This window comes from Cygnus olor, chromosome 2 (assembly GCF_009769625.2).
Source record: "Cygnus olor isolate bCygOlo1 chromosome 2, bCygOlo1.pri.v2, whole genome shotgun sequence".
In the NCBI taxonomy this organism is placed as follows: Eukaryota; Metazoa; Chordata; class Aves; order Anseriformes; family Anatidae; genus Cygnus; species Cygnus olor.
In genome coordinates, this window is record NC_049170.1 from 115,519,045 (window position 1) to 115,772,583 (window position 253,539).

The following is a 253,539-nucleotide window of genomic DNA, read 5'->3' on the forward strand; positions in this document are numbered from 1 at the left end:
TAATTGTTCCCATTGATGGTGTTTTAAAATACAGAGAGGGCTAATTTGCTTGTAATTATTATGTATATGACTTATTTTTCAATGAAGAAGCAGAAAACTATCCTTTAAAAATTCTATTAATCTTACATTTTTATATGCCTTTGATTTTCACTGAGAATGTCATTACTGTCATGGCACCCAACCTCTAGCTATGTACATTCCTCAGAAGGGAAGTATACGACTTCCCTGTGAGCCAATAAAATCAGTGGGATGGTTATTTGGGTAATACTGCTAGCACTTCCCACAGGACAGTATGTAAGTTGATACGGTAAGCCTACCCAGGAGCACGGAGTAAGATTCAGAAGTCTATCTTGTAACATGGGAGTCCCTCATACCAGTGTAGCACACTGTTGGAAGCCACTGAGTCAACTAATTAAAGACAATTTTATAGCCAGACTATTTATTGTCCTTATCCTCTCCCCATGGAATAGCCTAAAGGGAGCAATGGCTCTCTAGGTGTTAAAAACAAACAAACAAAAAAAACAAAACAACAACAACAACAAAAACTCTTGTCATAAATCTTCAAATGTAACTCTTACGTTTACATGGATATGCTGTAACAAAGCACTTCAGTAACATTAATATTGATTAACAGTATTTTTGAAAGTAAGAGATGGAAACTAATATAAAGGTATTAATGCAGCAAGACTGAAAACAATGACTAGAAGAAAACATGACCTAAATAGATGAATAGTAAATGACAAAAGACACATAGTGGATTTTATCTAATACTATGACGGTAAACTGCCCTTTGGATCTAACTTTGTTTTTCTCTATTTCTTAATTCAACTTCCAACAGCATATTATCATATTTCTGTAACAATCCCTTCTGAAATATGCCATTTTGTAGATTATTTCATTAGTAATACTATCAATACCTGATGAAACAACATATCATGACTGGCTGTTAGAACTGGTCATGGATTTTCTGATATATTATTTCTCAGATGGAAGGTGCTTTTCTATAAAAAATAAAGTGCTCATAGGAACATGTGCATGCTGATTTGTTTTAAAATGAAAAGCATTAAAGTTAGGGTCAAAACATTCTGATCAAACATTTGCAGACTAAATTAAAAAAAAAAAAAAAGAATAACTAATTAAAAACTTAACATCTGTAAAATTTGAGGTATTAAAAAAAAAAAGTATATTCCCTTATCATTAAGCTTTCTGCATTGTGGCAAAGGAGAAAACATTGTCATTACTATCAATACCTGATGAAACAACATATCATGACTGGCTGTTAGAACTGGTCATGGATTTTCTGATATATTATTTCTCAGATGGAAGGTGCTTTTCTATAAAAAATAAAGTGCTCATAGGAACATGTGCATGCTGATTTGTTTTAAAATGAAAAGCATTAAAGTTAGGGTCAAAACATTCTGATCAAACATTTGCAGACTAAATTAAAAAAAAAAAAAAAAGAATAACTAATTAAAAACTTAACATCTATAAAATTTGAGGTATTAAAAAAAAAAAGTATATTCCCTTATCATTAAGCTTTCTGCATTGTGGCAAAGGAGAAAACATTGTCATTCCAGTAAAAGAATTTCAAAGTGCCCTTTTATATATCTGAGAAATTCACTTTCAGTTTAAGATGAAACATTTCTAAAGCTGGTCCAATGTTAAGGTACAGTGATAAAGAAATATCTATTTACCATCATCTTCTTATTTCTAGTATCATCCATCAGTTAAGTAAATTCATAGAAAATCTAGAAATGTTATTGGGTGGTAGGGGTATTTTTGCAGAAAACTAATGTTAATTAATAGAAACAGGAAGTTCTGATACTACTACTATTTCAAAGCCAAAAGAAATTCAAAGTATCAGGATCTCTGTTAATGCTTTGGATAACAAAATTTAATGCATTTATCAAAAGTATAAGTCTGCATAGGTAGATGTCTGAATTTCAAGATTTGTACACCTGCATTTCATCATGTATACAATAGCAAATACTAATAAGGACAAATTTTCACATTTCAAATGAGTTTTGGTCATTCAAAATGTCTTGCTCAATCTTCAAAAACCACGGTAATCATTTTTACAGTTACTTTAATTGCAAGTACAATAATCACATTAGCAGCAGAAAATAAGAACAAGCAGGCTTGTTTTCAGGTTAAGAAAACAAGGCACAACATAATCATTCTGAACGTGATCCAATACTCATTATGAATTGTTATGTCAAAGAATTCTTATCTGTGCGTTTAATACCGCACATATCAGCACTGAACCAAATGGCAATATGATAGTTTGGGGACCGTACTCTCTCTGTAGAACATAAGGTAATGAGATGCTATGAGAGTAGTTACAAATAGCACAGTGATAAAATATGCCTGTAAGGTATAACTTCATCATTATACATGTAAATTTCACCACATTTAGTAGCATGCACATCAGTTAAACAAAAGTCACACCTTGTGTTTAGCTGTGACATTTGTTACATTCATGTGTCATAGTCCTATCACTTGGCAGCACTCTCTCCTGTGATAAGACAAAGTCTAGGAGGTCTGCAAAAGCAGTGACTCAGCTCTCCAGCCAAACCACACAATGTGGGTTGCTACAAGAACCAGGCACACAGATTCTTCAGCTTCTCATCCTATTTAGTCCTGGTCATGAAAAGACTGCTTCCATCCCTCAGTGCACCACAGGAGTCTCCTCACAAAATTTTTCTTTGTCAGGATCTGTGCTAGGGCCACTAGTTTCTTATGCATCTTCTCCCTTAGCAGGACCATTCTTCAACTCTATTTTCCTTCACAGTGATGACAAGGGTCTCTAGCTTTCTCATCAAATTTCTCACCTAGTTTCTGGCCGGTTTGTCTCTTCGTAAGAGATTGTTTTTATGGATTTAACAGTACCATCTAGTCTCCAGAAGAAAGAAGCCTCTTGCTCAAAGAAAGATGTCACTGTCTATCCCCTTTTCGTCAAGCCATCCAAACCCTTTTCTTGGCAAGAAGTTTTTCTTTCCTCTTGTTCTCCCTCACCGGCTTTTATTCACCTTCACAAAATCTAAGTAAGCACAAAAAGGACATTAAATTGGACCTTTGCATAGATCTCAGACTGGGTTTTTCAGTCTTACTAGTCTTTCCATTCCTTACTGTATCATTCTCATTTGTATAAGGTGTGAGGGCTTATACTCGTCCATCTTATAAGCAAGATAATTGATTATTATCTTGCTTATTAGATTAAGTAAGCTTATTAGATTAATTGATTATTATCTTGATTATCTTATTATAAGCAAGATGATTGATAATTCCAAGCTTGAAACTGTATGATCAGCTGTGTACCTCTAACATTTTGGATTGACACTTACATCTGCATCTCTCCCTAAGTAGAAGGAACTACTAATAATCAACTTTCAATTTGCAGAGTCAAAAGTTTGTTTTCTGTATTAAATCTTTTCCTGAATCAGCCAAAATATCTAACAGCAATTCTCCCAGATTAAATGATACAGTTTATGTTGAGTTGCTTGGGGTTTTGTTTTCACCTTGTCTTTGAAAACATACGATGTTACCATATATATTCATAGCCTATTTAGAAAACATCTCCTTTCAGTTTTTGCACTTCATGATACTTGGAGCAAAGTATTATAATTTTTGTCCTATCAGGACAGGCGATTCTCATTCAGTACTATATCTGACTAGTGTTCCTAGATGCCCTACGTCAGAAATTCTTGAACCTGCCTTTATCTATATACTGTATTCCAGAAGTCGGGGTATTGCTTTTTTGGTGTTGTTTGTTTGTTTGTATTCCCCTTGTGGGGGCTAATCCTGCGAGAACTGTTTTTTCAGCCTCCCATGCCTCACCTTAGAAATAGGCATAGCCTTGTCTAACTGCATCACCCACAAGCAGGGGACTGAATGGCCTCACCTAGATTCAGACCCAGAGACACAAAGCCTGTGAAAAACGAACTAGGACGTATGCTCCTTTACTACTTCGGTAAACCAGCTTACATCTCCAGACTAAGAAAGCCGTATAATCATTGTACCACATTATCTGAAGTTGGAACTTATATAGAAATAGTTTTAACCAAAAATCAGAATTGAATTGCTTTTTCATTCAACCCATTAAGTAAGAAAATATATCTTTAAAATAGGCTAGGTAGTAGGCTTTTTCTAGCAGCTTAGAAGATTTGACTTTTTACCTACATCAAAAACTTCTGAAAGCTGTCCAAGTGACCATCTCAAGATAGCCACAGTAGCCATCCTTCTAAAGAAATGGTCCAAATTTTACAAATCATAGCTAGCCTCCCTGAAGAGCCTGCCTGAATTTACTGGGATTCAAATTGAATTGCCTATAAATGCTAGTTCCAATGTCTTATCAAACTTGCCACCCACTGGTACTAGGCCTTCTGCCCATTTCCATTGGGTAGTAAACACTGAAGTCCCTGCTGAAATTTTTTGATTGTCCATAAGGTACTGAAGGAATATTTGGCTTTGCTGGTGTTATTGCTTCCAGTTTAGTTTCATGACTAGCAACAAAGTGAGAGTAAATGAACTAAATGTGAGGAGGGAGAGAGAGAAAGAGATTTCTAATGTAATATAAACATATAGGAATTATACTTTTTAAATTTCTTAATACTTCTAAACATTTTTAAATGGATTAGTGGGGTTGGGTTTTATAGAAGTTGTGAATAAATGCTTTTATCTGCATTTCATATAAAAATAATGAAGAATGACATTAAAATGATGCGGTAATAACAAAGTAAATAGTCAAAGGGTAACAGTGTGTGCCTCCATTTCGGCTGCAGGCCTAAATGGAGAGATGTTATCACAGAGACCAGCAATGTATTCCAGTAAAAACTAAAAACAGGCTTTCAAGCATGCAGCAAAATATTACTTACATTTAACCACCAAAAACTTGGCATAATCTCATTACCCCAACATTACTTTAATAAAGAAATACTGTTAAGAGCTCTCCATAACTCAGTGTCAAGGGAAAGTGGGAGCAGAGAGGAGACAGGATGAAACAGAAAACATTAGGAAAAACAAATCTTGGTGTTCTGGAGAAGGAGATAAGAAATCTACCTCTCCAAGCAATCCTTACAGAGATTTTTGAAGTTAAGGTGAAGATGAGCAAGTCAACATACCGGCAGGTAATTTTGACCTTAGAATTAATTTAACACAAGACAGGAGACAGTTATGGTATTCTGACAGGACTGATATACCAGTGAAAAGTAATAAAATAGCAATCTCTATTAAAAAAAAAAAAATACAAGTTCTCATTGTTGCTATTTCCCTTTCTTTCATACCCTGAGCAGTATAGATTTTGAGAAATAAAGCGAAATACATTTGCAACAGAACTATATGTGATGCAGTGCTGAGACAAAATAAAAATCAGTCTAAAAGTTTTCACTACTAGTATGAAAGAAGAACTTAGATTTGATATCACTGTAGAACACTTTGCATCATCTAGCACCATTGACAATAACTCAAAGAGTCAAGAATGTAGATGCTTACATAATTTTCTAAAATATATTCTCACTTCCCCACAGGTTTTGTAATTTCAGCATTGCACAGTAGCCCTGTTAATACACTAGAGATAGGAAGTAAAAGTGAATAGTAAAGAGAATGTAATTGAGTAGCTTAATTTACCTAATCTGCTCTAAATTAACTGAGAAAAGTACAAACTGGGCATGAAAGTAAAGAATACAAGATGAAAAGTGAATATTTAAATTATTTTTAAAACAGATACAATTGCAAAAATATTAACCTTGGAATATCTTCACAGAAGACAAAGCTTTTAATTTCTATTTTCATGTAAAAATGAAGAAAACTACATGCAAAAATCTAGGCATTTTTCCATGTTCTTGGGAAAACAGTAAATATGAAACCAATGCAGAAAACAATGTGAAGAATTGTATTGCATCTGATTTCTCAGATGGTTATTACTCCTCTGTATTTAATATTTCTGTTTCAAATGGCTCTTATTCCTTGTCAATATCTACATAGGGTGTGGCTCCCATCTTCCTAGTACCAACTGCAGCATCTAAGATCTAGATAAGAGACCTATTATGTAGTAGCTCCTGAAAGTTCAGAAACAGCTTTATCCAAAAGACCAAAGTTGGGCTGCTACACTATCAAGACAATTGCATGCACTGAGCAATATTCTTGCAAGGAAGTGATTAAAAAGGAATGGGAACTTATTGATGCTGATCTTAATCAAAGTTATCTGAGATTTTATTTGTTATTGAGCACTTGGTGAAAAGGAGAAGATTTTCAAGTCAGCAGAAGCAATGACTTTTTTTTATCCTTGTCCTTCACAGAGGTAACTACAAATCAAAGGGGAAAAAAAATAGGGGAGAGAAAGCATACAATAATCCTAAACATTAATGAAAAATTAAATGTGCCAAAGCACATAATTCTCCTAAAATAATTTATTTATTCACAGAAATATAAAAGTCTACTATGGAAAAATAGCAATTCATTTCACTGGAAATATTTTCAAACTTTTGATAAAAATAGTATCTTCTTACATATTAAAAGAGCCAGAACTAACCAAATAGTTGCTTCATTTCTCACATAAAGAAAGCCAGCTCTGATAATACTCACTGCAGAATCCTTCAGATCTTTCTTTCTAGTCTGTAGCAACTCTCCATATGTTTTTTCTTCACGCTTTAACCTTTTTTCATATTCTGCTAGCTCATCTTGTAGATGATTAAATAATATCTGCACATTTTGCTGCTTAAACTTCACATCACTTAAATTTTTCCTTTGAAAGAAAAAAATAAATTCCATGAAGTAATAAAGATTATGCTACACTTTTTTAGTCTTTATAGGCCTAATGTTTAATTTTATAATAGATAAAATAGGTGGTCTTCTCACAAATAATGTTACCCTGTAAAACAAACAAACAAAAAACAGAGATGTAAGATGGAGCTTATCATGATTGCAAATACCACTTAAGGACACTCTACATATCAGTGGGTCTCCTTATCCAATGAGTCTATTGCGATACGTAACTCCCTCAATTTTCAAGAACAGCTTGCATTTCTAAAAGTAACATTCTGGAGAATAGACTGGTTCACTCCCATATCTTCTGGAATAACGAGATTCTGAGATCCAGAATGAGCTCATGACCAGTGACATATTGGGCAACCAGTATTTTTATTACTTGTTGAGACTGGAAAGGGGAGCTTCATATCATCTGTATATTTCTTTTATGTTTCTGTCCTTACCTAGTATTGTTTCTTTAATCTGTAGGAATGAAATAGGTAAAATTAAGCATTTTTTACAGGTTTCCAGTAATTACTAAAATTCTGTTCTCCCAGGATGTGTTCTTCTGTTACTTTTAGACAAGAGAGTATTTAAAATATATATATATATTTAATTGTTTTTCTGCAACATAACCTAAACCTTTTCAGCAATGTAACTCTTGGCTGCATAAAGATTGTATCACAATGCGCACACAAAAGAGAAATCTCAATAGACAAATTTCAGCCAAATTTTTCCAATATTCAGGCTTTGTTGTGTTACTTTAGAATTATTTTAACACTAAAATAATATATTTTCTAATTTTAAAACAAATCTAACAGTCTGAAAAAAAGAGAAAGATCTATCACATAAAACTTATGCTTACTTCTCAGGAGCTATTTATGCTGTCAAGCTAGGAACAGCTGGGACAAATAATATGTTATCCTTACCACTTACGTGATGCTTGAAACAACAGAAGTATTTAGGGGTTTTGGATTTAGTTCTAAATTCTGGAGGTCACAAGATCCTCCTCACAGTCTCTTCTGAGACTTTCTGCAGCAAAACAACCCTCTTTGCAGAAAATTAGAGCATCTAAGGCCTCCTCTAAATCAGTGTCTACAAAAACCTCTCTGAAGAGGAGCTGAATAAGTGATCCAGTAGAAATTACCTAGAGTTCCTTTTCACTGAAATACCCTTCCAGCCTTCCTAAACTCCAGCACATCCCCTAAACTTGCTTCCCACCCTTATTTCCTTCCCACTGGGATTAAGCACACAGTATGTGAACTGATGCATATAAATGGTAGGGGTTCCAGTATAAGTAAGTGTGCTTCTAACACAAATCTTAAGTTCACAGGATTTGTCCATCATCCTTAAAATATAAGTAGCAACATACTTCACTGAGATTAAAAAAAAAAAAAAAAAAGAAGGTGTGAATGTATTTCATATTCATTCTTAACTTCAGACATGAAGACATATCTTTATCTTTTCCAAGAGTGCATAAACAATTTTTTCCAAAGCCATTGGTATAAAGCACATTCTAGGTGGGATACCTGCAACACAATTTTCCTTGTTTAGCAGGTTAGGCTAAATTTTGCAATAGCCTTTTCAGTTTTGTACTCAATTTCATTGTGGGAAAAAAAAAAAAAAAAGTATTTATTTCAACTTATTGTTATTCTATAAACATTGTGCCAGTGTTTCTATTTCACTCCAGTAGCTATTATTTAGTCTTTCTATTGCATTATTGGTAACCAATAGTAAATGAAGTGTTATGCTTCAAAGAAAGATGCTAGGAAGGTTAACTGTAAAAAGATAACAATGAAGACTGACAGAAAAAGTAGGGACTTCTATATCTCAAGTTTATCCAACAGATCACATTCGAATCAGCCTAATGACATGCCAAAAAAATGGAAAAGTAGAAACAATTACTCCTTTATTCTCAGTTTTTCTACCAAGTAAGGCAGGATTCAGCATTCTTACGAAAAGAAAAAAGTTCAAATAGATAGGTATACATACTTTTGAACTACATGTGTAACACAAAATATAACTGTAAATGGCTAGAGACTTTCTTAAGACAGATTGATGAAATACAATGCGATATGTTAGATTATTGGAAACATTAATAGAATAACGTAGATTAGCCTGAAAGGAAATTTTCTTCTGAATATTTTTACCATTATTCTTCACTAATGAGAAATAATAAACAAGGAAATAAACAATCAACAACGCTAAACTCTTCTTCTCCTTTGCCCCTCAAGCCCAGAGAGGCTAAATGTTCTGACAATAGGAAGGCATAAAAATCATAGAATCATAGAATTTGGGGGTTGGGTTGGAAGGAACCTCAATGATCACCCAGTTCCAACCCCTTGCCATGGGCAGGGACACCTCCCACGAGATCAGGTTGCCCAAAGCACCATCCAGCTTGGCCTAGAACACCTCCAGGGATGTGGCATCCACAGCTTCTCTGGGCAACCTGTTCCAGTGTCTGACTACCTTTACAGTGAAGAATTTCTTCCTAATGTCTAATCTAAACCTACCCTCATATAGTTTAAAGCCATTACCCCTTGTCCTATCTCTACACTCCCTGACAAAGAGTCTCTCCCCTCCCTGCTGTCCCCTGTTTCAGCAAGTCACATTACAGAGAAATTCCAGTGTGCTGCACATTCTGTATTCAGGGAGTGACAGAGAAAAGAAAAAAAAAAAAAAAAGAAGTAATTGATTGGTGGTTTGTTTTTTTTTTTGGTCTTTTGTTTTGCTTTACCACTCTTCCTACTAGATGAGATCTCTAAAAAGCAGGTTTTCAAGAAAAATATAAAACTTTCTTTACTGTCTATTTTAGGTCTAGAAGCTGGAGAATTTTAAAGAAAATTTCTTTTTGAAAGAGAGCTGGACTTCATAGCTATTTAGAAGCAGAGAATTGCTGGAATAACCTCTCATTATCACTTTTTCTTGACATTATCACTTTTTCTTTCTGTGAATCTAAATACAGCATTTCATTGATATGAAACAACTAACTAATGGCTGAAGAGCTGAGGAAAACATAAAGAGATTTTAATTGTGGAAGGATGCCTTCAATTCTTGAAGTAAGTTCAGTAAGTTCCACTGCACATTGAGTGCCTCCAAATCATTCTGTTTGAATCAAGAGTTGAAAAAGAACATATCCAGTCCCACATATACAGCTATAAAAATGTACTTATAAAAACAATTTTTTTTTCCCCAGCCAAGAATTTAATGCAATAATCTCTCAAAGATCTTTCAACATTGACAATACATTAAGTGAATGAGATGACAGACAGGGAGATTTATTATAATGACATCAGGATTGTTTTTTTATTATTTAGCAATCTTGCACAACTCAACAATCCAAGCTATTTTCTCTTTGACATTGCTCAGCAGGTTCACCTTTCTCCTTAAAGAGTAAACCTGCTGTGCAATCAACATATATGGCCCTCCAAGGCTTGAGTGGCCTAGAAGGTAGTCTGTATTATCAGTTGGATAGAGACCTCTGAGACTATTTTCAGTATTCATCAGTCACAGTAAGTATAGGTCTACACTTCTTAAACTAGAGAAAACACAGAATGCAAGGAATCCTCCATTAATTAAGGATGCAACTGACCATGAATATTATTAGATTTCCAGAAGTAATTCTGATACCCAAAACTCAATTTGGTAGGCAGACATTGTATCATGAATAACTTCTACAAATGCTTTGAATCTAGAAGCAGTAATCCCACAAAAATACTTTCAAATTATTGAGGAAAAGTGAATTATATTTCCTAGAAATAATGCTATAAAATAATAAAACTACCTGTATTGATAGTAATAAGTAAAGTTATTAAAAGTAATAAACTACCTATACAAGTTCATGAAATAGGTAGTTCTTACCGTAAATCGACAAAAGATTTTTCTGTATTTTCCATCTGTATTTGCTTCATGTTCCATAATGCAGCAAGTTCTTTAAGTTCATTTTTTAAATTTTCCACAGTGTGAGAGTTTTCAGCAATTTTACTGGACACAAATGATTTTTTTTCCTGGAATTAAAAAATATATAGCATGTAAACTAGCAGGGCTAGACTTCCTAATACTGCAGTTTAAGCATATGATTATGTACAACAGTTCATGAAATTATATACTTAAAGAAGCAGAACTGTTTCTAGAGGGGCAATTGAAACACTTAGTGCAACTGGAATAATTGCATTTCTGTTAGGGCACGATTTTGCACATCCAGTTGTAGCCCTCCAACTTGTCACGCATCTAAAAATCCATAAATATTATTACAGCACTTATGTTTTTGCAGTTGCCTATGTTGTATATGTATGTATGGAAGTTTGTAGGCCACCTTCTTGATAAAATACACATCCTCTTTAGTTTTTGCTCTTATTCATAAAAGTTTTCCAAATAAGCACTGGCTTGCACAGCAAAAACTTTAATGACAGTGAAAAGGATAAATTTTCATATGTGACCAAGTTTGGACCTATTTATTTCAGCATATGCCGAGTCAATGTCTTAACTGGCCACTTTTATTGCTAGACCATCAAATTGCTTACACAATACAAAAGTGTTTTAGGCAGATACCTAAAATAATGAACTTTCAGGAAAAAATGTATTTTTAGATGCTACTGACTTGAGGCAGAATGTAATTTACTCATTATCTCTGAAAACTGGCATTACTCATTTGGTTGCTTAAATAGAGAGCTTTGTTCTTTTGGATACCATTTTTTTTTCATAATGTAGTTTCACTGTACTCCATACAGAGGAGGACTGAAGCACAGAGGACAAGACTTCTGAACTCCTGCCTACTTTCTTCTTCTACAAGTACACAACTTCTCAGAGAGATGCTGACGTTAAGCTGCTGAAAAACATTACATTACAAACACTGTTTTCACTAAACTTCCTATTCTGCAGAAGAGATACTAAATTGCATGTTTTGTTTGTTTGTTTGTTTGTTTCATTCCAAAAGTGACTGATAGTTACAGGACCAAAAAATTAGAATAAAATGAAAAAGAAAAAGAAAAAAAAAAAAGAAAGATTCATGACAGAAGCAAACACTACTTTCAATGGCAACAGTATCTGGTAAACAAAACTGTAGTTTCTTTTGAATGAAAAAGGCAAATAGCAAGCACTGTAGTGGTACTATAGTATTAAATAGGTGGGAGTCTGCAATTTGGGCAATACTTCTAAAGTGGTATTACTGCATTAGATTTTGAAACCCATACTAATGTGAGGTATGCCGCTATGTAAATGAGTTAAAGAGGGAGGAAAATACCACATACACACATATAGAGATAATTTAAATATGTACACATATAAATACAGAATTTTAAGACCTCACAACTTAGTAGACAAAGAATACATGTCAGTATTTAAATCAAGGTCAATATTTTTAAAATTTCTTCTTTAGCTACCACACCATTTTTCTGAAGCAGTAGCCTATAGTCTAATGATCTTTTTCCTTATAAATGAAGTGCTTCGTAAGGATATACCTAAAAGGTAGCTGAAAAAAAACAGTAACCAAAGCTTTTGTAACAGATGTGAGCACAAGCATGGAAGTGTGTGAGGTACCACATACACATGATATTTGTAAGGCCTCTTAACTTTCTAAAGTGTAATATGCGTCTGTATAGGATTAGGTGGAAATTTCAGGTTTCATGCAGAAACATAGAATCATTAGAAGGAAAATGAAGATATGGTAATTAATGCAAATCCCTATGCAACTGAACCGCCCATAGAGAGTCTCAAACCTCTGAGGAAAATCATATTAGTTTTAGGCTCAGCATCAGGGGTGAAGAAATGTGGTAGCCTGTGATATATAGAATGTCAGAGCAGATTACTTGTCTGGGCCTTAAACATAATCATATTATGAAATCCAAAATGATTGAGCTATGAGGGTCAGATATAGAGAAAGAAGTCATGATGAGTAGGTTGTGTTTTTTTTTTTAATTGTTTTATTTTATTAAAAAAAAAAAGTCTGTGTTAGAACAAAACTGCCAGTGAAAATGAATTTTGTCACTTTGACATCCTGTACTCATTTCAGGATTTTTTAACTGAGAAGGCAGATAAGAAATGAAAAAGCTTCCAAGGATAGGTTATACTAGCCATTGAGTCAGTGCATTCTGTTACTTATTACAGAAGACAGAGAGCTTGCAATCAGGTTTTAGAAAAAACAAACAAACAAAAATGAGTTATGCTACATTCTGTAATCTAAATATTGATGGACTGAATATCCATCCACTCTTTAGGGTTTGCTGTAGTGGATAACAGTCCAGCATCCTGCATAAGCTGACTGAGTCCTTTGACACTCAGACATTATCAATTGAACAGCATTCATCATTCTTCTCAGTTGCTGAACTAGACTACCAGCGTATTATGAGGTAGAATTCACATGCTCTTATCATGATATCTAGCTTTTAGACATTTAAATGTCAGCAGAAGAAACTAAATCACTTCAAATTCCATGGTAAGATGCAGTAGCCTCCAGTGTGTGATTTATCTTGTCCTAAGATAGATAAACTATGAAGGACTGAGTGAATTGCTTGATCAGTTGGAAGCTGAAGACTCTTTCTTACTCCTGTACTATGAATACTACGGAATCATTGCCATTTCTTCCATAAAATCATTTAAGCCAAGCACTGAACAAGCTTTAAACATGCCAATGTCATAATCCTGAGAGAGTATTAAAATCTCTGAATATATCTTTAAATAATTTCCTTAAAAACAATATAACATTACAGGATAATATAGCGGGCCCCTGCACAGACAGAAATATAATTTATTCTTAAAAATAAGACAGACGCTTTTATAAAGCCCCCCTCTTATTAAACTTCAATTGCTACAATCAAGGAAATGCATCAGGCTCTAAGAATGCAGTATTTAAGGTATCCAAGTATTGTTACTAGTTCAGTACACCAGAGATCTCATAAGATAGGCTTTGTACATTATTTTATTCCACTTACGCAGAACACTAACTCAGATATTGCTAAAGCAACTAATGGATACAGTTATTTACAGTTACTAGGAAAGGCAGCCTTAAAATTAATTTTAAAAAGTATAGAAAAGAACCGCACTCAGAAACAATGTAGAATTACTGAATATTGGTATGCTGACTCATGAGTCATTTCCACATAATCTAACATACTTTGGTTAACCTGCAGTTTGCTAGAGCACAGTCTTTAACAGAAAGGGATGTATAAATTCTGTCTTCCCTGACAAATTTAGAAATCTATTGAATCAATGAATTCCTCAGTCCTTAATTTAAGATTGTCATAAATAGGAATTCTCAGAGTTTTTCAATAGAAATTATTGGATTCATGAAAGCTATTCTGAACAACATGAAAGCTTTTTTTTTTTTTAAATCTATATGACTCATCTTTGAGACTGCAATATCTAACTTAAGTTTATACAAATGAAAGTGTAATAAAAATGAACAGACTCTTAGAAACAAAATGCTTGTTTCTTGTAATTCTTATATCCATATTTATATAAAGCATAGTGTTCAGTAATGAAATTCAGTAATTCCCTTCAGTGGATTATACAGCTTAGTATCTGATACAGGAGATATAAACCATCATTTACAAAAAGATGCCATCTGCTGAGCAAACATGCAATCAGCAGGCACTTTCTATCACACTAGAATCCTTCTTGTCCTTTATTGATTTTCTTCATTGTGTTTCCAAAGCCCCTCAAGCAATCTGAGCCAGTGTAGCAAATGAAGAAAGCAAAGGACTTTTCAATGACCCCAATATCAATTCTGCTTTGTACTTTACCCTGTCTCAAGGCTATGGACCTCATAGGTTAGTACAAGCAAGAAACTGAAAACAGTATGTACACTATATGTATGTATATAGCTCCAAAACAACTGTGTAGAAATCTGACAGCCTAACCTTTGAGATTAAATGTATTTTAAAAAAGCCATAAAAGCTTTATGATTCACCTGTATATCTTTTAATTGTTTCAGCAGAATAGTTCTTTTTTTCTCCAGTTGTTTTTCTGTTTGCTCCTGTTGTTTATCTAGGTCTCGTAGTCTCTGATCTAAATAGGAGAGCTTCTGGAGAGAACATTCACAAAGAGATGTGTTAGTATTCAAAAATTATTGTCTTTCATTCCAGAGAATTCAGATAATACATTAGTTGTTAAATACTTTAACAGTCACCATACTTAAGCTTATCTTTGTTTACCCCTAAAAACCTATTTTTCCATCAACACAGTATGCTTATTTGTATGTTTATTTACTGTACGCTTTGAATGAAAAATCCACATCTAAAATAGAAAATATCTTTGCAGCTTTGCAATATTTATCAGTGTTTATCATCACACAGCAAAATATCACTGCTTACTCTTCTCCCCATGCGTCTTTACATTCCTTCTGTCAGGAAGCTACATATAAAGGTCTGTAATCAAAACACATATTTGGAATAGCTTCCATGGAAGTTGTATAAAGGACGAAAGAAATGTTTACTACTTATTATCACTAGCTCATGAAAAATACAGCTAAACACAGCTAATGGGAAGAGGAAGAAGAAGGAAAATAAATGATTGGGATATCTCATTTCTATATTTTTTCATTAATCCATTCTGTTATTAATTAGTACCTCAAACAAAACAGAAGTTCTTGTCTATTGTATTAATTTCATTTGCATCATTACTATGAGCACCAAATATTAAATGATAGAAATTATTAATACATGTAATAAGGACAATTTTACATTATGATATATACTTATATAAATCATATAATAGTTACATTATTAAAAGTTTTAAATTCAATTTCTTCTATAATAATAAGCATTAAAATCAGTATTAATATTTCCATTCTGAAACACTTTGAACCTTTAATCAATGAGAAAGTTCTTTCTTGAAATTACCAGTATCTTTCACACATCATTCACATACAAATCTGCTTGGGCAAACTCTGTTTCCAGGCTTTTAACACAGAAGCAAATACATAGCCATAGAGGATGATATATAACTTACACCACGCCTCTCTAGGTTTCAAAGAAACTAATGATGTGATCTTTGTCACATTGTTTCTACTTAGGTTTAGTTGGGGAAGGGCTAACAATATTAGTCACTGCCATTAATGCATTGTTTTGAAAATACTATTAACTACTAGAGGAATCTTTTTTCTTTTCTTCTCTTTTCTTTTTTTTTTTTTTTAATTTTTCAATTTGACTTATTAAACCTGAATCAAAAATAAACTATCACATAATTCATTGTCTGAACTAAAACTATTCAAAATTCTCCGTTGCATCTCCAAAAGCATTGAAGTATTGCTACATGCAGAGTATATCAAGAAACCTGCAAATAGAATAACAATAAAAACTGGAGAATTTCCAGTACTGGAGATCTCCAGTAGCAAGCTATTTACTTATTTGAGTCAGATAACTCAACCATAAACCTACAGACTGATGTTGCAACAGCTTCGTATAGACGAAGCAGCAGAAACTCTTCTGTCTGGGCTTTGACCCAAAATAAAACATCCTGTATCTAAACTAAATAGGTTCAAAAGATGTTGACCTTTCTTGATTGTGAGAATGATATGGAAGATGTATATGGATTACAGAAAACTCCAACTTCAGTTCTGGACAAAAACCATCAATAGCCAGTTTTGCTTAGTGTTGATTTTGAAACAAAAATGAAGGTATTTTGCTTTTTCTTTTTTTGACAGTAATGCCCTCCTCTTTCAGATACTTCAGAAATAAATCCGTTTACACTGATTATTGCATTTTCAGGTTCAGGTACATAAAACACTTATTTCCTTTGCCCCTTTTGAAAGGGATGCCATCCAGAGGGACCAGGACAGGCTTTATGGGAGGTGGGTCCATGTGAATCTAATTAAGTTCAACAAGGCCGAGTTCAAGGTCCTGAACCTGAGTCAGGACAATCCCAGACATGAATACAGGCTGGGCAATGAGTGGATTGATAACAACCCTGCAGAGAAGGAGTTGAGGGTATTGGTGAACAAAAATCTGTATATGAGCTGGCAATGTACTTTGCAGCCCAGAAAGCCAGCCATATCCTGGGCTGCATCAAAAGAGGCATGACCAGCAGGTTGAGGGAGGTGACTCTGCCCTTCTACTCTGTTCTTGTGAGACCCCACCCAGAGTGCTGCATTCAGCTCTGAGGCCCCCAGCACAAAAAGGACATGGAAGTATTAGAACAAGTCCAGAGGAGGGCCACAAGGATGATCAGAGGACTGGAGCACCTCTCCTACAAAGAGAGACTGAGAGAGCTGGGAGTGTTCAGCCTGGAGAAGAGAAGGCTCTAGACCTTATTGAGGCCTTCCGGTACCTAAAGGGGTCCTACAGGAAAGACGGGGAGGGATTTTTTAATCAGGGAGTGTTGTGATAGGGGTAATGTTTTAAAATGAAAAGAAGTTACATTTAGATGAGGTATAAGGAGTAAATTCTTCACTCAGAGGGTGGTGAGGCACTGGCACAGGCTGCCAAGAGAAGCTGTGGATGCCCCATCCCTGGAGGTGTTCAAGGCCAGGCTGGATGGGGCTTTGGGCAACCTGGTCTGGTGGGAGGTGTCCCTGCCCATGGCAGGGGGGTTGGAACTCAATGATCTTTAATGGTCCCTGTGAACGTCAGTTTCCTCTTATTTATTTTTATTTTTAATAAATAATACCACAAATTAAATTACACTACCAAATGGTTCAGAATTTACCACTTTTACCTCATGGTTTTCTTTAAATAAATTTTTACTTCTTTTAAACTTTGTTTCTAGATCAGCTGCTTCTCTCTCTTTCTCTCCTATCGTCTTCATATCTTCTTCTCTTTTCCTCAGTTTCTCTTTTCTCTTTTCCTCTAGCTCACCATATATTGTTTTAATCCTGGCCTGTTTATTAAAATACATATAAAATTTGCTTTCAGTATGAAATCAGAAGCAGAAGTTAAACATGAAAAATCTGAATCTGAAACAACATTCATATTGTCAAGTGAATACTTTAAATAGACAAAAAAATGCATATACAAAAATAAGTTAACAAATACATCATAAGGTGATTAGAAATGTCTTCAGAATGAAGGAAAAGTTGGCCTTTATGTCATCATATGCATAGGAAAGTTTGAATAGCCAGCACAACTGTCAAACAAATACAGCAGAGGAATCAGCAAGGAATATTATGAAATGCAAATATTACACTGACGCAGACAATGAAATTACAGTAATACTTAACCAAACAGTAGAATAGAATTCCATAAAAGATGGATTAAAATTCCAAATACTAATGCCAAGAGCAAAAATCTTTTCCAATGGGAAATTTGATCACCATAGGCATGTTCTTAGATTTAAAAAAAAAAAAAAAAAATGAGAGAGAGAGAGAGAGAGAATGACAATGAAGAGTGAAAAAGAGAAAAAAAAAAAAGACAAAATAAACGAACACCCTTCAATGCTTGGAAATACAAAATACAACAACCAGCTTACATTCACCTCAACTTTCTCCCTGCCAGGGAAATAAAGAAAGAGAAAGAAAGAGAAGTGTTATGTACCAGCAGACATGTTCTTCAGGAAGTGCAGGCAAGCATTACATACATTTTCAATTTCTAATACACCAAATTCACCATCACTTGAACTCAAATAATTATTTATCTGTCTAGCACTGAGTGAACTTGTAATACATATATAACATTATATTATATACAAGTGGAATGAAACTGGTACCATTTTGATTTCCTTTCATCTGTAGAACCAGAATGAAAGATGCCAGGAAGATTATTGAAAAGAAGGCTGGGAATGACCATACATGGCTTAATCTTTTTGAAGTGTTGTGTTAGGTGGTAAATAACTCCTTCTTCTAGTTTTAAATCATAGTCTACAAACATATTTATCCTTACTGGAAGTGTTTCAAGCAGTAAATGCAGGAGAATTTCTGAACTCCTATAGAATGGCACTACATTAGGTGAAGTTATGGATAAAGTTCCAGATGACAACATGGTTGGTAGATGGAATGGACAAGCTTCCCAGAAAACCATTAGCATTTCAGGAGCTCTGGTGTTTTACACTCTGATGGCATTAGGGGATTCCTTCTAGTTATCTTAGAACAGACCCTCATCTAAACTGCTGTGCACTTGTACAGTCAGTAGTTAATGATAGCTTTTGCTTCTTCAACAGCCTTTCACATCATAATTTTGTCCTATGAGTAAGAAAAATATGCTTGGGATCAAGGATATGAAGTTCATCTAATCCAGAAAAATGAAGTTGAAAAAAATAGAAAAAATCATTTTAGTAGAAAAAGAACTTAAAAATCTCCTTAAAAGAATTATAAGATATTTCTAAAGATGAACCTCTTTATTCTGAAAACACATGGACTGCAATGACAAAAGCAGTTCTGAGAAACAAATTTATTTCCCATTAGGGAAGTGTTCTGTTCCTATCTGTAGAAGGAAAGAAGTGGGCTAGAATTGCCACTGAGTGGTCTTTGCAAGAACCAAGAGAGAAGAAGATTTTTAATTCCAACAAACAATCAAAATTATTAATTCAAAAAAAAAGTAAGAAAGATGTTTGGAAGCACCAAATCAAACCTGTCATGCTGCAACAGTCAGACCCAGAAGCATTCCCTTCAGCCTTCTCTGAAGCAAAGCTTGTGAATCAGAGGGAAGTTGGACATCAAAGACAAGTACATATGGCAGAGACCTTGTGCAACACGTGGCTTAGAAGAGAAGCATTCAGCACTTCCTGCTAATGTCAGGGATGAACAGGAACTGCAAAATCTCTCTTAGAGACTGTCTTTCTAGAAGTGCAAGACATAGATACTAGATTCTGCTATTGAGCTCTTGAAAGTTTGAAGTCACAAAATGGAAAAGAACAGGCTTGTAACAGAAGAAAGATGGTGACTGTAAATATACACAAGCAAATAAAAAAAGGATCAGACCTCTCAAACAAATAAAATGGAAACAAAAGTCTCAGAAGGAGTTATGGTCATCACAGTAAATTCAGTGTTCATTTCTAAAGAAGAAAAGCCTACAAGACCTCTCAGATTACATCTCTCCTGTCTGAAACAACTGTAAAAGAAGGCAAAGAGAGTCTCTGAGCTAAGAAGACTTGCAATAAAGGACTGCAATGCCCCCATACAGTTCTGGCTATGTTCTTTAGATCAGAATCTACACACGTGGATCAAAATCCAACATTAGAACACTCACAGCATGTGAATATTCATTTCAGGATGAGCAGCAAGGATCAATGGAACCAAATTACCCTGTATCTCACAATAATGAGGGTGTGAATATTAATACTAGACATATTTTTCACAGAAGTATTACAAGTCTCCTTCTTAGGAAGGAAGAGATGGATCTCAGCGGCATTCATTTACCAACTATGAAAAGGCTCTCAGGATATTCTATCTACTGCTGTGCTAAATATGCATCACAGGAGATCTTTTCCAGTATCAAAGTGATCTTGGATAAGAAAAAATTGACTAGTTGTGCTCCTTAGCTGCTATCAAGTTTAACTAAGAATAAGGCAATTCTTGTACTGCTTGCAAGGGATTTGATTCAGCTTGTTTAGGGTGGTTCAAGTTTGGCAAGATCATTATCGCTGTATCCCATCTCTTTGCAGGAGGTACCCAACTGTAATTGGTAATATACTGCTTTCTGTTCTCTTGTCAGCATGACGCACCAATGGCAAGGACAATACCAACAGCCAGTTGGCATTTTGCTAATTTTTGTCTGTATCATGAAGGTCTCTGTGTTACTGGATTGCAACTTTGAAAGAAACATTGATTTTCATCTTCTTGCATAATAGGGAATCATGTAGTGAGCTCAGGAATGTTTCTCAGACTATCAGATATCTGACAGAAACTAGAGCTTGGTTCTGATAACCCCATCTTAAGGCCTTCTGTCTCTTGCTGGTGACACTCAATGCAGAAATTTAGGATTTCTTCAGAAAATAGTCCTGGAGCTTCCACTCTGTGTCCTTCTCAAGTCTTTAAGACTTTATAGTTACTACAACACATTTAATATGACCATTATGCATGCTCTCACAGGAGACACCTGAAGGAATCAATTTGCCAAACGATGGAAATAGATGGAATATCCTTTTTGTTGATGCCATTATTGGGATTTCAGTCAGAAAAGCTGAAGGAGTATCAAGACTTGCCTGAGGATTGTTGAAGAGCATCACTGAAGTCCAGAGAAAAATAAATTCTTTACTATGAGATTGGTGAGGCAGTGGCACAGGCTCCCAAGAGAAGCTGTGGATGCCCCATCCCTGGAGGTTTTCGAGGCCAGGCTGGATGGGGCTTTGGGCAACCTGGTCTGGCAGGAGGTATCCGGGCCCATGGCAGGGGAGTTGGAACTAGGAGATCTTTAAGGTCCCTGCTAATTCAAACAGTTCTATGATTCTATGATCATAGAATAAAAAGTAATACAAGCATGTTTTGTGCGAATTCAGCAGTTCACACCAGAAGAATATAAAATGGTGTTAAGGAAGCCTGTTTTATACATGCGTGTGTCAATATAAGGTATAGTAAGAGTCTGATTGCACTTGAAACTGAAGTAAGAAAGACATACAAATTCAAATTATAGTGTTGCTGCATATATATATTAGTACTGAAAGTTTTGTTGTTTTTTTTTCTTTTCTTTTTCTAGTGAACTGGAAATTATTGTGAATAACTAGGTTAAAACTAAAATATTCCATGTTTTCATAAGTATTAAAATTTTCCTAGCTGAAAACAAAAAACAGCAAACATTGTTACTTAGCAAAACCTATCAGCTTTCTATTTGAATTGGTCAGAAGTTACTCTAAGCTAATTTATGGTAGGAAGTAAAAAGAGTGCAGAAGAATTTAGATTTGAAGTAAACCAGTTACTGTCATGTTTACCTGAATAACTTTCCAAACTTCTTTTTCATCTTGAATTTCTTTTTGAAGATTCCACTCCAAATTCTTAAAAAAAAAAAAAAACAAAAAACAAAAACATATACAACACATAAGAAAACAAATTAATGGACAACAGCAACGAAAATTTAACACTAACATCACAGTAAGGATGACTACAACTTTTAAATTTTCTCTCAAGTATCATAAAATCATATAAAAAAGGAAATTACAACACCAACTCATGCACAATAGGTAAATAAATATAGATTATACTATATAAAAAGCAACAATATTTTCTTAATTTGAATAAATATAAAAATAATGTAGTTTAATTTTGGTACCTTAAGATAATTAAATGTGTGAAGGAGCTGAATGAGTTGGCTTACCTAAATGGCTATTGAATATCGAATGCTAAAATTTAAAAATATCTCTGTGCCTTCTGTATTTTATATGATGGAACTTTTTTTTTTTTTTTGTAATTTCTACTAAAAATCTGAATATGTTTTAGCCCTTTCTTATATGAGCATCCTACTCACACCACTTCTAGGATTACAGTTATATAGAAAATTATTATAGATTGCACATTGAAAACTCTAGTTTAATGTGTCAGATTAGCAGACGATCATAACTATACCTGATTACAATCTAAGTCAAATTCTAATTAGGGCTTTCTGTTTTCTTTTTTAAATGAATTAAGGGACTGAAAAACTGATTACTTAAGCAAAACTAGGTGCAACATGGCCAATAGTGAAGTAAGAAACAGACTCAATCACATCTATTGAAATGTACTTCTTGAAGATGTTTTATTCACATCCGTGTCTGCATTACAGAAGTGCATATGCCATCTATACTCAGAGAGGGAGGTTCTTGCATAAGCAAGTCATAAGCATTTCCTAGATGCCACATAAATAGCAAAATACAGAAGCAGGTGACAAACAACCCCATTTATTCTCAAACCCCAAATCCCAAAGATTATTAGAAACTTCAAGGGTATTGAAGACAGGGATACCAGCGTTCATGTGGAAAGCACAATTGCAAGGAAATCCTGTAATCAATGAGTAGAAGCTTTTTTTCTCCAGATGAAAGTTCATACATTTGCTCCACGGAAAACTCTGAGCAACAACCTGTACCCATGGCCCTACATTTCCCCTCACATATGCTTATAGGTTATCTCAATCTAAATCTACTTAGTCTGCTAGGTGGAGTGTAGCTCCAAAACCCAGCATCATTTAAATGACTAATAATAACACTTGGTAATTGTGTGAATATATTCTTCAGTCTGTTCAGTAGCCCATGGAAACAGATTAATTGGTGGTTACAGACAGACACTTTTATCAGACACACCAAGGGGTGATTGTTCTAACAAAATATCAGCAGAGACCAGGCAGTCAAATTATATAAATATAAATTGCACCTTTGTTTATATGACCATATTCAAAATTCATCACTGTTCAACTGTTTCTTAGACAGAGAGGTATCTTAGCTTCTGTGCACTCTATTCTCACTAAACTAGCAACTTTTAGCTTGCATTTAACTCTTGCAACTGGCCACCTTCCCTGTGTGTGTCTTCATGTGTATATGTATGCTTTTAAATTATTATAACCACAGTGCTTTTGCTAAGTTACAGTAACTGAGACTAACTATAGCAACATTAAAGCTGATAAGAGAATGATCATTCTGTAACTGTTAGTAATGGAGGTATTCAACAACAAGGATACTGAATCTACATGAGTGGTGCTGGAAAGCTATCTTATCACTGGAGATGGGACCATTAGCAATGGCTTAATGTAGAAGTTAAGTCATGACAACACATACAAAATGAAATTCTCTTACCATAAATGTATAACATTGAGATACATTTCTCACTGACTACTTGCCCAGGATACCAACACTATTTCTGACTTGAGAAGGGACATTAAGGAACAACATTCTGGAAATATCGGAAAGAAAATCAACACCACCAAACAGAAGAGAAGCTATTAGCAGCCTGACTGTATCTTCCAAAATTTGAAATTATGTCTAAAAGAAGGAAAACAGAAAAGATCCTGAGCTTTGCCAATTTAAATCTAAAAATAATGTTGCACAACTACGAGTTTTTAGAAAACCTACAAAGAACATTAGAACTAGTAACGAGTCTTTTTCCAAACACATCTGAGTAGGAAGGCTGCTAGAGACAATATAAAACCAACAGGTGATCAAAAGCACTGACAGACAGATTTGAACATGAAGCATTCAAAATATGATAGGAAAAATAGCCCAAATCCCAAATCAAATAAAACATTTAAAGCCCTAATAGGCAAACTGATAACATGTATTATTACGAAAAAATAAATGGAGAATTTAATGTAGGAGAGGAATCAGCATGACTGGGAAGTGGTGCCACAAAGTCATCAATTTTCCGAAGGATGTAACAAGTATGTGGAAAAGAGCATCTGGTGATACTGTCTACTTGGACTCCTAACTGGTATTTCATAAAGTATTATATGAATGACTCCATAAGAAATCAGTCCTCACATGACTATATAATGCATTCAAAGATAGAAGACATACAGTAGAAATAAATCATCAGTTTTCACAGTATCAGAGCTACACTTGGGTCCTGCAAGTATCCATGCAGGATCCTGTGGTTTCCAATTTATTCAGACACAATAAGGAAAATAGGTTATTTTGCGGAATGACTTAGTAAAACCATCTGGATTTTGTTTACAGTAGACAAAATTCAATGAAGGTAAATGTAGATTTGTACATTAGGTCAGAGTGTTATTTTTTTATATATAAGACTGGATTCTGAGGTGGCTGGTAATCAAACAGGAAAAAAATCATGAAAGTAAAACAGACAGTTCCATGACACTGTGAATAAAATTCTCCACTGCATTTAAAAGAATAAATGTAATGTTAAGAACTATTAATAAAAGGAAAGACAACAAAACAGGGATCATCTTTATACCACTGTATATGCCATTGTGTGTCTACTTATTCTATGCAGTTCTAGTCCTGCTTTCTTCCCCCATAATAATAGAACTGGAAAAGGTACAGAGCAAATAGAATGATGACAGATATGGGGCAGTTTTCATTCATGAAACAAGTTAATGGATCAGGAGTTTTCAGCCTGAAAAAGAGCAATGAAATAATAAAAGTAATGTATGACAAGTAGAAAGTAAATATGCAATGACTGACCATTACTTCTTTGAAAATAAGAACCACGGCCTTACACAGATAGGATATCCAAGGCAGAAAAAAAAAAAAGAAAAAAAATTAATTCATCACACAACATTTGACAAAGCTGTTGAAGACTTTATCACAAAATATCATGGATTTAAAAAAAATAAAAATGTAACTGAAAATAATAGCCAAATGATAAGACAAATTAAGACAAAAAAGACACAGGGCAGCAAATAAACAGGGGCTTTGCCTGAAACCCTTCTAAAGTGCTGATTTCTTAGACTAATTTTTATCATTCCCTAAATAACCATTAGAAAAATAAAATAAGAAGAAAGAAGAAGCAAAATAGACTCCCCTGCCTGTGCAGCTGAACATCCAATTATGTAAAAAATTCAGCACACAGCACTGAGAATGCAGAGAAAATGGTGCTTGTGAAATTTATATACAAACAACACAGAGCAAATTTAGCATTAAAACATATGGCCACAGAACAGTATAATATACCAAAAAGACAATTTATAGGACAAAACTACATGGTGCAAATTCAGGTATTGCCTGCAGTATACATTTAATCCAAGAGAAGACAACCTGGCACAGTGCAAGGCCTTAACAGCTCTGAGGTTCTCTAGACTATGTTTTACATTTTTTTCACTTTGGCTCTATAAGCCTTTTAACTGATTCTGTTTTAAATGACATTCAACAATTCCTCTTTTCTTTTTAGAAGTACAGTCTGGTACTTGGATGTCCTGTTACCTTTGGCAAGAACTTAGGTGAAGAGGAAGGCAGGAAAAACGTGGAGTGCCTAGTATGCCAATGCATACTATAAACTGGAAAATACTATGATGTCCTTAATTTTACTGATTAAAAGTTAGGAAATCTTAAAATTATTAGAGAAAATAAAACTGTTACGGTCTTTTCTTCCAGGCAATCTATACTATACATACAGTAGAACGCTAATGAAGAATATATGAAACACCCTGGCATAAAAAGACTCTTGAAAATTCCCCTGATTATTTCTTTTCTGTACTTCTGAATGCTGAATTTTACACTTTTCAATAACACTATGGATATGTACAATGTTATTTATTAGGAATTATGTAATGTGAAAAAACAGAAAACACTTCTCAGTCTTGTAAGCCTTCACAATCGTGTCAAGGCTTGTGGATGAATTTCATAAGGATGAATTTCAATTTCAGTTCTAGATAACTAATGACATCCAAATGATAATTAAATATTTTCATTTGCAATGTTTGCATTTACTAACGAATAAAATTGTATTGACTTAAAAATCCTTCTAATCATGTAGTTACAAAAGAATAATATGGTTATTTGTTATTATTCATGTTGAATCACTAACAAAATCTTAGTAGTCTTTAATATTTGTCAACTTTAATTTTTAGCCATCATTACCCATGACCATTTAGTAACCAATTTATTTTCTTTTCCAGAGACTATTATTTTCCACATTTTCAAGTGTTTTAAAGTGCATGGTAAAACCCAGAAATTTTACATTATTATTTGCTTAATATTAGGTTGCTTGCCCAATAATTCTCTGTTACAAAGATTTTTTTTTCTATTTTTCCAATCTAAAAATGAATTTAAATTAAAAAAAAGAAATCACAACCTTGTAGGAGATTTTTTCTGCAGTTATTTCTGTTTGGATTTCCTCATACTTTGCTTTTTTTTCACTGTAAGACAGTTCAGTTTTACAGAGCTCTTCATTTAGTCTTTCTATTTGTTCTTCAGTCTTCTGTATGTGTTTGCAGACAGTTTGGACTTCTGACTGATATGTCTTCTTTTTTCTTGAACTGTTAAAATAAAACAGACATTATCTTACATAACCTTTTATAAAGTAAGGTAACTAAAAGGAAAACCCAGTATCAAATTGTAAAACAAAAATAATTGAAAATCAAAACCAAAAGCAGTATTTTACACCCTTTTATTTGATGCTGAATACATGAAGCTCTTCCTCAAAACTTTAAGCCTTCTTTATTCATGAGTGTAAGCCCTGATTGCTCATTCATATCAAAGAATTATAACTACCCATTTTTTATTGTTTTCCTACACATCCATATTGTTAACCTTCATCAGAGAATCACAGAATGCTTAAGGTTGGAAGTGACCTCTGGAGATCACCTGCTCTGACTCCCTGCTCAGGCAGGGCCACCCAAAGCAGGGTGCCCAGGCCCATGTCCAGGTAGCTTTGGAAGATCTCCAAGGAGGGAGATTCACAGCCTCTCTGGGCAACCTGTACCAGTACTCAGTTACCCACACAGTCAAAAAGTGTTTCCTGATATTCAGAGGGAACCTGCTGTGTTTTCATTTTTGCCCATGGCCTTGTGTCTTGGCACTGGTCAGCACTGAAAAGAGCCTGGCTACGTTCTCATTGCGCCTTCCCATCATTTATTCATATACTTCAATGAGATCCACCACGGGCCTTCTCTTCTTCAGGCTGAATAGCCCCAGCTCTCTCAGCCCATCAGAGGAGAGGTTCTCCAGTGCCTTCCTCATCTTCATGGCTGTACATTGGTCTCTCCCCAGCATGTCCAGGTCTTTCTTGTACTGGGGGGCCTAGAACTGGACCCAGCACACCAGGTGTGGCCTCACTGGCACTGAGCTTTGGGGATTGATTACCTCCCTCAACCTGCTGGCAACACTCCTAATGCAGCTCAGGATGCCATTAGCCTTCTTCATGGCTTGGGCATATTGGCTTCTACCTGCTCTAGTTTTACTAAGATAAAAGCTACTTAAATCCTCCCTTCTCTAAGATTATACAGAACAATTAAAGTGAGGTAAGGCAAGCACATATCCCCGCTCTTTCTTTTTCCTATTGAAAATATAAAGGTTGAATACGAATATACTGGAATGCACAGAGAAACAGCACAAAGAAATTATGAGAAGGACAAAGATCATAGGAGACATTGTTAGTTCATGTTGAACTTAGCATCCACCAGGAATCCTCACCAGCAAAGCTGCTTTCCAGCTGGGTGACCCCCTGCATGTTCTGGTGCCTCGGGTTGTTCCTTCCCATGCGCAGAATTTTCAGCTTCCCCTTGAACCTCATGATGTTCCTGTCAAACCATTTCTCCAGACTATCCATGTCCCTCTAGATAGCAGCACAACCCTCTGGTGGTGTGTTCTCTCAGTTTTGTATCATCTGGAGTCTTGCTGACAGTAAACTCTGCCCCATCATCCAGCTCACTAATGAAGATGTTAAACAGGACTGGACCCAGTACTGACCCCTGAGCTACACTGCTTATTACTGGTGTCCAGCTAGACTTCATGCCACTGACCACCACCCTCTGTGCCTGGCTATTCAACCAGTTTTCAGTTCACCTCACAGTCTGTCCACCCAGCCCATACATCAACAGCTTTTCTATGGGAGTATTATGAGAGGCAGTGTCAAGAGCCTTACTGATGTCTAGGAAGACAATATCCATGGCTCTCCCCTCATCTCCAGGCTGGTCGTTTCATCATAGTTTATCATGTTTGTCAAACATGACTTCCCTTTGGTGAATATATTCTGACTACTGATGCCCTGGAGGTATACAAGAGACATGTAGACATAGCATTAAGGGACATGGTTTAGTGATAGGACATGGTAGGTCTGGTTGATGTTTGGACTTGTTGTTATTTAAGATCTTTTCCAACCTAAATGATTTGATGATTCTGTGATGTTCTTGTCTTTGTGAAATGTGCCTGGAAAATGGTTTCCAGGATTAGCTGCTCCATCACCTTCCCAAGGATCTAGGTAAAGCTATTAGCAAACACATCAGAAATGGATTAAAGGGTGTCCCCATCAAATTCATGAGCAACAAGTTTAATCTTCTCTATGAAACAAGATCCTTACTAACAGAAACACCTTCCCTAATTTCTTCAGAAATTCTATAGCAACTTTGTAAAATGGAGCAATTCTACCCTAACGCAAAAGAACATACAAAAATCACAGTATATTCAGAAAGGAATGTGAAAAACAAAGCACAATTATATTGAGAATGTTTGTGGGAGGCTACAAAATGCTCAGACTATCACACTAATGATCTGACATGCAAAATATTTCCAATATAATGCAAGAGATTAATAGCAGATGAGAGAATTTAAAGGTTTCTGAGAATAAACATCCTATTTCCTTCATGACACTTAATGGCAAAACAACCAAGAGAACTATAGTTATTTATAGCCTTTAGTTAAAACACACCTTATTTAGCCAAGAATTCCAAGAAGATAAAAGAAGATTTTCAATTTCTGTATTACCCAAATAAAAATCCATACTAACAACACCATTCCTTTCTGTTGTGCTTGTATTCAGTAGAATAAGGGGAATGTAACTTCTCTGAAATTTTAGTAAGGATTAGCAACTCTTTTTTCCCTAAGAATTAATACTTTTCATGCGAGGTTACTGGTCTTGAAAGTAGGATTGAGAATATGCAAGGGTTCTATAAAAAAGCATTCCAGAAAATCCTTTTAAGAGTTAACTAATCATAGGAAAGCAATGTACATTGGGGATTGTGTTAGGCTGACTAAGAATCATGTTCTTCCACTACAGCAAGATACATTTTAAAAGTGTTTTTTTTTCATGTGAATTAACACTTTTCTTTAAAAAATATTTAAAATTGAATAATATAGTCAGCTTCCTCTCATTGGTTCCTAGGACTAAACTAAACAGCTGTCTAGAAAGGTATTTTCCCTTCAGAATGTCTTCAGATCATCCATTGAAGAAATAAATAGACTGAGTTTCTGGAGAGCTTCATTACTAGGAACTTGTAATATTCACTGTCTGGGTCTGTGATCCAAACTTTAGCATGCATTTCTTGAACTCCTGAACATGTGGAAGGACACAATAATCATGACACACTCACAACAATACTAATTATATATGAAAAAGATAATGCTCAAAAAAGATTAGCCAATGCAATTGAAAATAATAAATTTGTAAAGGTACATAACGAACTTTTAATTCTAAAATGTTCTTACAATCCCAGTAGTAGTTCCGTGAATATCAGAACTCTACTGAAGCTTGGTTTCATACCCATTTGAGTCCCATGGTTGATTTGCTTGATTGTGTAAGGTGTGAGCTCCAACTTGGGAGCATTAATAGGGACATGCACATACCTCCTTCTCTCTTTCATCTTTGTGTTTATACCCTGCCTCGCCTTTTTCCTACATCTCATGTATAGAATTGTTGGGGTCTAGTAAGGAATGTTTTCATGCTGACAGGATGTCTGTATTCAACTCAGTTATCAATTTTTACAAAACTTGTGAGAATGTAATTATTTTCAAGAATTTTTCTTTTCAGCTGACTTTGCTGAAACTAGATAACAAGATTCAAAATTACCAGGGGGATAAATAGCAATGTGTCAGATACCTAAAAACAGCATACACCTGGTGTCCAGATGAAGTAGGAACTGAAAATTGGTTTTATTTTCGGTTATGTTATTAATGCACTGGGAATATTAAGCACAATATAGTTTAAAGTACAGCTATTTGGAATCAAGAAACTGAGGAGCTAAAAAAATATGTGCATAATGTCTAACAAGAACTCAAAGAAAGTAGAGAAATGTAGTATTTCAGATTCTATTTTATAAACATCATAAATAAAAAGAAATACAAATAAAATCTATAAAAGCTTTGCCAAAATGTTTTTAAGACTGAGCTTTTTGCTAACAAAGAGAATTCAGAATCTTCCTTGTTTCATTTTAATTGTCAAACTATGTATACAGTCTTTGGCAGAAAAAAAAAAAAAAAGCTTTTTTTCTTTCAAGTCAAGGTCAAAAAATCTCAATGATAGATTTCAGCCTAAAGAGACTTGAAATTACTGAAATATTAGTTATAGACAGACTTAAAATAAAAGCAAGGTTCTGTTTTATAGGCATGCTTTCAGTGAAAAAATAATGTTTCTTTTCTATGTTTATGTTTATATTGTTAGTATTACCTATCTCTGAATTCTTGCAAAAGCTCTTCATTTTCTCCCTCAAGTCCTTCATTTTCACATTTCAAAGCATCCAGTGCTTCATCAGTTTTGAGAAGCTTTTGCTTTATATTCTGTAGATCACTTTCTCTGGTGGATTTCTAAGGATCATTAAAACATTAAAACATCTTTAACACAAGTCAAAATAAGTCAGGTCAACACAGAAAATGCAAGTACACAAAAATAATATATATAAAAATAATAAAGAACTTACTAATTCTTCCATAGCTTTAACCATTTCAGAAGAAGCATCTGATATTTTTATGCTCTCATCAGCTTGGGCAGCTACTTTGTTATTCATGTCTTCTACCTAGAATATATTTTAAACAATTAAGTAATTAAGTAATACAAACATCTCCTACATTTCTTTGTAAAAAATGAACAATATATCTTACATTAAAATTTAAAAGGAAGGCTATTAAAGAGTAACTGGAGATATTTCATGCTATGTTATTTATATGCACATTCCCATTGTTATGTATCCAAGCAGAATCTTTAGACTTCATGGTATCAGTAAGCACACACTCACAGTCTGCTAATTCATACATGACATATGGTGTGTAATTGAACACAATACCTTTAATTCCTCTCAGCCTCAAGATTTTCCTTAATATCCCAAAATATCTATCGAACTAATACAGAGATTAATACAGAGATTCAGTGATGGACCAACCAACAGAACTAATGGAAAATGAGGAAGTTAGGGAAGCAAGCATCTACAGGATAAGGAAAACATTTAAAGTGGATTTAAGTAGGTAAAGGCATACCTGCTCACACTGAGCTTAATGAACTGTGCTTTCTTCCTGTCTCGTTCCTCTGCAGAGACTGAAGTAACATAGCTATCCTGACAGAGCTTACCTATACAATCTCTAAAGAGATATGGGTCTAACTGGAATATGATAAACTAGAAACTGGTACATAATCAACAGGATGAAATTAAATCCAAACAAACACAAAGTGCTGCTATCAGGAAGTATGTGATACACAAATTCAAAACAGAAAATAATTGTAGAAAGACCAGTTTTACAAGAGAGACAGTTGCAAATACTTGTTGATTAAATCAAAAATAATCATATAATGCTCTAGGTCAAAAAAGATCTATTAAATATTTATAAAAATCAATAATAATTACTTCATGTCCTGGTTTCAGGTAGGACAGAGTTAATTTTCCTCCTAGTAGCTGGCAGGGTGCTATGTTTTGGATTAGAATGAGAAGAGCGCTGATAACATGCTGATGTTTTAATTGTTGTAGAGCAGTGCTTACACCAAGCCAAGGACTTTTCAGCTTCTCGCTCTGTCCTGCTAGCGAGCAGGCTAGGGATGCAGCAGGAGCTGGGAGGGGACAGACCCAGGACAGCTGACCCAAAGTGGCCAAAGGGGTATTCCATACCATCTGACGTCATGCTAAACAATATATAGGGGTGGCTAGCCGGGGTGGAGGGGGGGGCCAGCTGCTCGGGGATAGGCTGGGCATCGGTCAACGGGTGGTGAGCAATTGCATTGTGCATCACTTATTTCGTACACATTATTACTATTAATACTATTATTATTATTATTATTATTATTATTATTATTATTATTATTATTTTCCCTGTCTTAATAAACTGTCTTTATCTCAACTCACAGACTTCACTTTCCCGTTTCTCTCCCCCATCCCGGAGAGGGAGGGGGGAGGGTGAGCGAACGGCTGTGTGGTGTTTGGCTGCCAGCCGGGCTAAACCACAACACTTCATTAAAGCTTGAGGTGTAGCAAGTCCTCAACTGAAGTAGTATGTACATTTCAGGGCTCCGTAATTTAAGATATAAATATACTATTAAAGTCCACAGAGAAAGAAGAATGGTTAGGGATTAGAAAACATGATCTATTTGGAAAGACTGAAAAGAAGCACCTTTAGCAATCTAGAAAAAGCAGATCAAAAGTCTTTTAATATATAAAATATTCTAAAAAAGATACAGAAATCAACTGTACTTCAGGGCACTGGGGGAATAATAAAGAGAAACTGGTTACATTTACAGGGGAAAAAAAAAAAAAGATTATGAGCAAAATGTCCCACTTTTTAAATTGCTAGTATTTAGAAAGGGTGATTTAGAAATGTTTTTCCCTTTTTCATATGTTTTTAGAGCAAATATTTTGACAAGAATGACATTAAATACTATCACACTGTGCAAGGTATGTTAGATAGTCTCTTGAAATCCCTTCTAACACAACTTTTCTAGTACTTTCAAAAATAAAGCAGTCTTTTTAATACACAGCATAACCCCAAAACAAACAAACAAACAAAAAACTTATAAGGACCTCCGTCTCCTAAATTTATTCATTTTTCATTTGTCTGTCGCTTAAGCAGGTTAGGTAGTTTGCAAAAAAAAGGCAAGTCTGTGAGGTTCTCACAAATTAAAAGCAGAAATCTAGAAAGACCTGACTAGGGATATCTGTGAAAGATGAGCATGAGAGTAATATGCTTAATTGCAGTTTCTGGAGCATAACACAGAACTGTTGCTTGATCTTTTATGTGCTATGTGGCTTTCTAAAGGAGATCTAAGGTATGAAGGTGTATGTTGTCAATACAGACAACAAATACAGACTTATAAAACCACTATATGGAAAGTTCACTGTGCATTTGAGCATTATGAATACTGTTCAGTTGTTACATCTCTTTTTCATTGCATAACTGCTTCTGAGTTTTCTATCACTATGTGTGAAATACGGAGTTATATCCAGTTATGCATTTAAATCCAGCTGGCAATTAGTGGTGTTGGGGCCCATCCTCTTTAATATCTTTACTGATGATTTGGATGAGGGAATTGAGTGCACCCTCTGTAAGTTTGCAGATGACACCAAGTTGGGGGGGAAGTGTTGGTCTGTCAGAGGGTAGGAAGGCCCTGCAGAGGGACCTGGGCAGGATGGGTCGATGGGCAGGGGCCAATGGGATGAGGTTCAACATGGCTAAGTGCCGGGTCCTGCACTTTGGCCACAACAATCCCATGCACTGCTACAGGCTTTGGGGAGAGTGGCTGGAAAGCTGTGCAGAGGAAAAGGATCTGGGGGTGTTGGTCGATGCTCACCTGAACATGAGCTGGCAGTGTGCCCAGGTGGCCAAGAAGGCCAATGGCATCCTGGCTTGGATCAGGAATAGTGTAGCCAGCAGGACCAGGGAGGTGATTGTCCCCCTGTACTCAGCTCTAGTGAGGCCTCACCTCGAGTACTGTGTTCAGTTTTGGGCCCCTCAGTACAAGAAGGACATCAAGGCCCTGGAGCATGTCCAGAGAAGGGCTACGAAGCTGGTGAAGGGCCTGAAACACAAGTGCCGTAAGGACACAAGTGCAGTTGAGGGAGCTGGGGTTGTTTAGTCTGGAGAAGAGGAGGCTCAGGGGAAACCTTATGGCTCTCTACAGATACCTGAAAGGAAGGTGTGGTGAGATGGCGGTCGGCCTCTTCTAGCAGATAACCAGCGACAGGACTAGAGAGAATGGCCTCAAGTTGCACCAGGGGAGGTTTAAGTTGGAAATTAGGAGACATTTCTTCTCAGAAAAAGCAGTCAGGCATTGGAATGGGTTGCTCAGGGAAGTGGTGGAGCCACCACCATCCCTGGAGGTGTTTAAGGAAAGGGTAGATTAGGTACTTAGGGACACAGTTTAGTGGGCAATATTGGTGGTACATGGATGGCTGAACTAAATGATCTTAGAAGCCTTTTCCAACCTTAATGATTCTATGATTCTATGATTCTATCATATCTGTCCTCTTTTTAACTATATTACAAGGTATTACTACAGAGTCAGTTTTTCTTAATTCCTTCTCCATTTTTCATCTTACTCCAGAGAAAAAGAAAGGAAATTCTTACTAAAATCTCTCCTTCACAGTTGTTTACTTTCAAGTATTTTGATGTAGGTTTACTGCTCCACATAGCAAAGAACATGAAAACTTAATTTACACTTTTTTTTTTTTTTTTTAATCTATGTAAGAAGACCAGACAGTGTTAACATTCTTGGAAACAGAAGTAAAGATCTGGAATAACTGTATATGTAACTTGACTATTAAAGTCACTAAATCTTTGCTCTTGATACAGGAAATAGTTTATGCCTTTTTCACATTTTTCAAGCTGGTCCAAAAGAATCTGTTGAATGACAGCTACTTTGCAGTTCTGCAAAATAAGATACAGTGTATATAATGACTTAGAAACAGAATAAGGCAACAAAGTCTTTCAGAAGATGTAAGATTAGACTGAACAAATTTATTTTGTCTAGAGCAAGGATGGCAGAGTAGAGATATTACAAATCTTCAGGCATACGCAATGTGGTCATAGTGACAAAGGGAATAATCTACTATTTGTACCTGCTGTAGCAAGAAAAAAAAAAAAAAAGTAGTAGATCAAATTTTACAAAAGCAAATTAGAACAAAATGCTTCTTTTAACTGTTAAGAGCATCTGACTCCTGTTTATACAGGATTTACAATGTCCTTCAGAATTTACTAAGGGCAGAAGACCAACTCAAAGGGGACTCAGATACAAATCTCTTTCTCCTCTTTCTCTAACTTTTATTCCAAATAATTTGTTATAGATTCAGTAACACCTTCAGATGAAGAAGTCCTAAGACTTTTTAAGAAGTCTTTTAGCATCAAATTATGTCTTTGCACTGATGCAACAAAGATATGAGCCACATGGACACCAACTACAACCAAGTAATACTTAGCATCTGATTCTTTTCTATCCCTTTGTTTCTCAAGAAGTATCTCAGGATAAACCTTTATTTCTTGAAAACATTTCCAGAAGTTCCCTGTACAGATCATTAAAAGCAGGTTTGCAAATATATCAGCATCCAAAATTTCCTAAGTCTGATTTCCTATATACATCTACCTCTTAACTTCCGTTGGTTCTGTTTGTTATACACAGCATTATAAGGAAGCAGGTATGAAGATACTATAATTTGTTAACGTATTGTCTGCCTCAAACATTTCTACTATATTACTCAATGCCCAATCTCTTTCTGCTGCTAGTGGCAACAACAGAGCATTAATTTTGATGCATTACTGTATTAGGAGGGCATTGGTTCCCCTCAGTGCCTGGAAAAATATTTTGATGGCAGGCTACCAAATGAACGCATCTTAAGTCTCCAACCAAGTTTCAAATTCCAAATCCTCTTCCATTAGTTAAAGGGTAAAAAAAAAAAAGATTGTTGTTGAATTGCTGGACATCAATAAAGAAAAAAAGAATAACGGAGGTGTAGGTAAATATACGATTAATTTGATGAGGAGGCTTTTTTTCTCATCTTTGAAGAGCTATGCCCGTATAGATAGAGAAAGGTGGTTTTGATACATACAGATGCCTGTCTTATCACAAACCTTGGTAACATGGAAAAAATAATACTCAGATTTGTCCTTATACTGTTAAAAGTCGTAACATTTCCTAAATAATAAACCACTCCTCCTAGATCATATGTCAAATAAATATTAAAAAAGCATTAATCAAGACAAGGGAAAAAAGACAGAAAAAAGACAGAGAAATATTACATCACCAATTATGTCTTCAAACTTGTTTCTTGATAATAAAATAATGATGTATGTGACAGTTTGCATGTTGCAATTTAGATCCAATTAAAACACCGTTTAATTTGCTAAGAATAATCCCAGTATTTTCTCATCACTCCCAAAATAATTCCATTCTCCCACAAACATTTCCGTGATGATCAGAAGAATCACTTTGAGCTTTCTAAAATCCTCTATTACTTTTAAAGGTTTATTAACTTGTAAAGATTTAGCCATGTTTTTGAATGAAACTGACAATAACAGCTCAGCTGTGTGCTAAGCCTAACTCTCATCTTCAGCATAAACTAATCGATGCAGAAGCGGTCACCAAAAGGAGCAGTTCCATGCTCCACCTTATCCCTGTTGCGCATTTCACCTTCTCCCTTGTTTTGGTTTTAATACCCAATTGGTACCCACAGAAATGTATCAGACGAGGGGAAAAAAAAAAAAGATGGAAAAAAAATCCAGGAGAATAAAAAAAAGGTTTACTAACAAGTACTGGTTAGATTCGAAAACAGCATTTTTCTACATATCAGTAGCAATTGCCAGTGCCAGTAACCGTAAGTAAACTGTAATATACAGCTGAGCGTTGGAAAAAAAAGGAAAGAACATATCTAGCAAAGGCTGTCTATCTCTACCTTTTTTGGTCATGCTTAGCAGTTTCAGTCTCTTGGGGAATGCAGGATACACTCCACTTAGATTCTGGACCTCACTATCTAGATGCACAAACCATATTAGTACTGGGCATGCACAAGAGAATGAATTTCACAGAGTCACAGGATGTTCAAGGTTGGAAGGGACCTCTGGAGGTCATCTAGTCGAACATCTCAGCCCAAGAAGGGCCACCTAGAGCAGGATGCCCGGGACCGTGGCCAAACAACTTTTGAATATCTCCAGTGAGGGAAACTCCAAATATTTATTTTTAGAATTATTGTTATTTTAGTGCTATTTTCTTTATACATTTGCATGTATGTACATGTACGCATAGGTATAAAAAATGACAAGTTCTGTTGTGTGCATCTAAGTCCTGTTTTAGGCACCTAAACATTGCTTTGGGCCTGATTCATCCTTTTCTCTAGTGGTTCCACACACGGAGCTGTAAATTAATTTAAAACTCCTAGTCAAGCATCATAAGGATCTCCAGTTCATGTTTTAAACTGCTGTGTACAGCAACACAAGATTAAAAAAGGAATGCCCAACAAATCTAGGAGAAAACAGGAATTTTAAGTAAAAGAAGGTATCACTCTGCATGCTGTAGAAAAGGGCATGATATGCCATCTCAGGACAAAAAAATCTACTAATTCAAGAAGACAATCATGTTGTATTGCTATATACACACTTCCAGATGACTTAAGAAGATAAGCAATATTAGGTAGATATGCATACAACAACTAAAAATACACAGGTCACTCAAAGCAACATAGGAAGACTACGACACTTTTCCTAAAAAACCCTGAAAACTAATATCACAACACAAGAATGAGTAAGGTATTTTTATACAATTCTACCACTTTTTATTTTTAAATCAATACTCGTATTTTTACTTTTACAGAGGACCGTAACTCTTAAACACACAAAAATATTCAGGCATTCATGTACTTTTCAATAAAAGATACTCATTTACTTGCTTGTTTATAAATATTCAAGACTCACTTTGCTGTTCCAACATTTTGCATCTTCCTGGATTTCTGCTTTTTGCTTCACTAACTCCTCAAGGTGTTTTTCATCCTTTATAATCTTCTCCTCTGTTTCTTTTAACTTCATACAGTATTCGGTCCAAATAAATTCAGAATGCTTTAACTCATTCCTAATAGAAATACACAGAAAGTGAATCCATCTATTTGGAAATATTCCAAGGTAGTCCCTCTCTATAAAGGAAAATGTAAAGCAGATCTGAATTAGTAAAGATTTATTTTGATTCTCTACTACATTTCTTGAACAGGTATGCATGAGAGACTTTCAAAATATCTACCCTGGCAGGTTCACACAATTTCAGTCAGAAGTCAAAACTAATCAGGCTACCAGTTCACTTATACTTTAAACAGTTTGCCAACAGTGCAACTTCCAATTGGACCTCTAAACAGGTATCAGTGTAGTTGAGTAGAAGACTTTGCATCATACCTCAACATATTTATTAAACAAAATAGCAGTCAACTTCTTTTTCTACTAGAGGCTAAATATAATTTAGAGCTATCTTCACTTAATCAAACTAGTTTACTGTCATTTTGTAGATGATTGTCATTTGTAAGGAAAATTTTTTTCTGTATCATCTTGTAACCAGTATCTTTGGTGCCACCATGCAGGTAAGACGCCGGTTCTTCATGCAAAAAGAAACTTGCATACAGTAGACAATGTCAAAGGAGGGGATAAAGACCTTAATTCAGCTCTGAATAGCAGATTTATCAGCACACATTGCTTTTATCAGAAAGAAAACTACCCATAATTACAGAAAGAGTTAGTAGTAACTAAGTAACTACAACAGTAGTTGGGAAAACACTCCCAGGAGACACTGTTAGGCCTCATTATAGGCTGTGCACAGGTCTTTTGCTACAGCTCTGTAAGAGAATGGATTTGGTGAAAGGCAAAAGAAATAGAGGGATATCAGGTTAAAATTTTACGATGACTGCTGATGTTTCTCCACTATTTTTGTTTCAGAAGGAAGAAAAGAGTCTCTCCCATGCTCCCCAGAGAACTAACTCAACCAATAACATGACTTAAGCAAGCATGCCTTAAATGGCAAAATAAATCCACCACAGCAGAACTAAGGCCAACAGTAGCTGTATTTTACAAACATCTACTGCATTACAACCCCCCAAAAAACCTTGAACATGTGTTGCATATCTAAACACAGTAAAAAAAATAAATAAAACAGTATGACGACAAGACTTCAGTCAGTAATTCAAGAGCCATTCCTACAAGATTACTTGATACACTTCCTTTATTTGCTTCCAAGATATCTATACAGTGATAAAGACTTACTCTGCAAAGTCACATTCCAAAGGTCACAGAATATATATCATGAGCATGAAACCTAACACTTCAAACACCTCTACTCTCTCAGGTCCCACCAGTCATGATAGACACATATAAATGACACTTGGAATTATTCTGATGACAGACATTTAACAGACAGACTGTAATTTTCTTCTCATACTGCCTATCAGCCACAACTTTTCTGAGTACAATCTCATGGAAAAATACACTATTATCAGCCACAGTGAATATGTGGAAAAATAACAGACTGTGCTGTGTGATGTACCCCAGCCTCAGTATTTTGAGTTTCATACAGTATTCATCGTTCTCTCACTTATGGTATTGAACATAAAGAAAAGGGTACCAACTGAAGAGCAGTCTTTCAAGTCTGTGCCATCAGAAATTTGTCTTTCTCACACCTATACAATTCTAATCCTCCTTAGACAGCAACTGAAGGGTCTGCTTCTTCTGGAATGTAAGCCATTCTTTAATTAATTCTGGCATTCTGGTTTTAATTACAAGTCTAGCAAATGGCTGGAAAAATAATACAGTAGACAAAAAATTAATTTCCTCAGTGAAGGGTAGAAAAAAATATTCTTGACTTTTTCTTATAAATGCTGATATTCCTAAAATCACTGGTATCACAAACAGGACAGGTTGCAAGATGCACAACAGTCTTCATCATTGCCATGTTGCACAAATAGGAAATCCCTTAACTATGTGAAACAGAAAACATACATGGTGTATTTCTATTAACATATCAATACTGATGAAGTTCAGGTATTAGTTACCTATTGCCATTATCACAGGGATTTCACTTCATTATGGTTGTTTCAAACAGACAGATTTTTTTTGCTGTAAGCAATGGTAATTCTCCTCAGAAAAAGGCTTGTGACAAGAAAACTGAAAAGTGACAATTCACCAGTAACTACCTGACAACCTAGACTAACACCACAATTTCTTTCCATGAACATGAAACAAACTCAAAGTCTTGATTTCCACCAAGACTACCAAAACAAAACTTGAAAACTGGCCACGCTGTCCTAAAACTACTAAATAAGCCAACAGCTGTGATGCAGTGAGAGAATTCCAAAGAGAACTGAACAAAAAATAGGTCAATACTGGTATCTCAGCATCCCATATCTGCTGCTTTGGTATATTTACTAATGATCTGAAAGGGCAAGGTGCAGTAAAATTGAAAGTCTGCATGTAACATGATTTAGAATAGGCAGGGCCAAAAGGGCTATGAAACTTAAGAAAAAAATCAAGACAAACTAAACTGGGGAGCACAACAGCATGTAGCATTTAGTGTCCAAACTCAAAAGAAGCGTAAGACCGGAGAGACTGAACAATCCATACACCTCAAAATTCTAAATTAATTATTTCAAATTAAGAAAGACATGCACACATTTCCACAAACACTCTGAAGCTCTCCTCAACATTTAACAAAATAAAGAAGCTAAGGGGTTAGATTAAGAAATGGGATGAAAAACATTAGAATAAAAAATGAGAGCAAGACATCCCTCTTAAAGTCATTGATATGGCTTCATTTGGAATACTGTTTGCATTAGCTTTTAACCCATTTCAGAAAAGTATATCACAGAAATGAAAGGGACTCAGAAGACATCCTGGAGAGGTCTGAAAGCACACTGAAAATAGAGAAAGTTTCTTTAGAAAAGAGATAGGAAGGAGGAACAAAGCAAAAATCCAAAGTCGCAGAGGATATATATATATTTTATGAAAAGTGAAGTCACATATTTGTAGCCTTGTTTGCTCTGATATTGTATGATAAAATCATGTTCAGCAATGGATCACTATAACCACTGCTAACAGTTCTTGACAGCAGCTAGTAACTTGGACAAGAACATTGACAGAACATTAAATAGACAAAAGAAACAATAAACAGATTTGCAGTGTATCTGAATACATGGTAATAAATCACACTACATTTTTAGTAATACCTCTTACCTAGGATCTGACCTTTCCTGTAATCAACATGAGGTTTCAATGAACTTTAGCAGTTATAGAATGAAGGTCATTGCTGCCTTATTTCTCTCAACTGGAACTCACAGAGAAGCTAATAAGCATGTGATCAGAACATCTCTCTATATCTAAGCTAAAATTAAAATTCCAAATATTGTGAAGACATTGTGAAGCTTGCATTCACAGTCTCATACCCATCAAATAAGTATTGACTCCTACCCTTCACACACTTCTTCCTTTTTTACACACATAGTGACTTTAACTGGGGAATCACATGATGATTTCCAGAAGTTACACCAGTTTTGACAGGTATTGATATTACAGAAATCTCGCCTCAGGGTTTGTATATTAAAATATTCTGACTACGATTTTCATTTTCATATATTCTTTCCAGATTTTCTATTATTCTTTCCAGATTGCAAACTAGACACTGAAATGAAAAATTAAGCTTTAGTTAACTAAACATAAACATGTTATATGTGAATCCTTTTATTTTGATAGGAAATACAATAAAATTTAATTAGCATAAAATACCAATAATATTAAGGTGAAAAGAATAGAGTGTCAAAATTATCCTGAACTCAAGTAAGATAAGAGCTTTACTGTGAGAAATTCACAGTAAAGGTCAGAATCAAAAAGGAAAGAAACCAAACATGCTGACAAAAGAAGCAAGTAAGTCAGATAGAGAGACTTGTTTCTCTAACATTGAATAGCTAAACTATTCATCTTAAAGAAAAATACATTTTCTTATCTTGCACTGACTAGACCTTACTGATGACACACAGTGTATATCTCATTACAAGTACACAGACACTTTCTGAGTGTTATAATTGCAATTTCTTGAGTAGTGATGTCATTAAGGGAAATACATGTGATCTGGGATTCCTCCTGCTCCTATATTAAAGCATAAACATATGACAGGAAGAGCTATGATCCTTCTTTAATTCTGACGTAGTTCGGCCAATGACCGAGAGATCCCCGGTGATATGGTATCTCTCTTAAAGAAACAGAATGATTGCATCTAAATAACCTTCCTTTCTCAGAATGTGTCAGTAAGGTCTCTGTTCCAGCTGACTGGCAAGCTCAGATTTCCCTGGATAGCAGACATCAAAAACACCAGTCATTTAGGCAATGTAATGATTTCCTGAGGTTGATCTCTACCTCAAAATACACTGTGAGATTGCTCTGTTTTGCAAAAGTTGGTGTTTGAGCTGCAGGTTTAAAAACTTGCAAAATTCTAAAGCAGGCAATAAGTACTCCTTTTGCAGGCCTGAAAGAGACATTTCAAGTTACTGAACACCAATTATTTTTGAAATAAAATTGCTGAAATGTTAGAATTTAAAGAAACTGGAAGCAATACAACTCCCATTATTTTTGGAGTTCTTTACCAGGGCCTACTAAGCACCGTAAACAGTAAGTAAAACAATCACACGTATCAGCTTCAATTATTTCTTGAACAAAGAAAGGACATGAAAATCTAAACCCAATAGGAAACAGTTACAGCAGTTGTGACCTCCTATTTATGTTCCTTTAAGAGTGAGTCCCGTCACAGGGGGACCAAAATACCTTACTACCAACTTACTACCGTGTGCGCCCTGGTTTATTCCATTGTATACTACTCCAACACTTTATTTACAGGTTAAAAAATATACCAATTCCTCCTATTTGTTACATCAAATGAAAAGGTCACTGGCAGTACCCTAAACTCTTGCAACTGCTCAGTCGTGGTAGACAAGCCTACAAAAGGTATTTCACAGACTGAACAGAGGAATTTCAATCATCTTGTCTAAAAGATAGCTGTACACTAACTGCATGCTTTCTGTCTTTTTAGGAAGTCTGTCAGGCTGCTGATGGCCTGTAATCACACAAAATCACAAAGTATGCTTGTTCTAGTAACAATTTCTGGAGTTTTATATCTTCTCAACAAAGATAGGCTGACGTGGCATAAAATTCCTAGATACACACAGATGAGAATCCGATTTGCAAAGAGGCTTTCACTAAGCAAAAGTAACAGCTCTTATATATTACATCAGTGCTGGCACAAAGACTAGTCCTTGTAGCTCACAGTCATATTTGGAAACACAGGGAAAGACTGACGCAACTTTCTAGAATCATCCAGTAATCTAGCAGACACAGATGACCCATCTGTCAACACTACTGCCAGGAACTTAACAGTCTAAACTCCACTGTTAGTTCAATAAACATAACCCGCCTCTAAAAATGGTCAGGGATATTTTTGGTTTTGTGCACCTCCTGAAGCTGCATGGATCAGTGTATGGAAACAAACATCCTGTAGTAAGACAACAGTAGTGTCTTACATTTGAAGAGACAATTATTTTAGGAGATGGCATTAACTTGTGATGGTACATGTACCTTTAGATAATATACACGCCTTTAGGTAAAGATACCCTCTTTTCATTAAAAATGAAGAAATATTGTAAGTGGACACTTCATTCTGTCAGCCCTATATTTGCTTCTTTATTGTGCTTATATAAATTAATGAGACCAACGCTACAGCAAATTCTCATGAGAATAAGCCTTGGAAAGAAATGGGGAATGGGAGTTAGATGGGACACTCCCTGCCAATAGCACCTCTGTTTCTGAAATTACAACTAGTGAAATGAGGTTTACCAAGAACACATGAGTTTGCAAGTCTCTCAACTATTACATTAATCTTGCTGCCTTGAATGAAGCACCAGTGAGCAGGCAGGTTTACAGCCATGACTGTACATCTAGCACTTGCTAATATCAGCTGTCTGTAACTGAAATAGAGTGTGCTGTTCCAACTCAGTTTATTCAAACTCGGTTGTGCACAGCACAGCTTGAGTTATGGAACTGGCATATGAACTCCTAGGGAATCAAGGTAGTTCTGAATTAAAAAATAAGATGGACCAAAATTGATGGCTTACTACAAGATGTATATGGTTCATATTACTATGCCCTGTTTTTGAAATACCTGATATTTGAAGAACAGTTGCTGTCATGTGGCGGTGGTATTGAAAAATGTTACTGCCAGTAAGGTTATCTTGACAATTAACTGATGCCTTTCAATTATACCTGTACACTTTCCTCATTTCAAGTGAAAAAGAGCCACTGTGTCACTTGATACTTTTTTTTTTATTTTGCCAAATAAAATCAGCAACTACGGTTACAGGCATAAAGAGCAAACGTGAGTGAAACTTCCTAGCAAATGAAAGTGATTGGTATTGTTTTTTTGCACAGATATTCCTGGTCCTGACTCTTAAGCTATTGAAAGAAGAGATTACTTGTCAGAAACCAGTCACTGGTGTCCCTATAGTCCTACTTGATAAATCAGGGGTTAGTAACCTGATCAGTGGTGACAGTGAGGAGACTACAACATATGTCATCTTACAGAAGCTACCTTCCAAGCCAATGAATTTACATTAATGTTTGTTTGGGGGGGAAAAAAAGGAAAAAAAGGAAAAAAAAGGAAAAAAGGAAGGAAGGAAGGAAGGAAAGAAAGAAAAAGAAAGAAAAAGAAGAAAGAAAGAGAAAGAAAGAAGAAAAAGAAAGAAAGAAAAAGAAAAAAGAAAAGAAAGAAAAGAAAGAGAAGAGAGAGAAGAAAGAAAGAAAGAAAGAAAGAAAGAAAAAGAAAAAGAAAGAAAAAGAAAGAAGAAAAGAAAGAAAGAGAAAGAAAAGACTATATTTTGATAACGTAAAAAGTACTTGGCTAGAATTGTTTTGTTTAACATGCAAGTTCAAAATTAGCTATGGTACTATGACATTTTGGTAAGCGCTGCTGTTCAATGCAAGTAATTTGTGTAGTCAATAGGAATGATAGCAAAAAATCTGTGAAAGGGAATAAAATTTCATAATTCATTAAATAAGGCAAAATAATAGCCTCTTGAAACATTACATTTGGGTATATTTGTGGACATCATCCCTTCCTTATTTTGCTAATATAAACTAAGACAAAGCAAACACGTATTTTATGTATAATTCTATTAACTTTAATTTTACAAAAATCAAATGTAAAATGTTTTCTACATGCAAACTTTCTATAGTTTCATTGTTACTATTAAAAACTAACACAAGCATGTAACACGATTTGAATAGCTCTTACTTGTATTGACTCAGTAGTATCCCAGCATATTTAATTTTCTTGTACAAAGATTTTATCTTCTTTTTTCCTTCTTCATCAATTCTCTTCATTGTCTTTTGTATTTCCATGAGGTCAGAATGAACATCACTATATATTTTTGATGCCTAAGCATCAAAAAAAAAATAAAATAAGTTTTCCAACAGAAGTTATATAAAATACATAATATTTAAAAAAAAATCTAGATTTGTATGATTTTTTGCAATCTTAAAATTGAAGCTTAAATTTGAAGCAGTATTTTGTGATGCCATAACAATGAATTTTGCATGGTCTGTAAAGACAACAGAATGTGTATTGTAAAATTGCATGACGTCAAGAAGTGTTATCAAGAGGCTTTTCACTCTATTGCAAAACTTAGTAGTTATTGTGAAACTACTGGTGGCTACTTTCATGGGAAGATAGTGACCTCTGGAGCAGAAAGAAAGAAAGTTGAAAGAAGCCATAGAGGTTTCACTGCCAGAATCATTAGCTAAGTATCTCCTAGACGATGTACAAGCCCTGCAGTCACCTGTGTAAAAGAGGGGCCTGAGACAATGAACAAAATTTTCAATAGTATTAACAGTATTGTTCCTATCAACTTTGAGCTATGCACATGCCTATTGTCTCTGCTTTTGAAAATATTACAAATGTCAACAAACAACACGATATAAAATCTTTATCATAATCTAGCACTTATCTGCTCAAACTAGTTCTCCAGATTTTAAAAACTAGAGATTCAAAAGTAAATTGCTTTAATTGTTTAATTGCAAAGAAAATTCAGTATTAGCTGCTTTTTAAGACCATGGAATTAAAAAAAAAAAAAAAGAAAAAAATGAGGAATGTACAGCATATTAATTAGAGTACAATAAAAATCATAGATATTTCATTTAATAATTTGAGGTTTTTTTGAAATGAAATATACAAATGAGATACAGGAACAGAAAATCTATATTCTTAAGATGTGTATTGTCACTTTTTGGGAAAAAAAAACTGAAGAAGTATTAATTTAAAACAGTCTTTACATAATATATATATTAATCCTGTTTCCTGAGTAGTACTTTAGAACTCCTCAATTTTTGACTGCATAAAATGTATTCAAAGACAAGAAAAAAGGATATAAAATAAAAACCACAATAACTGATTTTTAATTACCTAGTGTTTTGAAAATATATCAGTGATAGAACTATCAGCTATTTCATGTCAGAATGACATGCAAATTTTGGTGTGCAGAAAATTATTTCCAAAAATATAGAAAAAAGGAATTTGCAAGCTGTAATTCTCACACTGTGTCATGATCACATCCTGTTGATATTAAGAAAAAGGAAATGAATCAGAAGGACTTTATAACAATTCTCATATTATACAATGTGCCATTAACTCTTTTTAATTTTGGAAGTATTTTGACATGCTTTTTGATTCCTTAAAATATGAATTTAAAAATAAAACAAATTTAGATCAAGAATTCTTATTAAGAGTCACCCACAAGCATAAAACATTTTTAGAGTGTAAATACAGCATCTTGAAAGAGATTCATCTCTAAACTTGCAATTAAAAGCAACTAAAAACATATATCGAAAGTAATTAGTATTAAAACCTATACTTGAGGTAACACAGTACCACTCATTTTCAGATGCCAATTTTAAACTACCTACAACGTTGCTAAACTTTGATCATTCAGTCTGAAATTAAGTACTGTAGGCATTTATTATCAACAAATAAGATATTATTATCAATATTGTTATCAATAAATACTACCAACAGATAAATTAGGAAAAAAAAAAAAAAGACACCAGCACTTGAAAATAATTACATTTTAGTTTCTTTTACAACTTCTAACACCTATACATTCTGGAACAAAACTTGATGACTGAGAAACCTGAAAAGAATTTATGCAGACATCAGATATATGACATTTATCTTTCTTTCCAAAAAAAAATCCACATTGAATCAACTTACAAATTTAGAATTACATTCCACGTATGCTTATGAAGCATTTAAAGGCCAACAGCATTATCCTCCCTGGATTCTGTCTGCACTGATTCTGTATGTAATGGTACAGGCACACAATTCTCAGTCTTTGTGTACAAAATTTACAACAGACTAGTAATGCCAAAATACTGCTGTTCTCTAAAAGGGTACAAACTTATCTAGTGGAAAGGTCCTAATAGAAATGTCTTTGCATGATTGTATTCACCTTTTCATAACCCAGCAATACATCCTTCACAGCTTCACCCTCCAGATTTAGCTTTTCTTCCAGCAGAGGGCTGTGTTTCTTCATGAAGTCTATATCCTCCTGAATGTTTCTGTTGACTGTTTCTATCTTAAGTATTTGGGTTTCTACCTGTCGCAGCTGACGGCTTTTACAATCAAAATGCCATCGTAGCTCCAAGGTATCTTGAGCATACATTTCATATTCTGTTAAAAAGATAATTAGCATAACAAAATGTATATCTGAGGGAAACCACGAATACTTAGGGAGATTAGGAAATATGTCGTTATAACAACAAGTACAAGACTTGCAAAATTTTGCTGTAAAATACTTTAAAGGCCGACAGAGGACATTGGTTACAAAAGACATCACCAAATACTGCATTAGTGGTAGAACTGTTGTGAAACTCATACTTAATAATTTAACTGCATCATTCACGTAAATTCTCAAAGTGAGGAGTGGTTTTGTGTTTACGAAGGAAACTAAAACATCTGGCCTTAAGTTATACCTTGAGGAGGCTGTTATCACACAAAACAGCTGTACTGAACTTCTGTGTCACCAGCAATGGACATACATGGATGCAGAAGAAGAACAGGGCAAGTATATATCCTAGATCATCTTAATATGCCAACTGTTTTCAGTTCAGGGACACTTCCTGAATTAAATGTGGCTTCAGAAAAGCTAGACTAAAGATACACATTTGAAGCCATCAGATAGATCGTATTCATGTTGCCACACAGAATTGTGTCAGTGTTAATTCACTTCATTGCATTTACTTTTCCTACTCTGGCATAAATTTCCTAAGGGTCCTTACAAGAAAATATGTAACTAGATCATTGGTTGCTGAATGACAGCATGTATTTTATCTTGCTCAGAAAAAAAAAAGGCTTATTACAGACTGTGTCATAACAGTCCTGCAGCAGTTAATGTTCTACATAGAGAAAAAGTATTGGTATGAAACTAAGGAAAGTAAAGTAAGATTATCAGATAAGAAAAAAAAAGAAAAAAAAAAAGAAAAAATAAAAACAGAAAATAGCAGGAGTAAACTGCTATAAATCTGAGAGAGTGCGGTACATTTTACAGAGAAAAAACGGCTCTCTGGCTCCGAGAAATGGAATATCCAGTGAAATCCCTTAACATTGGATAAAATTTGCTGTGTTAACAAGACATAAATCACAAATTTACAAATTTATTATTTCATTGCCACTAAAAGTTAAAGGAACTTTGTATGAATAAGTGACTTTTCTGTGTCATACTAAGTGACGCCTAACAGTAAGATGAATAAAATGTGTATTACACTGGATTTTTGTTATATTTCAGAGAAGGTCAGTTCTGAAGATGGGTTATGTCACTGCAATTAGTTGAATGTGCTACAGTACAAAAAGGCAGCAGGAGCTAGCAATAATGGAAATCAAAGGAAGTCTGAAGATATAACAGGATTCTGTGCCTACTCTGAATGGGTCATGCAAACTCTTAATTAAGAATCTCCTGGGTTTGTAATACTTAGATTAGGGATAATTATAACATCCCTGAGGGTCTTTTCCCTTTATCCTCAATTCTGTTTTAGCATAATTTTTGTCTTATAGACAATAGTGTGAAATATTATAATCCTGAAAATGACAAATTTACTCCAAGGACACAACATCGTACTGCTATAGTCTACTGATAAATCAAGGGGGAGAGTTGGTTAATCTTCACAGCCAAACTTCATGCAGTTTTTTGCTTTTTGGTTTGTTTTAACAGATACGCTGTATCATTACATATATTAACATAATTTACAATGTGTTCAGTATATTCTACTATTCCAAACTTTTGCTTTTTTTTATATTGTTATTATATGATTATTTACAGGGAATACTAAACAGCAATGTAAGAGTAATAGATCTTTATAGCATCACACATGTATATATATGTGTATATACATATATATATATATATATACACTGCTTTTTGCATCACTGCAGTTGACTTGGAAAGTAACATCTCTGCAGTTCAAATCCTGAAATACTGTGCTGGAGAATGAAGCTCTATTATCAACCTTCTCTTCTTGAAGCTTTTTTTGCTTCTATAAATTTGACCTTTCAGTTGCCACAGGCTTTTTTCCTGCAAGCAGTTTCTAATCTCCCTATGAATGAATTTTAATTCTAGTTCTTTATTCAATCTCTTCCTTTGTTTTCAGGATGTTATAAATTGCCCTTTAGAGGCAACTGATTAAAAAGAAAACAAAAAAACAATCTCTGAAAACTGGTAAAACCTGAAGATGTTTCTTGTTTCCAATCTGAGTTAGCCATTGCCAAAAATAAATAAATAAATAAGAAAATAAACATAAAACAAAAATTATTTTCACATATTCTCAGGGATGTGTCCAATTTCACATTTTGCCTTTCTAGGAAAAAAAAAAAAAAAAAAAAAGTACATGTTTGCGACTAAACAAGCACAGGCTTGCCTTCATTATGCACTCATTTTCACACAGTGTTTACCCATCAATAAACACAGTTATGAAAGACTCTTGCACCGTAACCATATCCTGGATTGTGAGGGAGGTGTTTGTCAAAATCTCAGGATGATGTGCACCAGAGTAAGTACCTTAGGACTGACTATATGCCACTTCTTTTCCTCTCCATCTTCATATCTCTTTTGGCGTCTGATACCATTCTGAAAACTATGGGAAGATTATAGAGAAACCACTGCTATGCTTTTCAAATTAGTGTCTGGGAATATTAACTGGTGTCCCACCACCTCTAACTTAGTTCAGCAGCATAGTAACAAACAGATGTAATGGAATACCATGATGGTTCAGAGCCTGTATTTTCCTCTTCTACGACTTACTTAAACAAGACAGTAAAAAGTAGTCAAAAACACAACTGGGAAGATTGGACTGACATTCTCTGAGGTCTTTTTCTTGAATAGTTATAAATATTGCTCTACTGCTCTCAGTGTAAGAAAAGCATTGTAGACTGAAAGGAGAAGATGAAGCTCTAGAGCTAAAATAGTTACCAATCACACGAAAACCAGTTGAGTGAAGACACATTGACCATTGCATCTCTAACTTCAAGAACCTAGATTTTGTCAGAACTCAACAGTTTCATTATGAAAATAGAAGATAATTTCCTAGCCAAAAAATACGCATTAAAGTCTCATTTCCTATTTTCTAAGGTCCTTACTATTGTTTGCTGCTGTGGTATATTTTGTAGACATCTGGATATAAAAATAATAAACTACTCCACAGCAGCTACAGGATAACCTGGGGCACTTCTGTAAAAAGGAATTGGGAGATTTATAGTTGACTGGAAGACTTAAGAGAGTCATGCAGTACCTTCACATAATGTGATGTGTTGCAATGTAAAGGATCTAAAAAAAGGGCCTTAAATCAGAAACAAAGATACTATAGTTCCAAGGCAGTTTTGGCAGCCTCCAAGATACCCACTACTCTCTGACAATATACAAGCATGGTATCTTGAAACATTATGGTGCCACATTGTAGAAAAAGCTGAGAAATTTGATGGTTTGATGTTGTTCTTGCTTATTTCCTGACTATAGGAATATAAACTATACATATACATATATATATGTATGTGAATATATATATATATATGAGTAGAAAGATAGATAGGAATATGAACTATTTAGAAAAAAAGGGTGTGTGTGTTAAAATAAGTAGTCAAAATGGTCAAATAGGTATGTGGGTTGCCAGCCACAATATGTTGATTTACTGATTTTACAAATATTGTACCTTCTTATCCTTGGGCATGAAAGGGGAGGACCATCCTGTCCACATGATCTTTTGGTATACTTTGGCACACTAGCCATTTCCACTGCTGTGAAGCTTTACCTTTTACTAACGAAACACATAGGGTCCCCTTCATAACCCATGGGTTCACTACCATGATGACATACATACTCTTCTTCCCAAGCAAAAATCAAGAATTTGGTGGTTAGCCTACTACAACATTACTCAGGTATACTACATAGATCAAAAATTTGTTCAACAAAGTTTGCCATTCTCTGTTGGCACTGATAGCTTGAATCATACAGGTAAATGAGTATTCCGAGAACAACTGCTTGAGCATTTGTTTCATCATAATTAATGGATCTTCTGAATTCAGTGCATGGAATCTGTTCTCCAAGACAGTCAGTCATCTTTTTTTTACATCTGTTGACTGCCCTATCACCAGCATCTCTATTAGAAAAAGACTCTCTAAATGAAGTAGAAATGAATTATGTTGGATCCTGCATCAAACTGACTTCTATAAGCTTCTTCAGAACATCCATTCTTCTCTCACTATAGAAAACTCCTTCACTTTGACAACATGAATATGAAATCATTAAGTATGTCCTCTATTGTTCATTTTCTTTAAATCATTAAGTCTGACACACACCTGAGGCTGGTGCTTGTGTCCATACAGGTTCTGAAACTCCAAAGTGTCAACCAAAGAAGGCAGAAGTGTAATATTTTCACAGAGGCTGTTTTGTGGTTTCAAAGACAGTTTTTTCTTTTCTTCTTTTGCTCAGCTATTCTGGAGTATTGTGCAGTTAAGTTTCTTTACAGTCTCTCAGAGGCCAGGAGTTAGCTGTCATTTGAAGCTCTCCTTAATACTCACTTTCAAAAGGATTCATTAAAACCTGTAATCAGGGCTCTCGTAGACTGCACTGTGACTTACACACTGTTTGTTGCCATGTTTGTTTCTTTAAACACCAAGAAAGAAGGTATTTGATTCTCTAACATCTTAAATGGGCAGAATATCTGTTTGACAAGGCATACAAGAGAAGAACAAACCTTGGTGTAGCTTATAGTTCCTAACAATGGTCTAGTCCAGCAAGTGCCTCATTATTGGTAAAAAGTTTAAATTATTCAGGAACTGAACTGTAATTCCACTAAGAGCTCTCAAAATTATTTTGTTTTTCCTACAAACACCTAACGTGATTTGATAAATAGCTGTGTGAGATTCTTTAGAGTACTTTGATCGTATTTGCACTCAAAAGCAAGGTGAAATGTTGTTCCAGAACTATACACAGCTCTCTAATAAAAAACAGTAATAAACATGGTCAAAGAGAAGAGGTCACAGTACTTACTACACAGTAGAAAGATCAGAGAATAAGTCTCAAGAGCAAAGAGATAGTAAGCTTAAAAAGAACAGGTCATCACAACTAAAAGAGGTGATTTAAGACTGCTGTCACCTTTTTTCAATATTAAGAACACATACACACAAAAGCTGTAATAGTTAAGTGAGAATTTGGAAAGACAAATCCACCCTCGATCACAGCATCTGACTGTCAATGAATATGAACGACATTTGACATATGATACAGCACTGATAATGCTAATGCATGTTTATAATTTTCCTCTAGATATATGTTTTCCCACAGGCAACAGGCTATAAGTCTAGGTTCAAATGCTACTTGTTTCCCAGTATGACTCGTGAGTCAGGAGACAACAGCTGCGAAGTAGCTGCTTTTTTTTCCTTTTCTTTTTTAATTCTATTGTGTAGATGCCAGTTAATCACAGGATACCTTAGAATGTCTTTAGAATCTCGGATTTCAAGGAGATCTATCAATGGTTACATCAAACCATTCATGTAAATACTTTATGCAAATTTATCACATTTAATTTTTTCTAAACAAACCTATCTTTTACATTTATGGTTTAATACACACTTTAGCACATTGCATTATTTTCTAATTCTGCTTAAACTTCTCATTCCCTGCCACGAGCTGAGTATCTCTCATAATCTTAAGTGTCTTGTTTACTCTTAAGCTATTTCTCAAACAATGTTAACTATTCTGTTAATGTACATTATGTTTTTTTTTCCCATGGATACATATTCAAGCATACCTAATTCGGAAGCATAAGTATTGTAGTTCTATTACACTAAACACAACTATAGTCATAATTATTATTCTTGTAATGTACTTACTGAAAAATAACAAATATTCTTAGTTTCAGTACTGATACCTTTTCGCACAGCTGCAGGGAGCTGCTGCAGCCTCCAAAGTGACATACAATCTATTTCCATGCCAAGCTTTTTACTTCGCTGTCTCTCCTCTCCAAAGCTTTTTCTGCCTCCTCACGATCGGCCTCCAGTCGCTTAATTAGCTCAGTACTTCCAATAGCAAAGCTTCTGTTTCATGCGTCAAGGTTAATGTCTTGCTGTCTTTAAAAATACATTAAAAATATTTTTTTAATGAAAGCTTAGTCCATATGCTTTTATTCCAGCTTCGTTCTCTACACAAAGTTGGCCTGTCCACATGTATCACGGTAAGCACAATTAGTTACATTGCTTTTAAAAATACATTATAATTATTTCTTATGAAATCTTAAAAATACACTCTTTATTCCAGCTGCATTCTCAATAGAAAGCTAGCGCCAAGGCAGCACAATTAGTTGCAAATAAAACTTGTATGTTCAATAGTATTTTCCTTCGGTTTAAGTCAATGCAGAGTAAAACAAAAATATATTAATAAAGATGGTACCAAATTTTCATTTTTTGCCTTGTTGCTTGGTGTCAGTAATCATCCAAGTTCATAATTATATCAATTTTTAAATAATACTTGTTTTGTTTTATTTTATTTTCCCCAGAAAGTATCAAAGTCTTCAGAGTTCTGAGAATATTCAGTGTAATATCTCGAAAGCAAACAACACTGTTTTTTAATCATAATACAAATGGGTCATCACCATCTTATTCTGTGAAATGTGGCTATCAAGAATGCCTGAGTTGTTTGTTTCCATACAAGATTTTTTGAGGCCGTCTTCCATTATCCTGATCTGTGTAAGCTACAGAATTCAAGACCTTTACATTTAGATTCCACAGTCGATAATCATTAATCTCCTAAATTATTTGATTAAAACTGTAAGCATTGAAAAAAAAGGATAACTACTTAAGCTACTTTCACTGGAAAGAACTTTTGACTTTGCTGCATCAACAATCACACAATTTACTGCAGACAGGATTGCCTCAGGCTAGCAGTAATTAAAATGTTGTAGTGTGGCTTAAAAAATGCACATAATCTCCCTAATACTTAAAATAATTTTAAAAATTATAATCTGAATAAAGAAACAAACTGTAAAAAATAGAACTCTGGTTCAGGAGTATATTATGAAAACCTTGCAACATTGGTGCAGATTTTGTTTTACTGAAATTAAATGAAAAAAAAATAATCTAGATTTTCCAGCAACCAGCACAACTAGTTTTACCGGTTCAACTCCTACGTGCATTAAAATACAGTATGAATCTAAATACAGAAATGTAAATTACTGTCTTGCAAACAGGATGATTTAATAGTACTTAATATAGCATTTTAAATGTATGTCTTTCAGCTTGACAGACAATACACAGATTTCAAAGGACACACTCATCACTTACATAAGATATGTCAAGTAATTAACAATTATTATTAAATGTAAAGCATATATTAAATGAGGGTAAGTAACTGTAACCACTGAGTGAGTACTGTAAAACATTTTACCTTCACAAGATACATTAGCTTCTTGAAAATCCAATGACAACCAGATATCTTCATTAGATTCAGCGCTGACCTGTTTTGTTATCCTGTGGATAAAACCCACTGTCACTAAAATTTTAGACTGAATTTAAATTAACACTGTTACATAAATATTACTTTCAGTAAGTCAAAAGTATATCTTTTCAGTCTTACACATTTAAACGTTGGTTTAAGTGGGAATAATTGCTAAAAGACACTGCAAGTCATACAGAAGAATTCTTAATTGTACAATTCCCATATAATGCTTTCTCACATTTCTTTAGACAAATACAAGAAAGAGATTTCCTTAACATCTGAAACTGTTGTGAGAAACCGTTCTGGAAAAGTTGTTACTCTTACCAAGCCCTGAACTTGGCAGAGCAATATATACTTTCCAAACTCTTCTAAACAGCAGAAGCATTGAGGGTCACTATCAGACACAGATATATTTTGCACTGCAAGTTAGATGTAGTTTCACTTTTATCAGTTTAAGGTAAGTCATCACTGAAGGGTCAACAATGAAAAAAAAATAAAGATTTTTTAGAGATATGAAGGCTTCATCAGTTTCCAACAGACAAGCTTTTGAAATCCTGGGAGACTCAAAAGCAGAAAAGAGGAGGGCATTGTTAAAATGAGATCAGGACAAATTTAACCTGCAAGTGAGAGAGGAAAAGAGATAACCGAAACAGACAACTTAGAACACAAGCGAACCACAGCTCTCATGTGACCTCAAGAGGCTCATTAGCCTACTGGAGTTTAGAAGAAAGAGGATGAAAGACAACCACCGCCCATTTATGCCCGCATGTGCAGGTTAAAGAGCACATACAGGTTTGTCACATGCACCTAAGACAAAATGAAATCTGTTTTTGTGGTACATCACACGTACATGCATAATGTGAAAGTGCAGATTTGAAAGCACTCCACAGACATTTGGTGTTTCTATGAAGAAATAACAGACAAAAACCTTATGTCAAAAACAGACCAAAAGAAATAGAACCGAAGCCTCCCTAGATCAACAGAAAATGCATGTAAAGTACTGGGAAGAGAACAACAACAACAACAACAGAAAGATATTCGATAGAAAAACTTCGACTAGGTGATGGAAGAGATTTCAAATCAAATACAGAAGCAGGAGTTCAATGAACAGGTTAAGTAGGCTGAACACAAAGTAACTCGGTAGGCACATCTGACAGAGTGAAAATATACAGAGAAATAGAGTGTTCATTGCTCAAAACAGTCAGGACAACAAGCTGAGTGCAGGAGATACCTTCTCCTCTTCAAACTCTTCTTTTTAATCTTTGTAATGAGAACTACATTATAAAGTAGTCCGCATCATGAATAATACAATTTAAAGTCATAGAGTCAGCTTTATTTTGGGTATCTTCTAACTTAAAGCAATGAGAGCTTAAAATAAGGGCAATGAGCTGTATTTAAGTACCTGAGGTGAGGCACAATTTCAGAAGTATCAATAACTGAACAACTCTTACCAACAGAAATTCATCATTTATGTGGGTCCTGAGACATGAGATTACTTTGAAAATTAAACACTGAATAGGAAGGATATAAGAAATACTCCATAAACACTTTAGGGCTCCTGAAATAACCAGCTCCTGCATGTACTAAGAATACTTTAGATACATTTTATGCAACAGAAGAACTTGGTAAACTCTATAGTTCACAGAGCAGACTTTATAGTCAGACTAACTTCTCATCAAATAATTACCTGACATTAAAACAAATACATCATTTTGTATAATTTTGTGTGTTTCTTTGCATGTTTTGTATACATTTCTTACCATGGCATTTTCTCCTCCTTAAACACATGGTCACACTGCAAAAATAAAACAAAAACTCCATCATACATCTCAGATAATACATACCTTTTCTGTTTCCTAATAAAAAGGCCACTGAATTTTTTATTCAGGATCTAATCAATTTACATACAGATGTATGTTTCTTACCATCTTAAAATAAATACGAAGTTTTTGAATTTTTAAAAAATGTGTAATGATCTCAAAAGGTTGGTAATGAAACCAAATTTTTTTAGATACATGTTACGTGTTACTTAATTTTGTAATGTAATTTTTTAAATCATTTTATATTGTTAATGCCCTTGCTACTCTTTTAACTTTGATACTTTGTTTTTAATCTCAAAACTATTGGAGAGTGTCTGCCTGAACTTTGTATGCTTTTTCTTCATTAGGGTTAAGTTTAGAACAGTAAAAAACTGCCAGTTTGGGCCCAGCAACTTTACCACCCACATCATTAGATTGTTACAAAACCCAGTTGCTACAGTTACCATATTTGCAAATCATTCCCAGTTTCCAAGCACAGTTCAGGAACTGGAAAGAGTGAAAAACCAGTCCCCTAAGCAGTGTGCATACTGTTTACCTGTTTGCAGGGGACGATTTAACAATACGGATATGAGGTTTTCCATTTCAACCGGACACATTACTGGTGATACTTAATTTACTAGCAGAGATGTAAATAAATTCATATTATCCTAGTAAAGTCAAGGCTCTCTATATTTGTAGCAGTATATTCATTCCGGTAAATATTCCTAATTTTGATTTTTATAAGCATTTATGAAATACAGACACTGAAGTCACCCCATCTTTTTTTCACCTTAAGTTATAGTTGTAATGATGTCACTGTCTAGAGGCCTTAAACTATTTTTAAGCTCTGTGTATTAAGTATACTCACAAAGTTAGAAGAGATGTGGAAAATGCATAAGACTGCATATGCATTAATATGAATGAACATCTAGTGTTTATCCATCTAATTCATGTATATTGATGACAAAATTATAACACTAAAATCATTTCACTGTTCATCATTTTAAGTACAGGTGAATGAGACAATATAAACTTTTCTACTTAAGTCTATGCTGTAAATTGAGATATTACTATAGTTCATACTCCTTGGATTCCTCTAGTATCTATGCTGCAGTTGCAGAAATCTCCCTGCAGCATGTTTAACAATGTTTTTGGAAGATTAACGTAAGATAGTTTTCCTGATGTGCTGCTATGATGGCACTATGGTCGATACTCGAGCTAAATTATTTAAATATAACTTGTCTGCAAAAGTAGCAATCAGATCTTCTTACTGCACTGTAGACATATACAGAATTTATTAACATTTGGAAAACACTCCTCCAGTAAAGTGAATTATTTAAATAATACTAATCATGTTCTCAAAGAAGTTAATGGGAAGATTTTACTATACTTTAAAACAGAATATATTGCATTTTTCTTCATATACCTACCCATCTGTAGTTGCCCCCTATTCTTGTTTCTATTCACACAAAATCTACATAGGCTATAAAAACATCATATATTGCTAGAAACAGAACCATAGTATTTTCTAATTCATGGCTCTGAACATAAGAGTAAAGAATATGTAATCAAGGAATTTTTAAGTACCGTGTAGGAAAGAACATTTCTTACTGTAAGTGACAGAAAATGGCACAGAGATCACTTTGAGTATCTAGTCAAGATTAGGATCAAGAAATATTTTGCAGACTATCTACGTCATCGAAACAACATGATTCTGTGTGCTTCTGAATTGTCATATATGAATTTACTAATATATATTTGATATATTATATTAAGATGCTGTGAGATAGTTTGATTTGCCTAAACTGTTAAGCAGATAACACATCATGGCTAGTAAAAAAAACCTGCTGGACACTGTTTTGGACCATACCTATCAGCTGAAGTAACATTTTTATAGAAATCACCATAGTAATCTTACTTAAAATATACTTGCTATATAAGAAAGGACTTGGCCATTTTTAACCATAACTGTACCTGTTGAAAACATTTCTCCATCTTTACTTCCAACTCTTGAATGTGATAAATAGCTTTATTAATACATGGTAACGGAGTGTTTACAAAAGCACAGCTACGTTGCCTTACGGTGGTCCACTCATTCTTATCTGGAGAAAGAAAGAGAATATAGAAGGTTGCTAAACTTTACATGCAGGTTGCTACCAGATTTTGTGATACATTATTTTTTTCCTTTAATTTGGAACTCTGTAAACCTTGGTCTTGACATTGACTAAGAGAATGTAACAGCTGCATCTATTGCTATGCACACTTTATGCAGAAAACATTGTTCCTTTTCAATGCAATCTCAAATACAAGGAGAGAGACTCAAAAAAGATGAGATGATAAAAGGGGTGAAGGTCAGAATACAGTTTGCTATAATTAATTTCATATAATTAATCCCAAATTAATTGAGTTTGACGATTTTAGGCTAGTCCCCAATGAAGATTTTGTCCAAACAGAAAAAATAATATCAGAAACCAAAAAGGCAAAGCTGTCAGCTACTAAAAAAAAGCCCAGAGCAGAACAGAAAAGGTCTCAAGGCATGAAGAGGCAAGCTTAGGCTGCTCTTATGCATACAATACTTATTTCCAGCCAGTGTTTGCTTCAACATTTTGAAGGGATGAACTTCCAAAACAGTAGTTCTTGTGTTGGGAAATTAAAGCTAAATGGTATGTTATGAGAACATGCAGATTTAACAGCTACATTTTCTTAAACTCTGCTAGCCTTATAATGACATAAATAAATTATACTGTGTCACAATATTAATGTTAACTATTTAATTAATACACAGAATGGTACTCTGACTGCAGAGATCACTAATGAAAGGTGTCAGGAATCAGAACAAGACAGTGAAACCCAGACCTATGAAAAAGTATAAGCAGTTGTCCTACAAAGATGGAACATTAACCTAATTATGTTCAGGGAGACACAATGCTGTAAGGGGCCTTGGAGATTAACCAAAAATAACAATAATAATAATACGGATTATACAGTAAAGTAGATAGATTAACAGACAACCTTCATATACAGTTTGTGGGCAGATGGTTTTTTTGTTTGTTTGTTTTGTTTTGTTTTGTTTTAAGAATAAACTCTTAGTATCTTGATTAAAAGTGTCAGACTAAAAGACTAGAAGCCTGTAGGTAGCATAACATCCTTCTAACCTTACCTTATGGCAAACTGCTTACTGGAATGGAAAAGATGGTTTGCAAAATTTTGTTTGAAAAGAAGCCCACTGAAAATGGTATCAGAAACAACCTCACAGGATCTCACTCTGCTTGTTTCTAGAGCCTTCACAGGATGCCTACTGTCCTAACAAAGCATATATAGACTTTGGATCTTTCTTATACTCTGATGCACAACATACAAGTTCAGATTTCCAGATCAATATTAATTCAATTTCACTTAGTTGTTTCTTCTGCTATTGTTTTTACGTTTTACTAAATGAACATTAATATTGTTGTAAAATATTTATTCTCTTTACATCATTAATGTAACTAACAATAACTTAGTTAAAAAAAAAATCTGAAGCTTTTAAACAACATAAAAAGAGGATTTTCTCTTACTTTGGTTTTCCCTGGTAAATGCAAACATTTTTACAAGTCTTCTAATCCATTTGTAAAAACAAGTTAGAAATATAACTCAGTGAGAAAGTGGAACCATTCACTATTTTTTTACAATCTAAAAAAATTAAATCTAAATGACATGAAATACAGCTAATTTTGCTTTCTCCAGATAGAAAAACTGAACTATGATTAGAGGATTGAGTGACACCAATGACTGACACTCAAAGTATACAAATGCATAATTGTTAGGAAGGATTTTGAGCAGCATGACAGATAACCAAGAAAGAGGACTAGCACTGCACACTATTAAAATACGAAATATAAAATAATTACTTATGTCTTAAATCTAAGCCCTTCCTTAAATTACTTGAAATCTGTATTATAGAAGACATATCTGACATACCTTGGGGTGGCTCATCACTGTCCTTAGAAGAACAGGAAATCAACTGTGTTTCAAACATTATTGCTGGTAGTACTTTGCAGCCTAATAATTAGAAAAATAATAATACATATATACATAAATACACATTTTAACCACTTATTTTCATCAGCACAAAATTTATTCTATCAGTGATATGTATCTATAGTATCTTTAAAGGTTAGCAAATCTGCTTTCACTTTTTCTACTAAGAGAAAGACAGCAATTAACCAGTTGAAATTACAAATTGCCCAGTGGAACCTATATAAGTAATGAAATTGTAATAAAATAAATAAATAAATAAAAACAAGACAGGCAGATTTCAACATATGTGGCCCAGCTTTTTAAATTACACATTTTTTTTTGAATCCCACAACAGTGGAAATTAGCCCTAACTGGACAGATGTGTAGAGTGGATAACCTATGAGATGAATTTTCATTACAAAACTGTCAGTGGAAGTCCATAAACCTGTCAACTGAACCACTGTCCACTCAACAGATAGATAACACAGAACAAAACAATCTATTTTGCATATGGAACAGTAGCTTTTTCCATTTCCTGAAACAATTATTGCCTTAAACAATTATTGGTGGGTCTCAACATTGCTTAAAGAAATATGCCAACTTGACAAGCAAGCATATTTAACTCTACATGTGACAGGATGTAAGCTTCTTGGACCCAGCAAAGCAATACCATAGTCTCCTACTGGCTTATCCTAACAGTCAGACCTGATGGGCCACACTAGCTCCAATGAGGAATACAAAAGATTCTTAAACTCTCAGAGAGTCAATGAAAATAAGTATCTACAGGCAGAATAGCTTTAGAGCAAGGAGAAAAGAGAAGAAAATCCATATATACAAAAGAATGAAATCCAGAAAAAAAAGCTTAAGAAACAGTTTCACTTCATCATTTCTTATAAGGCCAGCAATGCATCAGGAAGGAGGTACAAAATAGACTATTATCTGATATACAAGCATGTGTTAAGAACAAGGTGTGAACATCATTTGCCTGATGCAGACTCATTCACGTTACACAGAATACAAAAGACATTTCACTGTATATGACAACCCACTGAAAAAAATATATTGTACAAATCCATACTTGATGACAAAAGTATTGTGTCAGTCTGAGGCTTGGAAAAAAAAATTCGTCAACACTTACTTCATTTAGTATCTTTTGAAAATCTTAGCCTCAATATATATAAAAACTATGTATGTTCATAGCTGTAGTTATAAATATACAAATGAACAAATTTCTTTGATACTATCCTACCCAGACCAGTAAGTCAAATCTAGTGAGTTAGCACTGTAATTCTGTAATATGTACCTCCGACCTCCAGGAAGTGTTATTCTGCACAAATAATTTTACAGCATTCAAACTGACTTTCTCACTCTGCCAAAGATAACCATTACTTTAAGCCATACTCCTAGAGCATATCTTTCAAAAGCCATTGTATACTACTTCATAAAAAAAGCATTGTGAATGTTTCATCAGGTATGTATATAAACTTATTAAAAATATGTCAGATATATTATTAAATATGACTAAAGCTAAATTAAAAATACAACATTTAAATTATTTCCTTGGTATTTTACTTTAATAGAAATAATTGGTCAGCTGCTAACATCAAATGTTTAATGTCAACATCTCAAGTAGAAAGATGAGGAACTAACAATTCTGTTAAAAGTAAAACTCTTGACAAATGTTTTTCTATGAAAGAGATTAGACTCCAGACGTTAGAATTACTGTCCATGTAACATAAATTACTACTACTATTTCTCATCATAAAAACCATTCCCCAGGCAGAGTCTAGGGATATTCATAAATACACTCCATAAATAGCCTATTCCATATGAACCTTTCTCTCATCAACTCCGATACTTACCTCTTCACCAAAACTCTCATTCATCATTAAGCGAACTATGGGCAAATTGAGATTATCTATCTCGTAAGACTAACAGATATGGCCAAATTACAGGAGAATTTTTTTGACATGTTTTTGCTGATTCCTGCTTCACTGTGGCCATACCATTTGTGTTGGAATTTTTTCCTCCTTCCCCCAAATGCAGTTAGCATAAATAAAAATTATGAACTAATACATAGTTTAAAGGAGCTAACACTCCGTGAACAATCTTCATTTTACCCTATCATTTCCTGACCTCTGAGTGCTCGCTTTCTGCAAATACAGCATTTTATCATTTGGTGTTAGGGTCCTAGGACCTCTTGCACAATTTCTGCCTGTCCTCAAGCGATGCAGTGAATCATTTTAATCACTGAAATGTATCCCAGGTTTACTTCAAAATATGCAAGAAATGATTAATATCCCTAGGATTATTCCCTCAAGCTACATTTAGTGTGGATATTTCAAAATAGTACACAGTGTTGTTTAAATAGCAGTTTGCAACATCAAAATGTTTTATAGTGATAACTAGGTCTCACACTTGAAAACAAGACTTCATGCAGAATCTTGTAGGCAGGCTAATATAAACCAACACTAACAACAACAACAACAAAAATCAGAATTATTTCTTTCATAGAAACAAGATCTCTGGAGAAGAAATTGTCCATTATACTAGCCACTATATGCCAGGGACATAACATCAATAAAGTACTCTCACAAACTTCTACTGGTGTCCAAAACTAAATATTCTGTATCTGAGATTTTACCACTATCATATAAATACCCAAATACTTTTGATAGTTCTGTATCAAAATCAATTTGAATTTTTGTCCAGTATTCCACTATTCTTGGGGTTCACTGCAACTAGATAGTGTGCAATGTAAGTGAACTTAATCCCTATTCTTTTGCCATAGGCCTTAGTGTAAATATAAACTCTAAAATAAAAACCAGACAATTAAACAGGGTGAAAAACAACTGTAAATCTCTAACAGGTAAGGGTATTAAATCCAGGTGCTTTGTGCCACAGTCTCGAATGATGCACTTTGTTATTATATATTCTTGAGTTCCACCTCTGTGACATGAATCAGAAAAGAGGAATTACTCTCCTATCAAGCAGCATTGAGAAAATAAATGCCTTAAGAGCTTCTCACATTCTGTGACATGGATTCTCACAAAACGTAACTACCTTTGACTAAAGGTGCTACCTAATTTGTTATTTCAATGTCCCTCCTCACACATTCTAAGGCCAGAAATGAAACAACAGAATTATTAATCTCTTCCTTAATCCTGGAAGGTCAGAGAGACCTGACAGTTGTAGGAACAATCTCTCTGCTCAAGCAAAAAAACTAATTCAATTCAATTGTTAGAAATAAGCATCCAAAATTCCATTACCAGAAGAATCATCCAAATATGTTTTAAAGATGATTACTACCAACGTTCATGCTACTAAGCATGTTATTTGTTCCATCCCCATATCCATAATTAAAATATCATGTACTATAGCGCAATATTTTTGAAAATATTATTAAACTTTAAACCTAGCATTTTCTTCTGTTGTATATGTCTAAATGAAATACAGTGAATATTGGTTACCATAGTAACCACAGAACTGAGGAAATTTAGTTTTGGCATAATTGCCGCATATGTTCATACAAATCACATCTCCTATTCTGAGCATTAGATATGTAGACACTTTTGAATTTCATTTTTTAAAAATAGAGTAATGAAGTAACAACAAAAAAATGATCAAATATTTACAGATCTTGCATTTTATCAAACCATTAAGTAGTGCTTATCTTTTTACTTACTTATAATTAAGCCAGTTCTGTTGTTGTCATTAGATTCAAAATACTATTTTATAATAATACATAAATAGTCAAACATTCAGAAATGGCTACAGAAATTTCAGAAAAACAAACAACAAAAAGAAACAGCATGTGACAAACTTATTTTATTTCTTTTCACTTGCAATGAGGTTCACATTGAATAAGGATGAATTTGCTTGTTTCTTTAGTTTCAAGAAATAGTAGGAAAGGAAAAAGCGCTCTAGGCATGCTGACACTTAGTCTTACAACAGCGTAATTGTCTCAACAGCATTAAAAAACATGCATTCAGCAGGAACAAATTAACTCAATTCAACCAGCCTGTGAATTAGCTACAAACTCCTCTTCACTTTCTTATCAGCTCCCAGAATGAATCATAAGCATCTAAAAAAAATAATAAATACATAAATAAATAAACACCACAACCCTGCCAATCAGATGAACAGCGGGACAGTTGGACTTCTATGTTTTTACTTCAACGCTAGAACTCTTCTGTTCTTTTCCCTTCCTAGCTTTGTTTGCTCAATAACTTTGTTCTGTATTAGTTGTTTCAGAGCTGCCTTATACTCACCAAGTTCATTGCCATCAATACCTTTCATTTCAATGTTCAGAAATACAAACATTGGAATTTCAGAGTTTGGCAATACAGAACAGATAAACAGACAAATAAATCTCAGTTAAAAATAAACACAGACATCACCTCTAGTCGAAAGCTTTAATTCTTGGAAACTTAAAGCATTTTCTTAATCTGTTAAATGCTGCACAAGAATCTATAGTTATCAGCACTGCAACAACGGGATGCAAAGAAAAACTCCAAGAATTTCTTTAGCACACGCTGTCATGCTTCTAGCTTGAATTACCAACAGTATCGTTTTTGGTCTACCTTGCCTCCTCAGACCTCCCTGGTATCTTAAAAGATCATTAAAAGATAAATGGGTCAAGGGACTGGTGGAACTGATCCAGTCAAATTTGGAAGGATATAATAGGTTCTCCAAAAAGAATATGAAGATAAGCCAGAAATAACAACAGATGAATCATTTTAGTATTTAGACATGGTTACTATTTAATGCCTAATGGGCTCTCTAATGTTGCAAAGAACAGAGAAAAGCCACTAAAAACATTTTACAGCCCAAAATAGCCAGCAGTTCCCATAACCATTAGACTCAATAACAAGGCCTGGTTTCCCCTATATTTTTGTGCAACATTCCTTCAGAGAAACCCAGTTCCTCCCAGAGACACAGAGCCTGACCAGCACAGCTTCCCTTGGTATTCCCTTCTGGGCGTGCGCACGTTCTAGGACTGTATGGGAGCTTTACAGACGTGCTTGCTAACCAAAAGCACAGTGGATTATTCAGCTGACTGCTACCCTACAGAACATGTAAAGGGCTATTTTATAACTTCTTTCTTACAGTCGAGGGAATAATTTGGGTCTTTCTTCCCCCTACTCAGCTGCCAATTTTCATGAAACTTGGAAGAACTTTGAGACTCCCACCTATCTGTCAAATCTGGATGAAATTGGACAGTATGTTCAAAAGCTTCTAGAGGACGGGCACTGACAGACCATATACAGTGACAGCATACACCTTGTTTCCTTAGATATACCAAAACCCACTCCTTAAGTGGAGGCTACCTAAAGTGACTGTATTCACTTATTTCATAATCTTTCCATCAAACTGTATTTTGTAAGGATCTTAAACATTGATATTTTAGAAGTAAGGTAGATATAGGACAAAGAAAAAGAGACACCATTTTGTTTATGTTAAAAAAAAATGACAGGAAGACAAAAAAATACAAAAAACAAGTGAAAGAACAAAGTACAAGGATGCTGGCATGCTGAAGTAAAGCGGGTAAGATAAGGCGTTCACAGGAATGAAGGTGTTTGCAAGGCAAAGCTGGAAAACATTACACAGTATGGAAAGGTAATCGTTAAAAAGATTCAAAGATGACACAGAATAAATGAGAAATCTGAAAGGAAAACAGACTGACAAAGACATGCTGCTAAAACTGGAATGGGATGATAAAAGCAAAACAGGACAGAGGATCTGTAAAGTGAAAAAAAGAATTGTGTATTTAATTAAGCAGTTACCAAGTTCCTCAGCAGAACAGAAGGGGTAAAACTAAGCAGAAACTTTATTTCCTCTCTAATAATGACAGGAGCATAGCAGAATGTGAAAACAGATGCCATTTGTAAAATAATGCCTGGACGAATTGAAAGATCCAAGGCAGTTTCAACTAAATCCAAACCATTTCTGACAAATGTTTGTCAAAACCATTTTAAAATCTTTTAGAGATAGTTTCTACCAAATGTGCAGGCAAACTTAAACCAAACTCAGCCATCTTTGCTGTTAGTCAGCTTTCCTAATGTATAATGTAATCTGTCATATCTCTATGAACATAGAAAATAACGGATTACCTTCACCTTGTAAACAATTTCTTTAACATTTGAGAACTGCTCTCTCTTCCTTTCTCTGCCTTAAACAGACCAAATTTTTCCAATCCCTCATGCCCCCAAGATTAGTATTGTTTTTCCACTATCTTCCCCCACATTCTCTGCAGCTGGTCCACATCTTCCCAGATGCATCCTAAAGAGGACATGGCCTTCCAGCTGATACCTCAGCAGTGCTAAGAAGAATGGAAGCATTACACAATGCTTTTGGTTTTGTATCCTGATACAACCCTTGGTTCTGTCACAACAGCATGATGCTGTTTTTCGTGTTTAGCACTGTAAGCTGTAGATCTTTCACTACCTTACCTAGTAATTTCTTCTCTTTATACACACTATTTCTACTTAGCATACTACTTTGTACATGTTCTTCTTTATTTACACCCTGTTCCCTGACTTCTCCAGATCATTTCAAACTGTAGATGATCCTGTCCTCTCCAGTGCTTGCAGCTCCTCCCAGCAAGGCACTGTGTCCAAATTGTGCAAGAATCATGTGGCAAGCTCTTGCTGTCCCTGTTACTCAGAGTGCCTCCTTTCTTCCTCAGGGACATGAGTTAGATATGCCTTGTGCCTAACATGACAATACCATACTGTTTCAAAAAAAAAAAAAAAAAAAGATTTAAAGCATTTTAACAAGCATTTTAAAATGGTGATCCATCTTTATTTGATTTCCCATTAAGTTGTATGCACTTTATTATTTCATGTTTCAGAGGAGCTCCCGGTTAAGTAGTAATTTTAGCCACCATGTATATTATATAAATAGTTTAGTCACAAAGATTAGAGAAACAAAATGAGTGGAAAATTTGGCAAGCTCATACAGTCTATTTAAAATTTAAAAAAAAAGGAACACAACACACTCCTAAATAATATGAAATTGCATCTGTGTGTTTTCTAGTTTGAAGAGAAGATCTTGCCAAACTCCAATTCAAGAGCTGAGTAACTATAAACACATTCTTTTGTTCAGTTGGTGCAAGACGCATTTTGAGGCACTGCTGAGATGTTAGCAGCTAATTAATTCTTGATGCTCTCTTGTTAAAAAAATGGAAAAGTAATAGAAAACCTTGTTAAAAAAGAAAATTAAGAGAGAGAGATTTTTAATTATATATTTTCAGACTGCCTTTCTGTAAGCATTCAACATTAAAGAGTAACCTATGCAATTCAATGCTGCCACATTTCTTGTACTTGTCCTGCAATACGCCATTAGAAGTCGACAACTCCAAGTCAAAGTTTTGTATGAAAAAAAAAAAAAGTAATGATAGTTCAGAAATCATCAATACCCCCAAGCTGACTGGAAGTGCTGCTTGCTCAATCTCATGCTTCCTCACTGTCTACCTTCCAAGAGTGAGATATCCTGAACCATAAAACTTTGTATTCAAGAAATGTGGCCATTAGCTTCAAGCAGTGCTTGTGCTCCATGATTCAGGAATTCAACTTAAACTTTCAGACAAAGCTAAAAACACCCAGTAAAATGAAGGAGGAAAAAAAAAGTTTAATGAGGCTTTATTACATATTTGAGCAACAAGAGTGCAGGAGAGCATTTTTTTTGGCTAGATTTATTCATTCTGTCTCTAAATTTCTTCACCACAGAATTGTTCTCAACTACATAAAAGTTAACATAATGTACACAGATCATGTAATGTAAATGTAAAATGTCATGCAAACACCCACTTTTTGATAGAGAGCTTCATTTCTTATCTATGTGCACAGAGTAGCATAATCCTTGTTTTTATTCTCCTTTATAGGAGTAATGAACTACGCCAGTACAAAGTCCTTTTTCAAGTACGTAGCTAGCACAGTAGTAGTAGAATTACTGTATGCATTATATATACCTCGCTAAAGTTCACAGCACAAGTTTTCTATATAGCCAAGTCCTTGGAGGTTAAATAGGAAGTCTGAGTGATCCAGATTTTATTGGTATTCATTATTGTTTCTTGCTTACACTGTGAAGAAAAAAGATACAGAAAACTAGAATTACTCTGCAAAATGTCTTATGTCCAACTTTGAGATACAGAATTCAAAAGCAGCTAAAAATCGTTTTTTTCCTACATACTGCCTAATCCCAATAGCTTCCTGCTGCGACTACTATAAAGATCAAAACAGTATGCAAAATCAGGAATCCCACAGAAAGCTGGAATGGATAAGCAGGCTCCTCTGTATTATGAGATTTTTATCACTTTACAAATAATGAACATTTTAACCATTCCATCATCAAGTGTAGAGCTTCAGTAGGAATCTTGTAAATATTAGGAAAAATAATTTCATTGTCATTTAGATTGATTTCACTATAATTTCTATGGGTTCTGAAGACATGATACAAAATATCTGGGGGCAGCTATTGCACTATTAACTTTGGATATCAGTGTGGATAACAATCTTCCAAATGGTAATTTCATCCAAAACTGCAGCAAGTACTAAAAGAGGAATAGAAAAGTTCTCCATTTCATGTCCGAATTGAAATAAACATTCTCGCATCACCCCTCAATAGCGGAAACTTTCCCTAATTCTGTCTTCCATCTTGACAGTTTCTGACATACCTGTCCTTCATGTAAGTTATCAAACCTGAGACAGTTGTCTAGAGCAGAGCTACTGCTACCATGCCCTCTTTTTATTGAACTCCATCCAAAAGCTCCTTACAAAACAGCTAGGTAAAATGCAGACCATCACATCTACATCATAAAAATAGATCTTAGAGTCAGATACTTTAGCAGAATAAAACTCCAATGTCTATTATCTCACATAGGCAATATGCACTGAAAAGATGAGAACATTTAAAAAAATTTTAAAAATAAATTAAAGCCCCTCAGTAGGGAAGAAAGCTTAAGAAACACGTATCAGTTTTGTAATCAATTGATTTTTTTTATTTAATACTGGTACTATCTCACTAACAAGATAGGTTGCAACTCCATGAGGAGCAATCTTAAAGAACTGCAGACCAAACACCTCCAAACCTTAGTAGATCTCTAAATTCCTGGAAGTGTATTCAAAAAGCATTTCATTGTGTTAACAAATGTATTCAATTTTCCAAGAACAACAATATAAAAGAACAAGATTAGACCCATAACTGAAACAAATAGATACTGGCTTTTCATTTGGGATCATGACCAGCTCCTCAGCTTCCAAAATACATCTCAATATGACCAATATGGAATAACTTACAAGAAACAATTGCTGCTTGGGGTATATTCTGCTGAAGCACAACAGCCAAGACTACAGTGCTTTATAATATTTCTGATATATATTTCCTCAATATATTCACCTAGGCTCCCACAGCTGGAGTGTGACCAAAATTTCACAACCTTGTGAGCTAAGGCAAGTCCACTAAACCTTTCACAAACTCCCCCAATCCTCATCAGTTATTTTCCCAAAGAAATAGCAAGACCAACAGAAATTAGAGACCAGTTAGCATCATTGTAGCAACAGCCACCCCTACTTTCCATAAGTTTTTCAAAATATTGTTTTCAAAATCTACCCCAATTATTTTTTTTTTTTTGAAGCCTACTCCAGTGTTACTATGGAGTGAAATGGAATGAGACTCCATTCTCTGTGCCGCCCTTGTGAGGCCCCACTTGGGGTGCTGTGTCCAGGTCTGGGGCCCCCAGCACAAGAAAGATGTGGGGCTGTTAGAGTGGGTACAGAGGGACGTGAAGTTGATCAGAGGGCTGAAGCACCTCTACTACAAAGAAAGGCTGAGAGAGTTGGGTCTGTTCAGCCTGGAGAAGGCTCCGGGGAGACCTCATTGTGGCCTTTCAATACTTAAAGGGGACTTATAAAAAGGATGGAGAGGGACTCTTTACTTGGGTAGATAGTGATAGGACAAGAGGGAATGGTCTTAAACTAAAAGAGGGTAGGTTTAGATTAGACATTGGGAAGAAATTCTTCACTCAGAGGGTGGTGAGGCACTGACACAGGCTGCCCAGAGAAGCTGTGGATACCCCATCCCTGGAGGTGTTCAAGGCCAGGCTGGATGGGGCTTTGGGCAACCTGGTCTGGTGGGAGGTGTCCCTGCCCATGGCAGGGGGTTGGAATTAGGGAGCCACCCCAGCTCCCCCAGCGCGGCCGGGGCCCGCCGTCTGAGCGGCCGCCAAGCCGGGCTCTCCGCCAGGCGCCAGCCCCGGGCCCGCAGCCCGCTACTCACGGCTCCGGGCGGGCGGGAAGCGGCCGCCCGCCGCCGCCCTGGCCGCGGCGTCCGTTAGGCCGTTCCTCGGTAACGGAGCGGCGGGGGAGAGCCGCCCCGGGCCTCGGTTCCAGGCCGGCCTAGCGGGACCCCCCGCCGGGGTGGCCCCCGGCCCGCTCCCGCCCAGCCTCGTGAGCGTTTACACGGGGTGACGGCGCTCCTCCGTCCAAAAATCCTCGGGAACCGCTGTCTGGGAGAACAGAGACAATCCTTGCCCGTGTAATTCAACCCTATGTAAATTATCCGTTTGCCAGCCTGGTCCAGAGCAGTCCCCACTGCTGCTGTCTCTCAGTTGCTGTCATTAAAATCGACCCCTGCAAATTGTTGCACAGCGGTATAATGATGTGAGAAACTATTTCACTCAAATTTGACTAGAGAGTAGGGCTCCTATAAGACTTAATTAAATCTGGGTTTCCCTCATGAGAAGTATATTCTCAGCCTTCTGTACCTCTCCCTTATTATAAAGTAGGAGCTCAAAATTAAGTTGGGGGAATAGGAAAAGAGTGCCTTGGAACTGATACAGGCTTATATTTACTCCTAAAATAACCTTTGCCTTCTATTTTAACACCTTGTACTGCATCAGGAAAAAAAAAAAAGTTGGAAAAATTGAGGACACAACCAAAAAATCCGTTTCCCTGTGTGCCCTTCTCATCACTTCCTTGTCCTTTCTATGTGTTTTAGCATGTTCAACACCTATGTTTTCAAAGAGAAAAAGAAAGCGGTGAAGTGTTTGCCTTACCTCACCTTACTTCCTCAGTATAACCTTAGAGAAGGGAAGATGTAAGTGCTTTTTACCTTAGTAAAAGTGGACCAGGTGAAAAACAATGTTCCCCAGCCATGAAGAAGGCTAATGGCATCCTGGGCTGCATTAGGAGGAGTGTTGCCAGCAGGTCAAGAGAGGTGATCCTTCCCCCAAGCTCAGTGCTGGTGAGGCCACACCTGCCGTGCTGGGTCAAGTTCTGGGCCCCCCTGTACAAGAAAGACCTGGACATACTGGGGAGGGTCCAGCAAAGGGCCACAGAGATGGTGAATGAACACCTCTCCTATGAGGAGAGGCTGGGAGAGCTGGGACTGCTCAGCCTGGAGAAGAGGAGGCTCAGGGGGAGCCCTTCAATGTCTGTAAATACCTGAAGGGAGGAGCAAAGAGGATGAAGCCAGGCACTGTTCACTGGTGCCCAGTGCCAGGACAAGAGGCCATGGGCACAAACAGGCACACAGGAGGCTCCCTCTGAGCACCAGGCAGCACTTCTTTATATGTGGATAACGGAGCACTGGAACAGATTGCCCAGAGAGGCTGTGGATCTCCCTCCTTGGAGATCTTCCAAAGCCACCTGGACATGGGCCTGGGCATCCTGCTGTGAGTGGCCCTGCTTGGTGACCTCCAAGCATCCCTTCCAGCCTCAGCCATTCTGTGATTCTCTGATTCATGCAATGAGATGGATTAATAGCATTGGCACACTGGAATTCAAAACTACTCTTATCTCTCTAATTGTATTGCATTGAGATAGATACCTCAAAATAATTACCCTTTTTACAAAGAATGAAAAAATACTCTTCACTACTCAAGAAAACTATGGGACAGCAATTATCAGGAGAAGAAATACTATGTTGCTAGATTATTTGTAGGTTTTGAAATCATAATTGTAACCTTGAGATGATTATTTTTTACCAAGACTGAAGAGTGGAGATACATAAAGGCGACAGATAGTGCATTTTTACTTTTTCAGGCAAAATCCAGGACTTCAGACCCCAGGCTGTTGCACGTTTCTCATATTGTGATTTATCACTACTCATTTGGCAGCACACAATTTCTGCCTTCTTCTAGGCTTTTGCAAGGAAAAAGGAAACAACTCTGGAAGCAATGACAGGAGTTTCACAAATGCACAAGTTTCACTGTTACTGTGTTTGATCTTGCGGAGTAGTTACTGATCTTTGTAGCTATTGTGAGACAAAGAACATGTCTAACATTTTGATTCCTATTGTAAAACTTCTGTGGTCATCCTTAGTTGTAGAATTTCTTGAAAAAAATTAAGAAAAAAAAATCATTTAGATAGCTGCCAGCTATCTAATACATTTAGAAAATGTAGACGGTGTTAGTAAAAACTAGATTTACCCGGAAGTTGAGTGTCTTTGTAGTTAGGTCCATAATTTATTCATACTTGGGAATAAAGCTTCAACAGTGTATTAATATATTTATTAATTTCACAGATTTTTTTTTCTTTTAGAATAGCAAGATTATTCTTACGGCTGTATGCTTTGAAAGGTAGGATCAATGTTCAAAAGAAGCAGGACTAAGCACATAATGTTTACTCACATATAGGTATCTCAAGGAACATTTTAAAGTTTTGCAATTATGGAATTATAGGTGTATATAACATGGAAAAACAAAACAAAACAAACAAAAAAAAAAACACATATAGATCACTAACTACTTATTCGTGTGATAACCAACAAGTATCTCCTGTGAACACTGAACATCTCCTGTGACTTGCCGAGGCGATCGGCTCCGGGGCAGGCGCGTTGTGCAGCGGAGCGGGGGATCGGGACAGGCAGGGCTTTTTTTCCGACATCGAGGCCGCTCGAGGGAGCCGCCAGGACCCGGCAGCCCTCGCGAGGGAGGTTGACGAGGCGTAGGCGGAGCCAGCAGCGCCCCTTCCCCGGCCGTTCAAAAGCAGCCCCTAGGGAGCGCGGCGAACAGTGCGTGGCGCGGCAGAAGGGCGGGGCGCGGCAGTTCGCGCGGCAGTTCGCGCAGGGAGGGCGGAGAGGGCAGAACGTTACCCCCGCCCGTAAGAGCAACACCTTTAACGGCTGTCGACCGCTAGCTAGGCTGCAATGGTCTACACCAGGCAGAGCGCTCTCTCTAGAAAGTCTGTAACCACCCGGGCTGACCGCCTGCTCAACAATGCGGCAGTTCAGGTCTCTGGGTGCAGGGAGTGTCTGAGCCTGTTGCTGCCATCTGAGGGAGGCAGAGGCACCGTGTGTGTGAGGTGCGAGCAGGTGGATGACCTGGTCCGCCTGGTGGCAGAACTCAAAGAGGAGGTGGATAGGTTGAGGGCTATCAGGGAGTGTGAGCGGGAGATAGACTGGTGGAGCAACTCCCTGCAGGGCCTGAAGGAGAGGTACCGGGGTGAGACACTCCAAATGGGGGTGGACCCCCTGCCCTGTCGCTGTCGGGCAGAGGGAGGGGACCTAGGAGTTGAGGAGGAATGGAGACAGGTCCCTGCTCGACCTCACAGGCAGCGCACCCCCCACCGGCCCCACCTTCCCAGGTGCCCTTACATAACAGATTTGAGGCACTGGAGCTTGAGAGACCGGTGGGTGAGGACAAGGTAGAAAGTCTGCCCAGGAGGATGCCTAGAGCGAGGAAGCCGACTCCGCGCCTCAAGACTGCCTCCACCAAGAAAGACAGAAGGGTGGTCATTGTAGGCGACTCCCTTCTCAGGGGAACAGAGGGCATTATTTGTCGACCTGCCCCTACCCGTAGGGAAGTCTGCTGCCTCCCTGGGGCCAGGGTCAGGGATGTTGCCAAAAAGCTTCCCAACCTGGTTCACCCCTCTGACTACTACCCTCTTTTGATAGTCCAGGCTGGCAGTGATGATATTGAAGAGAGAAGCCTGAAGGCTATCAAACGGGACTTTAGGGGACTGGGACGTTTAGTGGATGGAGCGGGAGTACAGGTGGTGTTTTCATCTATCCCTGCAGTGGCAGGGAGGGGTACCGAGAGGACACGGAAAGCCCACCTAATTAACACGTGGCTCAGAGGCTGGTGCCAACACAGAAATTTTGGGTTTTTTGACTATGGGGAGCTTTACTTGGCACCCGGCCTGGTGACCGCAGACGGGTCCCTATCTCTAAGGGGAAAACGGATCCTAGCCCAGGAGCTGGCAGGGCTCGTTGAGAGGGCTTTAAACTAGGAAAGAAGGGGGATGGGGCTGAAATTAGGCTTGTTGGAGCTGTACCAGGGGGAACAATGGCAAAGCCGGGGAAGAAGGCAATGGCCCAACTGAAGTGCATCTACACTAATGCACGCAGCATGGGTAACAAACAGGAGGAGCTGGAAGCCATCGTGCAGCAGGCAGGCTATGACTTGGTTGCCATCACGGAAACGTGGTGGGACCACTCATGACTGGAGTGCTCCAATGTCTGGCTATAGGCTCTTCAGAAGGGACAGGCAGCACAGAAGGGGTGGTGGTGTGGCTCTCTATATTAGAGAGTGTTTTGATGTTGAGGAACTTGAGGCTGGGAATGATAAGGTTGAGTCTCTATGGGTTAGGATCAGAGGGAAGGCCAACAAGGCAAGCATCCTGGTGGGGGTCTGTTATAGAACCAGGATGAGGAGACAGATGAGGAGTTCTACAGGCAGCTGGCAGAAGCCGTGAAATCGTCAGCGCTTGTTCTCGTGGGGGACTTCAACTTCCCAGACATATCCTGGAAGCACAACACAGCCCAGAGAAAGCAGTCTAAGAGGTTTCTGGAGAGCGTGGAAGATAGCTTCCTGACGCAGCTGGAGGTGCCCCGCTAGACCTTCTGTTCACAAACAGTGACGGACTGGTGGGAGATGTGGTGGTTGAGGGCTGTCTTGGGCAGAGTGACCATGAAATGGTTCAGTTCTCTATTCTTGGCGAAGTCAGGAAGGGGACCAGTAAAACTGCTGTCTTGGACTTCCGGAGGGCTGACTTTGAGCTATAGGCCTGTTAGTCTGACGTCAGTGCCAGGGAAGCTCAAGGAGCAGATTATCTTGGGTGTCATCACGCGGCACTTGAAGGGCAACCAGGCGATCAGGCCCAGTCAGCATGGGTTTATGAAAGGTAGGTCCTGCTTGATGAACCTGATCTCCTTCTATGACCAAGTGACGCGCTTGGTGGATGAGGGGAAGGCTGTGGATGTGATCTACCTTGACTTCAGTAAGGCTTTTGGCACCGTTTCCCGCAACATTCTTCTCAAGAAACTGGCTGCTCGTGGCTTGGACTGGCGTACGCTTCATTGGGTTAAAAACTGGCTGGATGGCCGGGCCCAAAGAGTTGTGGTGAATGGAGCCAAATCCAGTTGGAGGCCGGTTACTAGTGGAGTCCCCCAGGTCTCAGTGCTGGGGCCGGTCCTCTTTAATATCTTTATCGATAATCTGGATGAGGGGATCGAGTGCACCCTCAGTAAGTTTGCAGATGACACCAAGTTAGGTGCGTGTGTCGATCTGCTCGAGGGAAGGAAGGCTCTGCAGGAGGATCTGGATAGGCTGGACCGATGGGCTGAGGCCAACTGTATGAAGTTCAACAAGGCCAAGTGCCGGGTCCTGCACCTGGGGCGCAACAACCCCAAGCAGCGCTACAGGCTGGGAGATGAGTGGTTGGAAAGCTGCCTGGCAGAGAAGGACCTGGGAATACTGGTTGATAGTTGGCTGAATATGAGCCAGCAGTGTGCTCAGGTGGCCAAGAAGGCCAACAGCATCCTGGCTTGTATAAGAAGCAGTGTGGCCAGCAGGTCTAGGGAGGTGATTGTCCCCCTGTACTCGGCTCTGATGAGGCCGCACCTCGAGTACTGTGTTCAGTTTTGGGCCCCTCGCTACAAGAAGGACATGGAGGTGCTCGAGAGAGTCCAGAGAAGGGCGACAAAGCTGGTGAGGGGTCTGGAGAACAAGTCTTACGAGGAGCGGCTGAGGGAGCTGGGGTTGTTTAGCCTGGAGAAGAGGAGGCTCAGGGGAGACCTCATCGCTCTCTATAGGTACCTTAAAGGAGGCTGTAGAAAGGTGGGGATTGGTCTATTCTCCCACGTGCCTGGTGACAGGACGAGAGGGAATGGGCTAAAGTTGCACCAGGGGAGGTTTAGGTTGGATATTAGGAAGAACTTCTTTACCGAAAGGGTTGTTAGGCATTGGAATGGACTGCCCAGGGAAGTGGTTGAGTCACCATCCATGGAGGTCTTTAAAAGACGTTTAGATGTAGCCCTTAGTGATATGGTTTAGTGAAGGACTTGTTAGTGTTAGGACAGAGGTTGGACTAGATGATCTTGGAGGTCTCTTCCAACCTAGACGATTCTGTGATTCTGTGAACATCTCTTTGCACCTCTCTTGTAATCTTTCACCCTTATAAAAGATTGGTTATGGTCTTAACAGAAAAATCCTGAACATGTACTACCCATCACTGTTTTGAGAATTTTTCACATATTTATTTTATAGTCCACAGAATGTAAAATGAATAAATGAATATTGGAAAAAGGCACCTTACTCTAAAATAAGGATTATTTCACTCTTATGTAGGCTTGTTCCACTGTCCACAACTGTTATGTTTTTCTTTGTTATTGTTAGTAAAACATATGCCAGATCAGTTTGCAAAGGAAAGGAGATGGTCTGCATGGTGTGTGTTACAGAAATAGGAAAACTTGAAAATGTGGGACCAATTCTGCCATTTGTTCCAGGCTGCATACACTGCAGCAAGGCATACTGAACCTTGTTAGAAGCCTTGGTTTTAGTACTGAATGCTGAGTTGCAATACTGAAATTCAGAGTCTACTTCTTTAATCATCTTTTCTGCAATGTAATTGAGAATTTTTTACATGTATGAAAATAAAAAATACAAAAGCAAACACAGAATTATGTATCTTCTGCACCAATGAAGAAGATGAAAGAACAAATATTGGAGAGAGATTAGGCCATGTCAGAAGAGGCACCTAGCCAGCATCTGCAACAGTATTTATGCACCTAACTGGTAGCTAAGAACTTAATGCTTTCCTCCAGAATGGGGTGCCTAAAATCACCCAATCTCAAAACCTCAGGACCTGAGTTTGCCCCGAACAAAGTACCTACTTCTGAGCTATCTTTCTGTGCTACATCTGAAGGAATGGAAAGGAGTTGCCCAGTCTGATTTGTGTGACTGGCTGAAACTGCTTTGAACCAAAATGTTGGTAACATAAAACCTTTCATTTCCTTCTTTTTTTCTTTTTCCTTCTTTTTCATACTTAATCACTAATAAATTTTATTAGCTGTCCAAGTTTTGTCCTTAATTACATATATGGAAAATTTAACTGTCTGTAACTTAACACTAATTTTGGCAATGTGCAAGCAGCAAGACAGTTCGACTCACCTTGCCATGCTAATAGGGATACATAAAGCTGAACCTCCCTCCCAATTACTCATTATATGCGTTACAAATGTTTTAGCGGATATGAGAAGAGAATATACTTGTTTAGCAGTGGGCTGTTTTCATTAACTACATTTTCAGAACAAAAACACACCCTAAGGTTGCCTTTTAAAGTGGTTTTACATTTTCAGCATTTATGCAAAATTTTATTAATACAGTATTGTCTTAAGTGGGAAAACAGAATGTGTCCCAGATTCATTTCTTATTGTCTGTTTTCAACAAATCAAGCAGTGCAAAATTAATTGTATTTAGCATTATCAGTTGGCCATTCCACAACTTTGAAGAACTCCTAGTGTTTTGGAGGGATGTTTAAGCTCTTCTTATAATACTCTAATAGCTCATCATGTAATAAGTAGGGTGGGAGAAAACAAAGTGTACTGCAGGATATACTACTGCTGCCCTATCCCTTGTTGTGGCAATTGCATTGCAACAAGCTGTATCATTGAAATGAGCTCTCAGCAGCAGCAGTGCTTTATATAAAATTGTGGAAGGACACAAAAGAGATTTTTATGCTGAATTTTTATTGGAATCTTACAGGTTGTTCTATCAAATGTAATTGTCAATTTTATAATGGTGTGCTGTAATTATTCAAATTACATTAATAAGTGAGAAATACTAGTCAAATGCAATCAGAACAAGCCACTTCAGATCATTACTTAGTAGCAGTGGAGAAGACCTTAGTATGGAAACTGGAGGAAGAGGATTTTCCAGCAAGTTGCAGATTCCCCATGGTTTATGTTATGGTCTCAAATATTCTCTGCATGGCCCTGCTTGAGCAGGGGGATTGGACCAGATGACCTCCAGAGGTCCCTTCCAACCTCAACCATTTTGTGATTCTGTGTGAAATGGTGAAATATTTGAGTAAGATTTGCTGAGGCACAGTTTCTTTAAGGCATCCTCGTGGGATTAAAAATATGAGCTTGAGCTCCTCAAGGTAGAAGAAAACACTAGATATGGCAGTCTTGAATCTGGGTTGGCTGCTCCAGTACTGGCTTACTGAATTGAAACAGATTTGTATATGTGGATCTCTATATGCTTTTCTTTTCTTTCAAGTGCCTGAAAATAAAAATGCTGTTACAGAAGAAACAGGATGTTTATTTAGCATAGAACTTCCTTTATTTTTATTGTGAAAAGCCACAATTTGGTTCTTTATGTCTCATTCCCACCACACATATTTTTCACTTTGGCTGTGAAAGCAAATATTCAATTATTCATGCAATGCTCTAGAACAAGCTGCAGTTATGACAATGCTGAAAAGCCAAATATTATGCTTAGAAATGGTGTCTTGGCTGCCTAAATTAATACCCTTGCACATGAAAGTTATCATGGCTCTCACAAAATTAACATTTCTTGTGCTGAAACACAGGTACCGTGATGAGCAGAAACATTTTTATAGGGTTGGTGTCTCTATGTACATAAATGCTGTCTCTGTTGAATTAGCTAGCTGTGGCAGGAATTTTGCAGGATACCTCTTTCTATCTAGCCAACTGCTGTTGATTCCTGTAAGTCTAACAGAAACTGTCAGTAAAGGAATAGAGTTACTCACTTGAGCCTAGTTAGTTTGTGTTGAACAACTGATAAAGATCATATCTGGTATCAAAATACATGGTGTAGTGAGACAGACATTGTCTTCCCACCATGATGGGACAGCAGATGCAAATTCTTGTGACAGAGTTGTTAATAACTCAGAAGCTGCTGTCTTGAATTTAAATAGAAGAGTTCCCCACTCAGATCAGAGCATGAGAACAAGATGAGGCATGTGAAGATAATGCACACAAACACATGCTAGAGGCTTAATGCACACAGTAATTTAAAAGAGACAGTAGCAACCAAGGCATTAATAATAGATATGGAAATGCATCACTACGTGGCAGGGAAATAATACTGTTTGTAAAACTATGGTTGACTTTATATTCATTTCAAGGTAAGTTATGGATTAGAACATGCTGAATCTAAGACCTAGAAATGACATAAAAATCAATTTTAACAAAATAAGCAAAAACAAAACATTGATTTAAACCAGCTGAGGGCTTGTTTCTTTGTTTCTTCCCCCAAAATACATCTGTGTATGAGAAATACTAAAATATGGATCTGTGTTTCTACATAATCCAGAAATATGCACATTAATGTATGATTGTCAGCACTCCTAACTAGAAATTACCCATTAGCAAAACTGATTCCAGTTGCTGTTTCATTGACTCATTGTCATTACTTCCCTTTTTAAGATTCTTGCTTTGCAACAATATAGGATCAGGAATCTTTATGCAGAATGGGATCCAAAGACCACTGAACACACAGAAAAACCTTCCACAGGCTACTAGTTTGTGAATTAATAAATATACACCCCCACATTCAAAAAGAACCCCACACAGAGAAACATACAAAAAAAAAAAACACCACATTTTTTTTAACCTAAGAGACTTTATTCAAATTAATACAGAAAAGTATCCATATTCTTTCTTATTTGTTTCACAACTGAAAAGCAATACCTAGTTGTGCACTGTGATACTCAACCTGCTTTATCATCTACAGGCTTTGCCAACCATTACTATATCTTATTTATCAGAGACTCTCCCTGCCTGGTCTTCAAATGCTGGTGCCACACACTTCAGCTTTTCTCACATGAATTAGTTGTGTAAGATTTTGGTTTTAGTTAATGTTTTTTATTTCCCTCAAAGAAGACATTCTTAATATTTATTTATTTATTTATTTATAGCATATGTCTATGAATATTTCTATCAATGCAAATGATGGCCAGGTTGGATGGGGCTTTGGGTAACCTGGTCTAGTGGGAGGTGTACCTGCCCATGGCAGGGGGGTCGGATTAGATGATCTTTAAGGTCATCTTGGGTTTCCAACCCAAACCATCCTACGATTCTATGGAATGTCCAAAACTCAGCTGGATATGGCTGTATAACCTGGTTTACCTTTGAAGTTGCTTTGACCAGTGGGTTGGACGAGGTGACCTCCAGGGATCCCCTCCAATCTAAATTATTCTATAATTCCTCTGTATGATTCATTCATTCAATGTTTCATTCATTCATTTTTATACACCAGAACAGAAATACATTTGTTTTTAAATTGTTTTGATTTTTCAGTTTGGAGAGATATTTTTATACCTGTTCCATTGTCATTTCCTGTAAAAATGCTTAAAATCCTGTTCTTTAACAGAAAATTTTATCTCAAAAATTTCATGACGAAAAATCTGACAATTTCAAAAATAATATTACCTTAAATTATTTGTCATGAAAATAATTTCAAATATTTTGACAAAGAACATATTTTGTACCCTCTTTGATATTCACCATATAATTTCCTGTTTATCATAACAGCAGGTTTTTTTTTTGTTTTGTTTTTTTTTTCTCCCGAGATCCCTTCCTTACATAAGCACTCCTATGAGACGACAGTGAACCAGAAGAGGTTCCTGACTGTATTTTAGATGGAAGCTATGTTTATACACAATATAGTACTAACAGCAGCAGAAAGCAGTGGAGTCAACTTGAGATGCTTTTTATTTTTTTATTTTTATTTTTTATTTTTTTGTGGAATTTCCAATGACCATAACAATGAGAAAAAGAGCCAATGCAAATACCTTCCGAAGTGTACTGTTGGCAACCAGAAGTGTTTAACAACTTGGAAGCTGCCTAAAACTGAAGTCTTGCCAGTAATATTATCTTATATCTCATGTATGGAAAGCAATATTTTTAAGTATTTATTATATAGGTTAAATGAAACTTCAACTAAATAATTGAAGATGGATAAAAAGAATAATTATTCTTTTTTTTTTCTTTTTTTTTTTTCAGACTGCAATTGATATACCTCAAACCACATCTCCCCTGTTTGAACTGTCCTTCAAAACTTTTGTCATGGAAGGTCTAAGGTCTTAAAATTGCATGGTTTTGACTGGCTTTCAAAAAAAAGCAGATTAAACAGCTTATATTTTGTTGCCTTGTGAGAAAGCAAGTGTGTTTTCTAACTATCAGCATGATTCTGATATAATGTAAAGGGTTAAATCATGTATACTTACAACAGCCCATGTACTCACAGCAGCGATGCTCTTAAGCCCTTAATTATACTTTATTGTTTGAACTTTTATTAAAGTAGCCCTCATTGGACAAGTCTGAAGAAATCCACTGAAGAGATTTTTTTTTCTGAATTTCAGAGATCTCTATTATGGATCTAATGAATTTTTAATCTAGTTAACATTTCATGTAAGTTGAAAATGCATATTGTTTGATAATGTTTGTTTTAGTTGAAGAAAGTGACATTCTTATTTTGCATCATTATCATCATGGATATTACTGAACAAAAAAAATATGTCTTTCTATTTGCAGTATATTTTCATGGTATGATATCTGGTGAGAGCCCAAGACTAAATAATATATATGTAACAGATTTTGAGAAAGCATTCTAAGGTTTTCATTACATTGTAAAGAAATAGCAGCAGAATTTTCTTTGATTTATTTTGTCTGTTATGCTCATGAATGATTTTACGTGCTATCTAAATTGCCTAGGAGTATATGTAATAAAAAAGCAAAAGAGAAAGGAGAAAATGGATTCCCTAATCATATTGGTCTGTGCCAGCATGTAAACTACTACCTTTCTATCATTGCTTTTAATACTTGCTATACTTGCTAAATACATTCCTAAGTAACTGCAGATGTTTATTTTAAAGGAGAAAATGAAGCCATGTGGACTTGTCAAGAAATAGGTTATTACATTTAAAAGAGACGTTTCATTTCTTTGCAGTAATTAAAAATGCAGTTAGTAGTTTGCACATACATTTGGATATACCACTGTTGTAGTTTCTAGTATACCCATATATCGAACAGAATTCCTTTTGTGGATAAGAAGGCTTTATATCAAGATCCTCCCAGGACCTTTGATTTAAAAAATGCTGCAGCAGAAAGAGATTAAATAAAAGATGTTATAAATTGAGTAATATAGAACTAACTGATACACTACTTGGAATTTTCAGAAAGTGCCAACATTGCTTAGACCTTGACAGTGGAAATATTTCCCAGAAGCTCTGTAGTGCTCTACCTGGTATTTTAATTAAATTAAGTTCAGTATTTTATCATTTGTTTTTTTTTACCTACTTTGTTGGAGCGTAAGTTAGATCTCAGAGGGATTCAATCTACAGGGAGCACAGCAGAGTCTTGGGAAGAGGTGCTTGGCTGATGAAAGAATTATCTGAAATAAAATGAAAAGTAGATGCAGCTACTGTTATTTTTTATCTCAAATAAAATGCAAATGGGGGAAGGGAATGTCATTCTAAATCAGAATCTACAAATGCAATGTTTGTATTTCCAGCTAAATGGTATTTAAAAAAATGTACCAAATTGAAACCTTTTCCTTTAATAAAGGCAATAGTTTCCTGTTGATGATGTAGACCTCTTTTGCTTCAACACCAAAATGATATTTTCAGACTTTCCATTTCTACAAAGAGCTCTTCTGTAATGATTTCACAATCTGCAAAATAAAACCTACATAATGTTCTGTTGGTTTTGAGAGTATTCAGCAAAGAAATACAGTACCTATCACATCTTCATTTGGGGGCTCACAATTTATTAATAACATTTGCTCTGCAGTCCGTTTCTAAAAAAGGCAAGTGTTCCCATAATAACACTGTTGCTGGTAATTTTTAGAGTGGTTATATATATGGAATTAATCTAAAACATTCACTGGTACAGGAAGTTTATATATTTATATATTGGATGCATGGAGCACAGAGATATTTCTGTACTTCCTATGTTCTGTTATATTTAAATAATGACCATCCTTCCAGATCAGATATTTTCTTCTATGGCTTTCTACAAGAAAAAAATCTGACCAGAAATAAAAAGAAATATAAACAATTCCTACAACATAAAAGTTATGTTAAGTAATTACAATAAAATTAGTCAAAATTTCCCCATTCTGCCACTCCAGATTTGCTAACACTTCTGCTTACCAAATAGTATCTAATTACAATCTCAGATTGTTTTATATAAATTTTCTCTGGGCTTAATTTTTGATCAACAGCCAGAGACTGATTATTCTCTTAATTGTGGGCATAATCAGATAACTGTGACAAGATATATTTTACCAATAATCAAGTTTTTTAAATGCTTTCAAATTATTGAAATATTTTTGTTAATGAAATTATTCCAGTGTTCATTTATGATGAAAGAAAATGAGTACTACAGAAAAACAATTAAGCATGCCAATCTTTTCCTGGATCTGATTTGCATTTTTCTATGGTGCCATTATGAAATAGCAATTTCATAATTAATACTTAAATTTCTCATGGAATTATTTTAAATAAATTATCAATGGTCTCCTGAAGAAAAATGTAAATTTAAACAAAAGGGAGTCTGGTAGTTATTACTCTCAGTAAACCCAATCGTGATATTTTAATTATATTTTCAGTTATTTCAGAGAACATGACAAATATGTTATTTTCTAAATAAATTTTTTTAATAAACTGTTTTCACAAAGTGAATAGCCATGTCACTTCTGATGGAACTGTTTTTAGATGATAATGAATCACAATATGCATGCAGGTTTATAAGATATGTTACATGTGTTGACTTGCATTAGTTGTGCTTTTTACCTGTTAGTAGTGCTACACTAGCAAATTCGGCGCCTCATGGAATAATAGCCATGTACTGTGGAAACACGAATTTCAACAAGATGCATAAAATCAACACTCACAGGTAATATAGTGGGGGGATGGAAAATCCTGACCTCATGAAGTCATGGCAAAATTCCCAATGATTTTCTTCTTTGAGTCAAATTCCCCATTCTTTATTTTGTGTTAATAACAGTTGAAAGTTCTCTGACTTGTTCTTTGAAATATTTTCTCTCTTTCCAACATAAACAATTTTTTTTTGGTGGTGGTGATGGTGGTAGTGGTGTTTTTTGTTGTTGCTTTTTTGTTTGTTTGTTTGTTTGTTTGTTTAGATGAAAACACTTGTAAAATACAGTCTTAAGAATTATTGAAAATACTAAGGAGGAAATACATTCACTTATTTGTGTAGTTCTTTTAACTGAGAAAATTAAACTGATAAAATTATAAATAAGGCTAGATATTTGTATAAAATTGGATTAAGCTGCTGAGGAATTATTTTCTAGTATGTATAATGCTACATACAACCCCCACTCACTTTCTAAAATAAAGTATTTCATATATATATCAATTAAATTCTTTGGAAGCTTAAGCAGATTTAGATAATGATTCAGTAAAAATGAGCATTCATGGTCTCATGTATTAGGAATAAAGGGTAAAATTGCAGAATTCCTTCATTGCTAACAAAATGTCTGCTGTTAAATTATCATGGAGAACATCAACTCCAAACAGCTGTGTTATATTTTTAATGTATTTGTCTGGATTGAATTGTCTGTCTTCAAATATATGCAGTCTGTACACTACACATGAATTACAACAACATTGTCAAGATGTATTGGAGGAGGACAGATCAGAAATGTAAGGAATAGGCATATCCCAAATATGGTCATAATTATTCCATAAATTACTAGACGACATGTCAGCAGCACTATGAATAGTATTGACTTTCATTCCTGAGTTACAAAAATGTAATACGTTATCTGAATTATTTATTTGGAAGAAGAATGTATCAGTTTCCAAATAAAATGTCAGGGAACTGTTTGAAGTATAAATATCATATGTGCATGAAGTGCAAACTGTTCTGAATCCCAAACTTTTTGCATTTTTAATCAACCAATTATGGAACACACTGAGACTGTTAAAATATGGGAAAAAAACATGTGGATTATAGGAAAGCTATTGAAATCTGGCCTTTAGGAGAAAAGGTCAAAACCTATAAGTTCCAGATGGAATAATGCTCTAAAAGCTGTAATCCCTAAATGTAGAAGGTAGAACACTACTGTCAGTGTTCAAAGAATACTGAGAATGTGGATTTTAGAAGAATAACATGTTGAAAAAAAAAAAAAAAGGAATAATGAGAGCCTAAAGAGTCACCATATTACATTTTATCTGTAGTTTTGTGTCCCTCTTTTTTGATCACAAAGAAATATTTAATCTGGGAAGTGTCTTTTTACCTTTTCCCTCTCACTGATGATGAAAAATAAATCCTTTGTATTGGAAAATGATGTATGTTTACTTGGGGGGACAAAATGAGCAGCATGAACGGTGTTGTATATGTCTCACTGGAATCACAGAAAAGTAATATAGACCTATTCATTACCTCTAGACCTGTGAGGTCTTGATGGCAAGTTGAAGTATAGGGCCATATAAGTTCGGCAACCCATGTCGGCTTCAAAGTTTCTGGTAGTGAAAGTAGGTCTAAATCTATGGCTGAATTTCTCTTCTGTAGTTCATATTTTAGCCAGTAATACCTTTCAGAAGGATAACTGTATTTGGTTAAAACTGAAGACCAACTTCATCTAAATTTAAGCCTTTTGACTATATTTAACAGTGTTGGTTTTGTGGCTTTCAGTCACAACATTGTAACAGTAGGGAATATCTGAGTTAAGGGGGCCTGTGAAATTGCACAGAATTATGATGATTTTCCTTGCTGTTTTCAGATCCTTGAACTCCTCAGAAAATGGAATTATTCAAAAAGGAAAAAAAAAAAAAAGACATGCAATTTATATTTCTTATTTAAAAATCAAAACAATTCTAAGTAGAAAGGATATATTGCCATTAGGACAGTAATTTATTCTGATGTTTGCATCTGTGCTGAAAATCCCTTTGTATAGAATTGCCAAATTCAGTCAGCTTTGCCTTGTGATAATATTATTGCTAGTTCACATCTTTGTGATGTTCTGGTTGTGCAAAATATCCAGAAAGCTACACTCATTCACCAGAGGACAATTTTCTCCCCCTCAGTCAGTGTTACAGTGGACCATTCCCATGCTACATTTCAACATTCAGCTTTCTCTAAATGTCTATATGGGGGAAAAAAAAAAAAAAAAAAAGGAAAGAAAAGAAAAAAAAAAAAGCACGAGGTAATAATTTGACACTGGGAAAATTGTATTTTTTCAAATATCATACAACTGCCATTTACTTTAATATATATACAAATATATATATAAATTCTTTCATGTGATAGCCTGAGAGACCAAACCTAGATCAGGTTTCCACTTTATTTCATGATGTATACATACCAAGAGATTTTCAGTCCCTGTTCTGACAAGCTTTCAATTTGAATAAGCAAGGAAGACAAACGGAGGAAGAAATGAAATATTAATATCTGTAGTTATAGATGGAGAACTGTGCTAGTGAAAAAAATATATATATATATCAGACTGCCAGGGGTTCAAAGAGGGTGCAGAGCCAGGATCTGAGCATTGGATTTCTGTGATGGTGCAGCATCTCAATATGAATGTTATCCTTCTGTGCCTTGTGGGATTTGACATGTGATTTTATTTTTTTTTTTAAACCAAAGCTGGTTTGCAATCCTGACTACAGCAACCACAGTTTTTCTTGTTTAGACCAGAATAACCATCCTCCATTTATTCTGGAACTTGAAACTCTTGTTCTAATCTCTTCCCCACAAAGGAAATGCCAAAAGAAAAAATGCTTTAATAACATATGGGTAACCACAAGAGTAAAGCTAGAGTAATTTTAAGTGAAACTTGATCTAATCAAAGAAAAGCTGTGTATTCCAGCTAGCTTACTGACTCTTTTCAAAGTATAACTACAATATTACAATAAGTAAATAAAACAATGTCTTCCTATTTTTCAGAAGCAGAGATGGAGTATTATGCACTTTGTTAGATTATTCAATTGCAGGTAGACCATTTTCTTTCACTGTGTTAATGTAGATATAAATACTAAACATAACCTGGGGTCCCATTGTACTCTGTTTATTATCCTTAAGGTAGTTTTAGGCACCCCACATGAACACTCAGAGAAGGTGCGCACAGAAGCTGTGTAGTAGCAAGCACGCATGGGACTGGTGGCAGAACAGGCAGGCTCCCAGGGACTTTGTGCATTTCCAGACGGAAAATCTTAAACAGCTTTGGGGTTTGTGTCCTTGGACAAGTGTATTTTTCTGCGTGAGTCTAATTCAGGCATCTTGGCCTTTTTTGGCCTGCAAGCATGAGAAATTTTTCTCGTGATCACCTCATGAATACATAAAATGAATCCTCCACGCAAATGTTTACAGAACTTGTCTTAAAAAGAGTTATTTAATTGAAGAGACTGCATCGCATACTTGTTAGTAACCTTAGACTGCTCCTCATTTGGAAAACTTTAAATTAACAATTTTTCTTTGAAATCACAAGGATACATTTAATCACAGGCTGCACGTACCTGGGACTGGATGCAGCTGCAGTGTATATGCTTGGACTGCTCAGGGAGTGCTGGATCATCTGATCAAGAGCAGTAATCTCTATCAGGTGGTAGATTAAAAGCACATCTTTGTATTTTTGCTATAGCATATTCTGTTGCATAATAGCTAACTTATACTGCTATGCCACATGCCATGTAAATGATGTATAGGTTGTGAGCTGGTCCCTTGCTCAATGGCAAACTTCTGTTTAGGACTTTAGGCAGCACATGCAGTGTTTTGTTTAAGGAAGTTTTACAGTGTGCCTTTTGCTGCTGATCTGTAACAGATTTATCTATCTGAAATATCCTTATACATGGTTTAGTATAATTGATTTTTTTTCCGTTAGTGCTTATTAACATGGAACATTGTCTTATGCTCAGAAAAAAAAATGCTTATAATGCACCCCTTGTACCGGTTACCTTGTCTTTGATAAATAGCCAGTTTAGATATTTTAAATCAAATCAAGAAAGGCATTCACTCCTTTTTGTGTAAGAAGTCCTATTTCCCTTTACTTCTCCCATATGTACATAGATGGTTAGCCTTGATAAAGGCATGTTGTGCATGCAGCATATTATTTTTTGCAACCATTTCCAGTACTTGTGCATAACTTTTTTCTTTCCCATGTCACAAATTCTAGCAGAATGAATGCAGAAAACTATCATATTATTTTAATTGTCTCTTAAATGCAAATTGAGTGAACCAAACTGGTCAGCTATAGAAGCAGTTGATCAGAAGTGATATTCTCCTGCTAGTAATATGTTTTAGATTCTTTCATTTCCCAAAATAACTTCCTTACAGGCGTTTCCCCTCATAATTGTTGAATGAAACTGAAAAGCCAACTATATGTAGTGATCTAAAAAGCTCACAGTCCACAAACCTTTATTACGAACTGCACACTTACTTATAATCTGCCTTGTAACCTTTACTTCCTGTCCCTGCCCTAACCTCAGGCTCTAAAAAGAGGAGTCATCTGCCATGCAAATCCTTAAATTTTCCAAATTAGCCCTTCACTAAGTTGTCATAATTTAGTGGAGGTGTTTCCAATCCATAAACTTCACAATGGCCATATAAAACCCAATGTAGTTATGTAGGTAAGTTGCAGTTCTGACAGTGAACATCCATCCATACATGGTTATTCTTCTTGAGGAACATACAAAATCATCAGTGTGTCCAGTTCTTAAATGTTTATTTAAAAATAACTTTCTTAAGCCAGGATTAACTTTATAAATTTACATTTTTTAAAGGATGCTTTAAAAGATATCTGGAGATTGACAAAATCAAAAATAAATCTCTATTAATTATCCCTATATCTCACTACAAGATCTACAAGGCATACGAGAAAAGTGCTACACTCTCTTTCCATCTTTTAATGGCTTAAAAAGAAAGAGCAGATCCAGACATCACAGGCATGCATCTCCTCCACGTGCCCTTGGCAATCCAGCCAAATATTTTCCAATGTCCGTACTACCTTGTGCCATGCGGGAAGCCTAGTTCTACTAATGGTTTGAGCATTTCCTGAACATGACTAGTCTCATGAACTTCAGCGGGCTACACATATATTTTAAATTGAAGAATGCTTAGGTCTAGGAATAGTAAGGGCTTTAGACTTCAGCTTGCTTTAAACTTTGAAATATCATTGGAAATATTGTTGGACGTGCCAGCTGAACTGTGAAATGTCATATGTTAAGTATTCCAATATGTTTTAATTTGTTTTTGCAGCCTGTAATAAGCATCGTGAACCGTATATACAGAATATCAATAAGGATTTAATTCTTAGCTATAGTGGGAAATTCTTACAGAAGGTTAAAAGGTGATCTAAAATATTAATATTCTTTATTTCTTAAAGGTCTGAGTATAAGTGATCTGTCATGGGATGGCTGGACTATAGAAAATGGATGGCTCGCTGGAATAGAATTTAGGATATCCTTGTGTGGGCATGTTTATGCGAGAGACCGAGCAGAGAGTAGATGAGGACAAAAAGAAAACAAAAACAAAACAGCAACAGCAACAAAACAACCCAAAACAGAAGGAAAACTGAAGAAATCCAACACCAAATACTCTGACATTAAGATTTTTAACCTCATTGTTCTGACTAGCCTGTTTTTAATTAAGGCTCCTGGTTTCTCATGTGATATAATTTTGTAACATATTATTTAACAGTTTTTAAAGTCAAATATATATAAGTCAAATGGGTGTAATTTTATCTTAAATATACATATTGTTATTGTTGGGATGCCTACAGACCACAGTTTGGTGTGGTAGCTACACTGCAAACATACTGCCAAAGATCAGTCCCTGCCCCAGGTTACAATGCATAGATTTACTGTTAATAAAAAAAAAAAAAAAAGTGTCATTTTAAGGACTATTTTGTTCAGCTTTCACTTGGCTTTTAAAATTTTTAGATTTAAATAGCTAATAGAAGTGATTATGTAAAAGAACACTAATTCTGCAAGTGTTGCCTGAGTAGGGGCTCTTGCAATTAACGTAGATTCATCTGCTAAGTTCAGAAGAAAAAATGTTCACTGTTCCTGCACTCAGCACAGCTCAAATGGCAAAATATAAGATATTCACTACATACTCTATATAATTGCTCTCTGCAACTACCTGAAAGGAAGGTGTGGGGAGATGGGGGTTGGCCTCTTCTCACAGGTAACTAGGGGTAGGACTAGAGGGAATGGCCTCAAGTTGCGCCAGGGGAGGTTCAGGTTGGAAATGAGGAGACATTTCTTCTCAGAAAGAGCGGTCAGGCATTGGAACGGGTTGCCCAGGGAGGTGGTGGCATCACCATCCTTGGGGGTGTTTAAGAAAAGGTTGGACATGGTGCTTGGGGACATGATTTAGATATGGGTGGTAGGGGTATGGTTGGACCAGATGATCTTGGAGGTCTTTTCCGACCTTAATGATTCTATGATAATACACCTAAACCAGAACTGTTTATTGTCCTATGTCAAAGTATCATATATTGTGTGGCAGAGCCGATGTGTGTTTCCATAAAGGAGCAGCAAAGGGAAGAAAACCACCCCACCATATCTGCAGCAAGAGTCTGGACTAAACACATAGAGAGATGTCCCCGGACTGATTTTTTTTTTTTTTTCACATTGGTGCATTTGAGAAATGCACTCTTTTGTATATCATCAATACCGCATCACCGTATTTTCCTCCTTTTTGAGTAATTAGAGTTGTTAATAAACTAATGTTTTATCTTTGTGCTATTTTTTGTTATCTAAAAGTTTCTGATGTGTGCAGATATTCGTTTGCAGCTAGCAGAATACTGACCAGACTATCTGGTGTCATTTGCTTTGTTATGTAGAGAAGGTACAAACCATTTACAAGGAAACAATTCAAAGTATTTCTATGTTGCCCTTGGCAAGCAGGTGCAAGCAGGTGTGTACTTATCCAAGAGATAGCTTATAGATGTAGTCTTTTTCTCCCAGCCATCTTAAGACGACATAAACTGACTCCCCTTTTCATAGGATGCCAGGGTTTTGCACTTAGAAAGACAGATCTAACTTGCAGATCTGTAGTACAACAATGAAAACTTTATTACTTTTCTTTCTGTTGGACTGCTTGTTTTGTCTCTGATTGTGCTATTATGTCAGGTTTAGGATCTTCAACTTAGCAACGTTTAACTCAGTATGTGTAGCTCTCCAGGCATTAGTTTAGGAAGCAATTTCTGTGATTACACAGTATGTTACTTCTTAAATTTGTTCATTGAGACAGTTTCCCAAGCTTTTGCTTCCAGGTTAGCTATGAAGACTTCCAAAAATTTACTGAATGTTCTAGTTCTTCATTGGCTTTAAGGTAACTTGATGTCAGTCTTTTATATATTCCTCGTTGTTGAAAAAATTCCACATTGTAAGAAGCTAAATGGTACTAATTCTTACAGCTTTTGTTCTTGGCTGAAAACAGAAAAGAAAGTGATTATAGCAGCAGATGTCACACAATATAAATGCTGTGTTTGGTCACTTTACGATGTTGTCTATCACAGACAGATAGCTAGACAGCCAGAGTAACTGCCCAAATGGGCTCTGATGTTATTTGTTCATGGAGAAAAAAAAAAGTAAGGAGTAGGCTGTAATGGTATGGTCATGCATGAGTCACTTGCTTTCATTTTGGTGAGTGATTTTAAGGACACTGCAGTCCTTCGTATCATTCTGGCCATGAATATTTGTCGTGTCATCTTTGATTTGTTCTGACAATCCCCTGAGACTTGTCATGAGCACGATGTATAAGTTTTGCTTGTAATTTCTCTGGTACACCTTTATAATTCCTTAAAATTCCAAATAACTCGATGTGACATTTTATTACCTGTCTATCCTGTGCATGAAGTTCATTCTGTAGGCTAAAACATGGTATTAGAATAGCATCCATGCATTCAGAATTCCTGGATCACCTCCTAGACAGGAAGATATGTAATTTTCTGTTAAATCAGACACTACAAGATAACAGCTTTAAATTCTTCTCCTGTAATTGCAGCAGTCATATTTATAATCCATGCAACAACTTCTATATAATCAACTAGATAAGCATCTGAAAAAGAGCAGATGAGATAAACTATCATCTGCTGTGTTTTTGATTTGACTATATAAAAATGAAAGCAATCTTACTAGCCATCTGCAGACGCTTCCTGCTCCTCTGAGTCTTTCTGTCATTAGCGGAACTGCCAGGGAGGTGCGATCTGTACGTACTTTGAGTGTGATGCCTCAGAGGCAAGTTCTCTTCTTTTCTGTAGTGGATGCACAAAGAAATGTTTTCCTTCTATCACTTTTATGATACCTTGTAAATCGTTCTTGGTTCACATACAATGGACTTCTCATAGAAGTTGTTTCCATGCATTTGGGTAAAAGCCATCTCATATTCACAGTGTGAAAAAGTGTTGGCCAGCATAGCCCAGGGAGGTGCTGCCTTGAAGGCAGTTTGATTCGAAGGTGACAGTTTGATGGGCTGTCCATGCTGGGGTACCACCAGGCATCTTTTGGGATGGCAAAGCCAACCCCCAGTCAGCTACAGTTGGGTTTATTAGATCAGCTGCAATGCCACAGAAACAAACCTAAGCCCTTATCTGACCTCTCGGGAGCTATGAAATAAAAGAGATTGCCCTCCCCTCATAGCAGTTGGCCATTTCTGGCCTGAGACAAAAGTAATGACAATGGTTGTGAACACTGAAGCGAGCAATGTAACTACTGGCTGTATACAATCAAAGCTTTCACTGGTAGGAAATTTAGCTATGATGAAATTTGTCCAAGTTACATTTTAGGTTTCACAATTTACCGTTCTTAGTAGTAGTAGTTCTACAACCAACAACGGTTCTACAACCATTGCATACTTAGGAATAGACAACATATACCTTGATTTTAGACCTGAAAAATATGGTTGTAATTCTTTTTTTTTCTTTTTCCACAGAGAAAGGTGAGCCCTCCTATGTGTTCTGTGACCTCTTTCAGTCCCAATGGAGAGATGGTGCACCCAATTTAGTATTTAGCAAAATTCAGCTTCAGCCCTCCTGTATTGACATGCTGAAGTACAGCCTGTAGGGTTATTTTTTTATTATCTTTTTTTCATTTTTCATGAGCTTCAGGAGTCTTTCCAAATACAGTAACATTACCCAGATGATACTAGATTCCAAGCTTGTTATTAAGAATTATGAACATATTTGAAAAGCTCTGGATGTTGATTCAAGTTTGTACGGCATATGAATAAAAGAGAAAAGTGCATTAAGTAAATGCTGTGAAACTCATGAGTTCTGAATGCCTGGTAATATGCATTCTTTAAATCAAGAGTAGAAAACATACTGTGCAAATACTATGTCAGTATCTGTAAATAGATAACTGTCAATCACAATGACTGGTTTTGGCTTCCTTGAGTCCATACAAAACCAAACACTCCAGTTTGCTTTTTGTTACTGCTGTGCTAAAATTAATTCAGAAAATGCAGTGTCTTCATTAGTATCATTTCAGGCTATTTTTTTAATTATCTTGTGACTCAGCATCTCTCATTCAATTGTAGAGAATATAATTTCCATTGTAATAGTGGCACATTAGATTGAATTTTCATGCTGTGAATAAACCCTTCTGCACATCTGGTATTTCCATGTAACAGTTGATACTATTTCTTTTGTAACAGCTGAAACTGGAATTTGTATTGCGGCAATGTTTGATTATATTGAAGCACTGCACCCAATATGTATTTGCGTATTTACTGCAGTTTACAGATTTCTGCTTGGCAAGAATATTACTGTACACATTAAAGAATTCAGTGATATGTATCAAAAGTCATTTTTCTATGCAGAAAACAAGAAGAACAATGTTGTTCTTCAGGTAGCTTCACTAGATATGTCAAGTGTCGAGCTTCTATAGCATTGCAGGGAAATGCATTCACTGAGTACTGAAACTCAGAAGCTGGTGTCCAACGTTATTGTAGTAACGTTGACTGTGGACATTATTCTGAGAGAAGAAAAGGTAACTGGACACAAATGCATCCATAATAAATAACTGCTTCTATCCACACACTCAACACAGTAACATCTAGCACTGTAACTTCACATAAATATTGCTTAGCTATAATTTCATGACATATTTTAATATAACATCTTTCTGCAGTATTTGCATAGAGTTGCATTTGCGCGTGCATCTCACACACACGCACATACATACATGGACACACTTCCCTGAGATCGTGGCTCTGATATGTGTGTTACACGTGCTGAGCTTTTAGCCATAGCTCCAGCGGTTGCAGTTTGAATGTAGTTCACCACTTCTCATTCTCAATTTTGCTATTGTCAATTCAGTTAGAGTAGCAATGGTTACAATCTTTTGCAGTGTCAGGTCCAATTCATGCAGTAAGTACTGTCTATAATCAATAGGAAATGCTTTCTTCCATAACTTAAATTTGACCTTTTTCTGCTGTGCTTCAAGACTTACACGTGATTTTTAACTCCCCTAAACCAGCCGTGTACCATGCTGTTGATTCCCTTGGTTTCTAGGCATGCTGGCAGTGTTTATAGGATTCAGCTACATTTGTTGCAGACATTGCAGCAGCACGAATTCATTTTATTTTTTATCATGAGGGAAAGCATGCAGAATGCACACCAGCTCTCTGCTCTGATACAGTAAACAACATAAATGGTTTTCTTTCTCCAACAAGGTCAGGGACACAAAGTATATGATTTCCAACTATTTGTATTTGAACAACAGAAGGAAATTAAGAGCACCCAAACTTTGTAGGTATGATGCAGGTGAATTCAATGGCAGCACAGAAACTGGTCCAATTTCTTCAGTAGCTGAATATAAAGTATAAAGGATGCAATACTATAAAGATCATTCCACATGTCCATAGAAATACCGGATGAAAGTGTGATCCTAACTGCAACAGGCAATAGTACAAACCAATCAAACCACCACACACACTAAATAAATAAATAAATAAATAAATAATAGAGAATCCCCAAATTTCTCTTTACCTACAGAGTGCCCTCCTATGTCCAACACCAATGTGTCAGGACCAAAGCTCTCCAGCTCTCCTGAGTAATGGAAATTCAGTTCATGTTATGCATGTGGCACAACTTGAAAAACAACCAGATCGTCATCTAACTGTGGACGGACAGAAATCTAACGCAAACATTTATTTTAGTCTTAAAACAGACTCTTATGATGACAGTGACTGATAAACTTCCCTATGCTTTTTTAGTTTTAATGCAGTTTCAATGCTGAAAACAATCAGGGCATTTCAAAGGCAGCTTTAAGGAAGTTGTTAATAACTAAAGATTTAGTCTTTAGCATGGGGGTGAGATGTGAATGATTCTTTTATGTCATAAAGGAGTAGGAAGTTACTGAAGGCAAGGAAATATAAAAGGAAGAAGAAAAGTAGGACAGAGACATAAAAGGTAGAAAGCAAAGTCAATGAAACAGAGCGTAGACAATGAAGTTATCCTAACAGCAAGCATTTCCTTTCTAGATGTTACTAAGGTGACATAAAATATTCAGTAAATATCAAAGTTAAGGAATATGTAGCTGTTCCTACAACTGAATGATTTTAATAGCTGTTACACATTACCTAACTCTGCTGAACCTGAAAATTCCCAGTTCCAACACCATTTTTCTCAAGAACATTTCTGAGGCAATTTCAAATCCCCTGGTCAATTGTATACAGTGTGGAGTCAACCCAAAATTCAGAAGAAAGTGCTTTAATAGAGTTTGTTTCATTAATGGTTTTGAGTGTGAAAATCAGATAAGGAATCTGAAGAGGTGTCACACTGAAGAATTATCTTCCACGTACTATTTCCAATATAAAGATGAGGAGGATGAGGGGGATGTGTTGACAGCTGGAACCCTGTACACCACCTGAGTGCACCCTGAGGGAGCGCTTTGAGCGCTATCAGGGAGCCACTTCAGCTTCCTCTAGGGCTGTCCCCTGTCCTTCTCTAGATAAAACAGCCTTAACATTGTGCTAGTTGGGACTGATTTTTTATTATTGTTATTTTTTTCTCTCTCCAGTGATCTGTGCCTTTGTAGGAAGACAGAGTTTTAACGTTATGTAAAGCAAGAGGGCAAGCAGAAGAGCGGCACTGCTGGGGAGGGACGAAGGAGGGTGCAGGCACCGAGCAGCTCGACATACAAAGCCCGAATAATTTTGAACTCATTTCAATCCGAACAAAAAACGCCGAAAATATTTCGATAGCATTCCAAAAGCACTTTACTATTTGGGGGAGGGGAGGAGATAGGGGCGAAAGCTCCCATCGCAATATCCTGTAACTCAGGAAGGGGTATTAAATTCGCAGCTCCCCATTCTGTGGGCATCTCAATCCTAAGCCGCCCGATAAAGGACAAACATCCTTCAGCGGTTCCATGGACCTAGCCCACCGGCTCCCTTTGTTCGCACGGGAACACGACGCCTCTCCCCCGGTTCCGACAGGACAACTTCAGCCGCGAGCACGGGCTCAACCCAAACCATCGCCGCCGCTTCGGCCGGGGCTGGCCGTGCCCGCTCCCAGCTCTGCGGGAGGCAGGTAGGAACCCCGCGGGGCCGCCGCTCCCTCAGCCTCCCCCCCCGCAGCGCCCGTGAGGAGGGGACCCCGTCCCGGGGGGCGCCGAGGCGGAGGCCTGCGGGCCGCGAGGAGGCGGCGAGGGACCGACGGAGGGCGGCGCCGAGCCCCGGGGCGCCGCGCGCGGGACGCCGCCGCCGGGCACCCGCCGACCCCGGCGCCCCCGCCCCGGCAGCGCCCCTCAGCGTCCCCAGGGAGACGCCCCGCCCAGCCCGCCCGCCGCGCTGCACCACGGGAGTTGTAGTCCCGCACCCCCCCCTCCGTCCCCACAGCCGAAGCCGCTCTCGCGAGGCTTGGCGGCGGGCGCGCTCCTCGGGAGCGGGGTGGGAGGGGGGGGGTTGGGAGCGTGGGGGGGGTATGTTTGGTGCGGGCGCCGTTCCCCGTTGTGACGTCACAGCGCATTGTTGTGAGCGTGGCGGAGCACCCCGCGGGCTGTCAGCTGGGCGCCGAGCCGGGGAGCCGAGCGCAGCCGAGCGCAGCCGAGCGGAGCCGAACCGAGCCAGCCCCCCCACCCCCACCCCCGCCCCCGCCTCAACCTCCCCGCTCCCTCCCTCCCTCCCTCCCTCCCTCCCTCCTCCGCCCCCGCCTCCCCCTCCGCCCCCGCCCCTCCCGCCCCGGGGGCTCCGGCGCTCGGTGTCACCGTATCATTGTCCGTGCGGAACCCCTGCGGGCCCCCCCCAGCACGCACACGCACACGCACACGCACACGCACACGCACACACACACACACACACACGCACACACACCCCTCCCCGGACCGCCCTCCCCCCGCCCACCCCCTCACCCCCCCCCCCCCCCCGAGAACCACCTCAATGAGATGCAAACATGAAAGACAAGAGGAAGAAGAAGGACCGCACCTGGGCCGAGGCTGCCCGCCTGGTAGGTGCTGTGGCAGCATTGTGTGTGTGTGTGTGTGAGAGAGTGTGAGCGTGCGTGTGCCCGTGTGCGCGTCCCGCCGCCGCCCGCCCGCCCCGCGCGCTGCCCGCCGCTTTGTTGCCGGCCGTTGGGGCCGTTGGGGAGAGGGAGCGCGAGAGGGCGCGAGTGTGTAAGGGGGGGGGGGGAGGGGAGGGAGTGTGAGGGGGTGTGCGAGGGGGAGTGTGTAAAGGAGGGCCGGGGAGCGAGTCCGTGAGTGTGAGGGAGCGTGCAAGGGCGGGACGGGGAGCGCGCGCGTGTGTGTGAGGGAGTGTCTGTGAGCATGAGGTCGAGCGTGTTTGGCCGGGAGCGTGTGAAGGCGTGGGGGTGTGTGTGAGGGCTCCAGTGGGTGTGCGAGGGCACGTGTGGGTGTGTGAGGGCACATGGGTGTGTGTGAGCATGTGGGGTAACATGCGAGGGCACGTGTGGGTGTGTGAGGATGTGGGGTTACGTGTGAGGGCACATGGGGGTGTGAGGGCACGTGTGTGAGGGTGTGAGGTTACGTGTGAGGGCTCGAGGGAGGCCACGCGGCCATACATGAAGCGGGAGGCTGAGATCCCGTGCGTGTGTGGGACCGTGGTGTTGAGGGGCTGCTGCCGCCCGCGATGCCTGGGCAGCCGCTGCGGACACGCGTGAGGTGAGGGCAGCCCTCTGTCCTCCTCCTGTCCCCGGTCCGAGAGGAGAAATAGCTACGGCCCGTCTTCAGTGCGTGTGTGAGGAAATGCCTGTTCTTTTCTCCTCTTGCGTGCACGTGTGGGTAAATATCCAGGGATTGTTTCTATCTCGGTGAGTTCATGCATCAGATATCCCAAGAAAATCCCTCCTTTTAAGTACAGAGAAAAAGTGAAATATCCGGGAATTGCTTTTTCATCCCATTAGTGTGGACAGGAGGATTGGGGTGAGGGGCAAGGACATTAGAGAGAACTCTTACTGGGATTTCTCTTCACCCTCTCTACTTTCCCGGCTGAGCAGGGAAATATTCAGGGCAATCAGACCCACTTCTCTAAAGGCTCTGTGGCTCTGGAGACCTAGTCTATTACCACTTCATTAGGAAACCGTCTCCTTTTCCCTACTGTATCTGTTTTCATGATTCTGTATTATTGTCTGCTAAGTGTAATAGCCCACATTGTTTATGTTGTTTTTCGGTTTCAGAGTGTGAATGGGTTCTCTCCGTTCTAGGAATTTTACAACAAATAGTCTATGCACAGCACAGCATGTGTGGTTGTGCATGTTTGTGTGTGTGTCTTCTGCAAACTTGCGTCTGGCTCAGCTTTAACTGGGTGCACGGAAAGATCACAAAGCTAGGGAGATATGCTACTGGTTATATTGCTTTTTTGCTTTTTGTATCCCCATGAACTTTATATTTTATCTATCTCGGATACGGACTTAATTGCTTAAGTAAAGTGTCTGTGATAATGGTGCATCTGTTTTTGGTAATGTGTTTTGATATCTTATGACTGTTGTACTTCACAACTAGACATTTCTTGTAAAAATGTTTCTCACCTTGCTGTATGAATTCCTACGTAGAAGTTCAGCCTTGCTCTCTCGTGTAAATAATTGTGAGGTATTAGACAGACACTACCTATAGATGTCTCTGTAAGCTGTACCTAGGTATTCTCATATGCTTGGTCAGTGCTAGATTCTGATATGGTTTGTTGTACGTCCTACAGAATTTTCTAATAACTCAGCTTTAGTGAAGATGTTCTGATACAGTGTCACCACTGTCTTCTCCTGTTTCTCATAATTGTAACAAAAGTTTATCTGCGGTAAAACACTGATCTTTGCCAAAATAATGGTGGCAGTGGGTGTTCCTACAGCGCTTGTTTTTTCAAGCTTTAAAACTATCAGAATGCGTTCAAAAGCCTATAAAATCCATCAACTGCTTTCCTAACTTCCCTCTTCCAAGTGACTGCAGCAGATGCCACTGTAAGCTGTCTTTTGTTTGACAAATGTACATAAAAGAATTTTAATGTGTATTTATTAAAATTGCTATTCCCATGTGGTCCAATATGTGGAAAGTTTAAGAGCCCCTGGAGAACAAAGGCTGAGGCAGTGCTGAGGAGAAAGGCAAAGTCTCTCATTTTCGTGATGTCATACCACCAAGTGCTCCCCCCGGAAGGGTCATTATTTGCAAAAAATCCAGTAAAAATGATACATTGCTGTATATAAGTGGTGGAGATGCACAAGGTCCACAGTGTGGTTTTGTCTAGTTTCCCTGGGGTTTGCTGTGTTACAGAGAACTTGTCCCAAGTCTGTTATGTGAATGATGCATAGTGCGGTGCAGAGCAGCCACAGTCTTGCACAGAGCTTTATTAGCATAGTGGCATATGTTTGCAAATCACAGTGAAAGATCGAAGCCAAAATTGCCACTCCTTACAGTGTTTTATGTTAGGACCCTGATGGTTCATTATGACTTCGTTTTCTTGGGATGCATCAATAATGTATTACTGCAAGGTTTGATTAAATCAATTTCTTTCCAACGACAAGTAAACAATGAAGTGATTGATACGCACTCATGAAAAATGACTCATGAGTTACCTAGATCAATATGCTGTAAAATTGTATAGTACCGAATTATTTTTAGAAACAAGAGGTTGAGTTAATTCACACAGCAAACGTATGGAATTTTTTGTGTTAAATTTTCCATAAAAGCCCTTACATTACATCAATATCGGGCTTTCAAAGTGAACTGCTCAAAATGTATGAAAGAAGATAGGTAATGTTGCTTGTTCACTCTGTTGTGCATGTACATCTGTTACAACGTGGACTTTAAATGATGTACTTGCATGCTAGTTTTTCAAGTAGTTCTAGCCTGCTCACTAGACCTGCTTATTTTTTAATTTTCTTTGTTTGCTGTGAGGTGCCATACTTTATTTTCTGTAGACCTCTCAAAATCTGTGCTAAAATACATTTTTCTCCTATGTTTCAGTCACATATGTAGCTATTATTAGCAACACCCAGTAGCTTCCCAAACACAAATGTTTCTATACTTACAACATGCCTATGAAGTTAAGTATTTTGACCTCTGCTTTACCCATGCAGAGTTGAGGCACAGAAAGATTAAGTACCTTACTCAAAGCTGTACAGGAAATCTGTGGGAGAGGCAGTTATAGTACCAACAGTGTCTCGGTAGTAGTCCTGTTTCTTAGTCATAAAATCATCTTCCTTCTGTGGCTACACTTCTGCCTCATTCACTCACTCTCTTACTATTCCTCTCACAGTAATTATGAAAGAAATGGATATGGTCATGTCTCTATTCAATCTATATTGAAACTCATAATGCACCATGTAATAGTTGTCATGGATAAAAAGGAGTACAAAAACTGGACTCAAGCCTGAAATCATTACACAGCTCTCCATTTCCCACATTCACAATGAAAGAAAGAGAAGTGCTTTAGAAAAATATATTACATGACAGTCTTAAAATACATTGTAATGTGTAAGCCTAAGTGGTGCGACTCCACACTGACAGGCAGCGTTGCATTTCCATTTCTTGTATTTGATTAAAAGGTCTTTGAAAACTCAAGTTCCTGCAATGCAGTGTTTTTTCAAGATACTCCCTTGATTTTTAAAACCGAAGCAGGAAAGGACTCCCATTATATTCAGCTCTTGCTGTACATACCATGTTTGTGACACAGGCGGTAAAACAGGAGCTGTTGGAATGTCCTGTACTGGGACTTGCGTTTTGTGGAAGAAGTCTCCTGCAGAGAGTTGAATCTTTCTGTGTGCGACACGCTGCTTTTTTTCCTCATGCAAGTCTGCTTATCTCAGGGCAAGGCATAACCAGCTTACAAGCATTCCTGAGAAATGAACGCATGTGCAGGATCAGTGGAATGGTGGCATACCTCTAACAGTTCATGTTACAGAACCCATTTTGTACAACACTCATTTTTATGGACAAAATTGCAACCTGTCTTTGCAACCTGCCAAAGGGCAAACCTTTGTAGACCTGGTATGTCAGCTCTCAGGTACTTTTAGAAGACTACTGCAATGTTTATGCACAACCTGGGCATTATCTCCACACCAGTTTTTTGCTTTTTGTGTCAGATAGACTAAGATACAACACTTAACAAGAACAAAAGAAAATTTTTAAAGGAAGGAGGAACTTTCTCCTCTGTCTCCTTGTTGATCCCAATGTGATGAAGCAGTTGTTTTCTGGTCATACGTGGATCTTGGAAAAACTGAACGGAAAGGCTAAGCACTTGAGTAGTTCAATTTGTAACGATCCCATTCACTTGAAAAAACTTGTATCTGGTGAGTTTCAGCTGTTCTTAAGCTCACTAGGACTCTCAAGTGGTTCTCAAAGTCCTGCAATATTGAATTCTGCCTCAATTTCATGCCATAAGATACTGCGTAAGAAATATCAAAATGAAAATTACTGAGAACAAAACATGTCCAAGTATACTGTGCCACACAGGAACTGCTAGCAGTCTTAAGCAGGCAGCAGCAATCCAACTCGTATCGTTGGTTTTGACTACCCGGCAAGACCCTTTGGTTTTTGTGATCTAGAAAGGCAGAAAAAGCCTGAACAAAAGGGGTTTGGGCTGCTCACCTCATGCATGCAGTGCTCAGCATATGCATGAAGCATAGAATGTCTGTCTGTGAAGGGTGATAGTAACATTTTATGGTAACACTTTAAAATGAATTTTTTTTTTTTAATGGATAGCTTGTCTTTATTATTGCCCTCTTCTCTTTCCTGTAAGTGGTGTTTCGAAACACACTTCGGTTAAGTTACTACCACTAGTTGACAATAAAGCAGAAGAAAATGAGAAGAGTAGCAAGGGTGAGTATAGCAGCATTTGTTGTTCTATTCACGTGTTGGTTGCCCCGTCGCCTCTCCAGTGTTTTTGCTCTCTCTTCTCTAAATATAGTCCTGAAAGAAAGGTTTTCTTATGTTACTGAAGGCTGTATATGTTTTATGGTGCTATAGAGCACTCATGGTTCAGCTGACATGTGAATGTTGGGTGACTAATATTCATTCCTTAATTCGTGTATTTCTTGCACTAGTCTCCTGACAGGATCCAGCTCTTAATTACAAGTTGTTCCGTTGCTCCTGTAAACTTTAAGAAAATTATGCTAATTAATTAAGGAAACAGATGTTGAAGGAAAAAAAAAAGAAAACATGAAAAAGCAACAAAAGCCCACTGGAATTGTTAGCTTGCATGTTACTGTTTATTGGGGCTGGCTGTCCAAAAGCTGATTGTTGCTTCATCTGCTCTGCTAAGATAGTGTAGTTGAAATAGATCATATAGTGGTATGGAACTATTTTTGCATTACGTCTTCATATTTGATGACCACAAATGAAACAACAGCAACAACAGAAAAAGAAGAGTAACTTCTGTGCAGTTAGACCATTGATGATAATAATGCCTTTGACTTTTATCTTAAGTTTTCATTCTTGTTACTATAAATACATTTTAAAGTGTTGTGAAAGGAGCTTCATATATCTCTAAAAATAGGAGATTTGACATGACTTTGTTTTGCAGTATTACGGATTTCTTTGTTGTAGGCTTAACGCAGACCTACTATTATTTCCATATTTGTTCTGAGTTAATTCTTTTTCAGACATGCAGAAACATTGTGGCTTGGGAAGTTTTGGTGGCCTTTCCCTTTGATCCACAATCAATGCTGCTTTGAAGAACTCTGTATTATTTTGGTTTGCTCTAGGGTTTCCTCCAATTTGTTTTATTCAAAGTAATTTTTGCACTTGTTAGACAAGGTTGAACCTGCATTTATTTTTTTACCTTCTGTGGTTGTGTTTTTCATTTGGTTAGTATGAAATATTACAGAAATTAATTTGTTTTATTATTATTATTATTATTTGCTTTACAAGTTGGTCAAAAAATATGAATTTCCTGTTTCAGCTCATCCTTTGCATTCTTCTAGAGCAGATTGAGAAGAACAGAGATTCTAACACTTGAGAGGGTCCTTTCACCCTTGGCATCACACACCTTTAGGAAAGCAGGAACCCAAACCAAGAACGGAACGTGTTCTAAGTCAAGTCACAATATGTCTACAAACCAGGGTAAAATAGGAGAAAACCCTTACAGGAATCTAAACAATGAGCATTGCTTAACAATGAGGCAGTGTTATCAGTGCCTAAAGGTACGATTTAATGCTTACTGGTATAGTGAATGATTCCTGGCTTACATTTCTTTGTAGAGAAGAACCAATATTTTCCTGTCATACTTCATGCTTTGATCAGTTTCACCTGAAACCTTTGGAATCACAACAAAATAGTTTCCAGTAACCACACCCAAGGCCGTATCTACTATTCACAGCTAGGGGGCTTGGGATTTGCCAGTCTGATTTACCACTTACCTGGATCAAATTGTGTCACTGCAGCAACCTAGCCTGGATCAAGTAGCGTGTTCTCCTCAAGGCGAAAAGCCAAATTCACTCTGCATCCTGCCACAGCGTTTGCTTTGTTCTTTATGCTGTGACCAGGGGTTATGGTCACTTGGAGAGTCATTTGCTAAACTTTAGCTGTTGGCCTTGGAGTAGAAGGTGGTTTTGAAATGTTGTAAGTTTCAGAACGATTTCCATTTTCCTGGTTATCTGATGATGATTTTGGCATGCTTTGTAACTAGCAGTAGCTAAATAGTAGTCTCAGTTTCCACTATGTATGCCATCGGGACCTGGAAGGAGGTGTGATTAGCAGAAAATATTTCATCGTGTTTCCACGGGTTCCAGTTGAAACTGACCAAAGCCTCCTTTTGAGGAATTTACAGACTCACAGGTGGAATCAACCACCTTAGTTGTCATTCTGGAATGGTCAGTTTCCCTTGCAAAGTCATAGGAACAACCTGGAACAGAGCCTGCTCTAAGCAATGTATCCTCGTTCAGCCCACTTGCTCATCCTGTTAGTTCAGGTAGCAAATCACTGCGGTGCTCAGCGACAACAGATTGGCTATAGGTGACCCGTCTAATTTTTACCAAGTCTGAGTGGCAGTCACCCTACACAAAGAAACCTAAACCATTGATGTTCAGTCCTCTCAGGCTGCTCCTTCCTTGTGAAGTCCTGCAAGGTAGTTCCCTCTTGTTGGACTTTCTTGGGAGGAGATGTACCTACTGAGAATGTGAAAACAGTGGAGAGGTGCCTCCCTTCTTACCTGCAGCTAAGCTAAGCTTTGGAGGAATGACCTGTGTCTCCAAGTACCATATCTTAAGCCACCCAGTCCCCAGTTATATCCAGTTACAACTATAGTACTTTAACACAGACACTAAGAGTATCAGAAGATAGATAGTAAGCCGTCTGGCAGTGCATGCCTTCTTCCTAGGTTGCCTTCAGTGTAAGTGCACTGGTAGGGGTTGGGGACTAGTTAGTGTTGGAGGGATTTAGGGCAGCACCACTGACTGGTCTGAGCAAGTTCTGCTGTTTGTGGCATTGGAACAGGAAGCGGGGGCAATCTTATGTTTTCTGTTTTCATCCTGTGAATGGTAAGAGTTTCAGCTCAGTTTAATGACTTGAGTTCAGCGGGACAAAGTCTCTGTGGTGCCTCACATGTAGCTTCCATCAGTATTGTTGGAACTTTTAGGTAAGGTTTTTAACATACAGGGTCTGGCTGTTAACCTGCAGGTTCTGAATCTGATGTGGCATCCTGTACCTCAGCTCTCTGAGGCAGACCTGTTTTGTGTAGTTTGACTGAGCGTAGTTTCTGTCTGACAACTTTTTGCCATCGTCAATAAGCACAGTTCAGTCAGTGCTCTCAAAGCACTAGGGACATTTTCTGAGTCATTAAGAGGACTGGGCTATAGCTCTCTGTAGAAGATATTTTGGGACGTTTTCTAATTGATTGTTCATGATTTGGAGCATCAGAAAATGATTTATTTAAAAGACAGAATTTTTATACTGTGTTTTAAAACTGGCCCTCCTAAATGCATGAATTGGTCTAGCTGAGTCAGTGGTGATGAGTGTCTCCTCACTGCTCGTGGAGGCTCAACTGTAGAGATCATTATCACAGAATGGTTTGAGTCAGAGGGGACCTCTAAAGATCACCTGGTTCCAACTCCCCTGTCATGGGAAGGGACATCTTTCATTAGACCAGGTTGCCCAGAGCTTCATCCAACCTGACTTTATCTTGTGGGTGACAATCCCATTCTGTAGAGGACGGTCTAACTTACATGTTTTGATAATGTTGTTGTCTACAACTTCAGAAGTGTTCCTTGGCAGACAAGTGTCTAGGGTTAATGAGTGATTTGGTGAACTTGCTGTTGAAGGTATTTTCTTTCTTTCTTGTTGTGATCTTGGATAAATATAGATACAGCCATGAATTTGGTAAAGCAGCCATCCTGATCAGCTCGTTGTATCACTTGGTGTCTAAAGAGGGAAAAGAGCCTTAACCAAAGTACACAATAACCATCTGAAGGTCAAAGTTTTTCTCCCTTTCCTGGAGAACACACCTAACTCCTGTAGTGGTTGGTGAGTTCCCTTTCAAAATGTCTACAGAATCTAGTAAGTCATAGGCAATCTTTAAGTCCCATGTGATTTGTTCTCGCATTTATGATTCGAACCTTTTTTATGATAGGCTCTACCACAATCATTGTATCGTATCGCCTTTGTAACTTTGTCCTTCATTAAGCGATAACTTTGTTTCTATTATTTTTCTTTTTAGTCCCATCAGTTTTAACTGAATAAATTCCACACCCAGTTGCTTCAGTAGATCTATTGATGTCTATTCTTGGATAAATGTTGATTCTTTTTATGTCTCAAAATTCCCAGTTATCCACCAGCTGCTGGGGTGTCTGTTGGCACTGCTGTACCAGAGAAGCACGTGGTAATGCATGTCACCACATGTCTGCCAGTACTACCTAGCAAGGTAAACGGGGATAAATAGTCACTTACTGGCCGTAGCCAGCTGTCTTTCTTTTGGACCAAGATTCTAGCAGCTATCTCAAAATTATGGCATTCTCTGATCACATCAGCTTCTTTCATTTCATTTGGCTTTTCTCTCGGTTTGAAATTCTAGACGGGTAAGACCAAACAGAACCTCTTTGGAGTCTGGTGTTCATCTTAATTACACTATTAGTTTGATAGTCATAGAACTGATAATCAGAGGTGAGTTTGGAAAGGTCCTCGAGGTCACGTTGTCTGGTTAGACTTAAAACTAAATCAGATGCCCAAAATTAGCTTTAGGTTTGTGAAATCAATGAAATCAATTGGTAACTTTCTTTACCCATTTTTTGAGCTAGGACTTCTCTGGCCTTTGCTCTTTTTGTGGAATTTCATGTCCTACTGAAAAATGGGAGAACTAGGAGAAAAAAGTGATCCTGAAGAGTTGCCCAATGGACGTCATTTAGAGTTCAAATGTATCTTTACCTCTTTTTTTTCTTTTTTTTTTTTTTCTGACAGTGACTAGACAGAAAACACAGGTTTCCGTGTTCAGATTGAAAATTCTGTATTTATTTAATGGTGCTTAGTCACTTCCTCTGTCTTTTTTGAGGGTTTTTAGTACTTAAAGCCTCTGGATGTTTTCAGCAGTTTTGATATAGCAATGATGCTGCAGGTTCATACTTAACAGCAGTAGTCCTTAGTGCGTTCTAGTCTGTTTCATAAGCTATTTCATTCATAATGGAGATTTTTGCAAGCACTCATCTTCTGTTTTAAAATGTAAGTACAACAACTTTGTAGGACTCATTGTGTAGCTGTGGAATAAGCTCAATAAATCCATGTTGAATACATTTTCAAATAAGTTGCTTCTGGAGATATGTTAATACCTTTTTGTCACTGGTTTCAAGGTGACCAGTGGCAGGATGTGGTGTCCTGAAGGTACAAGGGACTACCTGTTATTTGCATGGATTGTTCTTGTACTGAGCTCTCTATTTTAAACTTTTTTTTTCTTTTTTTTTCCAAGAGAAAGAAAAGTCTATGTAGCCAATTCTGCTACATTGGCAATGCTTGTCAAACAGGTTGTTTGTCTTCCTTTTGTCCTGCTCCCAGGATGCTGTGCTGTCAGGTTGCATTGCATTATTAAACATTTGCTGTCTGTTAAGCACACACCAGTGGCATGGCTGGACAATTCAGCAAGTGCTCGGATCTGTTGGGCCAGATCATAGGAAAGAAAGGGGAAGCTGCAGTATGCAGCATGATCTGCCATTTGTAAGGCTACTGATCTTTTAAAACATTGGTTTACTTCACTGTACCCGGTCTATGTGTGCAGCTGGAGGCTTTGAATGTGGGTGGTAGTCAAACAGTAGCCTCGTGGGCAATATCTGAAATGCTTTTTGCCAGGTATCCCTTTAAGTAATATTTGATGGAAGGACAGAGTAAGGATTCCTATTTTGATGTGGTCCCTCAAATTCCTGACTTAGCAGCCCAAATCTTATATGCGATGTCAAGTATTGGGTTACAGCTCTGTGAGACTGACTGGGAGAATCAAAGACACAAGTTTGCATGCCTGGGACATTCAGTCTGCTTGTAATGAGCCCCAGCATCCTTTGGGGAAACAGATAGCAACAGCAAGAAATGGACACTGCTCTCAGCTCCTGAATTGGTCCAGTTGTTTGTTTTTTATCTTGCAAACTAAATTCTTTGCGCTAAAATACTGTTTCCTCCAGTCAGTGCTCAGGGATCAGTTGACTCACTGCCAATTTCCCCTGTCACTTTTGGAATGAGAGTTACCCATTTGAGTGAAACTTGTCAGTGGTAACTGAGCCTGTCTTTGTTGTGGAGTCGTGCTCCTTTTCCTTAGTAAAAGTCTGTTGGTGAATGTTATGGTTTACAGAGCATGGGATCAGCACTCAAAGAGTAGATGCTGAAAGAAAATGGAATTACTGTTCTCAGCTTGCTTGAACACTGTGGTTATCCTATGAAGAAGGATCTTTTGTGCTCTTTGTGACACAGTGTTCCAAGGACTCAGTGAGCCCCTCTAAGTGGCTGTGATCTTGAAACACGCTCTTTTTTAGAGTAGCAGAAGTACTTAAGAGCTAGAGTGCTATGACTTCACAAGGTAAATTTGGAGATTGTTATCAGTCTGACTGTGCAAGTTACTGCATGCTGTATACGTCCATTATTCATCCATTGCTGATGATTCTTGCATTTACTAAGCACCTCCACAGGAACTTCTCTGTGCCTGTGCAATGAGCAGTCCTTTACACTAAGTGTTTGACGTTCATTGTGGGTTGTTAATTTAGCCTCCAGGTCCACAGCAGCAGCAACACTTGAGGAGGAGACTGCAGAACTCATATAGGGCTGCCTGGAGAGGTGTACAGTGAAAGAGAGCAAAGTGTGGGAGAAGTGACTGAATAGATGCTGGACTGGCTGAAGGGTGCAGGATCCAGTGCAAGAGACAAGCAGTAAGAGGAGGGGGCATGGTGAAAGATGCTAAGGATAAAGTCAGTGTCTGAGCAGTCATTTGAGCTGTTGTGCCTCATGGACTCCAGAAGGGTAATCTTCCAGCTGGTCTGTGAACCATGGGGTTGAAACCTACAGCAGTAGAAGATGAAGAAACTAGAAAACATTTAAGATTCTGAAGGAATGGAATCAAGGCAGTTGATCAGGATTATTTTGTGTGGCTTTGGAAGGTGGGCCAGAAGAGTGTTGTCTTGCTTTCTTTTAATCTGTTTGAAAAACTAACAAACCAAAAATCTAAGATATCATAATCTTTCAAATTATTTGGCTTTAAGTAGGATTTTTTTTCAGGGACCTGTTAGAATTTTTTTGTGTAGATTAGTTTCTAATGAAAGGAGTGATACCAATAGAGAACAATTCTGTCTCCATTCATTTGTGGGGTTATCTGCCTTGCTTGGAGATAGATTGTTTGACACATCCTCAAAACATTCTCATCTTGCTATAATTGCTGAAACCTTTAACGATTCCATTAATTAAAGAAGTAAAATAGAAAATCTCTAGAAGTGGGGCTTTCCTTAATGAGGACAGACTTGGTTTCATACTGTAATTTCCATATGCAAACTTAATATATTGTGTCTGAGCTGTAGGAGAATGTTTCAAACAGTTTAAAGTAATGTTAAAGTAAAGTAAAATAATGCTCCTATTCTCATTCTGAACCAGAACTGTAAAAGAGGCTGCCTGGATATGGTATATACACATGGCGGTTGGGAAATGCTTCTCAAAGAGCTGCAAAGAGACTGAAAGTTTTTTTTTTTTTAATAATAATAAAAAAGCACTGCACCTGTTTGCTGTTATCAGCATTCTTAGAGCTGCTATGGCAAGAAGTTTCATGTGTTAGTTAATGTGTTGTTAAATGTTGGAGTTAATTTTAGAGAAAAACATGGGTGTGGTGGGGGAGGGAAAGGATCTGGGGAAGGCATTCTGACAATGTTCTGAAAATGTTTTTTTAAAATGTTATAAGCATACATAATAGTTATGATGCTTGTTACTTTTAGTACTTGCATATGTTTTCTGGGATTAGTAGAAGAGAACGAAACTGGGTTTGTGTCTGCTGGCCTGTCATGTGGTAAAAAGAGAGCGTGCCTGAGTAATTCTGATGTAATCCTGCGGGAAAGATGGTAGTGCTGCATTGGGAAATGGTGAAGAAGAGATGGAGATATTCTTCTACCAGTCAGAAATAGTATAGTAAATATTACGGATAGGACAATCTATGACTAAAAGTGAAAGAAACAGAAAAGAATAATTCTGAATTCTAGGATAAAATTGCATTTAATTTGTTTATTTATTTAGCCACCATTTCACTTAATTAGGTAACTCATTGAAGTCCCCAAATCTTCATCTTTCAAGATTGTATTCTTCTCAAACTTTGGTAGTTTAAGGGTGGAAATGGAGAGGGGGGAAAAAAGTGGGGGGGGGAGGGAACAATACACCACCAACAACAAAAAATGTCTTCTGTGTAAAAGACAAAATGTTTGTTTTGGAAATGAAATACTATGTTTTTATTATGTTGCATTCTGTTTAGAACAATTTCCAATATGGGGGCTATCTTAGCCAAAATGTTATTGTTGAAATTATAAGTAATCTCTCTGAAATAATGCAAAAGGCCAATTTGTCTTCTGAAATTCTCTCATCTGTTTGGTAGTAAGATCACCTACCAGAATTTTCAGAATTAGTTTCAAATGATCTTGCCAAGGTTATTTCTAGAGCAGCAAAACATACGTATCTCCTAAAATCTCCTAAAGTCTGTCCGACACAATGCTTGAAGATGAGACTGTGCTAGTTTTCTTATTGTGATTCTGGACACCATGGTTTATTTTCTCTTTAACCTTAGAGAACATAGTGCCTAAATCTTCTGTGTATAATTTTGTGTCTTTGGATGAGATTGTCTGGCATAGTTAAAGAAAGATCGCATTCCTGGATTTGAGTTGAATCTCCTTACTACCTCACATTGGTTCAAAGGTACAGTATGCATTCAGTAGTTACACTGGAAGCCCAAGATGAGGCAATGTAACTTCACATGAAACAATTTTCACTTTTCTGTTGCTTGCTATTTTAGAGAGGAAATGGAAGATATAGCAAAAACATGTATTATTATCATCTTTTAAAACATTACATCAAAAAGTTGTGTCTAAACCCCATGGACATTGAAGTTATTTGCCAGTAACATTTCCTAGGAGCAGACAATTTATTACTTCTGCATTTCCAGAGGAGATGCAACTTTGGGAAAACTCACATATATTTATATTGGTGCTCATAGAAAAAAAATAAAATTAATGACTGAATATACTATCTAACAGCCATGTTTTGCCCTTGCATGGTTTGCTTTTCTTGGGTATTCTCTTGACAGTTAATGGTTGAATCTGTTGAATATATAGTGAAGTGTCTTAGGTAAGAAATATGCTGTAAAGTTAATGACCCTTAAAGACAGAGGTTTGCCTTGAACAGGAAGCCTAGTTTTATAACAAGTCCCTGTATTTACATTCCCTTAGCAAACCCTTCATCTCTGTTGACTACTTCCTTTGTTGTGATTCCAGAGCTCAGCATTAGTAGCTGTGTGATGGTCATTTTCCACTGCAACCTGGTCAGCAATCGGCCAGATAGACTTCTGGGAGTCTGGCCTTGTAGCGTGGAATAACGCCTTCAGAAAGGGTCAGGAGTTGGCAGCCTCCACAACTGCAGATTATCCTGAACATTTTCAGTTTTTTCCCTCATGGAGGATGACATGTTCTCTGTTTTGGTTTGAGATTTGATTACAAACTGTTGGTTTAACAGTCAGCGTTTTGTCTCCTTACCAAGTCCAGTTCTGAAGTCGTGGTTCATCTTTTTTCTTTATAGGCTGGAGATGTGATTGAATTGGCTTACCTATGCCAAACAATTGCTCCTGTTGGTTCAAATCTCTAAGGGAAATCAGCATGCAGTTGGAAGACAGCTGTACTGATAAGGTCCCATTGATCTTTCTCTCCTGTCCACATCTCCTCCTATCAAGAAAAAAAAAAAAAATCTTTGCTTTCATAATACTTCTTCCTTGCCCTAAAGTTACGCTGTTACTTGGCTGCTCTCACTGGTGTGACTGGCCTCAGGTGCTGATTACATTATATGTGGACGTAGTTAACAGCTTGATAAAAGTGTTTAGTCAATACTCAAACCTAGATAATAAACCTAGATAAGGATAATGCTTTGTGGTGAGAGCTCTTTAATAACTTATTATAGTTGATGCAAACCAGTGGTAAAGATCTGCTGTTTTTAACAGAAAAAAATATCAAGAATTAGATTTTACTCAGTGTGGCATGATTTAGCAGTATCCAGAAAAGGAAAATTTGAGAAAATCCAGATGATAATTTTTGCCCCGCTTGGGGGAAAAATAATTATTTCCTCTTTAACAGAACTCTTGCTTATCGTGTTTTTCAACAGCACAATATAATCTGAAGCTTTTTTTTTCCCACAAGAAGGAGTTGGGAGCATGTAAACAGTGTAATATATGTATGCTTTTTCTGAAGTGATAGAGTTTTGAAAGATTATTAACATAAATTGAGGATGGTCAGATTGTTTTACAAGACCCCTGGGAAGAAGTGATTATGTAACTTTTCTCAAAACTTGAGGAAAGCTGCTCCTTCTATCCAAAGTTTTATTTATGTATGTTTACATATGCATACAAACTCAGATACAAAGCCATCACATGTTCTTTGTAATCTGTCTGTATTGTGACAAATGTTTCTTAGTAATAGTTGTTAAATAGTATATTTTTCAAGCCTTTAAACAGATGCTACAAATATCACTGTAGACTGCCAATATGCACTTCAATTCTGCAATGAATGCTGTGTTGAACAGGACAACTGTGGGTGGACCTGGGTGATGAGATGGGGAAAAGGATTTTGTGGAAGGACTGATAAGAAGGGCTAAACAAGTAAGCAACATAAAATGGATATGAGTTAGTGAACCACAAAATATTCTTCTATTTTTGAAAATCTTAGATGAGTAATTGTCAACTGTGCCATCTGTAAGTAATGTGGGCTTCCAAACTCGTGGCAATTAAAACTGCCTAGCATCCCACTCCAGCCCTATGTTTTATTCTGTGTACAAGTCAGTACTGAAGGCTGATCTCTTATCACATTAATCGTCTCATGGGGAGAGATGGAATAAATCACAGTAGCCCTTCCTCTCTTCACTCATGAAGATAAATGCCATAACATGATGGCTGATCTTTGTTATGACACTAACCATTATATATTTAACAGAGACAGCAAAATCCCACTGACAGCTAACAAAAGAATTCTCTTTACACATTCTCTAAGAAAGCTGTATTTCTTTAGCTCAAAAATATGACTTATCATATCTGCTCTCAGAGCAATTTAAGCAGTAGGTCTGCATTGTGCCAGTGAACTCAATTCTGCACGCAATGATGTCATGATGCAGACTAATGAAAGCTCATGTGAAATCATTGTGCAACTTTGGGGGAAAAAGTACATAACACACAAGGACTGATAAGGCTACTGTTTTGAATTGCCAGTTCTGACAAGAACAAATAGCTCTCCTATTAAAAACAAAGCAAAAAAGACCCAGCAGAGCTTTCATCATTTTTTCTTTCATGGAGATTTCTGTGTTCCATTTTGCTTCCAGTACGGGTGGGCTCAGGAAACTGAAAGTGACTTTTTGTTGTGGCTGTAATTCTGTAATTGCAAGAGAGGTTTTTTTTTTTTTTTTTTTTTTTTTTTTTTGTTTTGTTTTGTTTTGTTTTGTTTTATCATTTGCTGCATGCATCTCGGAAATTTCTTTCCACGTTGTCCATGCATTGTACACATTCTGGTCTTTTTTTTTCCTGGAATAAAATTACTAAGATTGTTAGTAATTTTCTGCATCTCTTCTTACTTTTTAATCCAAAGGGAGCAATGCTGTGTATCATCCTGTGAGTGAGGAACAGAGCAAACAAGTGAGTTTTGAAGTTTACAGGCGTGCTCTGTGAGGTTAAGAGGATCAACTGGCACTTCTATTGGCTTTTCACCTAAGCATCAAAATATGCTGCAAGTTTTGTGAGGTAGTTTCATGCCACCTTTCTTACAGAATTAAAATGGAAGTATAATTTTAACTGTTTTATTTATGTTTGTTGTCATTAGCCATATTTTGGAAACATGAAGAGGAGTGCTTCTTGGTTGGTTAAGTGTATATATGGTGCATCAATGGAGTCAATGTCAGTTGCAGAATGAAACTTATCCATCTAGTAGGTGATTTTTACCTGGATAAAATACTTAAAATGTCCAAAAGTGATATGTAAGAATATTTAGCTAGAGTACACAGTTAAAATATTTTATTCTGCTAAGATTCTAGATTTGTTATTTTTATTTTTCTCATCTCTTTTTTTTCTATTTTTTTTTTCACCTTCTGGAAATCTTAGGTCTGTATCTTTAGGACACTGTCAAACAAGATAAGCTCTGGTAATAAAGCAATGGCAACAAAACCGGCATAACTGTCGCCTCTTGTTATATCTGGTACGTTCAGAGAGTAGCCAGTAGGAATTTTATTTCTCACATTAAAAGTAACCCTTACACATTACATTTGCCTGAGGAAGTTAAGCGATGAAAGCTTTTAAAACAAGCACATACTCATTCTCTCTATTGATTTTTATGAGAGTTTTACTCTTCATATTGTTTTTGATTTTACTATGCTGCAATATTGGTTATGCAGCACCGTTTTTTCAGTGTCAGAAAAAAAATCTGTATCAGCTTTCAATAGAGAAAACAGCATATATGAAGTGTGAATATGGTTGGGGTTCAGTGGTTCTTAGTATTTCTGTCTTGTTCCCTGAGTAGTGCTGAACATGTTCACATTGGTGGTAGTTCTTTCCTCTCTTATCTGTAGCATAAAGGCAGCTGGCAGGGCACTCGCATCCATTCTGCTCTGTTAGTCCCAGTCACCGAAACACGGCCTCTCTTCGTTTTGTACGGGGGTAAGAGCCAAAGGGGAATTTTGATCCCTGCTGGAATTAGAGGCATTTCAGGATCGTGGCCTGTTTGATCACTGAGCTAGTGGAGATTGGAGTAATTTTGTTGGGTGGCAGAGCTGTTTTTTGCTCCTGGTCTCTTTCCTGGAATAATGATTCATAACTGTAAGCAGCTTTGACCCATGTTTTTCAGCTGACTGCATTGATACAGAGGCTGAAACTTCTACACTAATTTTCTAAACTAAATAGGTAGAGAATATTTTCTATGAGCCATGGGAGGTTCACAATGCAGTTTGTCCTGTCAGCACCTAGGAACTACAGGGTGCTGATAGCTAGCTACTTGGCGCGCACACATTTTGGCTACCTAGGCAATGCCTGGGTGCCTGTGGTTGGTTTTGGGAAACCCACAGCAGTGAACAGCTTCTATGTTAATGTATCAGGATGTAGAGGATGTAGGAATGTACTGTAGGAGTGTAATGCGGTAAAGAGAAGGGAATAAAGGTGTTTCAGTAGGGGTGTGGAAAGGTGGGAGATACGGAGGTTACAGGTATTGCAATACCTCAAAAGATGAGAGTATCACTCTCATAGTAATTCTGCTAATAGTGGAACCCATACTAGGGTGGAAAGTTTGACATCCTGCTCACTGGGATATGTCTTTGATCCTGACCTTATACATCTATTTGAAAGAATTCTGCTTACGCTGGGTTCATCCTGTTAGTGTCATTGAAGTGTTCGTGGGTCTGTACCGACAGATCCCCTACATGAGGATCAGACATTTCTTGTATTTCAGCAAGTTTAGGTGTTTTCACGTTGCTTTCTTGTTCTTATTACATCTTTGCTACTTTCCTTGCTTGATTTTGCTTTTCTTTCTTACCTCTAATGATGCATGAATTACAAAGGCAAATTCATAGTATAGAGCATATTGTGAAAGACATCGCCAATGAAATGCATCTACCTCCGCTCAAATTTTATAACTTCCTTATAGTAACTGCACTAGCTTAAAGACAAAAGGCCTACCAGAAGAGTTATTACTCCCATTTCAGCTTCTTTTAATGTTTTAGTACTTGGAAATTACTCTTTACCTTTGTCTTAATCACCATCAGCAAGAGCTCCGTGAACCTCTATTTGAAAACTTCTCTTGAAATAGCTTGTAGTGCATCTTCCCTTGTTATTTTCTTCCTTCTTCACTGTTCAATACTATGTACCCTCCCTCTTCTCAGTCTTGCTGTTCTCTCTTTCTCATCCATTTCTATCCAATTCCTTTCTTCCCCCACCCTGTATCCTACCCTACCCAACCCTCTCATCTCCTAACCATTTACCCATCTTTCTTCACACAAAGGGCTTTGAACTTTTACCAGACTGCCGATAATTCCCCAATGACTGAAGCCGTTAATCAAAAATGAATACAAAAGATTTGAGTGGGGCATTTCCCACAATAGAAGTCAGTCCTCCTGTTAACCTCACACAAGCAGCTGAAAAAGACAATGCTGGATTTATTCCAGGATGCTGTTCTTGTACCCTGTTTGGGACTCCATCTTTCAATTAACTTAGTAATGGGTGGCTAGAAAAGATCATATATTCACTGCTTAGGAAAAGGAAGGATATTTTTCTGTTCTTCTGTTCACCCTGCTCTCTTTGGGCAGCAAAGAATGTCTGTCTGTTGTGCAGTTCAGCCAGACTTGTATTTTAGCTGCTGAGTGGGAGCGCTGGCAATAGCTGTGCTATTCCTTTTTCTCCTGCTGAATTATTTAAATAACGTTCTAAAGAGAACTGCTCTGGTTTGTGAGCCGTGGCTCAGCCTACAGTTTGACCAAGCAGACGGGATAAAATGATCCTGATTTTTGTCAACTATCTGACCTTCAGATCCTTTCAGGGAGCTTACAGGAGAAAAAAAAAAAAAAAAAAAGGCTCAGCTCAGTTTCAGCTTACTGTACTGTGGCTGGACCAGCAGCATCAAGACCACTGGATTGATCTGCTTGCCGCTTTTGAACCATGGCACTGTTTCTGCCCACACTTGGTTCACCTTTAGAAGAATTGTCTTCTGCCAACATGATAACTCATAGCTGCAGGACTGGTGGCTGCTTCTCTGGCAAAGCTTCCCAATTTTGCAGGACAGCATTTATGGGTGGCAATAGAGCTTACTTTCTAGTTCGCCTTTCTTCATGCTGTTCCTCTCTTTGTGTTCCCCCTAGTGGCCGAAGTGCAAGCGGTTGAGCAGATCTGCTTCAAGCAGCTCTATGTGCAGATTAATCATTCTGTCCACTATCTCGAGGTTCTGTTCTGATTTCATAGATGAGCTGAGCATTCAAGATTTCTCTCTTATGCAGAGCTGAGAGTTTTGACTCTGCTCCAGAGTTCTCTTGTTACAGCTCACTGGAAAATGCTTTTTTCCCTGGAGTGGCACCTGATGGTTTTTGAGTAGTGTAAATGTACACAAGATAGATACCCTGCTGAGAAAAGGAATTAGGATTTCTTCTTGTTATGTGTAACTGACGAGACACTTGAAATGGAACTGGGAATGTACGTGTTTGTTGTATTTGTGCAGTTATTATGCTTAAATATTGCTTAAGTTGTGGGTTGATATGTGTAGGTGAAGCAAACCTAACAGTTTGTGCTTGTTCGGGTCTAAGTTGCCTTCTCTTTGACCTATTAACCAGTGTTTAAATGAACACCAAGAATGTGTTCAGTGCAATGATTGCTGCTGTTCTCTTCCAGATTGTCCTGATGGATATCAGATCATTTGTCCCAGTTATTTAGTGGCTGTCCCTTTCTGAGGCTGTGGTTGAATGGCAGGAATAAATAGAGCATATTTGATCCTCTGTGATAGAGGTTGCAGTCAGTGCAAACCATTCTTCTGCCATTGTCCTTCGCAACAAAACGCATCAAAACAATCGTACTCTTCATGACAGTATTTTGGCATATTTTAGTTCCAGCGTTATTAGTCACTACCCGTACACGACATGAGTGTTGGTGGATGGAGTGGGAGGAAAGAAAGATATTCAAAACAGATAAAGGATGTGATTACTTTGTCTGACCAAGGAGTCTATGACTTAAGTACGCTACTGCATTTTAGTATTTTATTTGCCTTAAGGGACAGTTAGTAATTCAATTTGAATTTCTAATATTTTTAACAGTCTAGAAATGCAGAAGGGCTTGTGGGCTTTTAGCAATGCTAATGGTGAGATACAGAGGCAAGAGTCGCTTGTGCAATTAGCAGTTCAGTGTATTCATTAGCTCACAGACTCTTAAATAATACTCAGATGCTGTTTTCCATAACTGGGGGAAGAAAATAATGGGATTGTCATGAAAATGTTTTTCAAAGTAATTATTTTTATTTTTTTCCTCTGATAAATAGTTAGGCTAAAGTTGCAGGGGGAGGGCACACGATGGTGGGAAGGGCAGAAGAAGGTATCCTTGCTAAGGTTCTCCGCTAGATTAATCTTCATTATGATAAAGAAAACTTAATCAAGTGCACAGTAAGATGGCTTTCAAATTAAGTAGTGTCTGAATTGGAGAATTTATGCTTTTCAGTTCGGGTATGAACAGTTCTTTAAATAACAGCCCTCTGTTTAAAGGGTTAGATGAACAGAATTAAATTCATAGAGTATATGAACTGCAGCCCACGCTACATGTCCAGCAGTAAAATAAGTCCACACAATGAGCAATTGTTTGCTCCAGCACATTCAGCCTGTCTAACGTACTCCGCGTTTCAGTTTGTCATTGTACCCTGAATGTGTTCACTTCATACTGTGGTATTTGAAATCTGCCTTGTGGGTTTGATTAAGCTTTCTGTAGTGGTGTTATGCATCCTGCTTGTTGGTTTCATTGTCGTTTGGTGAAGATGATCTTCCGTATCCTGTATGTCTGGCCATTGTTTCCACAACCAGTTCAGTGCAGCTTCCTCAGCACAAACTGCTCTCCCTTCTCCCATTGTCCAGAACAAGGGGACTTCTGATGTTTATGTAGTGTTATTGTTTCCTTCCCATCATTGTCCAACCCACATGGTAATACCTGGCACGTTTTCTGACTCTGCAGAATAGGATGTGATGTCACACAGAAGGGGACAGGGCTACCCAAATTTTCTCACTTGCAGGGAGGAGCTGCCCAGGTGTGCTGAGGGGCCTGTACTCAGGAAGAGAAACAGGGAATCCTCCACAGTGAGTAACCCCACTTTCAAGTGCACACAGTTTCCTTCATAGCCGTGTCCAGTACAGTGTAGTTTCCTCTTCTGTCCTTTCCAGTTTGCCCTCTGGAATGTTCCCAGTTCCGTTCCGTTCCCTTCTTTTCCCTCCGTTTCAGTGTATTCTCATTTGACCTTGTCCCTATTCTTCATCGTCTTTTCAAAGGTTAAACTTTCCATTTCTGTATCTTCCCACACATCAACTTCTTCTCATCCCAGTCTTAGTCCTTATATTCATTGTCATTTTTCCAGTGTGTTATGTGGTTCTGTCATTAATTAATTAATACCTCATATCACTTCTCATGCGTTGCTGTGCAGTGGCCCTTTTCCCAGCCCTGTGCAGTTCCTTCTGTCCTTACTCCTTGTCATGCTCTCCTATCCACTCTTCTTTCTCCTTTCAAATCACCTTTTGGTTTTCCTTTCCTGACAGGTCCCTTTTGAATCTTGCCTATTGATGTACATGAGATAAGCTCAGTTCAGCTCCCAGACCTTTCTAGTGCAGCCCTCACTTCTGCATTTTCCTTTGTGGAACTGAAAGATAAAGGATAAGAAGCTCACCTGCAGCAAAACAGCCAAAGGATTTGGTAAACCGTGTTTTCAGTGAGAAAGGGGTGAGCAGGCAGCAAATCAGAATTATAAAATGGCAAGAGAAGGTTGAGCTGGTCAATTGGTAGTGAGCAGGGAGGCTTTGGCTTTATGTGAGCTGTTTGAATTACAGCCCTGGTTAGCACCCTTCACAGTTCGGTGACTGGCATGACATGATTTGGTGGTGTCTCTAGCTCCTAGTGGGCACATATCCACGTAGTAGTAGCTGCTTTCACAATTGCCATTGTGTGGTAACTACTAGAGAGAAGCTCAGGATTAGATGAGTTTGGAGACCAAACTGATTTCTTGTTTACCCATGGTAGAAATGCAAGGTCTGGCTCAGATGACATTGGCAAGATGCTCTGGGAAGCTTGCATTGCTCTTGCCTGTGCTGCACCTTTTACTGCTGATTGAAAGGTTTCATTTTCCAGGGCTGTCAGTCTGGCACTTTAAATGAACAAGAGCAGCTGTTTGCTTAACAGCTCAAAACCTATTGGGACTAAAAGGAAGTGGAAAACCAGAAAATTCTGTTCAAGATGGTTGTATCTGGAAAGAAGAGTGGGTTACTTGTGGCTCGATTGGAAAAGGCAAAGGAGTGGAAAACTGAGCTGAACTGGAAAAATATATTGCACTCTGTCATGTAGCATCTCGTGTGCTGTGACTGTTCTGACTACTTCATTTTTCATGGTTTCTAGAAACAAAGAGCATTTGAAAATTGAAACCTATCTGTGTCAATTTTCATAGTAGCTCCTACTCTACGAATGGAAGCTCTTAGCTTTTGCTTTGTTCCTGAGGTCACAATAAAACCTAAGTGTCGAATATTCAAATGACCTCAGATAGTTCTAGTTATCTATAATTTTGAAGAAGGAGGGTGGGGGGAAGACCACAACTACCTGTCTCTTGCTTTTTTTTTTTTTTCCTTTCTGCTTGAGAGGAATTCTGTTGCTGTGTCATAAAATCAGTTGCATATTTCAACTCTTATCTGGAACCTGCTAAGAATTTTTCCCAGGCAGCATAGTAGATACAGCAAGTAAAATTTACTCTTGCTGCAGTTTCCTGATTTGTATCTGGCCTTCCAACAGCCAAAGGATTTCAGTCTCAACACTGCCATTCCCTGCCTTTCACAAATGACTGTATAAAGACTGCATGAAGACGCAACCTTTAAAATTCATGGGACAGCTATGTCTTGACACTTACCCATTTATTATTTCTTTTCAGGCATTGGAAAAGTACCCCAACTCACCAATGACTGCAAAACAAATACTGGAAGTCATTCAGAAAGAAGGGTTAAAAGAAACAAGGTCAGTGTTTATGTATTCTGTATTTTTACTGTCTCTTTGAAAACCATCTAGGAATGGTTCGCAGAACACAGTGTGCTGGTTAACGGCTGAATTAATTTCCAGTACCACGGTGGGAAATACAGCTTATGGGTTTTGTTTGTTCATTAGTTCAAGGCTTTTAAAATGGAAAGTGACTGGCATAACTTCGTACCTTCCAAAAGGCCTCTGTTGGCCAGCTCCGGTCCAATAGCCTTTCTTTACAAAGAGAGCGGGATCCGGTCAGAAAGCCCAGAGCTGCTGCTCGTTTTTGCTGAAAGCCCCAGGCTTGGTGGCTGTGTTGCCTATACCATCATGGGCGTGAAGAATGTGTGAGGTGGAGTTGGAAGCACTCTTTCTCTCACTTAAGTTTGTGGTCTGGCACTTAAGTTGCTGTTATGACATGCTGTTGTTGCCTGCAGCAGTGGGGGCTGAGCTGATAAAGGGTCGGGAATGGATGGAGAGCAGTGTTGGAGCACTGAGAGCTAGTCTGCATAGTTGCAGGGCCTGGATCCTGAGTTGCTAAATAGCAGCGTACATTGGATGTAATCTTAAAGCTGTTAGAGGTTTGGTGGGTTATCCAGAGCTATGGAAATCATAGTTGTCTTCTGTTGACTCTAGTATGTTTAGGATCAGATAAGTATGGTTCACTCAGATGAGCATGCTCCATCCTGTTTCTGCTTGGTAGGTCTTCTAGTGACCCTCAGATGGAAACTTGGGCAGGAAATAAAATAAGGAAAAACTGTTTGTTTGGTGGTTGTTTCCTACAAGATGCAGTTTCCTCTTCTCCAAATTATAAATTTTTTCTATTCTAATAAGTAATTCTAATATGTGTTGCTGTCTCAAAGGGAAACATTTGCTTTTATTTTAATTATATTCCTTTATTTTGGTACCTAAATTCTAGAAAAAGGGAACATAAAGCCTGAGTAGAGCAGTAGTAACACATTATTTCCATTACTTCTGAACATAATCTGTTGAACCAGAAGTTACTGCGGGATATATTTTTACTGAGCTCACTGCCGTTCCTAAGGAACAGAAATGCTCTGCATGACTGTTTGCAGTGCATGGCCATGCACTGCTTTCTTGGTACCCATATGACATGGTTATAATATCTGTATTTTGGTAAGAGTGCAAAAGAGATGGAGTGCAAGATGAAGCTGAATTTGCCATGTTTTACAGATATGAAATTCTTTAGTTCCTGCCAAGAAATTGCTTGAAGTGTATTTGGCAGGGCCAAAGAAACAAGGAAATGAAAACTTTTGAAAACGAATGTCCAAACGTGTGTTATGCTGCAAGGATTTGCATTAAAAAAAAAAAGAAAAGAAAAGAAAAAAAACACCACCAAACAACCACATTTGAAAATCTGTTTTCATTAAGATACTGTTTCTCACAGCAGTGCATAGATTGCTTTCTTCTTACATCTTGTGATATGAGGCAACCACATGGGAGAAGCTTACATGCCTGATAATAGCATTTCTTTGTAATTTTAAAAATTCTTGTTTCCCTAAAAAGTATGTAAATAAAATTTTGTGCATAAAACCTATGGGAGGTAGCGAGGGCAGCATTTTTATGTGATTTAAATATAGAAAATGTAGAAACCCTTTTTAATTGCTGCAGAATAAATAATAGGATAAAGTTTTCTTAAATGAGGTTCGAAACCAGATCTTCTCTTTCATTACTTCAGTTACTAAGAAACTGAGGATTTCAGGCAAACGGGAAGGAAACTGAGATTCATTCTGGCCTGATGTTTATTCATGGTATGTGCAGGTATGTGTGAATGTGTAGCTGATTGCAGGATCCCATATGTGGCAGTGAGTGTCTGGATAAGTGAAAAAGGATAAAATTCAACATTCTTTATTTCTTATGTGAAAAATTGTATACAGCTTTAAGCTAGGTCATTCTGAATTGATTAGTCTAGAAATTCTAGATGCTGCAATTGTAAAAAATAAAATAATAATAAATCAAAGATGTTGGTTCTTTATTGATTTTGAAGGTGTTTGGTTTCTAATTTAATTTCTGATTTCATTTAAAAGTTGTGTTTCTGCCACATTTTAATACTGGTTAGGCACAGACTTGCAAAGTCATCTGAGTGCATAACTCTTAAGAGCTGATAAGGTATTTAAATTCATACACATGTTTGTTGATTGAGCCTTTGTGTTTAAGAAATGTTTTGCTTTCACAGTCCTTAAGTCCAGAGTCTCACATTTTAGTTGTTTTACCCAACTGGGCAGCCAAACTACACCACAACTGCTCATTCCTTCCTCCCTCCCTAAAGGGAAAGAGGGAGAAAATACGATCAAAGGGGCTCAAGGATTGAGATAAGGACACAGAGATCACTCAGTAATTATGGTCATGGGCAAAACAGATTCAGCATAGTGAGATTAATATAATTTATTACCTATTACTAACAAGCTAGAGCAGTGAGAAACTAAAAAACAAACTAAACCACCTTCCCCCCAGCCACCCTCTTCCACGTGCTCGCGCAGGAGAACGGGCAATGGGGGCTGCGGTCAGTCCCTAATGCTTCATGTCCGCCGCTCCTTCACGGTCACTCTCTGTCCCTGCTCCACGTGGGGTCCCTCCCACGGGATGCCGTCCTTCCTGAACTGAGCCTGCGGGGGCTGCCCACAGGCAGCAGCTCTTCAAGAACTGCTCCCACATGGCTCCGTACCACGGGGTCCATCCCCCAGGAGCGAACTGCTCCAGCACGGGTCCCCCACGGGCGGCAGCTCCCCCCAGATCCCCTGCTCCTGCGTGGGCTCCTCTCCACGGGCTGCAGCTCCGGCCCGGGGCCTGCTCCTGCGGGGGCTCTCCATGGGCCGCAGCCTCCTCCAGGCCACATCCACCTGCTCCACCGGGGGCTCCTCCACGGGCTGCAGCGTGGAGATCTGCTCCATGTGGGACCCATGTGCTGCAGGGGGACAGCCTGCTCCACCAGGGGCCTCTCCACAGGCTGCAGGGGAGCTGCTGCTGAGTGCCTGGAGCACCTCCTGCTGCACTGCCCTTGGGGTCTGCAGGGCTGGCTCTCACCCCTCTCTCTCCCAGCTGCTGTTACATAGAAGGTTTTGTTTGTTTGTTTGTTTGCCTTTTTTTTTTTTTCCCTTTCTTACATCTGCTCTCCCAGAGCCCACCTAGCCTTGATCACTGGCTTGGCTCTGTGCAGCGGCGGGTCCCTTTTGGAGCCGTCTGGAGCTGGCTCTGATCTGCCATGGGGCAGCTGCTGGGCTCTGCTCACAGAGGCCACCCCTGCAGCCCTACTCTGCTACCAAACCCTTGCCACATAATCCCAATGCGCCCATTTACTTCATCAAGCTCTGCAGTTTCTTTTAGTACCTTTCTACCAGTATGGTCCCTTTGCCATTACTGAAGATGATCTTTCTTGGTCTGTGCTGCAGCCAACTAAGATGAGTGAGGGTTGTATGTTTTATGATATGTAATCACCTGGTCATAAGCACTTGAATGGCACTAGCACATTTTATTCTGTAATGATTTGTGTATTTTTCAAGTCTGGAGTTGTGCCAGCAGTATGTTACTACATTAATATACTTTACTAATTCCTTTATACTGATTATCATTGTCAGTAGAACCTTGGCAATCCTAAATGAAGTTCTTTAAAAATTCTTGCCTCTGCTGTTCCATTTATAGATGAACGAGATTAATTGGCTTAGTCATTTTTCAAATATATTGCAGCAGTAATTAATCTAAAGCTTTTTGCTGTGGTAGTAAATCTGAATGAATAATGTCTGATTTTCAGCAATTTCATTGTAGCTGTTACATGTAATCTTTAAAAGACATTGTCAGACTTTTCAGCCTTTTCTTTTGCTTGTTTGCAATAAAGACATCAAGTTCCACATTTATATTTTATTACTGAAAGCATTAAATACAATAGGAGGAAAATTCCAAAGCAGATATAAGTTAGAAATTAAAATAAAAAGCTACTAACATACTGTGAGAGGTTGTATACCTACCTAGATTCATATATCTTGAGGGATGTATGGTTCAGTTTTGTTTTTTTTAATACCTTTCCTGCTATGATGGTTGGTTGCCAAATGACGAGCAGGCAGGTAGTTCTTTTGCTGCCTAGAAGTATTAAAATCTTTTAAGGCAAACCTTTCGGGGATGTAGAAAATACATGGTGTTCTTGGGGTGAGGTGGAGGCAGGTGAGAAGTATTAATTTTACATTCATGCCTGTGGTGTTAGTGAGCAGTGCCAAGCCAACAGTCCTGGACACTGGAATCTCTTACAAAGATAAACAGCAGCTAACTTCTGTGCACAGCACTCTGGGTTTTCCTTCCCAGCCTCCACTGTCCCTGTTCTTTTGAAAACAATTCTATGCCCCACTGTAGGTTTCTATGGACTTGCAACCTGCTGTTTATGCATCCTAGCATGAGATTTTACCTGTTTTGCTAGTGTGATATAGACTGCTGGCCTGAGTATGGGCAACTCTAACCTCCGTGCTCCTCTTCCACTGTGCTGCAACCTTCCTTGTCATTCTACATCTTGTATTTGTGCCGTTACTGATTCCTGTCAAGGTTTAGAATTCCCCGTGTCTTTATGAATTGTATTCAGCTTTTCTGCATATGGTTTCTCAAATTTATTAAGGTTGCTTTATTAAGTAGTTTTGTCTTTCAACATGCATACATCCCTTCCAAGCTTATCTTTGCCTGCGTATTGGAGGTTGTTTCCTTTTGCAGCATTATATTTCTCTCCTTTGTTTATGAAAGATCCATGATAAACAAGGTCCAGAAACTTACTGAAGCTGTGGTATATGATACGTACTCTCCTTCTTTCTCTACAGGGGCTGGTACTGTGTCAGAAAGGTTATTTTTCATAGATCTGAAGTAACTTATTCTTGACAGATCTATGTATTATGCAATTTCTTATCTGATAAATCCTTCCAAATAATTTTTATTCCATATTTCCGGGGAACTGGAATTAAATTACTGTCTCTAATTCCCAGCCTCTTCCTTTTTCCATCTTTTTTAAAGCTAGTCACTACATGTCTTCCAGTCTTTTGGAATCGCTGCTGTTCTCTTACAAGTTTTCAAAAATAGCTTTAATAATTTTGAGACTGATTCAGTCAGCTCTAAACACCTTAGAGTAAATTCAAATAGACTTAGCTGGTATAAGAATATCTAACATATTTAATTATCAAATCCATTTTTTTCTGTGCTTGGTATTGCTTTTACTAGGTGTCTAATCATAGACGTTTTTCTAATTGTGTGTCAGCAAAGAAAAGGTACTAGCACTCCTCTGTTTTTGGGGTAAGTGCTTGGTGCCACCCTCTTCACTGAAGAGCAAGCCAGTCTCCTGTGTCTTGGTGCACTTATAGAAACGTGTTTGTGCCTTCTGGGTGGGGAAGGGATTTCTCTGGAGACTTTGCCTGTCAGTTCTCCGAGTTGCCTCAAGTTTAATTACGTGAAGCCCATTTTCATTATTTTGTGTTCTTCCTTATTTTCCTAAAATTAAAGAAGCATCTGGCAAGTTATGATTCTTCGTGCCCATGACGTGTTTCCCCACCCCCACCCCCCCCTCCAAGGGATGCCTGCATAGTCATAATGGCAGTATTTAAGTAGGCCATGTGCTTTAAAAAAAAATTGCTGATTCTCACGGGGGAAAAGAAACAAGTTTCCTTCTCTCAAATTCTCCTGGTTTCTTGGTAAAAAAAGAAAGATCCTAATACTGTCCTTGTTTTTTTTTCCTCTCTTGAAATTGTCTGTGGGCCACAAGAAATAACCTCTCTATTCTCTTCAGTTTGGGGTAGTACACTTCAAGGAGGTTAGGACCAACAGAATACAGTTTAAAATTGTCAGGCAGATAAAAATAGGACAGAAGTTTGTATGAATTAAGTGTTTGGATTAAGGAAGAGAAGATTGAGTTTTGGCATAATAGGTCTTTGGATATGTAAAAGATGGGGAAAAAGTGTGGGAATAAATTACCCTGTCCATCTGATATGGACAGGACAAGACATAAGGCCTTTAAACGGTAATGAGGAAAGACTGAGATTAGACATTAAGAATATTTTTTTTCTAATAGGTATAATTGAGTTCTGTCATAAGCTGTGAGGAAGATGTGACAGATCTGTAGATCTCTCTAAGAAAATTTAGTTACGTATCTGTCAGAAGTTACGTAGGTTTGGTTGATCATGCTTTGAATGAAGGGAATGAAATAGTGTACCCCTTGATCCATATTGTTCTATGAAATTTTTTAGATCAGTTTGCAGTACTAGAGCCATACATATTGCTTGAGTCCCAGAGGAAAATATCCAGCCAAATTCTGATAGATGTATGATGATAATAGCCACAGATTATGTGTTGGCTTTTCTGTAGTTTCCTTTCCCCTTGCTTGGTAAGGCTGGGAAATTGACTTGTTGTCTGCCTTCACGTCTGGAAAAGATTAAAGCCAAAGATTTTCAGTACAAGTTAAAAGCCAATAAACTTTCAAAATGGGACAAGCAATGTTTAATTTTTGGATTGCAACTTTAGCCCACAGCTATGCTAGCAATTTACTTTCTTCCTTCATTAAACTCAAGACTGTGAACCCTGAGATGGGATCATTTCATAACATTTTTGCTGTTCAGCTGGAGTAACTGACCTCTGTCTTGTCAAGGAATTTTCATAGAATCATCTAGATTGGAAAAGGCCTTCAAGATCATCAAGTCCAACCATCAACCTGACCTACGAAATCCGATCACTAAGCCACGTCCTTTAGTGCCGCGTTCCCAGAAGAGGTTAAAAAATGCTCTCTTCTAGGTCCATTTTCTAGTAGGATCTTAAACTTCTTTCTCTTGGTGTTTCTTTGATCTTTATTTCAACTATGAGAATCACGGCATCAGTCCTAACTTCTCCTCCTTTTTTCTCTGCATATTTTTTATTTTCCTATGGAAGATTAAACTACCTATTGATTTATTGTTGTGACAGTAGTCTTTCAGAAGACTAAGAAGGGATGCTTGCCACTGGCAATAGTGCTGCTTCTCTTTCACATTGTTGATAATATCTATCATGAATTATATCATAACATATTAAGTCTTCTGAGCCTAGGAAAGCAACGAAGTATGACCCTAATAAATCTCAAGATACTCTTATTAGGTTTACAGTCTTTGTTCAGAAATATTAAAATAGTGGGTTAGCTAGAATTAAAACCAGTTTGAACTGTTGAACAGTCATCAATGGAATAAAACACATGATCTGTACAGGGTTTGTCTTTATCTCTGAAGTGAGATCATACTCCTGAAAATTTTACCCTTACCTTTGAATCCTTTGATCTTTTTGACAGTGTCTCTTCCAGCCTTTGAATACTTCATCCTTAGAGCTATTGACTTAAAAATAAAACCCTTTCTGAATGCTGCTGTTTCTGTAAATAGGCTAAATGAGCTGACAGCTCTCTTCTGTTGTTTATCTTGAGTTCCTTGTTTTATTGTCTATGCACGTAGACAGAAATTTTTCTTTCTTTTCTTTGTGAAATAATTCCAAGATGTCATTGTGATCTGTAATTATTGAAAAGTTATGGTTTTTATCTTCCACTTAGAAAGAAAAAAAAATCAAGTGCCCTCAAATAACCAAAGGCTCTTAAAATTTCACTGAAAGAACCACAGTTTTTGTATCAAGGCTGATTGTTAAAGGAAGAGCACAGACAGTTGAAAGGCCTCTGTGGTTGTGTATGTCTGATAGAATTTATTTGGGAGCCTTTCCAGCTGAAGGAGTATGTTGTTTTGTCTTGAAGGTAGTTATTCCCTGCAATGGGCTGAAAGGAAGCCTTGATGGGGAAAGAGAAGGACAGCTGTTCACATTCTTTTGCCTAGCATTGTAAGGTTGATCCTTATGCAACTACAGATATGGCTTTTGGCTGCAGAGCAGTGAAAGAAACAACCTTTCAGTACTAGCTGTCTTTCTGCATAAGCTCACTTCAGACACCTCTTTGAAACACTTTTCTTCATGGTGTAACAACAAGCCACCCAATTTAGTAGGCTGTTTTGATAGCTACAGTGCAGCAGCTGAAAGTCTAAGGCTTGCTCCTTCTTGCCTAGGTACTCCCAGCATGGTTTATGCCACAGTACAGTCTAACCTGGTAAAAACTGATGGGTTTCCTCCATACTGTGTTCCAAAGTTGGGACTGTAACTTGCATAGTCATACCCTCCGTGATAACAATTTCAGTTTTTGATAGTGATGTAACCTTAAAACAACTGCAGTAGTAACTGAAGCTTAAAAGCAGCGTTGTGGATAGGTCTGGTAATTCCCGATTCCCTGTTGCTGCATTATGATTACCTTACAGTATGAAGGTAACTTGCTTATGTCTGTACAATGGTAATCTTGTCTTTGCACTGATTTGGAAAACTGTCATTCTGTGGTAATGAAAAGATATAAAATTACAAAATCTCAAGTATATTCCATCAGCTAATTGCACAGATGATAGCATTTTTATTTATTAGTGATGGTCTTTTTTCCATTGTGTATACTTATAAAATACTTATTTCAATATAAGATACTTAACTATGCTGAATGCATTTTTTTTTGTCTGAACACCATTAGCTTCATTTTTGCTCCATGTTTCAATTTTTAGAAATGATTTGCGGCTGTTTTTTGTTTTAATGTTGCTCCTCTTCCTTTCACAGGACAAGGGAGTCTGTTCGGTAAAACAGTCCAGTAAAATCAGTCTGCATTCAGCGTGTTTGATAAGATTACTTGATTCATTGTTGTTTTGTTTGGTAGTTTGTCTTTTCATGGTCCATGTAGTAATGTGCACCCCAGATGTTACAGGCAGACTAAAAATCATACTTACGTCAAATGCAGATGCCTTTGTTAGTTTTATTAAGGTGTGGATTTAATTTTGGATATACTTCAGATGGTAAGTGGCACAGTGTAAATAGTAAGAATCTTTTGAGTATTACTCAGAATGCTTTGGAGGATACTGTTCTTACTGTTAAGAATATTAATTGAGCATATGTAAGAGAAGAGGGAGGAGACAGAAGCTAAGTAATTTCTTTCAAAGTGAATGCAAAGCTAAGAATATATCCTGTTCTTCTGCTTCTCCTCTCCCAATATCCCATCCACTAAATTGGTGTCCTTGGTGCAACATCTCTTTGCATCTGTGTGCAGTCTCTTGTCCCAAGAGCTGCTGCTACATGAATCCTCCCCTCCCTCTTTCTCAAACTAGGTCACCGATCCCATGGTCTCCTATTACCCCATTCTGCTGTCATCCCTTTTCCCTTCTCACGTATGAGGACTCCAACTCCATTCATTTTACCCTTCTGCGTGGCTGAAATTATTAAAGGACTACAATGTTGACATCCCAGATTTTAGTATTTACTTCATATTCTGGCTCAGGACCAACCTAGCTTTCTTCTTTAGTTTGGTTCCAGGAGAAGTTATAAGAAAATAAAAACCCAGTTCCATCATTCTTATGTCTGGGATCTTCCATATATTACTTAACAGTTTAGAAAAGTTCATATGGCTTCCCCTTTTGTACTTTGTCCCTCGTTTGTCAAAGTGTTGAAGTGGGTGCCTGTATGCTCAGCTGAACTGAAATTTCAGAACAGTTGATTCTCTCTCTCTTTTTTTTTAAATTTAAGATTGTTGTTACTTTTCCATATACATTTTTACACATATAGTGTTATAGTGTTCAGCACTTCATTTTTTAATTTACTGGTACAATAGGTCTATGTGTCTGGGCATTAAAGCATCTATCATAACCACGTTTCCACCTTTTATGGAAATGATAGGAAATACTGCTGCTTGATTTTTATTTTTTTTTAAGATCTGCAATAAAGTTGTTTGTTTTAAATCTATTAGCAGCTCTCCAGAATGTGTCTGCAAAGCTTGGGAAAATAGGAGTACAGTCTGTGTTAGACACTTGCTTCCCTGGTACTATTAAAACTGTTTCTATTTTACTTGTGCAGTTACTTAGGTTTCTGCACCTTCCTCCCAAACCTAACCTGTATTTTCTCAAAGAGCACTATGCTAGCATAATGCTCTTTTATTTGTTTGACACTTTACTGGTAAGGGAGAGTGACTCATAAGATCATTAAATATTAAAGTTTAATAATTCAGTGGAAGCTTTGACGTCTTAAAGTTAATCTGTTTTACTGTAACAGAAAAAATGATGGTTGTTAAATTTTGTGATGTGATAAACATGTTTCAACTTTTAACAGTCTGTATGGCAAAAATATTTCATCTTTTGAATGCATGCCCAACTCTCCTTTATCACACTCTAATTTGCTGAGATAAACATCCATGTAATATGTTAAAGCCATACTAAAGATACTCCTTTTTTAATAAAAGAGTAAATCCAACAGTTTAACTGTAACAAATAATGGATAGCGATACAGAGGTTGATGATCTTATAAGATCTATTTTTTTTACACAATAAAAAACAACACTTCCTATTAGCAGACATTTTATTTTGAAGTAAATGGACATTGGCTATGAAAGCTAAATAGTGTAAATTCCTCAACAAATTCAGTGCTGGCTTTTTTGCACAGTTGTAATAATTCCCTTCTCAACATATTTTGATGTTGAATGTAAGAATTTAACATGTGTTTTCTTTTTCCTATTTCATGCATCTCAGTGTAGACTGCTATTGAAAGAGACTGAAAAGCGATAATCTAGTTCAGGCTGATGAAAAGAGCAACTTCCTGCATTATAAATTGGTGTTACCATATGTATAAAATTATCCTAAATTATATATTGTGTCAAGACTGGCTTCCCACATTTTTCCTAGAAAGTGTAACTTTTCTTTTAGCAATATGTAAGTATACTATCTATTTTTCTTTAATGTTTCTATTTTTCAGGTAGTAGTTCTGCATTGAATTTTCCTTCTCTTTTTCAGAAAGGGAAACTAAACAGGGATATCCAAGAGATATAAACGCATTCAAAATTATCAGATACATACAGAAGTTATAAGTAAGAAAAGTTTCACTAGATCAGTAATCCATCCTCAGCAGTGCAAGGTTTTTGTTTGTTTTTGGTTTTTTTGTCCTGTTTGAGTATAGTGTGTTTCCCGTAATGTAGTGCTTTAAGCTTGATTTCTTTTTTAAAGTACTGAAAAGATGAGATCTTCCACAGTCTACACGGTGTTTTTCTGTTCCTTTTTCCAAAAGTTTGCCTGTGACTGTATAAACTGAACCATGACTATGTGGAAGGTAGATACATTCTTTGGTTTTAATACCTTTATTGGCCTGCATTGCCAGCATCTTTTGGTTTAAGAGGAACCAGGACATAGCAGAGCTTTCCAGCAATATGCGTCTACTGTTGTCCAGAGCCAAAACTTTCTGAAAGATCATTGTGAAGGAGAGATTTGACAGAATGTGTTCTTTTTCCATCCTGGCTCTGAAATGAAGATCTGTCACACAGGTAATAAACTAGCATTTTTGAGTAAAAGACAGAAACAAGACCTGCAAGAGAGCGTAATATCAGTCTGTGCTAGTTAGAGGCAAAATGCAGTAAGAGTTGCTAACCAGCTATCAAGCTTGTTCAGCTCTCTTTTACTTAGAAAAGGCAAGACTAATCTTGTATATTACCTTTAGGAACTATTTGGGCAAAAGTGACTCAACACAAAAGCCTAATAGTGGCAGACATGTATATCGAACTTTCAAACAGAATGATATGGAGACTAGCTAGAAGGAGTCACCTTTTGAATGAACTGTCTGTTAAAATATTCTTAAGAAAAGATTTTAGTCTGTTAAAGACTTGAAGCCTGCAGTGAACATTCAAATCTGGCTGGTAACTTGAATACATGCCTGGTTTAATGGATTTACGAGCTTTTCTTGCCACATCCAAGTAACCTAAGTAGCTGTTCTCTCTTGCAGGTGTAAAATGAATTATTCTAGGTTTCAATTTACTAGTTGCTGATTTAGATTTATTTGTTGGGGTTGAATTTCTTCTGCATTTCTGTTTTGGTTTCTGCGTTTCTCTTTTGAATTGAAGAGTTAGTATTTAAACCTATTGTTTATTATTGCTTTGAATTTCATTTATTCCACAGCCGACTCTTATTGTCTTTATTTCTAAGCACTCTGTCCTAAGGGACATGCACAACATCCCGCAAAATGGTATAATCTGTTTTTTTATGCTATTTCTAGTATTCCACAGCAACTGGAAAAAAAAAGAAAAAAAGAGCCTAAACTGAACACTACAACATAGGCAATTCATTACAGATTTTCCGCTCAGTATTCAGTAAATTGTCAAGTACTTATTTTCATCATTAGCATATTTTTCATAGAACAGAAGCATAGCCATTTCTGGCAGACTGAATTAAATGCATTTTGCTTGAATGTGAAAGAAGAAAACATTGTCAGGCTTTCTATGAAAGCATCATTTTCTAGTAATAATTTATTTTCTGGATCAGTTTGCTATGGATGTCTTTATGTTTCTGTTAAGTTATGGGTATGTGGTTCAGTCTACCTGTAATTAAACCATTTCTTAACTGAAGGGAAAAATATCTGAAAATAATTATTTTCTCTTATTTTTTTTCTTCATCCTGCTTGAGCTGAAAATTTACTAATTCTCTTAGTCATGCACTGGTGTATTTCATTTAAAATTTTAAAGTGTGTTTTTATAGACTGAAGACCAAAACAAACCTCAGAATTCCACTGTCCAGGGACGATAGCAAAGGTCAGGTATAAATGCTCAGAAAATTTGTTACAGATGTGAATTTCTTTTCCAGTCTAATGTTGGTTGATAGCAATTCCATTTTATTTTATTTTGAGTCTCATAGATACTTCTCTTAATTAATGTGGAATTAGATGATGCACACGGTCTTCATTTCAAAACAGAATTATTATGAAAAGTGCCTAAACTTTTTTTTGCTTATTTACTTAGTATAACCTGAAGGAAAAGTATGTTTTAAGCAAGATCTGATTTTCTTTCAGGAGTGTGGAAATCTCCCGTATTCTGCTTGTAATTTATATAATTTGTCAGTGAGACAGGCTGTTTTATTGTAGCTGCTTGCTAAAACCAGCAGTTGTGTAGCTGGCAAATTTACAGTATCAACAGAGAACTAAGAAGCAAAACATATATATCAAATCAAAGTATAAATAGAAGAACTTAAATGCTGTATGTATCAAACTGTTTATGTGCTTGAGTGTGTAAATACACCTACAGATATATATTCACATTTATACATACATCCATATAAAATGGTAAATCACAGAACTTTATTCAAATATATCCTCTGCTCTGTTATTCCAGTAGCAAAGACTGTATGGGAGGGAGCTCAAAACATTCCTAACAACTGTTTTGCTGTTAGCTCTCAATAGCTAAAAGAGAGGACAAAGATATTTTCCCCTATTTCTTTTATTTTTCTGATTGTTTTCTTATATTTTATTGTATTCTTTTATTTTTTATATTTGTAATATGAGAAAAAATAAATGGTAGGTAGTAGCCCTTCTGATGGCACATAGTATTTACTACAAAAAGCGGGTGTGTGTGCAAAAATAGCTAACAGTAGTCATCCTATTTAGCATCTTAAAGCATTCATAGCTGCTACTTTATCTTTTACATGTTTATCTTTTTACATATTTATCTTTTTCTGTATCTTTTACATGTTCCAATAAGATTGCTTAAAATATCTGCTATCAAGATTCTGTACCTTTTTTCCTAAAAGATTTTCAATTGCCTGCTTTTATATTTCATTCACAAATAAAATAAAACAAGTGAGGGATGTAAACAGTTATTACTCTCTCTTGCAGATGGCCCCCATTAGTTGTTATTGTTTCTTTTCTTTTTTCTCATGTTACCAATGCACCTGGGGGCATTGTTTTATAAATTGTTAAATACTTTAGGTGGCCATATCAGATACGGAATCATTTGTGTCAAAAGTGGTATCTGACCTCTATAGTCACAAAAAATGCGCAAACAAACAAAAAGAACACAGCCTGTAAAGGACAGCAAGAAACATTTTGAGAAGAAGTCTTTAAAAATACATGACGAAGGGGAAGATTTAAAAAGACTGCTGGCTTTCAGCATATATATATATATATATATATATATGTATATGTATGTGTGTGTGTGTGTATATATATATATATATGTATATATATATATATATGTATATATACATATATATATACACACACTATTACCTGTCCGCTCCCCTTCACCCAAAACCAGCACCCCCAACCCAACCTTCAAACTTTCTCTGTTTTTAGTTGAAAATGGAAAACTATATAGATGGCTAACACATACATACAAAATTTTTAGAGCAAAGATTTTGCAAAAGCCACCTTAAGCCACCAACTTGCCTTTTGGAAGCGAAACGTTACTAGTAGTGATCCTCTCTCATTTATGGTAGCCTCTTCAGACAACACAGAAGAAAATTAAATCTGCTGAAGGCTGTGGCTGGAAGATTTTTTCTATGCTGTTGACACCTCGGTGGGTGAAACTGAGCATAGCCAATAAAGTCTTAGAACTTACACCTACTGGCTGTACAAATTAAATTCATTATTGAAGAGGTATAAATAAAAGCAATCTCTGAGTACAAAAACTAAAGAGGTAGGAGTTTGAATTGATGACATGGTTGATGCTGTCAAATGTTTTAATATTATATTAGGCTTTTAATTATTTATTAAAAATACTTAGAGACAGTGATCAGGATGACTGATAGAAGACAACAATTTCTCATTGAGACTGAAATTTGATTGTGATGCTACATTATATTACGTTTCTCTGACTCTTTCTTTTTATGTGTATCTCAGCCACTACCTTCAAAGGGTGTTTATTAATGACTTCAGCAGAATCAAGCTTCCTTTCAGATGGAATACTGTGCCTATCAAGTATGGCTAATCTAAAACTTTTATGTATTCGTTTTAGTTACTAATGCTTCGCTTCCGCAAATTATTTGATGGTTACTATTTTTATAATTTTAAAGTGTTTTCTGTGACATTTTGAAATGAGATTAATTTTTAGTTATACGATAAATAGAAATTTAAGTCTGTCAGTTCCAGACTTAATGAACTGTTGTAAGTCAAAAAAGAATAAGGAGATCTACTAATAGCGTGAGTTGCAACAACAGCTGGATTAAGTTAAAGCACAAAAATAAAAGTATGTGCTTGGTGCTTTGAGGGAAAGAACCAACCTTTTGCTATGCTGTTTTGCCAAGTTAAACTCTGTTATGCACAGCAATTATATAACTTAAACTTTTTATATCCACCCAAATATTTTAATTTCAACCAATACAATAAATCTTGCATTGCTATGTTTTTTTAAAGATACTGAAATTACTGATTGCCAGTTCTATATTTATTTCCAGGCTTTGAATACAGATACAGGCTCTTAACAAAAATATTTTAAAGACATACTTGACACTTATTAGGCAGCAAAATTATAGTAGTGGCATTTATTTTGATGTAAAATATGATAGTATTTTCTTGCTTGCAGAAATATTTTTGTAGCAATAAATATTACTAGAAAACAATAATTTGCTTTTGGATGAAATCTTTTCGATTACTCCTTGTCTGCATTCTTTATATTATTTTTTTTTTCCTGCTTCTGGTGGTTGAGTAAAACATACTCACGTGCTGAATTACTCTTTGAGTACAAGAACATTGAGGAAAATCTTTTGAAAGGGAATGAACGTTTCTTTTTATTTGTTCTTTTATGTGATATAATAGATTTTATAAAATTGTTTTAAGTATTTTTTTGGTCAATTGAGTATGAACTTATAGAGATAAGTTGTTTTTATACATTATAGCTTCCTTTTGGGTTGAAAGCAATATTTTGGAAGCTAGAAGTAAACACAAGACTTCTGCATAATTATCCCATAATTTGACACTTAGTTTCGAAATTCTAAATTCTGTCTCTCTTAGAAGTCACGCCCTAATTGAAAATAAAGGAAACAGAAAGAAACTGTGGAGATTTCCTTGAAGTTTTGTTAGTGAGAAGGAATATGAAGCATTACCCTTTCTTCATTTTGAATAGAAAAGAACAGAATTCCATTCATTTCATTTCTCAGTTATTATTGTTTCATTAAAAGATTTATTATTACAGTTCTGATTTAAAAGTATAGTTCTTTTACTGATATAGCATATTATAGGGTGGGGAATAGAGGAAGGTGAGAGGAAAAAAAAGAGCGAGAGGAGATAGGAGAGAAAGGAAGAGAAGGGAAAAGGAGAACAGAAGATGAAAGAAAAGAAGGGAGAAAGAGGAAGGAGAGAGGGTGGAAGAAGAAAGGGAAAGAAAAGAAAGAAAAGAAGAGGTGTTACGTGGTAATGGTTTGGTAGTGGGTGGCTGCAGGGGTGGCCTTGGTGAGGAGAGGCTGGGGCTGCCCTGTGACAGGGCATCACTGTGATAACATATTTAAGAAAGGGCAAAAAAGCTACACAGAGAGGAAGGGGGGGAAAGCAGAGCATGTGAAACACTAGCATGGGGGTATTTCCTGAAGGAGCTGTGGCCTGCAGAGAGCCCACACTGGAGCAAGTTCCTGGCAGGAAGTGCAGCCTGTGGAGAGCCCCCAGTGGAGGAGCAGATTCTTCCTGAAGGACTGCAGCCCATGGAGAGGAAGCACGCTGGAGCAGGCAAAAAGTGTGATGAAGAAGGAGCAGCAGAGAGGAACTGTTGTGGGCTGACCATAATCTCCCATCCCCATGCACCAGTCAATATGGGGGGAGGCAGAGGAACTGGGATTGAAGGAAGAAATTTGAACCTGGAAAAGCGGCTGAGAGGAAGCTTTTTGGTTTTGTTGATGGGTTTTTCATTTGTTTGTTTGTTTACCTTTGTTTCTCACTACCCAAATCTATTTTAATTTGCAATAAATTAATTTTCCCCAAGTCGAGTCTGCTTTGCATCTGATGGTAACTGGTAAGCAATCTCCTTGTCTTTGTCTTGACCCTTTTCATCCTTTTTTCTCCCTGTTTTCTGTTGAGGAGGGGTATTAAGTGGGTGGCTGGGTGGGCACTTGGCTAACTGATCACAAGAGGAGAGCAAGGGGGAGGAAGAGAAAAGAGAAGAAACAAAGAAAGAAAAGGAAAGGAGGAGGAGGGAAAAAAAGATGAAAGGGAGAAAAGGAGAAAGGACAGAAGAGAAAAGAACAGAAAGAGAGGAATGGAGAAAAGAGAACATACAGAGAGGGGACAGACAGTTAAAAGAGAAATAAAGGGAATGAAGGGAAGGAGAGAGAACAAGAAAGAGGAGAGAGCTAGAGGAAGAGGAGAGGGAGAAAAAGGGGAGAAAGGAACGAGATAAAGAGAAAAGGAGACAAGCAAAAAGAAAACAGAAAAGAGAGAGGAAAAAAAGAAAGAAAAGAGGAAGAAGAAAGTAGGAAAAGGGAGGAGAAAAAAGAAAATAAAAGGAAAGAAATCCAAGAAACTCCACTGTGGCTGAGGAATTTATAGCTTCATACTGTTAGAAGCAAAATCAAAAATTTTAACTGACTGGAAGAACTTGTATTCAGTATCAGTATGTGGTAAGCAAGACCTCAGAAATCGCTTCCTACCAAGTAAAAACAGTTGAATCCTTATATTAAAATAACTCAGCCTTGGTGTTTTCAGCATTGCTGTTGAATGAATAGATAATAATCTTTTCACGTAAAACCTTCCATAGGAGTTGTAATAACTAAAAACTTTCTTACTGATTCAGAAAATTGGTTACTTAGCCAGATGGATGGTGTGGCTAAATTGGCGTAATATAACAAGCTCCAACAGGCTGGCGTGTTGGCACATGTCAATTTTTAAGACTGGCCAAAGTTAATAAAACAATTTAATTAGGATAATCCAAGCTTAATAAGATTCTTGCTAGTGAAAGTAAAGAAAATAAATCACTTTTAAGTTCTGCATGGCAATTTGTTTTAATGCTGTCCTTTCAGGGAGAAATATATTTTTTTTTTATAAAATAATCTCGTATTGCAGTCTAGTAGCTCAACATTGAGTAACTTCTACAAGATTTAAAGATTTCTGAACTGAAAAAAAAAAAGAAACTAATTCTAATAAAATATAAGCAGTCTTTTAAAACTGTAGTTAGTGAACTTTGCTCAGCAGCACTGGTGGGTGGTTATTTCATTGAAATGGATTTAACCCCTTTCTCTGAAATATGCTTATCTTTTAAACTTGCTTTCTAATACCACTTAACAGCATGTTCTGTTTTGTTTCTTGTATTTTCTTTCTTTTCCTGAGGTGAAGGTGGAAGGAGGTGTCTGTATGTAAGTACCTATTCTACTTGCTTGCAGTTGGTTTTAATGGCAGCCACTGGAAAACTGTGGTGAAATCGTGCAAGAGCAGGGATACAACCTCAGGCTCGAGCAGAGGAATGTGTGTAGGGGGGCTCCTTGGTCATCCTGCTGTGGTACCTCTGCCTCTTCCCTGCTCTGTGCCTTCATGGGCCAGACGTGGCAACCCAAGGGTTGTTCAGCTCAGCTGCATCTGGCACATAAGTTCAGGAGCGAAGGAGGGAGCACGTTGTCTTGCTGACAGAGGGTGAAATACAGGATTTGCTCTGAGGAGTCCGAAATGGGAACCAGTTGTGTCAGGCTGAGGCCATCCTTCTCCAGTTACTGTAAACCAATATTGGAGCCAAAAGAATAATGCTGCTCTCTCCAAGCTGCTTTTCCTGTTCTGGGCTGCCCACTTCCCTGGGTGCTGGCACAAGCATTCACATGGCTTTTTGGGGAAATAATCAAGGTTTAAAGAGAAAAAGGGGTGGGAGAGAAGGCATGGAGGCAGGAACGTGAGGTCTGCCTTAGAGGAAGTGAGGCTGCTGCTTTGAGGGGCAGAGCAGGCTGAAGTGACGTGAGCCCAGTATTAATCCTGATGCAGAGCTTATTGCTGAAAGTGAAAACTACTCCACGCAGGTACGCAGATGAACTATCGCTGATTTAACTGCAGGGTGGTGTCTTGTCGCTGACACAGCTGTGGTAACAAAAGCCCCTGCTGTGGCTGCTAGGAAAGGCTGGAGACTCTTCTAATCAGTCAGTGGAGGAGGAGTGTGGCTAAGAGCTGTGGCTGCATCAGGGTTACTTTTCTCGTTGTGGCATGCTCAAGTAGGTGTCCTGCTCAGCCTTCTGAACTAGACCTGGCCCACAATGGTGTTCTGGCAACAGTTTTCTGATTCCTTTCCCCTTTTTCACTGTGCAACAAAGTTAATGAAGCCGCTCTCAGATGCTCCATGGGCTTGCTCTGTGGGTGGTGAAGCAGCTCTGAAGTCCTGCTGTTGTTCTGCAGTACACTTTGTCACTCTGTTTCAGATCTTCGGCTAATGAGAGACCAAGCAGATGCAGCAGTTTCCAGGCTTCCTCAGGAAGCTTCAGTAAACATCTTGGAGCTGCTGGTTCTGGGGACTTCTGGTGGGTTGCTGCTGCAGGTCAGGGCCAGAAGGTGTTTGCCTCTGTCAGCTCTTAAAGACAGCTTCTGTTGGCTACCTCCTGATTATGGACTACCTATGCATTTTGTCTTCAGCAAGCTTGATAAAGCAGTATCAAGAACCTGAGTGCTCGAGGAGCAGTTGTAGAACTGGTAGGTAAGAGTACAGCTCCCAGAGCCAAGGAAACAGGCTGTTAAGACAGACCTATCAGTTGTCACAGCAGTTAGTGCAAGACCAGCACAATGAGGCACAGAAAATTGGTTCAGGACAATGTGGGACTGCTTAGGACTTTGATGGTAACAATGTGCCACAGGGCATGGTCACCAGCAACCATTCCTGACACATCAGAGGCCGTGACCCAAAGAGAACACTGGGTCTTGGGCTGCAGCAAGGGGTGACTTCTGGCAACAGAAGGAAGATACTCTGCCTGCAGAGAAAGACAGGCATAAGTGCCCTGGAAAGAAGTGAACAAGATTGTCAGTGCCGACATGAGACCCAGCTGAGGCTTCACCAAACATGTACATGAAGAGGAGAAGGAGGATGATAGTTATTGGAGACCCTATCCTGTCAGAGGCAGAGGCACCCATCTGCCAACCTGATACACTTGCTATATCTGGATGTTTAGGTGTGTATACAAATAGCAGATGCTGCAGAGGGATGCATCTGAAGGTTGTCCAGCTCTCAAACTTTACCCGTTGTTCATCCGTGCTGCCGCCATAATATTACTGGGGTGAACCTGAGTGTATCGTGACTGAAGAGAGAGGACAGGGGTACATGGCATAAATACCCAGGGAGTGTTCTCAGTCCTGCCAGGGTGGGGGAAAGGCTGAGGTAGCAAGGATACATCCATCAAGTCAACACATAGCTGCATGGCTGATGTTACAGGTGGGATTGTGGTACCTTCTTTGAGGAGTAAGGACTGCTGAATAGGGGCAGGATCCGTGGGATGGAGTGTGGCAAGGGCATCTGCTGACAGTCTCAGTAGCCTTTTCTGAAGAAGTTGAACAAATGTGGCAGAAAGCCGCTAATGAGCAAAGGCAAATCATGGCTGACCAGCCTCATCACCTTCTATGATTAGATGACTGGTTCAGTGTGGAAGAGGAGACCAGTATGTTGTCCACATTGACTTTAGCAAGGCCTTTGACATAGCCTCCCATAGTATACTCACTGTCAAATTATTGAGATAGAGACTTAGGTGGATGGAAAAGGACAATAAGTTGGATGGAAATTTGCCAGGACTGTAATGCCCAAAGTGTTTTGATCAAAGGTGCAAAGTCCGCTTGGTGACCACTTACTAAGCGGTGTTGCTCAGGCATTGATACTGAAACTTATTGTTGAATGTTTCTATGAAAGACGTAGAGTCTTTCATAGAGTGCACACTCAGCAAGTTTGGATATGATCCTCAACTGGGCAGAGTGGCTGGTGCACTGGAAGGCTGGGCTGCTGTTCAGAGGGACTGAGACAGCAGAGAAGTGTGCAAAGAAGAGGAACCTCAAGAAATTCAGCAAAGGCAAGAGCAAAATCCTTCGTCTGGGAGACAGTAACCCAAGCAGCGTAGAATCATAGAACAGGGATTAGAAGGGACCCCAAAGGATCATCAGGTCCAACCTTTTGTGGAAAAGGGAACCTAGATGAGATTATCCAGCACCCTGTTCAGTCACGTTGAAAACTGCCAGTGATGAAGACTCTGCCACATCGCTGAGGAGGATGTTTCAGTGATTGATTGTTCTCGCTATTAAAAATTTCTTCCTCATACCAAGATGAAACCTCTCCCGGTGCCACTTGTACCCACTGCCTCTTGTCCTCTCCATGTGGCTCTTGAGAAGAGAGAGCCTCTTTATAGTTGCCCTTTAAGAACTAGAAAAGTGTGGTGAGGCCCACTGAGCCTTCTCTTCTACAGCATGAAAAGATGCTCTTTCAGTCTTTCTTCACGTGGCAGGTTCTCCAGCCCTAGGACAATATAAACAAATTGCTCAGTACAGGCTAGGATCAGACCTGTGTGACCGGAGAGCAGCCTTGCTGAAAGGAACCAGGGTCGTGGTGGACAACAACCTGAACATGAGTCAGTAGTGTGCTGGAGCAACAAAGGTAAATCAGATCCTGCACTGACTTTGCAGAGAAATTACTAGCAGAGATGTGATCATCACACTCTACTTGGTGCTTGTCAGATCACACTCAGAGTAGTGTCCAGTCCTGGTCCCCACAATTCAGTACAGGTTGGGAGCTAACTCTCTAGAAAGCAGCTTTGCAGAAAATGGCCTGGGAGTCTGGTGGTTAAGGAGCTGCATGTCAGCCAGCAGTGTGCCCTTGCAGCAAAGAGGGTCAAATCTGCATTGGGCCATGTCAGAATGAGCATGCATGGCCAGCAGGTTGGAAAAACTGATCCTTCCCCTCTGCTTGGCAAGTGTGAGACCACATCTGGAGTAATATGTCCAGTTTGGGGCCTGCTAGTACAAGAAAGACATTGACATAGTGGAGTGAGTCCAGCGAAGTCCACTAAGATGGTTGAAGGCTAGAGCATGTGAAGTGTGAGGAGAGGCTGAGAGAGCTGAGCTTGTTCACACGAGAGAAGAGAAGGCTCAGGGGGATCTCATGGCAGTTCGCAGCTAACTAATGGGAGGGCGTAGAGAAAACAGAGCCAGGCTTCCCTTGGAGGTTGCAGAGTGACAGCATGAGAGGCAACAGACACGTTGGAATGTGGAAAATTCTGATTTGATACTAAGGAAAATATTTTCCCAGTGAGAGCAGTTAAGCACAGGAGGAGGTTGTCCAAAGAGGTTGAGAAGTCTTCATTCTTGGAGATAGCACAAAACTTGGCTGGACAAAGCCCTGATCCAAGTGGCCGTGCTTTGAGCAGGAGGTTGGACTAGATGACTTCTGGAAGTTCCTTCCAGTATAAAATATCTACAGTGATATGAGAGTGTGAACCTTGGTGGAGCTTAATGTTCTTAAAAATAGCTCTCTGTGTGTGTATATATTTTGTTTTGCATTTGACTAACCAGTTATATCTCAATAACACACACAAGATACTCTAAAAGAAAGTTGTCATTGTGGAGACTGGCCAGTTAAAAAGCCAAATTAAACAAGAAAACTTGGGATAAATTCATAGAGGTCCCTTGTGTAGGATGATTAAATTTTAGAGGCCAAAATGCATTTGGTGATTACTGACCATTTCTTGTTCAGCATAGTCACTTTACTTTCCACCATTTTATTTTTTATTATTTTTTTTTAAAGAGTAAGCTTCACCCAACTTGAAGCCAAGAATATGTGGAAGAGTGTTTTTTCTTTCCTTTTTTTTCCTTCTTTCTTTTTTCATTTTATATATCTCACATTTTGTGGCAATGTTTTTCTTGGGCTTAGTACATTTCTGATTGTAGCACAGTCATTACTTCATTTTTCTAAACATATGTATTTAAAACCCACAAGGGCTTGTGAAATCTGATACTAAAATAAGACATCGTATATATCAAAACCATGGTTTCTTTAAGAAAGCCATGTTTTAACCTCTACTGCAGAGTTCCTTTCATGTGGCATGAATTCATATTTTCCTTTCTTTATAATTTTGTCCTTCGTGCTGATCATAGGTATTAGAGTAGAAAATGAAAAATGTACTACTGCTTTTTAATGAAATCAGTTAAAACTATTAAAAGGAAATATTTTATTAAAAGAGAAAAGAAAAAAAACATATTCTTGCGTAGGAAGTAGCTGTCAGAGAGAACTATATTATTTGACCAGCATATGAATTGGCTACACAAAGAAATCAAAAAGTTTCTTTCAAGTTAAATTGAATGAGGAGGGTGTTCTCAGTCCAGAGAACACTTTAGCTGTTGTGACCATCTCTGATACATGTGGATTTCTTGTTCTTTTGGTATAACTTCCTTTCTGAAACATTTTCTTTTAGGATGATTTCAAAGGGTATTCTTCTAATCTTTGCCTGCATCTTTTAAAAACACATTTACATGTTTTCTTTTCTTTTCTTTTCTTTTCTTTTCTTTTCTTTTCTTTTCTTTTCTTTTCTTTTCTTTTCTTTTCTATTTTTTTTTCTTTTTTCCCCTTTGGTTAGCATTGCTTTATTCTTGTGTTGTTTGTAGTACATCTAACAAAACGGGAATGATTCAAAGTACAGAAATGCCTTTACTGTATATCCTTTCTTTGAGATTTTTCTTCTCAAGGCAGAGAAACCCGAGGTTTTCCCAGGTGTTTCAGAACACAGAGAAGTGTAAACATTCTCTGTAAAACTTGTTGTCTCATTTCCTTTGTGGTTGAGGAATGCTTGTTGCCACATGTGAATATCATTTAAAGAGGTGTCACGGTGTTACAAGCATACTTTTTAGAACATTAAAAAAGGGAGGTATATTTAGGGAGACCTACTCAGAGGAATGGCTGACAAAGGACAAGGGTAATCAGCAAAAATAATAGCTAAGAATATCTAAATTTCAGGAAAGCACATTTGTATCCTTCTGCCTGCAGTTTCTAACACGGTATTGGTAAGATAGGTTTGTGTGCTTTTAATTTTTTCTTCTCATCTTGTTTTAAATATATAAACCTTGAGGAAATGTGTATCTCTAAAGGTATTTTTTAAAGATTTTTTTTGAGAAAAAAATATTTTCAGAAAAATACGGCAATAGCTCTTTCTTTTTACATACTGTGTAAAATTGTGTTCAGGTACACTCTAAATTTTATACAGGTTCTGGAATTTCTTTATATAAAGGCTTTCATGTAAGAGAAACCAATTTATTAAAAAGAAAGAAGCCTAGCTGACGCAAGGAGCACTGAGATTTGTGGTGAACTTCAGTTCCTGGGGCTTTTCATTTTATTGTTTTAGATGGGTTTTGACAAAGGTCTGGTTTCACCACAGAACAGGTTTTTTTTTTTTTTTTTCTGGAATATTGCTATGGCTGTTGTCCTCAGGTTTGACACCACCAAAAGTTTTTCCAGGCTGTCAATACAAGGAGCTACAATACATTTTACTCTAGACATTAGAAAGATTCATTATCAGTGTGGTAGAGTACCAGAAAGCACATATGTTGTGGCCTCAGACCACAAAGTGTTCTCTAAAGGTAGGGGTAGAAAAGCTGAACTTGATTGAAATGTCTATCAAAGTCTGTTTTACAGAGCAGAGGGCAGATTTGATGTGTTTTCAGTAGTCTTTACCTCAGGAAAAGAAAGGAAAAATCAGATATACTATAGTGCCACAATACAGCTAAGAGGTGATTTAAAAAAAAAAAAAAAAGAAAGAAAAAAAAAACAACTAAGTCTAGGCCACTATTTGTAAGAGTAAGCCAAACTCTTAGCTACTGAGTGATGGAAGAAAAATGTGTGGGTAGTCATGTCTAAGAGCTTTGCTTTACCCAGGAACCTAAGTATCTTCTTGGATTGTGTGGTCAGTTGGTCACTTGTTACTGTCGGTGGGTGAAGACAACCAGTCTGCCAAATTCCAAAACACAGAAACAAAACATCCTTTTCTTACCAGCATCCCCTGTCTTTTGGTCGTGGTTTCCAGCAGTTTCATCCACTAGTCTGTCCACCTTGGTTTTTATAGGATGACATGTGGCTGGAGCTTCATTAGGTTTGTGCTGTACTGTGTGTGCTCGTGTCACATAGTCACTGCACACGATGGCTCTAAGTAGACGTACAAAAGGCAGGGAGGGAGATTGGTTCATGTGGGAGGATCCTAGTAGTGTTAGGAACAGGTCTTAAGGGTAGCGGCTTAATCTCCAGTCTTTGTTTATTACATATTTATTATGTAATAATAGGATATGTAATTAATTATTTATGTAATAAAAGGATATTTATTATATCCTTTCACAGAAGACTTGAATAATATTTGTGAGTCTCTCTGGGTGGCTGCTTGCCGCTCCTCCCAGGAAAGACAGAGTTGTTTTACGCTTCGGAGACGGTTTGATAACAGACAGAGGACACCTGCTAGTTCTGTGGAAGCAGCTCCAGTTCTGGCTCCTTGCCTGGTTCCAGGTTTTGCTGAGCTCAAAAAGTAAAACCAGACTAGGTGAGTTTGTTAATGAGATTTTGAGCAGCTTTTTCTGTTATCCTGCTAAGGAATGCAAAAAATATCCTTGCGTGATACTTGGCTTGAACTTAGTATCGACGCTCAATTTCTCTCAAGTATTGCTCCAGGTTATTTCACATTTGAAGGACAATGAAAAGATTTGTTTTCTTGGTGATGTATCAGATACTTCAGTCAACTGTGATTCCAGCTGCTTGTAACTCCCTCACAAGCTACAACGGGCAAGGTTCAAGTTCATCACTGGTTCTTCTGCTTTAGATATTTGTGAGTCACTGCTTGGGTTAACTTCAGTGAAAGCTGAGAGGTATGCTCTGCTAGCTAGAGGCAGACACCGGGTATCTGTGAAGAATGTGTTATGTTTTAGCATGTCTGTACTGGTCTGTGTTTTTTCCATCATACTAATAATACTCTTGCCTCTGTCTTCGTCTGGTTTAGAAAACCAAGAAATCTGTGTAAGGGTTGGGTATGAAGTGATGTCAGCAGTATATATATATGGGCACTTTCCTCATCATCTTCTGGGATTTGTTTGCAGTCTGTGAGACTTTGTGGTCAAATGAGCTGTCTCCGTCTGTTTTGTTGCTTGATAGCTGTAAGCTTTCTGGCTAATTACTTGGTTCAAAAGTAGTAGCCATGTTTGTGGTATTCTGAGGCTGAAAGTCAAGTGCCAAGTGTGAAGCATGAATAGGACCAGAGATGTAAAAATTTTCTTTAGGGTACTGCCCAAATGAGAGCAAGTTTGATGTTAATTTTGGGTAACATGGATAATAAAATTGATCAAAAATATATTTAAAAAATAATATCAATTTAAGATTTTTTTTAAACTTTATTTTAGAATACATGTAAGTATCCAACTGGGAGATTAAAATTTACATGTAGCTCATTCAAACAGTATAAATATGTATATAAAGTACAAATATACATATATTCTACTCATGTGCTTCAGTTCCTATAAAACCTTATGAAAGAACTGTTTAAGGGTTAAGATTTTATTTATTATGTCTATATTTATTATTTAAGTGGTTAAGACTTTAGAACGTAACTAGTTTTGACAGTTATACCTACTGTAGGTATCAAGAGTATTTTCTGTAGTGCAGATTAGTAGTCCTTTTAAAATTCAGAAATCGATCTGAACTTCAAAAAGAAAAATGCTTTTCTCTTGTTCCAATTTATGAATAAAAACTTCGTGTGAGAAGCTGAGATCTACCACCTCTACAGTTTCACTATTCTTCACATAAACCTGATAGATGGTTCCCTAGCTACCTACTACGTACATAGTAAAAGATAATGTTTTTATTGTTTAATAAATTATGTGGGATATGTAATATTTTGAAAACTCTCTTTTTTTCCTTTTTCTATCCAACATATTTAGTGTATTTTCATTCAGTATTTAAAAGCCAAATTTCAGTTTCTTTCCCAAAACAGCTTACCAGAAATAAGTACACTTTTAAGCTTTTAGTAAATAAGATGTTATTGCTATTTTAACATAAGAAAATACAATAATTTAGATTAATTTCTGTAAGGTAAGTTAGATAATTGCTGAATGTATATATAGTCTCCTGATTAGCAAAGAGTAATATTACATTAAAGGTCTATTTGTTGATTGAGGTATTTTAGTAATTTCGAGCAATGAAAGAATTAACCTTTCAAAGGAAAACGAATGGAAAAAATACGAAAGCAAGATTTCAATTAATTGTTCAAATCAAGTTTTCTGTTTGATAATTTAAATTGGTTTAGTTTGGATTAACATGTTTAGCCCATGATTTTGCTGTCAGTTTAAAGAAGGATGAGTCTGAATGAAATTATACCTGGAACACACAGTCTATATTTTACATTGGATGAGAAAGGGAATATACTGCTTTCAGTCTTCCTGTGTAGAGATCTACAAAATAACCAGGGAAGATAGTGGAATGAGGGCAAGACTTCAGCATCATGTGATTTGATTTATTTAGACAAACTTGAAGCTTTTGCTGGTGAAAAGCTTGTAGATGGTTGACGGGAAAATTTGTGCTGATCAGCATCATTTTCAGCCACTGGCTTCGTGCTCTCTACTTCCCTGTGAGCCAGGGGAATGATCCTGTGGCTCTACCACTTAAATACAGTAGAGTATCTTGAGTTTTTTTCAGTCTCCTATTCACTGGACCTCTCGTGGTTCTTCCTTTTAGACTGGAAGAGCTTGCCTTGGCCCCAACACCAAGGGCTGCTACAGCATTGCTCAGTCAAGCATGGCTGTGGGTGAGAGCAGCTCGGGAGTGGTCAGCAGTCACTCATCTGTCTGGGCATGCAGTTAGTCTCAGGCTTAAAATTTTATTTAATAAAGAGGTGAAGAACCCTAGGATGCAGTGCTGGACACATTCTCAAGAGGTGATTCAATATGAATGTTATCACTGGGACAGGTTCCAGTATGTGAATCAGCCAGAAGAGGTGTTTATTTAATCCTTTGATGAAGGTAATTTTACAAACTTCCTTGTCTTGTTATAGTGTTGATTAAAACAATAACAGCTACTTTCACACTTTCGGGCTATCTGTGAACTTTCTTTTTCTTCCCCCAGTGATTGTGAAGAATGTTTGTCTCCAGTGACTTCCAACACCATTTTAAATTCTTCTGAAAAACTAACATTAGGTCTTCTTTTACTCTTCTAGACCATGCAAATGGGTTTTCTACAGCCTTTCCCAAAAGGCGTATTTTCTTACCTGTTATCACACTTGTTCTTTTTAGTGTTTCTACTTACTGTCTACATTTCTGTTTAAATGGGCCCAGAATCAAGTTGATGGCAATCAAGTTGACCCATTCTGTTAATACAGTTGGTGGTGCTGTCATTATTTTCTGACCCATTTCACTGTGCTTTGTGTCTGTCCCTTTGACTTGCCATGAAAATGTATTTTCAATATTTGATTTCATATTCTATTGCATAGGACTTATCATTTTGTTGACTGATTTTCATGTTGATTTTAACTTCTGTCTCCTGTTCATCAAGGTATCTCTAAATTTAGGTCCTTTCTTCCAGAGGTCTTGCAATTCCTCCCAAACTAGTTTAACTCACATGCACAATAAGCCTATTTTATCTATGTGACTTCATATCAGGTCTAGAAATTAGTTATGAACCCTTTACTTTGTTTCCAACAGTGCAGAAAATGTTGTTGCTGCCTTGTGACTATTTATGGATCCGTATGAGATGAGCATATGATTTCAAACAAATAATAATCACATTTATGACAGCTAAGTGCTCCTCTTACAGCACTCGTCATCCTATTTAGGAGCACAGCGGGAACCCTGGGAAGCTCTGGGAGGGGGCTGCACTGCGGGCACGGGGGCTGAAGGGCTGAAATGCTGCCTGCTGCCCATAGTCAGGGTGGCTTCACTGTCTGCCATGCTGTATTGTCTGGACAGGTTGGCTTTAGGCATTTTATTTTCCATATTTAAAACATCTTGTTTGCCAACATCATTCTTTTTCTCTTGGCAAGCAGTCTAGCGAAGGCCATTAGAATTAAAAGTATAACCATAGAAGTTTCCATTTTTCTTTTTTCTGACAGAACTGTGTGTTTGCGAAGTTTTAAATATAAAAATAAATAGTATTGTTACTTCTGTTTTACAGATTTTTGTTGGTTTTCGGGGGAAGGTATCAGCAGAGAAAGTAACAGAAATTTGTACTTGCCTTAAATGTGTTTGCACAGCTTTGTGTATAGAGACTGTGTAGGCTGGTGTTAGGATTTAGGTATCGCCGGCTGCGTGACCAGTAGAGGGAGCCCAGAATCACAAAATCTTGGAGAGAGTTTTGGCCGGGGGAGTTGGGTGAAAAGCTTGCTTTTATAACGTGCAGGAATTTTGTGATGATATTTGGAAGGATGCTTGATTACTGCCAACTTACAGTGATACTGGGGAAGAACGTATCTGAAACCTTGAAATGCCTGACGTCTTTTAAGTGATCAAATTTTATTAAGAAATTTTATGTTGGAAGGCTAATCAGTCATTTTTTCTTTTTCCTATGTCGCTGGTTGTTGTGACTCCATATCAACTTTGCAGAAAGTAAGTAACTTTTTAAAAATCTTTTTGAAAGCGTGCAGGTATACTGCTTTCATGTAGGTATGTATATATATAAAATAACTTACCAGCAGAAAACAATGTATGTACATATAAAATAACTTACCAGCAGAAAACGGTCAATCTTAAAGACATTCTGCTACAGAAGGTGACTCTACATATGACTTTCAAAATATCACAGTGGTTTAAAGTGATCTTACCCAAGAGATGATAAATAGTATGGAAGTTCTGCATCTGAAGGCTGTAAATGTTAAACATATTCCTCATATGTAGACCGTGGCAACAAAGCTCAGCATATTGGTTTTGAATATGTTGTGGCCATGAAAATTCACAGATATCAAGTTGCAAAGTTAAAAAGTTATTGTAACCAATTTGATTTTATGGAATCAAAGTTGAACTGATGTGGAGTGTTTCAAGAACTTGGGTCAAATTGTGCAACCTTTCACATTCAAAGATACTTAGAGCCTTGTATTTGGCCGTGCTTGGCTGCTGTATTAATATATGCCAGCAGTTCTGAGAAGAGCGAATATGGCCTTAGGCTGGTGGAGAATTTAGAAAGCATGCAGTAAGCAGTATGGATCCTTCAGAAACTACCCTATGATTCAGACATCAGCCTGCACCATGGGATTGCTAGGTTTTCTAACCGCAGTTTCTTGTGTTGTGATAGAGTATACTGCAGGCATTTCCAGCATCCCTTGTGGGTAACGTCTGGGAATTTTAAGGATGTACTGACAGAAGAATAGGCAAGTGACTGGTTAACCTGAGTCAAAATAGCTGTGATAAGGGACACCGTGAGATTACAGTTTTAGCTGCAAGCTCAAGATAAATTCTATGCCACAGTACCTGGATTACTATTTCATTTGCAACTTCAGTATTTGTGTTTTGTTTTGTAACCCATAATAGACATGTGCAAGTCTTCCTTTCAAGAAGGGTGGACACAACCCTTCGATTACAGGCGAAATTACCCAGGAATTGCAGATATCTTTATGAAACAAGCATAACAGTAGTTAAAGTACCTCTTGGCTCAGTAGCTGATATGGATTTCTTTGTAAGTAAGAGTAGTTTCTATTGTCCACTTGCCAGTTGGCTAGACTTCGAAGATTAAGATATCTGCTGTGAACACAGTAGTGGTCATGAGATATTGCCAGATCCTCTAGTTTGGGTTCATTCATCATGTATCATTTTAATTGCTTAATGATATCTAAACGTAAGTGAGGGGTCCAGAATTTCTACATAGGGATAGGAGAATGAAGCAAATCACTGCATGCAAGCACACCCAGTTTTGTTTCTTGTTGATGTATTGAGTTTGTCTTCCACTGCAGAGTCAGCAAGTTCTTTCTATCTTGCAGAGGAAGTCTTAATCTGCGATAATGTTTCACTAAAAAGATCCAAGACTGTGAGGGTCTAAATTGCTTCATGTTATGTATGCTACCATATGGAAGAAATTATGCAACTAGAACTGCTCTATTAAACGCCTTGTGTCTTTGCTTGTCAAACATTAATACAACAAGGAAAATGTGTAAAGAGATGTATACTACTTATTCCAAAACTTTTTAAAGTAATTGTTAAACTCAACTAAAATGAAGTCTGTTAATATCTTCTTTGCTACTGCTAGCAATATCATTATAATTCTGCAATACTTAGTTTTATATTATATTACAGTATTATATCTAAACCAGATGTGGAATTAGTTTCTTTTTTCTTTTTTAGAAAAAAGAAGAAAAAAAAAAGAAAATTGTTAAATTTTCATATTGCATGGTCATGTCTAAAATACTTAAAATATATATGTTAAATATCTGATGCTTTTATCAACAAGCAGCATTTTTACCTGTACTTTTTGGATGTAGTAATGTGATACATTGGGTGACCAACAGTAAATACATTATATTGGACAGGACTTCCTGTCCTGAGGACACTTTATCATTGTTTAATTTTTACTGGAAGAGCAATTACCACATTATCTGTCTTGCCATTAAATGAATATATTTATAGTAAGGACAAATTTTGTTGTAACAGAGCCATGGAATACAACAGAAAGCATCATCATCATATGAAAGATGACAATTTCAGTCCAGTTTAATTTTTTAAAAAAAGATCAGTCTAGCTATTTTCAACAAGGATTGGATGCTTTCTTAAAATATTGCATAATAAAGAACAGTAGTTTTTAATGGACTTCTGAAGCCCTGATCCTGCTTTATAGTTGAGTATATAATTAAACCTGAAATACTCAGCAACACACTTAATTTAATGCGCAGGCATTGTTCCACTTAACCAAGTGGAATATATTTACGTGGCTAAAGATAAGCGCGTGTGCAGGCTAACGACCCCAGGGAAGAAGCACAGTTCCAGATTCAGTCCCTGAGTACGCCATGTACAGTAGTCAGTAAACGGGGACAGAGATGTTATAGTACCTCTGTAAAGCTTGTACGGAAATTTAATTTTAAAAATAAAATGAAATAAAACAATTTATGAATACCTACGTCCCCAGGTTTCTGAGATCAGCTTTTCACAATACTGTATAGGTTTATCTAGGGTAGAAACATTTGCATTCTTTTTCTACTGTACTAAAACATATTTATTATAGAGAGGTTTGTGTACAAGTACTCTTTTTTTTCTTAACATGTTGTTCCTTTTTAAATAGTCTCTTAACATGCACGGTAATTTCACAATGGTATTGCATTTAATTACTATCTTGAGTAGGTTGATCTCTTAATCTTTAAAACAATTATAATTTGGAAAGATAGTGCTTTACAGAAGGTATAAATGTACTTACATTTATATATAGTAATCCATGTTGACCGTGTTAAGCCAGGAGAAGGCTTAACTATATATCACTTTTAATTTTAATGTGTTTTTCCTGGGCTCTTTATTATTCTTTTGTTGCCTTTCATCCTATAGGATGCAGCTGCCCTTGAACTTGGTACTGTTTTGATCATTCATGTGCAGCAGCCACGTTGTCTGTAACATTTTAAAAATGAGGCTTCATGGTGTTATTTACGAAGTAATTTCACATAAATATTTGGACTTTGGTTCTCTTCGAATGTGGAGCTGGTTGCTGTATGAAGAAAAGCATAATTATAATTCACAGACTTTTTGCCTCGAGCCTAGGGGACAGATGCATATGATTAAGTTTGAAACTGGCCTGTTATTGTAATGTAGATGTTTTCAGGGTTGAGAGAATTAAAAAAAAAAAAAAAAAAAAAAAAAAGCCAGGCAAGCATGAGTTTAAAAAAAAAAATAGACCGAGGGAATAGTTTTACAAGAGGCACTCAATCTTGGACTGCTTTATTTTTGCACAATTTTATTTTTCAGTGGAACCTCTCCATTAGCTTGCCTGAATGCAATGCTTCATACTAACACTCGTGTAGGTGATGGAACATTCTTCAAAATCCCTGGGAAGTCAGGACTCTACGCTCTCAAAGTAAGTTTGAATTTTGTATATAGAAAGTGCATAGTGCTATTAATCCGTTTTATGAATGTCTCAATAGATAGAAAGGTAAACAGATTAGATCCTTTGGAGAGGAAATGACCTGATAGTCCTTCTAACTGCTTTCAGATGTCTTTTAAAAGGATTTATAATGAAAGTAAACATTGAATGTTTTATCCTAGAAAGCATATACATGTTCTTGAATTTAGCATATGGTATAAAAAACATGTAGCTTAGCTAAAATGCTGATTTTTCAGAGTTGTTCAGAGAAAGGCCTTTGTTTTATGAGCAGTGAGCTCAAGAGAATCACAGACTTTCTTGTTAAGTAATCAGATTAATGTTTGATTTTTATATAGTGGAAAATTGTTTGCAAGTCTAATATAAATCAGCTTTAAATGTCCAGGTTATGTCATTACTTTTGACAGGGAATTTAATTATAGTGGTGGAATTTTGTCTTTATGCTTTCTCTTTTTCTCTTTATTTGTCTTTTTTTGGTGTGTTTCTGGTGATTTCTATGGATGGATTTTTTTTCTTTTATTGTACATGGGCAAATTTAGACTGGTTTCACAATCAGTGCAGGAATGTGAAGTAGAGGTGAGAAACAAGAGATTGAGATTATATGTTTGACAGTCTAAATGTAGTTAATTGGAATTTGGGGCTGGAGGGTTGAGGGAAAGGATGTTTTGTAATTTATGGCAGAAAAATTACGTATAAAGGTTTTAAAAACATAAAACCATATAGATTTGCTTGTTCCTGATAACTAAAAATTCTTTATTTGAAGTTGAATTAATAGATTTCAGAAGCTCCATTTCCTAATTTACTAAAACAAATGCTGTTGTTTTGCTTTAAATCTGGAGATATTCTTGGCACAAATCCAGGTATTCACAGTCACTCCCATGCTTGTGAGCTCCAGGTTGCTTTTGAATTTGAATTCAGGAAACAGGCACAAGCTGAAAAGAAACATTAAAGGATTTGTGTTTTGCTGCAGCATTCTGGACACTCAACTGGAAGACTAGGATTTTTAACAGCCAAACAAGTCTGTTTCTGTTAAAAAGATAAAAAAAATAAAAAATAAAAAGTGGAAGAACTTGCATTTTATTTGACAGTTTTTAAATAAAAATGTTATGACTTCACAGAGTAGCTTTTTTGGTTTTGCTTTGGAAGTTGTTTCATGAAAGTTGCTTTTTATGTCTTTTTCTGAAATAACTCACAAGCTTATTTCATTTTATTCTGTTTTTTGAAATGTAAGCATATGAGTATACTGCAGCAATGTATTTTTGGAGATGCAGTAGGAATGATGTATATTTTTTTTTTTGTTAATTTTAGTTTTCTTTTTCATTTTTACTGTAGAAAGAAGAATCAACATGCCCTACTGATGGAACATTGGATTTAGGATGTGAATCTGAGTTAGATGGCACTGAAATGGCTGAGACAAACAATAATAATGGAGAAGAAAATGGTGGTAGGTGTTTTAATTTCAGTGTTAAAGGGCGTATTTTGGGAAAAGACAAAGTATTGTTTACCTAAGATTTTCATGGTGTGATTTCTAAAGAGTAATGTTTTGCGCACAGTAGAATTAATTTTTAGTAGCTTCTTCTCTCTTTTGGCTTTATAACGAAATCAGGAACACCAAGTACCTTTATTTGAGTTTGTTTTGTAAAAGACAATGAGTCGTGCTGTTAGGTATATGTTGAGTAGATAATTTCATGGTTTATCATTGTTCTAGGCCTCACAGCTAATGAGTAATTTGCATTACCAGGCTTCAAACTTGCAGTGGACAGATACTGATATACCCCACTCATTTAAGCATGGACCTGTGGGGTCCCTCAGTAGTGTTCTGGGCACAGGACAAAGGTGAGGTTTTTTTCTTATTTCAGGCAGAGATTCTCCTGGATGCCATGTTGACATATTGAAGTATTGAATCCTGTGGTGTTTTTTTTTGTTTGTTTGTTTGTTTTTTGGCAAATAACAACAAACTGAAACATTGCAATCACTTAAAAAAGGCTTCAAGCAGTTTTAGAAAATTACCTTTTGAAAGGTAATAATTGCTCATAAACAAAACACAGTTCCTCAGTCACCTAAAGTGACTTGCAAGTAATAGAAATTAATATTCTTATTATTAGAGGTACACTCATGTATTGTTTGTAAAGCGAATGTTTTATTACAAAAAAAAATCAAACTTTCCAGGATCTCTGAAATAAACCATCCCTTCATCAGTTCTGCCCACCTGCTCAGAACCTGTCCCACTGCTCGTTTGCATCTGACTGTTTTAGGTCACTTCTTGTATGGTGAGAGGGTGTCCTGTTTACAACTAGGACATGAAAAGATTCATGCCTTTTTTTCTACTGAGATTCCCTTTTATGATCTTTGGTGACTTACTTGGCTTCTATGCTATAGCTGTACGGGACTGATACTGCTGTTTAAGTATTGCTCATTAGCAGCATTGAAAAATTACAAAATGTTCTGTGATAGGAGTGATGGGATTGCCTAAGACAGGTTGAAGTCCCTTGGTTTGTTCAGCCCAGAGCAGAGCAGGCTGAGGAGAGGCCTCATGGCGGCCTGCAGCTCCCTCACGAGGGGAGCGGAGGGGCAGGCGCTGAGCTCTGCTCTCTGGGGACAGCGACAGGACCCGAGGGAACGGCACGGAGCTGGGACAGGGGAGGTCAGGGTGGGTGTTAGGGAAAGGTTCTGCACCCAGAGGGTGGTCGGGCACTGGGACAGGCTCCCCAGGGCAGCGGTCACGGCACTGAGCCTGATGGAGTTCAAGGAGCATTTGGACAATGCTCTCAGATACATGGTCTGATTTTGGGTGGTCCTGAGTGAAGTTGGGAGTTGGACTTGATGGTCCTTGTGGGTCCCTTCCAACTCAAGATGTGTTGTGACTCCGTGATTCTAGGTTGTTCTGAATCTGCTGGTGAGGTTATGAAGCTTGATTGAAAAACGAATGTCATAAATTATTAAATGGCTTTACATCTTTGTTGTGATATTTTATGGTTATAAGTTAAACACTGCAAGTGCTATGTTTTTATGCTTATGTAGTCTACACTGAATGCATAAAGTGAACATACATATTTGTAGTTCTTCAACAATTCCTGTCTGATACTCAGTTGATGGACACTTCACTAAGTCACAGGAAGAATACAGCAATGAAAAGCAGTGTAAATAGTCGTATTTCCAGTCATAGACAGGAAAGCAGAAGTTGATGTTGCTACTTATAAACAAACAAAAATAGTGGCAAAACCCTGGCAATTATTTAGGATGGTAGGATGTAAATAACAGTGCCACAATGCCAGAAGTAGAAAATTGTTGGGTTTGGACTGGGAGGAGGCTGTGTACTATTTTCACAGTTTACAGTGATAAAAATCATTCTAGCACTTCGGGTGACATAAAAGAGCAGCTGCTAAAATTAAACATTTTTAAATATTTGGGGTAGAGCAGTAATTCACACCCAGATTGTATTTAAAGATGAGAACTTTCCCTCATATTTCCTCTTTAACAAATTGTGATATTTTTAACTTTTTGAAAACATGACATTTTTTAATTTTTCTAGTGATATGAAGTTTGTATGCTTAAAAAAAAAAGATTAAATGGGATGGCAATAGGGAGTCTATATTGTATTTAGAAAGACCAAGGCTGGGTTGATCAATAAGGAATTGAAGACAGCGTATCTTGTATCAGCCAGCTGATACAGGGCTTAGTTTTGTTAAACATGTTTGATAATAGCTTTTCTTGAGACTAAAAGTTTAGTTGATAAAGGCATCTATTGATATATATTTAGAATTCTGTAAGTGTACGTTTGCAGTGTGTAATGCTTGGCTTAAAAACAGCACCGTGACCAAGAAATGCAGCCAATTCTAAATGGATTGAAAATTACAAGTTATTAGATCTGCAGAGGAGTAGGAATCACCATCCAAAATAGGTATTTTTGCTGTTCCCTTGAGGATGCGATTTGACCTTTTTACGTTCAAGGTATTTGTCAATACTTTTTGAAAAGTATAAAATCCTTCCTGATTAAATTTATTGATAATAAATAAAAATGTTGAGATGCCTCCTGATTGCCTTGTAAATGATTAGAGTTGAACAACATGAATTTTATTAGAATTTAAAGTAAATTAAAAAGGTTATGTTTGTGAAGTGGAGATATATTTTCAATAAAATCAGTAAATCTGAAAAGCATATAAGTATCACAGTAGAAAATGAATTCAACATAAATGAGATGCTTTTGCTAATTAGTCCAATGCAGTTCTTGGACTATAATTCTGGTAATACTGATTAAAGGGTATAGGTGCAGTTTTTCCTTTGGGTATAGCACTAGTTAAATGATTAGTGATGTATTGCATTCAATATAGCTGTAAGAAAGAATTAGGGAAAATAGAAAAGGATTTAGCAGAGAGATATAAGAACTCCTGAGTGAACAAATACCCCATTGCTCTGGGAAATTTAAAAGAGCCAGTCTAGTTAGTTTATCAGAGATGAGGAGATGACTTGATCATTTGGTAAATATTTAAGAAAAGTTATTTCTATAGAAAATATTTGGTCTAGCAGAACAAACCTAACCAGATGCCTATCAGTTTAACTATGCATACTAAAACTGGGATTTTTTTCCTTCCAGAAAAGTATTCTGTGGCATTAAAAAAAAAAAAAAAAAAAGGATCCAGTATAAGAAATGCTGTATGAAATACTTGGACTCATGTTTCAGAAAAGGTCAATAGATATAGCAATTCCTTTCAGCCTTAATATGTATGATACATACAACAATGGATATTGTTTTCATGTTGTATTCTTAATTGTCTGATTGCATTTTTAATTTGCTCTTGTTTCCAGTGTGATAGAGTCCAGAAGCCCCAGTTCCAACAGAATGATCAGATGTCAAAAGTTGTTTAGCAAGGATCTAAAAGTGCCTCTTTAAAGTTAGTTAGCTGGAAACTGAGGATGAGACCCTATCATGAACTTCAGCAATTGCCCCTGTCCTTTTGTGGGCTTTTAGATGACAGTCTTCATCTTTCTGACTAAAAAGTACCAGCTGACATTCAAACAGCAGCCACAGTATAATGCAAGCTACTGAACAATTTTATTAGCATAATAATATAGAAACTTCTCACAGTTAAAAACACATGACTTGGCAAAAGCTCTTAGTCCACATCAGTACTGCTAAACTGATAACCAGAAAGGCCACACCTCAGGATTTTGCAGATGCAGTGGAGAAATCTCTTTCCCCACCTTCTCCCAAGGCACATGTTAAACGAACGCTTTATGTTACAGTTGATTTTGTTTGGAATGGGATTTCTACAGAAGGTCTATAATAGTCTCTCGTATCTTTTTGTAAATTCCATTTCACTCAAACACAGGGGCAGCAAGTAAAGGCACAGTCAGTAAAAGAATTAAAATCCCAATTACTGTTGCCTGGGAAAATGATGACTATAATATCCTTTTGCCCATCAATAGGATGTTCTGTTCTCAAAAAAGCATTGGTCCCCAGGGTTTCTGAAGCCAGGGGTAATCCATCAGCCACGGAGAGCAGTTGATTAAAAGTTGTCTTCATGCAAGCCAGTGGAATGCACAATGATCTAACTGTGGAGGAGGTAGCAATCCCTGCGGTAGCGTGCCTTCCCTCCCCAGGCCCAACCCAAACAGAGGGCCTGAAGTTTGCCCAGAGCTGAGCAATATAATTTCCTCTTGAGACGCTGTGGTTTGCAGCACTTCCGAAAACTGGAAGTTCTTCAATTTAAAAATGAACTGGCAGAATTAATCTCTTAGGCAGTTTTCTTAGAGGTAGTAGATGGATGATAGAGGATCAGATTCTTGCTGAATCCTGAAATTTTGTCTTTGTAGCTGCTGTGATCTTGGATGCCTTGTGCTTTTTGGACTAGGAAGCTGCTAGGATAACTCCTATTGGGAGGAATGAACATTCACCATTGTTTGAAAGCTGAGCCCACGTTTATGTATTCAGTTTCTTTCCGAGAATGGAATTTCTGGCAGTCGAGGGAAACCTGTCATCCTTAGCATATTGTTTCTTGAGAACGATGCCACTGCTTCTGCTGAGTATGTCAGTTGTACATGGCAATATCTGGATGCCAGGTAGGCTTTCTCTAAGCAGAAGAGTGGCAAAGGAATAGCAGCCCAAACATACTGAGGTCGGGATGACACATCTGAAAGAGACTTTTTCTGTTTTTTTTGCTTTTTGTTTGTTTGTTTGTTTGTTTTTCCCCCACAAGTAGCTACAAAATAAAAGTACTGTACCCAGGATTAAGTTTAACTTCTCTAAGTTTCTTGCCACTGTGGCAATAAGTCATAAGAATGAGACGATAACATAGAGCTTGAGGGAGAGATCATCTCATCTTTTTTTTTGGTGTTGTTTTGTTTTTGCTGTACATTATAGTTTATGAGGCCTTAGAAACTGGTGACTTAGTGATGACAGAGTACATTTTCAGTGGAAAATGTTGACTTCCTTTGGAACAAGGATTCACAGTTTTCAAAGATTTATTAAATGTCTGGGCACAAAATTCTCCTCAGATTATTATGTGATTCAGTGCAATCACATCCTGACAGGGTATTTGATGTCTATTTCCAAAACATGTGATTGAATGTTACTTATCATTTCACAGTGCAAGTATTACTTTTCGAAAAGAATATTACAGTCACAGTAGTGCCCTTGATATATGCATCTGGTTTTGCTTGCATTGGTGAACTTGTGCAATTAACCAACTCCCAAACTGGTTTTCATTTTCAAAAGCTGATGGCAACAGTCGCGTTCTGAATTGTTCAGATTTTGCAAGTTAAGCTCTAGAGATCAAAGAGTGATGGAGGTGAATTACTTGATATGTCTGTGTTGGCAAAGCGTGACCATTTATGTCAATGCAAGTATAGATCTGTGTCACCCAAAGAAAATATTGAATTTTCTGGATATTTCAGAGAGTTTTTGTGTGTACGTTTTCCTAAGGGGGTTCTCTGTGAATCTCCAGAGCGTGTACATACATTTTATGCTTGAGGTAGACTATAGTCTTTAGCATATGGTAGCAATATTAATTTGAGTTTTTTAATGTGGCCATTAGTAAACAATCCTTCTCATCTGCTGTGGTTTCTGTAACAAAGAAGGAAGTGAACTGGTGTTGATTTTACTGGTTTGATTTTAAATCAGTATGGTCTGTCTGAAATCAGAATTAATTGTGCTATTTATTTGGGGAAAACAAGCCCCATAAAGCACTCCAGGAACTTTTCTGTCCATCCAGTTACATAAATCTGTTTATAATTATTCCTAATAACTTTCAGTGACAGTGAGAGTGATTTTAAGTTGTATTCTTACAAAAGACTGTTTATTTGAAGAAATATATCTTCTAATATGGTTTAAGTAGGTATCATATTTATTGGGGGTAGGGAGGAGGTAGAAAGTAATATAAAATTACTGAGATACTTTATGAAATTTGAAATTAAAAAGTAACATTGCTGATTTTTACAAATCATAGCCTGTCACAGTAATTACAAAAATTGGTCTTGGAAAAATGGAAGAGAGGAGGTTATTTTAACTGGAGGTTCTCAAAAACATTGTTAACATCCTCTTTTCGTTAAGTAATTCTAATTCTATCATTCATGTTAACACTCCCTGAACGCTCACTGAGGAGGTCTTATCTTCAGAGACCCAGCTGCTCTTCCAGCTCATAACCTAACAGTTTATGGCTTAATAGTGCTTTATTTCTTCACTCAGTCCTGGTCCTTGAAGAAGCTGAATGGAGCTTAATTATTCTCCATTAAAGGGAAATGCCTCCTGTAGGCTTAAAACTACTCTTGTTCTCTTTTTCTACTGTAGCAATAATGGTGAATCCTCTTTATTTGCTACCCAAATATTTTTGCTTAGTCTGTTGCATTCTTTCAAGGTTCTTTTCTTCCTCCCCAACATCTAGTTTATTTTTAGCATTCTTTTCTGATAGAGTTTTTCAAGGTAACATAGATCTGATAATATTCATGCATCTTCTGTGCTTATGGACAAAGTAGTTCCAGCTTTCCAAAGTTGTACATATGTACAAAGACCACTGATTCTTCTTGAATTTGTTTTTCTTTTACTGCGTTCTTTGGTTTTCATAGCTGCAGTCTTAAGTCTTTGTTTTTTTCACTAGGACCATCAATTTTTACTTCAAACACCGACATATTTTTCTATCGTGTTTTTCCTTTTTTTCACTTCTGACTCATGCAGAGAAAAGCAGTTGGACCTTATCCATTTGAATGAACAAATAAATACAATTTTCTGTGGTCGCAGCCTTTGTAGTATACTGAGATTTTGGCATAGATTGATTGAAATCACTAAGCAGCGCAACTTGCTTTAAAGAATAAATTTATTCAGCATCTCATATTTGTATTTAAATTCCTAAAGAAAAGTTTAATTCATATTGTTTTGTAAACAATTAATATCTTGATTTTCTTTAGTATTATTTTTTTTTACTAATCAAGAGAATAGACTGTATAAACTATTAAGCAATTATATAAATTAACATAATGTATTTAGATGTTTAGTGTTTATATCTTCTATTTTTGGAAAATAGGCAATGACATGTCTTATTAACTGGGTGGTTAGGTTTGAACCCAAGATTTGTATCAAGCTGCTTTTAAATGGAGATGGAAATTTAAATAAACATGGAAAACAGTATTTAGAATTTCTTAATATTTTAAGCTATAGGATATGTGAAGGAAACTATTTTTAATGTACTAAGTATATTTTAGAAAGGAAATATTTATTGTTAATAAATGAAGTTGACTTTCTCTAATCACAATGTCATTTAAAAAAAATTAAGCAGTGGATTTTAGCCTCATACGTCTATTTCTTTAATTATAGATGACAGGAAACAGAAATACTTTGTTCTCCAATTATTTTCAGAAATCTAAAGGAAGTAGTTTTGGTTTGCACTAAACTGAACCAGCATACATTGAGGTACTCCTTCTGTACCTGCAGAATTGATCACAGATACGGCAAGCTGGTTTATTGTTTCAGCAGGTTTTAGTTCCAGTTGCTTCACTAAGTAGAACAAGCCCTGTTCCTTGGTTTATCTTCACTGTCAAAGTTTTAAAGAAACAGAAGCAAAAGGAAACAATACATTGATATTATTTTTTATGCGAAAAGTAAGGTAATGATAGAAATCAAAAGTATTGCCTCTAATAGACCTTGTCACAATTTCATTTTCATTTAAAGGGTTTATTGTTAGAATAAAAATGAATTAAAGCCTAAAATTAATGTAGAGCCATGTTTATATTTATTCTCATGCTGTATCACGAGTTTGACATTAACTGTTGTAGTGTTGAGCATCATCAGTTAGTGGTATCAAACCTCTCCGTGATGAATTTTATCACCAAAATAAATAGGGGAGACTGTTGGATAATGTCCTGAATCAAAGTCATGAGAATCTGAATTTCCCACTTAGTCAAAAAGGAACTAGGAGTTCTAGTCATCCTGGAGAACAGAAATACATTCTTCATGATAATTCATGTTGTATCCTCACTTAGGAGGGGGACTTATATACATAATAGATTTCCTTCTTCTGCCATTTTTAAATTTGTTCAATTCTGTTCTCCTTAACTTTGGGATTTGTATGCTTACACTATTTCCATTTTTAATTCAGTTCTTTGACTCTTAGTCTTTGCCAGAAAACAGTAAAAATAAAAAAATAAAAAAAAATATTTAAAATAAGAATCAAAACAGAAGTTGGGTAATTTGAAATGTCAGGTTTTTATTTTGGTGTAGGTGTTCTGCATCTCAGGAGCTATTGTAGTGATTTAGACTATATAAAATAGCTATTGTTTGTTTTCTGCTGACAATTTACTGCTCCTCTGAGTTGCCTTTTTTGATAGCAAGCATTGCTTATCATGTGGAAAACATTGATCCTAACCAGGTGATACTGTAAGCTTACAAGCTGTTTTGTATTGCATCTTCTTTGTATATTCTTGACAAATGCTTTGAGTACATGGGAAAAAAAGTGAAAAGTATCAGTTAGAAGTCTTGTGACAAAATTGGATTTGTCTTATCTGCTAATGAAATTTTTTAATCTAATGTGGAAATTATCTTGACATAATGCCAAAACCATAAAATAGAATATATTCTGCTTGTCAAGTAAGTATTAATTATTTTTTTATTTCAGTGTGGAAAGAAATGTTTAATATCCCATGCATCTTACAATGGCAATTACTTATTGATGGCTAAATTGTCTCAATTCTATCTCTTTTCTTACAAACCCAAAGAAAAAGCCATTACAATATTTATTTTATGAAACACTGCTAGAGGCAAGGGAGTCGAAATGCTAGTTCACTTGTCTGCTTGCCCGATTGAAGGATGGGAGGAGAAAACCACACACAAACAAAGATTGGGCTAAAATTCTTTTGGGCCCATGTCTGTGCAACCTCTTTGAGTGTCCTCAAACTGTTATTGTAGGTTCGCCATGTATGGCAGATCTCGGGGAAAACATAAGCATTTTTGGGGCTTTGTAAAGCAAGCATGTCAGCATGCAAACTGGCTTGGGGCAGCGCACGGGAAGCCAGACTTGAACTCAGTCAGAGGAGGAAAGAAGAAGAAAGCTGCTCAGTTTCTGGATCTGTGCTCATTCTGTTTTAGATGGGCTGTCTTAAGACACTGGTAAGAGTAATAGTAATGCCAGGCATTAAAAATGGAAAGGTTTTCACAGCTCTTTTAGTCAAGCTTGCTGACTACCAAGATTAACAGGATGCTCCAGGCATTTTCACAATGTTCATATCTGTTTAATAAAGCTGGATTTTAAAAAAAAAAATCATCATATTTCCTTTTATTTTTAACCAGGAGACTTTTCCTGTGTCTCACACAGTATGTATTCAAGAGGCTGTTTAAAGCAAGTGCAGTAGTATTTATTCATTAAAACATGTATTATTAAAAAGGCTGAAAAAATAGCAGTGTGTATTACCTGAGAGACCAGAATTCCTCTTTGCAGGATATTCCAGTCTACCCGTTAAACAGGCAAGTGTGTGTTCTTAGTTTTACCAAGAAGTACTTACAAAATAGATTAGTCTGGCTCCTAAGACGCCATTATGATCTGGAATGAAGTTGCATACTCATAAATCCACAATACAGGGTCATCAGTGTCTTCTGTATAAATACGTGTTTAGACACATAGTAATCTGTTAGAAATGGCTTGGTGAAGAAGACAATTTTTGCCTGGCTTCTGTGTGAAAACTGTTATTCAGCTCCCTCAGTTACGTTTCAGGATCTGACAGGCAAAATCTGCACAGTCTCCAGAGCTCCACAAAAAGGGGCCAGTGAGGTACAAATATTTGTGAAGCAACGCATGTATTTAGAATATGGCTGGATTCTCAGCTCATTTGGATCTCAAGATTAGTTGAATTTTGTGGAGTGAGCTTTTTTGTTTTCCAGGCACATGCTTTTTCCCCCCACCCCCCACCCCCTTTCTTAGGGCTCTCCAAGATGCATAGAAATAAGCCCCATAACAGCATTCCTTTATTTTTTTTCTTTTTATAAAGTTTGCCCAAAGCAGACATCTGAAGAAATGTCTTCCAATCGTGATTCGAGCCTTACAAATGCACCAGTGCAAAGCAAGCTAGTATCTTCCTTCCAGCAGCACACGAAGAAAGCACTTAAGCAGGTAAGCTCCTACTGCCTGGTCATCAGTTGGCTTTCCTCTGGCATGGGTGTCAGTCTGATACGAACATGATTTCAGCAGAATTTCAGGACGTTTCTGAGGGGATTTTTAGGGCTTTGTTTAGTGATGTATTGCTGGGTTTTTCTTTTTTCTTTCCTTTTTTTTTTTTTTTTTAACCCATGGTGCAGTCCTGCCATTTACTATGGTTTTGATGTTTTTGTTTGTTTGTTTTTGTTTTTGTAAGTGCTTTGCAAGTAAGCAGAATTGTTTGTATTAGTCACGTCCCAGGTTTTTGTGTGTAAGCACTTAACACTGGAAATTTTATGTGAGGCTTAAAATAAAGCAAACATTTTGAAAGAAGTTCTGCAGATAGGTAAGAAGCTGGGTATACTTGCTCTTCAGTTTTTCTTTATGGTCTGCTTAGTAATGTTTTGCGTACTGTATCTGACATTACAGTGTGTAAGAGTGAGGTTGTTTTTGTTTCTTGAATAACCTGTGATTTGGATGATTTAGGTTGGAAGATATGTAGTAAAGTTTGGCGAAACTAACTGTGTGTTCAAAGTCAGATGTTAACAGAAATTGTAACTGTGAAATTTATTTTCCAACAATGCCAAATTAGTTCAGCTTACAGCAGGGCAAACAAAAAAACTAAAAAAATAATAATTATTATTCAAAAAAAAAACCAGTATTTCCTCTCAGTTGTGAATATGTAGAAATTGTTTTAGTCATGTAAATACAGTAAAAAATGAAATACAACTCTTCTAAAATGTTAGTTTAACGAGATGATGTTGCTTTAATTTTTCTGGTAACTGCTCTCTTAGTTATGTTTAACTGAAGTATAGTATTTCATGGGGTAGTTTATTGCAGAGTTGTTGATTTAGGCTTAAATTAAGCAAAGCCTGTCCACATCTCCTTCTCGAAACACTTAAGTATTTGTGCTTACTTTTTCATGCGGTTTGAGTTTAAATCCACTAAAATTAATAGACCTTTATCATTCATATAAGGTTATCTTTTACTTATGGGTTTTGAGGACTGGGGAGGATTCTTAGGTTGGGGTCTCACAACTGCTTGGTCGGGAAGGTTGGGCAGTGCACAAAGCAGCTCGCTAGCTGCTTGGGTAGTTTGGAGAAAGGCACGCAACTTTTTGGAAACTTCTGTATAGATCTTTTCTAGTATGTAAACTTTCTGAGGTGTGGAGGGAGCAGGGGAAGGGAAAGGAGGAAAAAAAGCAAAGCCATGAGTGTTTGAACTTGTGTAAGCTGTTTAAACTCTGTCATTTTTCACTTAGCAGATGTATAGCACTGAGAATAATTTTTAAAAGGGCAAACTAATCAAAATCGCTTAATTAATATAAAAAGTCATAACATTGATGGAAATCTTTGAAAACATTCCCTAAGGCGGTAGGGTTAGAGCAGCATCGGAAAGTTAAGTAATCAATAGAAAGAAATCAGTTTTAATTAAGTTAATGGTAATTAGATCTTGTACTTCAGAGTACGAGATTATTACAGCTATCAGTAAAATGTTTTCTGTATGTACAGTATTAGACAAATGTACATTTGTATTGTGGAGTGCTGGAGGATTTTTCCTTTGTTTTAATTTTTCTCTAAAGCTTCAGGTGTTGGCTACTGCCCTATGCATGCTACAGATATGATTTAATTTGACATTGCAGCAGAGGAGAAAAAAACTTCAGCAGTGATTTTCTTTCACTTTCCAATCTTTCTATTGCTTTTATGAATGCACATAACACATAAAATTTGTACAAAGAAGTGCCTGTACTACCTTTTGAATACGCAAAAAACTTCATACAGTTGGATTCAATGCTCCTCCAACTGCTGCTAACTTACCAGTTCTGTGCTAAAGTAACAGAAGATGAGCCATCAGCATACTCTCAGCAAGAAGTGTTTATACTGTATAAACATATATATATATATATATATATACTTTATCAACGTCAGAAAGCAGTCTTCCCTAGCTATTGTATTTTTTCTATTACTTGACAGTCTTCACAGAATGAAAACTGACAAGGTAGTCTTTCAACCAGTTTCTAACTCAACTTTTTTAAAAACAGTAAGTTTTGATTAGCTTGATCTTGTGTGTATTTGTTTTGTTGTCCATTAAAATTAAAGTGGGAGGCAAGCTGATAATGTGAAGTATTGCTTGAAGATCAGAACTAGAATTAGCAGATTTTCTCTGTTTATCTAGTTATTAGCCACTCTAGTCATATGCCATTCTCTTTCAAGTGTTATGTTGGATTTACATACGATCTGATTTGTAATGAATTCTAGAGGTATTACTGGGTTTAGACTGCAAAGAGCAATCTCACATTTCCTTGTAACAGCCTACATTTCAAGATGTTCTCATGAATCAAATTAGTCACAACACTGCATTTCTTAAGCTATGCTAGTAGCTTGGAGGACGGGGCATTTTCTGAGCCCTCTCTATTGGTCTTGACTTCTCTCAGGTAGCAGTGGATCTGGGGTACTTTGCAAGGCCAGGGAGGTCTGCAGTTCCAGTGGACTCTCAAAAGGTCTGCTTCACAGTTCAGACCATATTTCCTCACCTTAAAAGCTTGGGCTGCTGTTCTAGTCTGGCAACTTTCTAGCTTCATGGCCTTCCATCGTGTCATTTTGCTGGGAGAAAGATTGAATGTTTCACCACTGAGTGTATTTCATGTTGCTTTTTTTCGTTTTTGAGGAAGTTTCAGTTTTGTTCCTGAATAGTATGAGTGTTAAGTCCAACAAAATAGTTTCCATTCATGAGGGCTTAGACAAAAGAGTCTGTGGTGTAGAGCTGCCTTTTATGCTTGTCTTTCTGATGGCAGATTTTAAAGATTTGTTTCCCTTTTGCTATTGGAAGTGCTTGGGTATGCGTGCCCAGCTGCTGCTTATCTAGTACCATTGAAAGAGGGGTTTATGGCATGCTGTCACGCACTGATTTCCCATCAGTACTGATCAGTTCTACACTGACTTACCTCATTTTCACACTTGAGAATTGTGGCATGCAGACTCATGTCAGGACCTCTTACCAGGAAAGTACTGAACTACATCTGCATCTGCTAACAGTGGTACATGATCACACTACTGTGTGAATTATTCTTGCTCTGGACAAGGCTAACTCAAGTATGGACATCAAGTCATGGCATAGTGTCTACCATGCTCCTCTCTGGTCCAGTTTCTGTTCCATTGACTTGAGGTGATACTTTTTTGGAAGTCTTCGCTCTGTACAGATATGTCTGTATCTATCAAGATGTTCTTGGAACATTTCTCAGAAGAAACGATCATACCTGCAAACTGGCCTCACGTAGGTAACACTGAGCATATGTGAATATCCAGGACATTGAGGTGGTGTTAGTGTCTGTTGGACTCTGATAGCCAAGTATAAGAGCACCTTGTCCATCAGTGTACCAGTTGGTTCCTGGGGCAGTACCAAGAGAGGATAAAGAACTTGAAGATGCGATATAACGATGTCTGGGATGATATTAGACCTCCCAGACATGGAAGAAAATCCTGCCTCACTTTTGGCACTTTGGAATCAGCACCAAGAAGGGTACCCATAAATTTTCTGTTGGGAGAAGAGAAGGATACTTCATTCAGACTCAGAATCTGAATACAGACCAGGACATGTCTGAGACTGTGCTGGGCATCCAGATCTCTTTGTAGAGACAGAACTCCAGAGACAGCAGCCAAGTGGGTTTGGGAGGAGAGAAGCTCAGGAAATAAGGGAATCTACACAAGGTATGTTACTGCTGCTGCTTTGTTTTGTTTTTCTTAACTTTGGGCTTTGTCTGCATGCTTGGTGGCTGGGTTCGTAATATGTGCCACTATTTTATTCATAAAGTGGGTAGATGCAGTTTTTCATGGAGAAGGAAGCACCCATCCATATGATTTGTTCTTACAGCAATAGTGGGAACTGTGTGCCCTTTTTTTTTTTTTTTTTTTTTTTTTACATTGGATGCTGTCAGGCCCCAAGCAGTAAGAGAGCTATGGGGAATGTTGCAGTTTGGCTCATGTATTGCTTCTGAATTATAGTACATGAGACCTGTATAGCTCCAAATAACATTTCAGGCTGAATTTTCAAGCACATCCATAATTATTATCATTAGAAACCAATCTACAATCTTTCTGAAGCAACAGAAAACTAAATTTCAGAGCAGAATGGCAAAAGTGTAATTTAGCCCCGATTTGCCCAAATTCACAGGACTAGTTTATCAGGTTTTTATTCATTTGTTTGTTGTTTTTTTTTAAGGACACAGGCGTCCAAGTGCCTAGGCTGGCACTGATGGTAGAATCCTGAACTCCCTTGGTGCTGGTGTGGATTTGCTTTCCTTTCTTCACCTCAGGCACACCGCTTACCTTGCTTTGAGAGAAGAACAAGAGCAAACTCACCAGTTTTGCTCCCTCCACACTCATTCTGTTAGGACTTCTCTCCTTGAATACAGCCAGATACAAGTTATCCTGAAGCATTTTGCTGTCCTTGGAAAGTAATCCAGTATGAGTCTGTCTGTGGTGTCTGTCCTTTGACTCATTTGAGGAACTACTCACTCATATGTTGTGATGCAAACCTGATATATTCGCCTGCCCTCCTTTCCCTTCTCCTCCCTTGAAGAAATAAAGCTGACAGAGGAGATCATTATGCTTATGTCCTGATCACAAAGAGTTTGAGCACCGGGTGTCTTCCTGAAAGTCTTTGAAATTCCACTGTGAACTGACAGAGATTTCTTGTACTGAATTCCTTGGTAATAGAGAGTTTGTTGCACTGTCTCAGTGTCTGTGTTAACCATTTTCCTATGTTTCATTTCAGATACTACGGATTTACCAAGGACACAGTTGGAGAATTCTGGCTCCCTAGCTGAAGTATTTGATCAGATGTCTGGCAACATAAGTGACGATTCTTGACAAATTTTCCTGTCAACAAATGGAAAACAAGAAAAACATGTTGCTTTTTGACTACTAGAGAGACATGGGAAGGGACAGTGGAATTTACAAAATGCGTTCAGGAAAATGGAATTTTGAAGATGATAAACTAAACTGATTTTCTGATTGCCAAGACAAGTCTAGGGAAGAGGACAGAGAAACTATGGCAGGGAGACTGCATAATGGGGAAAAGAAGCTGGAAGAGCAAGAGTTCCAGCAGGAGCTCTTCAGGGAGTACATGCATTGCCCGAAGGCAGGCTGCACGGTATGTCCCTCTAAAGGTCCCTATACATGGGCAGCATGTACCAGCTGCTCAACACAGTGCTTTGGTAAGACACAACACAGTGTTTATGGGACTTTCTTCTGTGTCATCCCCATGGTCCTCAGCCCTTACTTGTGACGGAAAGGAAGGGGCAGGAATCCACATGATCCCTGTATTCTTTTTGTACCGCTTTTTAATAATTAACTCCCAGTTGCTGGGGCATTCTGCTTGTTTGTTTTCCCTCTGGGGTTGTTTGCATAGCATGCTTTTTGCAGCTGTCCTGCATGTTTTCTGTTTTAATAAATGTGGTTTTCAGAATTCATTACTCTAAGAAATATCTGAGAATTTTAAAGCAACTTTATAACACTACCATGTTGAAGCATTGTTGCCCACTCTACTTCACTGTAGGACAGAGCCCCTCACCTAAAATATGTTCATGAAGGTTAATTTTGGTTACATTTACCACCCCTATGTAGTGGAATCTCCTTCCCAAATACATGTTGAAAGTTCATGCTTAGTTCTGGTATGTAGCTGCTGTTTCTTGTCCCAAGTCTCAGTCAGCCAAACTGATGGCAGTGGCCAAGTTCTAAGCAGTGCACTTTTTTGATAACATTTTTCTTTAATAACCTAGGGTACTATTTAAGATGGATTGGTCATAACTGCTGTCCTAATGACAAATACCATCACTGTAGATGAGAATCCCATTTTGTTGGGTACTTTGCACAGAAGTCAAGCTTTTCTAACGATGTTGCATGATTTTTCCATACACTGGCAGTGAGTCTCTAAGTGAATATCTTCTTCTGGGCCGTATGTAAAGAACAACTTTGGATTTGAATGTTCTATAACATAACAAATTAGACCCAGGAGAAAATGAGTCTGGCCTTGATTTTGAAGTGCATTCTAGAAATGGTTGGCATTTTCAGGGAAAGACAGGATTTGCAATGGCTCACAAATCTTCAGGGTTCTGGGAAGCCTCCTACAAAATGCTGACAAGCAGTGATGTACCAATGCTTTCTTAGGAACTGTTCGGTAGGTCTCCAGCAGACTGCGTGCTCAGGGTGTAGGGCATGTAGAATGCAGGCTGGAGCAGTACGTCTGGCATAAAGACATTACACTCTAACTGCTTACATTGGTGCAATGTAAGTTGGTGCCCCTGTCTCCCTGAGAGGTACTGTGACAGGATGTTTTTGTCAGGAGAATGGTAGGATGGTCTTGTAGTCCCCCCACTATATTTTGCACGAGTATATTTGTAAATTTGACCTAAAAGAAAATATTGATGATTGTTTCAAGATTTTCTATGGACGTTGCTGTCTTTATTTTGTTTTTAAACTGCTTTATGCAAACTGTTTCCTTCCCTATATGTGCTTTGTTATGCGAAGAAACAGGTTTCCCCATAAAGCACTTTTCAGCTGATAGCTGTTAGTTGTTTAATACTGCATGATTTTATTTATTTTTTTAAGTATACTCTTCTCTTTGGAAAAAAAAGTGTCGTTGAGTCAATCAATGCATGTGCCATCATCATTCCCATTCACATGCAAGTCAGAACAGGCATTGAACACATCACACATTTTTGTCCTTCTCTTTTGGTTTTGTGGTTGGGAAAGAAAAAAAAAAAAGTATATTTTGCAGTTGATTGTGATCTGCAGCAGTGGTAGCTGTGAATGCATTATTGTACCCCTATAGAAGATGGTACTGGCTTGCAGGTGTAGGGACACGCACAGAAATCCACACATTCTCTCTGCACTACAGATGTCCAAGCACTTTGTTTCACTGTTGGTTAATACACAGGAAAGCATTCAGTTGTTAACGTGTACTATAGCTGTGTGTATAGATTCTGACCACTACTGAGACCTAAAGAACAAATATGTGGCAAGAAATTATTTCTATTCCAAAAAAGCATAAAGTGTCACAGGGTAGGAGGATTGTATTGGACAAGCATAGACGCTTATTCTAAAACTGATTAAAAGAATTTGAAAATAAAACCTAGGTCTCCAAACTTCCAGTTATTCTGCCACTGCTCTTCATCTCCAACTGATCAGTTGTGTACACTTAGCACCAGTGCTGTTATGTTTGGTGTATGAGTCTGGCTGGGTTTCGTATATGAGTCTGGCTGGAAGTATACTAATCTGTTCCGTGCTTTGGGAGTGACACTTTGTATTTTGTAGTAGCTTCCATGAGAGATCTTTATTATTGTTTTAATCATACATATGCATGGTTATAACTACTTTTAATATATGTTTACTATAAGAAGTGGTGGCATCGCAAGAATAATAATGTTATAGAATCAATGTGTTTACTCTTCACAATTTGTGGCGCTTGCTGTTTTATTTTAACTGCTCTGTGTACCCATGAAACAGGTTGCCACTGAGATTTTAATTTAAGAGAGACGTGGGAATTAAAGTCTGTCTTAATTTTACTAACAAAATGAGGGTGAAAGAGAGGACAAAGAGTGAATTTTATGGTGGTGTTAAGTGAATCAGTGATAAACTATAAATTTGTTTCATCCTTGCCAATTCAGAATCCATGACCATAATGTAGAGTTGTTATTTATTTTGTGCAATAGGCTTTTCTCAGTGTATCATAGCTTGTGTTTTTCACATGGCAGAATGGAAGACTTCCATAGCTTTATGTTTCTGATCCATAATGTGTGAAATTTCAAAGGTTATGTTTCACGATATGAGTTTCAGAATGTAGGCTTGACATTTATGGAACAAATAGAAATCCGGGACTATGTTGCTTAATGCAACCAAGTGTTACATATCTTTGTTGTTAATAACTTAATTTTTAACATTCTCAGCATGTCATGCATTTAAGCTCAAATGAAAGTAGTTTTCTGCATTAATGGTTTATCTGTATGCTGCATTTTTTCATTATGATTTGAAAAGACGTGGGAAAGAAAAGTTTAAAAAAAAATCCTAAGCAGCAGTAAAATGAAAGCATAATGCCTGACATTTTGCTTCTGGGGCTCTTTTGGGGGTGTATTTTTCCCCTCTCTCCAGTTGCCTTTCAGTCTATATTGTTTTCTTTCATTCCTAGTTCAAGAAAGACTTATTTATTTATTTATTTATTTATTTATTATTGAAGAGGGTCTACCATTTTGTCACATGGGTGAAGAAGTCTTTCCTATGTCAAAATCAACTACATATGAAAAGATTGTTCTTAAGAACAGATAATGACATTCATGAGCCTTCCAACACACTGCTACACTCCAGCGGGGGCATAAACTTCCCAAAAATGAGGAGACCTGCTCTTGTGACCTGTTTATGAAAACCGTCTTGGAATTAGAATATCACTGTTAATTGCATGATGTTTTTCTTTTGGCATGTATCTTTAGAGTTCGTGTTTTCTTAAAACTTTTTTTTTCTCCATGTTATGTTGAGTTCTTTGGATGAAAGTGGATCGATAGGTTTTTGGCAATAAAATAATTGTATTAAACAAATCAATTATGCCAAGCCCTGTATAATGACCGTGGCAGTGTTATTCAACAGATGGTCACAGGTTCTGTTTTATGAATGGGAATATTGGGAATTCTCCATACTCATTATGTGCAAGAGATTCACAGATGTCCTTTGCAAATCTGCTTGTGAAAGGCTGGATGTAAGTACTATATTTTGGTGGTGATTTTAATGTTTAAATTGTATACCACGTGACCTTTCATTTTCTTTCTCTCCTGTTTTATTTATGTGCCATACAGATAGGACAGCAGTAATGTTTTACAGACTACTTTAACAGTGATCTGTTCTAGGAATTTACAACTCACAGCTTTTTTTTTTTTTTTTTTAACTGAAGCATTTAGCACAAAGTTGTTGAATAAATTTGAAAAGTAAACAGTTTCATCTCATTAAAGAAAAATTTTTATTATGTAAATTATCATACATGCTATATATGTTTCTATCTTTTTCAATAGTAAAAGTGACACCTTATCATTTGGTAGTTATTGGCTCTTTCTTGCAGATCCATGGGCAGTTCAGCAAAGAGGTCATTTATCTCTAAATATAGATGAGCTGCAAAATGTTGTGTCAGTAAAAGATGCTGGTGTAGTTTGTGTTAGTTACTGTTTCTGTTTCTACAATGAGATCTGGAACCATTTTTCTTTGGAATAAGTTATAAAATTTCTCATTTTCTTCAGTGGTAGTTACAAATTTTACTCATCTACTTTGTGTTTATTCCCTTCACCAGAAGAGCTAAAACTAGAGATTTATCTGATTGTGGAAACAAGGAAAGCACTAAATTAGCTTGGTACACTGAAGGCTCAATATAGCAAAGCATTTGGTGTGTGTTTCACTCTGAGTAATCCCATTGACTTCCAAGCTAAGTAGAATTAATCTTGGGATACAAGATTCTTGCCTTATCCTACAGTAGTCTTGTATCTTAAAATTAATATCCCTCAGGCGAAGTGTAGAGCAGTTATATATTCGTCCTCAGCAGAGACTGCACACAGTGTCCTTGGTTTATACTTAACTCCTTCTGGTGTTTGGCTTTACTAGAAACTAGGCTTCAGTCTGCATCTTCTCCCTATACTGGGTTGCTCCTAATGTTTTGTTTTCATGCAAAGACTTGTCTAGCATTAAATTCGGGCCCTGCAGCTTTACATCCAAAATAAAGATTAAAAAAAAAAAGTTGTGATTAATTAGGAATAATTTCTCCCACTAAACAGAATGACTGAGCAAAATCTCCGCCATATCTTTACCATACATGTCAAATGTTAGATCATTTACTTGATGCTTTAATACTCTGTTCTCCTGCCTCATATCTTTCCTTTGACAAATGGAAAGATAGAGAGGCATCGGGATGATTATTAGTCTGTTCTCTAGGCACAGCTTAATTTGTTGGTATTTTGTGTTAAAACTTTGACTTAGATTTTGATGTTCACATAGTTTTCATTTTTTTTCCATTCTACAACATGACTTTCAGCTGTCCATGTGTATGTGTCTTTTCTGCCAGCTTGGGTCATCCTGTACAGAACTGAACTTAACTGTGGGCCCTGCATTGTGGAGATGGAGGAGACAGTGAAATAATGAATGTTAGGGGAAAAAGGAAACCCTAAAAAGCAAATGTGTATCAAAGGGAAACATCATCTTTAAGGTTTGTGCGTCAGTCTCACATGTTGAGGTGCTTAGCCCCTAGCACAGGAGTGGGCCATGCCGCGATGTAAATGGTTCTGGTAGCGGCAACCGCCTACTCCCCGATGGCTATTTTGCCTTTGTGGCTCTTGGGGCTCGCCCAAGACATGGTGGGATGGGTGTTCTGGTTCTGTACAGCCACGCGAGCACAGCATGCTGCCTGGAAGTGCCAAGATGTGGCCTTCCCACAACTTGAGAGAAGGTAAGTGAGAGATTCACTTGGCAAACACTGGGTCCAGCAGTGAGTGCGTCACCTGGGGAGTACAAATGCGGCCTGCCTGTCATGATGGATGTATGCCACGTCCTGCTCCCTCTCCTTCATGGCAATTGAGTCTAAAGCACGGATAAGTGGCTGCAAGGCTTTGCAAGGGATCTACTTTTGTCACAGTGGTGGTATAAATCATTCAAATTGTGCTTCCCTAAGATGCTGGCAATGAGGTGGTGGTCCTTGGTAGAGGTGGAGGATGTCTTGAAAGACCAGGAGGAGGCTGGAGAATAACATGGGGCATTGTTTGGGCGCTTACTCATTTGTTTAGGGAGGATGACGCTGAGGATGGTGTTTTTCTCTTTGTTCTTCATCATGTAAATCTGCCCATGGGGCAACAATACAACGACTGGGTTGTGGTTATACTGGTATATTGTTATCACACCAGTTGGCTGTCTTTTCACTTAATTTTTATTGGACTATTTGTTACAGTCTAAGTGGCATTACTGTTGAATAAGGGTCACCTGGTTTGACACCCAGCTTGGCAGGACTGTGCACTGGGGTACATTTTCAGAATTTTGGGGGGAATTTACTACTTGAGAATTTTTAATGTTTTTGAATTTTGTGTCCGTAAGTCTGGCTGTCCTTGCCCAATACCAGTGTGAATTTTCTGTCTCAGAAGTGTTTGAAGTGTAGGCTGTTCTTTATTGCTTTCTGCTTGCGTCTTTGGTTCAGTGCAGATCTGACCAGCTTCTTCTCTTTGTTTGATTTCAAGTGTTGTAATTTGCTTTTTATTGCACAGTGCTTATGTGTCTTTTAAGAAGTGTACTATAAAAGGGGTTAATCAATGAAACAGCTTTTATGTGGTTTGGTGTATTTTATGTTGTATAGTGTGTTATTTAGAAGAATAGAGTGATATTGATTTCTTTTTTTCAGAAATCTTTTTTTTCTTTTTTTTTAGCTGAACATTTTGGAAAGATATTGCAGATTAATTGAAGATACAGATTTTAACCTTCTAAGTCATAAGTCATTCATGCTCATAAAACTGCAGGGATAATTTGTTTCAAATATGTTCCTTTTTGATATAGTATTACTTTAATAAATCCCCCCCAAGATCATAACACAGATCGCAGTTATGAAAAGAGAGTGCAGAGTAAGATTGGAGGAAAATGGGAGGATAGAAGAGATCGGGATTAAGCCCAGCCCATTCTGATTAATTCCAGAATTTTAATGCTTGCAAGTGTATTAATAGACAAGCATTCGCATTTGTATATTTTAAGATCTTTTGAATGAGGTATCATTTTCCACGTAAAACAATCTGGCAGGTATTTGTTATTTCTAACCTTTAAATATTTGGTATTACATTATCAACCCTGTAGTCGATCCATTTATGAAACACAAAGCACTCCCATTTGTAGAGATTTATTCTTGTATCATTTTTCCCGAGATTTGCCAGAACACCATCATGTTCGTGTTCTGAAGGTTAATGCCCAAAGTCAAGCAGGCAGAAGCCAAGTGCTGCAAGGTTTCCAAGATTAGGACTGATTCCCTTCACAAAAATAAATGATTCCTGCCATGTTCAGTGATTTTGTGCAGCACTACTCACGGCTGAGTGAGTGCATCAATACTGTAGCCCTTACATGCTGTACATACTGATGACACTCTGTGTTAACTTGATTGACTGAGCAGTATACTGGAGAGGATGCACCTGCGAGAGATGTGCAGACATATATATTTTTATTCTGGTTTTGAAACATTTATTTTACGTTTTTTTTACTTGGAAGTCTTAGTTTCACATTCCATGGGTTATCATGTTGTGCTGTTAAGGTAGTGCAAACAGTTATGTGCTTCTTTGTTGTCAAAACTGTATTGGAAAATGATCTAAGGTGCATCTTCTTTCTCTTATAACCAAAAGCCTGATTTTATGTTTTAAAGGAAAATGACATAAAGGGGACGAGTGTGAAGTCTGGCAAGTCAGTAGCTATGTAAATTATGCTTATTTTAAGAGATTCAGTGTAATGGTAGAGAAATGTCTCATGTAATTCACTTACGAGCAGTGTTTTTTGTTACATTTTTATGTTTTGTTATCATTTTTGTAGGCTTTAAGACAACAGCAGAAAAGAAGAAATGGAGTCTCAATGATGGTAAACAAGACTGTTCCTCGTGTTGTTTTGACACCATTAAAGGTGTCTGATGAGCAGTCGGATTCACCTTCAGGTAAATAGCTAAAGGACTATTTGCAAGATCAGTGCTAGTCACAGAGCCTTCCTCTGAGTCAGATGTGTAGCGTACAGAACTGGGGACTGCTGAAAATGATGTTTCCACTTGGAGGCTTTGTTTAACATCTTTATTTCCTTATAAAATCTGTGACTCAAGGACAGGGATTTTTCTTTAATTTTAATAAAGAACTGAAGGCACACAGTAAAATGGCAATTGATAATAGCAGCTTTAAAGGAATGCAAAGTAACATTTTGTTTGGCTCTGGAACTCTAATGGAGGACCACATGCTGGTATTCAATGCCATAAAAAGGAGAGGGGGAAAAAAAGGCAAGCTTCTCTGTGAATGTGAATTTGTCTCTCAATTCTGCGTTGCAATACTAGGATCCTTTTGTTAGCTTTTCTTGTTCTGATGCCATTCTTATCACCACAGCATAACCTTGACCTTTCGTTCTGGCTGTTAAGTTTCTTCATTTTAAGAGATTTCTATGTCTGTGTTTAACACAAATTGACAATTGTATTTCCAGGCATCTCTCTTCTGTAAGTGTTACTTCACAGAAAAATGATCTTTTTTTTGCCTTTAAATTGCTTTACTGCCCTATAACTTGGGGTTAAAATATTTTTAAAGATATCTCTTGTGCATTATAGGAAAACATTATTTTTATTAGATCAGTGAACATTTTTATTGACTGTAGTATTCAGTAAACTTTAGTTTTTAGTACTTAATTGATTTATTGATCTTTTTCTTCCATTTCCTCAGATGATGAGAAATTGTATTGTGACCAGAAAGGTGTGTTGCCTTTCAGCAAGTAGATGTCATTTTTTTTTAATCTTATTTTTGCTTTGTTTACAGTGTAGGGGGGAGCAGGGGGAAGGGAGGGCTGGTGATGCAAGTGTATCAGTGTCATGTTTTGGGTGTTTTATTTTTTTCTAAGGATCTGAATCTAAAAATGGTGAAGCAGATGGTTCTGATAAAGAGATGAAACATGGGCAAAAGTCTCCAACTGGAAAACAAACAAGCCAGCACTTAAAGAGGTTAAAAAAGTCGGGTTTAGGTGAGTAGGAGTAAAATGAATATCTTATTTGTTATTTTAATATTGAGATGTTTGTAAACTCAGTGTTCTATTTAAAAGTTTTATTTTGCTGGTTTATATCTGTCCCTTTCTCAAACTCATAAGTTGATCCTTTCTCAAGAAGATATCTTTCTTTCTGGCTACCTAAAAAATCCATAGGCATTTTTTTCCCCCAGCATGCTTTTCTGTAGTTGCTTTTTAAATTTGACAGACCTAAGCAACTGCAGACAGAGAGGTCATTTATCTGTTAGCTTCTGATTGCTGCATTATGATTTTTGGGCGGGTGGCAAGGGGTGGGGTAGCAGATATTCTTTCTTCCTGTTAGATTTGCTTGCAGTCTAATACACATTTAATCCCAAAGAGAATAGCATCTTTTCTTACATATCCATCCTATTAGAAGTTAACCCTCTTTTCTTCACTTGCATTTTTCCATTTCGTATAGAGATTTGGCACATTATTTTCGATTGATTCTGATTCTTTGGTGGATTTGTTTCTTCAGCTGGATCCGTAATTATTTTTGAAGCTACATCTCTTGAGGTGGTAGATGTAGTTTCTGGTTCTTATTTTCCATGTTTTTAGCAAGATCCATGGATGTTGATCTGTAATTAATGCAGAATTCTCTCTGAAGAGATGCGGAGAGAAAATTCTCAATAGCTCCATGTGATAGGCAGATTTTTCTGCTCTGCATGAAGCATAATTGGAAATGTTCCCTAAGGAACAGAAACAGTAGTATTCACTAAGACTCTTGTCTCAGCTAAAGTAAAGTAGAATAATTACATAACTGTTTCTTTATCTTTACAAAGGACCTTTACATTCAGCAGACTGCTGAATCATTTAGAGAAATATTTTTGCTATGTGACCATATTGGGGAAATTAGCTAACAAGCTTTTCATAGTAGCTGGGTAATCCTAAAAAATATTTCATGTCTGTTTTTGTGGTGATAAGATTCTTTTTCTTTATTAATGACCTGACCTAGTTCTATTTTTATATATAATAATTCTGTAAAATAGCTTGAAGATATTTTACTTCCTAAATATCATAGGTTGCTTGTTAAATACTCTATTGCCAGTTCCTGGTGAGCTGTTTCATGCAACCTTATTGTATCACAGCCTCCCATTAAATTGTATTTTGGTTTCATATATTATCTTCCTGCAGAATATTTATCGATCTCAGATGGAAGCCTATTGTCTATGTTTATCAAATGGCATTACTCAAAACTGAAAATACACTTTCAGTATTACAACTTCGCTGCACAAAGATATGTTCAATTTTAGATTATTTCCTGTAACTTTTCTCTAGATGTAAGACTGAGATACATAATTTGATGTATCCATTCTTCACCAACCCCAGATATTTCATCAAAATGACCTCTGGTGCCAAATATAGAGTGAATACATTAGATTTTTTTGTGGATTTCAGGATAAATTCTCCAGTCTTTGGGGACACGATCTTTGGAAAGTAGGGGACGTTGTGTAAGGTTTAAGGGTTTCAGTGATTTCTGTCCTTTTCCTATTTTGATTTTCATACTTTGATGTAGAAACATGGTGCTCCCACACTTTTCATAGGTATATTTAGGTATATATACATATATATATATATACATATATATACATAGGTATATAATTTTTCTATATTGGAGATTAATCTCTTTTCCAAATCTGTAAGCTTGTGTTTCTCTCTCATCTTCCACATTCTGTTTCTGATCTGGCCAGTGGTCCCCCAGACTATGGTAGCAGCTACATAGGGATTCAAAATGTCTTTCTCTGTAGAAAAACAATATGAAAAGCACTGGCATATGCTCTGTCATAACCTTCTCTCCCTCATAGTTACAAGTAGCTATACAGTAGAGGCATATGATCAAGTTCCAGAGAGTGGCTACTTTCCATGCTACTCCCAAACATTTCCCTAAATCTCACTACAAACTCAAGACCTACAGCAAAGGTCCTAAAGCTAGGAAGGATGCAGGAGAGAGAATTTGTTCTGGTGGTATTTTTTTGTTGTTGTTGTTTGTTTGTTTGTTTTTCCTTTGGCATTTGTTTGTTTGGTTTGGTTTAGTTGAGTATGGCAATGCTGGCCATCTACAGTGAGGTCTGTTATCGTAGGAATAGTATACATATTTCTTCAACAAGTTGGTAAAGCTGCCGTAGTAGCCTGTAAGTGGTAGCCAGTCAAATAAATCAGAAAATGTGTAACTCTGGCACCCAGAATTAAGCCTGAGTTTCTACTACTCTCTTGGTCTCTTAACACCATGAAAATATCTACCAATGTAAGATGTTACTGACTTTGAAATCATACATTTTGGTTTAGTTTGGATCATCTACATATGTATGGCTTTCCTTAGAATATGAAGCATTAGCCGGGGAAAATGTTGCTCCAGTTTGGAGTTACTTAAAAGATGGGGAAGTGTATTCTGTACTGAATAAAGGAAGGAGTATACATACAGGCATTAAATTTGGATACATCATACTACTTGTGTTACACTTGGGGATTGTGTTCTTTTTGCATTTATATTTGGTGGGTGGAACAGATGGTAAGGACAGTTTACTGTGATGCATTCATGAAAATGAGCACTTCTACACAATTGTCGTTTCTAACAGGGCATTCATTTGTTCGTAATGGAGTCTTTGCAGTATTGAAATACAGTATGTTGAAAATGTGTGTTAGAAAAGGTTACCCTATGCTGAATGCAAAGCGTTCCTTGTCTCATTCAGTTACTATTGTTTGCTAATAAGTAAAAGGAAATTGCAAGAATGTTTGTGGGAGGCTCTGAAGGGGAGCATATCAGTTGTAGTTCTTGCTGCAAAGGGCTATGCGAATGTTGAGTACCATCAGTGTTCATAGCAGTGGAATATTCCCTGCAATTGTTTTTTTAGAGATTCTGCAGGACTTTGGGTATGACCTAGTCAAGACCCCTTTTGAAGCATCACTTAAATATTTGGAAGAACAACAAACCAAAGCCTGGAGGAGTTTCCTGGGAAGTGTTAGAAGTCTCTAAGTTGTTCTGGCCACCTGGCCTCCTCATTTCTTCCATTTCTGTTTGAGTATTGTAGTGTGTTAAGACTGGAAGGCAAAAAGGGTTATGGCAGTACGTATATATCCTGAAGCAGCACTAGTCAGTTGCTTTTCAAAGGACGTTATAAGGTATCTTGTAATATTATCATAGAAATAAAACAAAATGAGGCCAGGCAGGTCATCCAGTGGTCATCTAAATTGTTTGTCAGTCACAGAGCAAGATCAGCTATACATCTGTCACTCCTGGCAGATATTTCTCTACAAATTCTACAAGTTTTCCACTGACGGAAATTGCAATGCCTCCCTGTGGATTTAATCTGGTGTCTTCTTGTCATATGTGGTTAAAAGCTTTATTTTCCCCATATCTTACCAGTAATATTTCTTACTGCGTAAGAGTTTAAGCTCATTAACTTTGCTATCCGCTGTGGTCAGTAAAAAGACATTGGTCTTTACCCCTGTGTATCAGACTTTTATATATTTTCCCCTTCCTTCTGTGCAGCCTGTGTCTTATTTTTCCTCACAGACCCTGTTTTGTAGACCTCTGATAATTCTTGCTGTTGCCTTCTCTGTGTTTACCATTTTAGATCACAGGTTTTTGCAAAAATTCTGAGAAATGCGTGTTTTCAAACACTAAATTAACCCTGTAAATATTCTCATCTCTGTGATCACTGTCTATTCACACAGGTAGTTTCTAGCAGGTGGAATGAGTTAGGCAGGCCATAGTGCTCTGTGGATGCAGAGCATAGGCCCAAGAGCAGCTCTCTGTAATGATTGATTGACATCAGCCTTGTAAAACAGTCTTTTGCTTGGAAATAGATGCATAGAATTATGTTGATGACATTACAAGAAACTTTGCTGCTTCTGCTGAGCTGAGTTGATCTCTTGAGCTGGAAGTAAGGATGTGTCTGTTGTGATGTTGACTGGAACATAGGTCCTGCAAGAACTCAAGAAACAAATACAGGGAATATAAAAGAAGCTGTTACACACCTAGAAAAGGCTGTTACCTCTCAGAGTACTGTTTCTGTGGACTTTGCTGTATTACACAATAAAAGCTAAAAGCTTAACATGAGTAATTGTTCTTATTCTCTTCCTTTATTTATGTTTAAAGTTATTTCTTGTTTATTCACTCCAGGACATTTGAAATGGACCAAAGCTGAGGATATTGACATAGAAACACCAGGATCTATTCTAGTGAACACCAACCTGAGGGCTTTAATAAACAAACACACCTTTGCTTCTTTACCTCAGCACTTTCAACAATACCTCCTTCTTTTGCTTCCAGAAGTAGACAGGCAGGTAAGTAGAAACATGCAAAATTTCTTTATATGCTTACTGAGACTTTTTTAGAGTGTGTTTACATGGGCTGACTTGGTCGACTAGAAATTGCTCTAGAAAAGAGTAAGAAGAAAATTTCTTCATTAGGTAAATACTTTTAGGTAAAACTGTTGGAGGCAGAATAAGCGTAAATTTTACCTCAGCATCGACCAGCTTCTGTTTCCTTTCTTTCTGAAAACTGCAGCTCCCTGATTTGCCAAAATAGAAACTGGCCAGCAGATCTTCCAAACTTTTCAAATCTCTTAATCAGCTTTTTTTATCTACAATGTTGTAGATAAACTTCTCATCTTCAAGACTATTATGTCACATCTCTTTTCATCTTTGACCTTCCTGGGCACTCTACCAGCAATGCCTAGGTCAGTGTTAGTTCTGTTGGCTTTTTCTCCTCCTACCCTTTTACACATACCTATACATGTGTCTGCTCAGTCCCAGTGCACTGAGTCTATTCATTCATACTTTTTTATAAGGAACTTCTTGTTCCAGGCTCACAGCTTTAGGCTCATACTGGTTGTTAATCAGTTATGTCAAGGAGAAAGATTTGAGGAGTAAAAGCATAGAAATAAAAGTACAACTTTGTGTTGTTTCCTACAAGGTTTAGTCCTTTGTGCATTTGTTGTTTAGATTGCAGGCTTCTCAGAGCAAGAAGAAATCTTTCCCACATGTCTAGCAGTTAAAATAGCACAGAGGGCCAGCACCAATTTCAGTCACACATTTGCTTGACTTCCAGAGGTAAACAGGCTTACCGATCTCAGTGGGGGCTACTCATGTACTTTTTCAGACACATTCTTAGGCAACCTACTCAATTAGGGCACTGATTTTTTTGCAGATGGTCAGTATCTCACTTTTTATTTATTAACTAGAGGATGCAGGTCTCTTAAAAGAATGATTAAAACCTTGATCTTAAATCGGTATGAAAAATGGTGTGAGTTCATTCCTTAAGCTGTTACTCAGTAGCTTCTACCACAGTAACACAAGGAAAACATTGTATGATAAAAAGAGAATGAAAAATTGTACTGATGTGCATTTACTCAGCCTCTTACCCAATTGCATACTGTATGTTATGGACTAAAGTAATGCACTTTCATAATGGAATATTTGTAAGAGAACACTAAAAATACAAAGCCAAAGGAGAAACAATATAAATGTATTTATTCTCAAGCTCCTACAAGGCAGTCAAAACCAGTACTGACAAATTTTAAGAAAACATTTTTCCCTGCATAAAACAGATTTTAACTTTGTGCCCAGCAAACCTTTTACTGAATATCTTCTAGTTAAAATCATGTTTTCTCTCCAAGCATCATAAATTACAGTGTTCATGCATTCAATTGCAAGCACTGTGGCCTTATTTATAAAGTTTCTTACTTGAAAATTTATTAAAACACAGAGGCTCTAAAACTGACAGGCCATTCCCTTCTTAATAGGTTTCTTACAGCACAGATTTTGGCAAGAAAATCAAGAGAATTAATTTAAAATCACTACGTAAAGGCAATGCATTTCTTTTTGATTAGTATTTCAGAAAATGTTCACATAATGCACACATTACAAGTGTTATTTCAAAGGTCCAACACTATGTAGTTGGATAGTATTACTTCCCAAGAGAACTAGTCACAAAAAAGAGTTGTCATGCGACACATACAGGTGTCTTTCTATCTCTGTTCTTCTCACAGTATTCTGCGGGTTTGTACAGAATACCATATTTTAAAATATATTTGGAAGGCAGAAGTTTTCCTTCACCTCTGGAGGATTAATGTAAATGTGTGGCCTCCAAGTGTGATAGCTGAAGGATTGTTACCTGGTGGGGAGTAAAGTAGCAATCATCTGCCCAGAGTTCTCACTTTGCAAAGGCTATAATAGAGAATTTGATCTCTTTTTTGATATCTGAGATTATGTCCTTTGCTATGCCTAAAGAGTAACGTGCTAGATATGGACCGATGAAAGCAATTGAACTGATGTGCTTTTCCTTCCTGTAAGGTAAGTGGGAAACACCAGTGTGGTGCTCAAGGATCAAGTGAGGACAAGAGCAAATTCCAGCCAGGAAGTTCTGGTGAGCATCTCTGATGCTAGTTGCTCTTACCAGATACGCCAGGGACTTTTGGTCTTCCTCTTTTAATTCTGCTCCCTAAATCAAATGGGGCATCAATCAAGCAAAAATGCTGTAAAACTATTCCTCGGTTTAGCTGCCCATCTCTGGGGGTTCAGTTTCATTGTTTTCTGTTGTTGTTTTCTTGCTTCATGTGAGCATTGCTACTTCTGCTCTTCTGGCTGTGGTGCGTTTCCTCTCCGTGTGCTGCCCTGCAGTTGGCGGCTGCTGTCTTCCCCAGAGAGAGTTGCGTTTCTGTGTTGTCATGTGGATGTAGTATGTGAAGTACTGTAATGAATGGCACTATAAAAATGTAATAGAGTTATGCTATTTGTATATATATAGTGATCTGTGAAATAAATTACTAATGAAGTGCAGTCTCATTTAGGCTTTATTACTGCTCCACATAGAAAATCCCTATGATGAATGATTCTTTGTCATTTCTGTCATAAACACCATTTTTCTGGGCGGTATAACTCCTCCTCCTTAAATCGTACTGAGCTGAAACTTGTCACGCATATGTCAGTTTGAATAAGCATTTTTAGAAACCATTAGTTAAGGGAGTTGAGGCTTTCTTTCTTTTTTTGTATGTATGAGTGGTAATTATAAATAAATAACTTTCCTCTACCTTGGTTAGCCTAACGTGTTCAAAAAAAGTTTAGGTCCAAATCAAAAGCTTCAAAAGAAATGTTTTTTTTTTTTCTCTGGCTTTCAAGTTTTGCAGTTGCTATCAGGGAGCCTTTTATGGCTACATGGATCAAAGAGCTTTAGGAAAGATGTCTCAGAATGGAAGGAGTTAAGAAAAACTCTGCTTATGTTGGCAGTATTATTTTTCCTGCTCCATCTAGACTTTTGACAAAGTGGAAGTGCAGGATCATTTTTTTTTCCTTAGGACAAGATAAATTACATCATCAGTTATTCATACAAGAAATTGATTTCAGTTTGTATATTAATTTAAATTTTATTTCAGTAGCAATGAGGCCTGTGTGTAATTCTCTGTATTCAAAATGCCTGAAGAAGAAATTGGAACAAGTTGGCAGTCATGGTAGTAACGTTTCATCAAGGATTTCATTTGCTTTCATTTGGGTTTGGTGCGAAGTAATTAATATGTGAATGTTGTTCACAGAAGCAGCCATGACCAGACTTGTCTGTTTATTGGGCTACTCCAAAATTTTACATCACTGGATACAGGGAATTTCATGTCTCCAATCTGGACATCCTGATTTTGAGCTCTTTGTCAGCCTAAACGGTCTGAAGGGCTCAACGACCTTAAAGCTCAGCTGATCCAGAAGCCTCGTGTGGGATTTCCCCATGAGAAATAGATGTCTGAGCTGTCAGTAATAAAACATCTGGGTGTAGAATCTATGTGGAAAGCAAAGTCTCTTTAAAAAGATTTCACTTATCAGAAATCCCAGCAAAGAATTTTTCTGATCAGCTCCAATTAGAATGCTCTACAGCTACAATGGAATTTTCTTCAGAGAAATACCTACTTCTAATATTAATACATCAATCTGATACTTAGGTATAACAGAAGCCTTCCTGACCATCTCTCAGCAAATATTTATCTTCAAAGCAGAAAGTTTCTGTCTATATTTAGATGCTCTATTGCGTCAGCATCTCTAACTATTAATTGAACAATGAATATTGTGCAAGGATAGTAACATGTCTGTGTGGCAGGTTGCAGAAAAGAAACGGCAACTGACAATGTCTTGTCTACACCAGCTTGCCATGTTGCTGCTACTGGGGAGTCAAATTCCCCCTCTTAACTCTGGGGTATGGGAAAAGTGAAGGCAAGTAGGTACATTTAGTAAGCTGCCAAGAAATGAAGTACTGTCCTATCTGAACAGCAGCAGAAAGCTTAAGTGATTTTGCTCATCCTTAGAGAGCTGCACAGAATGTTCTTTCCTGATGGCTCTGAAAAAAAAGGCATCTTCCCAGAGTCTACAAATGCTTAACTAATTCTGGTCTTTGAAAATTTAACTCCTGTATTTCTTCTCCTGGTAGCATTGGGTTCATGCGAGCTTCTTACAGTTTTTACCTGCCCTGCCCTTTCACATAGGTTGGGAATTTCCTCCTGCAAAACAAAGGATCTCAAAGCCTTCTCAGATCTGTGTGTTATTTTGTAGTGTTCTTATACCTGACCAAACCTGCTCATGAATAGCATTTCAAGCAACAGAAGATACCCTGGCAAAAATTTTACTGTGCCTGAGCTTTACTTGTTTTATGAAAGAAACTTAGCAATCTCTTTTTCTGAATCAGTCTACAATTTATAGATAGTTGAAGTAGTTACTTAAAAGCAGAACTGTAAACTTAAATATTCTCATGGAAATACTTCAGCCATGTAATATTGTAGAATTGACTGTAAATATTTCAGGTTTATAATAAGCCAATTTACTAAACAGAAAAACATGACTTACAGATGAAAAGATTCTAAAATGGGTCAAAACTCACCTTAATCTTTCTTTTTATTTCTAAATCAGTGAATCTCTAAACAATAACTGTCTCTTGGGTCAGTGCCAGTGTTGTTGCTACACAATACCATTATAGCATCTTGTCTTTTCAAGGTCAGCTCAAGGTTTCTGGCTTCACCCACTCAATTTAGGTTGATGTTGGCACTTCAGCTTGATTATATCAACTTGCAAAGGTTCCCTCTCACCTTGCATTGAAAAAATGCACAGGTTGATGCCAGCTAGTGATTTTCTTTTTTCTATTTAAAATAGTTAGAAGTAAATTTGGGGAAGCTATCTACAGAATTCCATTTCAAAACCTCTTTGCTTTCATGTTGTTTAATTTAGCTTAATACCTGTTCCTATCATTTACACGACAGCAACATTGTTTTTGTTATGCCCAAAATACTCCTACTCCCAGACACATCAGTTTGAGTTCTGCAGGGAAGAGAGGGTAATGAATAATACAAAAAATGTCTTCCACTCATAGAAGACAAGGAGGAAAGCTGGGTATGTCCCATTCTGACGATGGGTATTTATTTTAGTCTTTGAGTACAAAAAAATTAAATAAATACTGTCTAGTGTATGTTTTACTGTATATTAGATATATATTAAAAGAGAGACGTGAAATTTTATTTTCATATTTCTTTCCTTGTAGCAGTATAACCATCTTTCTGTTCGCTTTCTTAACTTCATCAGTGCGTTAAGATGATATTTGCCATCGGACTTTTCGAGCATTTTCTTTATAGGAAATCAAACAGTGCAGAAATTAGTCCTGTGTGTATTATTTGCTCCCAGGTTTGTTTTACATTTCTGTCTGTGGTATTATAGTCTAGTAGTAGCTCAATGGTTACCTTATTTTACTTTTCTGCTAATACTGCAGTCTCTTAGCTGTCCTTTTCAATCCTCTATCAGCAGAAACTCAGTAGCTTTTAAATATTTATTATTATGTTCCTGTACGTTTGAGTTTTACACTGAAATAGTTTTAGGGTTATGACAAAAACACTCGGTTCAGAGGAGAACATTTGAGGAAGAAGGTGAAATGTAACATGTTTTCTGCATGTAAGTGTATTAAAAAGCTGTTAAATTGACATCCCTGTGTGTGTAGTAATTGAAGGTCATTTTCTACCAAATTTCTCCCTTTAACTGATGTTTTTTTCTTTGGTTTCGTTGGTTAATGAGGACAGCGTAGCACTGTTGTAATGTGCTTTATTTTTACAGCTTTTAGGGTAGTTTTAATGTAGGTATCTGGATGGATGGATGGATGGATGGATGGATGGATGGATGAAGAAATTCCAAAGCATATAAACTGCCTTTTCAGTAAGGTCCTGGGGCTCTGATTCCTGAGCTCTGCTAGAGAGCACCTCTGTTCAGAGAGCCTACATCCCCCAGCTGGCCCCTTTGTCCTTATGCTGGAGTTAATACCTTTTTTTTTTTTTTTTTTTACTCAACACAGCTGTATGGATACATCAGCACATTTCACAGTCATGAATTAACAACAAACATCAGTTTCACTTTACGCAGATTGAAGGCTGAAGGATTATAATTCAACATCCCTCTTGGCCTTAGCTACAGAAATACTCCTTTAGCCTCCCTAGTGCAGTCCAGTGGGGCTCACTGCAATTGCATTGCAATCTGTCTGCTCTGACGGAGGCAGCAATGGAATGCTTGCTCACTTGTTCGCAGTAATCCTCCAAGGTCCTCCTCAGTATCAGTGCTTCTACATATGTAAATAGAAAGTTTTACATTTTTGATTAAGTGTCATATTTTGTTTTGTTTTGTTTTTGATGGCTTGGTCACTGTATTTCAGAAGTATGAACTAGTGTTTTCCACCAAAGTCTTAGCTACAAGCTCTTTTCACACTTAGAGCATGTCACACCTTCACAAACAACTATTGCAGTGGAGTTAGCAGCACTATTGCAATTGCATTTCTCTGATGCAAGGCTCAGCTTAGACCATCTACTAGGGCACAGCAATGGTGTTGTGCCAGCTGAAAGACTAAATCCAAGAGCCATGGCTGTCTCTGCAGTATCTCTTTCCACAACTCCTACTGGTGTGTGAGGGGTCCTGGGCTCATGTTTGTTCTCCAGATTCAAATTAGTTAAGCTTTTGTTCCCCTCTCCTTCTTTCCAAATTTTATAAAGTACAGTACATAGCTTTTAGTGCTTAAAAGTTAAAAATAAATAAAAAAAGAAGAAAAAAAGAGGACATTTGTGTGCCAATACCAGTTCTGTTTACATTCGATAGAATTATTAGCACTTGTAAAAGAGAAAATGATTGATAAAACAACTCTCCTCCAGTGGGGAAGTACTTTCAGAAATGATTTTTTAAAAGACGTTGTACTATGAGCTGTGTTATGAGTGTTAAGAGGGTATAACTAAAATGTGGACATAAGTGGTGGTAACATATATGGACACAAGGGACTGGCATGCTTCAAATTATATGTAAATTATATGTCTATTAAGGATGCATTGCAGTGCTGCGAGGTATAGTGTTTCAACTGTTCCTTCCTTGCAAAGTGCTAATAAAGTAATATGAGTTGGTCTGCAGTGCCTCCAGTGTTGCCACTGTAGGGTTGCACTGGTGTTACGTGGAGAGAATGCCTCGCAATGCTGAGTCTAAAGATAGCAGAGGACTTATAACAGGGTGGTGGATGGAGGTGCAGTGAAAAGATGAGCAAGCAGAAGTGATCCATCTGTGCTTTTACTGCAATCACTCTCCCTCTTTTTTTTATTTATTTACCCTCTTCTCCCTCTTCCTCCTTCTCTTTTTTCCTCTGTCTCTTCCTCCCTCCCTGCCTGCCTCTCTCCCTTCATAACTCTCAACATCTCTAGTCACTATATTTGCCTTGTTTAAAGACGAAGGCAAAAAGAGGTTGAGGGCTTTTTCCCAATTATTTCAGAATATTACTATTCTTTGTCTGTAAATTATGTCAACTCAGATTTCCTTTAGCTTGTTTTCTCCTGTCAGAGGAACATACAACCTTTTTTTTATTTTTTTCCATAGGCAGGCAAAATTTTCTAATGGCTACAGAAATGCAATAGGATGCAGGATTTTCATTTATGACACATCAAAGTAATATACTAATTTTAGATGTTTACATATAACATCCTCTCGCCTCCTATTTCTCTGGACCAAAGGCATATATCTTTTATTTTTATCAGAAGCTAGAAGAATAGACCCTGGCTTTTATACTGCTTTTTCTGTGCCTTCTCCAACACTATTGTTGGGTAATTTAATATTTTTTTGTTTTCTCCAAATCTGCTTTCTGAAATAAGTTTTGTATATGCTTGCCTTGATCACAGCCAGTGCATGTTTTTTGTTTTTTTTTTTTTAATTTATTTTTTTCCAGGCTTACACACCTCTCCTAGCGCCTTTATAAATACTTGTTGTTTGGTACATGTTCTGACATGCTTGGGATTGGTAATCACATGATGGATGTAATAGAAAAATAAATTTTAGTCAAAATTTTCATAATTTGAATGCAGTTAGAAGGCACTCTTGGCTGCATATTCTGATTTTCCTTATATTTTACTTCTTTTTTGCTTCATTTTAAAACATGCTTTTTCTTTTTCATTTTGCTGGGTTCATTATTCTCCTTAAATTCTTCATTTAATTTCTTGCATCTGAGCCCAACCAGATTGGATTCTATTGTCGTTCTTGACACTACAGTGTATTGGAATGAATATAGCTATCTCACTTGTCTTCTTGATTTAGACAAGGTCTAAATTAACAAGTCACATTTCATTTTGAAAACATATGTTTGCAATTCTTCAGTCTTACTCGGCATATTTCCTGCTTTAGTGAAGATGGAAAAGGTCTTTGTTTCTTTCTTTAAAAGGCTTCTTTTTTGTCTCCTCTCCTCTTGTTGTCTGAAGCAATTATCCCTATGGTAGTAGATATTTTCTTTTTCATCTTTTAATATTTTACTTCTAAGTTTAGTCTGGTTATTTTTTAAAGGACTGAAGTAATATTTAGAATTACTTTCACCATCTGTTTTCAGAATCTGTCTTTTCATTTTGCATTCAAGGACAAACTGTCTGTGCTATGTTGGTGGTCAGATGGGAATGACAGAGTTTTACTTATAAGGATTGATAACTTCATCATCAGGACTAAATAACATTTAGCCATATTCTGGGTCACTCTGCTGCTAAAATGTGAGACCTATGGAAGAGAAATTAAACAGAGTGAACATTAGCACTCAAGTTGCGTTACATCAGTATTGCTATGAGTTGAGAGGTATAGTGTAAGCAAGTATTTCTCCATGTCATCTACCTAAAACATGAAGTTGGAGTGGATGAGTTTGTTGCTTTGGGAGCAGCTCTTAAGTCAGATTCACATATTGCTGTCTACCACAACCCGTTGTGTTGGATGTGTCTATCTTATTATTCTTGTACTTCTCAGCTTTAGTATTTTGTGGCCACAACAGCAAAAGGGTCATGAAAGGTTGCATCTTCTCAGAAGCAATTTTCTTATACTCCCATATCCCTACTTTAAACTCAGAATTTCTTCCATTGTTGTTGGCCTTAAATACATGGAGATTGAAGGACAGATTTTTCTTCAAAGTCATAGTGCTGTGAGTAAATGTGTGTATGCATTCTTGTGTTTGAGATGAGCCTCTAAGTGTTCCTTATCTTCAGGCAAAGAAACAGTTGCTATCCTTTTGTGTCTGTGTTTTTGGCAAGTCCTGAGTGTTTTTTCAAATGTTCTGTAGCTTCCAACTGCATTACTTCTTTCACATTCCTACCATCTGTGTCCTCCAGACCTGAAATCAACATTTTGTATTAAACTTGGTAATTACCAACTCTTTTACTATTCATTTTCCACTCACCACCCCCCTTACTTTATTTTTTTTCTGCTCATCTCCAATATTATACTGTGCCTTTTTTCTGCACATGCTTCAGTCTCCTTTTTACCATTGATGAAAATCTGCTTCTCTTCAGGAATGACAGGCGGGAAAGACAAGGGGATTGGTTTGCACTCTATGTAAAGGAACAGTGTATGCATATGCAGCTCTTCATGGGGGTGGATTATAGTCTGGTTGAGAGCTTGTGGGTCAGGATCAGAGGAGAGGCCAGTGGCATAGCTGACATTTTGACAGGAGTTTGTTATACCATCTGATCTTGCTCAACACTGGTGAAGCTACACCTCGTATATGGTATCCAGTTCTGGGCTCCCAAGTACAAGAGAGATGTGGAGCTGCTGGAGAGGTCAGGTGAAGAACCACTGAGGTGATGAAGGGTCTGTAGCCTCTCTCCTCCAAGGAAATGCTGAGAGCTAGGACTGTTCAGCCTGGAGAAGAAAAGGCTCAGGGGGATCTCATCAATGTGTATGAATACCTGATGGGAGGATGTAACAGGACAAGCAGCAATGGACACAGATGGAATCACGGGAGGTTCGTATGAACATGAGGTAAAACTTTTTGACTGTGAGGGTCACAGAGCACTGGAAAGGTTGCCCAGAGCTGTTGTGGAGTCTCCCACCTTGGTGGTCTTCAGAAGCCATCTGGACATGGTCCTGGGCAAGCAGCTCTAGGTGGCCTTCCTTGAGCAGGAGAATTGGACCATGTGGCCTCCAGTGGTCCCTTCCAATCTCAACCATTCTTTGATAGGGTGAGAAAGTCAATATACTCTTCTTTAAGTAGCTAGAGGAAGTCTGTGTCACAGACCTGTTTTTTATCTTAGAATCACAGAATGTCCACTTCTCTCTTGTACTGAGGAGCCCAGAACTGGACACAGTGCTATAGGTGTGGCCTTACTTATGGGGGACATTAACATCTCTCATGTTGCTGGAAGGGCAACACAATGGAATGCAAACAACAAGTTTTATGGAAGGTATCAGGATATTTCTTGATAGTGGTTAATGGAGTAGGCTGCTGGGATTTATGCACAGATGGATCTGCTGTTCAATGGCATGGAATAACTGGTTAGGGGTTTAATAGGTTGGGGGTTTAATAATAAATGGCCTTGCTAGCCTTAGTGATGCTAAGCCTTTTTGTCCCCCTGTACTCGGCTCTGGTGAGGCCGCACCTTGAGTACTGTGTTCAGTTTTGGGCCCCTCGCTACAAGAAGGACATGGAGGTGCTCGAGAGAGTCCAGAGAAGGGCAACGAAGCTGGTGAGGGGTCTGGAGAACAAGTCTTACGAGGAGCGGCTGAGGGAGCTGGGGTTGTTTAGCCTGGAGAAGAGGAGGCTCAGGGGAGACCTCATCGCTCTCTATAGGTACCTTAAAGGAGGCTGTAGAGAGGTGGGGGTTGGTCTATTCTCCCATGTGCCTGGTGACAGGACGAGGGGGAATGGGCTAAAGTTGCGCCAGGGGAGGTTTAGGTTGGATATTAGGAAGAACTTCTTTACCGAAAGGGTTGTTAGGCATTGGAATGGACTGCCCAGGGAGGTGGTTGAGTCGCCATCCCTGGAGATCATTAAAAGACGTTTAGATGTAGCCCTTAGTGATATGGTTTAGTGGAGGACTTGTTAGTGTTAGGGCAGAGGTTGGACTAGATGATCTTGGAGGTCTCTTCCAACCTAGACGATTCTGTGATTCTGTGATTCTGTGATAATGACCGTGGAGTTCAAGATCCTGAGGTGAGTGAATAAGGACAGTAGCAGAGTATAGACCCTTCAGGTGAGCAAACTTCAGCTTGTTAAGGAAGCTGGTGAGTGGAATCCCATGGGAAGCATTTCTGAAGGGCAGACAAGCTCATGAAAGCTGGCAGGTGAGCATTCTCCAAGAATTAGAAGTTTTCATGCCAATACTCATAAAAACAAATAAAAGTATCAGGAAACCAGCTTGGCTAAGAATGGAACTCATGACCATGATCCAACACAAAAATGCAGGTGGAAGTGAGAACAGGCTGAAGAAGGAATTTTGAAACTGCCCTAGCATGTAAGAGTGGTGTAAAGAAAGGCAAAGCTCAGGTGGAGCTGGAACGTGAAAGGGACATCAAAATCAACTTGAACAGCTATTGCGATAGTAGTAGTAATAGCCTGGACAAGGAAAATTTGGTACCATTGCTGAATGGGGTGTGTGATGTAGTGACTGTGAACACACATAAGGCTGTAATAATGCCTTCTTTGCCTCCATTTTCACCAACGAGGTCTCCCAGGCCTCTGAGCTTAGTGAAGGCATTCAAGGAGAACTGCTAGCTGTAGATAAGGACCATGCCAAGATTACCTGAGAGAACTTGGCTCATAGAAATACATAAGAAGCAATGGCCTGCAATCCAAGGGTGCTGAGAGAGCGTCCTAATGTCTTTGCAAGGCCACTAAATGGAGGAAGGTCCCCAGTGACTGGAGAATGGAAACATTGTACCCATCTTCAAAAAAGGCCAAAAGAACCTGGGTGTCTTGGTTGGCAAGCAAGCTGTCTGTAAGCCAACAGTGTATCCTGGCAGCAAAGAAGCCTGGCAGAAGAACCCTGAGTTGTATGAGCAGGAGCCCAGCCAACAGATCAAGAGATGTGATTATTGATAGCCTTTCTGTCTAGAAAGGCATTGGCATGTTGAAGCAAGCCCAGTGAAGTGCTACCAAGATGATTGAAGGACTGGAGCACAGGTGAGCTGGATTCATTCACACAGAAGAGGAAGCTGTGGGAGGATATTATGTCATTCCATAGCTAGCTAATGATAAAGTGTAGAGAAGACAGAACTCTTCTTGGAGTCATGTAGCCAGCATTAGAGGCACTGGACACAAGGTGGAACATGGGAAAATCTGATTTGATTATCAGGAATAATATTTTCACAGTGAGTGGCTAAGCACAGTGAGTGGGTGTCCAGAGGGGCTGCGGAAGCTCTCGGAGATACTCCAGCTGCATGTGGACAATGTCCTAAGCAAGCTGCTGGAATTGGAATGACTGAAAACTAGGTGACCTCTAGAGGTCCCACACAACCCATGTATGATTCTGTAGATGATATCTACTGCTCATTCTTTCCTTAGTCTTGTCAGAAAATTTTATTTAGGTTGATGTGTCATGATTTCTTCTTGAGAGAATCATCTTGGTTAGGGCTCTGTGATCCTGTGATTCATTTCTTTATAATCTTCTGGGTTCTTTGTTGCATTATTTCCTTTTTTCTTTTTTTTTTTTAACCAGGATTTGAAATCTAGTTTCTCTGCGTGTGTGAATGTTTGGATATGGAAAACCAGGAGTAAAGAGAGCACATCAGTTGTTAATTAGTGAGCTAGCATAGCCCTTTAATTTCTTAGTGTTCTTGTTTTCCTTTGTTGTGCCTGTCCATTTTGTGCCTGGCCTCTGACTTTTATCCCTATTTAAAGTGTACTGTTTTACTTTAATAACACAGCCAGGTGAGTACGTTAAAGATGGTTGTTTCTGTCTTCAACTCTCATGTTGGGGCACCTCAGACAGTTTTGTTTTGTTTTTGTTTTGCTTTTAGGACCTGGTAATACCACTGATGTTATCCCCATATAGTTCCTTTTTTCGAATCTCAGGACTCTGCTTTCCTACCACATCTGGCAGAACAATGGGTTATCTATCATATCTACAGGTTCTTCCTGTGGACTCTTGAGCTCTGTATATTTGCGGCCATTTCTCTTAAAATATAAGGTTTACCCAAACATGTCAGTAATCCAATACTGAGGCATTCTATAGTGAAGCATTCAAAGCTGGACATTGAAGCTTAATCGCGTTAGTGGGGCTTAAGTGTAGGAAAACATACATTGTTTTGTACTAGAAATAATGATGTGAGTTTTTCCACTGGTAGTTTCTAAATCTGATTTGTAAAGAAGATATGGTCACAATTATGGACAACTCAGAAGAAACATCTGTTTGGTCAACTATTAAGCAACAATAAGGAGGCTGCGTGAAAGAAAAATGCCCTTTCCTTAAATAAATAATATTAAGTCATTATCTTGAATATTAAGTATGATGAGTTCAAAAGCTACAGAAAGGGAAGTACACCAAAATTTACATGAACCATAAAAATTAAAAAAAAAATAAAAAAATCTTGGATTTGGGCTTTTTAATCTACCAGAACTAAATTAAATGTGAAGAGAAGCAAAAATAATAATAATCAAGTGCTGTATTTTATCCAGTAGGCAACTAACTCATGGAAGTCTTTTGTGTACTTAAAGTTAGCATTGATTGTTGGCAGACTATATCAGATATAAATAGAAGATGGTTGATGCATATATATGGATCGTAGCCGCACTTACATCTAATGGGCTGAAATGTTTATGTGAAATAAAAATCTCCTTTTTCAGTCATATGCCACCTAAGCTAAACAGAAATAGAAATCTTCCCTTTGACAGCTTTCCTAGTGATTGGCCATTATGGGGTCTTTTGCAAGCTTTCTCTACATTGTCTGTTCCTTGCAATTATCAAGGGTCAGTCAAACCTCTGATTTTATCTGATGCTGTTATCATATGGTACCACTCCCATACTAGTAACTGCTGAAAAATGTAGTATCTTTGCTTAACATTGAGTTGTGTAGCAGAAATCCTGTCATCAGAAATGCATCCACTGTTTAACAGAACTTACAGATTTTTTGTGACAACTACAGCTGCTTTTCCTTCTTTTTCTCAAGCGCTTTCACACTCATTCTCTATTACAGACTCGCCAACTGTTACAGCATCCTTTTAGTTTGGTTCCATTTATCACAATCTCATTGAATGGTAGTTGTATAAGTGGAAAAATGACTTTTAGATAGGTAATGGCATACTTGAACAGTCAGCAGTATTCTGTAGGAATTGGAGAAACTTCTTTAACACTTTTCATACTAGAAATACATGTAGGTTCATTTAAAAGTATTTTTTAGATGTGTTAGAGTTAAGTTTTATAGTTGCCAACTATTATTTGACAGGGAAAGCTTTAGCTGTGGAGAACTTGACATAATTGGTTCCTGGATTATTAGCCAGAATACTGAGCAAGAGGATCATTGTTTTGTATTACGTAGAGTTCAGACTAAGATAAATGCAAGCAGATCTTGTTAGAGTTTCAGAAGAATGTGTCAGCCAGAAATTAAATAGTCTAGAGACTGACAAGCACATATAAGTTCTGCTTCCCTTGTGTGTGCTTTCTCCAATTTGCACTGGTAACAAGCTTTTCTAGAAAATATTGGCATGTACAGAGTGTATGGCCTTATAATACCACACTCTGCAGCCATTCTGTAGACCTATAATTTATATCCAAATTATAATTTCTGGCTTTTAGACTTGATGAGAAGTCTGTTCTGCAGATATGTCACACTCAGACTAAAAAATAGAAGGTATCTTGCCTGGCTTTTTAGCAAAGCTAAGCCATTATCTTATGAAATCACAGCACTTCTAACAATAATAATATACAATAATAATAATAAACAATAATATAAATAAACAATAAACAGTAACAAAACAATAATAAACAGTAGTTCACTAAGAAAAGTTTTGAGTAGTTCTGTAGCCACTTAATTGCAATTTATAAATCCTAGATTGGTTAAGAAAATGTCATGTGACACACTATTGTTAAAATCAATATATAAAACTTGTGCTCTTTCTCTTCTATCACAAGGCTTTTCATGCTGTCAGAAAGAAAATAGATTGATTTGACACGATCTGTTCTTGATAAATCTGTGTTGGCTGTTGCTCAACTCACGTTAACTTCCAGGCAGTTGTTTTAGTGTGATATCTTGTGCTTTAATCATTGCACAAATTCTCCAGAGCTTGAAAACAGAGGGAGCAAGCAAGATACTTATCCATAGGCTTCTTGTACCAATTAAGACAAGTGGTATGTAGTCTAGTACCCAACTGCTTCTTCAAAAGGGTGTAGGTATCCTGTAGCTTCTGGTTTGTGTCCACCAAGGATCAACCCATACAAATGTCTTCGGACACCCTAGGGCATTTCAAAAAACACTGAGATGCCTGCCACAGAGGTGTCCTGAAGCTGCCATGGTCTGTAAGTCTAGCTGTGCTTACCTCCCCCTATTGGCACACAGGTGATACGTATGTGCTGTATACATAAAACTATATAAACGTGTATATTTTTGCATTTGTCCCAGACCCCCTTCACTGTTCAATGTGATCAGAAATCTGTCTTTTAACAGTTCTGAAATAGATTCACAACTGGGCATTTGGTAGGCTAGTCCATCAAGCCCAGCTGATTTGAATCCGTGTAAGTATTCAGCTCCTTGCTTATTCAAGGCCAAGATCTTACTCTTTTGTTGATGTCATTTATTCTGTTAAACACTTCAGTTATTTCTGGTCAAGATGGAGGCAGAAAAGGCGTTATGAGCATTAGCTTTGTCTATGCATCCCTCTTGTTTTTCTACTTTGTTGCACAGTGGACTTTTTTTTCCATCATCTTCTTGATCCTAATGTACTCACAAAATTATTTCTTTCAGAGATTGATATGTCCATTGCCAACCACATCTCATTGTGGCCCTTTATACCATGTTCTACTGTGGTATTCTTGCTTAGTAAGTTGATCTCATTTCCATTCTCTTCATGATGTGAGATCAACAGTAGGGTCTTCACTATCACAAAGTGGTCTCATTGTACAATCCCAATTAATCCTTTGTAGGATACTTTGCACTTGGTATGGCCACTATTGTTTATTTATAGAACTGTGAGGTTTCTTTAACTCCTTTTTTTTTTTTTTTTTTACTTGCATAGAGTTCTTGGAGGATTCTCCCAACTAATTCTGCTTTTCTGAAAGTATGCTTAATTGAAACACTTTTTTTTTTTATTCTGCTGTCATAAGTATTTTCTTTTTTTTTTTTTCCACAAACAAGCTTTAGTCTTTTATATTACTATGAGTCATATGAATTACCGTATCTCCATTTTGCCCATTAAATCAAAATGTTGGTTGTCAACTACATCTTCCAAGTCCTCCTACAACCATTTGTAGTACTTGTATTACTGTTCAACCATTAGAAACTGGGCTAAGTGTAGCACCGTCATCACATTGGCTCCTTCTTTAACCCCTCCTTTTATAAATAAACTTGATTTGGGCCGAGATGCACTACCTAATATTCATCATGTTTTTTTGTTGTTGTTATTGTTGTTGTTTTTCTGCCAGCAGTTCACATTGATTTAGTTGTGTACCTCACTAGTGGACTTGACTGTTCCTTTATGATTTGCCCATATTATTGCACCACATATATAAATATAGCAGTAAGATTTGGAGGAATTAGCTAATCTTCACTGCATGTTCCTCTCTTCTGTGAGGGCTATTTTACATCTTTGCTTAACTATTGCCCTATATCTAAACATTCTTGGGCATCCTGTCATGGGTAAAGATGCCAAAGCCAATCTGACTGTAACAGCTATTCAACCGCAACTTCATGGTCAGTATATGTCTGTCAGTGCTGGTAAAAACACCAGCCAATCCCTAGGCTCCATAATGAGTCTTACAGCTTCCTTGTCACTTCTGATCCAATCACTGTTATTTCTCGCTGCATTCTCAGATCAAAGATAGATGGACATCCAAATTTAATAATCAGTGAAATGTGTAGGTTTTGCAGGCATCACACATCCCAAGACCTTATTGAGGATCTCTGTTTTCCTCATTCCACTTCATTTCCCCCTCAGAATCAGTTTTGGAGGTGGTGAATCTCTTGGATGCTGGGAGCACTTGCTTTTCTTTCTTTGTTCTTGGGACTGATTCCTGTCTTTTGCCAAAATAGGTTCTGATTTTGACATTACCCTTCTCTGTGTATGAAGATTTATTAAGGTTTGGAGGGATTAGTACAGAGAGAGCTTTTTATTCTCTGTTTATGTGCTTGGGTGCATTGTTCTTTTGTATCTGAATTTTAGACTTGCCAAACGAACATTTACACATGTAAACTAGTTAGTGGTGCCTGAGACTGACTACTTAAATTTTGCTTGTGTCCATTTCAAATATGCTGTTTCAAGAGGAATAGGAATGTAATCTTCGTTGCCTAGTGCAGCAGCCATGTGAGTTTATACTCTATCATGTCAATGCTCAGGAGCATGTTTGTGACTGGTTAGATGGGGAACATTTTATCCAAATGTATCTGTGGAGCACATATCTAGTTCTGCTCTGTGTGTCATGGTGTGTATTTTTTTTATTATTGTTAGCATTTTAAGTTTTCAGCAGTTAATGACAAGGTAGGTGGCCTTTAAGAAATGCATGGCCTTGTCTTTTATGTTGTTTTATAAGCCTTAACAGAAATTAATTTGGTCAGTGCCTTTGTTGTTAGCTTTCATTTGTTGCAGTGCGTTACCTCTTTGTAGCTTTCCTGCTAATTTCTGAGCTGTTTGACAGGAGGAGGGTGGTATAACCTCCAAATTAAGACATCTAAATTTGGATGTGCAGGTGTGCTAAGTGTATAAACTCCCTTTATAGACAATGCAGATGTAGTCAATGCATGAAAAACAGAGCCTGGAGAGCTATTTGTCTCTCTAGAAAGCAGTTGCCAGCTTACTGGTCAGCAGAATAGTCCTCTAGGCTCCATTGACTGCACTGGCTAGACATCCACTGACATTAATGGGAGATAAGAAATGTAGGCTATGTCTAGACATTTACGTTAGTTGTTTTAGTCTCAAACTGAATTCCAGCCAGGAACCCCTCTGTCTGTCTCTTTTTAAGTTACATTTGTATAAAGCTCTAGTGTCTAGGCTTGCATGCCTTTGATACTTTTACTGTAGATATAAAAATAGCAGTACTAGTGAGCTAGTGAGATCTTTTTCATTGAAAGATCATCTATAAAGTATGAGTTTTGATATTGTTTTTGTTGTGATTAATGGCTCTCCCTTTCTATTCACCTCTTCAGAGAATCCCAAAAGCACTTTCAGTAGTGGCATGAAGCCACTGATTACAATGGTGCAGTTTTGGCAGGGTATGCTGGTATTTGGTAGTATCACCTGGCTCCTTGCTTGTGAATTGCGTCAGAATTATTTGTGTACTTTCTGTCTTCCATTCCACATACTGCTTCACAAGCCTTGAAATAGTCTCAGGCCTAAGGTCAGTTGACAGCTAGAAATTGTTGTCGTGTGCACCTGTACTTGGGTGGCTAAAGTAATCTTAGTAGATAGGCTGTTGTTTTGAGAGTAGAGATTTTAAAAGAGAAGGCAGTTCACTCCAGTTAAAACATGAACCACCTAGCTGGGTGATAATGACTGTGAAATCTGTTTTGTTTTGTTTTGTTTTCTGACAAAGACCCGTGTTGGACAATTCATGCATAAAACTTCATGATGACCAGTAGGAGGTTGTAGAAATGTGTGGGATCAACAAATATGAATCTGTACGCATTTGGCCTACCCAATAAAATGGATGTGTAAGAAAAGCACAAAAATTAGTCATCAAATGTGTGTTAAAAATTACTCACCCAGTTTACAGTAGTTTGCATTCAGAAGATGTCCATTTGGTAGAAGTTTGTGCATATTGAGTTGTGTTGTTGCAATCTGTTCTAAAGCTTTCTATTGCTTTTCAGCAGATTTGGTAGCAATTTTTAATTCTTTTGGGGATTGTGTAGGGCAACAGAGTATCTGGTACACCACAAATATTTCTACTGATGTCATCTTTGAATGTAGGCGGAGTGGGGAGGAGGAGCACTGTTTCATGCTGGCTAGTTTAGGTTGCAAGTGCGGAGGCCCTAATTAGGAGTCTGATCTTCTCCAGGCTTCCTTTACTGTTAGTGAAGACAGAGGAGCTCTTTCAGGCTGATGACGCAGAACACCTAAATAGGTGTTTATTTCTGTGTCCTTGGACTCAAACAGTCCTGTTTCTTGGAATGTGTTGCCCTTAGTATTAGAGATCTTTGGTGGAAAGTATGGATACCAGTCTTCCCTGTCGCATGTGGACTTTTGCTTTTTGATTGTCAAGAATAAAATGAACCAAACCTGGCTTGTTGTCTAGCCAGCTTTCCAAAGTGATTGTCTCTGTAACATTGCATCCAGAATGTGGCTGATTTAGCTTTTTGTTAGATTTCAGCATAATGGGAGTGCTAACTCGATTCCTGCCTCCTGCCCTTAACTGAGAGTTTATCGTGAGAAAATGAGCTGCTATGAGTGCCTTATATGTGATTTTCTGCTATAGGGCTAGTTTTATCTGAGTTTGTCTCTATTCTGTAGATGAAACAAGTGAGATCATAACATGTTAAGAAAGTCAGTCACTAAGGTTGTCGCATCTTCAGAGTCTGGTACTTGCAGTATATACATCTCTCACAGGTCAATTTGATGCTGGTGCCCAGTACTGGAGAAGTGCATTTGTTCCATGCTACAAAATAGCAGTGGTGTCTCTCCATATACAGAAATGAAATACATTTTTTCCTATGTGTAATAAAAATGCAGCTAAGTTTATCATTTTTAATATTTTGGAATCTGTAATGCAAAGGTGTCAAAATGTATTTTCTCATAACTTCCATCTTTTGCACATGATTCCTTTTAATCACCGTTGGGAAATTCTGTGAATTATAGGACAGTTCATCCCTCAGGACAAAATATAAAAGCAAAAAAGAGGTTTAGTAACAGTTTGTAAAAAGTGTATAATTACACGAGTGATGCAGAACACTTAGTTTAGATGAATCTTAACTTGTCTCACTGATTTGTTTGTTTGTTTGTTTGCTTTTGTGTTGTGAGGTATGATCAAATGATGTGGTATTCACATGTAAGCTCTCATGTAAGAAATATGTCATACTTCATAGCAACTATATGTAGTGGATTGTTAGTAGTTTTATAAATAGATAGGGAGAGTTTTGAATCATTTGAAAGGAAGACAGGAATAACAGATTTGCCAATTCCTTGTGTTCTAATGTTCTAACCAAGATAAGGTAACCTACTGGTATACTCCCATGCAGCACTTGCTGTATCCCCACTAAGACAAGAGTATGCTTCTTCAGGTAGAACTGCAAAAATAACCCTGGCCTTATTGTCGCAAGAGATTTTTCAGTGGAACTTGGAGGAATATAATGGAAGTAGCTGTCAGTCGAAAAATTACCCAGTTCCTTGAGAACAGCGTTTGACTTTTTAATGCTTTGTAATGCAAACAGATGTTGTTTTTTTTAGCAAATATGTTTTTGAGTTGGGTGTTTTTTGTTAGCTTTAAATAAAAATGAGGAACTTCTAAAAGCCACTGTGAGTTCTGCATAGTATTCATAATTCTATCACTGTACTCAATCAGAATTTAAAGCTCAATAGAATACAACATAAACTTCTCAAGAAATGTTTGTTGTTCCAGCTCATTAACACACTGTCTCTGCTGGACAGCATTTTTTAAATGCCATAAAACTTAATAGTGTATTTAAGAACTGCTTTATTGGCATGTTTCTGCAAATTCTAATTTAGAACTAGTGGTTAATTATGCCATCTCCATTGTCAGAGGATAGAGAAGTAAATATACCCTTTGGCTTCAAAAAGTTCATTTTCCACTTAAATTTTTTTGGATTAGGTGAATATGTATTCTCCAAGTGAGATAAGATTTCAGTAGAGGATATGTTAGCTAATATTGTAGGAAGAAGACCACTTGGTCTTTCCAAGTTTAACAGCAGAAAAAAAATGTCAGCCTGTCTTCACATGACTAGTGTGTTGAGAAAAGGAGTAGAACATCTTTGTTAGTATCATTGTTTCTGGTAGACAAGCATTCCCTGTTGCTTTTGTTTGTTTGTTTCAAAATAACTAGATGTACAATTACTAGATTTGTGACTGTTCAAACTTGTCCTTTTTTTTTCCTGTGTAAAAATCTTGAAGTGAATCAAATATAGTTAAAAGATTGGACTTGGTAGTTGATTTTGCTTTTGTTTTCCTTCATTTAGTAGTGGATCTGTTTTCTGCTTAGTATTTTTTTGTTCCCCTATTACATTTTGAAAAATTCTGTCCCATTCACTTTAGTTCCTTAGCCACTGAGTTCCTTTAGCTTTTTTGTTGTCATCCTTTTCTCTTTGAGCTTGAACTGAGTGAATGCATTCTTCGTGTTCCATTCTCATCACAGGTTTTCTTTGATCTCATGTTTCTGAGCATGTTCAGCAAAGTCACTGAGGTCAGCCCACTCTATATTTTCCTTCATTTTTGCAGAAAAAATTTAGACTGCTGTGCATTAATTTAGCTAAGTTATGTGCTGATTTAAGAGGGTTCCAAATCCTGTTGGATTTTAAAGTTTAGTCCTGTGACATTCAAGTGGAATTCTCCATCTCTCCAATTTGATCTTATTTGGTATCTCTTAATAACCCAAATTATGTGTACCAAGTCTACATAATGATGCTTGCTTTCAACATCCTTCCATTGTGTTTTAGTCTGAATTCTTCCATATTGTGCTAAAATAGACCACTGGAAGCTTCTTCTCTAATTATTAGTGTATTTCCACCTTCTGTATCATTATATGATTTTCTGTCTAGATTTTGGTTGTTCCAGATACTTAAATCTTCCATGAGTTCTGTGGCCACCTGAACACAGATCTCAGTAAAGCTCCTCTGTTGACAGTTCATCAAGGCAAAGACAATAGTGAAGTCAGCAGTCACTTTGCCTTAAGTTTGTTTTTCTTTTTTTTAATGTAAGCATCCTTAACATCATGTTTTTGATCTTGGAAATATATTTTCCTAATACTTTAGAGCTGTAACAATTAATCTAAATTGGTCACTGCAGCCTGCATCTGTTTTCAGATGCAGTCCACAAATGATCTGGTTTTCCATTGCTGCTAGTTGACTTATACCAATATTTCTTCTTAGGCAAACCACTTCAGTCTTCCTCATCTTCCCCCATTTTTTTCCCCATGTTTCTTTTTATTTTTCCTTCCACAAGTACTTACTCCTTGTTTCTTTTAGCTTGGAGTTTGCATTTCCTTTTTCACACCTTGTAAGAAATTGTGCTACCAAAAGCTTAGCACTTTTTCAACTACAGTAGCCAAGATAATAAAAGATGCAGTACCTCTTCCTGCAACCTTTCTTTTCACACGTCCTTATGATAACACAGTTACAACAAATCTAATACTGTTCTTGTATTCACATGGTAACCTAACCTGGCAGTCTTCACAACGCTCTTGATTTATGCAGCCCAGTGAAATAGCTCAATCACAGTTGGCTACAGTTTCATATTATATTTAATGCAATCTACAAGTGGACTGCTGCTGAAAAGCAGTATTCTCTTTCCACCTCTTGCAGTCCATTCCATCTTTGCATGAAGTCTAATGGTTGTATGACTTTAGGATAGGTTGGATCATCTTGCTGATTTAACAGAAAATTAGCCTCTGGAAATTATTACTTTCCTATGAGATTTCTTGATCTGGCTAACAATGTGACTTCACTGTTTGCCACCACCTAAGCACTGGAGTTTCAGGAGGACTGTGCATTTAAGAGGTAGCCTACATTTAAACAAGGTTAAGTGACAACAATTTCATTTCTGTATTACTCTTCCCTGCAAAACACTGTCAGAATTTGGGATGGAAATTTAATTTTATTGAGGTTTGTAGTAGAACCTATGTTGACATGAGTGGGTGTCACTATTTCATCTTTTACATTGAAATTGAAGGTAGTTTCAGAATCTTTCTTTGGGGAACAAAATTGTTTATTTAGTTACTTGTGATTATTTTCTTTATAACTTCTCATCTTACCCTTTTAGGAAGTTATGCAAATGCTGGTTTTGACCAACTGCTGATTTTTTTATTCAGATGCAAGAGACAGCAGTATCTAAAATCTCACTTAAATATATTAATTTGGCAATTTAACTATATCCCCCAAAAATTCAGTTGTGCAAAAAAAAAAAAAAAAGTTTGCTTTATACAATAAGTACATGTTCTTTGTGGTCTTTCACAAATTTTATTTTCTTGCTGTTTCTGCTGCATGTTTCATTGTTTCTTTACAGTTTTTCTCCAGTTTCATCTTTAGTCGTAGGCAATCTATAATTAAGGTGTTCCACAACCCACATCATGAGAAGCATAGAGGCATTATTTATGCACCCTAATGAATACAAGTCCTCTGACTTGTTGGCAAAACAATGACATATAGCAGGAGATCACAGGCAGCAATACTGTAGGTGTGTATCTCACTGAAGCACCCTGGTACCATGCACAAGCAGGTTTCTGGCTGGAATCAAATGCCTTTTGCATTGCCTGTTTTTCAGAGTCCATGAGTCTGTTTCTCTTTTTACTGCTTCACATCTTCCTGTTTTACTCCTATGAGATTATTATGGGACAGGATGTCACCTAGGCAATGAGTAAATTAGCAAAGGCTTTTTGTAAGCAAAGACAATGTTATTTGTGAAACGTAGACCTCAGTGAGGGAGACATGGCTAAATATTATTAAATGTTCTGATGTATCTCCTGCTTTCTGCCTCTGGTATGAAACAAGTACTGAGAGTTAAGGGATATTACATAACTAAGACACATGTTAATATGCTGGAAATATGGTATTTTTAACTACTAGATTACAAATGATGTTTTCAAGGATTTATTTGTTATTAACCTTAGAAGATGTAGAATGACCTGTAGTGAGAGTGAGTGTTCTACCAACGTTAACTCTTATGCTGTTTCCATTCTTTATTTACTACTTTATTTATATTGTCTACTTATTATGCTAAAGGTGATACCACCACTATTTTTTTATTTTTTTTTCAGTTACTAGAATTCCTTCAATTAGTTATTAGAATTCCTTCGACAGTCAAATATATCCTTACAAACTGAAAATTAGCATCAAGTTTTATGGTAGAAGAAAGCTTAATACTTGGATTGCTTTTCAAAGCTATTATAAAAAATATTGCATTTAAGATTTTAATGGTGTTGTATCACTGAATGGTTGACAGATGCAGAAAGTAAAATAATTATAATGTTCTTTCACACTTTTGATGCCTATAAAATTATGCATATGGCTGTTTTTGTTTTTAGTGTTGCATTTACATTAGTTATTTTGTTAAGGTTACTCATCATCCAGTCTTCTGCCAGTACAGCACAATAGCTAGCATGAGTGTTATGTCTGTTTACCATTGAGAAATACAGCAAAGTTACTCTTCTCATTATATTTAATTAATTTGTTTTGTACTGTATTCCAGGCAGATGCACAAGTACAATAACGATCTTGATTTTAGCTTGTGCACCATAGCTCTGGACATATTGGGCTCAAGATAGAGAGCTGTGATTAAAACACATCAGTTGTAAACTGAGTTGTCACCAGTAATAGTGATGACATTACTATTGAAGAGAGCACAGTGATGCTGGATTAACCCACATGTGTTTACAGTAACGACTATAATGAAAATTTTGTTTTAGTAGGAGAAGGTGATTTCCTTTGTTATTTCCACTTTCTATCCCTCCCCATTTCCCTTAATTGGAACTCCATTTTTATGTAATCTTAGTTGACACTATTTCTGACAGTATCTTCTGCTACCATCGGCTTATTTTCTAGATGGGAAGTGATGGAGTTTTGCGCCTCAGTAGTTCCGCTCTAAATAATGAATTCTTCGCATATGCAGCACAAGGGTGGAAACAACGATTGGCAGAAGGTAACTCGTTACTTGTTCTCAGATTTACCAAAGATTAATTATTTTTATGAAGAAGGCCTCTGTTTCTACATTTGAGAAACACTTTTAAAATGGAAAGTGGAATACAGCAATAGTACAGAAAAAGAAAAATCGCTAATTCCATTTTGAATTTAGTGTGCATTTTTACAACTTGCTGTGACAGTTTATTTTGACAGTTAAAAGAAAAAAAAATGTTTTAATCGCTGCTGGCCTTGGAAGCATAAATGCATGTGACTAAATCCCACCAATATACTTCTGAGATAGTAAAGTTATATGGTAAATATCACACTCACTTTTGTTTTTTAAATGTATTTATAGGGGATTGTTGGATGACTGTAACAGAAATTGCTGTACATCATCTTAATTATCCATTAAACTAATCCTTGACAACTTTTGTTCAATATGTTAGTATTTGTTTTTTAGGTGAATTTACTCCAGAAATGCAGTTGCGCATCAGACAAGAGATCGAAAAGGAAAAGAAAACAGAACCTTGGAAAGAAAAATTCTTTGAAAGGTTTTATGGTGAAAAGTAAGTATTGAAGCAAATAAAAGCATTTTTTTTCATTTTCTTTTAGGAGCAAATGAAAATATAATTCTCTGCTTCACATAGCACAGTCATATGCTGTAAAACTTAATAAAGTGGTTATCAAAGGCAGTCATTCCCTGATATAAGAAGTTGTGAGTAGAATTATAGCAGCATGTCTGCACTTGCATTACAATTGCATTTTTAAAGGTTTGTAACTCATCCATAAAAATTCATTCCAAGGAAGGCTTAAGACACAAGGCCCAAGCATGTGAGTATTTTTCTAATTACCTTTTAAAAGACAGCATAAGGGCAATTCTTTCCTCTTGCAAAATATAAATACAGCTTCTACAGATCAGAGGACCAGGAGAAATGTTTCTGCGGATTGTTTATTTTATTTTTTTCATAAGCAATTTTTTTTTGTTTTTTTTTTAATCACATAGTTCTTTTTTTGTGTGTGTGTTTGACTGATATGGCCTTTTATAGGATTATAATATGCAACAGAAGAAATATTGGCTAGAGTCATATGAAAATGACAATGACTAGTCTAACTTCAGAAGTGAGATGCAAGGAATAAATACCCATAACTGGCTAAAGTGCATTAGATAGTATCACTCCACGTGCACAACAGGGAAGAGTCAGTGTGATTTGATTGATGCTTATACAAAGATGACATTGTGGAGAAGCTGAATTTAGTCCTTAAATTCTCTCCTTTTAAAAATCAGAATTTGAAAGAGATTCACATATTATTAAAAATCTGAAATCTTCCCTTTAAAAATTGTTTTTAAAAGTTAATCCATCAATACTTTGAATTACATCTCTATTTTTAAGAATGTTATTAAAATAATAATAATCTGTAATATTAATCATTATGAAGTATAAACTAATTTTTAAAGTTATTATTCTTTCATTTTCAGGTATTTTTGAATGAAATTTATGAATAACGTAGTAGACAAAAATATGCCAATGGAAGCATCATCACATAAGATTTCTTAGTTTTGTTGTTATATGCTTTTTACTTATGAAATCTGGGGCACTGGAAAATCTGCATGTAAAGATTAAGGCATTAACTAAAGTGTTTCTGCAGTAACAATGCTACTTCTCACAATCCACTGCCTTGGGCCATTGGGAAATGTGGTGAAAACAAAGCAGGAAATGGACAGATATTTTAATATTTTATTTTTCTCATCCTTGCTAGGTGTTTTCTTCCAGTGTGAATACTATTTCTACACAACTTTATCTTTAAATATAATGGAAATTCTAGGGTCTTGCTATCTCAGACTTTCTTATTGTCAAGTGCTTCATTTCTTACTTAAAAGCTTTGAGACCTCGATTTAGTCCAGCCATTGATCCCTTTAGTATCAAAAAGTATTTATTAGGTTTTTAGGTAAGGAACAAAAGGGCTTTTCATTATGCATGTCAAGATAAGTCAGTAACCACCCCTTTAACGAAGGAAAAGGCTATGTAAGGTATTAGCAAAGGACATTCCACAACAAGCAGAAGTTTAGTAAGAGCTAAGCATGAGCACCTCACTCTAGCTGAAGCCTGTTGTGAAGTCACAAATGACTGTCATATGCAGAGAGAATGATACTCATAATTTTACAGAGCCAGCAGTCCTGCCATGCTAGCTGAATGCTGGACACTAATGGCTGGCAGATAATTACTCAGTCTGCAGTGATATGTGTCATTTGGGATGATAAGTTCCTGACATCAACATTGTTACGCAAAATGTCATATTGCACATAATTTCCATTTCTGACTACAGTGTTGAATCTGGTCCCTCTTGCCTTTTCCCCAGCTTATGTCATTTGACTTGCATTCTTCTTCCTGGCTAAAATATAGGCAGCTTCTACTTCTTTGCTGCTTACAATCACAGAATCACAGAATGCTTTGGGTTGGAAGGGACCTCAAAGACCATCCAGTTCCAACCCCCTGCCATGGACAGGTAGAGACCAGGTTGCCCAAAGCCCCATCCAGCCTGGCCTTGAACACCTCCAGGGATGGGGCATCCGCAGCTTCTCTGGGAACCTGTGCCAGTGCCTCACCACCCTCTGAGTGAAGAATTTCCTCCTAACCTCTAATCTAAATCTCCCCTCTTTTAGTTTAAAGTCATTACCCCTTGTGCTATTGCTACACTCCCTGACAAAGCTTTTCTGTGGGCCCCCTTTAGGTACTGGAAGGCCACTAGAAGGTCTCACCGGAGCCTTCTCTTCTCGAGGCTGAACAAAGCCAGCTCTTTCAGTCTGTCTTCATGCTCCAGCCATTTGATGATCCATGTGGCCATCCTCTGGACATGCTCTAGCAGGTCCATGTCCTTCTTGTGCTGGGGGCCTCGGAGCTGAACACAGTGCTCCAAGTGGGGCCTCACTAGAGCAGAGCAGAGGGGGAGAATCACTTCCCTCAAACTGCTGGCCACATTTCTTTTCATGCAGCCCAGCATACAGTTGGCTTTCTGGAGTGTAAACACACATTGCCGGCTCATGTTGAGCTTCTTGTCAACCAACAGCCCCAGGTCCTTCTCCTCAGAGCTGCTCACTTACTGCTTGGCCTGTAGTATTTTTTTTATTTACTGTCTCTCTGGTAACTTTTGCTATAGTTTCCACCTTGTATAAGTTCTTTTACATTTTTTTTTTTACATTGTTTTTTAAACTTGGTTTGCATATGATTGTGCTTCATCTATTTTCAGTTATGTTGATTCAACGGAAATAACGGATTTTGAAAGCTTCCTGAGCTATTTCTCAGATGCACTGTCTGCAAAGTGGATCTTTTGCAGTCTAACTTACTCACTTGCCAGTTGATCTGGAATCTTACTCTGACTTCAGCTAATTTGATCTTTAAATATCCCATAACTAAGTTCAACTTTCACCTTGTACCTAGAGAATGATCATTAACAGACATAGATTCTTTGTTATATGTTTTTACATGCTCTGTAGTTCATGGCATTCAATGGCATTAGAGTGCTTCTTTCATGTAGGCTGTATGCATTATGTTTTTTGTGTTTGTTCATCTCTCTGCTCAGGCTGTTTAGTTAGACCGTCAGTTGTAGTTTACTTCCATCTGTTTATGTTCTCTTTCTGCTTTTTCGTGGTTGTTCATTTTACCTCTTTCTAGCTTACTTTAAAAAACAGAAACTTCATTCTGCAGTCATTTATCCAGGATCAGCTGATGCGTGTTGCCAGAAGTTCACATTTTTCCAGCTGTTGCCTCTAGGATTATAAGGGCTACATTCTATTGTCTCAATATTTTCTTTTCCCACCCTTCAGAGAGTTATGTGTCAGGATGGCCCTGCGAGCTCACTAAATCAAAGGTTTAAGTTTGGGTAGACCTCCTCTGAATTTTATTGCTGATTTAATCCTTCATTAATTTTCTTTAATTTTCCCCAGTCCTTTTTACCACAGCACTAGAGTATCAGCATCCATATATCCTTGAATAGCTGTTTGTGTTGCTTTTTTTTTTTTATCTGACAACTGGCTGCCCTTACTTTATCAGTTGAATCATGTCCTCACGTCCTTATGAGCACTTTCACTGATGGCTGTTTACTGCTGTTCTCATATTTTTTGCTGTTTTGCAAACTTTGGATGTCTGTTTCTCTAAGGAGGAAGTCAGATCAGCTGTTTATCTTGCAATCTGGGATTGCCTTAAACATGCTAATCTTGAGCCTTCTTCTCTTGAAAGTATTTTCTTCTTCACTGCAGTATCTTCTTAAGATAGTACTTATTTCCAGTACTGCATAAAACTGATTAAGATTCAGTACATATTCTTCTGGCCTTAATACAGAATTATCTTATTTTTTCTTATATTTCTTCCTTTTTGATACATTACTTGAATGTGTGCATTTGTGTAGTGTTCATGTGACATTTGCATTGACCTTTATCCTGTCCTTCATTCCTTTGCTTTTTTCATTCCATAAAGATAACTATCAGGCAGTATCTCCCATGATGTTAGACAGCTAGAGAAAATAGACCACTGGTTTAATTTTCAGTAATGCAGTGCATTTTCCCCCCTTGTTTTCCTGAGATAACTTCTGTTTGTTTGCACAAGGAACTTTAGAGGAAGGTCTTTACTCACCTAAATGTAGGTAAACTAACTTTCACTCACCTAAACTTAGTAATTTACTCATCTAAACTTAAAATCTAAACTTAGACTATATAAGGAACCTAAAGTCTATATAGAAGAGACACACGTCTTCAGAAATGCATTCAAGGTGGGGATTCAAATGAGCTGTTCTGAATTGCTCTCTGGAGGATCCTCCCTCAACGTGTTGATGGCATAGGGAGACTGTGCATGTTTAGTGACTAGCAATAGGCAATATTAATAATTACCATGACAGTGCTTTTTTGGGTACCAATTCAAGGCTGTGTGTTTTGTGGTTTTTTTATACCTATCAGTTTAAATAATGCATCTAATGCATTTATTTTTAAAATGCACAATCACGGATTTTGTCTTTTTACGTATTTATTCTGTACTTTCATATACACAGGCCTTTGTGATCTCTGTACCCTCTGGCTGCACATTGGCATGGTATCCTGCTTCCATAATTTCTACATATCTTTCATGCTTGCTTATTGCCATGTTATTCTTCAGTTACTTTGTTTTCTGATCCAAATGAGAACAGAGATCAAACTCCTGTTGATTAGATTTAGAAGATCATTAATACGACTTTTTTTAAGGCCTCCAACCACACTTTTTTGTATTTTGTACTATCATGGAATTGCTAGGGCACAAAGTCTGCTTGGAATATTTTACTGAAGGTGCTGAAGACCTGTTCTGCTGTCCATAGCATGAAATGCGGATGTCAGAGAGCAAACATTTTTAAAAATAACCACTTTTTTTTGGCCATTGGCTTTTTTTATTACTATTTATTTACTTGAAATAATAAAAATGTATTTAAACTAATATTTTCAGGACCAAATGCAAGAAAGTATTCAGAAAGCAGGTATACATTGGAAACATTTCTTTGCACTTCATCCTTGAAAATGAATGTATAGATTGTAAATGTCTCCTTTTATCTCCTTAAGAATGTTAAGCTTCTTTTTGATTATAGTGAAATCACATGAATAATATATACATAGATAAGTTTATTTAGAGTAGTTTTTATCCCAAATGAAGTATTTAGTTTGCTGACATAATGGAGTGAAAACACACAAGCTGTCAATTGAGATATTAATAACTAACTCTGGATTGGTGAAATGAGGCTGAAGCAGAGTGATTTTGATTTTCACAAAAATATTAAATGACTATTGAATTACAAAACTGAAGTGACTCTTTTGCTTTATTGGTTTCAGATGCAGCTTTTTCACTTAAGTGTAGCATTTAAGCCATAGTGCTGACTTGTTGACCCTAGATGTTGGTGTAGGAGATAAAAATGAATTTCCTTTAGAACCTTTACTGACTTAAGACACAATTGTCCATATACTCTGCAATGTTGGCAGTGTTAGTATTGCAGTGTTGTGTGGATATTAAAAAATAAAAGCAGAAATTTAAGTGTAGTACGAGTAGCTGTGAATCTGTATAACTTGCTTTTTTGCTTCATTGAAGTGTTGAATAGTTAAATAATGAGGAATAGCTTATTTATTTAAAATATTTAAGTTTCTTAGCACTGTTAAGGTAAGCAGAGTAGTATGTTTTCCAAAATATATAAAGCTATATATACAACCATATAAATCAGTCAGCCACCACTTAAACAAAAAAACCCACTATTTTAAACTGGATAATATATCCTTTTTGTAAATGGAAAATGTGGATGACAAAGGTGATCCTATTCCTTTAGCATGTCTGTGATGAGAAAGCCTTTTTAATTTGTGTCTTTCTATTTAGATTGGGAATGTCAAGAGGGGAATCTATGAAACTGACGGCAGTGCAGAACAACGACGAAGATGAAAGCAATTCTTTGTGTGGATCTTCTGGCACACCTGGTCCTTCTAAGCAAGCAACCACTGAAGACCATGAGCAGAAAGGCACTAAAATTTCACCATTACCAGAGAAAGAGTATTGTCCACCTCTTTGTAATACGGAACAGGTTTCTGTCAAGGATCTAATGGCAGACTCAGAGGATATACTGATACCTGAAGAATCAATCATTCAGGAGGAGATTGCAGAAGAGGTTGAGACAAGTATTTGTGAATGCCAGGAGGAGAACCATAAAACAGAACAAGAGTTTTCTGAAGAGTCAGTAAGTCCAGCTGGCACAAATGAAGAAACAGAGGCAGTGCAGCTTGCAGACAGCACTGAGTCCTGTGTCATGATGAATGATGTAACTGATACTGTATCTCACATTGAAATTAAAGTGGAGTTGAAGTCAGAATGCCCTCAGGAGGACATGTCAGTTGTGATAGATCAGCTGGAGGATTGTGTATCACCAGCACGATCAGCTTCATCCACAAACTCTGTCAGTGATACAGCAGAGAAGGATTCTGAGTCTGCAAAAGAGCTAATTGCTCCAGAAATGCAAAATGCTGGTCTGGAAGGCTCCTTGTTCACTGGTGAGGGCATTGCAGTGGATATGGAGCTTCAAAGTGACCCCGAGGAACAATCATCTGAGAATGCTTGTATTTCTGAGACTTCCTTTTCCTCTGGAAGTCCAGAAGGACCATGTGTTTGTATTGCGTCTCCTGGAGGAGACACTCAGTCAACTTCAGAGGAACCCTGTACTCCAGCATCTCTTGAAACAGCTTGTTCATCTGAAGTGTCCAGTACTGAAAACATTGAAGGTGATATTCAGCAAAAGGCCACTGATGAAAACTTGCATACACCTTTAATGTCAGAGATCTCTCCAAGGTCCACCTCACCTGAAACCTCAGAAGCATCTCTGATGTCTAATTTACCTTTAACGTCAGAGGCATCACCAGCTTCAAATTTACCTTTAACATCAGAAACATCTCCAATGTCTGATTTACCTTTAACATCTGAAACATCTTCAGTATCTTCTGTTCTTCTGACTTCTGAAACATCTGTTGCAAATAGTTTGCCTCTTCCATCAGAAGCATCTCCAGTTTTTAATTCCCCAACCAATGAAAGACTTATTTCGCAACAAAGAAAATCACCATGTCTGTTGGAAGACTCCCTTCCCCCTTTGAAAGAAGAAAGCTCTACCATTCCTAAGGTGGTTCAAGAAGAGAATTTTGTTGTTCAGCCAAAGCAACTTCAGAGTGCACCTGAAAATTTGAAAGTTGGTCCACTAACAATTGTACCTGATACTTCAGTATTAGAAGAGCCCCAAAGCAAAAACCTCAGTCATCAGCCATGTAAGTTACATTCCGAAATGGAGAAATCCTACATTGCTTCCATCTCAGACCACTCCTCTCCAGAGGTGATCACGATTAAAAATCACAGTATTCAGCAACGAGGTGACAAGAAAGGTACGCTCTTGCCATCAGAGGTAGCTGTCTTACCAGAAGGATCAGTGGGCAAAAGTATCGAGTTGCTTCCATCAAAGCCACACGAAAAAGTATATACCTCATCTCTAGAGAAATCTTCGTTCTCCGAAGTGTGCAGAAGTAAATCTCACAAGCTAACAGGCAGCAGCCAAAGCCGACTGGAGAGTTCACATTCTTCCAAGTCATTAGAACCCACAAAATCACCTGAAGTGAGGAATGAAAGCAGAGACCCAGAGATCCCAAAGAGGAAAACAGCAGAACAGCACGGTTTTGGAATCTGCAAAGAGAAGAGAGCTAGAATAGATGATGATCAGCCTAATCGTAATGCTTCATCAACAAGTCCTTCAGAGAAAGATCAGCCACTCCGAGAAGAACCTCGAGTTCCACCCCTTAAGGTAAAGTAATGAAAAAACAGCTGACTCGGAAACTAAAAGTTTATCTCCTTCCTGCTGACTGCATGCAGACACGATGCATGTTGGGTTTTTGTGTAGATGTGAGGGGCCTTAGTAGTGACCTTTTTACTTTACTATTCCTACCATGCCAAATTACTTCTGATGTAAATACCTGTAGTTGTTCAGCCAGGATCTTAGCTACAAAACAGCTTTTGTGTGAGGGAAAGCTTTCTGGGATCTATGGCTTAATCTAATTCAAGAGCTTCCGTTGTTTACACAGTGCTACTTGTCTTTCTTTCTAATTGCCCAATTGTATTGTCTGCTTGTTCTCCCACAGATGACTTCTTCAGCAAGCGTGAATAACAAATGTTACCATACCCATTACTGAGAAATAAAAAAATAAAAATAAAAAATATATAATAATAATAATAATAATAATAATAATAATAATAATAATAAACAGTGCCTTAATCCAGCCAGAGAACCTAGAGTCACAATAGATGGAGATCCTTTTGCAAGCCCAGGGCTTGGGATAGACTGAATTATAAGATTTCACTATAGAATTAATTAGAAGCAGAGACCTTGCCAGGAGGAAGTATCTAACTGATATGTATAAATAGCTACTGATGGCAAAGCAAAAGATAAAAAAGATACAGCAGCTAAGCAAACTTTTATATGTATCGTTCTTTTGTGTAAGAAAGTATATTCCAGTTGAAAAGCTTTTTTTTTTTTTTTTTTTTTAAACAGGGGGATCTATAGATTTAGTCATATATAGTCTCAGTGTTTTGACCCTTTTAATTTTCTACATGATGACATCAGCCAAGTTTTAGATCCAATTTGCTGAACTTAAGCCACCGACTTTGCAATACGAGTTCCTGATTATTCAGAAATGTCCTTTTCTGCATTTATTTTTAACTGCTGCAATCACTGAAAATTGTTAATGTGGCCAGGAGGGCAAATAGGCTAACTGTTTTAATCACTATTGCAGCAGCTTATTTCAACTAATTTATTTTTATGATCAGTGATGCAATTGAGATAGTCTATTCTGAACTTAGTGATATTCTTTCATATTTGGACAGTCTCTGTCTAGCCTAATGAATTCTAACCATTTTCTAAACACAAAGGAAAGTAGATCACTAGGGAAGAAAAAAAGTCGTGACTATAATAAGAAAAGCAATCAAATACTTAAAGCTTTTAGCAGTTCTGGTGATACAAAGTGGAAAATGAAAAAAATGCTTGCTGTGCTACTGAAAGAGCAAGCAGGATGCTTTGATGTAATTGTGAGCAAATATGTTAATATAAATTTTAATTGAACTGTTAAACAGCGGAAGAGGAAATACGATGATGCAAGACATTAGTTAAAAATAATGACTTATGTAATATGACATCTGAAAAAAGTGATAACCAAATTGGCCTTCTGATGGGTGCTTAGTGGCATGAATAAAATGGAGTGAATCTCATTCCAGTTTCCTTGGAAGAGGCTTTCATAAAGCCTCACAGTGTTAGGCATAAGTGTTCATTCATAAGCCCAAAATTGAACTGCTAGGAAGAGTGCTACTGCACTCTTCCAGCCCTCCGCATGAGCCCATCAGTTGGGCCGTGTGAAGAGACATTGCCCTGGTCTGTGCTATAAAAATGGTTATATGTTACAATACCATCTTTATATCGATTTTTATATCGATTTTCACTGATCTTTTAAGGAAAATCAGATACTATCAGTCTTGCACAGTCATATCAAACAAACCTCCCTTAAGCTTCCAGCCAGTGAATGAGGATACTGAAACATGCCAGGCATTTCCAAAAATAATTTTGGACAATCATTTCTAGGATTTTTTTTTTTTTATGTAACAAATATTTAGCTTTTGGGTTATCTCTCCAACAACCCCCTATGCTTTGTTATTAAAAGAGAAAAAAGAACCCTAGTTCTCCTAAATCATTGTGCTGTAAGGCTCTCACTTCCTGTCATACCTTATGACTACTTTAGCTACAAAAACTACCTAGCTTTCTTCTCAGATCCTTTCAGAAGAGAAGTGATAACACTAACCACCAAGTCCCACACTAAGTGTAGGAGGTATCCCAGGAATGTACTTAAGTGGGTCTCTTAAAACTGTGAGTGAGGAAGGGAAAGGTATATCCTTGATGATTCACTTATACCACTACTTTAAACTGCTCTGTGGTGTAACATGAAAAACATGCTCAGTGGTGATACTGTTGCATCCTATCCAAAGGCAAGATTTGTCGCCTGATATATAAGGAAAGACTGACAGTTCCTAATGGCTTAGTCATTGGAGACCAAGGAGCAAAAGCACTACATGACTGTTGCTTTTTCACACATTTGCCGCAAATGCTCAGTAGTGGGCACTTTCCCCAGTATCAGTGCACCAGGCTTGTTGATCTTCTCAGTTAGATACACTGCAGATAAAACAAGTCTGACAAATTGTGTCAGATAAGCATCATGTTGTCATCCAGTTCAATTTTTCTTCCTGTCAAAACGATCAGTGTGACTAGGCTAATACAGGTGTCAGATATTCATGCTGGAGGATGATAAAATACTGCAGTGTCAATATCATTACTTCTTAGCATTTTTCTGTCCAGCTGCACTGAGTGGTAATTTCCTTCATTACATTGCTCTGACCCTTTTAAGAGACAGATGGTGACTGTAAAAAGCTGATGATCTCATTCAAATTATTGTGTTTTCTTTTCTTCCTTTAGATTCAGCTTTCAAAATTGGACCACCTTTTATTATCAAGAGCCAACCTGTTTCGAAACCAGAACCTCGAGTTTCCCCAAGTACATCAGTCAGCAGTGGAAGAAACACTGGGGCTAGAACTCTTGCGGATATCAAAGCAAGAGCTCAGCAAGCAAGAGCCCAAAGAGAAGCTGCAGCTGCAGCAGCCGTGGCAGCAGCTGCAAGCATAGTCTCTGGAGCAATGGGGACCCCATGCGAAGGCGGGAAGACAAGAACACTGGCACACATCAAGGAGCAAACAAAGGCCAAGCTATTTGCAAAGCATCAAGCCAGAGCTCATTTACTCCAGACTAATAAAGAATCAAAGTCACAGTTCAACTCAAAGGAAAGTACCTCATCTCTAGAAATACCAGCTTCTACTGATACAAAGATTGAAGGTTCTACCGGTGTCATTATAGTTAATCCTAACTGCAGGTCCCCTAGCAACAAGTCTGCTCATCACCGTGAGACTACCGCTTTATTGCAGCAGTCACTTAACACAGCTACATTACCAGAAACTGCTACTGAGATACCCGTTCACAGTTCTGATGAGAATATACCTATGCCACAGTTGTGTGAGAAAATTATTTCATCTACCTCTACTGAAAGTAACAGTGTGCCAGTGCTTTATAATAAAAATTCAGTCTCTGTGTCTGTTTGCAGCACTGCTATGTCTGGAGCAATTAAAGAACTTTCTTTTGCAAGTTCTGTTGATAAATCCTCTGTTTTAATGTCTGTTGACAGTGCAAACACAGCAGTTTCAGCTTGTAATATAAATATGCTGAAATCCATCCAGGGGGCTGATACTCCATGCATAGCCGTTGGACCAAAATGTATTGATAACAATAACGTACCAGTTTCCATAGACAGTACGGTCTTATCAAATTCCATCGATGACAAAAGGTTGCCAATACCAAGTAGCAATGCGAACAATGCAGTCTCCAGTCATTATGCCACTGTGCCAGCTTCATCTATTGCAAATAACTTGCCAAATCATCTCCCTGGTAGTTCTGTACTGATTCCACCAGTGGGGACTACCAACAGATTTTCTTCTGATAAGATAGCCATAACTGGGTGTAACGAGCAAAGCACTGTCTCCATCCACACTACCGCTAGGTCAGCTTTAAGTTGCAGTGAGGCTGTTGCAGTAGCAGATTCTGTTGCGAGGCCACCCATTTCAATGTTTACTGGTAACATGGTGACAATAAGCTCCTATGATAATGCTACTAAATTAAACGCTGATCTCTTAGACAAAAGCTCTGGAGCACGAAGCCGAATGGATCTCTCGGGTAAATCTCAGCCGGTGAGCTATACGCAAACTGCCATGAATAGGTCTATACCTTGCAAAGTCATTGTTGACCACACTACTAATCTGAATTCCAGTCTGTCACTTTCTTCTTCTATTGAAAATGCAGAGAACAGCACTGACCTGCAGAGCAGACCTGTACGGACAGAAGCTGCCTTACAAAGTATAACCTGTCCTCAGGTGTCTGTAATAAGCAGGCCTGAAGTAGTTTCTAATGAAAGCCTTGAGCACAGTTCCAGCTTTATCAACATTACAAAGCAAGACAGCAAGAACTTGCAGGCAGGTTGTTCAAGTCTTCGAGAAGTGCCTCTTGCTCCCCAGGATAAATTAATTGAGGTGGTTACTCCCAGCCAAGGTTTTGCTGAGCAGTTAAGAGGTCCTTCGGCATTTAAAAATGAAGCAGATGCTGCCTGTGCCAGTCAGTATAACACTAACAACAGAATTTGTTGGCATGATGAAGAGGCAATGAGCACAGACCAGCCAGTGGTCAGCCATCTTAACGCCAGTAAGCATAAGGAATACACAGAGCAAAACTGCTTAAAAAGTGTCAAAACCGAACCTTCCAGTTACACGCAGATGTCAGAACTGCAGTCCAGGAGCCTTTTGACGAGCCTTGCTGTTCCTGTTAAATCAGAAACCACCGAGTCTGACAAGTGCTTCAGGATGGACACGGAGGACTTCACAGGCCCTGAAATGGCGGCCCAGCCTGCAGAAATAGCCCCGAGCGCACAGCCGATGCAGACTGCCAAGGCGCCCATGGCGGATTCCATGGAAGACTCTCTGTCTCTGACCACAGAGACCCTAAAAAGAGTCACGAGTGCTGGGGGCTCAAGCTGTCGCCTCTCATCAGTGGAGGCCAACAATCCTTTAGTGACACAATTACTGCAAGGCAATCTGCCTTTAGAGAAAGTGCTGCCACAGCCCAGATCAGGAGCCAAACTAGAAATTAACAGGCTTCCCTTGCCTTTGCAAACTACCTCAGTATGTAAAACAGCAGTGTCCGAGAGAAATATTGTTGAGCATCCTTCCAACTCTCCTAACCCAGATGGTAAAGGATTTACAGCAGGCAGCATAGCCCCGCTACAAATCAGAAAGCGTGAAAACCATCCGAAAAAGAGGATGGCCAGGACTGTAGGGGAACACGCTCAAATTAAATGTGAGCCTGGGAAGGTGTCAATGGACACAGATGTTAAAGTGGCTCCTTGTGTAATTAGTTCCAGCATGAACCAGCTAGGGCATGGTCAGCCATTTAAACAAGAGTGGCTGAACAAACACGCCATTCAGAGCCGCATCGCTCACAGCCCGGAGATCAAGCAACAGAAGAGGCCGTTGCCTTCATGCAGTTTCCAGCAGAGCTTATTTCACATTGATAAAAATGGCAGCTTTCACGCAGAAGCTAGTACCTCACACAGACAGCATTTTTACCAAATGTCCATGGCTGCAAGAGGCCCGATTCCTACGGCAGCTTTGTTGCAAACTACTTCAAAAGGCCCACCTGGCTGCAATGCATTTGCTTTTAGCAGACACCTGGAACAGAAGGGCTTGGGAGATGTGAATATTTCTACAGCAGCTCACCAGCTGAGGCTAGGAAGTGTGTTTTCCCCCAGTATTCAAATTAAGGAAGGTGATGACATTGCCAGTGCCTCTCAGACTCTCCAGAGTAAAACGTTAGTGCACCCTCCCCCTCCGCCCCCACCCTTGCCCCCTCCTCCCGCTCCTCACCCAAATGCAGATGTCCCCTCTGATCAAAAACAACCGACAGTTACTATGGAAACCACTAAAAGACTTAGTTGGCCTCAGCCAGCAAGCATCTGTAGCAATATAAAATCCGAACCCATTTCTTTTGAGGAAGGTTTAAGCAGCAGCTGCGAACTGGGCATGAAGCAAGCTTCCTATGACCAGAATGAAGTGAAAGAACAGTTAAAAGCATTTGCATTGAAAAATGCAGATTTCTCTTCCTATTTACTCTCTGAGCCACAGAAGCCTTTTACCCAACTTGCTGCTCAGAAAATACAGACGCAGCACCCACAGCAGCAGCAGCAGCAGCCGCAGCAGCAGCAGCAGCTCTGTGGAAGTTACCCAACAATACACTTCGGTAGCACAAGCTTCAAAAGGGCAGCATCTGCAATTGAGAAATCAATTGGGATTTTAGGAAGTGGCTCGAACGCTGCCACGGGCCTGTCTAACCAGAGCGCGCAGATGCCGGTTCAGAAATTTGCTGACAGTAGCAATGCCGATGAACTGGAACTGAAATGCTCCTGCCGGCTGAAAGCCATGATTGTGTGCAAAGGCTGCGGAGCCTTCTGTCATGATGACTGCATAGGGCCTTCCAAACTGTGTGTAGCTTGCTTGGTTGTACGGTAGAGACTGAGTCAAAGATGCAGTATCCCTTGTCAGCGTGGGCGAGCAGGACGGAGGGATTGGAACGGTGTAGGCCAATGATGATTTGCAATTAGTCGATTGGGTTTTTATTTTTTATTTTTTTTCCCCTCGTGGTGCTTTCAGAATTTAGTTATTCCAGCACGAGTGCCATTCCCAGGAAAGAAGAGGAAGCCTCTAGGACTAGTTTAAAAAAACTGACAGCATTGTCACTGAAGCTTCTGTGAGTTCTCATGTTATGTTTAAGAAAAAGAGACAAAAAGGCATTAATGCATGTCATTCCTGTCTTGTATTTATTTGCACAAAGTGCAGCATATTTTTCCCCACTTTTCAACAGTTGATAGCACCTGCTGGTTAAAGACCAGTGGAAGAATAACTCTACACGAAGTGGAGTAGCTATGCAGAATGAATAGCAAGCTGAACACTGACCGCCTGTCTTGAGCAGAGTGGTGGAAAGGTGTGGGCCATCAGCCATGGTAGCTTCTCAGTTGCTTTGCAGTTTTTCTGCTGATAGAATTGTTTTCTTCAATTGACTTCCACTATTAGGGCTAAAATACAGTCCCTTCACGTAGCGATAAAGGAGGAATTTGGATCATTAGAGGAGTTTCCTCACTTGCCTGCCAGGGATTATGGAACTGAAATCTTGCTTATCATCTCTTCTCATTGATTCCTTGAGAAAGATTTGTATCTGTGATGGGTTAGTGGGACCAGCACTGGAATCACATTGCCTTCAGTAGAGTCTGGAAAAAGTAACTTCTCTGCTGGGGCTTAGAAACCTCTTTCCTGTTTCCTACTCAAATATTCTTTATTTGCATTTGTCTCGCTAATCTGTCCACTTGGTTTGTCAGTCCCAAATATATATATGGGGTCAGACATATGTAATAGGTTCTGGATGTTTTAGCCTCTCTGTGGCCTAAAATTGGGGCGTTCTTATGATGAGTGAATAAGGAAAGATTCTAATTGTGTACTGATTGAATACTAGATTACCAGTCATTTTTCCTATTATATGAGTTAGTCGAAATAACATCTCTCAGAGTTTTGTCATTTAAAGTCATTCTTAAAATTACTTACAGCACTACTTTATTTTTATTTTTATTTTTATTTTTATTTTTATTTTTATTTTTATTTTTATTTTTTTCCTGAAAGGAATTCAGACCCCTTACTCTACCTTTTAGAAATTTGAAGCAAAAAGGCTTTTTTTTTTTTTTTTTAAAGGGATACTGCATCTTTAAAGTGATTATCAGTATTTATCCAGTACTGTATTTACATTTAGGAATATAGCTGCATTCCAGATGTGTTAGCCACCATAACAGCAGAGAAAAAAAAAATAAAAAATGAAGCCCTATTCACCTATAAGGAAAATATTATAAAGGGATAAAGCACATGCAGTTGCTGGGGAGATGAAAATACCTTGGGTTTTTTCACTCCCACTTCAAGAAAACAAAATGTGGAGTGCAAGTCATCCATCTGCCAATATGTGGTTGGGTCTGCCCAAATGTGAGCATCAGAGAGAAATGTTATTTTTACCATTACAGTAGAACCTCACTAACCTAAACATCTTTCAGTCTGCTCAAGAAAACTGGTTTTCTTTCCACTATTCTCAGAGAGCAAATGTATCGGCTGTAATAATGTTTGGGTTTCAGCATTATTTTAAGTATGTAATGCTGCATTTACTGTGGCATTCCAAAATATTAATGTGAATGAATTTAGAAAGTTAATAAATTTAGGAAACCAGTATACCACATTTTACACCATACTTTTTTTTAATATAATTTTGGTTTGCGTACTTACTGGTCTCTACTTACAGCTGTAAATGGTCTCCCTGATACTGGTATTAGTGAGGTTCTACTGAATAGAGGAACCACATTATTTTCTCGTGGGACCATTTTCATGAACATGATAAATGCCATTTATTGTCTTAAAAGTGAGCTGGAATATCTACAACATACATTCCTGTCATAGGAAGCTCTATGGTGCACCTTGATGTTCTCTTTTATTGTAATTAGCGACATATCAATATTATTTTTGACACTGAGTGATAAAAAGGCCATTTATAATTACACTAACAAATTTGTTGCTGATACAATAATATATTTTTTCTATACAAAAGTGCTCCTTAATATGAAATGTGATTTAAAAAAATGGCTTCTCAGCACTTTCATGTCTTCTGGTAAGAAGATATGCCAGCCAAGCAAAAACCTACAAGTAACCATATGAAAATTAACATTCACTGCTATGCCAGCTCCTGTGAAAAAAAAAAAAAATAGTGTCTGGAAAATACTCATGAATAAGCATGAGTGTAGTCAGTTAATGCATATCAAATTCGTATTTGAGGAGCCTTTGTATTGGAATTGTATTGCATTGTATTTATACTTGATATAGGTAGAGTACTTCTATTTAAAATGAAGAGAGCAACCAGTCTTAGACTTCTAATAACCTGTGTTTATATAAGCCTGCTGGGAATCCTTATTTCTAGCTCAGGTTTTCATGTCCACAGCACATAAGTCAGTATTTTTTTGTACTTGCATCTCAAACTATTTCTTGTATTGACTGACATAATACAGAAATAAATTCCAGCCACAGAAAAAAAAATTACTTTGTTCAAACAATAAGAGTGTGACTAATGTGGTAGGTAATTCATTCATGTCATACTGTCATTTTTGTATCAGGATTGCAACTTGCATTTGTGAGGTCATGATAAAATGTTATTTAAAGTGGCATTAGACTGAATGGTGCTATGTTATATTACACCACTGACCAAACTCTTCCATAGTGCAGTTCACTCATTTCATTCGTGGGTCACTGGAGTTGCACCAGGAATAAATTTGACCAATTAGTTAGCTACAGTCATGAAGTATTGTTGCAGATAATAGTTTTAGGTTATTGAAATATTTAAAAGCAACTGCGGTGATATAAGAGCCTGACTGAATCCTAGTAGGACTGAAAATCTTACCTGGATTCTTATGTCACACAAATGCTTGGGGAAAAGTGACCCATGGTCTTGAAGAAGAACACAGTCACCTTTCAAAGTAAATTTTGAATGACTCCTTTTTTTTTGTTTAATTGTCCAGGCTTCAGGCCCAATGTCATTCTGTTTTCTAAGGACCATGCAGTTTGCACCATTGGGTGTTAACAGTTTATGCACTGAAAAGTGGTGAAAGAATTGCTTAAGAACACAATGCTCTGTGTTTATGTGTGCGTACATATGTGTCCTGATGTGCAGCATGTATAAATTACTTTTTTTTTTTTTTTAAACCTCCAAAATTGTTCCCCCACTCCTACCCCTGGAGCAGCACTTTTGGGTAAGAGGGAGAAATGCTCCTTTTTTCTTTCCTCCCTCTTTATTTTTTTAATTGCATACCTGTGAGATATGCAGATAACATTAGGGCATTTGCAGTGTGTGTGTTTGTGTGTTCCTGTTCTGAACTAATTTTCCAAGCAGAAATTCCCTTTGAAATAATATATTAAAAAAAGAAAAAAAAAAAAAGGAAGGAAAAAAAAAGGGAAAAAAAAAGAAATGGTGAACTGGATGCTCCCTGTTTGCATTTTATTTACCTGCTGAGGTCTAGTACACGAAATAATGTTTAAAAGACAAAAATCAAGGTTGAGCCATAAAGGTATATTCTCTGTACTATAGACTTTCTTCTTGAGGGTGGTGCATGTTGTCAGGGTAAGCTACAGAACGTGCAGATGGTTTTTCAGGGCCCTGCAATTCCTTGCCCAGTTTTTCAGCTGGTGCATATGGTGCTTTATAATGCAATTTCTGAAGTAAAATTACCTTATGCTGCACCCCCTTCCCCTTATAAACACACGCACAATTTCAGAATAGTTATTGTAGCCTCTGGTTGAGCAGTTTCTCCAAGGTGTGGTGAAGTACCAGGATAAACACTCCAGACAAGCTGAGAAATGTCACCGAAAGGGATCATTTTAGCTGACACACGGGAAGGGCCCTGCTCCAAACACTGAATGACTTCTACAGCCTCCTGGCAGCAGCACAGCCAGTCATCTTCTGGGGCTCTGCAGGACACAAGGGGGTGGAGACCAACAAAATATTCAGTGGCTTTATCATGGACCTGTGTAGCTAAATGTTTCTGAAGCTATGAAATCCTGTTGTCTTCGGTCATCATGCTTTGTCACTGTAAAACCAACAACAACAAAAAGCATTTTTTTAGTCTAATTTAAGGAGCTGCTTCTTTTATAGCACATAATATTTCGCTTTGTACTATATTTGATAGTTAAAGAATAATTTAGTCCGTAGAATAACTTTGTTGTATTTGTACTGTTCATGAATGTTACAAGAAAAGTGCTTTACTTTGTTGCCATAATTCTCTTGTACTGCTGTAAAATATTTTTTCTGCTTTACGGAAATTTAACACAATTCACGTTTTCAGTACAGGGTTTTTTGTGTGTATGTTGTTTTTTTTTTTTTTTTTTTTTTTTGTCAGTATTCTGAATGTTTACATCTGTTCGACATTAGCCATTCTATGCCTTTATAGGGCAGTATTACTCCTGCAGTATAACAGCAATGTGAAAGCCACTCATACTAAACATGCATGAGAAATACAAAATTTTGTGGGAGCTCCCTAACATGCATAGATATTTTTTCTATCCACATTCAGTGAAGTAAATACCCTCCTTCAGTCCTCTACCAAAGAAAATATTATTCCCACAGGACAAGCTCAGAAAATGGTTCTCTGAATCTTCCAAAGGGGGTGTAGTTGATTTCAGCAGGATTGCTACAGTTTAATGCTGTTATGCTTCGCTATATTACCCAACTGGATGTGACTGGGTGAAACAAGCATTTTGACATTTTTTTTGTTTTGAGACAGTGTTTCGTTTAGAATTCAGGGATCATGCGTTCTTTAATGGTGCTGTTTGTTTTTCTTTCTTTCTTTCTTTTTTAAGAAAACATTTTGTTGCCTACGGAAGTGACCATTCACAAAAACATAAATTAAATAAAATAATTTGTCTTCATAAATTCTCTCTTCTCCCTTTCCTTTTCCCCTTTTCTGTCCCTTGAAAATAACAACTTGGGCTTCAATATTAAAATATTCTGGAAAAAAAATAAAGAGATAAAATAATATTTGCCATTTGTTTATTTATTTTCTGTTCAGTGCCTTAGGCAGGAGATCCTGCTTGTGCACATCCATTGTATGTACAGGTTGGTGAAACAGAAATGTGAGAGAAAAAGCAGTCCTTTGTAAAGGATTTTTAAATGACAATGATGTACGACATAGTCTGAATGACGTCTGATGTAACTCAAGTATTATCATCTTATACTAGTAAAATAAACTAGGTGTTGTATATTAAGTTGTTGTAAGTAGAATAGTTTGTGGATGAAAATAATTATATTGCCTCGGATAGTTAATGTCTGGTGTACCTTAGTGCTTTTTCACCAAGAGGGTGGTCACACACTGGAACAGGCTCCCCAGTGAAGTAGTCACTGCACCAAGCCTGTCTGAATTTAAGAAGCGATTGGACTGTGCACTTAGTCACGTGGTCTAAAATTTTGGGTAGACCTGTGTGGTGCCAGGAGTTGGACTTGATGATCCTTATGGGTCCCTTCCAACTCAGGATATTCTATGAATCTATTATTTGCCTCCGCCTTCAACCCCATCCAGAAAGCATGTAACAACTCTTCAACTAGGTGTGCACCTCTGTCATCTCTCATCCCCATGGCAGAAAAAATTCAATGCCCATAGTGCAGTTATGCATGCAGGGTGACCGGTCCAAATCATCTCTCTTAAACCAGTTATCCTTTGAAGTCTGGAAGGCCTTCCTGAGGTGAAAATTGAATAGCTGATGTGGTGAAAAAAAAAAAAAAAAAAGAAAAAAAAAAAAAAGAAAAGAAAGTTTTCAACATTTTACCCTGCAAAGAGAGCTTTGAGTAGTAGTGGTTTAGGGTGAAAATGTTAGACTGTGGCAACAAATAGCTTTTTTCATAGGTCTGCATAGAAATGCTCAGGACGGTGCCTCCTAAACATCACCTTTTGTCTAGCCTCCTATCATTATTTGAATTGTGGTAGCAAATGATGGTCTTGTTCATGGGGATTAGCAGCCAAATTTTATATAATCCAGAAAGAAAACAGTGCCACACTCTGTGTTCAGAATCTGGTGATCCGTTTTTTTCATATCTGATGCCCATGTGGCAAACTCTTCACCTAGTGCTGTCATGCAGGTTATTTAACTTATTTAATTCTGCTTAGATATTTGCATGGAGCTGTGCAAAATCAGGGACCAGCTCTGCTTCTGACAGTAGTAGCTTTTCAGTCTAATTTCTTTTTACAATTTTTCATCTTAGCAAATTGAATTCAAATCAATTTCTTAGATCTGTTATAGCTACACATTTACCTTTTGTTTATTTTTCTTCTTTTTACTTTTTTAAATCTGCAAAATGTTTCTGCACATTTTATTTCATACTAAAGCACATGTATTTGTCTTTTCCGTGGTGTTTCCTAAGGACCTTATAAGTAATAGCAATTTAAGCCATGTGATTTCTTTCCTGTGTGCGTGGTGTGTGCTCTCCTTAGGTCAGCCCAGACAGACCGTATCAGTTCAACCAGCAGATGGCATCAGAAGAAAGCTCCCTGGTATGGTCTTAGAGGGAAAAAATAAAATAAAATAAAAATAAATTAAAAAAAAAATTAAAAGTAAGAAAAAAATTAAAATGTCTATTTCTCCAATTTCCTTCAGGAAAAGCATCTAGCATGTAGAAAAGTAGCCGTGAATACACAGATTTCCTGGGTTTTTTCTTTCTTGAGTGCGGAGCTGTAGCTGTAGTGAAAACAAATCCTCCTTCCCCATCACACCCAGGTGCTGGAACTTGGCTCTCAATAGAAGCGATGCCTTGAAGCTTGCATCAGCCTTCCCTGCACTTGGCAACTTTGGCACCTACCTTTGCAAGCTCTGTCCAAGTCCTGCAGTCTATGGAAGTGAAGTACTGGTAAGCTGTAACTAATTATTCCTGGGGCCAGAGCTGGTTTTTGTTGTTGTTGTTGTTGTTTTTCTGCTCTTTGCTTTGCCACCCATGGATGAAAAGAGACAGCAACGCAGCTCTGTGTATCGAGGCACTTCGCAAATAAACGGGAAGGTATTATCGCTGCTGGGTGTACAAAGGGTGTGTTGTGATCAGACCTGGCCCGTGTCAGATCACACAGCTCGCAGCTGGCGGTCCACCAAATAACAATGCCTTCGTGCACCACCACCCTGGAGACTGCTTTACACAATAAAGGAGGTAGATGGAGTCATGGGCATTGGTAACCACTGGTACCTGCTTGTGGAGTCAGAGCATGTTATCAGTATGTCTGTTTTTTTTTTTTTTAAGGAAACTGAGCTAGATATAGAAATAAAGCAACATTTGTTGAAATAGTTCAGACACCTGGTACTCTCCAAATATATAGCAGGCACTGATGAGAGGAGTTTCTTATATCTCAGTTAAATGACAGCCATTTACTTTTAAATACTGAATGTTCATGTGCCCAGCCTGGGAGATGTCTGTTTATTCACCAGTAGTGATGATTTCTGGAGTTGATTCAGATGTCCATGGGGGGAAAAATGCCTGTATGGGACTTTTTGGAAGCTAATGACACCTTGGATAAATGTTAATTTTTGTGTATAGGTCACCTTTTTAAAGCCCTTCTGTTTTGTGTCCTTAGTCCTGGTCTCTTCTTAGAGCTTAGGTCAGCCTTCATAGTCTTTATCACTGTGTCTCTCCAACAAAAAGCTGAGAGTTTTCTTCAAATATCTCTGAGCATCCTCTTGCATATACCTCTGATGTAGAGGACAGTTTAGGATCCCACATAGAAAAAACACATCTGAAAATAAGCTGAATATATTGGATAATTGACTTCAATTATTAAGAAATCTTGCTATGTTGAGTAAATAAATGCCCATTGATATTAATATAAAGGAGACATATTTTATGTAGCAAATATTGGGCCTTGCTGTAAACAGTTATTTGCTTCTGATTCTTTCCCAACTGTTCAGATTCACCCTGAAAATCACTTTTCATGCCCCTTCATTGTGAGCTGAGCCCACCATCCATGGTAGGTGCATTTCTGGCTTTTCAAGGAGCATGGTGGAGAGTTTTGTATACAGTGGCTCACCCTCCAGTTGCTTACTTATGAATTGTGCAACATGGTATGGAGCCCTTGGGGAAGAGAATACAGGTAAAATTAGCTGTGAAGATGCAATAATCCTAAAGTATGCTCCTTGCTTTCCTTTAGGTTATTGACAGGAAAAGTCCAAGCCTCAGATTTCATAATGATTGTGAGCAGCAGCTGTCCCATTGCAGCCAGAATAGACCATTTGTCCTGGGTTCCATCCAGAAGTGAGTATTTACAGTTCAGGAAATCCAAATAAATGTCCTCAGGGTACCAGGAAAACACAGCCAACCAGGATAGTCTGTCACTGAGAATAAGCATGGATAAGGAGGCAGTCAACATGACTATTGAAAAAAGAACTTTAGTTATGTTTTTGGAACAAGTGATCCTGCCAGTCATTTTAAAATTTCAACATCTGTGTAGGATTGTGAATATTAAGAACAACTTTTGTAGCTCTAAGTTGAGAGAGAAATTTAAACATTTAAGGAAAAACAGATCCACAACTAGCTGATAGCATAACATTATAAAACTTGATATCTGAGTTCTTAAAAACATCTGTTTGATGGTATTTTATAGTATTTTTGGTTAGAAAATTAAAAAGTTACCGTATGCTCAGTATTTTTCAAAGTAAGTATCTTTGTTTTGGTTTCCTAAACTAGGAATTTCAGAGCCTTGCTTTAGTTTCCTGTTTCCAAAAGTCTTTGTTTGCATTGCTGGACAAGTCTGATTTATGTTTTACCCTGTGTAAAACAGTTTAAAAAGTAATCTAGAAATACATTCACCATCATATTTCTGTTAAATATGTCCTTTTACCTAGAACACAATTAAACTGGGTGGGGAAAATATAAATTTGCCTTTTACGTTCCTTTAAAATTAAATGAAAGGGCAGTGAAAATAGCCATGTGATTCAAGGGCCTTTATCAAGTATTACTGAGCTTGAGATACTGACCTTCTCCACTTTGCATCTTCTAAATTTTCAGAGAAATAACGTAAAGATCTTTATGAAGTGTGCATGTGACAGTAAAGAAGAATGATATGTACACCAGTGCCAATTGTACTTGAATATTTAATAAAAAAGGATTTATAGAGACTTAGGCAGAAAATGAAATAAACCATTGGAGGAATAGAGAGAGATGTGTGAGGTGTCAGTCACAAGGGGTTGTTCTCTCTGGCATCTGATGATTGTTGCTGAAGTGACATGATGAAAAAACTAATCACATTTAAAAATACGAAAGGGGAGTAAAGCATTAGGAAGTCGGCCGTAAAAAATGTTTAAATCAAGATCAAATATTAGGGTATTTCTGGTGCTAAAAAAGAAGGCTGATTTTATTCACGTATTACAGAATCACAAAAATGGCATTGCCAGAAATCTGAAAGCCAGCATGCCCTACAGTAAACTGAAATGGTTGCTGACAGTGGTGTCCTCAACTCACTCTTAAGGGCCTCAAGTCATTGAGACAATTTGTTTCAGCTCTTCACTTTCTTACAATTAGAAAGCTTATCCTAATATTTAACCCAAATCTTCCTTGCTGCAGTTTAAGCCCATTCAGTCTTATCTATGCTTCACAGACATTGAAAATAACTTTTTCTTTTCCTCTTTCCAGCTGCCTATTAGATAGTTAGGCTGTTAATTTGTCTCTCTTGGTTTTCCATTGTTTAAGCTAAACAAGCCTAATATTCAGCCTTTCTTTATAGGTCATGTTTTCCAACGTCTTATCATTTTCATTGATCTTCTCCAGAGTCTCTCCAGTCAGTTCAAATCCTCTTTGCCATTCAGTTCCCAAGAGTGAATACCTTATCGCAGCTGAGGCTGAGCAGTAGGAGTGTTTTGTATGCTTTATAAGCTAAAATTCTGCTCTGTGTCCCAGAACAGTGTGTTTCATTGTCCATGGCCTGTTTGACTCAGGTTCAGGTTGGTCCCACTAACCTCTGCATCCTTCCCAGTAAAGCTGCTTCTAGCTATTTCTTCCTCATCCTGCATTTAAATAACTAATTATTTCTGTGTAGGAAATTCTGTTTATCACCGCTCAATACTGTTCTAAAGTTTTAAATCATAATTTGAACTTGTCAAGATCATCTCAAATTCTGATCTTATCCACCAACAAACTATTTCCTAGGGAGGCATCAGCTGGAAATTCAGAAAAATAGGACCATTGTATCATAGGATGTTTCATGTTGGAAGGGACCTCAGGGAGCCACGAAGCCCAGCCTCCTCAGAGCTCACTGCCCTATCGTCCATCTCATCAACTAAAATGCTGGAAGGACCTGGAGCCATGCCAGAACTGACTCCAGCGTGGTTGCCATTATGTGTGAGAATGGTTTTCCAACCACTTTAGATTAACTGACTAACAGTGATGTCTAGACCATATTTTTCCAGTTTACTTATGAAAATGTTACGGAAGTAGTGCTAAAAGCTGTACCGAAACCAAGAAGTGACACCTACTGTTTCTCAGTCCACGGCCCTGTTGCTCTGTCATGGAAGGAAGCTAGACTGGTTTGACACAGCTTCTTGACAAATTCATGTTGACTGCTGCTGTTTTATTCTATATTCTATTTATTAATTAATAAATACTAATTTGTGCTAGCATTCTTACAGAGAACGAAGTAAAGCTGATGACACCATTTCCCTCCACTCCTCCATTTCTCTCTTTTGAACTCTAGACTGTTGTGTTTTCCTTCCACAGTCTTCCTTGCATTTTTGTGAGTTCAGGAAGACAACTTTGTGTGGCCCTGTGGCTGAACCAGCCACCCCTTCAAGTGCCACCCAGTAAAATCCATTATGCCAAAGTCTTTTTAAAGCATTTAACTCATACAAGTATTCTCTAACCTACTCAAGGCTGAGATAGTACCTTTTTGTCTCCAGTACCAATTGCATTAATTATCTGATTATAATCGACCTCTTTAGAGATGGCTTTCCCTCTCCATTAAGTAGCTGACCAACTGCCACCTCGGTGTTCCTCTTGCTGCTGATGTGTTTCAAAAGTGACTTATTTGTTATTTTTAATGTCCGTTGATGATTAAATCTAATATTGTGCTTGGTCTTTTTGATTTCATCCTTACACGCTTGTACTATGGGTTTCTACTTTCTGTACACTGTCTTTTCATGAGGAAAGAGGTGCTCATGAGGAGGAAGCATTATTAAAAGCTCTTCTCTGGCTATCCTTAACCATTCCCTGCAGTAAAATTGACTTGATTCTTCAAAGATTTGGTCAAACTGAAGAAGAAACACAAGAAAACTCACTGGACAATCCCAGTCCATAAAGACATTTTAAAATAAATATTAAAATACCTTTCAACCATTATTAAGAAATTCTAAAAATTAACAGATTAAACTAATTTCAAGATCTTTGAAAACAATAACATGCAATAGGTGAATGATGACATTAAGATCATAAGGGCATAGTATGAAGAAAACTACTTTGACGCAGCATATCTTTTCATCAAGCTACAGCTAGTCCTAGAAGGAAAAAAATATGGGCAGGTATTTATTGAATATCAGAGAATGAGCTGAAAAACTAACTATAGTTAAAATATGAAGTAATAATGAGCATAATGTCTGTGTAGTGTAAAAACTCAAGAACCTAATAGATTGAATAGATTTTAGACACTACAAAAAAAAAAAAAAAATGCATTTCAAGGTACTACTTCACCTGTAATAAAGAATGAATTAAAATTAGCTGCACTTTGATACCTTGTTATCCATTTGGCAGAATTTATTTTTTGTTTGTTTGTTTGTTTGCTTGTTTTTGCATAATCTTCTGTGGCTATACAGCTTATAGTTATTTACTCCAGGGTTTGAAAGTGCAAATGAGTACGAGTTGACAACTGTAGGATTTTAGATAAATTTTATGCTTGTTTTACTTTTGTAAAGATCTATGTTACTTGTCTAGGAGCAACAGACTATTTCCTCCAATGTTAATATGTGGTTTGGGGCCACCTCCTACAAAAGCAGAGCAAGTGTACAACTAAAAACTCTCGTTTGGGACTTATTCATGTTCAAAGCATACATATAAGGGATAAAAAAGAAAAAAGAACAACAACAAAAAAAAAACTAGTGGAAATTATAGTTATGTTTTGATTTTTTTGCTTATTGGTATTTATTTGGAACTGGAATGCATATATAGAAGGACCCCAGATAAGAACATCCAGCCAAGGTATAGCAAAACAAATGCTTTGGCTGCTGCTATCAGCCCGGTGCAGTAATGACCCCTGTCACTTTGCCAAGAAGTGGCTGTTGCAGAAAATAAATAAATTCTCTATCATTCTACCATGCAGGACAGGTCTCAGCTTTGGCAGAGGCAGGAGTGAAGAAGAAATAAATACTAAGCAGATATTTAGAAAAGTAAACAGTGCTTGTATGTGTCTGAAAACCAAAACAAACAAACAAAAAAAAAGCCCTTCTGCTAGTAGGTACAAAATGTTACTATTAAATAGTATGGGTTTTGTAGATGCGGATTTTCTTACACTTAAGATCAATGACAAAATACATAACCTTTTCTTATCTTTTTAAATTATTATTATTTAGTTGTCTGCCTGCTTACAACCCCAAAGTTTTTAACATACTTTAAGCTCATCCTCCCACTAACGTGCAAATGGATCCGCAGTATTTACACTGAAGTAATAGGAAATGCAGCTGTGTTACACAGCACAAAAGGACATAAACTGTCCCAAAGTGAGTGGGTGCTACTAATCACTGTTACTCTTTGAATACATATGAACTTGGATACGTTTTACATACACACTACATCCTAGTTACAGAGCATATCTATATGACAAAGTCCTCTTTTTTTTTCTGCTGGAAAGCATTACCCTAGTAGATAGGCAGACCTTCCCCAAAATCTCTTCCTACCCAGCAGGTCATACTGGCTGTCTGAGCTACTGAATTAACCATGCCTGGTAATGCTTGTGAGCTCCAAGGCTAATTGGCACAGTCCAGCTCATATCTCTGCTAATAAATTCTCATAGCTGCAAAACTAGGTGCCTACATGGGTACTCCTCTGGGAATGATGCTTGGACTGTTCTGACTTGAGAACCATCCTCAGGAATTTCCTGGAATGGTGCTTCTCAGCACGTGCCAGAATCTCTGCAGAGGATATTCCAATATTTTATAAGCAGACATGATCATGTTTAAGTGCTGGCAAAGGTCCTGGATGCTTCTTAATTTACAATCATAGATGCAGAGAAGGAGTCTGTCAAGATGTATAGGATTTATTTCTTGTACTTGAGTCATATAGATTAGGTGTGAAAGCACAAACATACAGAGTTTGAGATGCATCACATTTACGAGCATACCTGGGCCATCAGTAAATTTGATAGATACTTGGTTTATCAGACTTGTTGAATGTGCACTGTAGACACACTTTTTGACTGAAAATCTCAGGCAATAATATAGTAATCCTAAACATGGTGTTGAATCTATGCAAAGAAATGCTTTAGCCTTTTCATCTTGAGCATATAGACTTCCTTCTATCATTTGATACTGTGTTTTGTTGAAAAGATGTTAGTGTAAGATTAATATGGCTGTACTTTTTATTCATCACCTCTTCATCGTTGTGTTTCCCAGTAGTTCTCATTCAGCAGTTTAGCACTCTTATATTCTCAAGAGGGAAATAGAGATGTGGCTTGCTAATATGTAGGGCTTGAGGAATTTGAGATAAGGATGATAATTAAGAGAAGTAACAAACAAAACATGGACTGGATATTGTCTAAGAAAGTAATAGTTGCAAAGAATTTAATAAAGGAGTAATTGTGAAGAATGCATTGTAATAACGTGGTGAAGGGATGAGGGATTGAGTGCGTGTAATTTGTCCACTTTGATGGTGCTGTGAGGATATGTTTATTTTGGTGTGGAGAATTTCTCTCTCTCTCTCTCTGTCTCTCTCTCTCTGCCTCTTTTTTTTTTTTTAATGTAAGTGGACTTTGTGAAGACTGTGATGATTGTGATGTAAGAGTATATTGTGATGATAATTCTTAGATATGTTTTAAGAGGCAAAGAGGTGCCCAATGTGGGACTCAAGGTGCCACATGGACAAGTGAAGGGTATACCCTGCTGGGCAGCTGAACTCCAACCACAGCCACTCTCTCCCTCCCCCTCCTCAAAGGAAAAAGTGGAGAAAATACAATGGAAAGGGCTTAAGGGTTGAGATACAGACAAGGAGATCACTCAACGATTATCACAGGCAAAACGGACTCAGCATAGGGAGAACAGAGAAATTTATTACCTATTACTAACAATCTGGAGAAGTGAGAAACAGAAAACAAACTAAACCACTATTCCCCCCATCCACCCTCTTCCACCTCTTCCCCACAAGCGGCGCAGGGGAATGGGGAATGGGGCTGCAGTCAGTCCCTAAGGCTTTGTCTCCACCACTCCTTCACTCTCTGCCCCTGCTCCACGTGGGGTCCCTCCCACGGGATGCCGTCCTTCCCGAACTGAACCTGCAGGGGCTGCCCACAGGCAGCAGCTCTTCAAGAACTGCTCCCACATGGCTCCGTACCACGGGGTCCATCCATCCCCCAGGAGCAAACTGCTCCAGCACGGGTCCCCCACGGGCGGCAGCTCCCCCCAGACCCCCTGCTCCTGCGTGGGCTCCTCTCCACGGGCTGCAGCTCCGGCCCGGGGCCTGCTCCTGCGGGGGCTCTCCATGGGCCGCAGCCTCCTCCAGGCCACATCCACCTGCTCCACCGGGGGCTCCTCCACGGGCTGCAGCGTGGAGATCTGCTCCATGTGGGACCCATGGGCTGCAGGGGGACAGCCTGCTCCACCAGGGGCCTCTCCACAGGCTGCAGGGGAACTGCTGCTGCGTGCCTGGAGCACCTCCTGCCCTCCTGCTGCACTGCCCTTGGGGTCTGCAGGGCTGGCTCTCACCCCTCTCTCTCCCAGCTGCTGTTGCATAGAAGGTTTTGTTTGTTTGTTTGTTTGTGAATATTTTTTGTTGTTGTTTTGTTTTGTTTTCTCTTCCTTAAATCTGCTCTCCCAGAGGCCCAACCAGCATCATTCCCTGGCTTGGCTCTGTGCCGTGGCGGGTCCCTTTGGAGCTGGCTGGAGCTGTCTCTGATCTGACATGGGGCAGCTGCTGGGCTCTGCTCACAGAGCCCCTCCCTGCAGCCCCCCTGCCACCAAACCCTTGCCATGTAAACACAATACAGGACTATCCTTTACTCTTGTGTTTATTTTGGACTCTTTACTGTATTCTGGTCTCTGAAAAGGATTCTTCAGTATATGACAACGTGTGTGAGCCCTGTACCAGCTTTGTTTGATCTGTTTATGCAATTTTGTGTCCTCAAAGCTGTCAGATGGAAAAATACATCAAAGAATTTTAAAAAAAATCATTTCCTTCTAACATTAAATTAAAATTTTATTGCAATAAAGAAAATAGTATTATTCTTGTAGTTATTAGTTATTAATGATCACTATATATAAGCAGAAATCTTACTAGTTATTAGTTCTCATTGTCTACCTTTCCTCCTGTTTTTCACTGTTTAGCTTTTGAATATTCTTCTTCTGCTTGTTTCTCAATAAAAATAAATAAAAAGTAATATAAAAAGCTATATATGCAATCTCACAAGTCCCAACAGAATAGTTATGCTTGACCTATGTGAACTATGTGAAAGCACATATTCACCATTTCTGCGAAAGGAATGTTCAGTGAAGAAAGAAAAAGAAAGCTTCCTTTGATGAACATACCATTTCTGGCTTTTCTTAGGACAGTTGCTCAAGTTACATGTGGCAATGAATTTGCTCTCCTGGTCATTAAACAATCTGTCAATCTTGGTCAACAAATTTTACATTGAAATTACTGATTCCAGTGGTGCCCTGTCCACATCCCAGTTCCATATTGGAGTCATATATTTGCCCTACCTGTGATTTTTTTTTTCATTGAAAGGAAATGTTGGCTTTCAAAAGGGTCAGAAACTACCACTTGGGCCTTTGAAAACACCTGGTTGTGAGGAGGATTCCAAGGTGTGATCAGTATGCTTAAGAGGTAACTATGGGTAGTGCTCAGGTGATACTTCTGGTAAAAATCATCAGTTTGAACACTGTATATACTATATCAACGAGAAGTAATCTGAATAATGCTTGTAAAATTGACTTTGTTTAAGATTTTGTTGTTAAAATTGAAAATCAATCCACAGGTCAGCGATCTGTAAATTTCAATAAAACTTGCTCTGAAGTAACAAAAAGGCACAGAACTTTTGGACTGAAATAATTTAACTTAAAATTCTGTTTGCATCACCTCATCACTGTGATTGTTAATAATTCCAAATCTGTCTCTCCTGAAGCACATTTCTGAATGAGGCTAACATCCTCATTATTTCTTCCTCTTTTTGATGCCTTGTCTTGGCTGTGGGAGAGGCGGCTGGATTCCAAGAAATTATTTAAATGGAGGTGAAATATATAAAGCAATCTTTTGTCTGGATAATCAACTGTTTTTTTATGTTGTTTTTTTTTTTTTTTTTTTTTTTTCCAGTTCACTGTACATAATCTAACTTGGGCTTCTCGAGTTTATCAAGCCATTTGGAATTAAAATTTCAGAATAAAGATAACTTCTCAAAATCAGAGGTAATTTTGATGGAGTTCTGACCTTATCAATAAATATCCAAAGGGTGAGAGGTGTTTCATTACATTACTAGATTTTATGCATTTCTTTTCATAACATTAATGATCTATACATACTTAATATAGCTAGTTTAATAGAAAATAAAAGTGGATGGGTTATTCTGGGAAGAAAATGTTAATTCTTCATTTTTTGTTTGAAATGTTTGTCTGCCTACATTTCCCCGTTATTAAACTTTAAGTGCATATTGCACTTGAATTAATATTGCATATAATTAACCCTGATTTTTTTATCCTTACTGAGAATCTCTCAGAGATTTTCTGAGAGTTTCTTTCAGAGAGTTTCTGAGAAACTCTCAAAAATATAACTTAACTTTCATGAACACCACAGTGTACCTACACTATCTATGAATAAAAAAAAAAAGGATTTTTTTTTTTTCTCCATGAAAACTGAGTAACAGCACGTCAGTTTAATACATATTGGTCCAAGGTAAAATTAGAAAGCACAAAGACTGAGTTAAAAAGGTTGTATTACCCCTCCATTAAATTTAATAGACTGAATTTAACAAATTATTGTCTCTTTTATTGGCAATAGACTGTCTTGTTTAGATTTAAATTGGAATGTAGAGATTGTATTATATCTTTTACTACTAAAACCCACCAAGTCTGGTGTCCGTAACTAATGAATAGCTCTGAAAAATTGGTGAGAAATTGCCAAGTAACTGTAGAATGATTAAAAATAGAAAACGTGAAAAAAAAAAAAAAAGACTCTGAAAGTTCATGGTATCTAAATACTGAAAGTAGTTAAAGAAGTGACTTGTACATGGATCATTAGGTCATGCTATTGGATGAAGGTGTAACAAAATCTAGTGGTTGGAAGCTAAATGGGGCAATTTAAAATACATATTTTTAACAATGTCAGGAAACTGATAAAGGATAAAGAGCTTCCTACCTGTCAAGAGTTGTGGTGGATTCACCACCAGCACAAATGTATAAGTCATAATTGACAGAACATTTCATTAGATCTTATCTATTTCAAAAACTACAAATGAAGAGGCAGGGGTGTTATGGGAAAAGCAGTCTCAACTGGGGGAAATTTTACTTGATTTAGTACACTGCCAATTTACACCATCTTCAGATTCACATATTGGGGGGGGGGGGGGGACACATAGCTAGGCAAACAAACATGGAAGTAACCCACTTTCCTTCCTTTTTCCTTACAGCAAAAAATCTTTGGTCTCCCTTTAATCTCAAATTACTTTTATTTTTTTATTATTATTTTTATTATTGTTATGCTCAGACCCTCCCTATTCCTTCCATGCTTATTGCTCCGATGAGGTTCATCCATGGCCACAGTCCCTCAGGGTTGTCCATACTCTAGCATGGGTCACCTCTTGGCCCCAAAAATGTCTCCTTCCCTGTGGCTCACTCCCTGATTGTCTTCCCATGTGTCTCCTGCTCCCTTGTAGCTGCTTTTTTCTTACATTTCAGCAGAGACACCAAGTACTTCTTCAATATGGAAGTTTTGGTGGGTAATCGCTCACACCAATTTCAGTGCTGGATGGACCCAGCTGTTGCCTGACCAGGGCAACTCATGGCCTACTCCAGTGCAGGACACCCTGCAGCCCCCTGCTACCAAAATGCAGTGAGTTGTGTTCAGTTCATCAGGTATGTGATTAGCTTTTATTTTTCATAGATAGAGTAGCTTAGGACCATAGGCTTTTTAAGAAAACCCTTGCCCGCCCTGTGCCTAGAGCAAGGCAGGCAGGGCAGATGACATCTTTAGAGCTCTCAAACAGCCCACATTATGTGACTTATTCTGCCAAATGCTTTCTGGTACCAGAGAATAAAGTCCTGTTTGGAAACACCAGGTTTTTATGATCTTAGGAGAATTATTTTCAGCTACTTTGTCAGCATGTTCTATAATGACAAGAAAGCATATCCCATTATATATGTTATGTATATATTTATATATATATATAAAAAGCTTATTTTCTCTAAAATTGAAAGATACGTTTCCATTGACTTCAAACATTCCCTACTTGGCCTGATTTCAGGAATGTGCTAATTCAGAAACTCTTCACTCAATCTCAGTCTTTAAATACTCACTGATAAAGGCACCCACTTAAAATAAGTTCCTATTTCAGCAGGGTAGTTATGCCAGTATGTAAACATAAACACATGTATTTAAGTGGCTCATTTTTCTCAAAAACACAGTTGACCTTCTAAATTCCTAACTATAAAGTAGAAATTACATTCTCTAAGTTTCTGAAATAAACTCTTTTTTGAAACTCAAATGCTACACTTCTGCAATCAACACTGCCATTGAGTACCAGTAGGTGTCAAGATTTGCCCTTGAAACATAACCTTCTATCAGGTGCTAACTAACAGAAGTACAAGAACACTCTGAACACGGGAGAAAGAAACCTACTGGTGACATTTGTTACTGATGATGTGGGAACCTGATAGATGATTTAATTTGAGAGTGCAAATTCAATTCCTGACCCACATGTCACTACACAGAAGGTTTATGTAATTATCATTACTGTGTTGTTATTTATCCATGTGTAGATCCTGCTGACTTTTTATTACTCACTGCTAATGTTGTCATTAAAAATGCATGCCAATTAACATAATTTCAAATGGAGATGAAAAAAATCTGATTTTGCTTTAAATTTCTTTTTTTATTATTTCTTTTATTTTTTTTCCCCCAGTATTTGTGAAACAACAGTCTAGATAGACAATGGATAGAGAGATAGTAACCAAGTCTGGTAATTATCTTACCTCTGTAGGTAAAGATGGCAAGCTCCTTGTTTCATATGCTGTCACCACTACTTCACCAGTCAGTTCTTTTTTTTTTTTCTTTTTTTTTTTTTAAAAAAAAAACAAACCCCAGCACAGATGGCATATCCTGTTGCAGCATTGCTGTTTCAGGCCCTTCATGAATCACTTGAGTAGGTAATACAGCATCTGTCAATTTTATCATACTGGATTTATTGAAACCAGGGAATTAGTAAAATATAAGTATGCATTAGTCTCTATTTGACACTTTATTGTAAGTACTCATGTATCCAAGATGGCAAATTCAGATGTGTTTCCTAAAATCTTTATATACACCTATTTTTTCCTATTTCACTTGACTGAAAAGACTTAACGCTCACAATTTTATGAGTCTCTGTTTCTTATGATAGGTAAAAGCTTTGACATTTCTTTTAGATCAACTTTTCAGAACCTTATACAGAGCACAGTTCTCACATAAGCTTTGAGATGAAAATGGCAAGTCAGGAGTGATCTTAGCAGGGAGCTGACCCTGTACCACCAATTTTAGCACTAGAAAACTCTCACTCTGCCCAGGAGAAACCCATTCCCTGGAACTGCTGCTGCCTGTCTTGTTCTGTGAGGCAGGCCCAGTCCCAAGGGCTCCCAGATGTCTGAAGGAGTTAAGGACCAAATGTCAGAAATGTTGAAATGAACTGGTTGGTGATTGGGTCCCCAAGGCAAGTCAGTAGATTGTTCAAATCTCTGTTTCTTGCTAAACGACCATACCTATAAACAGCTATTTCAGTAAAAACATTCACTCACACTTAGTGTGTATAGCACCTTTTCTTAATACTATCTTCTCTTTTTTTGCCTTCTTTTTTGAGCAGAAGGGAAAACAGATCAAGCAAGGTCACATTTTATTCTTTTTTGCCAAAACTCACACTCTTGGTTCATTAACAATAATATAAATAAAATTTAGGAATAAATGTGTTGACACTCTTTTCTTTGACTCTTTTATTTGTTTGTATACTTACACACTGTAGGTAGTAAGTTTGCAATTACTGATTTGAAGAGAATAAAACAATGAACTTTCCTAATTTTGAGATGTACACCTTGTAGAAGGTACTCTGTCAGATCCAACAAACATCATTCCACCAAAATCTAATGTTTTATCTGGCCAGTTTGATCTCGTAAAACCCATTTCTGATATTGCCATCTGGTGAAATATCAGTCACCTTAAAGCTTTGCATTCCTTTGGTAGCTAAACCACATTTTTATTGCAAATGAATGATAAACTTCTTGGAAGTTAGGTCATAAACATTTCAGTCTTTATTTTTTTCTAATTATTATTTCTTTTAAGTGTCCCTTTCACCAGTCACATCTGAAGAACCTTTCAGTGTTTTCATTTTCTTTCCTGATTTCAGTGGTGAAGCTGTCCCAGAACTGAAGCTAACTGATTGGGAGCAAGATACTGAAATATAACCTCAGCCATATGGAGCACAAGTGAAACATGATATTGATGGAGATCATTTGAGTAACTGGGAAAAGGAAATGCTGCCACGGTGAATATTTTTTGCTTGTTTGTATGCATGTTAAGCTATTGAATGACTTTATAGGGAAGATTTGTCATGTATTTCAATACAAAAAGATTTCCAGTGTTGGAAATGAGCTTTTACAAATGTCATTGGAAAAAAGAAAATTCTGCTCATTAAGTGGATTCATAACAAGTATCTTCTCTAAGTGGAAGTTCCTGTACTTTTAAAGGATGTGTATTAGCTGTAGACCTATAATGCTGACTGAAGCACAGTGACATTAGCCAAAGATGTATAACATCCTGTAGTGTATTATCTGATAGTAAATGTTGTAGTTCTGATAGCAACACAGTCAGGGCTTTAAATCATTACTCTCCTCAGTATGAGGAAAGCTGATGCAATGATGAAGATGATATGGAAAATGTTCCATTACTGTGGTAGAAGAAGACCAGAAGGCATTAGTGTGTGGCTGGCATGTTCACACTGGAATGTTTAGGGGAAAAGAGTGGTTGTCTGCCAGCCAGAATTTAAGGACAGGAGAGTTAGAAGTTGATCAGGAGAAAGGACTGAAATGAGGTGCCCTGTGCAGACCAGTGAACCTTTGGTAATGTTTCAGGCTGGGAGGTGGAAGGAGCAAGGGATGGGATTTGCAGCTACATAAATAAAATAATTAGGATTTAACATATTTGCCCTCTAGAAATGTTTATAAATTCTTTGCCTGTGAAGGACCAACTGTTTCTTCCTATCAGGGACAGCAGCACCAGTATGTAGGTGGTGCCTAGGAGAAAATATTCCTACCAAAAGTTCAATCAGTTTTAATGTTATTTTTATACTGCTTTTGATGAGGAGAACTAAATCACTTCAAAAAAACTCATACCGATTACAATTTAATTGGACATATTTATTTTGGAATGCAAAGCATTTATCAGAAGTGGAACAACTGATATGTATGTACTGTGATCAATCAAATGCTAATTACAACTGCAGTAGCTTCCTATTTCAGAGGTCAAATACTAGAAAAAAAAACTCAGTAGCTTCTATGAAATATATTCACTGATAGAGAAGTCTGGGATTTTTGGTGGTTTGTCTTGAGATTTGTTTTAATTCCCAGCTTTAAATAAAGATCAGATACAGCAGCTTCATAAGAGAGCTCTATGGGAGTAGTTTTATGTGTTAATTTACAAAATTATCCATGAATAATTTAGGACAAACATTAGATTTGGAGAAGTGGAGCTTTATCTTATAATAATAAAATTAAAGAAAAATTAAGAAACAGGTACGTTTATTTCTTGACTCAGCGAAGCAATTTTCATGTGACGGATTAGTCCTATTTAATCAGAACAGTGAGCAGCTGGATAAATCCTAGCTAGAAGAATATTAGGTCATTTGTTAGCCCTTCAGCCAATTACAGCTGCAGCTGCTCTATGGTATCTTTTTTTTTTTTTTTCTCATCATTGAGCTTCTTTTTTTTTTTTTTTTTCTTCCTTGAAAACACTAGCTCATGAGCCCTCAATAGATAAAAATGTAGGGCACAGAGATCTTGCAGCATCAGGGTGCTGATGGATAAAACATGGTCCTTCCCATCACCAGTGTAGTGTCAGTGAAACCTGTTCATGGAACTGGAGAGCTGCTACTCTTAGTTCTTAATTCTTAGTTCTTCAATCTGAGGATTTATTTATTTATTTATTTATTTTTACCATTCATACTGGCATTATAATGGTCCTGTAGCTATTGTTTTTAGCTGCAGCACTAGTTTCTCCTCCTGGGCCACCCAGCGTTGGCTGGCCGTGTTTTGTGCCCTGTCCTCCTGCCCTTCCTGTAGCTTACAAGGAGCTGCTGGTGCTAGTGCAAGAGCAGACCATTGCTGAGCCTCTGTGGCAGCAGCTGGAGTTTATGGGATATTTAGGTGGCAAATTATACCTTACGCTTTATTGACTAGTTCTGTCTAGTACGGCGCCTTTGTGCTACAGTACGTCCCCTGGGTTACTCTGCAAGGTAATAATAGTATGTGCTCTATCTTGTACATGTTAATTTTAAATTATGTTTACACAGTGTACGAACGTGAATCAATTGAAGCTTGACATTCCTATTTCAGGGTAGGAATAGCTAGTCAATATGAACTGATATTATTGATTGGGCTGTTTGCGTGTCTGTTACGCAAACCGTACAGGTAATGAACATCAATATCCAGGAGGCTGCTCAAATGTTTTACAGTCAGAAGCATGGAGAGTTCACTGAATGTGGAAGGCAGTCTTCCGTGCTGGAAGGCAGCTGCCAATATTTTGGTACAATAGAGTCATCTGTAATCTAAAGTATATATAAAAAAATGAAATGTGAAATACTCTGTCTTAACAGGAAAACATGAACATATGCTTAACGTTACACTTCTGACATGCGGTGTCTCACACTCCAAAGTGGCATTTTCTTTTTTTTTTTTTTTTTTTTTTTTTTTTTTTATTTGAACGTTGGATGCAGAGCTGGTGTTACACTTATGGGATTTCCAGGCAGAAGCAAAGGCATGGTGGAGTGTCTGTTCTGGCTATACTGCAGCTGTCTTGCACTGCCACCTCCTCTGACTCCAGTGGATGTTTTCCTGCCCTGTCCTCAGTGGTCTGAGGTCCCAGGCGGTTGCTCCAGTTCTTGCCTTTAAAACTTGGTGTGAACAGGTATATGCTCCAAGGAAATAATTAGGATTGGACAGCAATTAGGAATGGATAATATGTCATTATTCTAAATCAGGATTACTAAGCATTTACTTCACCTTAATTATAGTATTTGTAAAAGAAGAGACCAAATGTATGGCTAATAGGAGAAAATTAAGACTAATCATAAGCCAATTGTTAGCTTTGTAAACATGGCCTCTGAAGAAGACGTGGGGCACTGCTGGGCTGCCTGGGAGCTTAGCAGGGATGGAGCTGTGACTCTGAAAGCTGTCACAGGGTGCCGTGCTCACCGAGGCATGGCGTACCAGCATTAGTTGGTACTTTCTTACTAGTGGCAGACAGACTGCTGATGGGTGATTGCAGTGCAGGCACCAAGTCTGTTGTTTGCAACGAGTAAAACCCTCTGTTTTCCTTCTCTTTTTCCCCCAGTCTGTGAAAATGTCTGCACATGCCCCGAGCAGACATGAGCTTTCTTCACTAATGCCATTTTACTGGAAGCTACATAGCCGTGTCAATGTCTTGCCAACCCGAAGCAACAAAAAATCTGCTTCTCAGCAATGCTTGTTAGCTTGGGCCCACCATTTGAAACCCAGCATTTGCAAGCATGTCTAGCTTTCATTCTGAGCTTGCTTGCTTCTAGCCAACTCCAAATACAAGCAGAATAAGGTAATGACAGAACATAAAAAGCCATGTAGACATAACCAATGATTTCCTCATGTTGTTTTTTTTTGTTTGTTTGTTTAAAAAACAACAACAACAACAACAATAAAAACAAAACAAAACATGATGTTCTTTTAACACATCAAATTCAGAGTGAGTGATTAAGTTAAAATCAAGCAAATGGATGAATTGGCTCCCCCTGTTCACAATAGGAGTCCTCCCAGAAAGGCTGCTTGATTAGGGAACCCCATACAAAATCCGTCATCCTCAGGCTATGGTTTTTCTGAATCTAAGATGGCAGTTTATGTTCTTGTGATGAACTTCCCATTGCTTGCAAATAGACAGGCTAATGTGGTTCCAGGGGCAGGATACTAGGAGACCGATTTTTGTTTTGGTGCCAGTATGCAAAGAATAGTAATGAAGTGTTATATACACACTAAGCTGCATAGTGGCTGTACCTCTGTATATGCTGGAAAACGGAGCTACCTACTTGGGAACAAAAAGCTTGTTCCTCTGTTCACAAGGTGAGGAAACCCTGCGCCTGTGTAACATAGCTGGGGATGCTGATGTGAAATAACCAGCATTTATTCTTGTCTTCCTTTAAATAAATTAAGTTAGAAATTCAGAATGGTGGTGTGAATATCTGAATTCATAGACACAAATGCTAATATTGTTCCACGTTGCCTAACTTGGTTATTAATCTTTTTTTGGAAGATTAAGGAAAAAGCATTTTGATTTTTATTCAATGTGCTATGAAGAACCTGAAGAATACCAAAGACATTTTGAATTCTCCTTTGACACAACTTCATCTAAATGAATCCTAGAGTCTTTATATTTAAAATCTGAACTTTACTTTCTTTTCTACTTTCAAGCTGTCTCATGAACACAGTTAATTTGACCTACCCTGTGAGTTTCTGGAAAGATTGTATTGTAGAATTATTAAATATAAATATGTTTGCCTTATCAGGCTTATCAAAATAGTGCAGGAGGAGGTTTTGATCTTTCCTGAAGAATAAGGAATTGCTGTTTGGAAGTTGAATAATTTTCTCAAGTTTAGGGATAAGTTTATTGTTTTTAGAATGAGGTGGTATTTTAGTTAGTTAGCCACTGTTGTAGTGATTAGTTACTCTATACCAAACATATTTGCTTGTTTAGCACAGCTTAACTCTTTTTATCTGTATGTTAAAATAGTTTCTTCTCAAGTCTCCCCTCACTACAAGAAGGACATGGAGGTGCTCGAGAGAGTCCAGAGAAGGGCAACGAAGCTGGTGAGGGGTCTGGAGAACAAGTCTTACGAGGAGTGGCTGAGGGAGCTGGGATTGTTCAGCCTGGAGAAGAGGAGGCTCAGGGGTGACCTTATTGCTCTCTATAGGTACATTAAAGGAGGCTGTAGCGAGGTGAGGATTGGTCTATTCTCCCACGTGCCTGGTGACAGGACGAGGGGGAATGGGCTAAAGTTGCGCCAGGGGAGGTTTAGGTTGGATGTTAGGAAGAACTTCTTTACGGAAAGGGTTGTTAGGCATTGGAATGGGCTGCCCAGGGAAGTGGTTGAGTCACCATCACTGAAGGTCTTTAAAAGATGTTTAGATGTAGCCCTTAGTGATATGGTTTAGTGAAGGACTTGTTAGTGTTAGGTCAGAGGTTGGGCTAGATGATCTTGGAGGTCTCTTCCAACCTAGACAATTCTGTGATTCTGTGAAGTCACTGCACTTGAAAGATGTTGGTTGCTTCAGCAAAATGCTCCCTACAGGCTTGATGTCCATGTTCCCTATTACCTGCAGGATCATCTCATCAGAAGACCCACAGTGGTTACAATAGTCTGGGGTGATTTCTTTTTCCAATACTTTACCAGACATTTCATTAGAAAACAGTACTAAGCTTTGAGCCACGTCTTTCTCAAAACATCAAAACCAAAATGAAGTTGCTAGCAATATTTTTAACACTCCTTTTTCCCTTTCTCTTGGTGACTTGAATATGCTGGTGACAATTCCAAAATACTATATTTGTGCATTTCAAGCAATTCTGCACTTATGCAGTGTGACATTGCCCAAGAATGTAAAAACAGATAAAAGGTGGCTTATGGCCTTTTGTGTAAAAATCTGGCATTTAGCAGGTTAAATTGAGTTTTGTATGCATCTGTTCCTTCACTGGACTGACAGAAAGGAATATTCTACAAGGTCCATAACTTGGGTAATAATCACTTTGAGAAAGAGATCATAAGCTACGCAGTCTTACTGTATATAAATTCACAGCTATGAGGAGCCTCTTGTTTTTAATGATCGGGTTACAAAAAAAGAGGTTAAGGGTTGCTAGATGTATACCAATCAATTCTTTCATACTTTGCATGAGATTCAGATCAGTAGTTCTATAACTACTTTTTGAGAAGGGCAAAAATGTATATCCACCAATTCTGCTGCTTGGATGTTCAGGGAAGATGAGAATATATGTATATATATACACTGTCTTTGAACTGGCAGTTCCCCAAGAGTCGGCACTCGGAGCTGTGAATAGATGAAACAGTCTCGGATTTTGTGTGGTGTATTTGTGTGCTTAACTCATCTCTGTCATGTTTATCTCATGCAGATTGCACTGAAAGCAGTTGCTGCTCACGTATATGTTCCTTTTTTCCACCATTATGTATGCAATGTGTGCATGTGCCGAGTTTTGGAGAACAGGTGGGAATGACACAGCCATGTGTTACAAGTATATTCATAGATTTTGAAGCCAAGAGGGAGAATTACAAGAGTCTAATCTAGCCTCTTATATAATGCTGTTCTGTACATGCCTACAACATCCCATTTGGTTGATAACATCCCATTTTGACTTGAACATTTTTTTCCTTAGCTGTGTTAATCAGCAGTCCTCAACACTGAGGAACCGACCTTGTTTCTCCTGAGATAATAAACTGGTTGAACTGGGGGAGGAGGGGGGATGATTTTTTTTGAAGTTGTCCACAGCATCAGTTGCTGCGTTCCTCTCCAGGCCCAAGCAGTCTGTCACTGAACACTTGCTCCTTGTAGCCTGCACAGCTGTAGGTCTTTCCTTCAAATTTCTTGCCATTTTGTTTTCATTTTCTTCAGCACTCTAGTAACAGGCTTCCTACATTTCACTCACTGCCACATTTTCTTTTACCCTCTGAGCTGATGATCCAGTCTTTGTTCCTCTAAAGATTTTGCTTCTGCTTCAAATTTTCTGCTGCAACTATGTTTCCTTTCCCTCTGTTCTTTGTGTCCAACCTCTGTTCCTGCCCACCCCCCACCCCAGCCTTAGTTTTATACATCAAAGGAGGAAAAAAATGTCTTCTGTATCTGTGTTTCTTTAAATAGTCCATATCTTTGGCCATTTTCATGTGGCTTCCTCTTTCAGTGATGTAGCTTAGTCAGTGTTTTCTTGCAGTTATGTCTAATTCCTCTTCTTGTAATGACTTTCCTTGCATTTGCAGATAAGCGTTTTAGGATCCACCCCTGCAGAGCACTTTCAATTAATTGCCTTCCCACGGAACTCTTCCTCCTGCAGAGCTGGCTGGGCCGACTGCCCCACCTGGCTGCATCATCTCTCCTTCTCTCCTGCTTTCTGCTTTCCTTCATCTGCTGATAGATTCGATGCCCATTGTCACCCCACGTGCTAAAATGGAGTTTACCCTGGCAGCTGGCCTCTTCTCTGAGCTCTCCTGCAGTTCCAGTCCTACTTCGTTTCACTGCATGGTGTTGCATGATCAGTATTTTGAAAGAAATTTCCTCACTCTTGATTTGTCTTTTCTTTCTTTTTCTCTGCTCATGCAGATGGAGAAGCAGGCCTGTCAGCACCATGAGATGATAAATTCATTGCTTTGTTACCGGTTGTGGAGAGCTAAAAACAGATGCAAAACATTTTTCCTAGAAGACACTCAAAATAAGCAGTAATGTGTGTCATTACAAAAATTACTGGTGATGGCACTTTCTTGCCTCCTAAGCAACACAGAGCATGAGACTTGTCAGAGAGTTGTTTCTTTACTAGGAAGAATGAAGAACATATTCCGCACCCTGGATGCATTTGTGTTTCAGGGAAGGAAGAGCATCCTGAAACCTTCCTGGTATGAGGGTGCTGGGGCCAGCCACTAGAAGGCAACGTGATCACACAAACAGCCAAATGTTACACTCCCTCAGAACTAGTTAAGCTGAAGCCTGCACTTCTGCTCAATGCAATCCCTTTTTGTCACTCATATCTGTAAATAGTAGGGGTTCTATTAAAAACATGGAGTTTACTACTGCAGTGATTGTGGCACCATGATGTTTGAGAGGCAGAGCATGAGAAGAGGCTGTGGCCACTGCTAGCGTTCAGGCATTTCTGTGTTGTTGTGCTTCAACAGCATTTACTGTATTTGTCAGCTGTGTTTGCAAACTGGGCTGATAGCAATTTATTGGAAAATAGTTAAATGCAGATAATAGTCTCTTGATAATTGCTACCGGTTTCTTAGACCTGAAGCTCCATATGACTGTGTGAAGGGGATTTGCTCTGCCAGCTTGCTTCTGTGGACGATTAGTAACAAACAACTTGTCTCTGTCAGGAATTTAATGCTGCCAAAGCGCAGTTAATATATCCATATGTCTGGGTGGATACATGACTACAAAATAGATGCAGTGCTCCTGTTTCACCTTTTCCCTTTCATCTCTCTTGTAGCTGAAAGACCCAACAGATGGTCCTTTCTGTGTTTGTGTTAAAACTGGCATAAAGCTGCCTCTAAGTTTTTTCTGCCTTTTAATTCTCAAGAAAACATCTAAATGGAGGAAGTTTGCTCTGTGGATCAAAAGAACGGAGCCCAATTAGCATGGCTTTCTGCTCTCGGAGTGCTGCCTCAAACTAAGTATCATACGTCTTTTAAATGGACCGTCTTGATCTTTTCTCACCTGTTTTTTTCATTTGTTTGCTTGTTGTATTTGTTGTTTTTCCTAGCATTCACCTTGAATTCCACTCTCGTTGCTGTAATTATTTTGTTCTTACACTGGCTTTTGTCTTACACATGAATAATAAGCACCTTTGCATTTATTCCTTTTTACTTGCTCGTGTTTTTTGTGCAACCTCTTCAGGCACCTGCCACCAGCTGAAGGCTGGAAGAGCAGCCACCATGTCGCTCCCAGCACGTCTTGCTCAACTGTGTGCAGGGGAGGGAAAGAAACCAGAGGGGGAAGAATCATGGCAGCAGGTAAGCGATACCCCATCCCTGGTAATCCTCCTGCTTTTGGTAAGTTTGCGGATCCAGACAAGTGTATTTAGTGCAGAATCTAATAAGGCACCAATATTTAATTAAACCTGATA

General features: G+C 37.5%; 2 protein-coding genes and 2 long non-coding RNA genes across 4 annotated transcripts in view; 2 read left to right on the plus strand and 2 right to left on the minus strand.

The window, feature by feature from the left end:
• The window catches only part of CCDC178 (coiled-coil domain containing 178), a 180,581-nt gene extending 109,470 nt beyond the window's left edge, over window positions 1-71,111 (minus strand). Inside the window, 20 exon segments of the mRNA XM_040550306.1 lie at window positions 6,583-6,742; window positions 10,606-10,751; window positions 14,651-14,764; window positions 17,395-17,556; window positions 21,538-21,600; window positions 26,321-26,504; window positions 30,629-30,765; window positions 30,879-30,974; window positions 37,837-37,990; window positions 45,224-45,366; window positions 47,433-47,653; window positions 53,401-53,490; window positions 53,493-53,549; window positions 53,552-53,599; window positions 54,912-54,994; window positions 56,723-56,757; window positions 58,736-58,863; window positions 60,722-60,802; window positions 68,733-68,843; window positions 71,039-71,111. Coding sequence (XP_040406240.1) covers window positions 6,583-6,742; window positions 10,606-10,751; window positions 14,651-14,764; window positions 17,395-17,556; window positions 21,538-21,600; window positions 26,321-26,504; window positions 30,629-30,765; window positions 30,879-30,974; window positions 37,837-37,990; window positions 45,224-45,366; window positions 47,433-47,653; window positions 53,401-53,490; window positions 53,493-53,549; window positions 53,552-53,599; window positions 54,912-54,994; window positions 56,723-56,757; window positions 58,736-58,863; window positions 60,722-60,779 — 2,079 coding nt within the window. The 5' untranslated portion in view covers window positions 60,780-60,802; window positions 68,733-68,843; window positions 71,039-71,111.
• Window positions 71,045-77,647, plus strand: LOC121066614. The gene is made up of 3 exons (XR_005817868.1): window positions 71,045-71,421; window positions 73,286-73,340; window positions 77,379-77,647. It is a non-coding gene; the product is annotated as an uncharacterized LOC121066614 (long non-coding RNA).
• Window positions 77,648-91,632: 13,985 nt separating this feature from the next.
• Window positions 91,633-93,238, minus strand: LOC121066615. Its single transcript, XR_005817869.1, has 3 exons — window positions 93,118-93,238; window positions 92,819-92,906; window positions 91,633-92,409 (listed from the first exon to the last, which is right to left on the minus strand). It is a non-coding gene; the product is annotated as an uncharacterized LOC121066615 (long non-coding RNA).
• Window positions 93,239-104,329: 11,091 nt separating this feature from the next.
• Window positions 104,330-225,064, plus strand: ASXL3 (ASXL transcriptional regulator 3). Its single transcript, XM_040547771.1, has 13 exons — window positions 104,330-104,567; window positions 121,731-121,813; window positions 154,487-154,595; window positions 155,952-156,063; window positions 166,089-166,210; window positions 178,810-178,927; window positions 179,863-179,982; window positions 184,145-184,308; window positions 209,152-209,248; window positions 209,690-209,795; window positions 215,607-217,560; window positions 217,895-217,910; window positions 220,270-225,064. Exons 1-13 carry the CDS (start codon window positions 104,472-104,474, stop codon window positions 223,953-223,955), a joined length of 6,783 nt encoding a protein of 2,260 aa, XP_040403705.1. The 5' UTR covers window positions 104,330-104,471; the 3' UTR covers window positions 223,956-225,064.
• Window positions 225,065-253,539: the final 28,475 nt, after the last annotated feature.

Bases quoted from the DNA above. Each gene is read 5' to 3' on its own strand.
- ASXL3 (XM_040547771.1), top strand. From the start codon at position 104,472: ATGTCTACAAACCAGGGTAAAATAGGAGAAAACCCTTACAGGAATCTA. The intron at 154,596-155,951 runs GTAAGTTTGAAT...TTTTTACTGTAG, and splicing joins CAGGACTCTACGCTCTCAAA to AAAGAAGAATCAACATGCCC. The intron at 209,796-215,606 runs GTAAGTATTGAA...CTTTCTATTTAG, and splicing joins GAAAGGTTTTATGGTGAAAA to ATTGGGAATGTCAAGAGGGG.